We start from the raw sequence: 288,358 nt of genomic DNA on the forward strand, positions 1-288,358 counted from the left end.
TAAGGATCCCGGTTCGAACCCCGGCTCCCCACCTGCAGGGGAGCCGCTTCACAGGCGGTGAAGCAGGTCTGCAGGTGTCTATCTTTCTCTCCTCCTCTCTGTCTTCCCCTCCTCTCTCCATTTCTCTCTGTCCTATCCAACAATGACAACAACAATAATAACTACAACAATAAAACAACAAGGGCAACAAAAGGGAATAAATAAATAAAATAAAATATTTTTAAAAAATTAAAATAAAAAATTTAAAAATAAATAAGTAAAAGTAGAGGTTTCCACAAGCTGTGATCTTAGAAAAATAACTCTAGATTAAAACAACATATGATGACTTAGAGGGAATGGGGGTGCTGTACAGTAGTAGGACAGAGGCAAGAGGACCGAATTTGATCCCTGACACCCAACAAACAAAAATGAATATTAAGACAACAACTTTCATGGTCATATAAAACACGAAAGGATTCCCCAAGAGAAAAGTACATTTGATTTTTTTTGTTTAAGTCTGGAGACTTAACTTAATGGTTATGCAAAAGACTTTCTTTCTGGGAGTCGGGCGGTAGTGCAATGGGTTAAGTGCAGATGGCACAAAGTGCAAGAACCGGTATAAGGATCCAGGTTTGAGCCCCCCCGGCTCCCTACCTGCAGGGGAGTCGCTTCACAGGCGGTGAAGCAGGTCTGCAGGTGTCTTTCTCTCCCCCTCTCTGTCTTCCCTTCCCCTCTCCATTTCTCTCTGTCTTATTCAACAACAACAGCATCAATAATGACAACAATAATAATAACTACAACAATAAAAAAGGGCAACAAAAGGGAATAAATAAATAAATATTGGGAGTCGGGCGGTAGCACAGTGGGTTAAGCACATGTGGCACAAAGTGCAAGGACCGGCATAAGGATCCAGGTTTGAGCCCCCAGCTCTCCACCTGCAGGGGAATCGCTTCACAGGTGGTGAAGCAGGTCTGCAGGTGTCTTTCTCTCCCCCTCTCTGTCTTCCCCTCCTCTCTCCATTTCTCTCTGTCCCATCCAACAATGACGACATCAATAACAACAACAACAAGGGCAACAAAAGGGACTAAATAAAAACAAATAAATATTTTAAAAAGACCTTCTTCCTTCCTCTTTTTAAAAAAGAATTTGTTTATTTATGAGAAAGATAGGAGGAGAGAGAGAGAGAAAGAACCAGACATCATTCTGGTACATGTGCTGCTGGGGATTAAACTCAGGACCTCATGCTTGAGAGTCCAGTGCTTTATCCACTGCGCCACCTCCCAGACCATGCAAAAGACTTTCATGCCTAAGGCTCTGAGTTCCCAGGTTCAGTCCCCAGCCTCATCATAAACCAGAGCAGAGCTTTTTAAGTGTCACTAGATTTAAGCACTGTAACAGTCTACTGTTTCGTTCAGTGATTCCTTTGAGCTCTTTCCTCTGTCTAGGTATTGGCAGTCCATAAAAGCCCATGTTTCTTTTTCTGTTCCTGGTCTGAACCTCAAGTCAGGAAGCTGAGACTCACTCATGGGTTCAGTCGTGGTGCTGCCTGGGTACTGCATTCCCTGATAGGAATTTCAGAGCCTCCTGAGTTTGGAAGATTATCTGCAGGGCCAGCTGGTCACAGCAGAACTCAGGCTGAGTTGGAGAAGGCCTTCCCAGGTATGTGACAACAGACAAGACAGCAAGCTTCAGAGCAGAGCCTTTCTACTCTGGGGGAACAAAGACAAAAGCCTCCTCCTCAATGGCCACTTTAACTAGTGAGTCTTCTTTCAGTAAAAGGCATCAGCCTCCCACATTCAGGCAGTGCCTGAGTAGAAACGTCATCATGCCAGGGACTGACAGGACTGACTAGAAACCCCAAACTGCCGTGAAAGGTTGTCACCCACTAAAGAAAATACAGGATCAGATAGCTGACAAGTCAACCAAAATGCAGGTGTGTGGGAAATGATGGCCTCCAGGAAATGTGGTGACGGGCAAGGGAGACAGCATAATGGCTACGCAAAAAGACTTTCATGCCTGGTAATAAATACATAAATAAAGTGAAAATGAAAATAACATGAAGAAAGAAATGCTGTGATGCAGAATATTGTGACGCAAAAGAAATGGCAAAGGGTCAGAGAAACTCATTATGAAATGTTGTCCTAAGTGTCACTGATCACTAATGACCCTGTGTCTTTTTGTCCTATAAAAAAAAAAAAGGCTTTTCTCTTGTATTTACTGTCAAATGTAAAACACTGATCCCCCAATGAAGAAATTAAAAAAAAAAAAAGGCTGTTCTCAAAAGTTCAAGACCTGTGTCTATGCAAATGTCTTTTTATCTCCCTTTCTGCTTCTCGTCCTATGTGTGGACCCATGTTTGCCTTTGCACGTATATGCACGTGCCTTTCTTTGCTTTCTACTCTGAGAACAAAGGCTGGACTAGCCTGTTGTTAAAATTCGTCGGCTCTAGCCAGCGGGGCTAGCTTCACGGGCGGGTAACAGAGACGCGGAGACAACGGCTGGGCAGGGAAGCTGTATTTCTTTATTCAGGAACCACGATTCATAAACTAAGACCAACTAATCACCAAACAGAACTCTGCTGTCTCTTTGCGGCGGCACAAGCACTCTCTCTTACTCTGGAACTCAGGAACCTGGAACTCTGTCACTCTGGAACTCTGGAACCCTGGAACCCTCTCTCTCTTCCTCTGCAACTCTGGAACTCTGGCAGGTTTCCTTGGGGCGGGGCCAAGCGGGCCCGCGAAATTAGCAGGCCTGATCTAATTCTCTCAGTGGGGGAGAACTAGAACCCAATGTAAAGCATACAACACTAGCATGCACTTGACAGTGTCTGGGTGATTCTTCCTCTGAGCTCCCGTGAGAATTCAGGAACCAACAAGAACACCAATGCCTCTGGTTACCATCAGGCTTCACAACAGTTAGGACCAGAACCCAGCTCCACTTCCAGGATCTAAGGGTCCAGGAGGGTACTCTTGTATTCTTCTAGAATGAATTTCACTTGAAAGCACAGAAGCATGCCATCTCCTATTTTTACTCCCACATATCCTACTTGGAAATGGGGGTACAGGGTCAGGAGAAGCAGAAATCCTGGCATTGAGCTCAGTGTTCAGTCTTATCCATTACCGGAGGAAATGTCTGAATTTGGTGTCCAGTCTGTGAAATTTAACCCATTTCAGGTAGCCAGGCAGCAGTGCACCCAGTTGAGCACCAAGTTACCATGCACAAGGACCTGGATTCAAGCCTACTTGTAGGGGGAACCGTCATGAGCAGTGAAGCAAGTCTGCAGGTGTCTCTCTGTCTCTCTCTGTCTCTCTCTGTCTCTCTCTTCCCTTCCCCTCTCAGTTTCTATCTGTCCCATCAAATATATATATATAATTTAAAAGGGGAAAATAGCCACCAGGAGCAATGGTACTGAGCCCCAGTGATAACCCAGTCGCAATAAAAACAAGCAAATAAATAAAGGAATTTATTTCAGAAATTAAGAGACCCTTGAGCAATGCTACCTTAAAGTCCAGTTCTAGTTTCTGTTGCAAACTAATAACATGATAGAAAAAAAATCACTGCATGGCAGGTTTTTTTTTTAAACAACATACATTTGTTTTATTTATTTTTATAGATATATGTTTCTTATTTTACGTTAATGAGAGAGATAGTTTAACACACAGAGAAAGATACAGACAGAGGAACCACTCAGCTCTGGTTTATGATGGTTCAGGAGACTTTGGAACTTCAGGCAAGAAAGTCTCTCTCTCTCTCTCTCTCTCTCTCTCTCTCTCTCTTTGCAAAACTGTTAGGCTGTCTCCCCTGCCTAATATACACCTGTCTTATTTATGTATTCATTTATTTATTTAACAAAAAGAACATTCTTTGTATCTCCTCTCCCATTTAAAAATGAAGTCCAAAGTCTGGGATGGAGCATAGTGCTTATGCAAATGACTCATTCCTGAGGCTCCTAGGTCCCAGCTTCAACCCCTCAGCACCACCATAAACCAGAGCTGAGCAATGTCCTGATTAAAATAAAATAAAATAAAATAAAATAATAAAAAGGAAGTCCTGACACGTGGCAACGTGGATGGACACTACTCACTTCAGGAAGCACGAAACCAAAGGGCATGATCTCCACGAACAAGGTGCCCACTCCAGTGCCCTACAGAGACAGAGACAGAGACAGAGACAGAAGGGGGTGCTTGTCAGGGACCCAAAAGAGAGAGGGAAGTTACTGCTGAACGGGTGCAGAGCTTCAGTCTGGGAAGGTGAGACCGTCCTGGAGGTCCAGCCTGATGATGACAGTCTCACATAATGAGAGTGTTTGCTTGGACATCACTGTCATGCTCTCCACTCTGCCATGTGTTGTTTGCAGCAAAAGTATTTTTTTGATGACGTGCAGGCCCTTATCTGGCAACAGTTTCCCAAGCTGGTTCTTTTCTTTTCTCTTCTTTTCTTTTCTTTTCTTTTCACCAGAGCATTGATTGTTCAGCTCTGGCTTATGGTGGTGCGGGGGCTTGAACCTGGGACTTTGGAGCCTCAGGCATGAGAGTCTCTTTGCATAACCATCATGCTATCTACCCTCCACCTCTCAAGCTGGTTCTTTTCTAGATGTTTTTCATGTGCGTGTGATCTATGTCTGGCGCCCCCCAAATGTCTCAAGGCCCACCATACTGAGCTGAGTGCTGGGGAAATAGCGCATTGTGACGGCTGGGAACCTGAGGGTCTGTGCTTTCTGCAAGCTGTAAAGCCCTCCCTTTATGTTCACGATTAGCCAGGAGCCAGAACTGATGAACTGCCTGGTAAAATGACTTTTTTTTCTTGGAAGACATGACTCTGCTTCAGTTTTCCCACCCTCTCTGCTTCCCTCACAAAGCACCACATAAAAAAGTGACAGTTTGTCATCTCCCCCCCCACACACACACATACACTTTTTTTTAAGTAGCAGCATCAGAGTCTGGTGGGAACCTCAACCCCCTGAAAGCAGATGGGCCACATTCCTCCCTTGGGAACTGCCCTTGGTACCTGCCAGCCTGGGGATCCCCTCCCCCACCCCATTAAAAAGCAGGCATCTTAGCTGGACAGGAAGTCAGGGGTGAGGTGTGAAGGGCCGTTTCCTCCAGCTCTTTCCCCTAATATGGTGGTTCCTCTACGGGGAGGGCAGTCCACTGGGAAATAAAGGCCTCTGGTCCCTCTGTTCCTCTTTCTATTTCTGGTGTTTTCACTTCCTCCCAGTAGAAACCCCCACGCAGGGCTGGGCTTTCTCCTCTCCCTTCCCTGTCATTTCCCTTTCTCTTCTCCCCGTCCTCTTGTAGGATTCTCCCTCTCTCCCAGCTCTTTCTCGGGCTTTATGTCTACTTTTAAAATTTTTTAAAAATACATTTATTTATTTTCCCTATTGTTGCCCTAGTTTAATTGTAGTTATTATTGTTGTTGTTATTGATGTCATCGTTGTTAGATAGGACAGAGAGAAATGGAAAGAGGAGGGGAAGACAGAGAGAGGGAGAGAAAGATAGACACCTGCAGACCTACTTCGCTGCCTGTGAAGCGACTTCCTTGCAGATGGGGAGCCGGGGCTTGAACTGGGATCTTTACACTGGTCCTTGGGCTTTGCGCCACTTGCGCTTAACCCGCTGCGCTACCGCCCGACTCCTCATGTCTCCTTTTTTTTTTTTTTAAAGGGACAGCTTTCCTTATTTTTTAAAAATTATTTTTATTATCTTTATTTATTTATTGGCTAGAGATTGTCAGAAATGGAGAGGAGAGAGAGATAGACACCTGCAGTTCTGCTTCACCACTTGTGAAGCTTTCACCTTGCAGATGGATACCGGGGGCTCGAACCAGGGTCCTTGGGCACTGTAACATGTGCACTCAACTAGGCGTGCCCTCACCCGGCCCTCATGTCTCCTTTTTTAAAGCTTGATTTTAGTTATCCTTCCTCTTCCTCCTCCTCCACCAGAATTATTGTTGGGGCTCCATGCCTGCATCATGATTCCACTGCTCCTAGTGGCCTTAAAATGCCCCCCCCCCACCTCTAGAGACAAGAAGAGAAAGAGAGAGAGAAACTGCAGCACTGCTCTGAAGCCCCCCTCCTGCAGGGACCCCATGCAGTGGCCCAGGGCTGGAACCTGAGTGTTCCTGCATGGTGATGCAGGCCTTCTACCAGGTGAGTCACCTACCAGACCCTTGACTGTTTACTTTACGTGAAAGACTAAGAAAGGAGAGTGAAAGGGAGAAGCCAGAGCATCACTCTGGTGCGCACAGCTCTGGGGATTGAACCGGAAGCTCCTGAGCTCTATGAGCCAAACTAGTTCCCTAGCAGACCTGCTTCATTGCCTGTGAAGTGACTCCCTTGCAGGTGGGGAATCAGGGGCTTGAACTGGGATCCTTACGCTGGTCCTTGCACTTTGCACTATGTGCGCTTAACCTGCTGCACTACCACCCAAACCACCCCCCCTTTTTTTTTTACTGCCACTGGGACTATCTCTGGGGCTTGGTGCGTGCAAATCCATCGCTCCTGGCAGTCATTTTTTTTTTATTTATTGATTTATTTATTTGATATGTCAAAAAAAATTGAGAGGAGGGGGGAGATAGACATGGAGACGGAGAAACACCTGCAGTCCTACTTCATTTCTTGTGAAGCTTCCCTCCTGCGGGGGGGGGCAGGGTATCAAACCTGGGTCTTTGCACATAGTAACATGTGCTCAACTGGGTGCACCACCACCCAGCTCCCTACAACTCTCTACTTTCATAGTGCTGTCCCTTCCAATCTCCATTGGTCAGGCCTGGCCTTGTCCCCAGGCCCCACAGTCAGTAGGGGGAAGGGAGCCAGCTCTGCTTTCTAGCTGCTTCTAGGGCAGAAGGGACATCAGACCAGAGAGATAGTTCACTGGGTAAGAGGCATGCCTTGTGAGTGTGGTCCAGGTTTAAGGCCTGGCACTACAGGAGAATGTCCTAACACTGGGGCCAGCTCCGACATTATGGTATCTCCACCCTCACCACCCTAGCACACATAAGCCTGGGAGTGGTGAAGCTGTACAAGGAGAAAGAAAGGAAGGAAGGAAGGAAGGAAGGAAGGAAGGAAGGAAGGAAGGAAGGAAGGAAAAGGGAAAGAGAAAGAGAAAGACAGAAAGAAAGAGAGAGAGGAAGGAAGGGAGAGCCACTAGGTTCCAGATGCTAACATGATGCCAACTAGACTTCCCTGGACAGACAACCCCACCAATATGTCCTAGAGCTCCGATTCCCCAGAGCCCTTCCCCACTAGGGAAAGAGAGAGGCAGGCTGGGAGTATGGATCGACCTGTCAATGCCCACGTTCATCGGGGAAGCAATTACAGAAGCCAGACCTTCCACCTTCTGCATCCCACAATGACCCTGGGTCCATGCTCCCAGAGGGTTAAAGAATAGGAAAGCTATCAGGGGAGGGGATGGGATACGGAGTTCTGGTGGTGGGAACTGTGTGGAGTTGTACCTCTCTTATCCTCTGGTTTTTGTCAGTGTTTCCTTTTTATAAATAAAAAATTTACATTTATTTATTTATTATTATTGGATAGAGACAGAGGGAAATTGAGAAAGGGAAAGCTTTACTTTACTTTACTTTACTACAGCTCTACTTACCACTCATGAAACTTTCCCCTGCAGGTGGCTTGAACTCGAGTCCTTGTGCACTGTAATGTGAGTTCTTAACCAGGAGCGCCACCACCTGGCCCTTACTTAAAAATTTTTTTTTAAATAATGGCTGACAAGATTGTAGGATAAGAGGGTTATATACATTCCATGCAATGGTCATGTTTTTCTTTTCCTTCTTCCCTCTCTTCTTTCTTTCCTCACTCTCTCCCTTTCTTTCTTTCTTTCCTTCTTTCTTTCTTTTTTTGATATAGAGTGAGAGTCAGCAATGGGGGGTTGAGGAGGTACACAGAGAGAGAGAGACACCTGCACCCCTTCTTCACTGCTCATGAAGCTCACTCCCTGCAGGTGAAAACCAGAGACTTGAACTCAGGTCTTTAGACTCCACCAGTGCAGCATCATGCACCCCTTCAGGTCACCTTTTTTTCCCCCCACCAGGGTTATCACTGGGGCTCTGTGCCTTCACTACAAATCCACTGCTCCTGGAGGCTATTGTTTCCGCTGTTGTTGCCCTTGTTGTTGTTGTTACTGCTGTCGTTGTTGTTGGATACAACAGGGAGAAATGGAGAGAGGAGGGGAAGACAGGGGAGAGAAAAACAGACACCTGCAGATCTGTTTCACTGCTTGTGAAGTGACCCCCCTGCAGGTGGGGAGCCAGGGGCTCTAACTGGGATCCTTATGCCGGTCCTTACACTTTGTGCCATGTGCGCTTAACCCGCTGCACTACCACCCAGCCCTGACCACCCCCCCCCTCCGTCACCATTTTAACAGCTGTTTTTGAAACCAGTGAGTCTGAGAGTGACAAATGGTTTTTAGTCATCTAAGTTGTCAGAGATCTCACCATTGTAGTCAAGTTTTTGTATGAACTTGCATATATGGAGTACAAAATTGTGTTTTTTCTAAAATTAGTTCAAAAGTTATTCAAACGTATTTCTGGAGAAAATTATTAAGGCATTTCTAAGCTTATATATATAATGTTTCTCTATGAGGGGACCATGATGGGTCACACCCATCAGAGGGTCGTACCTCTCCCTCCTGGAGCAACTGTCTCTTAACTCCATTTTGATTGATTGTTACAGAACCCACTGGATTCTCCACACAGGAGATGCTGCGTCTCAGCCGCTGAGCTTTAAGGCCTTTCAGTGTGGATCCTAATAAGGGCTGGACTTGCTCCCTTCAGAGCCCAGGGCTGCAGGCCGTCCTACCAAACAAGGGCACAGGAGATGGAGGAGGGGCGGGAGGGCTGGGGTGCAACCCCAGGGGACGGGATGCTGGGAAAGGAGCTGTTCTTTCTGCCTCCCTTAAACATACAAAACCCTAAAAATCTCCAAGGACATCCACGGTCTGCCTCTGAGTAGCTCGAGCTAGTAGCTCAAAAATAGAAACAGAAGGAGACCCAGAATCTCTGTTCCGTGTGAGGAACCTTTAGCTCCTGGTGTCCCTGAGAAACTGTTGCAGAAATCTTTGTGCCGGAGGCGTTTCAGGAACAGTAGAGTGTTGTTTCCTTCCCAGCTGTCCGGGCAGGAGGCTCGACCTGTGGCCACGCAGCAAGATGCATTCCAGCGGCTTGCTGCTGAGTCAGTCCCCTGAGCTGAGAGCAAAGTTTCCCAGACAAACTGAGACAAGGTGGTTTCAGGGGCTGGGTGGTGGCACACCTGGTTGAGCGCACATGTTACAGTGTGTAAGGACCTGGGTTCAAGTCCCTAGTCTCCACCTGCAGGGAGTGGTGAAGCAGTGTAGCAGGTCTCTATCTCTCTCCCTCACTCTCTTAAAAAAAAGGGGGGGGGGGTTGTGTGGTAGCGCAGCTGGTTAAGCACACATGGTGCAAAACACAAGGACTGGAGTAAGGATCCCAGTTCGAGTCCCGGTTCCCCACCTGCAGGAGAGTCACTTAACAAGCAGTGAAGCAGGTCTGCAGGTGTCTTTCTCTCCCCCTTTCTGTCTCCCCCCCCATTTCTCTCTGACCTACCCAACAATGATGACATCAATAAAACAAGGGCAACAAAAGGGAAAATAAATAAATATAAAAACGTAATAAATAGGGCAGGGGTAGAAAGCATAATGGTTATGCAAACAGACTGTCAAGCCTGAGGCTCCAAAGTCCCAGGTTCAATCCCCTGCACCACCATAAAACCAGAGTTGATCAGTGCTCTGGTAAAAAAAAAAAAAAAAAAAAAAAAGCAATGTTAAAAAATAATAAATAAATAATTTTGGGGGCCGGGTGGTAGCGCAGCTGGTTGAGAGCACATGGCATGAAGGGCAAGGACCGGCCCCCGACTCCCCACCTGCAGGGGGGTCACTTCACAGGTGGTGAAGCAGGTCTGCAGGTATCTCTCTCTCCTCCTGTCTTCCCCTCCTGTCTCAGTTTCTCTCTGTCCTATCCAACAATGACAGAAATAACAACAACAATAAACAACAAGGGCAACAAAAGGGAAGAATGGCTTCCAGGAGGGGTGGATCCGAGTACAGGCACAGAGCCCCAGCAATAACCCTGGAGGCAAAAAACAAAACAAACAAAAAAGAAACAACCACATTTTATTTATTTATTATTGGTTAGAGACAGAGAAATTGAGAGAGGAGGGGGAGACAGAGGAGAGAGACTCCTACAGCCCTGCTTCACCACCCATGAAGCTTTCCTCCCGCAGGTGGAGACCAGGGGCTTGAACCCAGGTCCTTGCACACTGTAACATGTGCGCTCAAACAAGTGCACCACCACCTGGCCCCCTCTCTCTCACCCCCTTTCCTCTTGATTTCTGGCTGTCACTATCCAATAAATAAAGATTTAAAAAAAAAAAAAAGATGAGGTGGTTTGCATTTCTAGATAGAGCGAAAGAAACCTGCTTGTCAGTAATTTTACTGAAGCTGCTAACCACATAACTACCTTTTACTAACTAATTAAAAGATAGGGAGGAAGGAAGGATAGAAGGAAGGAAAGAAGGAAGAAGCAAGGATAGAAATTGGTTCCTGTTTTTTTTTTATAGATTTTATTTATTTATTAATGAGAAAGATAGGAGAGAGATAAAGAGCCAGACATCACTCTGGTACATGTGCTGCTGGGGATTGAACTCAGGACCTCATGCTTGAGAGTCCAGTGCCTTAGCCACTGCACCACCTCCCGGACCACAGCCTGCTTTCTAAATTAGAATCAGAGTAACTCCTCCTCCCTCCTATTGGGGAGTGTCCCCGAGTGTCTGAGGTGGTGGTGAAGTGGGGGGCTGGGAAGGGGACAGCTCCAACAGTAAAGACTCAGCAAGTTGAAGGGTGAGATCTGGTTGGTCCTGACCCTGGGAAGCAGTGCTTCTGTGAGCCAGCTGTCACTGCACCTGCATATATGAGTGTGCTATTTCTTGCCCCCCCCCCTCCTCCTTTTCCTCTTCCTCCTACTTCTTCTAAGGTTTATTTATTTACAAGGAGGGAACCAGAGCCTCATTCTGACACATGTGCTGCCAGAGATCAAACTCAGGACCTCAGGCTGGAGAGTCCAATGCTTTATCCACTATGCCACCTCCCAGGCCACTATGACTATGTTTATTATTATTATTGCCACCAAGGTTATTGCTGGGGCTCTGTTCCAGCACTATGAATCCTCCGCTCCCAGAGTCTATCATTTTTCCCTTTTTTTTCTTTTTGCCTCCAGGGTTATCGCTGGGGCTCGCTGCTGGCACTATGAATCCACTGCTCCTGAAGGCCATTTTTCCATTTTATAGGATAAAACAGAGAGAAATTGAGACAGGAGGGGAAGACAGAGAGGGGGAGAGAAAGATTGACACCTGCAGACCTGCTTCACCGCTTGTGAAGTGATCCCCCTGCAGTGGGGAAGCCAGGGACTCAAACCAGGACTCCTGCACTGGCCATTGTACTTTGGATTATGTGCGTTAATCAGGTTTACTACTGCCCGGCCCCCTCTCTCTGACTTTTATTAGTTAGGAAAGAGAGAAATAGAAAGAGGGAGAGAAAAATAGATACCTGCAGACCTGCTTCACCATTTGTGAAGTGGACTCCCTTCTGGTAGGGAGAGGGGGCACTAACCCGGGCCCTCATGCTTAGTGATATGTACACTTAACCAGGTGAGCCACCACTTGGCCCCCTCTTTTTAATTTTAATTTTTATTTATTGGATAGAGACAGCCAGAAACCTAGAGGGTAGGGGGAGATCGGAAGAGAGACAGAAAGACACCTGCAGACCTGCTTTACCACTTGCAAAGCTATCCCCCTGCAGGTGGGGATCAGGGGCTCGAACCCTGGTCCTTGTGCACTGTAACCGGGTACCCCCGACTGTATTCCTTTCTCTTGGCATGAACCTCCTAAAGTTCCCAAATGATGTAACTACCTTTTGCTGAGCACAGTCTCAGTGTTAGGGCACGGTTTTAGTCACCATGTCAACATATTTCACATAATTCTCCCAACAAACTCAACATCTGTCAGGTCAATCATTTCTAAGAAAACTGCGTTTAAGAAAGAGGGCATGAGGATGGAGGAATACAAGCCACTGGCTTAGATGCAGAGAGTTGGATTCAGCATTTGAGCCCAAGCTGTCTGACCCCAAATCTCTGATTCTGCTCTGTTGCCCAGGAATTGAGGGAGTGATTTCAAGGACTGCAGTTTTCCATTTGACGGTTTTGATGAAGGTAGTAATTATCCGCCTTAGCGAATGGGCTGAATTAACTGGGTAGAGCACTGCTGAGTGCATCTCTGTGGAAGGTCTACAAAGAGAAAGGACCGAGAGGGCAAACCAACAGGAGCTGAGGTTATCGTTGACTGAGATAGTGGGGACAGCAGACGGAGGCAGTTTGGAGGGTAAAGGCCAAGACTTCAGTGTGAGATATAATTTAAGTAAATGTAGATTTCCTCTCCAAAGGGTGTCCCTCCTGGGCTAGTGCCTCACTTCCCATCACAGAGAGGCAGAGAGCCCTGTGGTCTCTGCAAGAACAGGACAGACAGAAGCGATGAGTGCATCCCTTCCCCAGAAGCACACCTAATACTGCTGGCTGAGATTGGGGTCAGGGCTTGTGTTTTGCTGTTTTTGAGGTTTTGATAGTGACAGAGAAACTGAGAGGGGGAGGTAGAGAGGGAGAGAGACAGAGACACCTGCAGCACTGCTTCACCCCTCACGAAGCTTTCCCCCCAGCAGGTGGGGACTGGGAGCTCAAACCCGGTGCTTGTACATAGTAACATGTGCACTCGCTCAACTGGGTGTGCCACTGCCTGGCCCTTCTTGTTCTCCAGGGATAGGGGTCTCCTGTCAGGCCTGGAGAAACTGTCCCCGAAGTGCTGTGACTTCAGGAACTTTGCCAGCACCTTGCAATCTCAGTGGCTTTTCCGTCCACTATTGCTACCCACGCCACTCTAGGCCTCATACCTAGTCCAGGGCTCTTATCTCCAGCTAACTTCTGTACAGACCTCATCTTAATCACTTTTATGCCAGCCTCTTACAAATAGAAACTTAACAGATTTGGGAACGGTTGCCTAACTATTTATGGAGGAATATTTTTCAACTCCCTGTGTGAAACACACATCCCTTGTGACTCAACGAGGTCGTGCCTTTCCTAGTGTATAGTGAGCTGGGCCTGAGAGATTTTGCAATTCCTACAACTTGTGTTTAGGGAAAAAGCTCAAGACCTGGGTATTTTTACTACTTGTCCTCTGTCTTTCACACCAACTGCTTCTGTGAGGAGAGCTGTTGCCCTGAGGCAACACAACTGGCCTCAAGAACGAACAAGGATGGACCAATTTGCTGCCTCCCACCTCCAGGAAGTGATTATTAAGTGGACCCAGACTCACTCCAGGCGATAAACACAAAGGCCAGCTTCCTCCCCAGTAGCTGGGGTGCCATATGGGTGATTGCAGACAAGTGGAATAACTCCCTCAAGCTACTTAAAAGAATACTGCAGTCATATGGGCCCCAGATCACATCAAATTGATGGGGTTTACAGTCAACAATATTCATACACCTTTCCCATATTTGGGAGCTACTCTCTTCCCTGATCCAGCTTTCTGGTCCTTCTGCCAGCCATGACATCCTCTCCCCAGACAGTAATCAGGATCCACCTGCATATCAGATGTCAGGCTCAGGCAAAACAAAACAACAAAAACACTAGTAGCGCCACAGGCCCTTTGGAATGTAGAACTAAAATAGGCCTACTAGCTGTCTACAAAACGGAGGGGCCCCAACTCTTCATCTCACTATTCCAGCCTTTAGGTCCATGATTGGTCAACAATTTGTTTGGCTTTGAATGTTAACTCTCTTGTCAGCCACCAGGTTCCAGATGCTAGCAGGATGCCGACCAGACTTTGCTGGATAGACAACCCCATCAATGTGTCCTGGAGCTCTGCTTCCCCAGAGTCCCTTCCCCACTAGAGAAAGAGAGAGGCAGACTGGGAGTATGGATCGACCTGTCAGTGCCCATGTTCAGCGGGGAAGCAATTACAGAAGCCAGACCTTCCATCTTCTGCATCCCACAATGACCCTGGGTCCATACTCCCAGAGGGTTAAAGAATAGGAAAGCTATCAGGGGAGGGGATGGGATAGAGTTCTGGTGGTGGGAATTGTGTGAAGTTGTACCCCTCTTATCCTATGGCTTAGTCCATTTTTCCTTTTTATAAATAAAAAATTAAATTAAAAAAAGAATACTGAAATTGACTGGTGCGGAAAAGAGAGGCGTGTGCATGAGTGATGGGCATTAATTATGTTCGCTTTGAATTTATTCTTTAAGTTTGTTTTGGAGCGCGTGCAAATATTCAAAATGCCTAAGCTGAGTTGCAGAGAGATGTATATACAGAATATGCCATTTTTAACTTCTCTTTATTTTTTATTTATTTACTTTTTTGCCTCCAGGGTTATATATAGCCGGGGCTTGACCTGCACTACGAATCCAATGCTCCTGGTAGCCATTTTTTCCCATATTACTGGATAGGACAGAGAAATTGAGAGGGGATAGGGAGATAGGGAGAAACATACACACTTGCAGACCTGCTTCGCTGCTTGTAAAGTGTTCTTCTGCAGGTGGGGAGCAGGGGCTCAAACCTCGATCCTTGTGCTTAGTACTATGTGCGCTTAGTCAGGTGTGCCACTGCCAGGCCCCCCAATTGCTGAGTTTGAGGAACACCAACTAATTGTATTGTTTCTGCAGGGGGCATTGCAAATAGAATGCAGCACCCCAACTTATCAATCACAGCCATATTCCGTGAACTAGGTAGAGCAAGGGAGACGCTAGGGCTCCAGCGTTATTTCCAAGCATCCCTGGGTGGGTGTGTATATCTAACAGTCTTCAAAGGTACTCCCACTGCTTAACAGTTACGATCTCAACGGAATAACAAAAACGTGACATCGCGATGACTTTAATCTCTAAGAAATTATTTGTGGAGCTGGGGTGGAAGCATAATGATCCTTCAAAATCTTTCATGTCTGAGGCACCAAGGTCCCAGGTTCAATCTCCAGCAACACCATAAATAAGCCAGAGTTGAACAGTGCTCTGGTCTCTTTCTTTCTTCCTTTCTTCTTTTTTGCCTCCAGGGTTACTACTGGGGTTCAGTGCCTACACCATGAGTCCATTGCTCCTTGAGGACAATTTTTCCATTTTATTGTTGTTATTATTGCTGTTGTTGTTGTTGGACAGGTCAGAGAGAAATCAAGAGAGGAGGGGAAGACAGAAGGGGAGAGAAAGATAGACACCTGCAGACCTGCTTCATCGCCTGGGAAGCGAGCCCTCTGCTGGTGGGGAGCTGGGGGCTTGAACCAGGATCCTCATGCCGATTCTTGTGCTTTGTGCCATGTGTGATGGAATCACTGAGCTACTGTCCTACCCACTCTCTCTCTCTCTTTCTCCCATTAACAGAAAATTTAAAAAATCATTTATAAGCTGAATAAGGGCAAGAGACTGGCATGCGTTAATGATGACTCTTTAGTCACTATCAGGCCACCCCATCAGCTGGGGCCCTAGTCAGGGAGTCCTGAGATTCCCAAACAGTCATGATGGCCTAGCCCTCGAATAAATCCCTCTTCCCATTGCTACCAGTTGTCTCTACCAGGAACAACATAATACACCCCTTTGTGGGCCCCCATAGGACCTTGCCCTCAACATGGATCAACAACAGTAGAGAATGTTCCATCCTCCAAAGGGAGGCTGGACAACATACTCTATGCTACACCTGAGGAAGATGGGTCCTGAAATTGGGGCAGCTTGGAACATTCCTACTCATGACCACAGAATGTGAGCTCAGATCTACAGGGATGCAGAGGTCACATAGGCTCCTAGCTGAATATGGGCCCCAGATCACATCAAATCGATGGGGTTTACAGTCAACAATATTTATACACCTTTCCCATATTAGGGAGCTACTCTCTTCCCTGATCCAGCTTTCTGGTCCTTTTTCCAGCCATGACATCATCTCCCCAGACAATAACTTGGATCCACTTGCATATCAGATGTCAGACTCAGGGGAAAAAACAAACAAACAAACAAAAAACCCGTATAGTCATGGGCGCTTTGGAATATAACTAAAATAGGCCTACTAACTATCTATAAAATGGAGACCCCCCCAACTCTTCATCTAAACTATTCCAGCCTTTAGGTTCATAATTAGTCAACAATTTGTTTGGTTTTATATGTTAACTCTTTTTTCAGCCACCAAGTTCCAGATGCTAACATGATGCCAACCAGACTTCCCTGGGCAGATGACCCCACCAATGTGCCCTGGAGCCCCGCTTCCCCAGAGCCCTGTCCCACTAGGGAAAGGCAGAGACAGGCTAGGAGTATGGATCGACCTGTCAACGCTCGTGTTCAGTGGGGAAGCAATTACAGAAGCCAGACCTTCCACCTTCTGCACCCCATAATGACCCTGGGTCCCTACTCCCAGAGGGTTAAAGACTAGAAAGCTATCAGGGGAGGCGAGGGGATATGGAGTTCTGGTGGTGGGAATTGTGTGGAGTTGTTCACCTCTTATCCTATGGTTTTTGTTAGTGTTTCCTTTTTATAAATAAAAATTAAAAAAAAAATCATTTGTAAACCTAACTTAGTGCCATCTTTGTTGATCTCACAGCAGCCTATGACACGGTCTGGCACCGTGGTCTCCTAGTCAAGATCTCAAGATGCCTGCATCCATGGGTGGCCAACACTATATCGTTTCTTCTCCAAAACAGAAGATTCCGGGTGCATCTGGGTGACAAGTCTAGCAGATGGAGACTTGTCTCAAGTGGCCTCCCCCAGGGCTCTGTTCTGGCTCCTACGCTATTTAATATTTACATCAATGACCTTCCAGAAACTTCTTCAAGGAAGTTCATCTACGCCGATGACATCTGCTGTGCAACTCAGGCATACAAGTTTGACATCCTCGAGGAAACACTCACGTAAGACATATCTCTGATATCTGATTACTGTAAAAAATGGCGACTAATCCCTAGCACTGCAAAAACTGTATCATCTGTTTTCTATCTACACCATGCCTTGGCCTCGCGTGAGCTTAATGTACAGCTTGGTGATACGAGAATCTGTCATGAAGCCCAGCCAGTCTATCTTGGCGTTACTCTCGATCGCACTCTGTCATTTCACAAACATCTCATAAAAACTGCAGCAAAGGTGGGCGCGAGGAATCACATCATTGCAAGACTGGCCAGCTCCTCATGGGGCGCGAGCGCTTCCACACTACGATCATCCTCTCTGGCATTATGCTATTCCACTGCAGAATACTGTGCCCCAGTATGGTTCCGTAGCCCTATGTCCACTTGGTCGATTCCAAATTATATTCCTCCATGAGGATAATTTCTGGAACCATCCATTCCACCCCGGTTCCATGGCTGCCAGTTCTTAGCAACATCGCCCCGCCAGATATTTGTCGGGATGCGGCATCATCTAAGTTCATTTCCCACGTCTATGCTCGACCAGACCTGCCAATATACGCGGATATCTTCGCCCACCCTGTCCAACGCTTGACGTCTCGTCACCCAATCTGGTCTCCTAAGCCTACACTGAACTTCTCTGTTCCAGACTCTTGGAAACAGAGTTGGCAGTCAGCTGAGGTAAAGAACAAACACCTCATCACAGACCCCTGCAAGCGTCAACCCGGCTTTGACCTAGCACGTTATGATTGGGCCCTCCTCAATCGCTATCGAACAGGCCATGGCCGGTGTGCCGCTATGTTCCATCACTGGGGAGCCAGAGACGACCCGAACTGCCCCTGCTGCTACAGACAGACTATGACCCACATAGTCAACGACTGCCACCTCTCCAGATTCAAAGGAGGTCTCGAAACTTTACATCAGGCTCAACCTGACGCTGTTGACTGGCTACGGAAGAAGGGCAAACGCTAGAAGAAGAAGTGCCTTTCCTTGCAAGATCTTACTACGCTGAGTGCTATGAGCATATGGGCATGATCTAGCTTCTGAGCCATCAAAATCAGTGTAAAGCAATCTAAACTTTATTTAACCCGATAAACATAAGTTACATGTAAATGAGAGTTCGGTACATTTAGCCGGATACTAGAAAACATTCACATATTCACAGGCAGACATGGGGCAGCAACATGAAGCACTTCACTCTATGTAGTCAAAGTCCTCTGGAATTCCGAAATTCTTATCAATCTTATTTTCTTCGAGTCCAAACTTCCTTTTGGCCCAAGATTTTATTGCAAATATATTATCTGGGAATAAAATAAGAGAAGTATGTTTGCACATTTAAAAGATCACAAAGCATATATAATAATTCTGGTATATATATATATATATATATATATATATATATAATTTTATTTTCTATTACTTTCAAAAGCATAGCAGTAAGTCTCCTGGTTTTTCAAGAGTAAGTACTCTTTAAGTCGCCTTAGAAATGGACTTCGGGTCAGGTACTAGTTATTGTTATTTGATACTTCAGTTTAAATTTCCTAGAAGCCCTACTTCAAAAAGTGATCACACTTCACCGGCTGATTTCACGTCGTAGTGGGCAGCTGGAAGGTCATACTGAACAGTTCTGGGGACGGGAGGTCTGAAAGCAGGCGGGGGCTGAGGCTATTCTGTAACCTCCTTGACCCTTGGCTTGCAGACATCACTTCTGTGTGTCCTCACAGGGGCTTATCTGTACTGCTGCTGATGTTTGTCCAGACCCATCCTTTTAATTAATTAATTACTTAATTAGTTAATTAATTAATTTTTTTACCAGAGCACTGCTCAGCTCTGGCTTACGGTGGTGGTGGTGGAGATTGAACTTGGGACTTTGGAGCCTCAGGCATGAGAGTCTCTTTGCGTAACTATAATACTATTTAACCCTGTTCCCAGATTCCTTTTGCTTATAAGGGCATGAGTCAGGTTGGATGAGGGTCCTGTCCCAATGGCTGATTTTCAACTTAATCCTCTCTTCCTTCTCATCCTCCAAATACAGTTACATTCAAGGGGTCAGGACCATAACAAGTGGATAGCTGAGCCCAGCACCCTCCAGAAGAACCTGGATTGACCCTTTCTTTCATTGCCGGTACTAACGTCATGCTAAGCATTTTAAGCAACCAAATGAACCAGAAAACCCAGCACCATTATGTGTCAGCGGATGTGAGAGATAATAAGGTGGTATAGGCACAGCAAAGAGGACGTGTCAGCATGTTTAAAAAGGATGCCCCTCCTCCTTGTTGTGCCCATTTTCCGAGTGCAGGTGTGCCCTTTCCTCTTCCTGCACCTGAATGGAGACCCTGTGCTGTCCATCTTTACACCCAGTTAGTTTCACTTCGCTGGAATAAATGCCTCGGAATGTAGATCTAACACTTTTTTTTTTTTTAACCAGAGCACTGCTCAGCTCTGTCTTAGGAAGCAGGGGCAATTGAACCTGGGACTTTGGAGCCTCAGGCAAGAGAGTCTCTTTGCATAACCATTATGCTATCTACCCTTTTTAAAAAAAATTTCTTTATTGGGGAATTAATGTTTTACATTCAACAGTAAATACAATAGTTTGTACATGCATAACATTCCTCAGTTTCCCATATAACAATACAACCCCCACTAGGTCTCTGTCATCCTTCTTGGACCTGCATTCTCCCCACCCATCCACCCCCACCCCAGAGTTTTTTACTTTGGTGCGATATGCCAATTCCATTTCAGGTTCTACTTGTGGTTTTTTTTGTTTGTTTGTTTTTTGTTTTTCTTTTCTTTTTTTTTTTTTGCTATTTACCCTTAAAAATTTTTTTTTTATTATCTTTATTTGTTGGATAGAAACAGCCAGAAATTGAGAGGGAAGGGGGTGATACAGAGGGAAAGAGACAGACACCTGCAGCCCTGCCTCATCACTCACGAAGCTTTCCCCCTGCAGGTGGGAACCGAGGGCTGGAACCTGGGTCCTTGTGCACTGTGACATGTGTGTTCAACCAGGTGCACCACCCTGGCCCCCGTGCTGTCTACCCTTTCTATCTAACACTTTCTGCAACAGGAAAGTGTGCTGGACACCCCTCCCCCTCGAGGGTACACCTGCTCTGGTCTTAGTGCTAAGAACAGAACCCCTCTTCCTCCAGAGAGCACCCTCCCTGGCAGTGAGCTGACTGTCTGGACATCATTACTCTTGGAGGGGAGGAACAGGGCCTGGAGAAGGTGTCCTCTTGGGGGACAGAGCAACCATAATTCCTGGGGTAACAGTCACCTCTCTGCTGTGGAAATGAAGAATGGCCGCCATTAGCCTTGTGTGTCTTGGATTACTTTTAAATCACGTGTTCTATGACAATGTTTTTTTAAAAATATTTATTTATATTCCCCTTCGTTGCCCTTGTTGTTGTAGTTATTACTGTTATTATTGATGTCATCATTGTTGGATAGGAGAGAGAGAAATGGAGAGAGGAGGAGGAGAAGACAGAGAGGGGGAGAGAAAGACAGACACCTGCAGACCTGCTTCACCGCTTGTGAAACAACTCCCCTGCAGGTGGGGAACTGGGGGCTTGAACCAGGATCCTTATGCTGGTCCTTGTGCTTTGCTCCACCTGTGCTTAACCCGCTGCGCTACCACCTGACTCCCTATGACAATGTTTTAACATGAGTTAAAGGACAACTTTAATATTTTAAAAAGTGGCCTCATTTTATTCAATTAAAGCACTGTGGGAATACTGACATATTAAAATGGACCTCTCTTTTTGGTCACAGTCTAGTACAGAACATTACTTTCCTTAAGGACTTAAGAGAGAACACCAATAGTAAAAAGTACTCCAGACTGATCGAGTTCTAGTTTCTGCATAACCTGCCGATAATCACAGCCAACTATCTGTACTCACTGCCATGTGAGATTGGTATTACTATGTGTTTCAAGTATTCCAGAATATAATGATCCTATGCCTTCCACATAACACAAAAGCAGAGAAAACCGCTGATTTACTATTAAATGATTCCAAAGTGAAGGGGCCAGGTGGTGCACCTGGTTAAACGCACACATTAGTGTGCAAGGACCCAGGTTCAAGTCCTTGGTCCTCACCTGCAGGGGGAAAGCTTCACGAGTAGAGAAGTAGGGCTTCAAGTGTCTTCTCTGTTTCTTTATCTCCTCACCCCCAATTTTGCTCTGTCTCTATCCACTAAGTAAACTAAAAATAAATAAATGATTCCAAAGTAATATTTGTGTTAAGGATTTCTTTTTCTTTTCTTTTTTTTTACCAGAGCACTGCTCAGCTCTGCCTTATGATGGTGAGGGGTATTGAACCTTGGACTTTGGAGCTTCAGGCATGAGAATCTCTTTGCATAACCATTATGCTACCCACCCTCTGCTTATGAGTACTTCCTAAAAATAATGTGTTTATTTCATATAGAGACAGAGAGAAATTGGAAGAGGGAGATATAGAGGGAGGGTGGGGTAGGGAGAGGGAAAGAGAGAGAAAGAGAGGAGAGAGAGAGACTCAAAGCACTGCTTCAGGACTTGTGAAGCTTCCTCCCCTGCAGGTAAGGACCGAGGTCTTGAACCTGAGTCCTTGAGCATTCTAACAGGTGCTCTTTACCAGGTATGCCACTGTCCGGCTCCCGAGTACAGTTTTTAGAGCCAGGAAATAGCTTGCCCAGTAGAGTACATACCTGAGACCCTGGATTTAAATCTCAACACCTTAAACTAGCACCATGGGAGCTGTGGGGAGGCACTCCATGGATGGTGGAGCAGTGCGGTGGTGGCATTGTGCATATGCAAGGCACTGGGCTCCTTCCTGGTGACAGTCACAGAGAAAGAGAGTACAGATTCTAGAATAGGCCCCATGCATGCAGAGAGACTTCCAGAAGATGTGAGAACAGACCACCACTCAAGGAAAATTGGAGGAACAAACTTCGAGCCTGTATCAGGAGAGAAGCCTGTGTGACACCACTGTAAGGAGGTCCAGCCTTTGCAGGCCAGGTTTAAGCCTCTGCTTCCCATCTGCAGGGGGAAACTTCTCAAGCAGTGGAACAGTGTTGCAGGTGTCACTCTCTCCTGTCCCACTCTATCCACCCCTATCTGCAAGGGGGAAGCTTCATGAGGAGTGAAGCAGGTCTGCAGGTGTCTATCTTTCTCTCCCTGGGTCCTTGCACAGGCTGGCCACTGCGTGGTCCCCAAGTCTTGTATTTCTTTTTGCCTCCCGGGTTATTGCTGGGGCTCAGTGCCTACACTACAAATTCACTGCTCCTGGAGGCCATTTTCCCCATTTTTTGTTGTTGTTGCTGCCCTTGTTATTGTTATTGTAGCCTTGTATTTCTTAAAGTTACCTGTCACTGTATTTGTTACTTATTCATACTTTAAGGGATATACATTCCATCCTCTTTTCTTCAACAACACTACTTTGCAGATTTTATTTCCCTTGTTCTCATCACTAAGATTACATTACTTTCAAGTGAGGCGCAGGTGGCGCCAAGCACAAGGACCGGCGTAAGGATCCCAGTTCAAGCCTCCGGCTCCCCAAATGCAGGGGAGTCGCTTCACAGGCGGTGAAGCAGGTCTGCAGGTGTCTATCTTTCTCTCCCCCTCTCTGTTTTCCCCTCCTCTCTCCATTTCTCTCTGTCCTATCAATAACAACAACAACAATAATTACAACAATAAAACAACAAGGGCAACAAAAGGGAATGAATAAATATTAAAAAAATTTAAAAAAGATTACATTACTTGAAAAATAACTAAGCAGTAAACAAGATACAAAATTTGAACATGTGCACTCAACCAGGTACACCATCACCCGTCCCCAATATAAGAAATGTGGAGGAACCAAAGGCTAGCTATCAGTACCCTGTTTCTTATCATTAGATAACAAGTGTGGGAGAAATTCAAGTATAAGGAAGTTAACCTGCGTCACTATTATACATACCGGTCCATCTGTTAGCAGCTTCTTTGGCTACTTTATTTGCTTGACCTGAAGGGGAGAAAAAAAAATCATCTATAGGATGAGACACCAATGGATTGTGGTTTTAGGCAGCAGGCTTAGAGGGAGGTTCTGGATGGTGGGGTCCTGTGGACTGGGACCCAGGGCCCTGTGGTGCAGGAGGATGCCAAGTGGAAGGTGAGAGGAGCCCCACCTCAGGAGATGTAGAAATAAATGCAGCCCTGTGACCAGAGTCAGGTAGGTCAGCACTTCCTCAACAGAGTGATTTTTAAAAAGCTTATATAAATATACACAGATAGTCATCTTTTCCAGAGTTATTTATTTATTGAAACTGCTGCAGGGTTATCTCTGGAGCTGAGTGCCTGCATTGTAAATCCACTGCTTCCAGTGGTCATTTCTTCTGTTTTATTTGATTAAGACAGGCATTGAGAAGGGAGAGGGAGACAGAGAACAAAAGAGAGAGAGAAAGATATCTGTAGGCCTGATTCACTGCTTGTGAAGCTTCCTCTGTGCAAGTGGGGACTGGGGCTTGAACCTGGGTCCTTATACATGGTCAATGTGTGTGCTTAACCAGGTGAGCCTGGCCTCGAATTTATTTAATTCTTTAGTGCTGAGAGCTCATCTCAGGGTCTCATATGTGCAAAGCATGCACTTTACTATGGGGTTATAGTCCTAGTCAGATTCGCCGTTCATCCAAATCTATTGCTAAGATCCATGGAGAGACAGTTCACGGGGACCACATGGCAGTACTATGGCCCTGTGAGGCCCTCCAGCATACTGTGGCGTCTCTCCCTCTCTGTCTCTCTGTCTGAATGAAAAACAAAATCCACAGCTAGTACTGAAGGGCATGTCTGTACAATCTTCTCAAGTATGTCCACACTCACCACTTCTACTCAGCACTGTACAGGAGATTCAACCCAGGGTGATCAGGTAGGAAAGTAAAAAGTGTCCATATTGAAAAGGAAAAAGTAAGACTACATTTGTGGCCCACAATAGCCAGGAGCTGGAAACAACCTAAGTGCCAGTGGCAGGTGACTAGATAGACAAAGCATAGTATATAAACACAACCAAATATTACTTGTCTATAAAAATAATTCCAGTTTTCCAGTTTGTTATTGAGATGAAGTGCAGAGGCTGAGAACAAGGCAAGTTAAAACACCACAACGCTTACTATTTTTTTTTTTGCCTCCAGGGTTATCACTGGGGCTCAGTGCCTGCACTAGGAATCCACTGCTCCTGGCAGCCACTTGCCCCCCCCCCCCCATTTTATTGGATAGGACAGAGAAAAATTGAGAGGGGAGGGGGAGATAAAGAGGGAGGGAGGAAGATAGACATATGCAGACCTGCTTCACAGCTTGTGAAGTGACCCCCCTGCAGGTGGGGAGCAGGGGGCTTAACCAGGTGCACTACCTCCTGACCCCAACTTTACTCTTCTTTTTAAAAAATGTTTTAATTATCTTTATTTATTTGATAGAATCAGTCAGAAATTGAGAGAGAAGGGGGGAGACAGATAGAGAGAGAGAGAGAGAGACAGAGAGACACCGGCAGCACTGCTTCACCACTTGAGAAGCTTTCCCTCTGCAGGTGGGGTCCAGAAGCTTGAACCTGGGTCCTTGTGCATTGTAACAGGTGCACTCAACCAGGTGTGCCACCACCCAGCCCCAAGTTTACTATTCTTTTTTTTTTAAAGTAGTTTTTTTTTAAATTTATTGTTAGAGACAGAGAGAAATTGAGAGGAGGGGGAAGAGATTGAGAGGAGACAGAGAGACACCTGCAGCTTTGCTTTACCACTCGTGAAGCTTTCCCTCTGCAGGTGGGGAGCAGGGGCTTGAACCTGGCTCCTTGTGCACTGTAGGGTGTGCACTTAACCAGGTGCGCCACCACCTGGCCCCCAAGTTTACTATTCTTATCTGAGATTCACTGTAATGTGACACTCATGCAGGTGCACCACTGACAGCCTCCTTAGATGTTCTTAATCTACTTTTTTATTTTTGTCTTCCTTAAGCCTATCTTCAAGAAAATTTCTGAAGTATCTGCAAGATTTGGTTTCAAGGATTTTGGTGAGAATTAAATTTATCTTTATCTTCTAACTTTATCTGTTAAGTGAATGGTCAGGGTAGATTAAAACTGTTTTTATAAATTACTGCTTTGAATTCTCACTTATGGAAATTCATTACTATTACTAATACTTGCTTAATGGCACCAATAGTTTGAATGGTGTGATGAAACAGCTATCCCCTGCAAACACCGAGACGTGCAGAGCTAATTCAAGGCATGTGCACATGAACGTAAGGGTTATAGCTGTTATCACAAAAACTGTCTCCAAGTCAGTCACGGTAGACTCAGAGATAAGCCCATTTGTAACAGCGTGCTCTGCTCATGCCGTTAAGAACCAAATCCTATTAAAATTAATTTGTGAAACTCATAATCCTTTAATCCAGCATAATCTGTTCTGAAATAACATGATAGCTGAAATTCCATGACACTGCATACTACCATGAAGCACATTTTCAGAACAATGATTTCACTGCAGAAAGGCAGCGAGGAGAGTCTAAATCTGTGCTCTAGATTTAGAAATAAGGAGCTCACAGCTGCTTATAAATCCTTGGATCTATAGGTGATGGTTCTCATCAATTTATTTTCTTGTTTTAAAATTGGCTTTTATTTCTTCAGATGTTTCTCATTTACCTAGCCTGCTCACGATGTAACACAGATATAACCCATCTGATGCCATCGTCATCTGGTTAGGTATCACACGCACACTGGCCTTGATGCATCTACTTCTCTCTCTCTTTCCCTTTTTCTTTTATTTATTTACTATTGGATAGAGGCAAAGAGAAATGGAGAGAGGGGGATTTAAGAGGGAGTGAGAGAGAGACACCTGCAGACCTGCTTCACCACTCGTGAAGTTTTCCTCTTGCAGGTGGGGACTAGGGGCTTGAACCAGGGTCTTTGCACGCTGTAATGTGTGCCTTTACCACTGACTAGCTCCACCCTTTACTTTTTGTAAACCTCACTGATGGAGTTTCTTTCTTTCTTTTTTTTTTTCTTTTTCTTTTTTTCCCCTTTTGTTGCCCTTGTTTTTTTATTGTTGTTGTAGTTAATATTATTGATGTCATTGTTTTTGGATATGACAGAGAAATGGAGAGAGGAGGCGAAGACAGAGAGGGGGGTAGAGAAAGAGAGACACCTGCAGACCTGCTTCACCACCTGTGAAGTGACTCCCCTGAAGGTGGGGAGCCGGGGGCTCGAACCGGGATCCTTACTGGTCTTTGTGCTTTGTGCCACATGTGCTTGACCCACTGCGCTAACGCCCGAGCCCCTACTGATGAAGTTTCTTAACTCACTGAAAACCAGAAGACATTCTCCTTTACTTAGATCTCATTGCTGCCTTAGATTCACTCCCACTCACATGTTCTCCTTGGGCTGAAAAATAAATGGCTAAACTTTTGACATTTCAGGAGAGCAGAATTTAGGCAGCCATAATCAAACGACAGCTGCCACTCCCTTCTCAACCGCCTTATTCACCTTTCCAGAACCCCCATCCTTCTTTCTATACTCTGAAACTTCCCCTGCAAGTTTTATCACTTTTCTAAGAGGGATACACTTTTCAGAATCGCTGCTTGATTCGGAGGAACAAGGAATGAAAACTGCACGCCTGAGGTGGAAGTTTTCCCAAGTCACGAGTCAGCCTGGCACAGTGTTCTCTCCCTGGTGATTTCCTGCACTTCAAGATGATCCACTGACTTTGGGTCACCATCAGTATAGGTCAAAGAAGCATGTTAGATCTCCTAAGTCATCCATGGGTGCACAGAAGTAATAAAATTATACATTTATAGAAAAGACCAATAGAAATGGGAGGTCAGAAGTCAAAGTGACAGAAATACACGTCGACTGCCCAGGGAGACAACCATGCTGACTGACACAGTGAGGACCGTGAGCAGGAGAAGCCCAAGTGTTTCAGTTCTACACAGTGGCAGTAACAAAGTCAGTGAAACAAAGTTTGTCCATGATGGGAATATTGGTAATCAAAATAAGAACAACAACAACCAAAAAACAAACAAACAAAAAAAAATTCTGAAAGTTGTGGGTCCTAGTCAGAAAAGAAAATAGAGCAAATTGGGGGTCCGGATGGTGGCACACCTGGTTAAGCACACATAGTACTATGCACAAGGGCCAGGGTTCAAGGCCCTGTTCCACTTGTTTTATGAGTTGTGAAGCAGTTGTATAGGTGTCTACCTTTCTCTCTCTCTCTCTATCTCTTCTTCCCCTCTCAATTTCTCTCTGTCCTACTGAATAAAGTAGGAAGGGGGGGGGAGGAAAAAATGGCCACTGGAAGTGGTGGATTCGTAGTGCCGGCTAATAAAATAGAATTAGAAAATGGAACAAATGATATAAAAGAAATGCATAAGGGGTTAGATCTGGTTATCATGAAAATTCAGAATTTTCTTCTTCTTTTTGAGAGATACTGAGGAACGAGGGAAAGAGAAAGAGACTTATAGCACGGCTCCATTGCTCATTATGCTTCTTTCTCCCTGCAGATGGGGACGGGGGCTTGAACTTGGTGCCTTGTGTGTGGTGACATGGGCTCTACCAGGGAAGCCACCATCTGGCCCCTTCAGAAATTTCATAATGAGCCGGTAGAGGGCAGGACCATTCAAATCCTAAACATGAACCACCTGAAGGTTTTAAATCTTGGTAAAACTGCTCTTAAAAGGTCTCCTTCCTGGGGGTCGGATGGTAGTGCAGCAGGTTAAGCACACATGGGGTGAAGCACAAGGACTGGCATAAGGATCTCGGTTCGAGCCCCCAGCTCCCCACCTGCAGGGGAGTCACTTCACAGGCGGTGAAACAGATCTACAGGTGTCTCTCTCTCCCTGTCTTCCCCTCCTCTTTCCATTTCTCTCTGTCCTATCCAACAATGACAACATCAACAACAATAATAACTACTATAACAATAAAGCAACAAGGGCAACAAAAGGGAAAATAAATTTAAAAAATAAAAAAAAGGTTTCCTTCCTCACACGGAAGTAGTAATAGGTATAGGTGTGACTTAGAAAGAAAGTGAAGGGAGTCGGGCTGTAGTGCAGCGGGCTAAGCGCAGGTGGCGCAAAGCACAAGGACCAGCATAAGGATCCCGGTTCGAATCCCGGCTCCCCACCTGCAGGGGAGTCGCTTCACAGGCCGTGAAGCAGGTCTGCAGGTGTCTATCTTTCTCTCCTCCTCTCTGTCTTCCCCTCCTCTCTCCATTTCTCTCTGTCCTATCCAACAACGACAACAACAATAATAACTACAACAATAAAACAACAAGGGCAACAAAAGGGAATAAATAAATAAATATAATAAATAAATAAATAAATAAAGCTTAAAAAAAAAAAGAAAGTGAAGGAAGGTAGGACTGTAGAAGTGATAAAAATGGGGGAAATATATGTGTGTGTGTATATATATATATATATATATATATATATATATATATATAGCCAACCCACATCAATGACCTGAGGAGAACTAGAGCTATCGCTTTCCACTGGAAGGAGACAGGGACACAGAACTCTGGTGGTGGGGATGGTATGGAATTATACCCCATTATCTTATCACTTTGTAAATTAATATTAAATCAGAAAAACAGACAAAAAATGACTCCTTTCTGAGAAGCTGCCCAGGACAAGGCACATCTCTGATGAGTCTGAGATCATTAACAAGAGATCTGGAATTACAGATAGAGACAGAGAGAAACTGAGAGTGAAGGGGAGAGAGAATGGGAGAGAGAAAGACACCTGCAGAACTGCTTCACAACTCGTAAAGCTGCCCCCCAGCAAAGAGGGGGGCACAGGCTTGGTCCTCAATGAATGGTAATGTGTACATTCAACCAAGCATGCTCCTGGCTATATCCTATTCTGGGTTAATTTTAAAGTAACAATTATTTTCAATTTCTTTCTTTTTTTTTTTTTAAAGATTTTTAAAATTTATTCATTAATGAGAAAGACAGGAGAGAGAGAAAGAACCAGACATCACTCTGGTACATCTGCTGCCGGGGTCTGAACTCAGGACCTGCTGCTTGAGAGTCCAATCCACTGCACCACCTCCCAGACCTCTTATTTTCAATTTCTTTTAAAGTCACCACATACCACCTATTCTAAAGGTTTTACTCAGTAAAATTTCCTAATTAATATGACAGGCTATACAGAACAAAGATAAGAGAGTTATACATGTTTTTCTTAAGCAATTAAGTACAGCCTTTATAATATGTCTTTTGTTTCTATCTTTATACAAAAAAATATTCAAATTCAAGCTCTGGGGGATCTTGGGTTTCAAGTGAGCAAAACATCATGGTTACATTCAGAAGACAGTGAGTACCCAGACTGTCTGCAACATGCAGACTCTTACACTGCTCAGCAAAAGGTAACAGTAGACAGATTTCTTTTCCATATCAACTTGGGGACAAACTAAGCTCACTCTCAGCCTCCTGTGGACTTAGCCTGCATTTTGTAGCATTCTCCTTGTAGCCCACCATCACCCTCCTTACCCATGAGGTGTTTATCATGTCAAAGTTGGTGTGCTGTGTGATGTTGTCACAGTAAGGCTCCCAATGCAAATATCAATGCAACATTGATACTCCTAGTAATGGCTTTAGCTTTCTCATATAGTGGAGAATGGTTGCCAGGCAACTAGAAGCATACAGCTGCCATCATTAGCAAAGTTGAAAAATCGTGAGATGTGAGACAAACTTACGTATTTCTTCCACAACTTGGGGGTCACATTCTCGGTATTTCTCGACTTCTGCCTTTAGCTGTTCCCTTTGCTTCTGAAGTGAAGAAAGCTCTTCTGCTAACATGGTCCGCTCTTCCTGCACTCAAAAGAGTTATATGTCCACTGACAACACGCCAAATGTCTCATGTCAAAAGGCTGTACATTTTATAAATATTTTCATTTTTCATCAATAATACTGTTTTCTGACATCAGTATTATAAATATCACACATACAGCTGTAGTATAAGAACAAAGTAAATTTTCTAAAAACCCAAGTGTCTTTTATATATAAATCAAACAGTCAAAGGGGAATAAGTTATGTAGAACACAATGTTTGGGAGCCAGGCGGTAGCGCAGCAGGTTAAGCGCACATGGCGCAAAGCCATGTAAGGATCTTGGTTCTAGCCCCCAGCTCCCCACCTGCAGGGGAGTCGCTTCACAAGTGGTGAAACAGGTCTGCAGGTGTCTATCTTTCTCTCCCCTTCTCTGTCTTCCCTTCCTCTCTCTATTTCTCTCTGTCCTATCCAACGACGATGACAATAATAACAACAACAATAAAAAACAAGGGCAACAAAAGGCAATAAATAAATAAATATTTGAAAAAATTAAAAGAAAAAAAAAAGAACACAATGCTTATAAATAAATAAGGCATGGTCTGGGAGGTGGTGCAGTGGATAAAACATTGGATTCTCAAGCATGAAGTCCTGAGTTCAATCCCAGGCAGCACATGTGCCAGAGTGATGTCTGCTTCATTCTCTCTCCTCCTATCTTTCTCATTAATAAATAAATAAAGGCAATTACAGAAATCAGATCTTCTACCTTGTGTACTCCATAAAGAATTCTGGTCCATGCTCCCAGAAGGATAAAGAATAGGGAAGCTTCCAATGGAGGGGACAGGTTAAGGAACTCCGGTGTGGGAACTGCGTGGAATTGTGCCGCCCCTGCTGTCCTACAATCTTGTTAATCATTATTAAGTCACTAATAAAAACATTAAAAAAAAAGAAAGGAAGAGAAGACAGGACCACAGGGGATAAAAGGGAGCATATATATATATATTCATTTATAGAAATAATAGTCAACCTTTATTTGTGACCTTGGGAAAACTACTGCAGTTTCCAGTGGAGAGACTAGGGACACAGAACTCTGGTGGTGGGGACACTGTGGAACCATACCCCAGTTATCTCATAATTCTGTAAATCAATATTAAGTCACTAATAAAATAAAATGAGAAATTGTCAATTATGTACAGGCAAACAGAAAGATAATGTCATCAGATGGGAGAGAAAAAGTAGACTGCTTCCTGAGCAGGCTCACGAGGTTGTGCCTCGACTTCTCTGTGGTAACATCAATCATATAATTGTCCTTAAAGGTGTTCTAAACATGTTTAAGAATATTTACTTTAAAAAAAAAAAAAGGATGTTCACTATTTAAGAAGATCTTAAGACACTGTAAATAACAGAAACATCAGTAAACTGAGAATGCGGTTTTCAAACCCACTAAGATCCAATAAGCAGTGCGTCACATTTCCACCCAGTCCCAGAGCAGCGGTAAGTCACAGTGCAACAGCATTCAGCTGGTGTGTGTGAAACATGAAACACCGAGTCCAGACCAAACTCCAAGGCTGCTGAAAGTTCTGGCACAGGGTTACAGGGTAAGTCTCTGGCAAAACTAAGTAGGGTTGAAAATGCCTAATGGGACCTGCAGCTTGTATTTTTAAAAATTTTTAAAAATTTATTTTCCCTTTTGTTGCCCTTGTTTTTTATTGTTGTTATAGTTACTATTATTATTGTTACTGATGTTGTGATAGGACACAACATTGCTAGATAGGACAGAGAGAAATGGAGAGAGGAGGGGAAGACAGAGAGGGCGAGAGAAAGACACCTGCAGACCTGCTTCACCGATTGTGAAATGACTTCCCTGCAGGTGGGGAGCTGGGGGCTCGAACTGGGATCCTTATGCCATTCCTTGCACTTTGTGCCACGTGCGCTTAACCCGCTGCGCTACCACCTGACTCCCAGCTTGTATTTTTCAAAAATATTTTATTTATTTATTAATGAGAAAGATAGGAAGAGAGAGAGAAATAACCAGACATCATTCTGGTACATGTGCTTCAGGGATCGAATTCAGGACCTCATGCTTGAGAGTCCAGTGCTTTATACACTGTGCCACCTCCTGGACCACCACATCGCTGGTTCTGTTGTTGTTGTTCATACCAGAACACTGCTCAGCTCTGGTTTATGGTAGTGTAGGGGGTGGGCTGAACCTGGGACTGTGGAGCCTCAGGCATGAGAATCTCTTTGCATGACCATTATGCTATCTACTCCCCGCCCTATCTTGTAATTTTGTTATTTTCCTATTTTTGCCTTTTGCTGTTGTCTTTAGTTCCAAGTTGGGGAGAGCTCCTTTGTACAAAGAATGCACATACAGGGCAGCATGCTTTTCAGCAGCGCAGGGCACCTGTCCTCTGCCACAAGAGGAAAGCTCTAGGTCTGGTGCCCAGTACAAGAAATGTAGTTACATGTGGGTATTGAGTACAGGAAATGTGGCTGTCATTGAAAAATAGAACTTGTGGTTGGGTAGCGGCACACCAGGTACAGCACACATGTGACTGTGTTTAAGGACCTGGGCTCAAAATGCCAGTTTCCACCTTCACGGGGAAGCTTCACAAGCAGTAAAGCAGTGCTTCAGGGGTTGGGATCTCTCCCTATTTCTTTTTTTTTTAAATTTTTTAAAAAATATTTATTTATTTATTTATTCCCTTTTGTTGCCCTTGTTTCATTGTTGTGGTTATTATTATTGTTGTCGCCGTTGTTGGATAGGACAGAGAGAAATGGAAAGAGGAGGGGAAGACAGAGAGGGGGACTGAAAGATAGACACCTGCAGACCTGCTTCACCGCCTGTGAAGTGACTCTTCTGCAGGTGGGGAGCCAGGGCTCAAACCGGGATCCTTACTCCGGTCCTTTCGCTTTGCGCCACCTGCGCTTAAACCCTGCGCTACAGCCCGACTCCCGGGATCTCTCCCTATTTCTGTCTCTATCAGAAAAGGTAAAAAAAAAAAAGGCCACCAGGAATGGTGAAGCTGTATAGTCGCTATCCCTTACAAATAAACAATCCTGGCTGTTTAAAAAACAGAAGAACCTGGGAGTCGGATGGTAGCGCACATGACACAAAGCACAAGGACCAGTGTAAGAATCCCGGTTCGAGCCCCCAGCCCCCCCCCCCCCTACAGGGCAGTCGCTTCACAGGTGGTGAAGCTGGTCTGTAAGTGTCTTTCTCTTCCCCTTCTCTCTCCATTTCTCTCTGTCCTATCTAACAACATCAATAACAACAACAATGAAAAACAAGAGCAACAAAAGAGAAAATAATAAATATTTAAAAAATTAAAACAAAAAACAGAAGAACTTAATTGTATTTGATTTTAATGTAAACAGCCACATATGGTTAGCTTATACTGTGCCAGCACAGTTCAGGAAAGACTTAAATAGACTATGTCCCCAGACACCCTGAACTGGAAAGCATTACAGACTGTTAAGTGTTATTAGCCCTGAACTCTCAGCGAAATGACTGTACTTAGTTGTATTTATAAAAAGATTCTCATGCCTGAGGCTCTAAAGTTCCAGGCTCAGTCCCTCATACCACCATCAACTAGAGCTAAGCAGTGAAAAAGAAATATGTAAGAAAAAGAAATACATAGACAGAAGCTACCTTAGTGGGTTGTTGGCAAGATTCAGCAAAAAAAAAAAAAAAAAAAGAGTCGGGCGGTAGCACAGTGGTTAAGGGCAGATGGCGCAAAGCACAAGGACTGGCTTAAGGATCCTGGTTCAAGCCCCTGGCTCCCCACCTGCAGAGGAGTCACTTCACAGGCGATGAAGCAGGTCTGCAGGTGTCTGTCTTTCTCTCCTCCTCTCTATTTCCCCCTCCTCACTCCGTATTTCCTATCCAACAATAAAGACATCAATAACAACAACAATAATAACCACAACAATAAAACAACAAGGGCAACAAAAAGGGAAAATGAATAAATAAATAAATACATGTTAGTTATTTCCTTTTCACAATGGCCAGTAGTAGGAACAGCATTGCCCTGAAAAAAGAAGGAAGGAAGGAAGGAAGGAAGGAAGGAAGGAAGGAAGGAAGGAAGGAAGGAAGGAAGGAAGGAAGGAAGGAAAGAAAGGAGGGGAAGAAGAAGGGGAAGAGGAGGTGGTAGTGGTAGAAGAAAGACGAGGTTTCGGGAGATCCATAAGCCTGAAAGGTTTCTTTCCTACAACGTGACGAGTATTGAGAGCTCTTTCATTATTAACTGGGACAAATGAAGGTCTGGATGGAATGCATAGTTGAAGCTTGCCATGCTGATTTTATTTTTTCTCTTTTAACCAGAGCACTGCTCAGCTCTGGCTTACGGTGGTGTGGGATTGAACCTGGGAATTTGCAGCCTCAGGCACGGCAGTCTCTTTGCATGACTATTATGCTACCTACCCCTCTCTGCCTGTCCATGCTAATCTCTAGCATTTTTTCCCAAGTTCAATACAAACTAGAAAGTAAAGAGAATTTTAAAACCCCAATACTTACAGTCTCTTGCCGGCCAACTTTAGCTTTCTCGATGCTCTTCTGGAGGTTTGCATGCTTCTGGTTGCCCTCTGATAACTAGAGGATTACAAGACAAAAAAAATGGCTTAGATAAACTTGCGCAACATGAAGCCTACAAATCAAGACGATGAGATTTATTTATTTTTTGAGTTGGCTTATTTTATTATTATTTTATTTAGTTTTTACCAGAGCACTGCTCAGCTCTGGCTTAGATGACATTTATTTTCAGCCCAAGTCAAAGTAGCAAAAAATGTCAAGGACTACCATTTAGAAATGACTTCCTTTAATTTAAAGAAAACCAAGTACCATGACTCATAGGGTATATTAAAAAAAAAGGGTCTGGAAGTCGGGCGGTAGTTAAGCGCAGGTGGCACAAAATGCAAGGACTGGCTTAAGGATCCAGGTTCGAGCCCCCGGCTCCCCACCTGCAGGGGAGTCACTTCATAGGTGGTGAAGCAGGTCTGAAGGTGTCTAGCTTTCTCTCCTCCTCTCTGTCTTCCTCTCTTCTCTCCATTTCTCTCTGTTCTATTCAACAACGACATCAATAATAACTACAACAATAAAACAAGGGCAACAAAAAAGGGAATAAATAAATATAAAAAAATTAAAAGAGTTTAAAATCTTTCTTTTTTATTGTAATTTACCACCTTTTATTTTATTTATTTAAAAAAAGATTTTATTTATTTATTAATGAGGAAGATAGGAGGAGAGAGTAAGAACCAGATATCACTCTGGCACGTGTGCTGCCAGGGATCGAACTCAGGACCTCATGCTTGAGAATCCAAAGCTTTACCACTGCGCTACCTCCTGGACCACCTTTAAAATATTTCTTACATAGGTTAGTAAAATGGTTTCAATCTTCTTTTTAAAATATTCTCCCCACACCTATGGACATCTAATCTTTGACAAAGGGGCCCAGACTATTAAATGGGGAAAACAGAGTCTCTTCAACAAATGGTGTTGGAAAAAATGGGTTGAAACATGAAGAAGAATGAAACTGAACCACTATCTTTCACCAAATACAAAAGTAAATTCCAAGTGGATCAAGGACTTGGATGTTAGACCAGAAACTATCAGATACTTAGAGGAAAATATTGGCAGAACTCTTTTCCGCATATATTTTAACGATATCTTCAGTGAAACGAATCGAATTACAAAGAAGACGAAGACAAGCATAAACCTATGGGATTACATCAAATTAAAAAGCTTCTGCACAGCTAAAGAAACTACTACCCAAACCAAGAGACCCCTCAGAGAACGGGAGAAGATCTTTATATGCCATACATCAGACAAGAGGCTAATAACCAGAATATACAAAGAACTTGCAAATCTCAACAACAAGATAACAAATAACCCCATTCAAAATTGGGGGAAGGACATGGACAGAATATTCACCACAGAAGAGATCCAAAAGGCTGAGAAACACATGAAAAAATGTTCCAAGTCTTTGATTGTCAGAGAAATGCAAATAAAGACAACAATGAGATAAAACTTCACTCCTGTGAGAATGTCATACATCAGAAAAGGTAACAGCAGCAAATGCTGGAGAGGTTGTGGGGTCAAAGGAACCCTCCTGCACTGCTGGTGGGAATGTCAATTGGTCCCACCTCTGTGGAGAACAGTCTGGAGAACTCTCAGAAGGCTAGAAATGGACCTACCCTATGATCCTGCAATTTCTCTCCTGGGGATATATACTAAGGAACTCAACACACCCATCCAAAAAGATCTGTGTACACATATGTTCTTGGCAGCACAATTTGTAATAGCCAAAACCTGGAAGCAACCCAGGTGTCCAACAACAGATGAGTGGCTGAGCATGTTGTGGTATATATACACAATGGAATACTACTCAGCTGTAAAAAATGGTGACTTCACCGTTTTCAGCCGCTCTTGGATGGACCTTGAAAAAATCATGTTGAGTGAACTAAGTCAGAAACAGAAGGATGAACATGGGATGATCTCACTCTCAGGCAGAAGTTGAAAAACAAGATGAGAAAAGAAAACACAAGTAGAACTTGAACTGGAACTGGCGTATTGCACCAAAGTAAAAGACTCTGGGGTGGGTGGGCGGAGAGAATACAGATCCAAGAAGGATGACAGAGGACCTAGTGGGGGTTGTATTGTTATATGGGAAACTGGGGAATGTTATGCATGTACAAACTATTGTATTTACTGTTGACTGTAAAACATTAAGTCCCCAATAAAGAAATTATTTATAGGAACTTGGCGGTGGTGCATTTGGCTGAGTGCACACGTCACCATGTGCAAGGACCTGGGCTTGAGCCTCCAGTCCCACCTGAAGGAGAAAAGCTTTACAGGTGGTGAAGCAGGGCTATAGGTGTCGCTCTTCTCTCTCCCTATCTATCTCCCCCTTCCCTCTCAATTTTTGGCTGTCTCTATCTATCCAATAAGTAAAGATAATTTAAAAAACATTTTATTATTTACTTACTTACTTATTTATTATGAGGGGATTGGAACACCAGAATACTGCTTAGTTCTGGCTTAAGGTAGTGCTGGGGATTGAACCTGGGACCTCAGGCATGAAAGTCTTTTGCATAACCATTACGCTGTCTCCCCAGCCTCAATTTTTCTATATCTTCACATAACATACCCCTAATCTCCTTCCCCAATAAATTGAGGAATGATAGTTAAAAATTGAATTTGAGTGGTCCGGGAGGTGGTGTCGTGGATAAAGCATGAGGTCCTGAGTTCAATCCCCAGCAGCACATGTACCAAAGTGATGTCTGGCTCTTTCTCTCTCCTCCTATGTTTCTCATTAATAAATAAAAATCTTAAAAAAAATGAATTTGAGGGACCAGACAGTGGCGCACCTGGTTAAGCACACACATTACAGTGCACAAGGACCCAGGTTCAAGCCTCTGGTCCCCACGTGCATGGGGAAAGTTTCACGAGTGTTGAAGCAAGGCTGTAGGTGTCTCTCTGTCTCTCTCCCTCTATTTCCCCTTCCTCTCTCAATTTCTCTGTCTCTATTCAATAGTAAATAAACAATAGAATTAAATTAAAAAATTAAAAATTGAATTAGAAAATTCAAAAAAGTTAAATATTTTTTAGATATACATTTTCTCTTCAAATGTCATTTCTTCTTTCTTTCTTTCTTTCTTTTTTTTAAAGATAGGAGGAGAGAAAAAGGACCAGACACATCACTCTGGCACATGTGCTGCTGGGGATTGAACATGAAGACCTGCTTCACCGTCTATGAAGCAAACCACTGTAGATGGGGAGCTGGGGACTCGAACCGGGATTCTGAACACCGGTCCTTGTGCTTCACACAACATGCGCTTAACCCACTGTGCTACCGCCCAGCCCCCAGTACTTTTAATTTTTTAAAAAGTAAGGCAGGGTGTCACTGGGGCTTCACTGTTCTGGGATGACTTTATCATAGAAAGAGAGACAGAGACAAAGGGAGAGGGAGAGGGAAAGAGATTACAGCAGTGAGGCTTCCTCCAAGTTTGGGTTGGCTCGAACCAGGGCAGAACACATCGCAAGTCAATGCACTAAGCAAATGAACTAATCTACTGGCCCAACACTTTTTTTTTTAAAGCTTTACTTTTTTTTTTAATATTTATTTTATTTATTTCTTCCCTTTTGTTACCCTTGTTGTTTTATTGTTGTAGTTATTATTGTTGTTGTCGTTGTTGGATAGGACAGAGAGAAATGGAGAGAGGAGGGGAAGACAGAGAGGAGGAGAGAAAGATAGACACCTGCAGACCTGCTTCACGGCCTGTGAAGCGACTCCCCTGCAGGTGGGGAGCCGGGGTTCAAACCGGGATCCTTATGCTGGTCCTTGTGCTTTGCACCACCTGCGCTTAACCCGCTGTGCTACAGCCCGACTCCCCCAACACTTTTGAAAAAATATTTTATTACTATTATTATTTTTATCAGTGCACTGATCAGTTCCGGTTTCTTGTGGTATGGGAGACTGAACCTGGGACCTGGGAGCCTCAAGCCTGAGAGTCTGTCTGTATAACCATTATGCTATCTCCCCTCCTTTACTTTATTCTTAATGAATAAGGTAAACAGAGAGAGAGGGATGCAGACAGAGATGCCAGAGCACTGCTCAGATGTAGCTTATAATAGTCCTGGGGATTGAACCTGGGACCTCAGAGCCTCAGGCATGAAAGTCTTTTGCAGAACTATCTCCCAGGCCCCCCAACCCCCTTTAAAAGATTTATGAAAAAGGGAAAGAGAGAGAAAGAACCAGACATCACTCTGGTACATGTGCTGCCTGGGACTGAACTCAGGACCTCATGCTTGAGAGTCTAATGCTTTATACACTGTGCCACCTCCTGGACCACCATTTTAAAAATATTTATTTTCTCTTTTGTTGCCTTTGTTGTTTTAGTTACTATTATTGTAGTTACTGATGTTGTCGTTGGATAGGACAGAGAGAAGAGGATGACAGAGAGAGGGAGAGAAAGACAGACACTTGTAGACCTGCTTCACCACCAGTGAAGCTACTCCCCTGCAGGTGGGGAGCCTGAGGCTCGAACTGGGATCCTTACGCCAGTCCTTGAGCTTTGTGCCACCTGCGCTTAACCTGCTGAGCTCCCTCCCGACTTCAAGGCCCACCATTTTTTAAAATCAGAGTATTGCTCAGCTCTGGTTTATGGTGGTTGGGGGATTGAACCTGGGACTTTGGAGCTTCAGGCATGAGTCTCTTTGCATAGCCATTATGCTATCTACCCACCTACCACCCATAATTATTTTTTAAATAAATCTAAAATTTATGGTTATATATCTAAACTATTGTGAATGGAAGTCTTCCAGGTAAGTCTATTTATGTTTTACAAATTAAAAGCATATGAAAGAGCCATCACTCAGGCATTCCTTAGCTTTGAAAATTGTCTTGGTACTTTGAATGTGATTTCATTACCTGTCATTCTAAGTACCTCAGTAATGAAGGGAAGGGAGGAGACAGAATCTTAATGATGTTATCAAACGAGAAGCTTCTGCTAATTATCCAAAGAACTGAAAACTATTTGGCTCAGCTCAGCAGAGAATTCCTGGCACTGCATTTAGTTCCTAAAATCTCAACTACTGGAAGTGACTGACGGCAAGTGTTTTGAGGTAGGCCCTTTCTCTTCTACGTATCTTCCAGAAGCCATCTTGCTATAGTTCCTGGTACGCCCTAGTTAAACCAAACCCCTGGCCCTGGTAAAAGCTGAGCTGTCTCGCTATTGTCCATTTATCTAACCCAGCAGCTTTTCTCTTAAACACAGGCTGCTGGGCCCTCTGCTCCCTGGCTCTGGAAATATTTCTTGTTTGAGGCACCACTTTTGAGAAGAGAAATAAAGTTTTCTTGAGGTTGCTTACTCAACTCAAGTTATAAGTCACATTAAAACATGGGAGAAGAGAGCCTAGCTCATCAACAAGAAATCAATCACTGCTTAATACAGCCTGGATAAGAAACAGGACAGTTTAATGATTCTTTCCCTCAAAGAAGTACAGAAGTCCACACTGACAATAAGAGGAGAGGGATAATCTATATTCCAAAGGCTTGCCCATAAAGAAACAAGGCAAAGCCACCCTCAGACTCCCCCTACCTGCAGAATCAGGGTGGTCAAAGGGACAAGAGGGAGGAGGGTGAGTGTGTGGGGGAGCGGGTTGGCACTGATGGTAGGGGGGTGTAAAGAATGAAACTGTACCCTGAAAACACAGAGTCTTGTAAAAGAAAGCTATCACAATTAATAAAAATAATAAATAGGGCGGGGGTAGATAGCATAATGGTTATGCAGAGACTCTCACGCCTGAAGCTCCAAAGTCCCAGGTTCAATCCCCCGCACCACCACAAACCAGAGCTGAGCAGTGCTCTGGTACAAAATAAATAAATAAATAAATAAATAAATAAATAAATAAATAAATAAATAAATAAATAAAACTGTGAGATGGATAGAAGAAAATTGCCTTGCTTAAAAATGGTCTTCACTATAGAATTTCTCTAAAGATCAAATACTCCTGACATTTCTATGCTGTAAGAAAACAGGACCCAGCCACAATACTATAACAAAGTCATTTTCAACTTTAGCAGGGAAAACAAGGATTTTTAAAAACTTAACTCAGAATAAAACAGAAGCAGCAGCAGCAGCAGCAGCAGCAAAAACTACCTATAATTAGCCAGAGCAGGGCTTCCCCCTTAACAATCCTGACTACCACAATGCATGTCTTTAATGCATTCCAGACCACCTATACAGACTTATGGTTGGAAACATAACGCCAGTGCTTTCTACAGGGCGAATTCACTGCCTGGAGGAACGAACAGCCTATTCATGAGAGGAACGGGAAAATTGGTTCAAGCTGACTGGGCTGGAATTCTGATTTTCCCCTCCCCAGAAACAGAAAAATGCCAAAGCATCAGGGACAAAATATAGATCTCCATAGTTGGGAAAGTGTGGTTAAGGAGCAATATCAAGAATAAAAAAAAATAGGTACTGTCTTTTATTTGAAATATATATATATATATGGAGTTGGACGGTAGCGCAGTGGGTTAAGCGCAGTGGCGCAAAGCGCAAGGACCAGCGTAAGGATCCCGGTTAGAGCCGTGGCTCCCCACTTTCAGGGCAGTCGCTTCACAAGCGGTGAAGCAGGTCTGCAGGTGTCTATCTTTCTCTCCCTCTCTCTGTCTTCCCCTCCTCTCTCCATTTCTCTCTGTCCTATCCAACAACATCAGTAACTACAACAACAACAATCACTACAACAATAACAAAATAACAAGGGCAACAAAAGGAAATAAATAAAAAAAAGAAAAATATATATATTAAAATTTTTAAAAATAAATTTCAAAATTTTTGTTAGAGTATATACAATTTTAAAACTTACTATTTTTATTTTTTGCCTCCAGGGTTATCACTGGGGCTCGGTGCCTGCATTACAAATCCACTGCTCCTAGAGGCCATTGTTTTCCCATTGTTGTTGTTGCTGTCTTGCTGCTGCTGTTGGACAGGACAAAGAAAAATCGAGACAGGAGGGGAAGACAGAAAGGGGGAGAGAAAGATAGACACCTGCAGACCTGCTTCACTGCTTGAGAAGCGACCCCACCTTGCAGGTGAGAAGCTGGGGGCTCGAACCAGGATCCTTGAGCTGGACCTTGTGCTTTGTACTATGTGCACTTAACCTGGTGCACTACTGCCTGGCCCCCTTAAAACTTGTTTTTAAGGTCATAGTCCATTTAGGAATCAATCAGGAAATGGGCAGCAGTATGAAGATGGATTTACATATAAACGAAGGAGTCATTTAACTGTCATAATAGAGAAATGTCAAATCAGTGTTTCACAGTATGACTGCATCACGATTGTGCAGACAAACAAAATGTTTTGGAGGCGTTTCTAATGATACTGCAAAGTACAGAAATAAAGCAGACTTTCTAAAAAAGACGGGAAACAAAACTCAATGTGCTTGATGATCTATCTATGATGGAAAGAATAACAACCTCAAGAAAGAAAAAGCAGGGGCCAGGTGGTAGCGCACATATCAGTAATCATGTAGTCAGTGTGCAAGGACCTGGGTTTGAGCCAGTCCCCACCTGCAAGGGGAAAGCTTTTCGAGTGGTGAAGCAGTGTTGCAGGTGTCTCTCTGTCCCTCTCCCTTTCAACCTCCCCCTTCCCTCTCAATTTCTGGCTGTCTCTGTCCAATAAATAAAAAATTTTTTTTAAAAGAAAGTGTGCAAAATTAAATAATGGGGGATCAGGTAGTGGTACACCCAGTTCAATGCACGTATTACCAGGTACAAGGACCCGGGTTTGAGCCCCTGGCCCCCATCTGCATGGGGATGCTTCATAGAATAGTGACGCACATCTGCAGGTGTCCCCTTTCTCCCCTCTCAATATCTCTCTGTTCTATCCAATAAAAAAAGATGCCTATTTTTTTAAATTTTTATTTATAAAATTAAAAAAAAAAGAAAATATCAACAAAGCCATAAGATAAGAGGGGTAAAATCCCACACATTTCCCACCACCAGAGTTCTAGATCCCTTCCCCTCCACTGGAAGCTTTCCTATTTATTTATTTTTTTTAAATCTCTCTGGGAGTATACACCCAGAATCATTATGTGGAGCAGAAGGTGGAAGGTCTGGCTTCTGTAATTGCTTCTCCACTGAACATGGACATTGGTAGGTTGATCCATACTCCCAGCCGGTTTCTAAAAAGATGGTTATATCGATATTGTGGGCTATAGGTAAAAATTTTTCTGCCTTGGCATTCCATAAGCCAAAGTGATACCCTGGTTCTCTCTCATAAATAAACATTAAATAAAATAAAAACTTTGTAGCTCAGGAGGAAGGACAGTGGTGAGAGTGCTGGACTTATCGCGTGAGGTGCCGAGTTCAATTCCTGTCATCACATGTGCCAGAGTGATGCTCTGATTCTTTCTGTCTCAGGTTAATAAATAAATGCTTCAAAAACAATTTCTTTTTTTTAAAAGTATTTAAAAATATTTATTTATTCCTTTTTGTTGTCCTTGTTGTGTATTGTAGTTATTATTATTGTTGTTGTTTTTTATGTGGTTGTAGTTATTATTGTTGATGTCGTCATTGTTGGATAGGACAGAGAGAAATGTAGAGAGGAGGGTTAGACAGAGAGGGGGTAAGAAAGATAGACACCTGCAGACCTGCTTCGACTGTGAAGCGACTCCCCTCGTGAGGAGCCAGAGGCTCACGTGGGGAGCTGGTGGTGGGGAGCGCAGGTGGGGAGCCGGAGGCTTGAACCCGGGATCCTTACGCTGGTCCTTGTGCTTTGTACCACCTGGCGCTTAACCCGCTGTGCTACCGCCCGACCCCAGAAAAACAATTTCTATATAATGATCATATGACAATTATTCTAAAAACACCTCTCCCATTGTAAGCACCATCTGAATGCATTGCCAAGAGATTAAAGTGAGTACATGCTTGTTTTAAAAGATTCAGAAAACACAAAATTATCTAAATAAAGCTCCCTCCTGCCTCTTCATCTTCACACTGTCCTGTGACTTCTTCCTTGGAGGGGAAGCCTGTTAAGAGTCATTCTTTTGCTTTACATCCTAAGATGACACCGAGATTACTAGAAAACCCTTTAATGTTCTGTAATTTCCCATTTTCAGAGAAAATTTCAATATGGGTAGGTCTACTACATTGGAGGAAAAAAATTCTGTTTTCGACTCAGTTTTAGATTCACAGAAAAAGTAAAGGTACAGGGTTTCCCATACAGCCTCTGGCCCCCAACACACACAAGTTGCTCTTGACCCTTTATTAAAATCCCCCCTCTAACTCACTCCTTGCACCTACTGGCAACCACTAGTTATTGTATGTATATGTGTATATATTCTTCTTCCCCCTTGCTTTTCCAGAATGTCACAGAATTTGAATCCTACACTATGTAATCTTTTCATATTGGATTTGTTTTCACTTAATAATAATTCATGTAGGCTTTCCATGACTTGACAGATCATTTTAATTCATTCATTTGTCATTTTTTTTTTCTGCCACCAAACTTATCATTGGGATTTGGTATCTGCCTGACTTTACTGCTCCTGGTGCCCTTAACCTCCTTGCCTGTTCTCTTTAAGTAGAGGGTGAAAGACAGACAGACAGACAGCCAGGAGGGGTATCACAGCGCTGCTCATGAAGCTTCTCCACCATAGCATTTCCCATGAGGTAGCTGAGGGTTTGAACCTGGGTCTCTACACATGGCAACAGGTGAGCTCTGGTGGGTGAGCCACCTCCCAGCCCACCCACTCTTTGTTTATCAATGTCAGTTTTCACACAGGTACTAGAGTTTGTTTATGTACTTAACTACTGGAGACTACACTTACAAGTCTGGCAGTTAGAAAGCTGCTGTAAGCATTTGTGTGTATCTTCATTTCCCCCTCATCTTGGTAAATCTTTTTAAAAAAATTTTTTTTATTACCTTTATTTATTGGATAGATATCTTGAGTCAGAAATCGAGAGGGTAGAGGGAGATAGAGAGACACCTGCAGCCCTGCTTCACCACTTGCAAAGCTTTCCCCCTGCAGGTGGGGACCAGGGGCTCGAACCTGGGTCCTTGTGCTCAATCAGGTGTGCCACCACCCGGCCCCATCTTGGTAAATCTTGAAGAGTGCAATTACCAGCTCACATGTGTGTTTAGTTTTGCCAAACCATCTTCCCAGCTTGCTGTATCACTTTATATTCCCACTGAAGACAGAGAATTCTGGAGGCTCCATATCCTCTTTTTTAATGCCTCCACGCTATCAATTATTTCACTCCTTATTAATAGCTCTTGGATATCTTCCGATACCCTCGACTCCAACAACAGCCCTACTCTCTAACATATCCTGGTGCATGAGTGGGAGTCTTTCTGTGAGGTGAGTTATCAACAGAATTGTTGGATGACAGGATAATGAATATATAACTCCAGTGCTTTCATAGTGTAGAAAATACACTTACAGGTGATGTTGGGCACAGTCACAATGTTGTGGAGTTTTCTTCATCTATGTCTTGCTCCATTTCTTGTTAGGCTTTAGTTGTTACTGATCCATGGACCTAACCCTCACTGTGAGAAATACTCTTGGCTATGGTGATTGGTTTCAAATGCTATTTATTCAGAATAGTCAGCCTTTTGTGCAAAAGTCATGAAAAACAACTCTCTCCCACCCTCTGGATTCTAAATTTGAGATAACTACAAGGAAGCAAACAGCTCAGATTACTGCTGGCAGGCATCTAATAGTGATGAATAAATAAATAAATAAAACAAGAACCACCTGGAAAACATCACACAAAAGGCAAAACCAAGAGAAACACAGAGAAATGGAGTCATGGGCTGGGGACAGAGCATAATGGTTATTATGTAAAAGATTTTCATGCCTAAGGATCTGAGGTCCCAGGTTCAATCCCTAAGCACCAACATAAGCCACAGCTGAGAAGTGTCCTAGTCTCTCTCTTTCTCTCTTTAATATGTAGTGAACATGTAACCCTAGTAACCATAGTGTGCCTGTATAGTGTGATAAGACAGAGAAATATATATATGTAGGTGTAGTGAACATGTAACCCTAGTAACCACAGTAACCATAGTGCACCTGCATAGTGTGATAAGACAGAGACATATGTGTATGTAGGATAAGACGTCAACCCGAACCTGATTGGCCAATGGAGATGTAACTTTGAAACCAGAGGCAAGACAGTATAAGTGGAGGCTCAGAAACCAGCTGGATGAAGCACCTTCACCGTTACTGACCAGGATGCTGCCAGTGCTGCTAACGACTCAAGCACATGCGGCCAGGCTAAGTAACTGCTTCCCCAGCTTCCAGAGACCCTCATTCATCTGGTTGTGCTAGCAGACGAAGGACCATCGGCTCGGTGACACAGCGACTGGTGAGCATGTCCTGAGCCTTACCCGCGAACGGCTACTAAGTAAGGAGAGGTATCGGGTTGACTGTGAATTGTGACCCTTCTATGGCATCTGAATAAGTAAAGAATTACTGCTTAACCCCGACACGCTCTCTGAGTGAGTCCTTACTCTTAAAAATTTTTTTAAAGTATTTATTTATTCCCTTTTGTTATTTTATTGTTGTAGTTGTCATTGGTGTCGTTGTTGTTGGATAGGACAGAGAGAAACGGAGAGAGGAGGGGAAGACAGAGAGGGGGAGAGAAAGACAGACACCTGCAGACCTGCTTCACCACCTATGAAGCGACTCCCCTGCAGGTGGGGAGCCGGGGACTTGAATCAGGATCCTTAAGCCGGTCTTAGCACTTTGCACCATGTGCACTTAACCCACTGCGCTACCGCCCGACTTCCAAGTCCTTACTCTTATACCTAGCTCTCGATAAATAAGTAAATAAAATATGTGAAAAGAGTTACAATCTTAATGAAGTTATGCCTGAATTATGCTCCACTTTAGAAAATATTTTAAATGAGCCCTTACGTCAACTCTGTTGTTAAAATTCGGCGGCTCCAGCCGGCCGGGCTGGCTTCACGGGCGGGTAACAGAGACGCGGAGACAGCGGCTGGGCAGGGAAGCTGTATTTCTTTATTCAGGAACAACGATTCATAAACTAAACCAAACTAATCACCAAACAGAACTCTGCTGTCTCTTTGCAGCGGCGCAAGCACTCTCTCTTACTCTGCAACTCAGGAACCCTTCTAACTCCCGAACTCTCGAACTCTGGAACTCTTCAACTCTGGAACTCTGGCACTCTCTAACTCAGGCGGGGTTCCTAGGGGCGGGGCCAAGCGACCCGCGAAACTAACTGGACTGATCCAATTCTCTTGGCGGGGGAGAACTACCCAATGTAAAGCATACAACAAACTCAATCAATCTTCCCGTTACCATCTAAGCCTGGGTTTGCTACCATTACTAGTCAGTATTTTAACCCTACAATGGATAAAGCTTTCACAACAGAAGCCTTCCAAGTGTCAGGAGAATGAGTGTATAAGTGGTAACTAGTCAAGGCTAACAGTCACATAAAGTCAGAATTCAATTACAAGTCATTCAGATTTGAAAGCCAAAGAGAAGTAAAATTCAGCTGCCACTGTGAAGGCAGTTAGACATAAAGCTGTGGAGGATTACACCAGACTTGGGTTCTCATTCGACAAAAGTCAGAGATGAACAACAGATGCCAACTGCCTTCAGGCACCTACCCATTCTTTTAGTAAAAGGATCGATGAGAACAGTGAAGATCAAAAGGAATGACTATGTCTGTCAGTGTGTGGGGACAGGAATATGCCCTAGGTAGGGAGGGAATTTCTTAAGGAAACCATCTGCCCGAGAAGAAGGTAACACCAAAAGGTTGGAAAGGCAACCTTAAAAAATTATTTGGAATACATGATAACTGGGTCACTGCAACAGTCATGATGCATTTTTTGCATAGGAAAACAAAATTATGACTTTTCTGACAATTCAATCTTTTCTTTAATATCTAAATGTCTGTTCCAAATGTTATTTATTTAATTTTGTTCGTTTGAGCCTCGCCACTTTGGGTCAACTCTTCATTTTTCCTTCCTTCCTTCCTTTTTACCAGAGCACTGCTCAGCTCTGGCTTAAAGTGGTGGTAATGGTGGTGGGGGGTGGGGAGGCTGAATCTGGGGTTTTGAAGCCTCAGGCATGAGGATCTCTTTGCATAGTGATTATGCTATCTCCCTGCCATGGGTCAACTTTTTCCGAGACAGACAGACAGAACTTACTTTAAAAAAAAAAAAAAAAAAAAACTAAGGGGAGATTGTTAGGTATAAAGATAAATTTGAAACCTGGGCCCCTAAGTACCTGTGATTGCTCAAATAGGATGAACTCTACCCCAGAAGGCAGGATCTTAAATTCACATTTGGAAAACAAAAGGTCAACTATAGGAGCATCAAACACCCCACCCAGGTCCAGTCCACCTCATCCAGGTTTTGTTCTGGGAGGACGTTCTAGAATTGGTGATGAGGGAGGATATGATCTGAAGGCCTTAGAGCCCTCTTCAAACTAGCTCCCACTTTCCAGCCCTACCCCCACTTCTGCCAGAGTAAATACTCTCTTTAGAGGAGGACAGCTTGATTTGAATAACAATTTCTTCCACTGTACAGAAAGGAACACAAAAGAAAAATTTCCCTTCACGTAACAGCTGGTCTGATAGTGCCTGACTTTTTTCAGCAAGCAGTCAGCAAGCAGACTTTTTTTCAGCAAGCAGACTTTTTTCAGCAAGGTGGACAGCAAGGGCAGTGATTGGCTCTAGGCAGACATGTATTACTAATAATATTTTGTGTCAAAAAAGAATTTGTGCAAACTTTGGACTAAACTCAAGGAGCAACTTAAGTTTTTGCTCCCCAGGGGTCATTAAAGAAAAAAAAAAAAAACAGTTCAAGTGCTGTGGCGACAGCCTAATGATTTTATGCAAAATAATTCATGCCTGAGGCTCTGAGCTCTCAGGTTCAATCCCCAAGTACTAAGCAAGTGCCCCAGTTAAAAAAAAAAAAAAAAAAAAAAGACAAGCGAGAACAATCTGGTTAGGGAAATGCTTTCTTTGGCCACTCTTTATTAAGACTTTCAGTTATTTTAAGTTGTCAAGAAAATCCCTGGTGCAGAAACTGAATAACACATTTAAAAATCTTGATTGAAAGTCTTTTTCCCCTTTTCTACAACAGCTGGCTGCGAGTGGGTCTTTTAGTTAGAAAATGCTCCCGAGGCCTGGGAGGTGGGGTAGTGGCTGAAGTGCCGGATTGGTAAGCATCTACTCCTGAGTTCTATCCCCAGCAGGGCAGGTGCCGAGTAATGCTCCGGCTCTGTCTCGCACTCTCCATTTGTAATAAATAAATAAATGTCTCTTTTTTTAAAAGAGTGTCCACTGGGAGCCGGGTGGTGGCGCAGTGGGTTAAGCACACACGGCGCAAAGCGCAAGGACCAGCAGTAAAGCAGGTGTACAGGTGTCTATCTTTCTCTCCCCCTCTGTCTTCTCCATCTCTCTCGATTTCTCTCGGTCCTATCCAACAACAGCAATAACAACAACGACGTCAATAAACAAGGGCAGCAAAAGGAGAAAAAATAAATAAATAATTAAAAAGTGTCTACTGTCATTTATTCTTTTTTAACATTTTATTCACTTTATTGTATTTATTTACAACAAAGATAGGAGGAGAGTGAAAGAACCAGATATCACTCTGGTACATGTGCTGCTAGAAATTGAACTTGGGACCTCATGCTTGAGAGTCCAGTGCTTTATCTACTGCGCCACCTTTCCTGGTCTACCATTGTCCTTTATTCTTTGTATTTGCTTTTTACCGCTGAAATGAAAAATACACTGTGAGTGGTGGACTCTCACGTCCGAATTCCAGTATCTGGTGTGGAAACCTTAGTTGACTTTGATTGTATTCAACCTGTTCTCACTTTTGATATTGTCAGCACATTGGTGGATTCTGTTTGTAACCAATCAGTCTGTGCTGTGCCCAGCTTGAGAAAAAGAAAAAAGGCAGGTGGCGCGAAGCACAAGGACTGGCCTAAGGATCCTGGTTCGAGCCCCCGGCTCCCCACCTGCAGGGGAGGAGTCACTTCACTGGCAGTGAAGCAGGTCTGCAGGTGTCTCTTTCTCTCCCCCTCTCTGTCTCCCCTTCCTCTCTCCATTTCTCTCTGTCCTATCTAGCAATAACAACTACAATAATAAAGCAATAAGGCAACAAAAGGGAATAAATGAATATAAAAAAATAATAAAAGGCTGGGTGCTGAGGTAGAAAGCAGTTCAGGCCTGGCAGGAATTGACCTGAGACTTATTAATGGGAAATAAACATAACTCCCTGCCCTCTACTGGGCCTGGGTCTTGTTCTTTAGTTAGGTTTGAGCTGTAACACCGGAGAGCTGTCCCACTGGTGGAAGTTTCTGCTTCCTGTCCTCTACGCCTCCACCAGCAGCTGGAGATGAGGGAGAAAAGCATAGCACTCAGGTTCTGTCCCTGCCTCAGGCTCTCTGGGCCTGACATGTTCAACGGAACCAGCTCAAGGCCACGCTGCAGGCTTCTCGGTGGGCTTCACTGGGTGCCTTACCTGCAACCCCAACAAATGCATCGGGCATATTCATTTCCTCTAGGCTCTACACAACGTTCCTTCCACCCTCTCACCAGATCCCCTCCCAGCTCCTTCCAGTGGCTCATCCCACAGACTCCATTTGCTTTCAGTGTCCTCAGGGGCAGAATTCTTCCGTCAGCAGCTCCTAGTGGGCTCTCACTTTTGAGAGTGGCTCACAGGAAGATGGTGGCAACACTCACAGCAAGATCCAAGACCTCGGGCCAACTTACTACTGATAGACATGACAGTAATTACCAGGATCTACCAAAAGATCAGCAAGACTATTTTTATATAAGGGAATGTTTATTTTCCTATTGCCTTTCAAGAACACCGAGAAACACGCTGAGATTTTAATCCTAACATTTCAAACACTCCTTGAGAAAGCTCAGTTGCCCACTACTGAAATTTCTCTGGTGGTTATATAGGTTGAGAGGCCTAGAGCGAGTGACCCCTGCAGCTTTTAATGAAAATGTTTCTAAATGCATCTCAATATTTTCACCTATTAAGTTATTTGACTTAGATAATTTTTAAAAGTATTTTTATTTATTACTGGATAGAGACAGAGAAATTGAGACGGGAAAGCTAGCTTTCTATTACTGTGTGTCCATGTTATCTTCATGATGAAGTCTCTACCTGTCCTCTCCTCCTAGTGAGCGTTTTTTAAATGTTTATCTAAGGTAACGATAGCGACTAAGAAGCTTTCTTCTTTCTATCCTGCTCTTAATTCTTTTAAAAAATATAATAAATTATTTGCATCAGTGAAAGGAGCTTAAGCTCAAATTTCTACAAAATGTATAAAGTCAAAGACAGAGGGGCCAGGCGGTGGCACAGCTGGTTAGGCACGTACACTAGTGTTTAAAGTAACTGCTCACAGAGATTGTTTTTGTTTTTTTTAAATATTGTTATTATTATTACCTCTTAAACAGTGTTAGGGATTGAACAGAGAGGCGGATATCAAGCATGTGAAGTAGTGAGCTACAGTCCCAGCTCCTCATAAAGTTGTTTTTTTTTAATTTCTTCTATTATCTTTATTTATTTATTCGATAAAGACAGCCGGAATCTAGAGAGAAGGGGGGATAGAGAGGGAGAGAGGCAGAGAGACACCTCCAGCCCTGCTTCACCTCTTGGCAAAGCCTTCCCCCTGCAGAGGGTTGAACCCAGGTCCTTGCACATTGTAACAAGTGCTCTCAACCAGGTGCGCCACCACCCAGACCCAGGTTTCTTTTCTTTTTTTTTTACAAGAATAATGTTGCCACGGAAGGGGGCTCATGGTAGAATGCACACCAATTTCCATCCCATCCTCAGCACTGCAAACAGACTAAGGAGTGTGCTCTGGTCGGTCTCTCTCTCTCTCCCTCTCCCTCTCCCTCTCCCTCTCGCTCTCCCTCTCCCTCTCCCTCTCCCTCTCCCTCTCCCTCTCCCTCTCCCTCTCACATACACACTTTAAGAAGAAAGACAACAATGTTCTTTGTTATCTTATAAATATTCAAGAGAACTCAGATTTCAAAAGATTCAAAAAGCAACTAGACTTCTGAGGACCTGAGAAACTCCAACAAAGGAAAAGGAGCAGCAAAGGTCTCAGGTTCAATTCCCAGCACCATGATAAGCCAGAGCTGAGCAGCACTTAAAAAAAAAAAAAAAAAAAGTCAGGCAGTGGGGCAGCGGGTTAGGAGCACATGGCACAAAGCGCAAGGACGGTGTAAGGATCCCAGTTCGAGCACCTGGCTCCCCACCTACAGGTGAGTCGATTTACAAGCTGTGAAGGTCTGCAGGTTATCTTTCACTCTCTGTCTACCCTTCCTCTCTCCATTTCTCTCTGTCCTATCCAACAACGATGATGACATCAATAACTACAGCAATAAAAACAACAAGGGAAATAACAGGGAATAAATAAATAAAAAACAAAACAAAACAACAACAACAAAAGAGTCTCAAGCAGTCAACCAGACTACGATTTACAGAAATCTGAGTGTTAGAAATGTATAGTTTTGGGAGTCAGGTGGTAGCGCAGTGAGTTAAGCGCACATGGCACGAAGCACAAGGACCCGTGTAAGGATCCCGGTTCAAGACCCCGGCTCCCCACCTGCAGGGGAGTCGCTTCACAGGTGGTGAAGCAGGTCTGCAGGTGTCTGTCTTTCTCTCCCCTCTCTGTCCTCCCCTCCTCTCTCCATTTCTCTCTGTCCTATCCAACAACGATGACAACAACAACAGCAATAATAACTACAATAATAAAAAACAACAAGGGCAACAAAAGGGAAAATAAATAAATATATAAAAATTAAACAAAAAAAGAAATGCACAGTTTTGTCTTCCAAGAGTTATAAGTTCATGGTTACAAATAAAAACAAACCCATTGAATCTGAACAAAGCCCTATATTGGAATGTAATGAAATACGTGCCAACGATTTTGTTCCATGCCCTTTTGGTCAAACAGGAGTCATCACCTGGGGCTGTTGAGCTAGCTCCTAGCTGGGCACCTGCCTTGCACAGCCCGGGTCTAAGTCCTGGCACCAAGGGGGCGGTTTGGTGCTATCGTGTCTTTTCCTCTCTTATCTCTACATAAAATAAAAGTCGGTTCAGGGGCTGGGTGGTGGCACAGCTGGTTGAGTGCACGTTACAATGCACAAGGGCCTGTGTTCAAGACCCCAGTCCCCATCTGCAAGGGAAAAGCTTTGCGAGTGAAGCAGGGCTGCAGGTGTCTTTCTGTCTCTCGCCCTCACTGTCTCCCCTCCCCTCTCAGTTGCTGGCTGTCACTATCAAATAAAAATAAAAAAGTTGGTTCAGAGCAGTGAAACAAACCATTTGTGCTCGAGGCTTCTGCAATATGAAAATTAAGAGCAGGATAGAAAGAAGAAAGCTGGGAGTTGGGCGGTGGCGCAGTGGGCTATGCGCACGTGGCGCAAAGCACAAGGACCGGTGTAAGGATCCCGGTTCGAGGCCCCGGCTCCCCACCTGCAGGGGAATCACTTCACAGGTGGTGAAGCAGGTCTGCAGGTGTCTGTCTTTCTCTCCCCCTCCTCTCTCCATTTCTCTCTGTCCTATCCAGCGACAACGACATCAATAACAACAATAATAGCTACAACAACAATAAAAAACAACAAGGGCAACAAAGGGAAAATAAATAAATAAATAAATATAAAAAAAAGAAAGAAAGAAAGAAGAAAGCTTCTTAGTTGCTATCGTTACCTTAGATAAACATTTAAAAAATGCTCACTAGGAGGAAAGAACAGGCAGAGACTTCATCACGAAGATACTGTGGACACACAGTAATAGAAAGCTAACTGGGAGGCCCAGTGGTGGAGCACCTGGTTGAGAGCACATGTTACAATGCACAAGGACCCAGGTTCAAGCCCCTAGACCCCACCTGTAAGGGGGTAAGCTTTGCAAGTGGTGAAGCAGGGCTGTAGGTATCTCTCTGTCTCTCTCTCTTTCCATCTCCTCTTCCCTCTTGACTTCTGGCTGTCTCTATATAATAAATAAATAAAGATAATTAGAAAAAAGAAAGAAAGCTAACTACTAATATTTAGGAGTCTTGCGAGGGTGTAGTTGTTAAAGATAAAGGATTGTGGGCTGGGTCCTTTGAGAGACTCCACACTGGTATATTCAATCAGTGTAGCTTTGAACATGTTGAGATGTGTTTTGCCAACAGGCAAACCTATTTCCGATATCAACAAAAGATGCACACCAGTTCTGAGGATAATAATGTTAAGCAGTAAACAGTCTTATCTACTGAAATGAACACATAGGCTTGGGCACATTTCTCAAAGCATGCTGCTGAGAACACCAGTGCCTAATCCAAATGGGTCAAATAAGAATCACATTGCAAACTAGCATATTAAAGGCTCTGAGAACTCAAACTAGTTTATTAAGCTAGGAGCTTCCAGCTCCTTTAATATGTTTAAAGTATAACATGTATCCATGTCACAGAATAACTTTGGGTAATGCTGAGATGGTATCTGATAACTTTTTAAAAATTATTTATTTTTTAAAAGTATTTTATTTATTTATTAATGAGATAGGAGGAGAGAGAAGAACCAGACATCACTCTGGTATATGTGCTTCTGGGGATTGAACTCAGGACCTCATGCTTGAAAGTCCAACGCTTTAGTCGCTTTATTCATTGCACCACCTCCCGGACCACTATTTATTTTATTTATTTATTTATTTATTTATTTATTGCCTCCAGGGTTATTGCTGGGGCTCAGTGCCTGCACTACAAATCCACTGCTCCTGGAGGCCATTTTTGTTGCCCTTGTTATTATTGTTATTATTGTTACTGCTGTTCTGTTGTTGGGATAGAACAGAGAGAAATCAAGAGAGGAAGAGAAGAACGGGGGGGGGGGGGGGGGAAGACAGACACCTGCAGACCTGCTTCACTGCCTGTTAAGTGACTCCCCTGCAGGTGGGGTGTCAGGGGCTGGAACAGGGATCCTTTTGCCGGTCCTTGTGCTTTGTGCCATGTGTGCTTCACCTGCTACGCTACAGCCCGGAACCCAGAAAACTTTTTTTTTTAAAGTATTTCTCTTACTTTTAGACAGACAGACAGACAGACAGACACACACACACACACACACAAAAGAGTACTGCTGAGCTCTGATTTATGCCACATACTGCTGGAGACTGAAATTAGGTCCTTGGAATCTCGGACAGCTTTTACATAACCAGTATGTTGTTACCCCTTCCCTGTCTGAAAACTTTAATTCAGGTAAAGTGGTGGAGAAAGGAAATAATGAAGTTTAACATTCATGCTTAATTTTAAGTTCCTATACTTGGGCTAAACTTAAAAAAAAAAAAAAAAAAACAGAGATCACTATAATTGTGGCTACTGAATTTCCACCTTTACTGCTCCTATGTTGGAAACGGCAAAGGAAATAAAAGCCACAGGCCAAGGCGGAGGGCTCTCCGAATGTTCGGGAGACACTGGCTGGGACAGAAACGAGGCAGTGCTATTGATTTATTCATTCACCCAACAACGTTTACTATGTCTCTGTGTGTCTCGGAACTGCATTCCACACTGGGGATAAAACATGCGAAATAACCCTACCCTCAAGAACGTCTGTCCCGGGGAAAAAAGGCACATAAAGGTTTCACTCTGAAAGAAATAAATTTAAGAGAGTTATGGAGCATAAAGAAGCATTAAACTGCCTTAGGGGGGAATAAAATCTTCCCTGAAGAAAACATTGCCAAGGTGCCTCTTAATGGCTCTATGTTTATGGTTAGTGGACAGGCCGGAGTTTGTTAGACAAGTAAAAAGAACCAGCGAAGCACAGCATATGAACTCATAAAGATATCAAATGAGTGGCAATCAGGAAGCTGTGAAGGATTCGGCCTAACTGGTGTGTGGGGTCAGAGATGGGGTAAGAGCAGGTTACTAGGCTGAGCAGGGGTGCAGCTCGATTCTAACAGGGAGCCTGCAAGGCGGGCTGAGGAGTCTGGACCTATTATTCAGGACTGGGAGACCATCCAGAGGGCAATAAAAGTAGACACACATGCGGATGGGAGAAAGTGAAGACTGGAGACAGAATAGTGAAGACACTAATTCAGTGGTCCAGGAGATGGCGTAGTGGATAAAGCACTGAACTCTTGAGCATGAGGTCTTGAGTTCAATCCCTGGTGCACATGTACCAGAGTGAGGTCTGGTTCTTTCTCTCCCTACCTTTCTCATTAATAAATAAATGAAATCTTTTTTTTAAAAAGATTTTTATTTATGTATTCATGAGAAAGATAGGAGAGAGAGAGAGAGAAAGAACCAGACATCACTCTGGTACATGTGCTGCCGGGGATTGAACTCCAGACCTCATGATTGAGAGCCTAGTGCCTTAGCCCGGACCACAATAAATGAAATCTTAAAAAAAAAAAAAAGTAATTCAAACACATGGCATAGGGCTGGGGAAACAACATAATGTTTATGCAAAAGACTTTCATGCCAGAGTCTGCAAGGTTCCAGGTTCAATTCTTGGCACAACCATAAACCAGAGCCAAAGTGTGCACGCAGAGACGATGATAAACCGAGACTGCGGCAGAGGGGATGGAGAGGGTGGAAGAGATTTTGAGATAACTGCAAGCAGAATCAACACAGGTTTGGAATTAATTGGAGAAAAGGGAGGGAAAACAATGTCAGCTAACTGACTACTACGAGGTTTCTGGTTTGGGTGATTATGAGGACAGCAGTGCCAGAATCAGGATTTCACAGTGGAGCAGGTTTGGGGAACGAAGTGAGTTTGGGACATACTGAATGTGAGTTGCTTGTCAGTCACTGAAGGAGAGACGATAAGAGTAGCTGAGTTTATGACTATGGAAATCAGCCCAGAGCTACAGGAAAGCAATAAAACTGAGAAATAGCTGAGGACGGAGCTCAACTGTGGCTTAGACTTCTATCCAAGTATGTTAGCAACAGCTATTGCACCTTAAATGTTAAAGTTTCTACTGATGTCATATATCTCTAGAAAAAAAAGGGGGTGGGGGTAGATAGCATAATGGTTATGCAAAGAGACTCTCATGCCTGAGGCTCCGAGGTCCCAGGTTCAGGTTCAACACCCACCCCACCCCCCAGTGCTCTGGTTTGATCAGTGCTCTGGTTTGAAAAAAAGGAAAAGTAATTTAAACTGCAAGGAGGCCAAAGTAATAGGCTCGTTAATCTCTAACAAGCCTTGATAACAGCCTGGAAAGCAGCAGCCTGAAGCTACTGCAGGACAGAAACGGGGCACGACCAAGAAATGCCAACTAGACGGGACTGGTGACTAGAGGCAGATTCTGTGTAAGGCCCAAAAGAAGGAAAGTGCATCCCCCAATGTGCAGATAGCAAAACTGCGGGAGTAACAGGCCTCGAGGCAGAGTCTGTGTAAGGCCCAAAAGAAGGAAAGTGCATCCCCCAATGTGCAGATAGCAAAACTGCGGGAGTTAACAGGCCTCAGGGAGAACTCTGTTTTCTACACACTTAGCTACATTCAGTTCCAGATAAAAGACAAAGTTTATCCTGTTATTTTATAATCCTATAAATTACTATTAATCACAAATTTAACAAAAGGCTTAGAAAAAACACTAAACTGCAGCTCTTATCAGACACTAAGTTCAAAATTAATACTATTCTCTAAGGGAGTGAGTGTGAAGAAGACATTCCTTTGTGGTCTGGAAGGTGGTGCAGTGGATAAAGCACTGGACTGTCAAGCATGAGGTCCTGAGTTCACTCCCAGGCAGCACATGTGCCAGACTGATGTCTAGTTCTTTCTCACTAACAGATAAATCTCTTTGGAAGAAAACATTCTTTAGAAGGGATCTTGAATAGCATAAGAAATGGAGAGAAGAAAACAAAGGGTGAATGAAGGAATAGGCAGAGAGGGCTGAGGATATATAGCACAGTGGCTGTGCAAAAAACAAAAACAAAACCAAAAAAACCACTATCACGAAGCCTACCTTGCAAGAAGTTCTGAAAGGTCTCTTATAAACAACCACATCATCATAAACATGCCATATATCAGAACACTCTAAAATTTTAGAATAGTGGCATTAAAATATCTTCGTTCTATAATATTAATAAATGTCAGTGGCCTGAATTCACCTATTAAAAGGCACAGAGTAGGAAGATGGATCAGAAAACACAACCCAACAATATGTTGTCTACAGGAAACCCACCTAATTCAACATGACAAACACAGACTCAAAGTGAAAGGATGGAAAACTACCATACAAGCCAATCCATGGACCACAAAAAAGGGGCAGGAACAACTATGCTCATATCTGACATGATACACCTTAAAATAAAATTTAAAAAGACAGGGATAGACACTACTTAGTGCTCAGAGGACCAGCCAATCAAGAGGTCTTAAAGATTATTAACATCTATGCACCCAATGAGAGGCCATCTAAATACATCCAACATCTACTGAAAGAGCTACAGCAATCTGTTAACAGCAGCACAGGAACAGGAGGAAACTTCAACACCCCTTGGATGTTAGACCAGAGCTATCAGATACTAAGAGGGAAATATTGGCAGGACTCTTTTCCATCTAAATTTTAAAGGCATCTTCAATGAAACAAATCCAATTTCAAAAAACAAAAACAAAAAAAAGTTGAACAATAAACACAAAGCAGAACTTGGACCGGGTCTGGTGTGCTGCACCAAAATAAGGGACTCTGGGGTGGGGGGAAGAGGGTTCAGGTCCTGGAACATGATGGCAGAGGAGGATTTAGAGGGGGGGGGGTTGAATTTTTATGTGGAAAACTGAGGAATATGAATAGAGGTAGATGGCACAATGGTTATACAAAGAGACTCTTATTCCTGAGGCTCCAAAGTCTCAGGTTCATGGTGAATTCACTTTCTTTATCCCATCTTGGATGGAGCTCAAAAGAATCATGTTAAGTGAGAGAAATTAGAAACAAAAGGATGAATATAAAATGATCTCGCTTGGGGCCAGGCGGTAGGAGTTAAGTGCACATGGCGCAAAGTGCAAGGACTGGCTTAGGGAATCCCAGTTGGAGCCCCCTCCCCCTTCCCTACCTGCAGGGGAGTCGCTTCACAAGCGGTGAAGCAGGTCTGCAGGTCTATCTTTCTCTCCCCTCTCTGTCTTCCCCCTCCTCTCTCCATTTCTCTCTGTCTTATCCAGTAATGACAACAACAGCAATAATAACCATAACAACGATAAACAACAAGGGCAAAAAATGGCCTCCAGGAGCAGTGGATTTGTAGTGTGGGCACCGAGCCCAAACAATAACCCTGGAGGCACAAAAAAAAAAAAAAGAGAGAGAGAGAGAAAAGAGGAAAAAAAAAGAAATTATATCACTCATAGAAGTTGAAAAACGGGGTCGAGCAGTGGCACAGTAGGTTAAGCGCATGTGGCGCAAAGCGCAGGGACAGGCGTAAGGATTCCGGTTCGAGCCCCTGGCTCCCCACCTGCAGGGAAGTCGCTTCACAGGCGGTGAAGCAGGTCTGCAGGTGTCTATCTTTCTCTCCCCTTCTCTGTCTTCCCCTCCTCTCTCCATTTCTCTCTGTCCTATCCAACAACGAATTGCGTCAACAAGGGCAATAATAATAACCACAACGAAGCTACAACAAGGGCAACAAAAGGGGGAAAAAAAATGGCCTCCAGGAGCGGTGGATTCATGGTGCAGGCACCGAGCCCAGCAATAACCCTGGAGGAGGAAAAAAAAAAAAAAGAAGTTGAAAAACAAGATCAGAAGGGAAAACACTAAGCAGAACTTGGACTGGAGTTGGTGTACTGCACCAAAGTAAAAGACTATGGGGTGAAAGGGAGGGTTCAGGTCCTGGATCATGATGGCAGGAGGACCTAGTGGGGGTTGAATTGTTATGTGGAAATGTTATGCATGCACAAACCATTGTATAAAGAAATTAAAAAACAAAACAAAACCTTCATGCTTGAGGCTCTGAGGCCCTAAGTTGAACTCCCACCACCACCAAAAACCAGAGCTGACTAGTGCTCTAGCTCCCTTTCCTCTCTACATTTCTCCTAGAAAATAAATGAAGTTAGAAAGAAGGGGAGTCGGGCGGTAGCGCAGTGGGCGTAAAGAGCAAGGACCAGCTTAAGGATCCCAGTTCCAGGCTCTGGCTCCTCACCTGCTGGGGAGTCGCTTCACAACAGGTGAAGCAGGTCTCCAAGTGTCTATCTTTCTCTTCCCCCTCTCTGTCTTCCCCTCCTCTCTCCATTTCTCTCTGTCCTATCCAACAACAATGACATCAATAACAAAAACAACAATAACTACAACAATAAAACAAGGGCAACAAAAGGAAAATAAATAAATATTTAAATGAAAACTAAAAATAAATTTTTAAATAAAAATTTTTAAAAAATTTTAAAAAGAAAGGAGGAGGAGGAGAAGAAATAGGCAGTGAAATATTAACTATCAAGAATAAAGAGTTCTAGGAGATAGTCATCCTATCAAAACTGGCAGGAGAGGCTAGCAAGGACAAGGAGTGGCAGCAAAACAGTGAAATCCAAGGGAGGACATGGGCGAGGCAGCAGGTGTGACTAAGGGAGTCTGCCCCTACTCTGGTCTATAAGAGTGCACCTTCCTGTTACTGAGCATTTCTCAGCCGCCAACACTACTTACTTCTGTTCCGGTCTGCACTAAAATGTGGACTCGCTGAGATGTACTCTATAATTGATAACTCTATTATAACTGGAAGTCCTTTCTAGTATGATTTTAAGGTTGTTTAAACAGTTTAAACTCAATAAAATGTGGAAAGGTAAACAGAAGAACCACGGTAGAAGCCTCAGGCATGAGAATAATTAACATAATCATTGCACTATCTGCCCCGCCCATAACTCATACCGTTTCAGGATTAAAAGTTTCAGATTTATGCCAAGACGTAAAAAAAGAAATCAAAGGAGGAAAAAACAATTTTTTGGATTGTTTCTGGGTGTCTCTAGAAATCATGGCTGCGTCCAGCTTTTTTTTTTAAGTCAATGTCAAATAAAAATTCAGTCATTCAAATCACTCTCTTAGGAAACAGATCTCACCATGTAGCATCAAGAGTCCCCGGAGGGCGTCCTAGTCCAAAAAGCTCTTCAAAATTCCATTGAGGGTGCTTTCTGACTGTTCCTGCTGGATTGCTTCAGGCACCCATTTTTAAAAGCGTCTTCCCATCGAAGAAAGAATCCAATCAGGAGAGTAGAACTAACCACGTGTCTCCATTCTTGGGGACTGCCAGGGTACTGGAGAACGCTCCTCAAATTAGAGTAGTCCTTCTCTATGGGAAACATGCGAGAAGAAGTCCAGAAAGTCCTAGTGGAAATCCCCATGCATATCCTAAGGTCTACGATCACGGTCATAAAGAACCAAATTGTGGCCCGGAGCAAAATGTAGTCCTTTTCCTCGGGAAACATGGGCGAGGGAATCCTGAAAATCCAAGGAGAAATCTCCGTGCATCTCTCAAGCTCTATGATTAGGGTCACAAGAAACCAAAGTTCCCGGTCAGGGAACCAAAGTGTGGCCCAGAGCAAAATGTTCCAGAGACAGAGAAACTGTCTCATGATGAAACAGTAGAGGCTTTGGCAAACCTCTTCGTAAGTACAAGAGAAGACCATAGTGCATAGGTAGGCAAAGTCTTCACTTATCTGGGAGTTGCGCAGGTCCGGTCCCTATTCGGGCGCCATATGTTGTTTTCGACGGGCTGGCTTCATGGGTGGGTAACAGACAACCTGGGACTCATGGCTGGGTTGTACGCAGTATCTCTTTATTCATGCAGGACACAGCACAATCTAAGCTGAGCTAAGCTAAACTCAAACTACAAACAATCTTGTCCTTATAAATATACCAGCCCAGTAGGGTGGAACAGGATGCGACACAGAGAGGGTGGAGAGAAAAGTGACTGGTGAAAATCAGGGTATGACAAGGAGAGGGGGCGGAGCAGGCAAGAATCCTATCACTGAACCACCAATGCCCTGGAGGGAGGGTGGTGCTTGTTAACAGCGGTTATGTAAATAAAATAAAGTGGTTATGTAAATAGAATAGTGTTAAGCAGGGGGGATTAAACTAATGAAACAGAAGGGGTTTTTAAAAGCATACCAACACCTGTAGACCTGCTTCACCACTTGTGAAGTGACCCCCCCCCCACAGGTGGGGAGTAAGGGCTTGAACCAGGATCCTTACGCAGGTCCTTGCGCTTTGTGCCATCTGCATTTAACCCACGGTGCTATTGCCCAACTCCCTACTCTGGTCTCTTTGATGTTTCTCTCTTTATTTTTAAAAATTTTTCTTTTTTAAAAAAATATTTATTTCCTTTTGTTGCCTTTGTTGTTTTATTGTTGTAGTTACAGATGTCATCTTTGTTGGATAGGACAGAGAGAAATGGAGAGAGGACAGGAAGAGAGGGGGGAAGAGAAAGATAAGACACCCGAAGACCTGCTTCACTGCTTGTGAAGAGACTCCCCTGCAGGTGGGGAGCCAGGGGCCTGAACCAGGATCCTTACACTGGTCCTTGCACTTGGCGCCATGTGCGCTTAACCCACTGGGCTACCGCCCGACTCCCGATGTTTCCTAATTGCACTAGGTGTGCTGCTGTCTTATTATTATGATTATTGCTGTCTTTTTATTTATTTATTTATTTTACCAGAGCACTGCTCAACTTTGGTTTATAATGGTGCAGGGGGCCTGGGACTTTGAAGCCTCAGGCATGAGTCTCTTTATTTATTATCTTTATTAATTGAATAGACATTCAGAAATCAAGAGGGTAGGGGGAGAGAAAGAGAGAGAAAGGGTGGGGGATCTGCAGCTCTGCTTCACCACTCCCAAAGCTTTCCCCCTGCAGGTGGGGACGGGGGGCTCGAACCTGGGTCCTTGCACATTATAGCAAGTGCTCTCAACCAGGTGCGCCACCACCTGGCACCAGCATGAGTCTCTTTGCATAATCATTATGCTATCTATTATGCTACCCCACACTCCCTGCTGCTCTGTCTAAAGACCTTCACACCAGCTGTTTCTCTGTCCACATGTTGTCTCTCTCTCTCTCTCTCTCTCCCTGGAGCTTCCACCCCAAGATAGTCACGTGAAGTTACCTCACTCCCTCTCCTCCTTCAGATCTCATTTTGCCAATAAGGTGTGCTAACCCCCAGTGCCTCTATGAGGAGCCATTGAGCTCCGCCCTATAATCAAAGGAGGAAAGGCGAAGATATGAGTGTTTCTGTCTATAAGTCATGTATGTCTGGAGAATGGACTGCATTGTTGTCAAGCACCCTGTTATCTGATCAAGCCTGCTGCAGTTACAGACCTTAATACTCCCATAAAGCAGTGCCATTTATTTATATCACCACACCAGCAATCACCCTTTTTTTTTTTTCTCCCTCTACAGACAGAGATAGCAGCTGGACAGTTTCCAGCTAAGATACCTGGGCAGGCAGCCGTTCCCCCTGGAATTGAACCTAGGACTTTGGAGCCTCAGGCATGAGAGTCTGTTTGCATAACCATTATGCTATCTACCCTCTGGCCTGAATAGATCTTTTTAAAAAAATTGTTTATTATTGAATAGAGACAGAGAGAAATTGAGAGGGAAAGAGACAGAGAGACACCTGCAGTCCTGCTTCACTACTTGTGAAGCTTTTCCCCTGCTCACAGCACCCCCGCTCAGATGGGGACCAGGGGGCTTGAACTCGGGTCCTTGCGCACTGTAATGTGCGCACTTAAACAGGTGCACCACTGCCTGGTCCCTGTGAATAGATCTTCAAGCACAATAAATATCACACTGCTCTTACCTAGTTGTCTGTGTATGTGTATATTCACAAATATGTGTACACACACACACACACACACACACACACACACACACAGTGCTGGGATCCCCTACATGTGCCCCGGCTCTCACACACGTGAAACAGGCACTCTGTCACTGAGCTACGGCGCCAGCCTACAGTCAGACACATACTCAAGACACCTTTTTAAAATTTTTTTTTCCTTTTTTAAAATATTTATTTATTTATTTTCCCTTTTGTTGCCCTTATTTTTGCCCTTGTTTTTTTAATTGTTGTTATAGTTATTATTGTTGTTGTTATTAATGTTGTCATTGTTGGGTAGGACAGAAAGAAATGGAGAGGAGGGGGAGACAAGAGAAGGAGAGAGAAAGACAGACACCTGCAGACCTGCTCTACCACCTGTGAAGTGACTCCCCTGCAGGTGGGGAACCAGGGGCTCGAACCGAGATCCTTATACTGATCTTTGCGCTTGGCGCCACGTGCGCTTAACCCACTGCGCTACCTCCTGACTCCTTCAAGACACTTTCTTATGTCCAGCACCCTGAGCCAGTGTAAAATGAAGGAAGTCATTTAAGTGAGGCTGTGACTTCGTTTTTAAGTTCAAGCTATCTGAAGTGATAAGGAAAAGGGGAGAACCAGGAAATGTTTCAGAAAAGCGAGTGAATTTAAACTGTCATCATCATCAGTCTTATCATTTTTACTTATTTTAGATAGAAACAAGAGAGTTGAAGAGACCACAGCATCTAAGCTTCCTTCAGTACAGTGGGGACTGGGCTCGAACCTGGGTCACACACATTCTAGTGAAAGTAATTTGTATAATTTAGTTTTTCAGGAGAATACTGGTCAGCTCTACCTTATGGGGGTGCTGGTACCTCAGGCAGGAAAGTCAATGGGCAACAAGGGCAACAAAAGGGAAAATAAATAAATAAATATATATATAAAGAAAACATGCACAGAACTGTTATGTGTGAATATTTGTTTCCACCTAAGTTCCCATGTTGAAATCCTAACCCTGTTAGTAATGGTATTAGTAGGCGAGGCAGCTTAAATCATGAGGGTAGACTCCTCAGGAGACTGCTTGAGCCTTGTGAAAGAGACTTCAGATCTGACATGCCAAGACCCTCTCCCACGTGAGGACACAGCAAGACATGTGACCCAGGACAGGCTCTCACCAGAGTAGCTTTCAGAATTCTGACGAACAAACTTCTGCTGTTCGTGAGCTACTCTGTCTGTAATATGTGGCTCTAGCAATCCAGAGGGGCAGATCAGATATTAAAAAAAAAAAAAATCTATTACTTATAAACAAGTGAGAGAGAGAGAGAGGGAGAATGAGAATACAAAGAACACAGCTCTCTCTAGGGACTGAACTCAGGACCTCATGTTTGCAAATCCAGAGCACAATCTGTTGTACCACCTCCTCAGCTGCTATGAGAAGCTCTTAAAACTGGCTTGGGAGATGGTGCAGTAAGTAAAGTTTGGACTCTCAAGTCTGAGGTCCCAAGTTCAGTTCTGGATATCACATTTGCCAGAGAGGTGCTCTAGTTCTGTTTGTTTCCCTTATCAGTCAATCAATAACACTTTGCTATCATTTGCAACACCGGTCTACTCCCTTTGGGAATCTCTTCCATTCACCTAAATCTATTCAACTTTGAAAATAATCATTTATAAGAAGTCTCTCATATCTGTACAGATTTATAAAAACAACCCTGCCACCCTCCAATCTCATATAACAACTAGAATTCATAGCAAAGACAGTACAATGTCTGGTACCGATGTTTCATAAACTAAATTTCACACAGTCAATTAATGTTTCCTCAAAGACACTAATCAGCTGTCTTTTCTATAGAAACAGAAAGAAACTATAGGTGGTATTTACCTGCCCTTATCAACTGGAGCCTAAACTATCTCAGCATGAAACTCATATCTGCTATTTTCACACTGCCCCCAGAACTTTGTACAGAGCAGAAAGGCGGCATCTGCAGAAGCAGCTAATGGATCCACATTATGAGAAAATGTTAAAGAGAAACATAAACTACAACCACAGGCTTTCAGAGTGCCTTTAATAATGATCAACACATACAACCCAAAGGCAAGGGAGAAAAAAACGTGCTTCCTGATTTAATTTTCAGATCTACTACAGAATGTCTATTCTCAAGAGACAAGCACATTCCTGGACATAACTGGATCAGTGGAAGGACCCAATGATGAAAAAAAGGAGCAAAACTAAGTGTTCTCCCGCTCTCCAGTCTGGAAGCAATTAACAAGAACCTCAGAGGAAGTTAACATTTTACTTGAGCAATATGTTGAATAAACTGAGCCTAAGGTATAACCTTGAATTGGGAATCTGGTTCTAGTCAACACGCACTGAATGCCTTCTATCTTAATATACATCTCACCATCTCTAGCAAGTTAAAAAAAAAAAAAAGAAAAAGTTCTACCATTCATTTAGCTGTGATTCTAATCCATGTCAATGTACATCTGATTTCTAATGACTTCTTTTTTCATGAGAGACAGATTTATTTCCTTTAAACTCATCTTCAGAAGAACCATGGCTACGAGGCACAGTATGACAATGACACGTCCTCTCAAATTTCAGTGGAAGAATAAGTAGGTTTAGGTTAGTGAAGTGGTACTGAGTTTTTTCTTTTGAAAGTTGTTTATAGAAAATACCAAAAATTACCAGCCTCTTGATACAGATGATGTATCAAAATTTCACTCTTCATGTGCTTTATTAATAAAATTTTTACTATGCTTTCTCAGAGGGATAGCATCACATATGCAGGAGGTGTTTGTTTTTAATTATTTATTTATTTATTTATTCATTTATTTGCCTCCAGGGTTATTGCTGGGGCTCACTCAGTGCCTGCACCATGAATCCACCGTTCCTGGAGGCCATTTTTTTCCCTTTTTGTTACCCTTGTTGTTGTAGCCTCATTGTGGTTATTACTGTTATTATTGATGCCATTCGTTGTTGGATAGGACAGAGAGAAATGGGGAGAGGAGGGGAAGATAGACAGGGGGAGAGAAAGACAGACACCTGCAGACCTGCTTCACCGCCTGTGAAGCGACTCCCCTGCAGGTGGGGAGCAGGGGCTTGAACTGGGGTCCTTATACATGGCAATGTGTGCGCTTACCCAGGTGTGCCACCACCTGGCCTCTGGAACCATCCCCTATGACAAAAACACATGACATCTAGAATGGAATCAAAGCCTACAAAAAGGTACTAAGAGTGACCCTGAATGTTAGACTCTGGACCTGGGTTAGTAATAAGGTATCTGCATAGATTTATAACTTTAACAAAAGCATCAGGCTAACACAAGATGTAAATAGTAGAAGAAACTATGATTGTGGTGGGAAAACGTGGTATTTTGGAACTCTGCACCTTTCTATCATTTTTTCTGTAAACCTGAAAATGCTCAAAAAAAAAAAAAAAGATTCAAACAACTAAAAAAAAAAAGAACTAAAATACTAGGAAACATTATCATGACATGGAAGGAAAGACCAAATATTGTATGGTCCTTGTACTGTTTAGGACAAAGACAGCTGACAGTCTTAGACTTACAGGCCCAATAAGGTCTGTTAGGACAGTTCCCAGAGGGCCAGGGATGTAGCTCATTGGTACAGCTCATGCTTCACACATGAAGGGGATTGGATTTGCTGCCCAGCACCAAGGAAAAAAGGCAACTAGATGAAAACAGGATTAAGTCCAGCCAATTCTCCCTTACAAAGCCAAGTTATTAAACTGTGGTGGCTTACCTGGGACTCCAGGACCTCCAGCTTCCGTTTCCTCGCATGAAGAGCTTTACTAGGAAAAGCCCAATAGTAATTGGAGGTTCCGATCCTCTCACAGTCAACTATGCCGTCATCAACGAGGCTCTGAAGGACTTCTTTTACTGACATAGCCGCTAGAAGAGAGGTGTTTGTTTATTAATTTATTTTTCATGTTTTTTTTTTGCCCCCAGGGTTATTGCTGGGGCTCAGTGCCTGCACTATGAATCCACTGCTCCTGGAAGCCATTTTTTCATTCTTGTTATTATTGTTGTTATTGCTGTTATTGTTGCTGGATAGGACAGAGAGAAATGGAGACAGAAGGGGAAGACAGAGAAAAGGAGAGAAAGATAGACACCTGCAGACCTGCTTCACCACCTGTGAAGGGAATCCCCTGCAGGTAGGGAACCGGGGGCTTGAAGTGGGTTCCTTAGGCTGGTCCATGTGCTTCGCGCCATGTGCATTTTTTTTAAGAGCCTGCATGATGATAATAAAAATTAATTTGATTTCTGGGAGGTGTGGCCATGGATTAACAGCGACCTCACCACTGTTCCCCCCCCCCCGCCCCAAACAAATATCTACAACTATCAAACTTAACACAATTCACCAAATACAGTTTGAGACATCCGCAGAAACACCTCAGCCTCAGCCACCAAGTTGCAGATGCTACTATGACTCCATCTTGACCTCCCTAGGCAGACAACCTCACCAAGGTGTTCTGGAACCTCCCCTCTCCAGAGTCCTACTCCACTAGGGAAAGATAGAAGCAGCGGGAGTATGATCAATATGCCAATGCCCATGTCCAGCAGAGAAGCGGTCACAGAAGCCAGAACTCCCATCTTCTGCACCCCCAAAGTAATTCTGCTCCATAATCCTAGAGGGGGAGAAGAGGTAGGGGAAGATGACCAGAGTCTGAACTCCAATTTCATCAGAACCCAGAGAGAGAAGAGGAAAAAAGGAACGACATATGGATGTAGTTAATAGGTGTAGGTGTGACTTAAAAAGGAAGAGAAGGCAGGAACATAGGAAGAAAAAAAGGGGGGCATATATGTAAATATAGACAGATCATCATGGAGATAATAGTAAACCCGTATCTGCTATCTTGGGAGAACTACTGCAGCTTCCAATGGAGGGAAAGGGGACACAGAACTCTGGTGGTGGGAATGGTGCAGAATTATACCCCTGTTACCTTATAATTTCATAAATCAATATTAACTAAATAAAATTTAAAAAAGTTAAGAGGCCAACAGCTGGGGAAACACTTACACAAAGTGTTAGAGCTCAAAAGTTTATAGGTTAATACATAGAAGTTTCTAAAATATCACCTGAGCTGGGTGGTAGCTCAGCCAGGTGAGCGCACAGGTTAAAAATGTGTGAAGACCTAGGTTCAAGCCCCCAGTTTCCAGCTGATGGGGGGAAGCTTCAGAGTGGTGGAGCAGTGCTGCAGGTATCTCCCCCTTTCCTATTCTCTCCTTACTGTTCCTGGATACCAGGAGCTGTAGAGTTGTTATGCAGGCCTGTGCCCCATCACTACCCTTGATGACTGACAAAAAACAAACAAACAAAAATAAAACAAACCAGGTGTGCAGGGTAGATTGCCAGAAGACGGTTTGCCCAGTGGAACACACACTTTGCCTATCAAACAAAATAGGGCTGGAGAGACAGCACAGTGATTATGTAAAAGACTCTCATGCCTGAAGCTCTAAGGTTTTAGGTTCAATCCCCAGCACCACCATAAGCCAGACCTGGGCAGTGCTCTGTTTCTCTCTCTCTCTCTCTCTCTCTGAAAAACAAAGTGAAACAAAACCATCTCTGAACCTCAAATAAAACAGAAAAAAAAAAAAAAAAAGGAAAAATGGGGCTTGAACCAGGATCCTAGTGCTTCGTACTATGTGCACTTAACCCCGGTGCACTACCACCCGGCCCCCCTCAAAGTCACATTGAACAAATACAACATCCATAAAGTTTTCACTTCTCTCAGAGTAAATTACACTCACAATGTGTGTATATTATATATGTGTATGTGTGCATGTATGCATGAACACTACATTGAAAATTTTTCTTATGGCATCTCACTGCAAACATAGAAATCCTGGCTAAGGGCATAGATAATCTTGTAGGGTGTTTTAGAAACATTGAACTGTATGACCTCACAATGTTAATGACTGTTGCAGAAAAAATGAACCTCCCCCCACCCCCGCCTACAGAAAATGATAGCACACATACTTACTAATGCCTTTTTCTTTGGGAGCAATCTTTTCCATGTCTTTTAACTGAAATACATCTTTCTGTTTAAAAGGTTAAAAAAAAAAGTGAAAATGTTATTTTTCTACTATATATTTACATTTGTTATATTTAAGTTCAACAACACACTATTCTAAGAATTACGGCTAAGTGTGAACTGTAATAGAGCTAAACATTTTAGAGTAAGTAGTCTTGTTCAATACCTTCACTGGGTCTTTATTTTTTTAACATTTATTTATTTATTTATTTATTTCCCCTTTGTTTTTGCCCTTGTTTTATTGTTGTTGTTACTATTATTGTTGTTGTTATTGATGCCTTCGTTGTTGGATAGGACAGAGAGAAATGGAGAGAGGAGGGGGAGACAGGGAGAGAGAAAGATAGACACCTGCAGACCTGCTTCACCGCTTGTGAAGCGACTCCCCTGCAGGTGGGGAGCCGGGGGCTTGAACCGAGATCCTTATGCCGGTCCTTGTGCTTTGCGCCACCTGCGCTTAACCGCTGCGCTACCACCCGACTCCCGGGTCTTTTTTTTTTTTTAATCTTTATTTATTGAATAGAAATAGCCAGAAATTGAGAGAGTAGGGGGAGCTAAGGGAGGGAGAGAGACAGAGAGCCACCTGCAGCACTGGTTCACCACTCACAAAACTGTCCCCCTGCAGTTGGGGACCGGGGACTCAAACCTGGGTCCTTGAGCATAGTAATGTGAGCACTTAACCAGGTGCACCACCACCCGGTCTCTTACTAGGTCTTAAGAAGGACAGATTTAACATGAACATACAGTTTTCTTAAGTAACTGGAGATCAGAATATATAGATCAACTTCCTATTGAAGCACAAAAAGTAGTTAGGATGAACCCACTGTAACATGCATTGGTTAGCTTCTTTGATACTTTGCATTTTTAGGGAACACAGACAACACTTCACTTAACTTATATCACAGACTTAGCACTTCTAACTGAAGACAAAGCAGGTAACTGCCAAGATTAGTTTATATTTAAGGTTTCATGGAAGAGTTAAGCCTAAACAGTAGGGGGAAAAAAGATCAATTTATCACCTGTACATGTGGCCTGCCCACCATAAGCAAAGCATTATGGAGAAGATATCAATGCTGAACATTTAATCTATGGTTCAAAAGAAAAAAAAAAATCTATGTAGATTTTCTTCTCATTATAAATCTTATCTAAAGTGTCAAAGAGAACTTTGATAATGAATGGTGTAATATTTAAAAAAGACTGAGTATTCAGTGCCTAGAGTAGAGTTACTGTGATTGGAGCAGAGCGTAGTGCATTTGGCTAAGTGCACCTGTTACAATGCTCAAGTCCCCACTCCCCACCCGGAGGGGGTGCTTCACAAGCAGTAAAGCAGGTCTACAGGTGTCTATCTTTCTCTCTCCCTCACTATTTCCCCCATCCCCTCTCAATTTCTGTCCTATCAAAACAAACAAAAAGAAAGGAAAATAATGGACACTGAAAGGGTAGATTCATATGCAAGCCCAGAGATAACCCTGGTGGCAATAAAAAAAATTACTGTGATTACTGTTATGGAAGTCTGGGATCTATTTCTACCAAAACAAATAGAAAGGCAACTTCAATAGGACTGAAATTAGACATAATAAAAATATGATTTCCTGCAGTGTGGGGAGTATAGCATAATGGTTATGGCAAAGAGACTTTCATACCCGAGGCTCTCAAGTTCCACGTTCAATTCTCCACACTACAAGCCAGAGCTGAGCAGTGCTATGGTCAAAAAATAAATAAATAAATAAAAATTCCTGCAGAGGGAAAACTTCACAAGTGGTGAAGTAGGGCTGCAAGTCTCTCTCTATCTTCCCCTACCCTCTCAATTTCTCGCCATCCAATGATAAATTAAAAAAAAAAGAATTCAAAAAATAAAATATCTTTAAAAATTTATGTTCTGGTGAAAAAAAGAAATGGAAAACACACACTCATTAAATTAATATATATTCATTTACAATATGAAAGCATTGAAGTAATATATTCATAATATAAAAAAACACAAGCATAAACCTGTCAAGAGACTGGTATTCAGGATATAAGGGCTCCATTGAGGACCAGAGAGACAGTGCAAACCACATGCAAACCACATTCATGCAAACCACATTCATGGCTGAGGCTCTGAAGTCCCAGGTTGAATGCTGCCCTCTCCACAACCCACTGCAAGAGCCAGAGCTGAGCAGTGTTTTGGTTAAAAAAATAAAAATAAAAACTCCTTTAGTTATATACCCCTCCACAAAAGAATGGAGGCGGACACACACACACACACTGTGAATATAGATAGATAAATGATTTAGTGATGGGAAAATAGTTCAGCTAAGCAGAGCACAGGACTTGCACTCCTAAGGCAATCAGGGGAGGGGATGGGATATAGAGAGCTGCTGGTGGGAATTGTGTGGAGTTGTACCCCTCATATCCTACGGTTTTGTTAATGTCTCCTTTTAAAAATAAATAAATAAATAAATAAATAAATAAAATAGAGAATGTGAAATCAATTTTTGCATATCTGGAAATATACTGTTGAAGATAAAACCTGGGAGTCAGGCGGTGGCGCAGCGGGTTAAGCACACGTGATGCAAAGCGCAAGGATGCATAAGAATCCGGGTTCGAGCCCCCCGCTCCCCACCTGCAGGGGAGTCGCTCCACAGGCAGTGAAGCAGGTCTGCAGGTGTCTATCTTTCTCTCCCCCTCTGTCTTCCCCTCCTCTCTCCGTTTCTCTCTGTCCTATCCAACAACAATGACATCAATAATAACTCCAACAACAATAAAAAATAAAAGGGCAACAAAAGGGAAAATAAATAACTAAAACCCAGGGACTCAGGCAGTACGCAGCGGGTTAAGCACATGTGGCGCCAAGCGCAAGGACTGGCATAAGGATCCGGGTTCCAGGCCCCAGTTCCCCGCTTCACAGGTGGTGAAGCAGGTCTATAGGTGTCTATATTTCTCTCCCCTCCTCTGTCTTCCTCTCCTCTATTTCTCTCTGTCCTATCCAACAACAATAATAACTACAACAATAAAACAACAAGTGCAACAAAAGGGATTAAATAAATAAAAAGATAAAATCTTAGGGCCTCAGAGAACATGCAAAGAACATTACAAAGTGATCTTGCCCACTACTGTCACCAGCCTTCCAGATCTACTGTGCTTGTTCTGAGAGCAAGAGAAGCACATTACAACTCAGTATCATCCTATAGTATCATCCTACACAAATGTCCTTGATTTATCTTCCTGATCTTATCATTAATAGGAATCACCAATGACTCTTACGAAGTCATTCATCATAAGATCAGTAAGATGAATCACATCTAGAGGACAAAATGACTAAGATTAATTATATTTAGAAGACAGATGGTTGCTTTTAAAAATCCCTATACTGTTTTACTAAGAACCTGCACTATTCAAATGATTTTAGTGAGTATTGCCATTACTTATCAACTTCACATTACTTTCGCCACACTCTTTCTAGCATTTGATAGGTCCTTCGACTTAGGCCTTGCTTATAGGTGGAAGCTACTATCTATCGTATTTGTAATGTGCGTTTTCTTAATGGTAAGTGAGGTAGAGTACTGCTTCTTGGTAAAAATATTTTGTTTATTTATTATTGAATAGACAGAGAGAAATTAAGAGAGGAGGGAAGACAGGGAGAGAGACAGAGGTACCTATAGCCTTGCTTCACCACTCATGAAGCTTTCCCCCTTCAGGTGGGGACCAGGGACTCGAACCTAGGTCCTTGTGCACTATAATGTGTGTACTTAACCAGGTGTGCCACCACCTGGTCCCTTAACTTCATATTCTATTTTGCCATCTTCACCTTTGTAGATATGGAAAAAGTTACCGTAGTTCCTGTATTAGGCTGACATATAAAAGCTATATATAGTGGTCCGGGAAGTGGCGCAGTGCTTAAGGAACTAGACTCTCAAGCATGAGGGCCTGAGTTCAGTCCCTGGCAGGACATGTACCAGAGTGATGTCCAGCCCTTTCTCTCTCTCCTCCTATCTTTCTCATTAATAAAAAAAATAAATAAAATCTTTTTTTAAAAAAGCTATATATATATTTTTTGGTAGGTCAGAAATTTGGGTTTTAACTTGGAAGCAAAGAAAAGCCACTGCAAAGTGACCCACAGAAGCAAGCAAGCTCTGGAGGGCAGCACTGGGCTTCATCCTGGCTCTGCCCTCAGGGGTCACACTTCAAACACACTTCCTGTTGGTGGCAGGCACAAGGCTCTGGAATAAACTCAGGAGGTCTATGTCCCACAACACCTGTGTTATTCTGAAGGCAGATTAATAAATGTCTTAAAGAGACAGCACTAGGCGCTGCCTCTAAAACCCATGTGCTCCCCGGATCTGAATTCTGGGGTCACCACAGCTTTTTTTTTTTTTTTTTTAAATCAAGGACTGGTCCCTTAGCTCATCTGAACAATGTGGACGGCAATCCTGATGCTGGTCCCACAGAGTGAAAAGGGCTGGAATCAGATCACCTGCACCAAGTGTTCGAAAAGCCACTAGAACCCGAGGACGTCCTCAGTAGGCGTGAGCTATTTCAATTACTATTCTTTTTCTTTTTGCCTCCAGGGTTACTGCTGGGACTCAGTGCCTGCACTACAAATCCACTGCTCCTGTGGCCATTTTTTGGATAGGAGAGAAGTTGAGAGGGGGGAGGGGGAAGATAGAGATAGAGATAGAAAGGAAGACACCTGAAAACCTGCTTCACCACTTGTGAAGTGATGATCCCCTCCTCCTTAGGTGGAGAGCCAAGGGTTTGAACCAGGATCCTTGTGTAGGTCCTTACGCTTTGTACTATGTGTGCTTAACCCGGTGCACTACTGCCAGACTCCTCCATTATTATTTTCAGGCAGAAAGATACCATCAAAGCACAGGCTTCAAAAAGATCATTCTAGAGTGAGTGTAAACAAAGCAGGATCAGCTGGAAGAAACTAAGCACACACCAGGCTACAGTTCCCTCATATTCCAGAGCTTTCCAGAGTCACAAATGCTTGCAGAATTCATTTGGATTTTTTTTTTTTTTTTGAAAACTGGTCAGTATTGGCTGCCACTCAGAAAAGGTACAGGTGACAATGGCTGATAGCGACTGATAGCTCCGGAAATGATGCAAAATACGTAAACTCTCCGTGAAATGACTTACCGTCTCAAAAAATATTTCCATCATGCGGCTTCTCTTTTCCTCTGCACTCAGTCCTTTTTTCTTCGACTGAAGCACAAAAATTCAAAAACAGACACAACATTTTAAAAACAAAACATTGCATGTTACAACAGGTTGGCCTACACATTATCAGACATTTTCTGGCTGGTTTTGCCTAATGCCAGGAGAGTTGATAGCTCTCAGTGCGAGACCTGAGGATTCATTCTGACTCCTATAAGCCAAGCCTTGTGCTAGGGGCTACCAGTAATGACTGAGATTGTAGCAGAGTCTGCTGTCTTGTAGAGATTCAATATTCATCAAAGGACCCAATGACTTATTATGATTTTTATCTTGACAAGACATTCTCTGCAAGAAAATATACACAATTACTCATAATTAAGAAACAAATAACTGGGCAAAAACAAAGAAAAAACTGCCTGGGACAGAATAGATTTCACTCTGAGGAAGATTATCTAGGGATGTCAGAGAAAGGGGGTGGGGAGTTCTGGGCACAACATACTCCATCCAGTCTTGTGTGGCAGTACTTGGAGATCTGCAGTGGGGTTACGCTTGTCAGGGTGCGGACAGGTACTGTGGGTGCAGCCAGAGGGCGAGCTGGTGTCAGATTATGGACTACAGAAGGACTCTCTCTCATCAAGACAGTGAGGAGTACTGAGCAATTCCTAAAGTGTTGGAGGGACAAGACTGGAGTAACATTTAGTGAGAGAGGTCCAGGAACACTGTGGAGAGGAGGCCGATCTATCACAGGGGAAGTGGAAGGCCATTACTATTATTATTCTTAACTGTCTCTCCCTAGGTGAAAAAGTCACTTCATAGTGGTAGTGAAGCCTCTGGGACAACAAAGAAGCAAGCCAACAAAAACGATATATCTAAAGTACTTTCTCCAATTAGGAGATACAGAATCAGGGGCCAGGTGGTGGCACACGCAGGTTTCAAGCCCCTCTCCCCATCTGCAGGGAGGAAGCGTCATAAGTGAAGAGTTACAGGTGTCTCTCTGTCTTCCCCCTCATGTCTCAATTTCTCTGTCTCTATCCAAAATAAATAAATAAATAAATAAATATAAGGAGATACAGAGTTCCTAAAATCAGTTATTGATCAATTTCACTAAAACTTGGTAAAGTTTAAAGATCTATCTGCTGCATTCAGAGATGGCAGGAAGGAGTACAATTAATAACACTTCTATCTGCCCAGAGGTCCAATCAGATCAAATCAAGCAACTAATAATTCACAATCAGATCACAGAACAAAAGGATCTTTAGTTCACATAACATTGAACTTGCTTTTTGATCACATGATGAAAAAAAAAGGGGGGGGGATGGATCTCATCAAAAGCTTTAAACCAACGTTTCATCTTTCCCTACTAGCAGAAGGAGCGTCTGAAAAGCATTAAGAGCACATAAAACCAACCACTCAGCACCAAAGGTGACTCAGGTGTAAGGGGAGCTTAGGTGAAGCCACAAAGTGGATGCATGTGGGCTGCAGAGTTCTCAAGAGTCAAGAGCAGCCAGAAGCGCTAAAAGGAGAAATAAGATAGCACAAAGCAGCGGGAACAGATTTAAGTGCCTGTTTGGCTTCTTAGACTATTTTGCGCCCAGGTGGCTAGGTTGTTAGTTTAACCACAAAAAGGCCGTTATCAGCTATAATTACATCTAGACATCTTCAAATAAATACCTTACAACCTAGCTCCTTGTTTTCCTATCCCACCCCTACCACTATCGATGGCAAAATAACGGCCACTTCACTACATTAAGATATTCAAATCTCTGACCTATTTATCTCATTGTTGATTCTCTGCCAAGGAGAGCAGGAAAGAAAGGATGTGAAGCACTGAAAGTTTTTGAAAAACAGATAGATTTCGCCAGGACAAAGGGAATTTGGAATGTCACCAGGACTTAGTCCCTGCCCAGACTAATCAAGGGAGCTAACTTGGGCCGTGCTCCCTCTCCATCAAGCAGGGACCAAGGCAGGGCTGGTCCTTAGGCCATTTCTGCCATCGCCTGCAATAGAGAAATGTGTCAGTGGCCAGGGACATGGTGCAATGGACAAAGTACTAGAATTTCAAGCAGGAGGTCCAGAGTTCCACTCCTGACAGTGGAGGTGCCAGAGTGATGCTCTGGTTCTGTGTGTGTGTGTGTGTGTGTGTGTGAGAATATATATTTTTACCAGAACATTGATCAGCTCTGGCTTATGGTGGTGCAGAGAATTGAACCTGAGACTTCAGAGCCTCAGGCATGAAAGTCTCTTTGCATAACCATTATACTACCTACCCCCACCCCATTGATAAATCTTCAGAAACAGCAGTTACGGGTGCACTCAAATTTAATAAGGGGGTCTTGAAACTTGACCCTGGGACAAGGACGTTTCCCAGCTGGCCAATGTATTTAAAATTATTTTTAAAAATATCACATAGCTAAGATCCTTTCTGCAATTTGGACTTAAAAGAGAACCCCTGGGCTGGGAAGACAGCATAACGGTTCTGCAAAACTTTCATGCCTGAAGCTCCAAGGTCCCAGGTTCAATACGTGCAGTGCCCTGGTCTCTCACTTATGAAAATAAATTTAATGTCTTTTTTTTTTTTAAGGGAGGACGCCTGAGAATTGGCCCTGGGAGCACAGTCTCGCCTTGACGGTCCCGTCGATCGGTTGCAACTGGATTGAGAACAATGCACAGACGCTGTTCTGCTGCCCTCGAGCAGGGTGCAGACCACAGCAACCCTGGGTTCGAATCCAGACCCCGGACCTGGGCTGGAGCTCTCAGAGGGCGCGACGCCGCGGGCTCGGAGGTGGCCGAGCTGGCGGACTCGAGTCGTGCTACTCCTACCCTCTGGGGAGGCCGGGGGCCGAGGAAATAGGCTGCACAGCCCGGCGCCCCCGCGGGTGAGACCCAGCTCTTACCATGGCGCGCGGCGGCTCTTCCGGCGTGGGCGCGGATTTGATTCGGGCGCCAACGCGGCCGGGGGCGGAGCAGCGAAGGGGAGGAGCGGGGAGAGCGGCGACGTGCGGGCGGCGGCACACAGCGCCCCCTGGCGGCCGGCGGGGGCGAGGCCTGTCGGGCGCGGCCTGTCAGTGGGCGGGGCTTTGCTGGGTCGGGGTCGGGCCCGCCCCTCCGCTTCTGGCCAGTCTGGTCCCCAGCCACTTCCACATCTGTTCTCAATCTGATTGTGGCTCCATAGATTGGAAACTCTTCAGTCCTCGCTCGCTCTGCAGCAATGTCCGGCCTAAGTTTACTTTATGAAGGAGAGGCGGCTGGCTGCTGGGGACGGGAGGGCTGTCCCCATTAAGCCCCACACGCCTACATCTGGGGCGCACGCTCTTCAAGCTTTAAAAACATTTTTTTTATATTTATTTTTTCCCTTTCGGTGTCCTTATTTTTTTATTGTCGTTGTAGTTATTATTGTTGTCGTTGTTGTTAGATAGGACAGAAAGAAATGGAGAGAGGAGAGGAAGGCTGGGGGTGGGGGGAGAAAGACAGACACCTACAGACCTGCTTCACTGCCTGTGAAACGACTCCCCTGCAGGTGGGGAGCCGGGGGCTCGAACCAGGATCCTTAAGCTGGTCGTTTGCATCACATGTGCTTAACTTGCTGCGCTACTGCCAGACTCCCTTCTTCATGCTTCTGATGGCACCCCCACCTCTCCACCCGCTGTCCACTGGTTAAGTGAATATCAGCCATATGCCTGGCCCCTACTTCATTGGGTGGTGTGGTTCCTTCTTCCTTTCCTTCCTTCCATCCTCTTCCTCCCTCTATTCCTTCCTCTCTCCCGCTGGTTAGAGAAGAGAGAGAACCAGGGCATCGCTCTGAACCCCATCCTTGACCACCCTAACACTTTATCCACTGCGCCACCTGCCCGGCAGCAGAGCGTTGTGATTCGCCACCCACCCCCACCCACAAAAAAAAAAAAAAAAAAGGTTAGAGCTGTGAAGCCCTGAATTAGGGAGTGGGGCAATGTTGCTAAGAACTGGCAGCCATGGAACCGGGGTGGAACGGATGGTTCCAGAAATTATCCTCATGGAGGAATATAATTTGGAATCGACCAAGTGGACCTGGGGGCTACAGAACCATCCTGGGGCACAGTATTCTGCAGTGGAATAGCATAATGCCAGAGAGGATGATCGTAGTGTGGAAGCGCTCGCGCCCCATGAGGAGCTGGCCAGTCTTGCAATGATGTGATTCCTCGCGCCCACCTTTGCTGCAGTTTTTATGAGATGGTCGTGAAATGACAGGGTGCGATCGAGAGTAACGCCAAGATAGACTGGCTGGGCTTCATGCCGGATTCTTGTATAGTCAAGCTGCACATTAAGCTCACGCGAGGCCAAGGCATGGTGTAGATGGAAAACAGATGATACCGTTTTTGCAGTGCTAGGGATTAGTCGCCATTTTTTACAGTAATCAGATATCAGAGACATGTCTTTCGTGAGTGTTTCCTCAAGGATGTCGAACTTGGATGCCTGAGTTGCACAGCAGATGTCATCGGCGTAGATGAACTTCCTTGAAGACGTTTCTGGGAGGTCATTGATGTAAATATTAAATAGCGTAGGAGCCAGAACAGAGCCCTGGGGGAGACCACTTGAGACAAGTCTCCATCTGCTAGACTTGTCACCCAGATGTACCCGGAATCTTCTGTTTTGGAGAAGAAACGATATAGTGTTGGCCACCCATGGAGGCAGGCATCTTGAGATCTTGACTAGGAGACCATGGTGCCAGCCCGTGTCATAGGCTGCTGTGAGATCAACAAAGACAGCACCCGTCTTTAAATTCTTCTGGAATCCATTTTCAATGTAAGTTGAGAGGGCCAGGGCTTGTTCGCAGGTAGATCTTCCTGGGCGGAAACCAGCTTGGGCGGGTGATAGGAGTTTCTCTGTAAGAGGAGAAATACGTGACAGAAGCAGCCTCTCAAGGGTTTGTAACACGGAGAGGAGAGAAATTGGTCTATAGCTGGCGGCCAGTGTTGGATCTTTCTTTGGTTTCAAAACCGCTATAATCTTCGCACGACGCCAAACCATGGCTGCCAGTTCTTAGCAACATCGCCAGATATTCGTCGGGATGCGGCATCATCTAAGTTCATTTCCCACGTCTACGCTCGACCGGACCTGCCAATATATTCGGATATCTTCGCCCACCCTGTCCAACGCTTGACGTCTCGTCACCCAATCTGGTCCCCTACGCCTACACTGAACTTCTCTGTTCCAGACTCTTGGAAACAGAGTTGGCAGTCAGCTGAGGTAAAGAACAAACACCTCGGGAGTCGGGCTGTAGCACAGCGGGTTAAGCGCAGGTGGCGCAAAGCACAAGGACCGGCATAAGGATCCCGGTTCGAACCCTGGCTCCCCACCTGCAGGGGAGTCACTTCACAGGCGGTGAAGCAGGTCTGCAGGTGTCTGTCTCTCTCTCCTCCTCTCTGTCTTCCCCTCCTCTCTCCATTTCTCTCTGTCCTATCCAACAATGACAACAATAATAACTACAACAATAAAACAACAAGGGCAACAAAGGGAATAAATAAATAAAATAAATATTAAAAAAAAGTTTTTAAAAAAAAGAACAAACACCTCATCACAGACCCCTGCAAGCGTCAACCCAGCTTTGACCTAGCACGTTATGATTGGGCCCTCCTCAATCGCTATCGAACAGGCCATGGCCGGTGCGCCGCTATGTTCCATCGCTGGGGAGCCAGAGACGACCCGAACTGCCCCTGCGGCTCCAGACAGACTATGACCCACATAGTCAACGACTGCCACCTCTCCAGATTCAAAGGAGGTCTCGAAACTTTACATCAGGCTCAGCCTGACGCTGTTGACTGGCTACGGAAGAAAGGCAAACGCTAGAAGAAGAAGGGAGTGGGGAGTGTAAGGGGAGTCACTACCCAAATATGAATATTAATCAACAGCTGAAGATATGCTACTTCCTGATCTGACAGAGAAGGAGATTCTGAGCAAGAGTTGGAGGCTCCATGGCCAGGAGGTGCTACAACTTAAACTCAAACATGGCAGTGTCTTAAAATTTATGGCTTGTTATTTTTAGCCATTTTAAAAGTACAGCAAGTCCTCCAAGCTTAAGTGAGCAGGCGTTGGAAAATGAGCAGACGCGAACAGCTCCATCTTGTTTTACTCAAGACCTTTCTTCTTTTCCTTTCTTCTCCTCATCATTCTCCCCCCTCCTCTTCATCCTAATCCTCAATTCCATCATCAGCACACAGATCAGCTCCAGTTTATGGTGGTGTGGAGGATGGAACCTCAGAGCCTCAGGCATGAAAGCCTTTTTTTTTTTTTTTTTTTTTTTAAGATTTACTAATTTGGCACAGGTGAACTTTTATTTATTTATTTTTAACATAAGGCTACTGACAGATTTAGAGATTTTGTTTGACCAGGGGTGGACACATGATAATTTAAAAATTAAAAAAATTTTAATTAGTGAGATACATAAAGACAAGAGCATTGTTCTGCTCTAGCTAATGGTGGTGCTGGGGATTGAACCTGGAACCTCCAAACCTCAGACATGAAAAATCTCTTGCAGAACCATTATGCTGTTTTCCAAGCCCAGAATCCTGGATTTCAAGCATGAGGTCCTGAGTTCAATTCTGGCATTGTATACCAGAGTGTTGTTTAGTTCTGTGTGCATCTCTCTCTTTCAATAAATAAATAAAACAAATCTTTAAAATATAAACACAGATTATTTATTAAGGAAAGAACCACAGCGCCATTCTGTGCCTGGCCCCTACTTCATTGGGTGCTGTGATTCCTTTTTCCTTTCCTTCCTTCCTTTTTTCCCTCCTTCCCTTCCTTCCGAGGGGTTAGAGGAGAAGAGGGAACCAGAGCATCGCTCTGGCACATTCACTGCTGAGAAATGAACTTGGATCCTCATGCCAGGAATCAAACTCAGGACCCTGTGGTTGTGGGTCTGATACTTTATGTGCTGAACTACCTCCTGGGCTCCTCACTTTTCTTCTCCAGCCTTCCATTAGCTGACATTTATTTATGTAGCAGAATGTCTGTATGTGCTGTATGCTGGGGAGCCAGCCAGGTATAAATGGGGAGCATCAAATAAGAGTAAGACACCAAGTCCTACAGGAGAGATCTGAGACTGTTTATTTTGAAGCCCTGCTTGTAACAGACCGACCTGGCCAGTAGATGGTGCTGTGAGGATTCCTTCATACATAAATCACAGAGCCTGGGGTTGAGTGTGAGACGGCTTTTGAGACATGAATATGTCATCATTTCAGCCTGCTAGTCCCCGACATAAATTTGTTTTCCTTGCACCAACCCTTGAATTGATTGACTTTATACATGATCAGTGCCAAACCTTGGCATTCGGATAACACAATATTTTCCATTTTGTACGATGCAATTTCTTGAGGGGAAAAAAAATGTTGGCCAACTTAGGACACAGTGATGTTATTTGAAGATTTGGTTTCATTTTCTTTCTTTTTGCTCTGCTTCAAACTACAGTTTCTGAGACCTTCTGGCTGAGTACTTATTATAATTATACTGAAAACATGAAAGTGGCATTGGAACTAGAAATTGACATCTCCTGTTGCTTCCCATTAGGGATGCATTGGATCGACCTTCTCGTGGTGCATCCCGTGAGTACCCATTCATTGGGAAAACTGACGATCCTTCCTAGCCGACTGAATCCACATGGATCCCAGTCACTTTCAAAGCCAGCAACAAGCAGCTCCTGACAGCTTTCAACCTGACGCTGTTGACTGGCTACGGAAGAAGGGCAAACACTAGAAGAAGAAGGGGGTGGGGTTATGCATTGCTCAGAGTCCGACTGGTTTCGTTTCTCCTACAGTGACTGGTAGTACCTGAGATGATTTTTCAATAGAAAATGGCTAGCTGTTAACGCATGCTCTGATATGTACTGGTAAAGCATGGTATCAACAACACACCACACTCTATGTTTGTCTTGTACTGCTCCAAATATGGATGGAGTAGACACATCAGTCAAAAGGGAAAGTGAGGTAAGTCAGAAGGAGAAAGGAGTATGGGATGATCCCACTCATAAACAGAAGTTGGGAAAGAACGGGCAAAGGCAACGCAAAACAGAAATTGACCGATTTTGGAGTATTCCACCAATGTAAAAAAAAAAAAAAACTCTGGAGGGGGTAGGGTAGATTTTCAGCTCCAATATAGGGGGTTCGGGGTCAAGACACAGACCTTTGGTGGCAGGAAGGGTGTTAATATATACTTCTATTAACTTACAGCCTTATAAATCACTATCTAATCAACACAAGAGGAGAAAAATTGATTGAATGTCTCAAACTTTTTGATGCATAGACCCTAAGCACTTACAGTTTCAAATTGGTGACCTGATTGAATTTTAACAGTGGGCTTAAATTGTTAATACATTTCTAATATTGACTTATTTTGAAATATTAAAGCACCTATAATCTTTTATAATTCATAATTTTTTTTTGCCTCCAGGGTTATTGCTGGGGCTCAGTGCCTGCACCATGAATCCACTGCTCCTGGAGGCCATTTTTCCCCCTTTTGTTGCCCTTGTTGTGGTTATTATTGTTGTTGATGTCATTCGTTGTTGGATAGGACAGAGAGAAATGGAGAGAGGAGGGGAAGACAGAGAGGGAGAGAGAAAGATAGACACCTGCAGACCTGCTTCACCACTTGTGAAGTGACTCCCCTGTAGGTGGAAAGCCTGGGGGCTCGAGGGCTCGAACCGGGATCCTTAAGCCGGTCCTTGCACTTTGCACCATGTGCGCTTAACCCGCTGCGCTGCCGTCCGACCCCTTTTTTTTTAATCGCCTATAATCAGAAGCAACTGGTCTTGTCAGTATGTAAGATATAGTCAGTTGGGGGCCGGGCGGTGGTGCAGCGGGTTAAGTGCACATGGTCTGGGGCACAAGGGCTGGTTTAAGAATCCCGGTTTGAGGGGCTCGGGGTGTAGTGCAGCGGGTTAAGTGCATATGGCTGGAAACTCGAGGACCTTCATAAGGATCCCGGTTCAAGCCCCCCCCCCTGAAGGGGGGGGTCACTTCACAAGCAGTGAAGCAGGTCTGCAAGTGTCTATTTTTCTCTCTCCCTCTGTCTTCCCCTCCTCTCCATTTCTCTCTGTCCTATCCAACAACAATACTACCAACAATAATGACAACAGCAACAATAAACAACAATGGCAAAAAAAAAGGGGGGGGGGAGAATAGCCTCCAGGAGCAGTGGATTTGTGGTGCAGGCACTGAGCCCCAGCAATAACCCTGGAGGCAAATAAAAAAAGAGAGATAGTTGTATGTAGCATGAAATGACACAAATCTTGGCACGGTCTTGTATGGCACAGTGTTGTTAAAATTCGGTGGCTCTAGCTGGGCGGGCTAGCTTCACAGGCGGGTAACAGAGACGCGGAGACAGCGGCTGGGCAGGGAAGCTGTATTTCTTTATTCAGGAACAATGATTCATAAACTAAGACAAACTAATCACCAAACAGAACTCTGCTGTCTCTTTGCGGCTGCGCAAGCACTCTCTACAACTCCGGAACTCTCCAACTCTGTAACTCTGAAACTCTGGCCGGGTTCCTAGGGGCGGGGCCAAGCGGGCCCATGAAACTAACTGGACTGATCCAATTCTCTTGGCGAGGGAGAACTAGAACAACCCAATGTAAAGCATACAACAGCACAGTAAATCCTAACCATGGTATTTTTGAAGTAAACCAAATTCTCAAATAACTTGGTTATAACAGTAACTATCTATAGTCTTCTTAAACTCTAAGGCTGCAGGAAACTTTCCCCATTCTCTTTAAAGCCCGTATCTCTCCCAGACCAGGAACCTCTGGGAAATGGCTCATTTTCCTTCATGCTTCTCTTGATCCATAGGCCATCTGATACCACATCTATTGATCTTAACCGAATCAGTGCAACCAGTGCCACCTTGACATATTTCACTTTGGACTGTATCCAGAGATGCTAAGCCTGGGATGTCAACCTTCCAGCTCCATTACGCTGCCACCAAGTTGCAGATGTTACCATGACACCAGCCTGACATCCCTGGACAGATGACCTGAACAGATCACCAACATGTCCTGGAACCCTACCTCTCCAGAGGCAGGTCCCACCCAGGAAAGATAGAAATAGGCTGGGAGTATGGATCGACCTGTCAACGCCCATGTCCAGCAGAGGAGCAATTAAAGAAGCCATACCTCCCACCTTCGCACCCCATAATGACCCTGGGTCCATATTCCAAGAGGGATAAAGAGTAGGAAATCTTGCAATGGAGAGGATGGTATGCAGAACTCTGGTAGTGGGAATTTTGTGAAATTGTGCCCCATCTTATCCTATAGTCTTGTTGGTCATTATTAATTCAATAAGAAGAAAAAAGGGGGAAAGTGCTAGTTAAGAATGTGCAGCAGGGGGAGTCGGGCTGTAGCGCAGCGGGTTAAGCGCAGGTGGCGCAAAGCACAAGGACCGGCATAAGAATGCCGGTTCGAACCCCGGCTCCCCACCTGCAGGGGAGTCGCTTCACAGGCGGTGAAGCAGGTCTGCAGGTGTCTATCTTTCTCTCCCCCTCTGTCTTCCCCTCCTCTCTCCGTTTCTCTCTGTCCTATCCAACAACGACAACAACAATAATAACTACAACAATAAAACAACAAGGGCAACAAAAGGGAATAAATAAAATAAAATATTAAAAAAAAAAAAAGAATGTTCAGCAGACCTGTGCTGATGGCCTGTAGGTCTGACAAAGATCATGGTGGTGGCATTTGTGGGAAGCTCTGGTATAGCATTCAAGAATCCTTTTCTCACTGCCTCCCCCCACCCCCAGCAGAAGGGAGCCTCTTCTGCAGTGTACTGTAGGACTCTGTACTGCTTTTGCATATTCATATTGTCATTGTTTACTTGGGCAGTTTCCCTGTAATATCAGACTCCATCTGTGGCAAAGACTAAGCCAACCCTTCTAGTCTCACCAAGGCCTAGCACAGTGCCTAACACATGGTAAATGTATTAAACAGACACACCACTTGTTCAAGAATGCTATGTCGCTGACAAAATGGCTTTTAGTTAAAATAACTGAAGGCTGTCTTACTTCTCCAAAATCTTAACTATTTGCATCAAGTAGAGCTTTCTTATTAAAAAAAAAGAGAGAGATGTATTTGTTTATAAGAGAGGAGGAAAAAAGAACTCGAGCACCACTCTGGCACATGTAATGCCAGGGATCAAACTCAGCAACTCATGCGTGAAAGTCCAATGCTGTATCTACTGCGCCACTTCCTGGGCCTTGAGTTTTTCTATTTAAATAGAATTCTGAGGTTATTTTTGACACCGCCTAGACAAACTTAGTTAATTAAACAAGGTCCTTAGACTGAGGTGATGACTTTCCCATCAGCAAATCAACACCTGAGATTGGGGCGGGGAAGACAGCATAATGGTTATGCAAACAGGCTTCCAAGCTTTATGCTCTAAAACCTGAGATTGTGAAGGTCACAAGGTTAGGGAATCAACATATTCTGAGCAAAGGCTCACAGCCAACTAGGCTCAAAGCTCTAGCCACTTACCAGCTTTTTCTGTTTGCTTCTGCACTTGACTGAAGCCTTCTGACTCCTGGTGGTGACAGCTGCTACCTGGAAACTGGCACAGTGTAGTTGAAATTTTTGTCCAAACTTTTCATGTTTTTTTTTTCTGCTTTTGTTGCCCTACTCTTCATGTTTTTAAGCAGATTTCTTGTTGTAATTATTATATATACATAGTGTGTGTGTGTGTGTCTCCAGGGTTATTGCTGGGGCTCGGTGCCTGCACTACGAATCCACTGCTTCTGGAGGCCATTTTTTCCCTTTTGTTGCCCTTGTTGTTTGTTGTTATTGTTGCTGTCATTGTTGTTGGATAGTACAGAGAGAAATGGAGAGAGGAGGGGAAGACAGAGAGGGGGAGAGAAAGATATCTGCAGACCTGCTTCACCACTTGTGAATCCCCCACCCCAGGTGGAGAGACAGGGGCTTGAACCAGGATCCTTATGGCAGTCCTTGTGCTTTGGGCCATGTGTGCTTAACACACTGCACTACCACCAGGCCTCCTGTTATTATATATAAAAATTTAAATATTTATTTCCTTTTAGTTGCCCTTGTTTTTATTGTTGTTGTAGTTATTGTTGTTGTTATTGATGTCATTGTTGGATAGGGCAGAGAGAAATGGAGAGAGGAGGGGAAGACAGAGAGAGGGAAAGAAAGATAGACACCTGCAGACCTGCTTCACCACCTGTGATGCGACTCCCTTGCAGGTGGGGAGCCGGAGGCTTGAACCAGGATCCTTGTGCCGGTCCTTGCGCTTTGCGCCATGTGCGCTTAACCTGCTGCGCTACCACCTGACTCCCGTTATTATATTTTTAATAACTGAGAGACCAGACTACAGCGTCATCATTTCTGAAGTTCTACTTGTTTTAAGTCAGGGCTCAAATTTAAAACCTCGGGAGTCAGGCGGTAGCGCTGCGGCTTAAGCGCATGTGGCACAAAGCGCAAGGACCGGCGTAAGGATCCCGGTTCGAGCCCTGGCTCCCCACGGGCAGGAAAGTGGCTTCACAAGCGGTGAAGCAGGTCTGCAGGTGTCTTTCTCTCCCCCTCTGTCTTCCCCTCCTCTCTCCATTTCTCTCTGTCCTATCCAACAACGACGACAATAATAATAACTACAACAAGAAGACAATTAGGGCAACAAAAAGGAATAAATATTAATAAAAATTCAGAACCTCACACAAGTAGACACTTCTACAGTCCCCCGAGCACCAACATTATATATATATATATATATATATATATATATATATATATATATATATATATATATATTTTATTATTTTTTCATGAGAGATATAGAGACAAAAGCAGTTAGACCATAGCACTGCTAGCACTTCTCAGCTCTGGTTTATGGTGGTGCTGGGATTGAACCCGGTCCTTGCACATTTTAACAGGTGTGCTTGTACTGAATGCACGACCTCCCGACCTCTTGGTGACTTTGTTTTATTTGACCATCTAAATGCATGTGTTGTAGGGGCTGGGGAGAGAGGTTAATGGTTAAGCAAATGACTTTCATGACCCAGGCTGAGCTTCTGGGTTCACTCTCCAGCACCCCTATAAGCCAGAGCTGAACAGTGTTTTAGTAAAATAAACAAAAACTACTACTAATAAATGTATGTATGGTATATGTCATAATTTTTCCATGTTCCTTTTTTAAGATACATCTTAGACATTTTATCAGTATCATAAACAACACAAAATTTTTAAATTTATTATTATTTTTTTTAATTTATGTTATTGGATAGAGAGAGTGAAATTGAGAGAGAAGGGGGAGGTAGAGAGGAAGAGAGACAGAGAGATGCCTGCAGACCTGCTTCACCGCTTGTGAAGCGTCTTCCCTGCAGGTGGGGAGCTGGGGCTCGAACTGGGATCCTAACCCAGTCCTTGAGCTTTGCACCACGCTGTGCTACCGCCGGACTCCCAAACAACACAAACTCAACTAGGCTCTTCTCACTAGTAAAAGTAGTTTGGGACTTGTGAAGTGGTCCGGTGAACAGAGTGGACACTTGGTAGTTTGGCTGAGATTCTGATAGCTTCTTACACATTCTATATACACCACATATTCATTTCATTTCCTTTTTAAAAAGAAAAAGATAATAATATGCTAAATAAGTATTCACCCAGGACATGGAGAAAACAAACTTTATTATAGTGATTTTAGACTTGTGCATGGTAAAGAGATACACATGAATCTTGTTTCTCCTATGTTTCAAGACAGAATTAAAGTTTCATTACAGACTAAAGCATCCAAAATACCGTGATATGTATGTAGCTACGAATGTACAAACACTTTGATGCACAGCATTCATTCATTTCTTAAATAGGCAGTCAGCATTGGGATTCATAAAAGAACAAAGGGATGAGAACGTGTCAGTATAAATGTCAGAGAGCGTGAGGCTTAGCGCTCTGTACACGAAAATGTATGAAACCGACTTATAAAGATGCAATGTCCAAAATCCAAGGAGGGGAGAAAAAGGGAAGCAAAAACCTTCATTTTCACAGGTTTGAAAGGCTATCGAATCAAGAATGATAGAAAGAACCCTAGTACAAGAATACACTCTGTTGATGACAGAACATTCTCATGTCATAAAGCAAAAGCATTGGGTTTAAGGCTGTGTTGCTTTCAAAAGTCCATGGAAGTGCTGTACATTCACTGGAACAACATAGCCAACTTATTAATCTAGTTTAGAATATTAATAGCTTTCATACATTCTCCACAAACAGACCACACAATCACTGCCACACAGTTCATCTCCAGAAAGATTTTAAAGATTAACATCATGATTTGTAGCTTACTGTCATTTAAAATAAACAAAAAAAGTTATTTATTTATACCAAAAAAATCTTTAATGGGCACTTAGTTTCCTTTATGGCAATACTAGATTCCTAGTTATCAAAAATATTAAAATAATCCTAAGTTTAAAACCCTGCAACATTTATAGAATGCAACAATATTACGACTTTCAGGTTTAAGCAAAATTGGATGAAGTTTGTAGCAAATAGCTTTTCCTTTTTTTTTTTTATCCTACCTGGAAATGTCTTGTTTTAAAGTCACTAAAAGAAAAATAATCCTCCCTTTTCTAGAAGCTGGTGAACGGAGAGGGTACCATATAGTCCACATGTACAAGAAAATCTTTCCATTTGAAGCAATCTGATTTAGCTGATGTTTATTTGCTATTTTCTCCAATTAATCCAGTAGGCATGAATCAAATATTTACTCGAACCCTTCATATCTTAAGGATCCAGAGATAATTGCCAGTGCACTGCTATTCCAGTTCACTCCGAGTTAGGACATTTATACCCTGTACATTTAACAGAAGCAAGTGCTCCAGTTGCATGGCTGTGCAGTATTTCTCTGTCTCAAAAGCTAGTCAGAGAGCAAACTAAGAGAAGGAAACCGGGGAAGCTAACATTTGATCAAAAGGCTAAATAATGAACAGTCATAAAGGGTTTTCATCCATGTGTTTCCGAATGGCTGAGTGACGCTCTCCCTCCCCGTGTCCAGCAGGGGAGATGTGTATTCGGAGAGAATGTCTCGTCACTGACCTTTACATTCTAACTGGCATGATTTCTGCCTTAAGTGCCCAGAGGAAATTTGAATGGGTGAGTTTCCAGTGCTACTTATCATGAATGTCTGACAGGTTCTGTACACTTGACAAAGGGGACTCCAACAATAATGGTAGCTCAGAAAAAAAAAAGTCACTTATTTTTTAATACCCTTCTCCGTTGATCAGAAACCATCTTCCACCAAACGTGACAAAAGGTTCGTGTGAATCTTGCCTAGTCATATCTCATCACCAGCATTTCTTCCCCTCCCCCAAAAATATGCTCACCAAGAAATACACAGTCAATGCACATATGTATCCCAATGGGAAGTGTTATCTATACGTTAACTAACATTCATCATCTTATAATTTTTCTGTGTGGGGAAAGTAAAAGGTTTGCCCACAGCATGTGTCTTAGTAACAAAGGTGGATCTATTCTCTCATTCCAGTTTGTACCAACATTGATTGACACTTGAAAGAAACTAGCTTTGTTTGTATTCAATTTTCTAATGAGATATCCAGCCCAACAGGAAATGGTGACTGGTTAAAATTGTAAATTCACAAATATAATTTAAATGTGCAAAAAGAAAGACTAGGTGAACTAGTCTTAAGATCAGTAGCTTGTAAAGGGATCCAAATAGGAGGCCATTTTATTGATGAATAGAAATAAAAATTCACCTATCTTTAAAAGTTTTCTCTGCGATAATCTAGGAACAATCCAGAGTCTTGCTTATCTTTTATGCAGTAAACAGCAAAGTCACTTCCCTGCTCCCCAAAACATTAACTCCAAGAAGGTTAAATTTTTATTCTCAGCTCTATACTGTGCCTGGCATCTGGTAGGCACTCATTAAACATGGATGGGTAAATTCTGAGACTGTTTGCTAATGTTAGCAAACTGTCTTAGTTTAACATTCTAAAAAGCTGTTATTAAATTTTACAAGTTTAGACAGGTCCAGACGTTTTGAAAATATTAAGAAATATATATATTAAAAAAAAAAGACTAAGCCTAAATATCAATCTTCCTGAATATTTTTTTCCAGAGGTTGATATAGACTATAATTATAAACTTGACAGGAAATTGGAAACAGCTAGACTTCCCTTCTCAATTTTAAAAAGTCCCATCTAAGAGAATGACTAAATCATAAATTAATAGGTCATACCCATCACAGTCAAGTAATCATACACATGGGAAGTGTTTACTCACAGTAGAACCCTAAGGTACTTTCTGTGGGGAAAACAACCCCCAAGATACCGCTGAAACCCCCAAACATAACCTCCTATTTGGTAGAACTGAGAAACTGAGTAGGAAATCAGAGTAGAAACAGACCACTTCTTATGGTACAGTATCCAGACCGCTTGAGGAAGTTACTCTTCAATATTTTCTTTCTTCAAAAGCTTAGATTCTCCTTAGGCTTAGTTTAAATGAAATGTGATGTACATTCAACTTCTAACCTGTCTTTGAAAGCTAAAGAGGCCATTTTCTGACTAACTGTCAGCCACGACCATCCTGCCTGCAAAATGGCGGCAACTAAAACTTGCTTTCGGGCTTGCCCTAGCTGGATAGCTTTATTGCGCAGTAAAGGAATGTGCTGAAGAAAAATTGGACGAAGCTTCTGTCTTTCCAAGTGCTGCCTATTTCAATACATCTATATTCAGCTAAATATATATATATATGTATATATATGTATATATGATACATCCTACCTTACCCTAGTCAAGTATACATAGTACTTTAATCCTCTACCATTCATTAGACAATGACAAATAACCGTTACATGCCCTTATCTGTAATGCTTTTGAGATAACACAGCTTTGGTAACACTTGCTTTCTAAGAGGAAACCATTCACCAACCACATGCCTTTGGTTGACACCAACTTGCTCCAAAGGGCTACTCATGGCTCTCTGTCCTAGGATACTGGTGTCCTTCTACATGTGCTGACATTTTGCAGGAGGTAAAGCTTTCGCTTTCATGAAGTGGAAGAAGAGAGACACATGTGAGAGCATGGCACATAAAAAACATGACTAACGCCTTCTTGGTTACATTCCAGTGTGTTTAATCTGGAGTTCATGGGCTGTCACTTGACAAAAAAAAAAAAGAAAGTTAGTATTTTATTGTAATATGCTCTCCCAAGCATTAGGTATTTCATGTCTCCCTGGAAGTGGAATTTGTTGTTTGATATAAAAATGAGCAAGAAGAGAGGAGAAAAGAAGATGAAGGGAAAAAAAAAAAAGGTGCCTGAGATCTAACCCAGAAGGATGGGAAACTTGCATTGATTCTCCATTGCTGAACTCAACATACCTGCTAATCACAGCTGGGAGGATAGTCTTACCTTCTCCTAAAGTGATTTACATGTAGTTCTTGATAACCAAAAGAGTCACAAGAGTAAAAGTTACTGTAAAATTGAGGTTCAAAGGTCCTCAGGATAAATTGAGGTTAAAATAATTAATTACCAGAGAGAGAGAGAGAGAAAGTATATGAGGGTGGTTTGGGGAAGCTGTGAGCAAAAACTACCATTCACAGGATTAACAAATATCATTAGATATTCTAGAGTGGTTTTTTTTTTCTTCAATGCCTGCTTGATTTGCAAAATTGGTTTAACCACGTAAATCCCTGTCCTATAAGCCCTAGTTCACAGGTGTAAAATTTTGCATTTTTTAAATAGATTCAGTAGAAGGGATTCCTTTTTTTTTTCCTTTTCCTTTTTTCTGAACCCTAAAGGTGAGCTTCCTTTAGGCAAATCAGATATGCAGTTTTTAAGAAAACTCTTACATTCAGAAACAACCAATGATGACTCCTTCTAGTGTAGAAAGTCAAGTATAGTCTAGTCCCACAAGGAGAAGTCCATTCCAGTCTATGGTGCAAGACCTTTGTAAAGGGGCATCTGACTGCCCGTAGTCACTGCAAATACCGGTAAACCTTGAAACAGTGGTTGCCAGAGTCTGCCACCACAACATGGCCATCCAAGGTCAGTGCTAGGCCTTGGGGGCCATAGAGCGGGTCAGCAGAGGTGTTAATGTAGGACAAAAATGATCCGCTTCCATCAAAAACCTGTAAAACCCAGAAATTACAGAAATACAAATGAGCTACCTCCTCATAGGAGCCCCAGCCCCCATCCCGTTCCTTGGCTCAGAATAGCACATACACAGTTTGTCTTATAGAATGTATATGGCACTTACATAGCTATATTCACATCTCTCCTTTACTGCGGGGTGGGGGTGTTCTCATACATAAAACTCAGTTTCTCTCTTATTATTTTTTAAAGGTTTTATTTATTTATTAATGAGAAACATAGAAGGAGAGAGAAAGAGCCAGGCATCACTCTGGTACATGTGCTGCCGGGGATTGAACTCAGGAACTCATGCTTGAGAGTCCGATGCTTTATCACTGTGCCACCTCCCGGACCACTCTCCTATTATCTTTTTTTTTTTTTAATTTTATTTATTCCCTTTTGTTGCCCTTTTTTTATTGTTGTAGTTATTATTGTTATTGATGTCATCACTGTTGGATAGGACAGAAAGAAATGGAGAGAGGAGAGGAAGACAGAGAGGGGGAGAGAAAGACAGACACCTGTAGACCTGCTTCACCACTTGTGAAGCGACTCCCCTGCAGGTGGGGAGCCGGGGTCTCGAACCAGGATCCTTCTGCCCATCCTTGAGCTCTCTCCTATTACTTTGTCTTACGTTGATTTAATTGTTAACCAGGCACAATGAAACTCAATGTGTAAAGGAACATATTTCCTCTACAATATGATCGTATGATTTTATTTATTGCCATTAGAATTCTACTACTGTGTCGTCTTTGGGGTCCCCCTTTACATCCTGGGGTCTACAGCATCACATGGTGAGGAGAGTTAACTAAACCATGGGGTGCATTTGAAAGTCATCAAGAGAAAGGTCTGAAATGTCCCCACTGTGAGGGGCTTGCTCACTGCTCAGATGGGAATCACTCCCCAGTGTGTGAGTCAGGTGAACCCTGTGGTGCAATGGAAGCAGACACATTGATACATGTCAATTATGTCTCAGTGGAGCTGGAGAAAAATGCCCCCCTTACCGCTCTTTTAACTGCATTCTGCAAATCGTGATCTGTTATTTGCATTGTCATCCAGTCCACAGTTAAAAATTATTATTATTTGTGGAGCCACATTTTGCCACTCTCGGTTTAACTTCTTTTCATTCCTACGAAGAGGCCGGGAGGGAGAGACACCAGAGCACTGAAAGTCTGCCCAGGTGCTGTGCATTGTCATGTGGTGTTGGGGCACGAATCACAGTGAGACACGCACCCTGCCAGTGTTGGGAAGAAAAAGTTCACTTTTTAAAAAAATAGTCACTATGAAAGACAGCTGAGGGGCCAGGTGGTGGCACACCTGGCTGAGCGCACCTTACAGTGCTCAAGGGCCCAGGTTCAAAGCCCTGGTCCCCACCTACAGGAGGAAAGCTTCACGAGTGGTGAAGCAGGGCTGCAGATGTCTGTCTCTCTCTCCCTCTCTATCCCCCTCAATTTCTGTCTCTCCCCAATGATAAATAATAAATAAATACATAAATAAAAAATTGAAAGATAGCTGAGCCTCTGTTCTACCTGGATCCTGCTGTTTCCCCAGTCTGCTACAATGATGTTCCCATTGGAGTCCACCGCCACGCCCGTGGGAGCGTTGAACTGCCCATTTCCTTCTCCGTTAGAGCCGAACTTCAGCATGAATTCTCCTTCCTGATTAAACACCTGCGTCAGATATTTTGAAATTCTTTTAGTTTGCGCTGAAGCAGTCAAACCAGCATTATCATGAACTTTAAACGTATCTCTCTGAGCAGATCATTTGTAACAAGACGGGGCCAGGTGGTGGCACACCTGGTTAAGCCCACAGGCTAAGTTATTTATAACAAGAATATGACTTTTTGTTATAAAGTATCTACAAATATAAAATAATACAAGTAAGCAGAGCCATGATTTTCAACAATATCATTTGCTGTCTCTTTAAATAAATAGATAAATTTCAAGAATGGACATTATATTTCTACTAGAATGAATCATCATTCAAAGTTGGATTAGAGAACTTTTTGTTAGGCCAAAGGGGTAGGGGTGAAAAGTAAGAAAATGGAAGCAGGGGGAGATAGCATAATGGTTATGCAAAGAGACTCTCATGTCTGAGGCTCCTAAGTCCCAGGTTCAATCCCCTGCACCACCATAAGCCAGAGCTGAGCAGTGCTCTGGAAAAAAAAAATAAGTAAGAAAATGGTTTATATATCTTTACTGTGAAATTCTATTTATCTTTTAATATTTTATTCATTTACTTTTTTTTTTTTAACCAGAGTACTGCTCAGCTCTGGTATACACTGGTATAGGGGATAAAGCCTGGGACAAGGAAACCTCAGGCATGAGTCTCTTTGCATAACCATTATGTTGTCTACCCAGCCATGTTTATTTATTTATTTGTTTGTTTACGATAGAGATGAGAAACTGAGAGACAGAGAGGGGAAAAGAGAGACAGATAGACATCTGCTGTACTATTTCAGTGCTCGTGAAGTTTCCCCCTGCAGGTGGGGGCTGAGGGCTTGAGCACTGCTCTACCAGGAGTGGCATCACAGGCAGCCCCTGGAAATAACTTATTTACTGAGAATACAGAGTTTATAGAAGTTTGAGCTGGAAGGGGGGTAAACAGCTAATTTTCCAACATTCCTGAGGGAAAGTTGTAGATTACTGTCATTAATCAAAAACTCTCAGTAACATTATTGCCATATGCATATTAAATACTGACTACTGGCTTTGAAACAATTAAAATGTTAATATGTGCTTAATGAGAAGCCTTTATAAGTACAATTTTATTTTTATGATTCAGATGATAATGATACATAAAAGTTTTTAAAACGTCTTCAGATACCATTTAAAGTTATTATTGTGTCAGTCACATAAGTAGAAACACTACATCAGGAGGCAGAAGTATAAGCTGAGTTGGTTTGAGAGTATTGTTTTTTGTAACATTGTCGTATCAATTTGATATCTGCTATATATTTGATGACAATCTCTTTTTCTGACTTCAAAATCTGGTTCACTTCAATAACCACATCCACTTGGAAGCTATCCCAATAGTTTCAGTTATAAAAGTCTTCCATTAGGGGGTTGGGCTATAGCGCAGCGGGTTAAGTGCACATGGCGCAAAGGCGCAAGGACTGGCATGAGCATCCGGGTTCGAGCCCCCGGCTACCCATCTGCAGGGGAGTCGCTTCACAGGCGGTGAAGCAGGTCTGCTGGTGTCTGTCTTTCGCTCCCCCTCTGTCTTCCCCTCCCCTCTCCATTTCTCTCTGTCCTATCCGGCAACATCAATAACAACAACAATAATAACCACAACAATGATAAAACAAGGGCAACAAAAAAGGAAAATAAATAAAAAAATTTAAATAAATAAATAAATAAATAAAATTCCTCCATTACACTATCTCCCCAGCCTAAAAGGTTCTACCTTCCTGTTCTCCATTGGTAAGGAAGATGTACTATACTACTTGGGGGGTAAGGGCTATATTTTCGGAGTAAGAAGGAGTGCTGAGAGCTTCCTGAGGAGTATGGGATGCATCTGGGGCTCCTTTTTCATCTGTTATTGCAGCAGAATTTTAACATCTTATTTTATCTATTATTATTATTATTTGTCTCCAGTGTTATTGCTGGGGCTTGGTGCCTGCACTACAAATCCACTGCTCCTGGAGGCCATTTTTCCCATTTTGCTGTACTCATTCTTATTATTGCCATTACTGTTGTTGCTGTTGGATAGGACAGTGAGAAACTGAGAGAGGAGGGGAAGACAGAGAGAGGGATAGAAAGATAGACTCTTTTCTCTCATGAAGTGACTCCCCTGCAGGTGAGGATCCAGGGGGGCTGAAACCGGGATCCTTATGCCTGTCCTTGTGCTTCATGCCATGTGCACTTGACCCGCTGCACTACTGCCCGGCCTCTCCTTTTATTTTTAAAGATTATAAGATTAAGTTTTATTTATTTATTAATGGGGGTAGGAGGAGAGAACCAGGGCTTCTCTGACAGATGTGACACTGGGTACTGAACTCAGGACCTCATGCATGAGAGGCCAACACCCCATTCACTGTACCACTTCCTGGATGGTTTGCTTTAAAGACTTAATGATACAAAAACTTTTAAAAAGTGACCTTGTCTTGGAGTAGATAAAGTAAGCTTCAGGAAGTTCTGCCTCTGTTCACTTTAATTTTTAAGTCATCTCCATTTATACCAGTTTAAAATTTAAAAACTTATTGTTGTCCTGCTGTGTTGGATTCTCTGTCTCTTTGGAAACCTGTATATTCCAAACTGTAGCTTGTATCTTTTTAAAGATTTACTTATTTATTTTATTTTAATAAGTGAAAAAGTACTTCAGAGAGAAAAGTAGATAGAGACAAGAGCACTGCTCAGCTCTGTTTATGGTGATGCTGGAGACGGAACCCGGGACTTTGAAGCCCCAGGAATGAAAATCTTTTTGCGTAACCACTATACCGGCGGCCCCCCTCCACTCCCAATCTTTTCAGCCAACTTCAGCAACTATTGAGTGTGCATGTGATTATGACATGATTTTCTCCCAGACTGATTTTTCAATAAATGTGGTTTAAAATTAGCAACAACGGATGTGCTTGTTGTTAGTACCTTGACAGAATGATTATGGAAATCTGTAACAATAATCTCATTATTGCTATTTACAGCTGCAAAATGGGGACCTGCAATAGAGAGAGGGAAAAAAAAAAACAAAACAGGTAAAAACCATCATGTCAGAGTGATTACTACAACAGAGCAGTTACAAAACACACTAAATTAATGTAGTTACTTAAATAAGAACAAAGGGTGGTTGAGTCAGTCCTTGAAAGATCAGTGAGTGAGACCTGCGTCTCCACGTGGCCTAGATCCTCTATCATCGGACACTCCTGAGGGCCTCTGTCCTTGAACTCGCCTCTCTGCAGATTAAGCTGCCAGTTGATGGAATGGGATGAGCACTAAGTATCAGATTTCAGTCTCAGTGCCAATGTCTAAAAGCCCCACCTGCCAGTTGTCCTGAGCACGTGTGAGTCCATTCAGGACCCTCAGTTTCTACTGAGAAAAGACGTGGTCACTCTTGGCACGGGGGAAAAAGGACTCCAACATAAAAAAAGATAATAATAACGATAACAATAAAAAGTGGAGCAGAAAACTCACACGTGCTCATTTTGGGTGACCTTCAGAACCTGGCAGAATTGGAATCAAAGCACAAAGAAAGATGATGCACATCAATGCCAAATACCCAAAGCATCTTTTCAAAAAGAAAATAGATGGCTTTCGGTCTCTTTATGCAGATGTGAAAACTAAGTAAGCTACTGATCACAAAGTGGTACACTGTAGAGAGATATAACAGAGGCTATCTATCCCTCCTAGACTCACCAAAGACACTGAATGCCTGTCCTCTTATCATCTACATCCCCTCAAAAGAGGAAAATGATTCTCATTCAGAGGATCTTTGAGTAAGGTTACAGCGAGGTGGAGATGGGAGTTACTCTGTGTTTCTCAGGGTATCTTTAAATTGATGTTTTATTTAGCATTTCTGTCCAAAAGCCAAACGTCTTACTTATCAACTGTCCCCAAGAAAAACCACGTGTGGACAGAAGATGCCCTCACAGCCCTGGAGTGACCGAGAAGCACTAACCATGCTCTTAGCGTGGATCCCATCCCCAGCATTGTTCCCAAAACCAGCAAACACATTGGGGACGAGGCGGCTTCAACATGCTCCAAGGTCATGCATGTGTGAGCAGAAGAAGCATAAAGAAGGGGGTGTACATATTACCATCAAGTGTACCTGCAAACTGCCTGTCCCCATTTCCTCGGCTACCAAACCTGGTGACTATCTTGCCATTGGGCTGGAAGATGAAGACGCAGCAGGCCTTGTTGTCCACCACGATGATGTGCCCGTTGCGATCCACAGAGACGCCTTTCGGCCCCATCAACTTGCCTGATCCAATTTTTGTCTGTGAGAAACAGGTGCAGAGAGACACATTAAAAAAAATTATAGAATGGGCCCCTAGGAACATACCTAAAATACTTGCTAGCTTCTTTCCACCCTAGAAACCCTATTCTCACTTGCTCTAGTCCTACCTTCTGGCTCCTGTTTACTGAACATTTTATCGTGCTTTATATCTAATTGCCTCACAGCCACCAAGTTGTAGATGCTGCTATGATTCCATCCTGAACTGCCTGGACAGATGAGCTCACCAACATGTCCTGGAACCTCAACTCTCCAGAGCTCTATCCCATTAAGGGAAGAGAAACAGGCTGGGGGGATGGGTCGACCCACCAACACCAAAGTCCAGTGGAGAAGCAATTATAGAAGCCAGAAATCTCACCTTCCACACCCTAAAAAGAATTTTGGTCCATACTTCCAAAGAGGAGGAGAAATGTTAAGGGGAGATGACCCCTATCCTATCGGGACCCAGGGTGAGAAGAGGATAAAAGGAACAACATTCAGAAGTAATAATGGGTGTAGCTGTGGCTTAGAAAGAAAGAGAAGGTAGAACTGTAGTGGGAAGAAAAAAGGCAAATATGGGAAGCAAGATGGCTGCCCCGCCGTGACCACCTGTGAAAGGGATGAAGATAAATTCTTGCCTCATCATGGCACTAGCAGCAGGAAAGTGGGCGATATCAAACAGAACTATCTTGAAACATTTATTTCCACTTCAAAATGGAACTTTATATTTATTTATTTCCTTTTTGTTGCCCTTGTTGTTTTTTATGTGGTTGTAGTTATTATTGTTGATGTCGTCGTTGTTGGATAGGACAGAGAGAAATGGAGAGAGGAGGGGAAGACAGAGAGGGGGAGAGAAAGATAGATACCTGCAGACCTGCTTCACCACCTGTGAAGCGACTCCCCTGCAGGTGGGGAGCCAGGGGCTCAAACCGGGATCCTTACGCCAGTCCTTGCGCTTTGTGCCACGTGTGCTTAACCCGTTAACGCTACTCCCTCAAAATGGAACTTTAAATCGTGTTCGTTATAAGTCTACATGTCCCTCCCTTCCAGATGACTATAATTGCAAAGTAGATCTTGCTTTGACATCTGATGGCAAGACAAAAAACAAAAAACAAAAAAAACCCTTCTGTGGACGTTCCATACGAACATATAAAGCCTCTCCCTCGACCAGATCCCGGACAATAATAACGGGGAGACACATGGTCAGACACTAAAAGCTAGGTTAGAAGAAAACAGTGAAACCTTGGAGCAGGGAGCCATGAGAGAGCAACTTAGCAGAATATTCTTTACTACCAAGCATCTCTGGTATCCTCACGAACAGACTGACTCAGCTGATCTGGCTGGCTAGGCGACTGTCCCTCCCTCACTGCTCCAGGTGCGTCCCTCAAGCTGTGTGCTAGGCTGAAGAGGACAACCAACGTTCCCCAAGTAGAGAACGGTCTGCAGTTGAGAGTGTCACAGACACCGAAAGAAGTTGAACCCTCCAAAAGACAGATGATGCTGAGATTCTCAGGAATCAAAAAGAAATCTTACTCTGTATCTCACTTGCCATTTGGGAATATGTAATCGGGTGTATCCATGAAATGTTATATAGTAAAAAATAATAAAGTATCTTTTCATATACTGATAAAAGGGCAAATATATATAATATATAATATATAATATATAATATATAATATATAATATATAATATATAATATATAATATATAATATATAATATATAATATATAATATATAATATATAATATATAATATATAATATATAATATATAATATATAATATATAATATATAATATATAATATATAATATATAATATATATATCAGCCAGCTAACCCATATCTATGACCTTGAGAGAACTACTGGAGTTTCCAGTGGAGGGAATGGGGACTCAGAACACTGGTGGTGGGAATGGTGTAGAATTATACTCAGAACCTTGTAATTTTGTAAATCAGTATTAAATCACTAAAAAAATGCTACAAAACACCAAGAGAGACATATTTCTGGAAAGAGCAGCTCGCTGAGTGTTCAAAGAGGTGCACAGCTTCTCAGGGGACACCATCATTGTTGGCCTTCGACAACTGCCTTTGTTACATCTTTTATCTGATGCTAACATTGACATGGAACCTTCAAGAAATGTTCTAGAATTCTTTTAAGTGGGGCCACAGTTCCCTTCTAAAGAGGCAGTGTGGGCCAGGCTGTTCAGTGTTTGTCGCTTGCTTTGGACACAACCAGTAGTACAGCACAGATGTATTCTTTCCTTAGGCTTCATTTCCCTTATATATTAAAAGAGTATGACATTTACTTCCGGGGTCATGCAGATCCTAGGGATAGAACAAGTGCCAAGCAGAGTACACGCATATATTCCCTTTCCGCCCTACTCAACTTCTAGACCTGCCCTGCAGGATTATCTTCTTTCCCAATAGAGACAGGAAATGCATGCAGGAGCAGGAGGACAGTATGGAGAGTTAAGTGGGGAACCGTGCAGAAGGACCCAGGTTTAAGCACTCAGACTCTCACCTGCAGGAGATGGAAGCTTTATGAGTGGTGAAGCAGGGCTGCAGGGGACTCTCCTTTTCCCTCTCTATCTCCCTCTCTCTTCTCTATTGCTTTCTCTCTGTTCTGTCACATAAAAGTGGGGGGGCAGGCAATGGCCACTGAGAGCAGTGGATTCGCTGTGTCAGTACAAAGCCCCAGTGATAACCCTAGTGGCAATAAAATAAAAATAAAAAGAGAGAGACTGAAGAGAGATGAGGATACTCCCATAGTGGGGTTTCAAACATTTAAAAAATGACCATTCATCCTTGTAGTGTATAACTGACTGAACTCCAGGTCTGATCTCTGGAACAAAGAGACACATTTACTTTGGAAAGAAACAGTGGAATTCTTGTTGGGGACTCTGTTGTGTAACTCTGGTTGTAGTTCTGAAGTGTAGCTCAAACATCAAAGAGCCTATAGCATAGTGGCTTGTAAAGAAATGGTGCACTTTCATGTCTGAATGGGAGATCCTTCAGCAAAGATCAAAAGGGAGAAAGTAAGCTCTGCTTATTAAAACAAGGACATTATGACTGTCTAGTACGAAGAACACTAGTTACTGAGTGACTCAGTCGTATAACAACAGTGATAATTATGTAGAATAAAACAGAAAAAGAAACCACGCAGTGAGAGAAATAATTAAGTCTTACTTTCCATGTAAGTCTAGATGGAAAAAGCTTCAGTATTTACCAAAATCTCTGGTCCTTTCATTTCCTTTCTGTAAGTTTAGCTGCAATGAATTTTACCACATGAAATAAGAACTACATTTGACCTGACAATGTATCTCCTTCCTTAAAAAGAATAGAAAGCAAGAACATACTAACTAGGGGCTGGGTAGAGGCGCACCCAGCAGAGTGTACACATTACCATTCTTGAGCATCAGGGTTCAAGCCTCCAGTCCCACCTATAGGTGAGGAAGTTTTAAGAGTAGTGGTGCTGTGCCGCAGGTGTCTCTTTCTCTCCTTCCCTCTCTCTATTGCTCTCTGCAGGGGAAGGAGTTTTAGGAATAGTGGAGTAGTGTTTTAAGTGTCTTTCTTTTTTTATTCCTCCTTCCCTTTCCCTATTTCTCTCTGTCAAAGAAGAAGAAGAGGAGGAAGAAGGAGGAGGGAGAGGAGGAAGAATGGAGGATTTGGGAGGTGGCACAGTGAGTAGGTGCTGAACTTGCAAGCTGTGTACAGGAGCATCATACAGAGTCATCAGGCTGCTAGTGGAACAACAACAACAACAAAGGAATCAAGGAAAATAGAAGTAAAGAGCAGTAGTGCAAATTTAGAGAGAGATTTTTTATTCTCTTAGATTGAAAAGATACTGCCTTACAGAAAGCAGAGGGTCCTATCTGAGGTTAATAACTAAGTACCATTTACAAAACAAGAGGTTTAGGGGCTGGGTGGTGGCACACCCCGTTGAGTGCACGTTACCATGTGCAAGGACCCAGGTTCGAGCTCCCAGTTCCCCACCTGCAGGGGAGTCACTTCACAAGCGGTAAAGCAAGTCTGCAGGTGTCTATCTTGCTCTCTCCCTATTTCCCCCTCCTCTCTCAATTTCTCTGTTTTACCCAATGAAGAAAAAAAAGGTGGCCGCCAAGAGCAATACATTCATATTGCAGGCACCAAGCCCAGCGATAGCCTTGTGTGGACCCTTGTGCATCCTACTATGTGTGCTTAACTCGTTGCGCCATTCCAGGGTTGTTGCTGGGACTCAGTACCAGCACTACGAATCCACTGCTCTTGTAGGCCATTTTCCCCATTTTGTTGCCCTTAGTGTCATTATTGCTGTTGTCATTGTTGTTGGATAGGACAGAGAGAAATGGAGAGAGGAGGGGAAGACAGAGAGAGGGAGAGAAAGATAGATACCTGTAGACCTGCTTCACCGCTTGTGAAACAACCCCCCACCCCCGCAGGTGGGGAGCCGTGGGCTGTCATTGTGTGGGTCTTTGCACTTTGCACCATGTGGGCTTAACCTGCTGTGCTACCGCCTGCCCTCCCTTTTTTATACTGAATTAAGGTAAATCTTAATCTAAATCTGGCAATATTTTTTTTAAAAAAAGTGCCTGAAGCACCAGAATGGCTGCATCTGGGGTACACGTGAGCATGAAGGAGCAGTGTCACCCCTAGGGCACAATAATATTAAGATAAATTAAAAGTTTTTTAAAAACTTTATTTATTTATTGGATAGATACAGCCAGAAATGGAGAGGAAGGGGGTGATAGAGAGGGAGAGAGACAGAGCGACACCTGTAGCACTGCTTCACCACTCGAGAAGCTTTACCCCTGCAGGTAGAGGCCGGGGACACAAACCTGACTCCTTGCGCATTATAACGTGTGCTCAACCAGGTGTGCCACCCCCAGCCCCGATATATTTTTTTCATATATAAACATCTAGTGCTATAAATTTTCTTTAGGTGCATTCTAGAAATTTTGACAAACAGACATTTAATTTCCCTTCTTTTTTAAAAAAAATTTTTATTTATTCATTATTGGATAGAGACAGAGAGAAATTGAGATGAGAGGGGGGATAGACAGGGAGAGAAACAGAGAGAGACCTGCAGCTCTACTTCACCACTCGTGAAGCTTTCCTCCTGCAGGTGGGGACCAGGGGCTTGAACCTGGGTCCTTGTGCACTGTAATGTATGCACTTAATTATTAGGTGTGCCACTGCCTGGCTCTAAGATAAATTTTTATGTATGCAGTAGGGTTGGATATTTTATTGGTTCACAAAAGAGAAAACAAACAAAAAAACCATCTTCTCTTGCATTTCGTTCATTCTCCCTCACCTACCAAGTGGCTGATGGCATTATGCTTACCTTAAACTTCCCGTCAGAGGAGAAAATGCTAACCCACTTGTTGTCATAGTCTGCAATGATTATGTCCCCACTGGGATGCACAGCCACCCCTGTGGGCCGCTGCAGCTGCCCGGGAGAGCGCCCACGGATGCCAAAGCGACTTTTGAACTGTCCGTCGTTGGAAAATATCTGGAAGACAAAGGACATGGGCTGGAATGTGAAGCAGCACAGAACTTAGCCGAGAGCGCTGGCCTTGTGCATGCAAGCCAGAGCATGCAAGCTCCACCTGAAGAAAAACCTAGACACGCTAACAAGCTTCCCTTTCTTTTCTGGGCCACTTGAGCCTCCAGCAGGAGGAGCTGGCATGCTCTTGCAATAGTAATAATAATAACAACAACAACAACATTAATAATAATAATAGCTGCAGCCAGGGCTGTCTTGTCAATGCACAGGGTACCGGACAGAGTTGGGGCAGTACCTGAACACACTGGTTGTTGCTGTCTGCGATCAGTATCTTCCCACTTGTAGAAGCTGCTACCCCTTGAAGATTTGTAAATTCTCCTTTGTTTCTTCCTTTGGTACCTAAAAGTCAACAAGAAAACCACAGAGATTAAGCCATAGAGAATTAGGCTGCTCAGTTTTGGCAAGAGAATTATTATTCTTTTGCAAAAGAATGAGCTAGGCTCCCATAGATAGCCTGAGACTGCACGGCTTCAAAGTAATCTTAAAGAAGAGCAAGTGTGCACGCCCCATGACTAATCCACATGCTACTAAACCTTTCTTTCAGACCAGTAAAGTCACTGACAAATCGCTTATCCAGGGAAATGCTAAGCTGCCCTTAATTAGCTGCAGCTGCATACTGTCATCATTATACATGTATGATTCCTTCAGACATGGCAGTAAAAACAAACAGTCTACTCAAGAGATGCAGTTGGAGAGGGTTTTATTTTAGAATTTGGCCAAAATCCCATTGTTGCCTTCAGCAATTCATAGAATGAAACTGGGTTTTTTTTTTTTTTTAAGACAGGAAGCAGAGGAAGAGAGGGAGAGGGAGAGGGAGAGGGAGAGGGAGAGGGAGAGGGAGAGGGAGAGGGAGAGGGAGAGGGAGAGGGAGAGGGAGAGGGAGAGAAACCACAACACTGAAGTTTCCTTCAATGAGGTAGGGGCTAGGTTTGAACCTGGGCTGTGTACATGGCAAAGCAGTGCACTATCCAAGTGAGCTATTTTGCTGGCCCTAGATGTTTGGCTTTTTAAAAATTTATTTATAAAAAGGAAATACTGGGTGGGGGAGATAGCATAATGGTTATGCAAACAGACTCTCATGCTTGAGGCTCCAAAGTCCCAGGTTCAATCCCCCACACCACCATAAGCCAGAGCTGAGCAGTGCTCTGGTGTTTCTCTCTGTCTCTCTCTATCTGCATCTCTCTCAAAAATAAAATAAATAATATATATTTTTTTTAAAAAGGAAATACTGACAAAAAACATAGGAAAAGAGAGGTACAACTCCACACAATTCCCACCACCAGAACTCCGTATCTCATCCCCTCCCCTGATAGCTTTCCTATTCTTTAACCCTCTGGGAGTATGGACCCAGACTCATTATGGGATGCAGAAGGTGGAAGGTCTGGCTTCTGTAATTGCTTCCCCACTGAACATGGGCGTTGGCTGGTCGTTCCACAGTCCAGCCAACTCTTTCCCTAGTGGGGTGGGGCTCTGGGGAAGTGGGGCTCCAGGACACAATAGTGGGGTCATCTGTTCAGGGAAGTCTGGTTGGTATCATGGTAGCATCTGGAACCTGGTGGCTGAAAAGAGAGTTAACATATAAAGCCAAACAAGTTGTTGACTAATCATGAACCTAAAGGCTGGAATAGTGCAGATGAAGAGTTGGGGGGGGGGGGTGTCTTCATTTTGTAGATAGCTAGTAGATCTATTTTAGTTATATTCCAAAGGGCCCACATGACTATATTAGTTTCCCCCCCTTCCCCCCCCGAGCCTGAAATCTAATATGCAGGTGGATCCAAGTTATTGTCTGGGGAGATGATGTCATGGCTGGAAAAAGGACCAGAAAGCTGGATCAGGGAAGAGAATAGCTCCCTAATATGGGAAAGGGGTATAAATATTGTTGACTGTAAACCCCATCGATTTGATGTGATCTGGGGCCCATATTCAGCTTAGGAGCCTATGTGACCTCTGCATCCCTGTAGATCTGAGCTCACATTCTGTGGTCATGATTAGGAACGTTCCAAGCTGCCTCAATTTCGGGACCCATCTTCCTCGGGTGGAGCATAGAGTATGTTGTCCAGCCTCCTTTCAGAGGATGGAACATTCTCTACTGTTGTTGATGCAAGTTGAGGGCAAGATCCTATGAGGGCCCACAAAGGAGTCTATTGTCTTGTTCCTGATAGAGACGACTGGTAATGTTGGGGGTAGGGATTTATTCGAGGTCTAGGCCCACTATGTCTGCTTGGGAATCTCAGGACTCCCCGACTGGGGCCCCAGCAGATGTTTGACTTTTTAACTAACCACAGAGCCATAGCTGTCATAACACTAGCAGGCTGGTGTTCATGTGCTGAGTTTATTTACGCCTTACTTTAACACTCACAGGGTGTCTACCTTTCCAGAAAATATAATGCTTATTCTGACAGAGTCCCTTCAAGGTTAAATACATTAAAAAGGCAAAATAAAATCGATTAACCAAATAACCTAATCCTTACTAAACGTTATAGCAGAGGTGAGGCAGGAGGGAAAGAAAAAGCAAAGGTTTCTGTGGACTTAGAAATGCTGCTTTTCCGGGAGTCAGGCGGTTGCGCAGCGGGTTAAGCGCAGGTGGCGCAAAGCGCAAGGACCAGCTTAAGGATCCAAGTTCGAGCGTAAGGATCCAAGTTTGAGCCCCCAGCTCCCCACCTGCAGGGGAGTCGCTTCACAGGCGGTGAAGCAGGTCTGCAGGTATCTATCTTTCTCTCCCTCTCTCTGTCTTCCCCTCCTCTCTCCATTTCTCTCTGTCCTAACAACGACGACAACAATAACAACAATAAAACAAACAACAAGGGCAACAAAAGGGAATAAAACAAATAATAAATAAATTAATTAATTAAAAAAAAAGAAAAGAAATGCTTCTTTCTGTTTCAAAGGAAGTACCTATAACACCATTTCAGCAGGACCAAGTAAATGATAATGACTGGAGACAGTGAATTTGGCTTGGAAGGACTAAGAAAGAGGTTAACAATTTCATGCTCAGAGAGGGAAACCAATACTGCAGTTTTGTGATTTCACTGATGTCAAAAGAGTCATTTGACATTTGGTTTTGAAACATCAATACAAGGCCTTGGGGAAGAAAACACACACTGAGTTGGACTAATGTCACACAGGCGTAGGCACTGCTTGGGGCAGTCAGGTTCTGAAACAGATTACTGAGTTTAGGGAGTATAATTGACAACAGGATTAAAGTCAGGTTAAATCCACAGCAGGATTTCCAGGCATAACAGCTCAGGTCACCGAGCACACATGGCTGTTGTCTTACTCAAGTCCTGGACTCTGTCAGGCTCACCCACTGCCTTGATATCTGCTCTACTTTCACACCACAAAAGGAGAATAGGAACTCCAGATTCTCAAAGGAACACCTTCCACGCAGTGGAGAAAACTGCTCCATGGGGCAGGGAGGTGGCCCACCTGGTTAAGCGCACACATCACAGTGCACAAGGACCCAGGCTCAAGCCCCCGGTTCCCAGCTGCAGGGGGTAAGCTTCATGAGTGGTGAAGCAGGGCTGCAGGTATCTCTCTGTCTCTCTCCTTCTCTATCCCCCTTCCCTCTAAAATTTCTCTCTGTCCTATCAAATAAACAAAATATTTAAAAAATAGTAAAATAAAAATAAAAAATAAAAAGAAGAGAGAAAAAAAACTGTTTCATTATATCCATGTATCAGAAGAAATGGTTTTTTTTAAATTTTTTAAAAAAATTATTTTATTTTATTTTATTTATTTATTCCCTTTTGTTGCCCCTTGTTGTTTTATTGTTGTAGTTATTATTGTTGTTGTCGTTGTTGGATAGGACAGAGAGAAATGGAGAGAGGAGGGGAAGACAGAGAGAGGGAGAGAAAGACAGACGCCTGCAGACCTGCTTCACTGCTTGTGAAGCGACCCCTCTACAGGTGGGGAGCCGGGGGCTCAAACCGGGATCCTTACACCGGTCTTTGTGCTTTGTTAAATTTGCGTTTTTAAGATTAAAAGGGTCACAGTACTACCCTTGAAGATAAAATATCTTACTTTTCAGTGACAACTAACACTGATTTTATCATTTGTAAATATTCTATTTATTTTATTTTAATGAGAGAGGTACAGAGAGAAAGGTAGATGTCAGAGTACTGCTCAGCTCTGGCTTGTGGTGGTGCTGGGGATTAAACCTGGGACCTCAGAGCCTCGGGCATAAGAAAGTTTTGCAATAACCATTATGTTGTCTCCTTGGCTCTAACACTGACTATTTTTACTAGTTAAAGTCTTGATCTCAGTTAAGATACAGAACTACAGCATATTGTCATTTATGCAGAAATATCAATGGTTCAAGTGTTTGTAAAGCTTCCTGGACCCAAAATTTAATCAACAAGCAGAAATTCCAGAAGCAGTAACAATTTGGGATTAGTTCTATTTTGACTACAGTAAAAGCCACTACAAAAATATTCAAAATACGCAGTGACAACTAGTTTTTTCATAATAATATAGGTGTAGGGGCCAGGTGGTGGCAGAGCTGGTTAAGTGCTCACATTACAGAGTGCAAGGACCCAGGTTTAAGTTCCCGGTCCCCACCTGCAGGGAAAAAGTTTCATGAGTGGTGAAGCAGGGCTGCACGTGTTTCTGTCTCTCTCCTCTATCTCCTCCTCCCCTGTGTCTCTAGCCAATAATAAATAAATAAATTTTTAAAGGATTTCATTAAAAAAAGAATGCAAGTATAACACAAAAATCTTTTCTGTCTACTTTGATACAAAATGTTTCATTTAGGGCCGAAGGTAGATAGCATAATGTTTATGCAAAGAGACTCTCATGCCTGAAGCTCCAAAGCCCCAGGTTCAATCTCCCCCACCATCATAAGCCAGAGCTGTACAGTACCTGGGTAAAAAAAAAAAAAGTAATAATAAATAATAATAAATAAGCAGGGGTTGATAGCATAACAGTTATGCAAAAAGACTCTCATGCCTGAGGCTCCAAAGTCCCAGGTTCAATCCCCTGCACCACCATAAGCCAGAGCTGAGCAGTGCTCTGGTAAAAACAAACAAGCAAATAAACAAAATAATAATAATACATAAAATATTTCATTTAGTGGATCCCTTTTTGGCTAGTAATAATGAGTAGCACAGGACTTAACAGTGATTAGGGGCAATTTGGCAACAATTTCATAGATAATGAAACTTGTTTTTTCCCCAGTGGTTAAAACTAGCTGAGAGTCGGGCTGTAGCGCAGCGGGTTAAGCGCAGGTGGCGTAAAGCACAAGGACCCGCATAAGGATCCCGGTTCGAACCCCGGCTCCCCACCTGCAGGGGAGTCGCTTCACAGGCGGTGAAGCAGGTCTGCAGGTGTCTATCTTTCTCTCCTCCTCTCTGTCTTCCCCTCCTCTCTCCATTTCCCTCTGTCCTATCCAACAACAACAACAACAATAATAACTACAACAATAAAACAACAAGGGCAACAAAAGGGAATAAATAAATAAAATTAAATTAAAAAAAAGACTTAAAAAAAAAACTAGCTGAGAATAAGAAATGAATTTCTGGGGAGTCAGGCGGCAGCGCAGCGGGTTAAGCGCACAAGGTGCAAAGCTCAGGACTGGCATAAGGATCCCGGTTTGAGCCCCTGGCTCCCCACCTGCAGGGGAGTCATTTCACAGGAGATGAAGCAGGTCTGCAGGTGTCTATCTTTCTCTCCCCTTCTGTCTTCCCCTCCTCTCTCCATTTCTCTCTGTCCTAACAATGATGACAACAATAACTACAACAACAACAAAAAACAACAAGGGCAACAAAAAAGGGAAAAATAAATACATACACACACAAAAAAGAATTTTTGTCAATGAGCGAAATCATCCCAAAGTTATCTTTCTCCTTCTGGCTTATCTCACTTAACACAATTCCTTCAAACTCCATCCAAGGTGAGACAGAGAAGGTGAAGTCATCATTCTGAATAGCTGAGTGGTGTTCCACTGTGTAAACCTACCATAACGTGCTCTGCCACTCATCTGTTATTGGACACCAGGGCTGCTTCCAGGTTTTGGCTACTACAAATTGTGCTGCTATGAGCACAGGTCATGGACAGAAGTTGAGAACTAAGAACAGGAAGGAGAAACACAAAATAGAACTTCAATTGGGTTTGGTATATTACAGCAAAGTAAAGGACTCAGGTTGGGTGGGTGCTTTCAGGGCCTGGCACAGGATGGCAGAGGAAGATCTAGGCTGGGGGTGAGAGTCTTTTACAGAAAACTGAGAAATTGTACACATGCAACAAAAACTTATCTACTGTAAAACATAAAAAAAAATAAGTAAAAGTGAACTTCTGAACCATTAGTGTCTCTAACTATAGGTCTCCTGGTCACTTCCCGCTAGGCGTTCGGGAAGATGATAGACAACAACAAGTCTTACTAGAATAAGGGACCATTTACTGGTCCCTGATGTGCAATCAATGCTCAACAAATAGATACTTGTGGAATAACGCAAGAAGGTGAAATCGAGCCAACTATGGGTCTAGCAGAGGATCTTCAACCAAGCAGGTGTTTATGTTTGTTGAATGAATGGACACTTGAATGAGTTAATGGCTGAGTAAATTATAACCCACAGTGCCGCAGGGGAAAACGTTCAGTAACGCTGACAGCACTGTCATATACACTCACGTACACTGTCATATACACCGTCTCACGTACTCTCTAGCAAACCCACCAGGTAGCAGGATGAATACTAGGCTTCCAGAAAGATAAAAAGATGGAAACTCAGCAAAGTCACAGAAGCAGAAAACTGGCTGAGTAACTATAAAACCTGGTCCTTCTGATCCTTTGCATAATATTTTTTCTATCAATTAAAAAAATTTTTAATTATTATCTTTATTTATTAGATAGAAACAGCCAGAAATTGAAAGGGAAGGAGGAGATAGAGAGACACCTGCAGCCCTGCTTCACCACTCGCAAAGCTTTCCCCCTGCAGGTGGGGGCCAGGGGCTCGAACCCGGGTCCTTTCGCACTGTAACATGTCGCTCAACCAGGTGTGCCACCATCCGACCCCCTACATTTTTTTATTATTGGATAGAGACAGAGAAATTGAAGGGGGGGAGGGGAGATAGAGAAGGAGAGCGGCAGAGACACCTGCAGCCCTGCTTCACCACTCGTGACGTTTTCCCCTTGCAGGTAGGGACCAGGGGCTTGAACCTGGGTCCTTGTGCACTGCAATGTAAGAGCTTAACCAGGTGCACCACTGCCTTACCTCAAAAAATTTTAAATTATTATCTTTATTTATTTGATAGAGACAGCCAGATATTGAGAGGGAAGGGGGAGATACAGAGGAAGAGAGACACCTGCAGACTTGCTTCACCATTCATGAAGCTTTCCCCTGCAGGTGGGGAACTGGTGACTTGAACCCGAGTCCTAATGCATTGTAACATGTGCACTCAACCAGGTGCGCCACCACCCGGCCTGCCATAATAAGCAAACCACCATATTATTTATTTATTTATTTAGGATAGAAACAGAGAAATTGTGACAGAGAGGGCGAGAGAGAAGAGTGACACCTGCAACCCCACTTCACCACTTGTGAAGCTTTCCCCCTCCACCATCCCAGGAAGGGACTGGGGACTTGAACCTGAGTCCTTGCACACTGTATTGTGTGTGCTCAGTAAGGTGCACCACCCACCACCCAACCCCCAACTATATATATCAATACATATATTGCTGCTTGCTTTTTTTTTTTTTACACCACGGTTTTCACCGGGGCATGGTGCTAGAAGGAGTCCACCACAGCCAGTGGCCATCCAGGGTGAAAGACTGAGAGACGAATAGGCAATGAGGTTTCCCCCATGGACACTCCCATGTGGTGGTCTGAGGATTGAACCTGAGTCCCAATGTGTGGCAACACGTGTACTCTACCAGGTGAGCCATCTCCTGGTCTCTGCAATGCTTCTTTCTGACTGGACTTCAGAATACCCACTATCTGAGGAGACAGTGAGTCACAGGACTCATACTTTCTCCATAAAGTCCTTTAGAAACCCCCCCCCCCCCACACACATATCTGCCTCCTTCATTAACTCTCGAGCTCTTAGAAAAGAGGCCCATCACGCCTGAGTATTGTAAACATCTCTCAGCGCGGCAATCCTGCCAGCCTGGCTGGTGCTCACCATAAGCAAGGGCCTAAAACGACCTCAGATGCCAGGTGAGCATGGTTCTAAGAGGCAAGATGGTGGTCTGCAGAGAAGCAGCAGCAGAGGGGGCATAACATAATACCCTACCTTGCTGTGAAGTCTCTGAACTCATGCTAAGGGTGTCACTTTCTCTCTTTCTTCCTTTCTCCCTTTCTTTCCTTTTCTTTCTTTTGCTTCCAGGGTTATTGCTGGGGCTGGGTACCTGCACTATGAACCCACTACTGCTGGAGGCCACTTTTCCATTTTTATTGCCCTTGTTATTGCTGGTATTGTTGTTGGATAAGACAGAAAGAAACTGAGAGAGGAGAGGAAGACAGAGAGGGGGAGAGAAAGATAGATACCTGCAGACCTGCTTTACCATTTGTGAAGCGTCCCCCCTGCAGGTGGGGAGCCGGGGGCTCAAAGCAGGATCCTCCTGCTGATCTTTGTGCTTTGCGCTTTGTTAACCCACTGTGCCACAGCCTGGCCCCCCTCGTCCACTTTCTTTATAGCACAAGAAAAACATGCAGAGCACAAGTAAGGGTTTCATTCAGCCTTTCTCAGCTGAATGAAAAGGTGCGCTGTGTGACTTCACTGAGAATGGCTCCTCTCGTTCTTTCACTTCCACCCACACCTTCCAGCTTCCCGTTTGCTCAGTGACTTGCTTTCCCGCCTGACAAAACCATCCTATATGGTTTCCAGTCAGCCAGCTCTGATGGCGCAAGGAGAAACGATCCCCACTGTCAAAGACTCTGAGGCAGCAGACACACTACGCTGCTGCTCTAGACGCATCCAGGATCGTCTCCCAGTACGATGAGAGATTTATTAGATAAAGGGACTCGTTCACCATGGATGGATCTCTGGGTTTCCAGGCACGGGAGGGATGAGCTGACTTAGGAAAGCCAGAGTAACAGAAGGGAACACACAAAGCAGAACTTGGCCTGCATCAAAAGTACTTGTGCTGCACCAAAGTAAAGGACTCTGGGATGGTGGGGAGGGTTCAGGTCCTGGAACATGATGGCAGAGGAGGACCTAGAGGGGGTTAGATTGTTATGTGGAAAACTGAGAAATGTTACACATGTACAGGCTGTCGACTGCAAACCATGAATCCGTTCAATAAAAAAAAAAAAAAGAAAGAAAGAAAAACAGCAATAGGTGGCATTTAAGAAACAAGGAGAAAAAGGGGAAACAAAGTAAAACTTGCACTGGGTTTGGTGAATGGCATCAAAGCAGAGGACTCTGGGGAAGAGGAAGAAGGGCAGGGGTGGGGTGCTGAGGAGGACTTTGGGGTCTGGCTGCATGCTGGTGGGGAGTATTTTGCAGACACCTATCATGGGGAGATGAGAAACTGTACTCAGGTGTCAACAGCTGTATTGTAAACCATTACCCCTCATAAAATGATATTGCGCGCGCGCACACACACACACACACACACACACACACACACACACACAATACCCCCAAAACAAAAACAACTAAGGGATTTTGCAGTATAAGGGGAACCGGGTGTGACTTGAAAGGCCCAGGTGTCAGAGAAAGGTGACCTGGGTCCTAGTTGAGAGCTGAGCCTCCTTGGTCTCCAGTAATACAACAAGCAAATCACCTAGTGGCCGGGTGCTCTGGCAGGGTGTGGAGGAGCCAGAGAAAGATCTCTGATCTGCAGCATGTGCCCTTCTCTGTATCAGAGCTCCCACTGGAGTGGATTGCAAGCTACCAGCATGAAGCCATGTGCCCCCAGCTGGTTCACTCTGCCAGCACCCAGGCACAGGAGACCCGTGAATGAGTGCCTCCAGTGCTGACTGACAAGCTACATAATCACAGCCCCTCCCCCCCTTGCTAGTGTTTATCATAAATACAAGCACAGAGTAGTTTGGGTCCAACAATCTTTCCAGAAGCCTTGTTTCCCTAAGAAGAAGTTCCATGAAAAACATTCCGGGGTCAGTAAAGTTTGGAAGTGTTATCCTAACTTCTTTGCCTGCAGATACTAAGAAAAGGAAAAATAAAAAGGAAAGAAATCTACTTCTTTCACTCAAGCTAAAACTGATGTCCTTACTCTATTGGAAACACATGTCTCTCAGCATGTGTCAGTTAATATCAGCACCCTTTCAGAGACCCTGTGCTGTGTGTGGAATAAGAGAGGAAAAGCTGAAAAAAAAAAAAAAACCCAAAACCGGGCTGGAGCTACTTTTGGATGCAGTCCCAGTAAAAAGCAGACTTTAGGTTTTTTTTTTCCCTTTCTTTCTTAAGGGTGATCAAATCTGTAGGTCGAGGTAAATCAATAATAATAATAATAATAATAATAATAACCTATTACATTTAAACAGAAAGATTTAACATCCCAAATATATTCACGCCCTCAACAGGCATATGTATAATCTCCAAATAATTTGTTGTTTACTTCCAGTTTGGACAGTCAACAGTTAAAGAAAATCCCCAGCGGCAAAGACCTCAATCCAAACAGGGTGTCCTCAAACCTCTCCAAGCAGCCAGGGCCTCCGCCCTCAGCCTTTCTGCCTCGGCTTTCCAGCCCCTCCCCTCTGCGGCTCCCGCACACACCCACAGAGCAGCCAGACTCGCAAAGCGCCAGCAGCCGCTGCCCTCCGCCCACAGCTCGGCTGGAGCCAGCAAAGGACCCGGGAACAAACCACGAAGAGCCAATGCTGGAGGCCTCTGGGTGCTCTGAATTCATTCTCATGGGGGCGTGTTTGTGGGAGGGAGGAAGAATGCCAACTTCTTTCAGAGTTTCCAGATGCTAGGATTAAAAAAAAAAAATTCTCCTTATGCTTATTTTCAGATTGTCTACAGTGAATAGGCAGCACTTAAGTGTTAAAAAAAAAAAACCAACAGGAGGGCAGACGAGGAACGTAGGAGGCAGAGAAGGTGGGGGTGGGGAAGGGGGAGCAAAGAGACCCAAAACAAACAAATATAATCTGCAGAGGGCAGGGCTGTGGTGCACACGTAGTAGACCGTGCATGTTAGTGTGCAAAAAACGGGTGCAAGAGCTCACCTCCTCCACCTGCATGAGGGCAAGCTTCACCAGCCTGTCAATTCCTCTGTATCCAAAATGAATAAATAAAATATTTTTCAAAACTGCATAGAGAGGCTCTGCTAAGCTCCCCAATCAAATGCACCCCCTAGCTGTGTGCAGGTAACCCCTCAGCTATGCATCTGCAGTAGCCCCCAGCTATGCACCAGGACCCCCCAATTATGCACAAGTAGCCCCCCAGCTCTGCACCAGTAACACTCCCCATGCACAAGTAGCCCCAGCTATGTACAGGTACCCCAGCTGTAACCCCCAGCTGTGCACCATGAGCCCCTAGCTCTTCATCAAGAACACCCCCATTCTGCACAAATAACCCCCAGCTATGCACCAGTAACATCCCCATGCACTAGTCACCTCCAGCTATGTACAGGAAACCCCCACCTATGCACCAGTATCCCCTCAGCTCTGCACCAGTAACCCCCAGCTCTGCACCTGTAACCGCCCAGCTCTGCACCAGTAATACCCATTATGCCCATGTAACCCCCAGCTATGCACTGTGAGTCACCCCCCAGCTATGACAGGTAACCTCCAGCTGTAATCCCCACCTATGCACCAGTACCCCCCCACTCTGCACACATAACCCCCAGCTCTACACCAGCTGTAACCCCTAGCTCTGCACCAATAATACCTATTATGCCCATGTAACCCCCAGCTATGCACTAGTTACCCCCCAGCTATGACAGGTAACCTCCAGCTGTAGCCCCGAGCTCTGCACCAGTACCCTCCACTCTGCACCCATAAACCCTAGCTCTGCACCAGCTGTAACCCCCAGCCCCAGCTCTGCACCCGTAACCCCCAGCTCTGCACCAGTAACCCCCAGCCCCAGCTCTGCACCAGCTGTAACCCCCAGCCCCAGCTCTGCACCCGTAACCCCCAGCTCTGCACCAGTAACCCCCAGCCCCAGCTCTGCACCAGCTGTAACCCCCAGCCCCAGCTCTGCACCCGTAACCCCCAGCTCTGCACCAGTAACCCCCAGCCCCAGCTCTGCACCAGCTGTAACCCCCAGCCCCAGCCCTGCACCAGTAAACCCCCAGTAAGTGGGCAGCAGGGGGAGCTGCAAAGCTCGCATTTGCAACCGTCCCAGCGCGTCTTCGCCCACTCACCCACTCGGAAGATGAGGTCGTCCTCGATGGGGTTCTCTTTCCGCTTGCCGGTGCTGTACATGCTGGCGGGCCGCTTCACCGCCTTCTGCTTGACGTGGCCGCTGCCCGGGGACTTGACTCGCCGCTTGACGCCCTCGGTGGTGGGCGACACGTCGGCCGAGCGGATGACCTTGAGCTTGAAGGGGCTGCCCCGGATGTGCTGGTCGTGGAGGCGCAGCGACAGCGTGAAGTCGCCCTCCTTCTGCACGGTGTAGAGGAACTCGTAGGTGCCGTTCTTGTTGTCCAGGATCTCGCCGTCCGCCACGCTGCCGTCGGGGGTGCTCAGCTCGGCCGTGAGGTAGGCGTTGCCCGTCTTGCACAGCTCGCCGTCCTTGTCCTTGGTCGTGATGGTCACCGACATGGGCTGCCCGATGATGGTCTGCCGCAGCCCCTCGCCCGTGGCCACCGTCTCGGAGGCCACGGCGTTGGTGGTCAGGATGGTGCCCAGGTTGTGGATGGACTTCTTGAGCCCCTCGGTCTCCACCAGGAAGTCCAGCTGGTCGTTCTCCCGCGGCTGCAGCGGGAAGTCGCGGTCGGCCAGCTCCGTGAGCTTCTCGCTCATCTGCTTCTTCACCAGCAGCACCTCGGTCTCGGTGCCGTGGTGCAGCGCCTGCGCCGTGAAGTTGCTGCAGCTCTTGATGCTCTCCTGGCCCTGCAGCAGCGTGTCCAGCTGCGACTGCAGCACCTGCGGGGACAGCGGGGCGGTGAGGCTCTCGCGGCGCCGCGCCCCCTGGCGGCCGGAGCCGGCGCTGCACCCCCGCCCCAAGCCCGGGCCTGCGAGTTTCACCCAACCCACAACCGGCTCCTAAGGCACAGCCCTCAACTGCACACCCCGGCCCTTCTCCGCCCGCTTTCGCCTCGCCTCTGCTCTCCCACACACATATTTTCCTGGATCACATGTTGGGTGTGATCCAGTCAAACAGTGTCACTTCCTGATTTACCTGCAAGTCAAAGTTCTCTGAACAGAAGCAGAGCTGGGAACTTCACCCCCAACTCCGCCCCCCACCCCAAGATCAGATGCATTCCTGTCCCTGCCCACCCCGTGTGATGGGACACGCAGAGCTAAACAAATGCTGCAGTCAGCCAGCACTTAAAGCTGACAAACAGGTTGGTGTGGGCGAGAGCAAAGTAAGAGATCATTAGGCCTCAGAGTTAATGAGGGAAAACAACCCAGTTCAACCTGAAACCCTGAAGCCATTCCTTTATACTCGACGTGTTCTGTGTCAGGTTATAAATGGGCGCTGAGGTCAGAGAAAGGCAGGGTTCTGTTGCAAACAGGAAAGAAGAAAACATATGACTGGACAATAGCTTCAAATGAAAACTACTGAGGGCTGGGGAGGTGGCATAATGGTTATGCAAAACCACTTTCATGCCTGAGGGTCCGAAAGTCCCAGGTTCAATCCATAGCAGCATCATAAACCAGAGCTGAGCAGTGCTCTGCAGAAAACAACAACAACCCCTCCAGGTTACCGTGCAATGATGACATGTTGTGCTGATTCGAGTCCTCTTTGCCGCTATTTGAACTATCTGAATATCGTGTACTCCTGCCCTGAAGAGCCCCAGATATTGAAAAGACTCCAAAAGGACATCTGAGTTGTCTAGTATAACCCGGAGGGGAATAAATGAACTGAGATTGATAAACTGGATTGATCTTAACTTCACAAGCAATATGCAAATGCGAATCTGGAAACCGGAGGAGAGATCCTACTGGCCTGCCCCTCTTGTAATGACAGAATAGTTCAGAATTATACTGGGCTCCCCACCTACCAGCAGGAGGCTTCCAGAGGGGTGACACAGTGCTGCAGGTATCTCTCTCTGCCTATCTACCACTTCCTTCTCAATTTCTTTCAGTCTCTCTCTAAAATAAATAAACAAACAGTCCCAGTGAGCTTTGTTCTAGGAGCAAGTTTGAGCAGCCATGGTCCTAAAGGCAGTAAGGTTGGGGCAGCACTTGGGAACGACCCGTCGAGCCCAGTAACAAATGACTGGTTAAAGAAGCTGTGGTGTGTGTACACGGTGGGATACTACACAGCGGTAAGAAATGGTGGCTTTCAACAAGGGCAGCAAAAGGGAATAAATAAATAAATAAATAAATAAAATAAATATTAAAAAAAAAATGGTGGCTTTGCCACAACACAGTTGGCGCCTGAAGGGATCGTGCTGAGTGACATATGCCAGAGGAAGGACGAATACCGGATGGTCTCACTCACAGATGGGCATCTCAAGAACAAAGCAAAAGACAATGCAAGATGAGTCCTCCTCAGTGGTCTGTGTGCAGTCAGCACGGCAGATTTGGGGACTCAAAAAAGGGAAAGGAGACCTTTGTGGACCTAACCACCCCCCACGGTAGAACAAAATGGTCTGGTTGGGGGTGAAATGCATTGATACTTATCCTGGAAATGCACCCTGTGACAATACCAATCCTGCAGGGCTGGGGTTCAACCCCTCCCCAACTGCCCCTAGTCCAGCACCTGGCTTTCCTGCATGCTCCCACCTGTATCAAGGGCTGAAGCTTCCTGCAGGGAGAAGGTTGATGTGAATGAGTCAGTCCACTGCAGCCTCTGGCTGTGGGTGCTCAAAGCACCCCTTTGTGCCAGAGCTACCGTGAGGACGCCTGGCTTTCTGCAGCGCTGGGCAGGGGTCCTTGGTCAGTTTTGTCGCCTCCAGGCATCTCCGGGGGGAGGGGACTTGGGGTCTTACTTTGTGTTTGAGGCCATAGTTGACCTCCAGTTCCATAAGCAGCACGCTCTTGCGGACGTTTAAGGTCTTCTGCAGCTCGTCAAAGGTGGAGTGGATGTCTTCTACGATGCTGGCCTTCTGGCTGGTTAACTGGTGGATGATTTCCGAGATGAACTGAAGAGCAGAATCTATTTCTGGCAGCCTGGAGGACCATTGTAAAAGATGGTTAGGAACATCAGCTGGGAGGGAGGGGAACAAATAATCTAATCAAACACTCCTATTTTGTCCAAAATCATTTTAAGATTTTTTCAAAAATTATTTTATTTATTGGAAAGAGCCAGAAATAGAGAGGGAAGTGGGTGGTAGAGAGAGGGAGAGAGACACAGAGACACATGGAACACTGCTTCACCACTCACAAAGCTTTCCCCTGCAGGTAGGGAGCGGGAGCTCAAACCTGGGTCCTTTTGCATCGTAACGTGTGCTCAACCAGGTGTACCAACACCTGCCCCCCTGCCCCTAATTTTCTTTAAAACTTCATTCTTTTCATATTAGTTAAAATACTTGTATTTATTTATTTTGGATAGAGAGAAGTTGAGAAGGAAGGGGGAGACAGAGGGAGAGAAAGAGACACCTGCAGCACTATTTCATCACTTCTGAAACCTCCCCCCTGCAAGTGATGAGTGGAGGTTTGAACCCAGTTCCTTGTGCATTCAGATGTGTGCACTCAGCTCCTTTAATTTAAAAAAAAAAATTGAGTCGAGCAGTAGCGCAGCAGGTTAAGCGCAGGTGATGTGAAGCACAAGGACCGGCGCAAGGATCCCGGTTTGAGCCCTCGGCTCTCCACCTGTAGGGGGGTCGCTTCACAAGTTTGCAGGTGTCTCTCTTTCTCTCCCCGTCTTCCTCTCCCTTCTCCATTTCTCTCTGTCCTATCCAACAATGACGACATCAGTAACAATAATAACTGCAACAATAAAAACCAACAAGAGCAACAAAAGGGAAGAAATAAATGTTTTTTTAAAAATAAATTTGATAGGACAGAGATAAAGTGAGAGGGGACGAGAAGGCAGAGAGAGAGAGAGAGAATGAGAGAGAGACGTCCAGCACTGCTCCAGCACTTATGAAGGTCCCCCTCTGCGGGTGGGGTCTAAGGGCTTGAATCCAGGTCCTTGTACATGCCACTGTGTACACTCTCCTGGGAGTGCCATTGCCCAGCCCCTTAAATCAGGTTTTTAAAAACCCGACTTTGTAATGTTGCTATTTTACACCAAATAATTTCTGGTCACAGGGGACTATCCTGCACATTGCAGGATGTATATTAGCACCTCCCTTCATGGACTAAGAACTTCTGGGGACACTGCCAGATGTCCCTGGGGGTGTATTATTGCCTGTGACTGAGACCCACTTGTCTAATAATAAGAGTCCTATCTCTCTTCCCAGTCACACAAAAAAACTTAGCCAAACTCAGAGTTTTCTTCGGGAACTTCTTGCAAGTTTTCAATTCAGTACAACCCTCACTCCCCGCCCCCAACTTTCCCTCTTCACCAATAGCTGCAGCTATTGGTGAAAGGTTTATATTCAGCTGGCTGTTGGCTTTCCGCTTTGGCCTTGCTCTTGCGACCCATAGTGCTTCAGCAAGAGCCCAGAAGCAGAGAAGCTTAAGGCAAGTTGAGTGATCGCTGCTGGGTACCATTCTCCTGGGCCCAGTCACCGCCTGCACGAGGGACCTGGAAGCCACCATGGGTGGCTCTGCAGAGAGCTCCAGGTGAGCTTTGCTCAGTGATAGAAGACCTTCAATGCCAAGGCGGTGGTGGCGGTGGTGGTGGCGGCGGCGGCAGGAGGATGGCACCAGTCAAGGAGTGAGGAGTCTGGAATTTCCCACCACCAGCCCACTGAGAGGGGTCCGGGAGACCCTGGGCAGGACCTCCCGCCAGGTGTGCACCTTTTGTTGACGGCGTCCAGCTGCACCTGGAGCGAGGCCTTGTGCTGCTCCACTACGTCCTTGAGCGGGACGGTGGGGTGCTCTGCGTGCTCCCCCTCAGTGCACTCGCGACACATGGCCGTCTCGCAAGACTGGCAGTAAAAGTCCATCACCTGCAGGAAGTGTAGAACAGTTTCAGGTTCAGCATCTCCGGCGGGTCCCTGCACAACACCTCAGCTGGTCGCATTCATTCATTCATTCATTCATTCATTCATTCATTCATTCTCCCTCTGCTTGTCTCCTCTCATTCATGCACTCTCCCTCTGCTTGACTCTTCTCATTCATTCATTCTCCCTCTGTCCCCTCTGCCTGTTATTTTTTAAATTTTTTTATTGCCACCAGGGTTATTGCTGGGGTTCAGTGCCCACACAATGAATGCACCATCCCTCTCCGCGGGCCCCAATTTTATTTCCTTTTCTCTGATAGTACAGAGGGACACTGAGAGGAGAGGGAATATGGAGAGGGAGAGACCTGCTTCTCATCTGTCAAGTTTGCCTCCTGCAGGTAGGGACTGGGGACTTGAACCTAGGTGGTAACATGTGTGCCCCTGCCCGCCCCGATTGCTTCTCCTCATTCACTCCCCCTCTGCATGTCTCCTCTCATCTCCCAGCCTCCCTAGGAGGTCTGCATTATTTGTCTAGTTCCATAGGAGAAAAGGAAGGATCAACTTTCTTAAAGAAAAAAAAGTAGGTGTAATTGCCATGAAACATTACATTAGTTTCAGGTGTACGACATACGAATTTGGCATTTGTCTATCATACAAAACAATCCCCACAATAAATCTAGTTAACGTCTGTTCCTGTACATTGTTTTGACTTTCTTTTTCTCATGATGAAGGGCTTCTAAGATTCTCTTAGCCACTCCCATACACTTAGTCCAGTGTTATTAACTGTGGCCCCATGCACGAAGAGCCCATTAAACCCTTGAGAATTATTCACCATGTAACTGGAAGTCTGTGCCTTCTGACTTCCTTTTGTCCACACAAAGAGACAAATGTTTATGTGTCATGTCTTCAGTAGAGATTAGCCAGGCTCAAGAGCTACCACAATGGCAGAGAAGTTAGCTTTCCTGTGCTTGTCCCTCTTATGAAGGGACTTTTTTTTTCAGTCTTAGGAGGCCTCTACGCTCCATAAATTACAGAGAATTCCAAAGGGTCTTTGTTTATAAAACTTAGACTAGTTATTAATTTATTAAGAGAGACAATGAGGGAGTCGGGTGGTAGCTCAGCGGGTTAAGCGCACATGGCGCAAAGCACAAGAACCGATTAGAATCACAGTTCGAGCCGCCGGCTCCCCACCTGCAGGGGAGTCGCTTCACGAGCAGTGAAGCAGGTCTGCAGGTGTCTGTCTTTCTCTCCTCCTCTCTGCCTTCCCCTCCTCTCTTCCATTTCTCTCTGTCCTATCCAACAACAATGACAACAATAACTACAACAATAAAACAATAAGGACAACAAAAGGGAATAAATAAATAAATATTAAAAAGAGACAATGAGCCCAGTCTTAGCACAAATAATGTAATTTATGAAAATTAATTTATCTTTCAAAACCCAAAACTGTGAGAAAAATGGTGTTGCTTTCCACTTTGTAGATGTCGTGTGTGTGTGTGTGTGTGTGTGTGTGTGTGTGTGGCTTTAAAATAAGACGGTCTGTGTCTCCTGTTGGCTTCTGTATTCAGTCAAACTCAAGCTGCTGTGACAGTGCGCACCCTGCAGTCTCTGAGAGTTCCCAGTGAAAAAGGCAAGTAATGTCTTAGTATTGTTACAATAATTTTGATCCTAGGGATCTCCTAAGAGGGCCTTGGGACCCCTGGGGCTTCCTGGCTGGTCCTTTGAGAACTGCTATTTTTTGGGTAAGTGATGAACTGAGCAGGATGTGTCCTGGTTTCACTACTTGTTTAGCTGAATGATTAGGCGCATGACTTAAACTCACAGTGCCTCCATGTTTCCTCTGCCAAATGGAAATAACAGGAACCCACTTCATAGCGCTATCAGGATGTGACAAGTTAATATAAAAATACTCCGAGGATGTCTGGGATGCAGCAAGTTCACAGTAAGCAGTGGCAACTGGACCATGATCATGGTGTCACCTGCTGCCCTGAATGTAAAACCACCTTGGCCTGATGACAGCGAACTCGCAGTAACAACATATCACACAGCCTAAAAGTTACCTTGGTGCAGACATTCCTCTACTCTCTCAGCTGGGAACAGCATCTTATGAATTTGAAGGCCCAAAGTGTGTGTGTGTGTGTGTGTGTGTGTGTGTGTGTGTGTGTTCTCTTGAAATTTAACACACAGAAAATAGCATGAATCTTCATTACAGACTGAAAGATTTGAACCATGCAGATTATCCACCAAAGCAAATTTTTTCCATTCATCTCTCCTTTATGTAATATAGAATTTAAATTTCCTAAGCACAGAAGCGCCCCCCAGAGGCTAAGTAATGCATGGCAGGGAGTGAATACTCAAATGATGCTGCTGGGGGAAGAGGAGTCTTTATTATTTTTATTTTGAATAGAGACAGAGAGAAATTGAGAGCAAAGGGGGAGATACAGAGGGAAGTAAACCAGAGAGACACCTGTAGCAGTGCTTCACTGCTCATGAAACTACCCCTGAAACTACCCCTGTGCAGGTGGGGACCAGAAGCTTGAACCTGGGCCCTTGTGCTTGGTAATGTGTGTACTTAAACCAAGTGCACCACTACCCAGGCCCCAGAGAAGAGACTCTTAACAATGGTTTGGACACCTTTCGTATTAAAACTCACTATTTCATATGGTACTTTTGGAGTTGTATCTTCCAGGAGTAAAGCTTTTAGTTGGCTGATGTCATTCTGCAAACAATCTTTCCTTGTGAAACAAAGTCAGATAAGCACCCTTCAAACTATCTCCCAGATAAACTTTAAACTATAACTTGAAATAAGCATGTAGAAGCATGGTTCCCCGCCTCCCCCGAATCACAGATTTAATCCCACGTATTTGGCTCTACTGCAGACTTTTCAGGCAGAGGCTCAGAGCATCGCTTGGAAGTTCCTTTTTTTACCCATCATTTGCTCAAGAACAATTCTCCATAAAGTCTACTAAAATACATGTTGATAGTCATACTAAAAATTCAAATATCTCATAGGAAGATTATGATATTGGCCATTCCTACTTACTCTGATATAGGAAGATTCAGAGAGGGGATAAATAAAACAGAGAACAGAAAAGCAACAGAAAAAAAAAAAGCAACAGAATCATTAAAAATTTGCTTCTTTGTAAAGATCACCAAAATTGAATATATACACATACACACACAAACACACACACACACACATATATATATAATCACTATGAACAGTGTGCCAACAATTTGAATGGCCCAGCTCAGATGGACACATTCTTAGAAACAAACTACCAAAAAAGACTCAGAGAAATGAAATTTGAATAGTTAATGTGTGATAAGAATGAATGAAAATAATCAAACAACTTATAACAAAAAAAAAAGTCCAGGCCCAGGTGATTTCACTGGTGGATTCTACCAAACATGGAGAGAATTAGCAGCAATACTCATCAAGAAATGGAACAGGGAACATTTCCTAATTCATCACACTAGGCCAATAGCATTGATAGCTTGACATCAAAGACAAAAGAAAGAAAGATCACAAGAAAATCACAGGATAACATCCCTTATGAACACAGAGGCAAAAATCCCTAAACAAAATACAAGCAAATCGAATCTAGTTGCAGGTTAAGAGGATTATACACCACGACCAGCTGGGATTTATTTCAGGAATGCAATGGTGGTTGACACAGGAAAACTGATATATGACATGCAACACAATTGTAGAATAAAGGAAAAACCCACATGCTACAGCAGGAAAAAATATGACAACGTCTAACACCCTCTCATGGTTAAAAAAAATAAAGAAATAAATAAATAAGGGGGTTGGGCGGTAGTGCAGCAGGTTAAGCGCATATGGCACAAAACCCAAGGACCAGCGTAAGGATCCCGGTTTGAGCCCCCAGCTCCTCACCTGCAGGGGGGTCGCTTCACAGGCGGTGAAGCAGGTCTGCAGGTGTCTGTCTTTCCTCTCTTCTGACTTCCCCTCCTCTCTCCATTTCTCTCTGTCCTATCCAACAACAACAACATCAATGGCAACAATAACAACAAAGGCAACAAAATGGGAAAAAAACGGCCTCCAGGAGCAGTGGGATTCGTAGTGCAAGCACCAAGCCCCAGCAATCACACTGGAGGCAAATAAATAAATAAAGCATCAAACTAGAAATAGATTGGGAGTATGGATTGACCTACCAATGCCCATGTCCAGTGGAGAAGCAATTACAGAAACCAGACCTCCCAGCTTCTGCACCCCATAATGATCCTTGGTCCATACTCCCAGAGAGATATAGAATAGGAAAGCTTCCAATGGAGGAGATGGGCTATGAAGCTCTGGTGGTGGGAATTGTATGGAATTGTACTCCTCTTATCCTACAATCTTGTCAATCATTATTAAGTAAAAACAAACAAACAAATGAAAAAAATAGAAGGCAATTTCCTGTGTGGCCAGGGCAATGGCTCGGGACTTGTATGAGTGAGGACTCAGATTTGATTCCCATCATTACTGCATATGGTGAAGACAAGACAATTAGGCTTCCCATGTAAAATAAGAAAACTGAGCCCTGACCTCACGGAACAACTACCAGATGGCTTGAAATATAGGGAATTGAAACCTACATATAAAATGCAAAAAAAGAAAAAAGCGGTCGGAGGGCAAACTAGCTCTAAAACTTTGTAAAAACTATGGTGGTCTACTGCACATGTGTGTGCGTGTGTCTGTGTGTGTGTCTGCGTGTGCGTGCGTGTCTATGGGGCTGGAGGGGTCACAGAACTTTGGAGGTGGGTGCAGTGGGGAGCTATACCACTGTAATCTTAAAAACTTGTAAACCATCATTAAATCACTAATAAAATAGTTGAATGAACTAAGAAGGAAAAAAAAGAAAACACAGGAGTAAGTTTTCATGACCTTGGCTTTCATAAGAAATTCCTATACATCCACCAAAAGCACAAGCAAGCAGAAAAACAAAGATGGACCTAATAAAAATAAACCTGTGAGTCAAAGGACACTAACAAGAAAGTGAAAAAGAATGGGTGAAAATATTTGCTAGTTACACAGCTAATGACGCTCTAGTATTCAGAACATGTAACAATCTCCTACAACTCAACGGCCCTTCAGAACTCAACCAAGGACTTGTGTAGACATCTTTCTTTCTTTTTGTTTTAATTCTTTTATTATCTTTATTTATTTATTGGATAAAGATAGCCAGAAATGAGAGGAATGGGAAGATATTAAGGGAGAGAGACACCCGCAACACTGCTTCACCACTTGAAATAAATAATAATAATAATAATAATAATAAAAAGATCTCAGATAGCATACAATGTGTGAGAAGCTAGAAAACATACTAAATGATAGAGAAGCCAGACTCAAAGGTCACATATTGATGATTCCACTCAGGTCAAGCATCCATAATAGAGACAGAACGCAGATGTTGCCAAGGGTTAGGGACAGGGTGATGGTCAAATGGGAAGTGACCGCTTAATGGGAATGGAGTCCCTCTGAAGGGGTGGTGAAGAAGTCCTGAAGTTAGACAGTGGTGATGTTTGCACAAATGCTTAAATATATTAGGAGCTACTTGTGCTTTTAAATGGCTAAAATGTTGAATCTTATACTCTGTCCCCCTGGTGCTGTCCATAGTATTGGGGGCTGAACCCAGGGCCTCCTAGACACTAAGGCAGTGTTGTACTCACTGAGCTATCTCCCACCCCTTCTTTGCACTTCTTGGCATCCTCATTAGCAAGACTCCGAAACAAGCAGTCGCAGGGTTTGAAATCATTTGTGGCAGCTTGGGAGGTGGTGCAGTGGCTAGAGCCTCTCATGTAAACATGAGATCTTGAGTCTTAAGCCCTGTAGCACATGTACCAGAGTGATGTTTTTGCTCCTTAGTGCCCTCCCTCTCCCTCTCCCTCTCCCTCTCTCTCTCTCTTTTTTTTTTTAACCAGAGTACTGTTCAGCTCTGGCTTATGAGGTGGTACGGGGGATTGAACCTGGGACTTTGGAGCCTCAGGCATGAGGGTCTGTTTGCATAACCACTGTGCTATCTACCCTCCGCCCCCTTAGCTCTCTCTCTATACAAATAAATTTTTTTAAAAAATTCTTTTAATTGTGTTCTGGGCCTGGGGGGATAGCATCATGGTTATGCAAAAAGACATTCATGAAAGCCTGAGGCCCGTAGGTCCCAGGTTCAGCCCTTAGCCATGACCCAGAGCTGAGCACCGCTCTGGTCTCTCCTAGTTTGCCTTTCTCCGTTTTCCTTTGTCATTAAAATAAAGTTATATATATATACTTTTTTTCCCCCTTAAATTGTTTTCTGGGACTATGAGGCATGAATGTCAGTGTCTGCTGTGCGTGCAAAGAAACTCATAAACCACTGGCCATTCTTTCCCCATTTTGCTTTGTCTTTGGAAACTGCAGCCCCGGCAGTTTCATCAGAAGACAACCAGGGAGGCAGCAGTTTAAGCAAATGACAGCCTCTCATTCACATGTCTTAATCAGCACCAGGCAGTTGATGATGGCAACATCCGGCTTTCCTGTTAATTGCCTGATTTTAGTAACCTTCAGACGCTTGGGTTGTCTTTAAAGATTTACTCGTGGCAATTAACTGCAGCAATTTAGCTGTAACTGCCCGCATTTGGCTTCAAGAAGCAGAGAGGACCCCTGTTTCAAAGCAGCGGCAGTGAACGCCTGCCTGTAGTCTGCGCTGAAACAATACCACGGTTCAAACACGCGCTGCTATTTTTCCGGGATCTTTTGCTGGTTTATACATGTTATGATTCCAAAGAATCATCATGATCTCTTAGAGAGACAGTGTTCAAAATAAGTAAGTAAAATGATGTTTATTGATTATTTTATATTTGATAGGGCAGATAGAAATTGAGAATGGGGAGCTGGGAGGTGGAGCAGTGGGTGAAGCGCACATGACGCAAAGCACAAGGACCCAGTGTAAGGATCTCGGTTAGAGCCCCCAGCTCCTCACCTGCGGGGGGGTGGGGGTGGGGAGTCACTTCATAAGTGGTGAAGCAGGTCTGCAAGTGTCTATCTTTCATTCTCTCTTTATCTTCCTCATCCCTCTCAATTTATGTCCTATACAAAAAGAAAAAAAAGAAAAAATGGCCACAGGAGCAGTGGCATTGTAGTGTAGGCACTGAGCCTCAGTGATAACCCTGGAGGCAGAGAGAGAGAGAGAGAGATACCTGCAGCATTTCTTCACCACTTATGAAGCTTCCTTCTTGCAGGGCTTAAACTAGAGTTCTTGTGCATGGTAACATATACATTCAACCAAGCATGCCACCACCTGGTCCCCAAACAAACATCTTAAAAGAAAGCAAATGTTGGAGTCAGAGAGACACTCATCTGGTAGAGCACCTACCTTGCCTTGAATATGGGCCAGGCTTGAGCCCTGCCACATGGGGGAAGCTCCAGAGCTGTGTTGTCGTTCTCTCTCTCCTAGACTGAAAAAGTTCACACACCCGGTTGAGCAAACACATTACCATGCTCAAGAACCCTAGTGTGAGACGCTCACCTGCAAGGGGAGCGTCTGTCCTATCAAATAAAAAAATAGAATGTAAAGGGAGGGGAAGGGAAGGGAGCAGAATGGAAAAATGTCCACTGGGAGCCATGGATTTGTAGTGCTGGCACTGAGCCCTAGCAATAACCCTGGCAGCAAGAAAAAAAAAAACAACCAAAAACAAACTTATTCCAGAGCAGTGAAAAATGCATGTGTGAAGGTCCCGTCAACACTAATAACAATAATAATTCAGCTACCATTTTTAGGTCAAATCTCTAACCTCATTTTCAGTTATTTCCCTAGAAACATTCCTGGTTCTGGAAGTGCAGGAACTGGATTGGGAGGATGAGCTGTTGGATAAAGGATTCTTGCTCCTTCAAACCGACATAAGGTTTTTGAAGGGTGATTTATCCTCTCACCCACAGCATAGGAAATGGTCTCATCATACCCTCATCAGCACTAGCTATTATCATTAAAAATTATAGAGATTCGATTATTTGCAAACTTTAATATCTATCCCTTTCTTTAAAAAAAAGATTTTATTTATTTATTAATGAGAAAGGTGGAGGGGAGAGAGAAAGAACCAGATATCACTCTGGTACATGTGCTGCCAGGGACTGAACTCGGGACCTCATGGTTGAGACTCCAATGCTTTATCCATTGTGCCATCTCCTGGACCACATATCTATCTCTTTCTTATGTGGTTATTAACCATTTCTATTTCCTTTGTAAGTTTTCTCTGCCCACATGTTACTAAGAAACAGGTATATATGTGGTCTAGAAGGTGGTTTATCGTAGATAAAATGTTGAACTCTTTTTTAATTTATTATTAGGACAGAGACAGAGATTAATTGAAAGGGGAGGGGGCTAGAGAGAGAAAGAGACAGAGAGACACCTGTAGCCCTGCTTCACCACTCCTGAAGCTTTCTCCTTGTAGATGGGGATCTGGGGGCTTGAACCTGCGACCTTGCACACTGTACTATGTGCACTTAACCAAGTGTGCCACTGCCTGACCCCATTTTTTTTAACTTTTATTTATTTTAAAAAATATTTTTAAAAAGCTATTATTGGGTGGTCCGGGAGGTGGCACAGTGGATAAAGCACTGGACTCTCATGTTTGAGGTCCTGAGTTCAATTCCCAGCCGCACATGTACCAGATTGATGTCTGGTTCTTTCTCTCTCTCCTCCTGTCTTTCTCATGAATAAAGAAATAAAATGGGGAGTCGGGCTGTAGCTCAGCGGGTTAAGTGCAGGTGGCACAAAGCACAAGGACCGGCATAAGGATCCTGGTTCGAGCCCTGGCTCCCCACCTGCAGGGGAGTCGCTTCACAGGCAGTGAAGCAGGTCTGCAGGTGTCTATCTTTCTCTCCCCCTCTGTCTTCCTCTCCTCTCTCCATTTCTCTCTGTCCTATCCAACAACGACGACATCAATAACTACAACAATAAAACAACAAGGGCAACAAAAGGGAATAAATAAATAAATATAAATTTAAATTAAAAATTTTTTAAAAACTTTAAAAAAAGAAATAAAATATTTTTAAAAATTATTATTGGATAGAGAGAGAGACATTGAGAGAGGAGGGAGAAGTCAAGAGGAAAAGAGAGGGAGACATAAAGTGTTGAGCTTTCAAGCATGAAACCCCGAATTTGATACCCAGTATCCGAGTTATATCCATCTAAAACTCAACACCCAGCATCTCAGTCACACAGATATAGTTAAAGATATAAATATATAGATATATAAAATGGAAAAGAGAGGCATGACCTCAGGCTAGCTACCAAACTCAAGCATATGCTACTACCAGGGCCCCTACTTCCTTTTCACCGATGAGAGGGTGAGACAGAAACTTTAGTCAGCTCGCCAAAGCTGACATGAAGCTTTTGTGACTCAGTTATTTGCTGGAACACAGAGGTCTACAATTTATAACAGCCATTATGCTTGCTGTTATAACTAGAAAGTATGGAACGTTCCATCTATTAGCAAGGATTCACAGGTCTTCAAAAGCTATTGAGGGGATCTGGGCGGTAGCGCAGTGGGTTAAGTGCACATGGCACAAAGCGCAAGGGCCAGCATAAGGATCCTGGTTCGAGCCCCCAGCTCCCCACCTGCAGGGGGGTCGCTTCACAAGTGGTGAAGCAGGTCTGCAGGTGTCTTTCTCTCCCCTGTGTGTCTTCCCCTCCTCTCTCCATTTCTCTCTGTCCTACCCAACAACGATGACATCAACAATAACAACTACAACAAGTGCAACAACAAGGGCAACAAAATGGGAAAAATAGCCTCCAGGAGCAGTGGATTCATAGTACAGGCACCGAGCCCCAGTGATAACCCTGGAGGAAAAAAAAAGTCTATTGAGGGGGTCAGCCGGTGGCACACCGGTAAAGCACACACACTGCAGTAGGCAAGGACCCGGATTCAAGCCCCTGGTCCCCACCTGCAGGGGGAAAGCTTCATGAGTGGTGAAGCAGGGCTGCAGGTATCTCTCTGTCTCCCCCTCTCTTTTCAGTTTCTTGTCTCTATCCAATAATAAATAAAATTAAAAAACAAAACCAAAAAGGGAATGGGGAGAGTTGGGCGGTAGGGCAGCGGGTTAAGTGCACATGGCACAAAGTGCAAGGACCGGCGTAAGGATCCCAGTTTGAGCCCCCAGCTCCCCACCTGCAGGGGGGTCGCTTCGCAAGTGGTGAAGCAGGTCTGCAGGTGTCTATCTTTCTCTCCCCTTCTTTGTCTTCCCCTCCTCTCTCAATTTCTCTCTGTCCTATCCAACAACAATGACATCAATAGCAACAACAATAATAACTACAATGCTAAAACAAGGGCAACAAAAGGAAATAAATAAATATTAAAAAATAAAATAAAGTCTATTGAGTATTACAGAATAAGACCTAATGGAATGTGAGAAAAACTTCCATCACAAGAAAGAGAAAGAACTCAGATAAATTTGCAGAATGTATATATTATTAAACCCATATCTCCCAAGTATTTATGTGGGTCCAAGTTTGCCTAGCTGGCAAAGAGATGTTGGTTTGTTTGCCCTGGAAAATGAACTATATATACATTATGTGGACACAAAGCAAAAAAGGGGGGTGGTGGTCGCAGAGTAAACAAGCTGGCAGAATAATTGTCTGAGGGCCTAGAAAAAATGGTTTTTAGTGCCCTGTTTTCCAGGTAAGATTCTGTCCCCCCCCCCCCCCCTTCATTTTCTTTCTTTCCTCCTTCCAACATTTTGTTTTCCTTTCATTCAGATAAGAGGAAGGTAAAAAGAGTGAAACAGACCACAGCACCAAAGCTTCCTTTAATACTGTGGGGGCCAACCTTGAACCTGGGTCACACACAAGGCCCAGCAGCGCACTATCCAAGGGTGCAATTCCACTGGCCTCTGAGACTGTCCAGGCACAACTAGAGCCCACCTGTAGCAGCGGGCGAGCGCCCCCTCGCGGCTGACTTACATTCCCATCGTGGTTGGGGCAGGAGAGGGGCTTCCCCGCGGCCACCGCCGTGACAGTCTCCAGGATGGAGGACTCCTCGACGTTGCTGCCTGGCGTCCGCTGCAGCACGTCCATCAGGTTCGTGATGAAGAAGTTGTTCTGCAGCGCGGCCACCCCCTTCTCGGGCAGGATGGAGGTTTGGCGGCACACGGGGCAGGAGAGGGTTAAACTGTGGGCGGGGATATAGTTCTGCAGGCACCTGGTGGGGGGGGGAGGTAAGCAGAAGGAAGAGAGGGATGTCAGCAAGTGGGGCTCGAGGAACAGAACCCCCATTTCTCAAAGGTACCGATCTTAGATATTCATGGGTCCTTTGGCAACAGGTACCAGTAGCTAAGCTCTGACAGCCCAGCAGGTGGCGCAGTAGAGAAAGAGTTGGGCTCTCAAGCATGAGGTTTGATTTCCATCTCTGACAGAGTGATGCTCTGGTTCTCTTGCTCTTTCTCTGTCATGGATGGATGGATGGATGGATGGACGGACAGACGGACGGACGGACGGACAGATAAATAAGAAAGAGAAAGAGAAAGAAGAGGGAGAGAAAGAAAGAAAAGAAGGAAGGAAGGAAGGAAGGAAGGAGAGGGAAATAGTGGTCTGGACAGTGGCGCAGTGGATAAAGCATTGGATTCTCAAGCATGAAGAGGTTCTGAGTTCAATCCCCAGTAGCACAAGTACCAGGGTGATGTCTGGTTCTTTCTTTCTCTTATCTTCATGAATAAATAAATAAAATATTTTTTAAAAATAGCTATTTTTTATATTTATGTATTCCCTTTTGTTGTCCTTATTTTTTGTTGTAGTTGTTGTTGTTGTTGATGATGTTGATTTCGTTGTTGTTGGATAGGACAGAGAGAATGGAGAGAGGAGGGGAAGACACAGAGGGGGAGAGAAAGACAGACACCTGCAGACCTGCTTCACAGCCTGTGAAGCGACTCCCCTGCAGGTGGGGAGCCAGGGGCTCGAACTGGGATCCTTAAGCCGATCCTTGCGCTTTGCACCATGTGTGCTTAACCTGCTATGCTACCGCCTGACTCCCTATTTCTTTATTTTAATGGGAGATATGCAGATATAAAGAGATATAGAAAGAACCAGAACACTGCTCAGCTCTGGCTTGATGGTGCAGAGGATTGAATCTGGGACCTCTGAGTCTCAGGCATGAAAGTCTCTTGCAGAACCAGTATGGTGTCTCCCCGGCTACCCACCTCCTTTTTATTACTTTTTAACTTAGTGGGTTTTATTTGTTTATTTTTTTGTTTTATTTTATTTTAATGAAAGAGAAAGATACAGAGATCAGAGCACTACTCATCTCTGGCTTATGATGGTGCTAGAGATTGAACGTGGGACTTCAGAGCCTCAAGCATGAGAGTCTTTTGTATAACCATTATGCTATCTCCCCAGACTGGAGAAAAAAAATTTTTTTTTACTAGTGGTTTACAAAATAATAGGGGTATAATCCCACCACCAGATTTCTGTGTCATTATTCCCTCCATTGGAAATTGCAGTGGTTCTCCCAACGTCACAGATTCGGGTTGACTATTATTTCTATAACTATATGTCTGTCTGTCTGTCTGTCTGTCATCTATCTGTCTATCTATCTGTCTATTTTTTATGGTCCTGTCTTCCATTTTAAGTCACAACTACACCTATTACTACTTCCAAATGTCCGAGCTCCTTTTCTGTTTCAAATATTTTATTTATTCAGAGAGAGAGAGAGAGAGAGAAAGAGGGAGAGAGAGAGGGAGAGAGAGAAGGAGAGGGTGTTAAGCAACATTTTCTTAATTTTTTTTCAGTCTTCTAGTGTTTAATATCCCACCTCCTGGGGACATGAATCAGGTGCCATCAGGGAGACTGCTTTCTCCCATTTGTAAGTCACTGTGGCCCGTGGGTAACTGGAGGAATCCAGAAAGAACCTTTACCCGGTGGCAGGAGGCTTACCTCTCGCAGAAAGTGTGCAGGCAGGGGAGGACCTTGGGGTTCTTGTACCGTTCCAGGCATATACTGCAGATCAGAAACTGCTTGTCAATCTGGCGTACAACAGGACTTGGGATGTTGGAGGCTTCACTGGCCATCCTAGACCACTGACATGGGCGGCCGGCTGTCTTGGACCGTGCACGTGGCTGCTGCCAGACAAAGAAGAGAAACACATTTAGTTGTCTGAAGGTGTAGGATCCACCTCAGCTCACTCCCTGAGGGCTCTGTGCTCTGAGCTCAGGCTGAAGCCACTTTTGAGCCAGAACCAGCCTTGCTTGCTAGAGATGGAGCCCAGCTCATAAATCAACAAAATAATTGCATGTCCGCCATGCAAGCAAGAAATCAGAAGAAGGTGTGTTGTACAAAGGGGTGAGTGAGTGTGCCGGGTGGGTTTCGCAGCACTGACAACTAAAAAGATACCTGCAGACCTGCTTCACCGCTTGTGAAGCGACCCCCCTGCAGGTGGGGAGCCGGCAGCTTGAACCGGGATCCTTAAGCCGGTCCTTGTGCTTAGCGCCAAGTGCACTTAACCCGACTCCCTTAATAATTTTTTAATGAAAATGAACGGGAGGGTAAAAAAAAAAGTGGGCTCAGAGAATTTCGTGTGGGTTTGGGTGGTGACTGCACCTGGGCACAATGCACAAGGACCTAGATTCGACACCCCCCACCCCCTACTACCACCTGCAGGGGGAAAGCTTTGCAACAAGAACCGTATCTTTACGTGGATCCTTGCGCTTTGCGCCACGTGAGCTTAACCCACTGTGCTACCGCCCGGCCCACTCAATACAGTTTTTTAAAAAGGTTTGTTTATTCCACATGAAGAGAGTTTCATAGCGTGAAAGAGAGAGACAAACCAGAGCACCATTCTGGTACTTGTACCAGGCATCCAACTGGAAACCTGAGGCACGCAAGTCTGATGCTCCACCAGCTGCAATACTTCCCTTGTGCAGTGCACATGCACGTGTGCACATGTATATGTGTGCGACATATATGTTACTGTTTATGTTTATAGGGAAAATTATATATAATAAAAAATTTTTTTTGCTTATTTTTGATAAGACAGAGAAATTGAGAGCGGAGGGGAAGGTAAGAGAGGGGTAGAGGACAAAAAAAGAGGGAGACACCTGCAGCACTTCTTCACCACTCTTGCCTCGTGTAGGTGGGAACTGGGGGTTTGAACCCGGGTCTTTGCACAGGGTAATATGTGCATTCAACCAGGTGTGCCACCACCCGACCCCATGATGTAATTTTTTAAAGCATGAAATGCCTCATGAACTCTTACTCAGGGACCATGCCAGCCTTCTGTTCCATCTCTATTTTAGTACTAAAGTGAGGCAGGCTTATCATTTTTATACCCCACACACATCAGTGAAGTGTTAAATTTCATATTCGGTAATGCCAACTCATCAGATAAGACAGACTGCTGGAAACCTGAGTTTTCTGATGCTCTGATTTTCCTGGGTGACCGTCACTTCGGTTTCCTCATACTAAATGGAGAAAATCCATTTCTTCTCTATTCTGATGCCAAAGCATTCCAGAAAAGCAGGGGTTCTGCCAGCCTTTTAGGGCTCCTGAGAAATGAGCTAAATTTAATTTGATCAAGGAAGATTCTCCACTCTGGTTGTGTCGGGAGGCAGTGTGAGTCTGGGGCAGGATGCTGGCTCTCTGCACTGCCTCGTGCAGTGAGTTCTGTTTGAAGGTGACAGGCTGTGTCACTGGCACTTGCATAAAAATTCTAGCTGCCTATTAATCGTGATCTTAAACCTGGGTTCTTATGTATGTTAACATGTGCACTCAACCAGATGTGCTATAGCCTGGCCCCACTACTCTCCATCTTGAGCTCAAGATACCAGCTTCTCTTTTACCTGGCAGGTAAAAGCTACCTGAGGTGTCAATCATCCTAATGGTCCAAGATTTCTTCTCTGCAAATGTGTGCAAGACAGGCACCTGGTCCACCTGTTTAAAGGGCATATTTTAATTCACCCTGTGTACAAATAGCTGGGTTCTCTGGACAAAGGTTGCCATACTTTTTAGGAACTGGGGACCTGACAGGAAGACCCACTTGCCCCTTAGACGGCCCTGTCCTTGCTTGATTCTCTCTAGGGCTCTGGGAGGTCACCTTCTAACACATCACAGCAGATTCTTCCTTCACACACTGGATCCTGCCCCTCCCTCCCACACCAGGATGCCAGACTTCTGTGGGGGGAGGGGGGTGTTCACTGACAGTGTGTAGGAGCCCTGGCACCTGACACCTGGCACCCAGCACTGTTTCTGGTAGACAGTGGGACTTGAATCAGTCCTGGTCACAGAAAAGATAAGTCCTTGCTGAATTAGCTGGTCACTACTAGTCACATAGTTTTTTTTTAAAATATAAATAGCCCATGGGCACTCATTGCCCATTGAGAACTCATTGAGAACATTGTGTTCTTTTAATATCTATCTATCTATCATCTATCTATCTGTCTATGTGTGTGCGTATAATGTTTATTTATTGAAAAGAGATAGAGATAAATTAAGAAGGGGGAGTGTGATGGTGAGAGACAGAGACACCTGAAACACTGCTTTACCACTTGTGAAGCTTCCCTTGTACAGGTGGGGACCAGGGGCTTCAACTCATAACATGTGTGCTTAATCGGGTATGCCACCACCCGACCCCTGATTTTTTTTTTTTCTGTGAGGGTTATCACTGGGGCTTCATGCTTACATAACTCCAGAGGACTGTAAGTTTTTTTTAATGATGGCTTTATTATTTTTAATATTTTACTTATTCATGTATTTATTGGATAGAGACAGAAAGAGATAAAAATGAGAGGGGGAGGTAGATAGATGGATACATACATACATACATGCATGCATGCATGCATACATATATACATGCATACATACATACATATATACATACATATATACATGCATACATACATACATATATACATGCATACATACATACATATATATATGCATACATACACCTGCAGCACAGCTTCAACACTCATGAAGCTCACCCCCAGCAGATGGAGATTGGGTTTGGACTTGGTTCTCTGTGCGTGTTAACATGTCTTCTCAACAAGGTATGCCATTGCCTGACCCTCTAATTTTTATTTATTTATTTGTTTGTTTGTTTTCCTGTTTGTTGCCCTTGTTTTTTTACTGTTGTTGTAGTTATTATTGTTGTTATTGATGTCATTGTTGTCAGATAGGACAGAGAGAAATGGAGAAGGGAGGGGAGAGAAAGACAGACACCTGCAGACCTGCTTTACTGCCTGTGAAATGACTCTCCTGCAGGTGGGGAGCCAGTGGCTTGAACCAAGATCCTTATGCCAGTCCTTGTGCTTCGTGCCACATGCACTCAACCTGCTGGGCTACCGCCCAACTCCCTAACCCTCTAATTTTTTTTAAGAGGGTAAGAGACAGGGAAGAAGAAACACCACTGCATTGCTCTACTCCTTGCGAAGTTTCTCCTTTATATGTTGCTCTCACGTGGTGGCTGAGGGCTTGAACCTAGTAAAGTACTCAACTGTGGTAAAGTGTGCACTCCACCAGACGAGCTATCTCCTGGCCCCTTTCACGGGGATGTTGTGTGAGGCTCCAGTGCTTGGCAACAGAAGCCATGACCCAGAGGGTCAACTTTTAGTGACCTATTTCTATATTCTCACTAGCACAGGAAAAGACAATGAGGACGCTTGGGGACACATATGCATAGCAGTCAAAACCCTAAGAAGGTCGACATAGAAATTCCTAACTAGTGGGGGCTTGCCAATTAAACGCAGATTGACTGTAAAAAGAAAAAGTCTTGTCTGTAAAAGCAATGCAACCATTCACATAACAAAACCATCAGGCTGAGAAAAATCCTGTCCCAGCATTCTTTTCCTCGGGTCATCACTCCCCCCCACACTCACTTTCTCAAATCTCCTATATTTAGTGAAAAATTTGACTAGCTGGAAAAGGAGAGCCTGATGGGAGATGAGATGGGGAATGGGTGGGTGGGAAGGGATGCTTGTGGGCACAGGTCTAACGCTGAGGCCCTATTTCTACTACAAATGGTACTGTTCAGATCAGAAAAGCATCAACACTTTCTATCGTTGACACCAGAGAATGGACGGGCAGGGAGGCAGGGGAAGAAGGGCAGAGAGTTTGGACGGACGCTTGTCTGACTAGACTAGGAAGCATGGTTGGGACTCAGGTTCAGACTCACTTAGACATAAAATTCTAACCTGTGATTTGTGAATAAGAACTAATAATGTTTATGCACAATAATCTGGGTTTAAGCTCCCACTCCCCAACTGCAGGGAGGACACTTCATGAGCAGTGAAGTAAGTCTGCAGGCATCTCTTTTTCTCTTGCTCTCTCTATCTCCCCCTCACCTCTCTCAATTTCTCTCTGTTCTATCAAAAAAAAAAAAGTAGAAAAGGAAAAAATGAAAAAATGGCTGCTAGGAGCAGTGGACTCATAGTGCTGGCACTGAGCCTCAGTAATAACCCTGGTGGCAGAAAAAAGAAAGAGAATAAAAAAAAATTTTTTTAAACCCCAGGTACTAACAAGATGATGTATGATACTCAAGACACTGAATCCAATTTAGAGAGGGGAGAGGGCTAGAGAAGGAGAGAGAGAGAGAGAGAGAGAGAGAGAGAGAGAGAAGCTTTCCCCCTGCAGGTGTGGAGTGGGGCCTTGAACCCAGGTTCTTGAGAATGATAATGTGTGTGCACCACCTAGTGTGCCACTGCCCGGCCCCCTGGAACCTAGTTCTCCAGTTTAATGTTATCACTTTCCTGTGTTATTGTTTCTCTCTGTTGCCACTGAAGTGCTTTTCTTTATCAATATGGTTACATTTTTATCCTCCTTCAAGCAATGCCAGTGAGATGAACAGACTAAAAACTGGCTTCCCAAGTAGTTTGAGATCTTTCTGGTAGACTTGTTCTTAGTTGTTTTTCCCTTTTCCTTTTTAAAAGTATAATAAGAGACAGAAATAAAGCAATAGCGAGTACAGGAAGAGAAAGAGGGAAGCACAGGAGGGACAGAGATGGTGTATTGCATCAAAGTAAAAGGCTCTGGGTGGGTGGAGGGGGAGAGTGCAGGTCCTGGAAAAGGATGACAGAGGACCTAGTGGGGGTTGTATTGTTATACGGAAAACTGAGAAATATTATGCATGTACAGACTATTGTATTTACTGTCGACTGTAAAACATTAATCCCCCAATAAAGAAATAAGAAAAAAAAAAACTATTTAAAAAAAAAAAGAGGGAGGGAGAACCCTGCAGCCTGCCCACTGCTTGTGAAGTTTCCTTCCTGCAGGTGGGGGGGCAGGGTGGGGGCTCAAACCTGGGTCCTTGCACACAGTAATGTGTGTGCTCAACCAGGTGCAGCATCACCTGTCCACCCTTTAAGTTGTCTGGTAGCCTTTTTAGAGAGGAAATCTTGAGCCATTAAGATGCTCTGTAAGTCAGGGATTCAGTATCCGGACAGTTAGCACGTTGAACTCAAGATCTACTTTAACACAAAATTAAAGGCGTTTTTAACATGTGAGCTCGTCACCTCTCTGCAGCTGACTTTGCATTGTGACTGAGGACTCAACTGGGAAAAAAAAAAAAAAGAGGGCAACCTTGAGTGGAATTAAAACAGGGTGACCTATTTCCAGTTAAATCAAGCTTCTCTCCCAAATGGGTCATTTTGTAAATTAGAAGACCAGATGCAATGTGTTTCCAGACAGTAGGTATGAGGTGGTGGTTTTTTGGAGGGTGCATTAACTTGGGTCTCCAGGCAAAGATGGGCCCCAGCTTCCCCAGGGTTCTCTGATTCCCTAGGGTCAGTAGCATGACAGCCTCCCTTGAGGGCAGGCTTCTATTTGATGGAAGTGGATTTTTAAAAAGATATTTATTTATTTCCTTTTTGTTGCCCTTGTTTTATTGTAGTTACTGATGTCGTTATTGTTGGATAGGACAGAGAAAAAATGGAGAGAGGCGGGCAAGACAGAGGGGGGAGAGAAAGATAGACACCTGCAGACCTGCTTCATTGCCTGTGAAGTGACTCCCCTGCAGGTGGGGAGCCGGGGGCTTAAACCGGGATCCTTATGCCGGTCCTTGTGCTTTGCGCCATGTGTGTTTAACCCACTGTGCTACCACCCGACTCCCAAGGAAGTGGATTTTTAAGCTGACTTCCACCTTGTTGCTAAGATATTTACACCTATCCCCTACCTCTTTCCTTAGTCTAGAATGGTGACTGCCACTGCCTTCTTCATGAATCGTCTCAACTTGGCAGTAGGTTTTAAGATCTGTGTTGGGGTGTCCAGGAGGCCTGGTTTGTGTGATGGGGTGTTAAGTGGTCAGGCTAATTGACATTCATCTTCCAGTCTCAGGGGACAGTCAGATGAGTAGGGTCTCCTCTTAACACATCCATTACCTTGTCGTCTCCCCCCTTACTTTCTTTGGGGACTACACAAAGGGGCAGAATATTGGGGACGGGGAATCACAGGACGGGTAGCAGGCAGCCAAGGCCCTAGGCTCAGGGGGTGGGAGTAGAGGAGGCACAAAGGGAGAAGAGAAACAAAGTGATTCTCCCCCAGTGTGTCAAAAGGACTCAGAACAGGAACCCAATCTTTGCCCCTGCAGTGTAGGAAGGAGAGTATTTAATTCTGCTATTGATTAGAATAAGAAGGGAGAGAAGCTGTTGAGAATAGGAAGGCAGAAAATAAACTAGAAAAGGCATGCAAAAGCCAGTGGTTGATGTTTCATTCTATGATGCTATTTCAGTAATTATTGTGAGGTCTTTTTGTTTTTTTCTCTCTCTCTCGGTTTCTGGTCTAAACTAAATCTCCACATACTGAGAGGAATCAATCTGTTAATTTCAGATAGCCTGCCTAGTGAAAATGTTCAGAGAGCCCAACTAGCCAACCCCATTAGACAACAAATTCTACTCTGATAAAATTCTTATATAAATAATAAAGAGGTATGTGCAAATTGTGATCTGCTACTTAGAAGGAATTCTCTGAGATTGCTTTTTAAGAAAAAGAAAAGGGGGCAGAGGGTAGACAGCATAATGGTTAGGTAAACAAATTCTCATGCCTGAGGCTCCAAAGTCCCAGGTTCAATCCCCCACACCACCATAAACCAGAGCTGAACAGTGCTCTGGTTAAAAAAATAAATAAAATAAATAAAGGGTTTAAAAAAAGAAAGAAAGAAAAAGAAAAGGATGTCAGTAATTCAACAATATATTTTTTAAAGAGTACTAGCATTTCTCTTCTCTGCAGTTCAATAATACACACCATTATTTGGTTAAAGTCTTAGTTTTATTAAATAAATCATGGGAGAAAAAAAGACACCAGGATGACTTAAGAATTAAGTTCAGTTAATTTTTTTTTAAAAAATCAATGCATATTTAAGATTTTTAAAGATTTCTTGTTATTTAATAAAGATGGGTAAAAAGAAGGCGCAAGTTTGATGGGATTAATACCTAACACTGTCCAAATGGAGGATAGTTTCATTTTTTTAGTAAGACAAAGAATGACAACTTTCACTTCCTTCCTTGAACAACCAAACCCACAAAGCATGTGTTATCGTGATATAAAAAAATTAAGTCACCTCAAAATTATCGTAACTATCGTATGGTGAACAATGTGTCTAGATTTTATGTTAAAAGATATGGGTTATAGAGGTTGCCCTGGCATTTCTGAGAAAGCACATTCAAGCCATCTGAGAGGTTCTTTTTTTCTTTTTTCCTTACAGTCAGCCCTGCTTTCATCTTTCCAATGCAAATCAGTGTGCCTTTTGAGAACACTGGAAAGAAATGCTCAGAGGTTGCTGAAGGGCCACCGCTCACATCTGTGCAACAGAAAGCTGCTTCTTCCCAGCGCAGCAGACATGGAGAGGGACATGCATTATTTAACATCTCAGTGGGCTAGGGGCTGGGCTGGCAGAGCATCTGCCCAAAGTAGACAGTGGAAGGCACCACAGACCAGACTGGTAGCAGGCAGACCAGGTCTTCACACTCAAATCATCACTGCAAGAATCTGAGTGGGCAAAGGGATATTCCTACACCTTGAAAAAAAATAATCTAACAAAATTTTCACAAGGGACAAAACTGCCGCAAAATGATCAAAACCGAGAAATGAACCAAAAATCCCTAGCAAGACTTTTCACAATTTAAAAATGCCACTGGAATCTGTTCCTTAAAGCTATGACCATGAAACCTTCTTTTTTTCTGTAGAAAGTCCCATTGTACCTATTACTGGGTACAGCAAACTATTTATGAAAACCCAGGCTTTTTTTTTTTTTGTCTTTAGTTTAAAATAAATTAGCAACACTCTTGCTTCCCTAGCTCTCCCAAACAAGGAATAGTGACAGGGTGGGGCACACATGGAGAAAAAGCTCTTCCACACAAAAATAATGTCCGATGTTGCAGGAGTTAAGCCTTAGTCCAAGCAAGGGTGTGTGCGTCCCTGTTTAATGCCACCACTATTGAACTCCACCCAGATTTGATGCTCCTTTTCAAAGGCAGGGGACCGAGTCATCTCCAGCATCTTTGCTGATCATCAGCGGCATTCAGAACTCTGAGGGGCAGAGTCATGCATTATGAATGAATGGGTTTCCAATGGTAACTGGGAACCGCCGCGTTCCACCCCCAGGATTCTCTGGAAGTGGACGCGGTGGGGGGAAGGGGCACGTGCTACATTCTCCTCCACCCTGGGTTGTCTGGGAAGGAGTCTGGCAAAATGAAATATTTCACCCCATCTTTGTAACTAACCGAGCAAGGGGGGGGGGGTGCGGGCGGGGACGAGAGAGCAATCCTTCCTTTAAAAATGGCAGTAAAATGCTTCTATTTAAAAGAAACCAAGATGCACGGTAAAATAAAGGCGGCTAAAAATGATGATCTCATTAGAAACTTGATCATGAAAACCTTGCAGGACTTTTCTCTCCCTATTCGGGTTCATTTGACGTCTTTGTTTCAGCAAAGACTGGGTCTCCCTCCCTCTATTCTTAAGAGTTTGAGAGCATGCAGCATCATCATGAGAGAGAAGGTGCCTGGGTGTGTGTGTGTGTGGGGGGGGGAAGTGGTGAAGCCAGAACAGAGAGCAAGAGACATCAGTTATGCACCAGACTTAATCCCAAACGATCCCGAACACCGAGCACCTACCCATTTCTGCAGACAAGATTAATCACCCGGGCTGACTCTAAATCCTCCCCAGCCCCACAGAACAATGCACGTCTACAGCCACCGCAAGTTCCCAAGCACCGCGCGAAAGAGAAGGGTTAAAAATGCCCTACCATGCAGTGCAGCCATCATCAGAAGCCCAGCATATCTTCTGTGCTAGGGAGTGAGGTGCCAGCTCGGGCACGAGAGAGGGAGAGAGGGAGAGAAGGAGAGAGGGAGAGAGGGAGAGAGGGAGGAAGAGAGAGAGAGAGAGAGAGAGAGAGAGAGAGAGGAAGAGAGAGAGAGAGGAAGAGAGAGAGAGAGGAAGAGAGAGAGAGAGAGAGAGAGAGAGGAAAATGGAGAAGAGACGGAGAGAAGGCTCAGCAAAGTCGGCAGGAGTGTTTCTGGGTCATTAACAAGTGGGAGACCCCTTTGGACGTGCAAGCCAATCAGTCTTGATCTTACAGGTCATCTTTTCCTCACTCATCGTCTGTTGCAAAGACTGCAGCAAAGCAGGCAAGGGATTGTGGGATAGGGATGCAGCAGGAGCACCGAGAGCTGGGGGTGGCTGGCTCCCCCCCCCTCTGAGTCAGCAGTCAGCTGGTCTGCGCTCGCGTGCAGCTGGGCAGCTCCATCTACAGCGGGGCTCTGCTCCGTTGCGGGACCCGCCACCCAGCCCAGCAGGCTCGGGAAGAGACGGCTGGGTGGGAGGTGGCGAGGGAGGGGGGGGGGCAAGTCTCTCTGCAGAGAGAATCGATTCCAGGAAGCATCCCCAAAAGGGAAAGTTCAGACTTAGAGGGCAATGCCAGGGCATGCACTTTCTTTGGTTAGGAGAGGGAAGGAGAGAGAAAGAGAGATGGAGAGAGAGAATGCATTTATTTCTATGCCTTAGATATTGCACTAGTCTGAAACACAAATGCCAATGTGCAAATATGCAAGACAGCCCAGTTCAACAACCCTCTGCTACCTATTCCCCTCTTGGTATTTATTATTATTTTATTATTTGCCCAGCAGAGAACAGTTCCTCAAAGTCAAAGCATGCACATGACAGTCTTCTGCTTTTTGCAGTTCCTAACATTAAGAGAAAAATAATACAGAGCAACATTTGATTCAGGGGGCGAATAGAAGCTGCTGCTTCTTGTTAAAAGTTATTTGGGGTCTGGGAGGTGGCACAGTGGATAAAGTGCTGGACAGAGTGATGCTCTGGTTCTGTCAACAAATTAACAAATATTAAAAAAGCAGTATTTTTTTATTAGTGATTTAATAATGATTGACAAGATTGTGGGATAAGAGGGGGTACAATTCCATACAGTTCCCACCACCAGAGTTCAGTATCTCCTCCTCCCTATTGGAAGTGTCCCTATTCTTTATCCCTCTGGGAATATGCACCGAAATTCTTTATGGGGTGCAGAAAGTGGGAGTTCTGGCTTCTGTTCAGTGGGGAAGCAATTACAGAAGCCAGACCTTCTACCTTCTGCAACCCTCAACGACCCTGGGTCCATGCTCCCAGAGGGCTAGAGAATGGGAAAGCTACCATGGGAGGGGGTGGGTTATGGGGATTGGGTGGTGGGAATTGTGTGGAGTTGTACCCCTCCTACCTTATGTTTTTGTTCACTAATCCTTTCTTAAATAAAAAATTAAATAAATAAATAAATAAATAAAAATAAAAATCTGGAGGCTAATAATAATAATAATAATGCTTTAGAATAAAAAAGTCCATGCTGCTCACAGTGCAAGTCAGTCATTCCCTTTCTGCAGTAAGAGAGGCAGGAGGCTATGCTTCAGTCAGCTTCCTGCCTGTCTGACTATTAGCCTAAAAGTGAATACTAGTGATTTCTCTTCTAATAACGAAAGTGTGAATTTGCATCTTCGACTTTGATTACATTAATATTCATCACACTTTTCCTGTGCAGTCAAGCACTGCACTGGGCCTGAGAAGGGGCCCTCAGCTCTGCAGAGCTACAGATTCCTGGGTGGCAGGGGGCCGGGGACGACATCACACAGAACCTGGGGACATCAGAGACCCAGGGAAATGCAGAGCCACGTCAGCCTGGACACGGCGCTTTAGGTGGCAGACACTTCTCAAAAGCTCAGGGTAACATCCTGCTTTGGAAATGTCTCTGTGATCCAGGAGGTGGCTCAGTGGATAAAGGACTCTCAGGCATGAGGTCCAGAGTTCAATTCCTGGCAGCACACATACTAGAGTTATGTGTGGTTCTTTCTCTCCTACCTTTCTCATGAACAAATAAATTAAAAATATATATATATAAAAAGAAATGTCCCTTTGGGGGAGCCTGGCGGTGGCACGTCTGGGTGGACACACACATTACTATGCACAAGGATTTGACTTTGAAGGATTCGAGTCCCCGTTCTCCACCTGCAGGGGTAGGTGCTTCAGGAGCTGCAAAGCAGGACTGTGGGTGTCTCTCTTTCTTTCTCCCTCTCTGTCTTCCACTCCTCTTTTTTTCCTGTCTAATATAGTCCAGTGATAACCCTGGTGGTAGAAGGAACCAAAGGAAGGGAGAAGGAGGCTGAGGAGGAGAAGAAGGGAAATGTGGAAGAGGAGAAGGAGAGAAGAGAGGAGGAGGATCCCTCTGGCGGCCCAGAAAGTGGTGCAGTGGTTAGGGCACTACGCTTGCAAGCATAAGGACCTGAGTTTCATCCCCATCATCACGTGTACCAGACAAGTACTCTTGTTCTCCTCTCATAAACAAAATAAAATAAACTCTTTCTCTTAAATGTATTTTTAAATATTTATTTATTTATTCCCTTTTGTTGCCCTTGTTATGTTTTACTGTTGAAGTTATTATTGTTGTCGTCATTGGATAGGACAGGGAGAAATGGAGAGAGGAGGGGAAGACAGGGAGGGGGAGAGAAAGATACACACCTGAAAACCTGCTTTACCACTTGTGAAGCGACTCCCCTGCAGGTGGAGAGCCGTGGGCTCGAACCGGGATCCTTATGCTGGTCTTTGAGCTTTGTGCCACGTGCACTTAACCCACTGTGCTACCGCCCGACTCCCAAATGTGTTTTTAAAAAACAGTTTCACTCACAGGCCATGCAAGCCACTAATATATAGTCTTTGGGTTTTCCAAATCCAGGGACGTCCCCTGGGCTTCATCATTTTCTCAGTTTTGTCACTGTCCTCTCCCTCTCTACCTTTCCCAAAGTTCTTCTCTTTGCCCACTAAAGCCCACACTGCTTCAACCTCTGGTTCACACTTGTCATATCCAGAACTGTGATGCCTTAACTCTTGGACTGGCAGCAAGGACTATGTTGTACTGACTGATTTTTTCCCCATTCAAAGTGACTTCTGTAGCTTTCTGATCTTAGCTACTTGAACATTAACCAAGCTCCTCCCAATCTGAAAGTGACTACAAAGTCAATTTGCAGACAACAATAAAATATCTAATATGTCTTCCACCAGGTTCCAGATGATACCATGATGCCAACCTGAATTCCCTGAGCTGATGACCCCATCATGTGTCCTAGAGCCCCGCCTCCCCTGACCCTTGCCCCACTAGGGAAAGAGACAGACAGAGTATGGATGGACCTGCTAACGCCCATATTCAGCGGGGAAGCAATTACAGAAGCCAGACCTTCCACCTTCTGCATCCCATAATGACCCTGGGTCCATACTCCCAGAGGGATAAAAAATAGGGAAGCTATCAGGGGAGGGGATTGGATATGGACTTCTGGGGGTGGGAATTGTATGAGAATATACCTCTATTATCCTATAGTCTTGTCAATATTTCCATTTTATAAATAAAAATTTAAAAAAATTTAATATGCCATAAAAATTGTCTTCTATCCATGTCTAGTAGAGAAGCAATGATAGAAGCCAGACCTTCCACTTTCTGCACCCCATAATGATCCTGGGTCCATACTCCCAGAGGGATAAAGAATAGGGAAACTCCCAACGGAGGGGGTGGGATGTGGAACTCTGGTGGTGGGAAGTGTGTGGAATTGTACCCGTTACCTTATAATCTTGACAATCATTATTAAATTACTAATAAAGAATTAGCTTCTAATTTCAATCATCAACTATAGCAGATTTTAGAACTCTGTCACCTACTCCAGGAGAAAAACATTGCAGCCTGGAGCTACCACCCATCTTTCTGTCCCTAGAGGTCCCAATTCTGAACTGTCACATGGAGGAAGTTATGTGATATGTGGACTCAGGTGATTGTCATCTTTTTAAAAAAAAACAGTATAATGTTTTTTAAAAATATTTATTTCCTTTCTGGTGCCCTTGTTTTTACTGTTGTTGTAGTTATTATTATTGTTGTTATTGATGTTGTCACTGTTGGATAGGACAGAGAGAAATGGAAAGAGGAGGGGAAGACAGAGAGGGGGAGAGAAAGACAGACACCTGTAGACCTGTTTCACTACCTGTGAAGCGACTCCCCTGCAGGTGGAGAGCTGGGGGCTTGAATCGGGATGCTCACGCCAGTCCTTGCGCTTGGTGCCACGTGCGCTTAACCCGCTGCACTGCTGCCCAACTCCCAGTGCTTTTAAGGTTTATCCATGTTGTCACACTTCAGTACTTCATGCCTCTTTGTGGCCAAACAAGTCTATTGTATGAGTGTAACACGTTTTGTTTACTCATTTGTCAGCTGATGGCTATCCAGATTGTTTTTGGCTGTTAGGGATAATGCTTCTCTAAATAACCAGGTGTAGGCGTTCACAGGGACTTAAGTTCTGTCTTAGAAGATGGTGACAGAGCTGGTGAGCTTGTTCACCTGGGAGCTTGTCCTGTTTGTCATGCAGGCAACCCAGGTTCAAGTCCAGTCTCTCTTTCCGATCTGTTGTTGTTTTTTCCCCCCGTGGGGAAAGAAGGAAAGAAAAAAGAAGAGAAAAAGAAGAAGAAAAAGAGTCTGCTATATAATTATATATAATCAGAACCAACTTCAGAAACTACAGACTGGCTGCTCTTATTTTACGTAGCCTCTTCCTAAAGCAGGTTATCACAGAGCTGCCTGGCTTGCGATAATGGAAGTGCCCTCTCTCTTTTGTACAATGCTGAGCCCAACTTGAAGCCAGGTTCATCGAGTGCCAACCTCTCCCAATGTCTCTCCCCTCTCCTCCCCAAGCACATCATCTCTTGATTCCCCTGATGAATCCAAACTCCAGGGCACACAACAAGAAGAGGTCTCTGTTCTCAGAAGACAGTGGAGACAGGGGAGAGAAAACGAGGCCACTCTTGTGTGCGTCAGAGCACTTTCTGTCCACAAGTGCTGATGGCCCACTGTTTTCCCTCTAGCCGCCCCAGCCCCTGGTACAGCCCCTGATACACAGCAGGTGCACAACAAGCAGATGCAGAATGACAAAAGTCCTACTGAAATGAGTGAATGGTGTGGCATGATGCAGAGGTGAATGCTCCCACCAGAATCAGAAGACAGTTGACTCAGGGACCACTAGAGAGAGGCATAAATATATTACTTTTATTTATTTATGGGAGAGACAGCCAGAAATCAAGAGAGAAGGGGGGCAATAGAGAGGGAGAGAGACAGAGACACCTGCAATACTGCTTCACCACTTGCAAAGCTTTCCCCCTGCAGGTGGGGGCTGAGGGCTTGAACCAGGGCCCTTGCACACTGTAACATGTGTGCCTAACCAGGCATGCCACCACCTGGCTCCGAGGTGATTCTTCATATCTGATCAGTGACTTCCATCTGGAAAGGACTCTTCCATAATGCCTATTCTCTTTCATCTGGCAGAGCCAAGCCCAAAACAGAGCAGATGTCTCGGTGACTTTAGTGACAACTGGGGTTCAGAAAAGTGACTTGCTCTGGGTAGAGTGAGCATTACTTCAAGCAGGTGGCCTACAGGCTTGGCCTAGTGACCGGCACTGTTCCTCTCTCTGTGCCCCTTTGAGGATGTTCTCCAGAGAAGAACAAAGTGTCCTGATTAGAGAGATGGTGCATTTCAGCAAGAGATAGATCTGGTCACCGAGAAAGAGGCAGTTTGAAATGGGCACTCTGTGACCTCTACCCAATGCAATGACTGCTGAATGTTTCTTTGCTTTGCCTTCAAATACCTGCTTAAGAACGGCTGCCCGGTCATCTGAGGAAGGACTGTGAGCAGTCTTGTGCTGATGCATGCGTGAGCTGAGGAAGAGTCGTTGTGACTGAGGGTCAGCACTCCAGGTACACCCCTCAAAACCAGACTTCTTCCAGTTAGCCCAGATGCTTTCAGTCAGTTGTACAGAGTGTTTGATTTGGAGCCCTAAAAACTCCTTCTGCTCTAATGGCAGTGACTCTGGAAAGAGAACCCTCTACACACACACACACACACACACACACACACACACACACACACACACGGGGAGTCTGTCTGGGATCATTCTTTAGACTATGAGGAAGGCCTATAACCAAACAGGAACACTTGGAAATAATGGCAGATGAAACAGAAAAAAACTGTCATGTATTTAAGTGAAGGAAGTTTCAACAGACCTTAATTAGCACAGTGGGGAGATTTGGGTAGAGATGGACTCCTCAGAGAAGCAGCTGCAACCCAAGAACTCACACCGGAACTGGCCTAGCTTTGGGATGACCACTTAATTAATGGCTTGCATTTCCTGAAAGTTATGTGCTAGGGAGTGGATGAGGGACTGAAGTTGCAGTAACAAAGACCTAGATGGAAGCTCCTGAAATTACTCCTGGAGAGCTGGACTATAAAGGTTATGCAAAAGAGTTTCAGGCCGGAGGTCCCAGGGTCATTCCCCAGCACCACTATAAGCTAGAACTGAGCTGTGCTTTGGTCTCTCTGTATACATCTCAATAAAAATAAAATAAACATGCATGTGGCACAAAGTGCAAGGACTGGCATAAGGATCCCAGCTGAAGTCCCCGGCTCCCCACCTGAGGGGAGTCGCTTCACAGGCAGTGAAGCAGGTCTGCAGGTGTCTATCTTTCTCTCCCTCTCTGTCTTCCCCTCCTCTCTCCATTTCTCTCTGTCCTATCCAACAACAATGACATCAATAATAATAACTACAACAATAGAACAAAACAAGGGCAACAAAAAGGGAATAAATAAATAAAATAAGCAATATATATATTTTTAATCTTTTTTTAAAATTTTTTATTTTATTTTTTTTAATATTTATTTTATTTATTTATTCCCTTTTGCTGCCCTTGTTGTTTTATTGTTGTAGTTATTATTGTTGTTGTCATTGTTGGATAGGACAGAGAGAAATGGAGAGAGGAGGGGAAGACAGAGAGGAGGAGAGAAAGATAGACACCTGCAGACCTGCTTCACCGCCTGTGAAGGTGACTCCCCTGCAGGTGGGGAGCCGGGGTTCGAACCGGGATCCTTATGCCGGTCCTTGTGCTTTGCGCCACCTGTGCTTAACCCGCTGCGCTACAGCCCGACTCCCCAGCAATATATATTTTAAAATTTACTCCTGTAGGAAGTTTTCTTCTTTTTTTCCCCCCTTTACTGCAGGATTAATGCTTTATAGTCACCAGTAATGGGAAGTTTTCTGCCTCCTATCCTCAGCCCTCTTAACTGGGACTGTGGTTCAGGGCAGCTCTTCCCAGTTGGGAGGAGAGCGGGTCTGTGGGTGGCTGAAGGGTGCTGTCCAGTGCTGAAACCTAAGCCAAGTGGTCGAGCACAACAGAGCAAGCCCATCTCTTTTCTGGATCTGAGCCCCATCCTTTTATCAAGGGTCTCTGAGTTAACTTTCCCTTTGGGGGTATTTTTCTCAGGCTGATTCACACTGAACAGATAAAAATAGTTTGATAACTCTATCAAAGAAGAAATTATAGCAGGTTTAATGTACTGTGTGCTCCCCCCACGACTAGGGTTACTGCTGGGGTTCAGTGTCTGCACTGCCACCTCTCCAGATTCAAAGGAGGTCTCGAAACTTTACATCAGGCTCAACCTGACGCTGTTGACTGGCTACGGAAGAAGGGCAAACGCTAGAAGAAGAAGAAGAAGTGTCTGCACAACTCCAGGAGTCATCTCCTTTTTTTCTTTCATCTAGGTAAAGTGTGAGAGACAGAGAGGGGAGATACACAGCACTGCTCAGAAGCCTTCCCTCTGCAGGGCTCCAGTGTGGTAGCCCAGGGCTCTGTGTGTACTCTATAGGGGGAATCACCTTCTGGCCCTGATATAATTTATTTAAGATTTATTTGAGGGGGGGATAATACAAGCATTCTGACCCATATGATGCTAGGGATCAAACTTGGAATGTCATGGTTGAAATCCAATGCTTTTTCCATTGTGCCACCTCCCAGACAGCTGTCATTTATTTTATGGAAAAGAATACTATCTTAGGTGCTTATAAGTCATATTCCCCTATAAAATTAAGCTTGACAGAATTCCCTAGCCAACAATTTCTAGGTTTTACTTTTTTTAAATTTTTAAAAATATTTATTTTATTTATTCCCTTTTGTTGCCCTTGTTGTTTTATTGTTGTAGTTATTATTGTTGTTGTCATTGTTGGATAGGACAGAGAGAAATGGAGAGAGGAGGGGAAGACAACGAGGAGGAGAGAAAGATAGACACCTGCAGACCTGCTTCACCGCCTGTGAAACGACTCCCCTGCAGGTGGGGAGCCGGGGTTTGAACTGGGATCCTTATGCCGGTCCTTGTGCTTTGCACCACCTGCGCTTAACCCGCTGTGCTACAGCCCGACTCCTGGTTTTCCTTTTAAATGAAATGTTTACTTCCCTATTTCTAGTCTTTGAGAAACTAACCCTTTCCTTAAGAAACTAACCATTTCCAGGCAATCTTAGCTGTGAGTTCTTTCAGTTAAATGCTCTCTTGTTGGGAGTTGAGTTCTTTCAGTTAAATGCTATCTTGTAGGGCAGCGGGTTAAGCGGGTGGCGCAAAGCTCAAGGACCGGAGTAAGGATCTCGTTGGAGCCCCTGGCTCCCCACCTGCAGGGAGTTGCTTCACAGGCGGTGAAGCAGGTCTGCAGGTGTCTATCTTTCTCTCCCCCTCTCTGTCTTCCCCTCCTCTCTCCATTTCTCACTGTCCTATCCAACAACAATGACATCAATAATAACTATAACAATAAAACAACAAGGGCAACAAAAGGAAATAAAGTAAATAAAACCTAAAAAAATTATATAAAAATGTTCTTTTGTTAAAAGTATGAAACAACATTTATTTAGAGAAACTGAGCCTTCTATTATTTACATAATGTATTTGTTTCCTAGGGTTGTGCAACATATTGTCACAGTCTTGATGCCCTAGAATGACAGAAATTTATTTCCTCATACTTTGGGAGGTTAGAAGTACAAAGTCCAGGTGTCAGCAGGGCCAAGTTCCCTGCAAAGACTCTTGGGGAAGATTCTTCCTGGTCTCTGTTAGTTTCTGTTAGCCCCAGGCATCCCTTGGCTTGTGGGCACATCACTCCAACCACTACCTTTGTCCTGCATGCTCATTTTTTTCCTTGTAGGATAATGCGTCTTCTCATGGCGTTCTTTTCCTAGTGTCTTTGCTTTCTGTTTATAAGGACACTTGTCAAATTGGATTAAGGCTCATCAGAACTCAATTACATCTAAAAAGACCTTGTTTCCAAACTAGGTCCTACTGTCTTTGGGAATTCCAAATGTCTTTTCAAGCACCTCAGTTCAACCTATAGCACCTCCTGTGGGTAAAAGGTTAACATGAAGTCTGGGCTGATGCAGGACTATCTGGTCTTCCCACAGCACCACTGATGGAAAACAGTGGAGTTTAGATACACAGGGAATGCTATGTCTGTTTTGTCTGTGATATACATTTATGGAGCTGTGAGATGGCTCTATAACTAAGATGGCATGAAAGAGTGGTGAAGGGAAACAGCTATGATTTCTTTGTGTTAAGGTGACCAATACACCCCTTGGCTATCATTCCTGTCTATACTCCAAGTGGGTGGAGCCAGAAAGGAATCTCCAGATGAGACAAAGAAAGCTGCTATCTGTCCTGTTTTGTATCTTTTTAAAAAAATTATCTTTATTTATTTATTGGATAGAGACAGCCAGAAATCAAGGAGAAATGGGGTGAGAGAGAAGAAGAAAGACAGAGCGAGACCTGTAGCCCTGCTTTATCACTTGAAAAACTTCCTCCCTGCAGTTGGAGACCAGGAGCTCGAACCTGGGTCCTTGTGCACTGTAACATGTGTGCTCAACCGGGTGTGCCACCACCTGGCCCCCCTGTTTTGTATCTTTCACCAAAGCTTACCAATCATCTTATCAGATTAAAGTCTATTTGTGTCTTGTGAATCTGACTGATGGCTGGAACCCACAACCACAGTCAAGGGACTGGTCTACCCTGGTCTTGCTCCTTCCCGGTAACCTTCAGAAGCCACTTCTCAGTCTGCAGATGTCATTACAGAAAAGATTGAAGCAAAACACAAGCTTTGCCATTCATCGAGATAACCCAGCACCAGCAGACACACGTGCCAATAAAAATTAAAATAGCACAAAAAGTTTGCCACTATTCTGATTTTTGAAAACCAGGTAATCAAGTTAAAGCATCCCACCCTAATGATGCTCTAGCCAAACCACCCAGTGTTTTCTTTACATTCCTCCTGCATAAATTACTGTGCTCCAAATTTCTGTGTTGGGTTTCATCTCACCAATGTCAGGCTTCTCAAACACAGGCAACATTCGAGATCAATTAGTGCTTCTTTCAATCAAGTAAAACAGTGGAATGAAACTTGGATTTATCTATTGTTCTGACCATGATAAAAATAAATAAACAAATAAGCAAAAGGGGAGACAGGGATACAACATGGTTATACAAAAGGCTTTGTGCCTGAGGCTCTAGGGTTCCAGGTTCAATCATGAGTTAGAACTGAGCAGTGCTCTATATGAAGGAAAGAAAGGAAGAAAGGAAGAAAGGAAGGGAGAGAAAGAAGCAAGCAAAATCAAACATTCTTTTGTATTGTTTACCCAGAATGATTCAATGCTGACTTCATCTGCCCCAATTATGTTAGAAGACAACTTTCCTGTCCTAAGTTCAGGTCCCTAATTACCCTGGTGTCCTCAGTGATGCACACATAGAAGTATTTCTCTGTTCAGAATCTGGGCAAACAGCATAATGGTTATGCAAAGAGACTTTTTCATGCCTGAAGGTTCAAAGTCTCAGGTTCAATCCCCCACATCACCATAAGCCAGAGGTGAGCATTGCTCTGGTAAAAAATAAAATAGACCCACCCCAGAGTCTTTTACTTTGGTGTAATACTCCAATTCCATTTCAGGTTCGACTTGTGTTTTCTTGGTGGGTGGGTGGGGAGAATACAGGTCCATGAAAGATGATGAATGACATAGTGGGGGTTGTATTGTTAAATGGCAACCTGGGGAATGTTATGCATGTATAAACTATTGTATTTACTGTTGAATGTAAAACATTAATTCCCCAATAAAGAAATAAATTATTTTTAAAAAAACCTGAAAAAAAAAAGAAAAGATATTCTGGCAAATTAGATAACATTTTATGAAAAGAGATACCTTAAAGCAATATATGAGGTTTTTTTTTCTTTTTTTTTCAGGGACTTCATTTTACTCTAAAAAAGGAGTTTGAATCTGAGAAAATTACCTTTGTGTTCTATGTTTTGCAGCTCATCTCTCAGTAACTTAAAAAGTCTTTCTAAATAAATAATTCTGACTACTGAATTATTATTTTACTTAATGGAGTGGGGAGATAGCTCACCCTGTAGAGTGTATACCTTCATGTGCTTGAGGCCCTGGGTTCCAGACCCAGCAGCACACAGGAACACCACAGATGGCACAGGGAAAGCTCCATGGATTGTTAAGTGGTCCTGCAGTGTATTCCCCTCCCCTCCCCTTTTTTCTCTCTCATATAGAACCAAAAGAAGAATGAAAGATTGGGCTGGTGAGGATACTCAGTAGTATTATGTATTATGCATGTGTGAGGCTCTGGATTTGTTTCCTAGCACTGCACACAAAGATTTTTTTTCCCTTTGCTATATGAGCTTTATTCTTTAGATTCCTAGGTGTGTTTTTACTGGGTAAAAATCAGTATTACTGCATTTTCATTTTTAATAAAACAGTTAACTTTCCTGTGGAAAAAAAAATAGAATAATGGTTATGCAAAAAGACTTTTGACTTTCAAATCCGAGGCTCTGAGGTCCCAGGTCCAAATACTTCGATTACAAAATAAAAATTAAAAAAGAAATTAAGAACGAAAAAGGTATTTCTCTGTTCAGTAGAGTTTCAAGATCCCACTCTTTCACAATGAAGTTCAAGGCTGTGCCCAGTTCCTGCGCACCCCAGAAGGTTACCCTGCTTAATCACGCTGGAGTTTACTAAGAGTTAAGGCAAACCTCCCTTGGTGGCAGGCCAGGCCGAGCGGGCGGGGCCGAGCTCTGATTGACAGGTGCTGGGAGGGGCAGTGGCTGGTATAGGTGGGCGGCTACTAATGCCTTCCTGGCCGCCGACTTCCGCTTTCCCACATTCCTTCAGTCCCATAAAATGGAAGCTTTTTAGACCAATGTCTAGTTCAGAGTCAGCCTTATCAATGTTCCCGTTGACGAAATGACTCCACACCTAGGACTCTATTCTAAGGTAGCGATCGCAGACGTGGACCAATCTCTGCAAGCCCTGGTGGAGTACCGAGTGCATTCACCGCCCCCAGCAGCCCGGCCGCGGTTTCCAGGGAAACAGGCTCCGCCCCGGAGGGCTCTAGTGCAGCTTTGGCTCCAGAAAAGCAGAGCCCGCGGCCTCCTGCAGAGGGACTAAGGGCCGTGTTTCCACAGTGTGAACCTTTTTATCTTTCCAGCTCCCTCTCTGTAGGTTTCCTCTGCTAAGTTGATTTTCACCAGGACTCAGGACCCAGGACCACACCTTAAAATAACAGACTCAAGTGTGGAAGTGAGAGTCAGTTCTGCGGTGCCAGCAATAAAAGCTGGGGGTTTAGGTGGATTAAAAAAAATAACAATGAAGTTTGGAGGAGGCACTGGGAATGCTTGGACCTGATGCCTCTTGCAGCATGGGTGCTCCAACTGGGACCCTTTCCCATATCCTGGTGAGGCAGTTCTCTGCTTTCCAACCCTTAGGGGTACACGCAACTGGGTTAATATGGGACTTTCTCCAGCTAAGCCACTTTCACTCCACTATGAGCTGGTGCTAAGAGTACAGTTACAGAAGCCAGACCTTCCACCTTCTGCATCCCACAATGACCTTGGGCCCATACTCCCAGAGAGTTAAAGGATAGGAAAGCTATCAAGGGAAGGGATGGGATACGGAGTTCTGGTGGTGGGAATTGTGTGGAGTTGTACCCCTCCTATCCTATGGTTCTGTCAGTGTTTCCTTTTTATATATAAAATAAATTAAAAATAATAAAATATTAAAGAGTACATCAGGTTACTCCAATGATTAAATACAGTAATAACTGGCAACTGCTGGGGAAAATGTTTGGCTTGTAAAAAGGTTCAGAAAATGTCAACTGTTATCATTACTTTCAATTACTCAAGTCAGAGTTCAGAAAGCCACTACACACAGAGTGGTCTCTCCAGCCCCTTTTTAAGTTCTGCAGGACAGTATGTTTTACTTTCCACTGCTTCTACGAAGATGTTTACTGTCTGGTTCACTGAAATCCCTCCCAGGCCAGAAATCTTTTCTCTGATACTATATACTTGCTATTCCAGACACATTGCAATGCATATTAATCCTGCTCCCTCAGTCACACCAGCACAAAGGCTTTCTTTCTGAATCAAGTATCAGATCTGCTCTTGTACATCTAGAAGATAGATGTAAAAGATAAAGACAAAGCCACACGTGATTTGCATCCTGCTGTCAAAATCAGATAAAGAATGTGTAAGCCCGGCCTGATTGCAACCCTCTGGGTTCAGTATCATAAGACTGCCCTCCATGGTAGTGCACTTGGTTGAGTACACATATCACAATGCTCAAGGATCCAGGTTTAAGCCCCCAACCCCCACCTGCAGCAGGGGGAAGCTTCACAAGTGGTGAAGCAGTGCTGCAGGTGTCTCTCTCCTGCTCCATCTCTATCCCCCAACTTCTCTCTGTCCCATTGAATTAAAAATAATAAATAAGTATTAAAGAATGAAGACCTCCATCTAATTTGATAGGGGCTCTCATTTTGGTGGAAAATACCACCCAGGCACCTAGGCTTATTACATCAAGTCATGGGTGCTGCACTGGTTCCCCTGCAGAACCTTCAGTTTTACTGACTGACTATTGGCTTCCAATATCAAATGAGTTCAGCAGCATGGATTCGATTGCTCATCCATCCTGGGAAGGCCCCGGAGGAGTGGGTGGGTTCTCTAATACCCAGTCTGATCACCATCGTGCAAAGAAGTAGCCTCAGGGAGGTGACATGCTCTGCACTCCACTCCACTCCACTCCACACACACAGCACAGGCTCAGGCCCCACCCTGAGTGCAGGCTTCTCTCCTTGGGCTTATGCCTCTCCTCCCTGCAGACCTGAGAGCTGGAGGTCTCAAGCTACCCAGGGCCCCTCATGAGAATCTAAAAGATGTATAAGAGAAAAAGAAAACTACATTAAAGAAAACAAGGATTCATGCATTCATTAATGAGAAAGAAAGAGCAAAGCATCTCTCTAGCTCTGTGGGGGAGGCTGTTGCACAGCAGAAACGACTGGAAATGCTAGTCCAGGTCTTGCTAGGTGAGAACGGGCCTGTGAGATAGCTGACCCGCACAGTGCATCTGCTTTGGCATGTATGTGACCCAGGGCTGAACCTGGTCTCCAGCACACTGGAGGAAGTTTAGGTGCTGTGATCTATCTTTAGCTCTACCTCAGAAAGTCGGTCTGGAGCTGTGAAACCCTGCAATGATGAAGGAAAAAGAGGAGAAGAAGGGATAGAAGAAAGAGAAGGAAAGGATGAAGGAAGGAAAAGGGAAGGAGGCAGAGAGAGAGAGAGAGAAGACTGCGCTGAGGTATAATGAACAGCTCTCCAGATCCAGCACAGGAAGAGTTCTGGGTTGCGTGGTAAAGAATTTGCTGACGGCCCAGCCCAACAGCAGGCGTTCCCAGGAGAGCAGGCGCACAGGAACCCACCACAGCGAATGACAGTCCTCAAAGGTTAACCCCCCCCCCCCCATCAACAAAGCAAAGGGCAGAGGAAAAAAAAGAAACCACAACATCCTGCTGGAGGGGGAATTGCCAGAGAAGGGAGGCTCCTGGGAATAGAGAGGAAGAAAGGGAAAAAAAGGCATACTAGACCGAGGCTAAATGCCAGCTGGCGACAGTCGAGAAGCTGCGCCTCTTCAGAAAGAGCTGGACGATGACAAAAAATTGGATATGTTGGTTTGCTTGCTGGGGTAGAAGCCACAACCTGTAGCCTCCATGGGGATAGGGTCACCCAATGATGACACACAGCTCATCTGTGGCCTTGTCAGGGTGGGGCCCTGATGCTGCTCTGAGAACAGTCTCTCCCCCACCCCCAACCCCACCGGAATTTCACCTGAAACTCTTTCACACAGAGTCACGGCTGAGCCTCAGGGAAAGGGACCATTGAGCAGGGCTGGGGGGGGGGGCAGCTTAGCAGGGAGACCATTTGCCCAACTTTATTTTAGATTCCCCCCCCTTTTATTTGCTAGGACAAAGAAATTGAGAGTGAAGGGCGAAGTAGAGAGACAGAGAGACACTTTCAGCACTGCTTCAATGCTCATGAAGCTTGTCCCCTGCAGGTGGGGGATGGGGGCTCAAACCCAGGTCCCTGCACATTGTAACAGGTGTGCTCAACCATGTGTCCCACTGCCCAGTCCCTGGTACCTTTATTTATTAGTTTATTTATTTTCTTTTTTTAAAAGTTAGAAAATAGTATACGTTCAGGCAAATATGTCACTTTGAAAGAATAGTTTGAACTATGGTGTGGAATTCTTCAGGAGTCTGAAAAAATATATTGGAAGAAAACACCACCAAATGAGATGGTGTTTCTCAGTTTCTAGTTTTCTGCAGTCCTGCTACAGGAAAGTCTTTCCAGAAATAGCCAAGGAGCCCTTCTGCACCGTTTGGCAGCAGAATCTCTTGTCTTTAAGCCAAGAAGGAATTGTGGGTATGAGATCCAGCTATTATTTATTCAGTGATCCTATCTACCACCACAAAAAGTTCAGACACTGTCAGGAATGGACTTTTTATGTGGCTCTAAAAATTTTTTTCTAAGTAAGACAATGGTAAGACAAGGACACCACTCCCTGATACAAGTCATGTTTGTTAAAGAGAAAGGAGAGAGAGGCCAGGGAGACAATAATGGTTATGCAGAAAGACTTTCATGCCTGAGGCTCTGAGGTCCCAGATCAATCCCCCACACCACCATACACCAGAGTTGAGCAGTGCTCTGATGTCTCTCTCTCCCCATATCTCTCATTAAAAAGTAAATTTTAAAAACTGTAGAAAATGTGAATTCTTTGTCCTCTAATTTCTTGATCCCTATGTACTCCTTTGATGTAAAGTCATCTGAGTCCTGCTTTGGTTCTCTCTATACTCACCAGGTACAAGTAACTGCTATGTTTTATAAGCCACAGCTGTACACAGCCTAACTGCTATAATCTTGTTCTGCTGATTTGTTCCTTGTAAATATTAAAAATGACTCCCCAATAAAAAAGAAGAAGGAGGAGGAAGGAGGTAAAGAGAGAGGGTAAAATTCATGCCACTGAGTTGTGACATACATACATTCATTCATTCATTCATTCATTCTTCCACCTTTATGCCTCACTGGTGTCAATGTTTACTTGACACAGGGTGGCTTGGCTAGTGACTGTATCTCTCCAGGACCACCAGTAAAGGAACAATGATCTCTCTATCAGAATGGAGTACAGATAGAATAAGAAGACAAAAACAATAGTAGAGTACCATCTTTATGATAGAAATCTCCAAAATAATTCAGACAATGCAATAGTTATTTCCTTTTTTTCCCTTTCATTTTTTTTTTAATCCAAGGGCAAGAGTTAAACTCTAATCTCTTCTACCCAGTTGCTAAGACTTAAATCAACAAACACGGAGGAGAACCAGCCCTAACTGATTTAGCTCAGCTCATTCCCTCCAACACTGAGGAGAAACAACAGGTTGGGTGTTATAGGTGCCATAAGTGCACAGAGAAAAGTCCAAGACACAGTCCTAGGCCTCAGAGAACTCTCTAGCTAGAGAGGGCACATAAGCCCACCGCTTGGTGAAGGAGGGCTTCTCTGGGACTGAAACCCACAGGAGGTGGGGAGAGATGCCCTAGTGGAGACTGAGATTCAGCCTTCCCCCCTCCCAATTAACACTAATTATAAGGGCATTACTCTTAAAGAGAAGCATTGGTATGCTTGTAGATGCTTCGCCCCTGCTGGTGGGGGTTGGGGGCTCGAACCCTAGTCCTTGGGCATGGTAACACATGTGTACCACCACCCACTCTCTAGTGATACTTTTTTATGTTGAGGATTAGAACAGACAGACATTGATTACACTGAAACAAAAGTTGCATGAGCTCATAGTTTGCTCTCTGGTGGTCCTTAACACACACACACACACACACACACACACACACACACACACACACACACACTCACTTTATTTATTTCTTATTGGTCAGAGACAGAGAAACTGAGAGGGGAGGAAGAGATACATATGTAGATGTAGATATATGAAGAGGAGGCAGAAGACACCTGCAGCCCTGATTCACCTCTTGTGAAACTTTCGCCTTGTAGGTAGGGACCAGGGGCTTGAAGGTACACCACTGCCTGGCCCCTACTTTTTTGTTAAGACAGAGAAAAGAGAGAGAGAGAGAGAGAGACCGAAACCACAGCACTGAACCTTCCTTTCACGGGGGCCAGGCTCGAACCTTTGAATTTGGGTTGCACCACAGAAGATGGTTCCTGTTTATTTTGGTTTTTAGCAGGCTAGTCGCCACCTTCCACCCACCAACTGAGTCCTCCCCCCGCCCCCCGTAGCCTACAGTCTGGGCACTGCAGGCCTGCACCCTCCTAACCCCCAATCTTAAATCCAAAGAACACAGTGAGATGAGTCCCTTCTGTCAAGTCACATCTACAAGCAATGCTTGCTCTCCTGAGCTGAGTCATCACCACCGCCCCACACCATGGCACTGGGTTCAGGAATTTGCTGCAGGCTTGTCCGCTGGGGGCCAGGAACCAGACGCAGCTCTTACTGAAGCTGTGGCAGCATCCCAGGGCAGCAGGATCTGGACACAAAGCCCAAAGTCACCCAGCCCCCTGGACAAACTCCTGCCACAGCCTCTGCAATCAGAACTAAGGGGGGGCACCTCTAGCTCAGCGGGTAGGGCTTTGGTGGCAAGCCTGGAGGAACTCACCCCACTCTGACATCAACACTGGTGGGGTGCACTTATCCTGTCTTCCCTGGCAGAGAAGTTTCCTTTTGGCCAGAATTCTCCCTTCCCCAGGCCTCTTCCTGCCTCCTCGCCACCTGCAGGGCTCTCTGGAACCCTCATTTCTTCTCCATGTGCCCCAGGGGACACCACCTTCCTCCCCTGAAAGACCCTTTAGAGTGAAACGATGTCAAATCATGTCACTGTTTTCTCTCTTAATGGTGGTGGTGACACCCTTGCATGCACTGTCAAAGCACACAGAGCTGAACACCAGGAAGGGTGACTCTCACTAAAGCTCAAAAAACCAGGACTTTAAAATCTGCAGCTGGGGAGGTGGTAGGGGGGCTGAGCAGAGGACTTGCATGCCTGCCGCCCCTGCCGCATGTGCTGGAGTGCCTTGCTGTGTGCCCCCCTTCTGTGCCATAAAATAAGATTACCTTTAGAAATAAACTAAGTGTGGCCCGGGAGGCAGTACAGTGGGTAATGCAGTGAACTCACAAGTGAGGGGTACGCAGGTTCAACCCCTGGCATTGCATGTGCCAGAGTGATGCTCTGGTTCTCTCTCATAATAGCTGACTGACTAACTAACTAAAGAAATAAATAAAATAATAAAACGAGAGGTGGTCTGTCGTATGCTTTACATTGGTTTGTTCTAGCCCTCCCCCGCCAAGAGAATTGGATCAGTCCAGTTAATTTCGCGGCCCGCTTGGCCCCGCCCCAAGGAACCCCGGGAGAGGGTTCCTGAGTTCGAGAGTGACAGAGTTCCTGAGTTCCTGAGTTCGAGAGGAAGAGAGAGAGGGCCAGTGAGTTCTAGAGTTGGAGAGTTCCTGAGTTCGAGAGTAAGAGGGAGTGCTTGTGCCGCCGCAAAGAGACAGCGGAGTTCTGTTTGGTGATTAGTTTGTCTTAGTTTATGAATCGTTGTTCCTGAATAAAGAAATACAGCTTCCCTGCCCAGCCGTTGTCTCCGCGTCTCTGTTACCCGCCGTGAAGCAAGCCAGCCCGGCCAGAGCCTCCCGAAATTTTAACAACAGTGGTCCAGGAGGTGGCAGTGAAGTAGGCACTGGATTCAACCATGGTGTCTAGCATAACACCTGTGTGTGCCAGAGTGATGCTCAGCTTTCTCTCTCCTCCTCTCTCACTCTCAAAAAATAGGTAGCTCTTAGAAAATATAAGAAAATGAGGACTGGAGAGCTAGGTCACTGGGCAGGGTGACCAAATTGCCACTTGCCACACGTGTGTCTCAAGTTCAAGCCCGAGGGAAGCTGTGGTGCTGCTGTCTCTCCCTCTCTCTCTTTTTAAACCCTTCATGTATATATATTATATTTACTTATTATTGGATAGAGACTGAGAGAAATTGAGGGGGGAGAGAGAGGTAAAGAGGGAAAGAGACAGAGAGACACCTACAGCCCTGCTTCACCACTCGTGGTGAAGCTTTCCCCCTGCAGGTGGGGACCAGGGGCTTAAACCTGGGTCCTTGCGCACTGTAGTGCGTGCAATTAACCAAGTGCACCATCACCTGGCCCCTTATGTCTCCTTCTCTCTGTTCCATCTTGTGTCTTTCTATCAGGATGAAAAGGCTGCCCGGAGCAGTGAAATCATGCATGCATGATAAATAAATAAATTACATTACATTCAATTAGATTAAATCCTTTTCTTGGCATCTGCCATCTTTACTGTCTGTCTGCCAGTCTGCCTCCCACCCTCCCTCCTGTCCTTCCTTCCTCTGACACTTCCTCTTCCCCTGTCTTCATTTTAAAACCCCAACCTGTTCTCTCCCTGGTCTCCCCTCACCCCCCTTTCTAGCTCCTGGCACAGAAATTTCGACTGGAAAGTCTTTTTTTCTTAGCACTTACCCTCTGCCTTTCCCCTCTGTTGTATATTTGATTTATTTATTAGATAGAGACAGAAATTGAGAGGAGAGGGCATTCCGATTGCAGTGGCTGTGGCAGGAGTTTGTCCAGGGGGAGTCATGGGCCCAGCTGACTTTGGGCTTTGTGCCCAGATCCTGCTGCCCGTGGGATGCTGCTGTGGCTTCAGCAAGGGAGAGAGAAAGAGAGACATCTGCAGCACTGCTTCACCACTTGTGAAGCCTTCTCCCTGTAGGTGGGGACTGGGGGCTTGAACTCAGGTGTTTGTGTTTTGTATTATGTGTGCTCAACTGGGCGTGCCAACCACCCGGCCCCTCAGACATGCAAAGCGTGTGCTCTGAATTACTGAGCTCCCAGGGCCGCTCCACTCTGTGCGTGCTGCTGTGACTAGGGAACACTCCTTGAATGAACACAGGGACGGCCCACACACCAGCCATTCTCTCTCTCCATACTCGTCCTCTCGGGATGTCCCAGATGTCCCATCTCCTGGAGGCCCAAGCTGCTGCGATGGGTCTGAGAAAGGACAAAGGAAGGGACTCAGTGGTGACCCACAGGCATGTTGTACCCTCCTGTTCCGATGGCGCTGCTGTAAGGACCTCCCCACTGCCACCTGGCCCCGGGCCAGAAACCTAGCAGCTATCCATGCCATTACGGTCAGTTGTCAAGACCAAAGGAAAGGGGACCGGGTGGTGGCACACCGGTTAAGCATACTTAGTGTGAAGCACAAGGACCTGTGCAATGATCCCAGTTCAAACCTTCTGCTCCAAGCTGCAGGGGAGTCACTTCACAAGCGGTGAAGCAGGTCTGCAGGTGTCTATCTTTCTCTCCCCGTCTCTGTCATCCCCTCCTCTCTCAATTTCTCTGTCCTATCCAGAAAATCAAAAAATGCAGGAGCAGTGGAATCATAGTGCCAACACCAAGCTCCAGTGATAACTTTGTAGGTAATAAATAAATAAGGATCAAAGGAGGTGGAACCCAAGAGCTAGCTCACCAGGTAGGGCACCTGCCTTGTCCAGTGTGTGACCTGGTTTGGAACCCTCACACCTTGCGGAAGTGCAGCAGCAACAGAGGGAGCTTTGGGGCTGTCGTGTCTCTTTGTGTGAATGAAAAAGTCAGGTGGGAGCACCTGGTTTGCCATGGACACATAGCCCTGGTCTGAGCCCAGCCCCCCACCACACTGGGGGGAAGATCTGATGCTGTGGTGTCCTTCCTTCTCTCCCTCTATCTCTCTTTTTAAAATATTTAATTAATTTTTGAGGGGTTGGGCAGTAGTGCAGTGGGTTAAATGCAGAAGCGCAAGGACCAGTGTAAGGATCCCAGTTCGAGCCCCCGGCTCCCCACCTACAGGGGGGTCGCTTCACATGTGGTGAAGCAGGTCTGCAGGTGTCTATCTTTCCCCCTCTCTATCTTTCCCTCCTCTCTCGATATATCTCTCTCCTATCCAACAACAATGACAGCCATAGCAACAACAATAATAACAACAATGATAAACAACAAGGGCAACAAAAGAGAAAAAATAGTCTCCAGGGACAGTGGATTCATGGTGCAGGCACTTAGCCCCAGCAATAACCCTGGAGGCAAAAAAATATATATTTAATTATTTTTTTTATAGAATGAACAAGGCAGAGAGAGTGATAGAGACCACAGCCCTGAAGCTAATCCAGGGCAGTAGGGGCCAGGCTTGAACCTGGCCTGCGCACATGCCAAAGTAGCGCACTACCCAAGTGAGCTATTTGGCCAGCCCTGCCTCTTTTTTTTTTTTAATATTTATTTTATTTATTTATTCCCTTTTGTTGCCCTTGTTTTATTGTTGTAGTTATTATTGTTGTTGTCGTTGTTGGATAGAACAGAGAGAAATGGAGAGAGGAGGGGAAGACAGAGAGGAGGAGAGAAAGATAGACACCTGCAGACCTGCTTCACCGCCTATGAAGCGACTCCCCTGCAGGTGGGGAGCCGGGGGCTCGAACCAGGATCCTTATGCCGGTCCTTGTGCTTTGCGCCACCTGAGCTTAACCCGCTGCGCTACAGCCCAACTCCCCCTGCCTCTTTTTAAATAAATTTATTTATTTATTCCCCTTTGTTTCCCATGTTGTTTTATTGTTGTAGTTATTATTGTTGTTGTTATTGATGTTATTGTTGTTGGATAGGACAGACAGAAATGGAGAGAGGAGGGGAAGGCAGAGAGGCTTCACCACTTGTGAAGCGACTCCCCTGCAGGTGGGGAGCCGGGGGCTTGAACCTCTTTCTTTTTAAAGTTATTTTATTATCTTTATTTATCTATCAGATATAGGCAGCCAGAAACCCAGGGGAGGGGGCAGAGAGAGACACACACACCTGCAGCACTGCTTCACGATTCATGAAGGTTTTCCTTGCAGGTGGGACTGGAAGCTTGAACCTGGGTCCTTCTACATGGTAATCTGTGTGTTCAACCAGGTGCACTAACACCTGGAGTCAGCCCAGATGTTTCAGCCTGTATCTCTTCTCTCCCTTCTCTGTCATATAATTTGACCTTGACTGAGTCTTGTTCCTCTAATGGTTTTCTATCTTTTCTTTTTTTAAAAAAGATTTTATCTTTTTTTTTTTTTTTAATGAGAGAGATACAGAGAAAAAGACACAGATATATCAAAGCACTGCTCAGCTCTGGCTTATGGTGGTGCTGGGGATTGAGCTAGGGACCTTTGGTGCCTCAGACATGAAAGTCTCTTTGCATAACACTTATGCTGTCTCCTCATTCCTTTACAATGGTTTTCTGTGGAAAATTCTGAGAGTTCAATTTTAACTGGTAAAGCTTTACTGGAAACCACCTTCCAGGTACCTTCCTGGGTTTGCTTATGCAAGACTACATCCTTTGATCTAGCGATTCCCACAATTCTTGCATTTTTAAAAAATACGTATTTATGGGGGGAGTCGGGCGGTAGCGCAGTGGTAGCGCACATGGCACAAAGTGCAAGGACTGGCATAAGAATACCAGTTTGAGCCCCGGCTCCCCACCTGCAGGGGAGTTGCTTCACAAGTGGTGAAGCAGGTCTGAAGGTGTCTATCTTTCTCTCTCCCTCTTTGTCTTCCTCTCCTCTCTCCATTTCTCTCTGTCCTATCCAACAACAATGACAACAATAATAACGACAACAATAAAACAAAAAAGGCAACAAAAGGGAATATTTAAATAAAATATGTATTTATTCCCTTTTGTTGTCCTTGTTTTATTGTTGTCATTATTATTGTTGTTGTTATTGATGTTGTTGTTGGATAGGACAGGGAGAGATGGAGAGAGGAGGGGAAGACGGGGAGAGAAAGATACACTTGCAGACCTGCTTTACCGCTTGTGAAGTGACTCCCCTGCAGGTGGAGAGCCAGGGGCTCAAACTGGGATCCTTACGCCAGTCCTTGCGTTTTGCACCACCTGCGCTTAACCCTGTGCAATACTGCCTGACTCCCACATTTATTTTTAAATCACATGTCATCCAATTATGTTTTGCCCGGCACTTTGGCTCAGTGACAAGGACATCCTTCAGGTGAGTCCCAACTCCCCATTTACTGGCAAAGTCACAGGACTTAGCGTTGGAATGTCCTTGCCTCTAAGTATGTCCTCTGTGAAAGCAATTTTTAAAAAGCAGAAGATTTACTCAAATATGAGGTTAAGCCATCATAATCCACTGCCTTCCTACAGAGCTCAGCTGGTTAGCTTCAACACTGATAAAATTACGCCCATGGAGCAATAGGCTGGTTCTAGATTTGAGCCACAAGGCCAATACATTTCAGAGGGATAAAGAGCACAAGAGGGAGTCGGGCTGTAGCGCAGCGGGTTAAGCGCAGGTGGCGCAAAGCACAAGGACCGGCATAAGGATCCCGGTTCGAACCCAGGCTCCCCACCTGCAGGGGAGTCGCTTCACAGGCGGTGAAGCAGGTCTGCAGGTGTCTATCTTTCTCTCCTCCTCTCTGTCTTCCCCTCCTCTCTCCATTTCTCTCTGTCCTATCCAACAACAATAATAACTACAACAATAAAACAAGGGCAACAAAAGGGAATAAATAAATAAAATAAATTTAAAAAAATTAAAAAAAAAAAAAGAGCATGAGAAAGGCTGGAGGAAGCTTCAAATCACACGCTGGTGGGTCAGCAGAGCCATCGGCATAACAGTGAGAGAATGGCACCTCAAAGCATGTGGCGTCAGGGGCTCTCGGAAGCAGTAAGTCACAGCCCCTGACATAATCAGCGTCCGTCCAGTCAATCCACAGAGAAATCCATTATGCCTAAGTCCAGAGTGCTACACTCTGGGTTTACTTATTTTTTTCTTCTTTTCTTAAATTCTACTGGTTTTTAAGACTGAGATTGACTAAGAATTGCTAAATATGCAGTCTCACTTCTGTCAATTTAGAATCTCAGAATGGTTCATCCCAGGAGCACATTGAGAAGAGAGCCAAACCCTCACTGCTGATTTTCAGTGACAGCAGTCTTTAGCAGAAGACACTGTTAGTGTGGGGCTAAGACGTGGTGGTCCATTTGGTGGAGCACACACGTTACCATGTGCAAGGACCCTGCTTCAAGCCCCTGCTGTCCACCTAATCACTAAAATATACATGTTATCAGGCTGGGGAGATAGCATAATGGTTATGCCAAAGACTTTCATGCTTGAGGCACCAAAAACTCCAGGTTCGATCCCCAGCACCACCACCAGTCAGAGTTGAAGAATAATTCTGGGCTTTCTATCTCTCTTGCTCTTATGATAAAAGCTTTGATTTTATTGAAGTCAAATAAATATTTAGGCTGGGGAGACAGCACAATGGTTGTACAATGACTTTCATGCCTGAGACTCTGAGGTCCCAGGTTATTGAACCCAGCACTATTACAAGCTAGAGCTGAGCAGTGCTATGATATGTCTCTCTCTCTCTCTCTCTAATATATATATATATATATATATATATATATATATATATATACATGTACATATATATTTAAAATATAAATCAATAATATATATATAGTTATTATGTACAAAATCCAGGAGAGTATTTGAAGTGTTTGGGGACTAGAAAGTAGATCCAAGGGCCAGGTGGTGGTTAACTCAGTTACCAAGCACTTGGACTCGGGTTCAGCCCTTGCAAGGGGGATGATTCATGAGCAATGAGGCAGTGCTGCATGTGTCTCTCTCTTTCCCTCTCTCTATCCTACTTCTCTCTCAATTTCTCTTAGTTCTATCAAATAAAAAATAAAATAAGATTTAAAAAAGAAGGTAATTGCAGGATACAACTGGGGTGAGGAGGTGGGGAGATAGCCCACTGGGGTAGGGAGCACATTCTTTTATACATGAAGCCCTGGGTTCAAGTCCCAGCACCATACAGAGGCACCATGGACGACAGAGCAGAGCTGTGGTGTCTCTCCTTGCTGTGGGGTCAACAACAACAACAGGACTCAAGGAGGAGATCTGTGTCCCCATCTAGAATGGCTCTCTCCCTCCGGCTGGCCTCCCCTCCTCCCCAGATCACCACCAACAGACGTCGGCTGGAAGACTGGCCCATGAAGATGTAAGACCAAGCTGCTCCCAGCAGAGGACCAGCAGCTGTTTGATGAATGCAGTTGTCCAATGGACATGAAAAGGAAATGTCAGACTAAAAAAATCTGAGAGAAGAGAGCTGTGGAGTTCTGCCTTGATTTCGCTTTCACATTGGAGCAGCCTGTTTGGAACAGGCCCCCAATATGCCAGGAATATTTTGTACCTCATTGCAAATGAGAACCAGCTCCCATGCAGATGGGAGTCAGTGTCATGAGCCAAAAAATGTTCTCTTCCTTCCACTGCAGAAACTGCAAAGCAGCCTCTTAATTCTTTCCCATTTTCTACCATGTCGACATTTTTCAGAAAGTAAAGTGGAGAAGCCTTGGAGGTGGAGCAGCAAATAGTGTGTTGGACCCTCCTCAAATGTGAGGTCTTGAGTTTGATTCCAGGCATTGCATTGCCAGAGTTGATGCTCTGATTCTCATATTCTCTCTCCCTCTGCCTCCCCTCCCTGTCTTTGTCTTCTTTCTCATATTAGTAAATAGTACATAAATAAATCTTTTTTCTTTAAAGAAGAAAGTAGCATGGATTTGATCTATGAAAATCTTGGTGGGTAGCTATCTCTGCATAGGACCTGCATGCACGAGGCCTCGGACCTGATTCTCAGCTCCACATATGCTGGAGCTGAGCTGAGCGCTCTGAGCTCTTTCTCCTGTTAAAACAATGACAACAATAAAGTCAAGATAGCCAGTAGGGGCTGGGAAATAGCCTCTTCCTAGAATGTGTGCCTTATCATCTGTGAAAGCCCTAGTTTTGAAATCCTAGTACTGGGTGGAAGCATCAGGAATGCCACTGGGGAAGCTCACAAATGGTGAAGCAGTGCAAACATGTAAGCTAGAAACACTGGAACCACAAATACACACACACATACAAACAAGCCAACCATGCTAGGGGGATCATGGGACTTACTTACAAGTGGTCCAGGCTTTGATCCCTGGCATCACCAGTCAGAGCTGAACAGAGCTCTGGAAAAAAAAAAAAAATTGGGCAGAAGGTAGATAGCATAATAGTTATGCAAACAGACTCTCATGCCTGAGGCTCTAAAGTCCCAGGTTCAAGCCCCCGTACCACCATAAGCCAGAGCTAAACAGTGCTCTGGTAAAATGAAATTTTTAAAACAATTTTAAAAATTAAGGGAGCCAGATGTTGGTGTACCTAGTTCAACATACACACGATAGTGCACTAGGTCTCTGGTTCAAGCCACTGGCCCACAACTGCAGGGGGGACGCTTCATGAGCAGTGAAGCAGTGTTACAGGTATTTTCTCCTCTCCCTATCTCCCCCCTTCATTCTCAATTTTATTTTGTTATCTATCCTAAAGAAATAAAAATAAAATAAGATCAGAATCTTTTTTTTTTTTTTAATTACCACCAGGGTTAGCCTGCATGATGAATCTACCACTTCTAACAGACTTTTTTTTTCCTTTCTTTTTTTCTAGGACATAGAAAAATAGAGAGGAAGGGGAGATAGAGATGGAGAGAGACAGAGAGGTACTTGCTTCACTGCTTGTGAAGCATTCTCCCTGCAGATGGGGAACAGGGGCTCGAACCTACAGCCTTGCACACATGTGCTTAATCAGATGTGCAACCACCAGATGCCCCCAATCTTTGTTTAAGCAAAACACAGAGATCTCTGAAGATTTCTACACCTTCTATGGGTGGAGATACTGAGCCAAGTCTCACAAGACCAAGGAGTACTTTTCTCAACACCCATACTGCCTTCACCACCACTCTGCCCTGCGTGGAACCCAGATCTTCCCAAGCTGGCCATTTGGGGTTGGCCATTTGCTACTCAAGACTCACGGCTGTGCGCTTTGTGGCTTCACGCACCATGGAAGCACTGCTATTCCAACATGGAAACAGCTTTGCAGAAAAGAGCTCTTTCCCACCAGGAATCTGGAGACCACATTCCGCAACCATGTGTGACATTTGGTTTGGTTTTCTTAGCTGCTAAGATGTAGGAAAGACATCCATCCAATCTCTCCCGTGCCCTGCAGCCATCAAGATGCCAATACTTAACTCATCTGAGCACCATTGTGGCCACTTTCTTTGGATCAGCACCCAAACTACGTCCTTCTATTCCCTAAGAGGGGCACTGCACTTAGCTCTGTCTTTGACTAATATGGAGGCTGTCTCGACTTCCAGATGCACAGCCCCAAGCACAAGAGTAAGCAGAGGGAGCTTGGGTTTCAGCAACACAGCAGCGGCAGCTGCCCCAAATCTGCAGGGAGATCAATCACTCACCAGGGTGTGATCACAGCACGCTTAGACAGGCTGAACTGCTGCCAAGGCAGGCTGGACTGATAAACTTGCATGAGCAAAAATAAATAAATGAAAGAGGGAGGGGAGGCAAGCAGGTCAGCCCTGATGCCCGGCTCCCCTTCTCTGGAACATCCAGCAAGAGTTCGCCCTGCCCTTTCTCACGTCTAATCTACCAGTCCCCTGCTTTCACTGCCAGCAATATGGTAACTCAAGCAGGCTGCTAGGCTTTGAAAGAGACAGACAGGCACCCCCTCTCCCCATGCCAACCAGATGAAAATCCTACTTAGTGTGGCCAATGCCAGTTTGATTCCTATGCCAAGGCCCAGAGTCTTACTCCAGGAGGCATTTCTGTGACATAGCTCTGATGCCCTCTTGAAGGTGCCAAGCTCACTTAAATAAAGTGCATGTGGTCAGCAGAAGAGACAGCCGTGGCGCTGTTTAGTTTGAGAGGTTATTCCCATGATTAAGAAGACCTCATCTTCTCAATTAAGGCCACATTCAAGGATGTCTGCCCTCGACCCTCCAACAATGGCCTTCCTCTGTGGTTCATTCTGGAGATGGGTCTGACAGTGTCGAACTGGGTTTTGGCTGTGGAAGGGACAGCACAGGAGCAAAGCCACACACACAACAGGTGTCTTGAGGTTGATTATGACACTGTCCAGGCAGTGCTGAAAGAACTGAGAACACACCCATCACTGCAGATTGAATGGATCTAGGGGGCTGGGCAGTGGTGCATGGGGGTAAGCCCCTGCTCCCCACCTGGGACACTTCTTGAACAGTGAAGTAGGTCTCTATGTGTCTCCATTTATCTCTCCTATCTTCCTCTTCCCCCTCAATTTCTTCCTTCCTGCCTGCCTTCTTTCCTTCCTTCCTTCCTTCCTTCCTTCCTTCCTTCCTTCCTTCCTTCCTTCCTTCTCTCACCTCCAGGTTAATTGCTGGGGTTTGGTGCCTGCACTAAGAATTCACTGCTCCTGGAGGCCATCTTTTTTTCATTGTTGTTGTTGCTGCTGTTGTTTTTGGGTAGGCAAGAGAGGAGGGGGAGACAATGAAGGGAAGAGAAAGACAGACACCTACAGACCTGCTTCACCATTTGTGAAGCAAACCCCTTGCAGGTGGGGGGCTGGGGGTTCGAACTGGGCTGTTTGTGTGGGTCCTTGAGCTTCACACTATGTGTGCTTAACCCAGTGTGCTACTGCCCATCCTCTCCCCTCCACCCCGTTTCATGTCCTCTGAAATAAAATAGAAAGGCAAAAAATGGCTGCCGAGAGCAGTGGATTCCTAGTACTAGCACTGAGCCCCAGCAGTAAAATAGAAGCAAATGGATCCTAGGTCAAGGGGTTGCATGGATTCCCCCAGAACTGACTGTAGCTGAACAGCAGAAGGTGACTCATTGCCTTGGTGGGGCCTGGAATGCCAGGCGAGAAACCAGAGACCAGGTGGGAGAAGGGCGTGGGCTAATGCCTGCATTAGACTCCCAGAGGCTGGCAAACCCTTTCGAGGCACAATTATACTTTCCAGATCATGAAACGATTGGATTTCTTGAAATGCAATACTTGTTTAATGAATCCTGCTGGCCAACCAATTGGACTGGGAAAAACCATTATTCCTTTCTGGAACTTGGTGAGACAGGACAATCTGAAACAAAACTGGGTTTAGTCTTTCCCATCTTTGGTCTGATGTCAGATCTGTCTTTGCAGAAGTCTGAGAGGCCTGTGATTTTGTTTGCCTTCTGACCTTACAAGTTATCAGCTCCGGAGGTCTGCAATCAAAGGTCTAAAACACCAGCCCTGACAGTAACACAAGGTAAGCAGGCCAGTGAGACTTTCTGCCTCTCTTGAGAGCTTGGTGGAAATCAATGCCCTTGTTCAAAGTGAAAAAGGCATCCCTCCTGTTACTGAAAAAAGGCATCCAGGCGCTGTTCTAATGTCAGGGGGAGAAATTATACAACAAGGAGATGGTGATTTAAAAGACTAATCACCACTGAACTCTGAGATCCCCGACATACTCCTACAAATGGCTCTGGCTCAGGTAGCCAGCATTCCTTAGATTGATTTATCTCTGGGCACTTAAGGCAGAAGCAAAGTCTGTCCCCTTCTCTGTGGGCAAATAAACAGACCACTGTGAAGCATCAAGGCCCACAGCCAATCTCTTTCTAGAACAGTCAGTGGGTGGAATTCAAGGGCAGAATCTGGCCCAAGGGCAGGCTAAACTGTCAAGTCAGACAAGATGCTGGCAGATACGGAGCTCTGGGCTTTTCTTTGACTCACCCTGCCCAGCCTGAACCCTTGGCTAGTACTTGGGCTTCAGTGTATTTTGTCTAGACATAGGATACCCTGCGGCTAACGAAGAATAGGCTGAAATTCTAGGGAGACATGATCTAAAGCAGGGATTCTCAAGATGAAATTCCCAGGCAGGCTATGAAGAAGTCATAGTTTAACACAGGAAAGAACGACTATCAGTAAGGCAAAAGACAGGCGAAGAAAAGCTTGGTTGCTGAGGCCCAAACGCTCACAGAATGAACGAGGAGTAACAGGTCACGCTTTTACTCCCTTTCATTTCCTCTCTGCTAACCCCAAAGGCAGTTAGTTAGGAGTTGAGAGAGCTCACCTGGTAGAGCACACACTTTGCCATGCACAAGGACCTGGGTTCAAGTCTCCTGACCACCACATAAGAGCACCATGCAAAGGGGAAGCTTCATAAACAGAGGACCAGTGCTGGGGCACCTCTCTTTCTTTCTCTGTCACTTCTCTCTCTCTCTCTCTCTCTCTCTCTCTCTCTCTCTTAAAAAAAAAAAGAAAAGAAGAAGAGGCTGGGTAGGAAGGTCACATTTGCCAAGGTTTTTAGCTCTAGAACTAGATACTGCCCATCATGAAGAACTACCCTTTTCTTCCAGAGAAAACAATGAACCAAACTTGCAGAGGCCTTGCGGGGCCTGCCAACCATCGGGTGAGCACTAGGATGGAGCACACGAGAGCACTGGACATAATGCTGCCAGTGGAGTTTGAGGTCTTTTAGCCCAAGTGTCTCAGACTAGGGCCCATCAAACAGACATTCTCGACTAGACCTTCTCACAAGGAAAGCTGTCCCTGTCTCCATCGTGAGCACCATCAGAAACAACAATAAAAGAGGCTGGGGAGATGACCCCACCGGTGGGGCACTGGGCTTACATGCCTGGGTTTGCTGGTTAGATACCCAGCACTGCAGTGTGGGAATGGTACTCTGGTTCCTCTCTCCCACCCACCCTCTTCTATCTCTCATACATAGTCAACACAATAAGTCAGATGAGGAGAAGGAGGGGGGAGGGAGAGGGGAAGAGGGGAGAGAAGTAGGACCCTCTTGCCAGTACCTGCTGACATCAGCTTTCAGAGCCACTAAGAATCAAGTTCTTCCTCACTGTCCTCTGAGAATTTATCATCCAAGAGGGGTTCGGTGTCAAGGAAGCTGTGTACTGGAGAGGGGAGAGAAGGAGAAAACTCTGATAATGATTTCAGGATGGTTTGTTCAGAGTTTCCTTGGTCACTGATTTGTTACCCAGTTGTGGACCTCTTCTGGGTAGACTAGATGCTCACTCACAGGCCTGTGAGCAAACCTTTCTTTTCTTAATATTTTATTGATTTACTTTAATGAGAGAGATACAGAAAGATACTCAGAGAGAGACCAGAACACTGTTCACCTCTGGCTTGTGATGGGTGGTGCTGGGGAATAAACCTGAGCTTAGTGCTTCAGGGAAGAAAGTCTCTTTGTATAATGATTGTGCTATCTCCCTAGCTCCCAACCTCTTTCTAGAAGAGTCAGCAGATGGAATGCAAGGACAGCATTCAAATCAAGGGCAGGCTAAAGAAAAGATGCATGCTGTCAACTCTCAGGAGACTTTCTGCTCCATCTATAATCAGCGTTTTAAGAGAAGCTCCTTCCATTTCTGTCTGCTTACCAGGCAGAAGTCAGCTGGGCAAACAACCAGGACACCAGCCATGCCAACATTAATGAGATGCAAGGAAAAAAAAAGACCAGTCAAGATGGAGGTGCCATGGTTGCTTTAGAAAGACACAATGGGACTGCCAGTGGGGCATTTAATCAGCATTGCATTTTCAGGATAATAACAGGCAAGGCTTGGGGGCGTGGTCAAGTATGCCGATAAGGAGCACTATCATCCCAACAAACCTGGGCCCGGAATGGCAAAGCCATCCTAGATTCCATGTCTCAAATCAGTCATGGTGGAGACCTAAGCGGAAGGGCCCTAAGCCATGGGAACGAAGAGTACACAAACATGAGGGTGAGTGTGTTAACCCTGGTGTGCCCAGCCCAGAACATGACTGCATGAGCTCTATGTGAAGACGTCCCCCTCAGTGGAGGTGGCCCTGCTCTCGGCCAAACCCACTTTAGCCCCAGGAGAGGAGGAACACGGCATATTTTGTTTGTCTTCACCGAACCCTCAAATGCTCAGAAGCACCCAAGCCTGAAGAGGAAGGAAATGTCTGTCCAGTGTGTCACACAGAATTCAAAGAGGCAAATTGCCTTGCTAAGCCTGCGATGGCCTAATGCTTTTGAATTATTCCTGCTCTTTTGTGTCTTTGGGCTGAAGGGCAGGTGCCACATCTGCGGAGGAAGAAATCAAGTGGAAATCTGAGATGAGAGGTCAAGTGGAGCCTGGAGTGGTGATCCTAGTTCAGAACCTCCTCCCACCGGCCCACCAGGGGCAGAGGAAAACTGGAAATACAAGTTGTCTCGCCTCCACCTCTTAATTATTTTCTAAACACCTCCCTGTAAAAGTGACTTTTTTTTTTTTTAAGAAAGCAGACTAGAAACTGTTTGCTCCTTAAAAAAAAAAAAAAAAATCCTTGAAGTACATGCTGTTCTAACTGTTCCAGCCCTGGGACTCTCTCTGGCTTTACACATCTGGCTAAACTCTCCATTTCTTCGATGAACACATTGGCATGAATCTTGAGCTGCCTCCAGTCCACAAATTAAGGCTGGTGAGGGGGGCAAGGGGAAAGAATCAGGTGGTTGGTCTGCAGAGTCAGATGAGGGGAGGGAAGGAATTTGGGTTTCCAGAAGGCTCTGGCCCTGACACATTGTCTCAAGCTACAAAGCCATTCCCCCAGCCTCGGCCTCTCCCCTCACCTGTCCGCACTTTCCAATAGTCTGCATGCTGTTTTTATAATACACACACGGGGCAAAAAGAACCTGCAGTTAGCCAGCAGTGCGGCATCAATGTGGGCTGGGGTTTAGAGGAGAGACGGAGACAGACACACAGAGAGACAACCCATCTTTGCAGGAATCATTAGAGCCAAGGCCTGAAGACTGCAGAGCACCTTTTGCATCTGGAGCCCAAGCCTTTAAGCTCTTCACACCCCCGCGGACTTTGGCCCCAGGTAAGGTTCCCAGTGGGCTGGGCCGGCCTGTGACCGCAGCGCACCCAGCACCTCACTTACTGCGAGACAGCGTCTGGCTGCGTCCCGGGAGGAGGCCGCGGGGCTCCGGGACCCCAAGGCCGGGGTGTATCCTGCCCCTCCGTTGTGGGGGACCGGAGCTCAGTGGCCCGCGGGGACCTGGGCGCGCAGGGCAGGCTGCCCCTCGGCCGGGCTCGGCGGGGCCTGGGCTCGGCGTCCTCGGGGCCCCCCGGCAGCGGGCTGGCTCATGGCCGGTGCGCGCTCGGACTCGGGCGCAGGGCGGTCCGCGATCCATGCACCCCGGGTCCCGGACCTTGCCGCATCGCCTGACTGGGGAGCAGAGGCGGGTCTCGGAGGGAGGGCTCCCGGCCTGGGGACGAGGCCCAGCCTTCCGGGAAGGGCCAATCGCAGAGCGGGGGCGGGGGCGGGGGTGGGGTGCAGAGAAAGGGGAAGCCCCGCCTACAGCCCTGCTCCCCGCCCCTCGGCCTGCACAGATACTGACAGATAGGCATTGGGGCTCAGACTGCCTAGGTCTGTATGTCCATAATTAATTTTCTTTTAGAGACAGAAATTAAAAAGTGAAGGGGATATATATATATGTGTGTGTGTGTGTGTGTGTGTGTGTGTGTGTGTATATATATATATATGTAGAGAGAGAGAGAGAGAGAGAGAGACGGAGATCTGCACTATTGTTTCACTACATGTGAGGCTGCCTCCTTACAGGTGGGGGCTGGGGACTTGAAGCCGGTTGTGCATGGTAATGTATGTGCTCTACTGGGTGCGCCACCATCTGGCCCCTTCCACAGATTAAGTTGTTGTTGTTGTTTTTAATGTTTTTTATTCTACAAGACCATTTATGGGAAGACTTCACAGATAACATTCTCAGGACCCGGCGAGAAGGGGAAGCATGGCAGCTGAAAACCACCTATCTAAAATGTGTGTCCGTGGTGGACTCGGCCCTGGGTGCCACTGGCATCACCTCACCTTTGGGGGCTGTGATATCTCTGTCTCCGTGTGTGTGTGTGTGTGTGTGTGTGTGTGTGTGTGTGCGTGTCTTCTTTTTCTCTAAGGATACGGAATTTTAAAAAGACTGCCAAAAGCTATTTAGTCACTGTGATTCTCTCATCTTATAGGAAGAAATAATAATTTACAGGACAGTCTTTTCCCCAAGATTCATTCATTTATTAAAAAAAAAATACAGAGAAGGGGAGAAAGAGAGAAGACCAGTGCATCACTTTGGTAAAGTAACGCTGGGGACTGAACTCGGGACCCCCTGCTTTCAAGCCCAACACTGTAGCCACTCTACTACCTCTTGGGGCACCTATGATTTCCTAAGTTCTGCTTTCAGAACCTAGTCTCTTCCCAGGAGTTCCTGTAATCTGTGCATACAATTTATCTCCTTCATTATAGTCTGGACTCCCTGAGTAGACTCTCTTGAGTTGGGACTTTTGTATATCTGGAATCCCACAGTACATTTAGCAGAAACCCCACAATGTTTTTACAGATTATAAACATATTTAACAAAAACAAAGCAACAATAACAACAAAACACTGGGAGGAAGAGTGCTTTGAAAGGTAAAACAAAGCACAGTTTTAGCTGTCTTGATTGAGGTAATAGCAGACAGAATAGTTCAAATTCACATTCAGTTGAAGTCCCAACCATGTCCCCATGACCAGCACCATGTTAAGGGTATTTGGAAATAGGGCCATTAAGGAAGCAATGAAGATGAAATAAAATCTGAAATCATTAATCCACTAGGATCAATGTCCTGAGAAGAAGAGGAAGGAACTAACCTACATGGGGGAAAAAGGGGGGGGCAGGTAAAGATGAGAGAGAAGACTGCCAGTTTGGGGTGTCTGAACCCTGGACTTCAAGTCTCCAGAACTGTGAGAAAATACATTTCTATTGCCACCTACCTGAGGCCATTCTGTTACAGTCAACAGGACTGACTAGTACGTAGGTAGTGGCAGGATGTTAGGGAGAAATGGGAGAAAGTCAGTCTCAACACAGGAATATTAATAACACAGTCAAGGGCCTCGTTGAGATGAATGGGGAGACTGTTTTGGGGTAACAACTAAAGGAAGAGTTGACAGACATCCCTTCCTTTGTCTCATTACAAAAGTCACTAGATTCCTCTTATTTCAACTACTTAAGCATTCAATAGAAGAAGAGTGAAAACTGGTAACAATGACAGCTGGAGTCCAGGAACTAAGAAACTGAATGGGACTAAATGGATCATCTTAGATCAAACACAATGTCAACAGAGGGACATAAACACCAGACTAGTACTTGAAAACAACTGGCAAACTGACAAGAAAGTTGCTACTTGCATCTATTAGAATGAGTATAATTTCTCTTGAAGTCTTCAGAAATGGTGGCACATTGAACTTCTGACCTGCCAGCCAAGGAAAGTTGTCCCTGAGTCCCCAGGATGTCATACAATACAGGAACCAGGCCATATCATAGGACCATAGAGCTCTTCAAAGCCAGCTACTGAGGGGAATAAAGTACATCAGAAAGCCACGACAAGAAAGAGAACAGCTCCCTCTAGGGTTGTAGTTGCTGTTCTCAAGTCATGACTCAGTTCACTCATCACAATGCTTCATATTTTCATTAAATGTCATGTACCTACAGTTTCATACAGAATGCAAAAGACAATTTCATTACTGTATTTAAAACTATTAGGATTTAATGCCTGTCCAATTTTTGCATTGGAGATGCAAATGGGAACCATGAAGATGTATTTCATACAATCTCCTTTGAAAAACATCTTATTTATGTATTATTGGATAGAGACAGACAGACTGAGAGGTGTGTGGGGAGAGAGAGGGAAAGAGGGAAACATCTGGAGGCCTGCCTCACCACTTGTGAAGCTTTCCCCCTGCAGGTGGAGACCAGGGGCTTGAACACGTGGGTTCTTGCACACTGTAATGTGTGTGCTTAACCAGGTGCACCACCACCTGGCCCCTTTCACAGTCTTCTTTTACTCAACAGGTGGACAAAGTCTGGGAACAGCTAGGTAGGCTTATTCTCTGCAAGAATTTTCAATGTACTCTACTCCTAACTTCTTTTTTAAAAAAAATTATTTGTGGGGGTCAGGCAGTGGCATACCTGGTTAAGCACTCACATCACAGTGTGCAAGGACCCTGAATGGATTGCATTGGATAGACCTTCCCGTGGTGCATCCCGTGAGTACCCATTCATTGGGGAAACTGACGATCCTTCCTAGCTGACTGAATCCACATGGATCCCAGTCACTTTCAAAGCCAGCAACAAGCAGCTCCTGACAGCTTTCAACCTGACGCTATTGACTGGCTACGGAAGAAGGGCAAACGCTAGAAGAAGAAGAAGGACCCTGGTTCAAGCCCCTGGTTCCCACCTACAAAGGAGCTACCTACGAAGCTTTCCAAGTGGTGAAGCAGGGCTGCAGGTGTCTTTCCATCTCTCCCCCTCAGTTTTTCTCCAATAATAAATAAAATAAAAAATTAGTTGTGATTAATAATGGGTTACAAGATTTTAAGATGACAATGTACAGTTTCACACCACACCCACCACCAAATCTCTGTGTCCCCCACCCTCCCACCTCCCAAAGACAACTTACCACTATAGTTCTCACAAGTCTTAGAAGCAGTTTGCTTGCTTCTGTTTCTTTTGCAAATTCTCAAAATTCCACGTTTACGCCTAACTTCTTCTCCTTATAACTAAAGACTATTCTTCTCATCAAAATTGAAGTTTTCTCTGATCTTTGACATCCCTTTTTTGAAAAATATTTTTTTCATTTACTGAACAGATGTGAGACAGGAGTTGAAAGGGAGGGGGGAGATAGAGAGGGAGAGAGACAGAGAGACACCTGGAGCACTTGCTTTACCATTCATGAAGCTTTCCCCCTGTAGGTGAAGACAGGGGGCTTGAACTTGGGTCCTTGTGCACTGTAGTACCTACTCTCTACAGGTGTGTAACCACCCAACCCCCCTCTACTTCTAACTTTTAAAAGCTTCATTTGGAAGGTTATTTAGAGAAACAAAAAAATAACAAACAAAAAGCCCTCTAGCATGGATAAAGTATAAGCAGAAAAGTACACAAGTCCCCAAGGCAACGGTCCAGCGATTTATCAGATAGAAGCCACAACAAGGTAGACACCATGCAGAGCAGCAAACAGAATGTGAGCAGCACTCCAGATGTTCCCTCTTAATGTCACTTTAAGCCAAGCATGTGCTTTCCTGTGAGATTTACACATACTGCAGTGCCGGGGAGTGAGCCTAGGGTCTCAATCTGTACTACTGAGGATCCTCCCAGAGCCAATCCTTTGACTCTTGGTGGTGTGTTTAGGATTGTATTCAATTTAATGTTATTTATTTAGACACAGAGAATCCAGAATGAAGAGGGGAGATAGAGAAGGAGACACCTGCAGCACTGTTCCACCTCTCATGAAGCTTCCCTTCGCAGATGGGGGTTGAGGGCTTGAACTTGGATCCCTGTGCACTGTAATGTGTGAGCTCAACAAGGTGTGCCACTGCCTGACCCCTTATCATTTTATTTTTTGTTTGAGAGAGTAAGAAACAGAGGAGAGAGAGACATCACAGCACTACTCCATCATCCATGAAATTCCCTCTGGTATAGTGTTCTCATGGGCTTCTAGGGCTTGAACCCAGGGTGTTGGGCATGAGAACATGTTTTGTTCTGGGTGAGCTATGCTTCAGCCCCTACATAATATAACATCAAGTTACATTATTAAAAAATATGTATTTATTTTCCCTTTTGTTACCCTTGTTTTTTATTGTCGTTGTAGTTATTATTGTTGTTATTGATGTCGTCATTAGATAGGACAGAGAGAAATGGAGAGGGGAAGATAGAGAGGGGGAGAGAAAGATAGACACCTGCAAACCTGCTTCACTGCTTGTGAAGTGACTCCCCTGCAGGTGGGGAGCCAGGGGCTCAAACTGAGATCCTTATGCCGGTCCATGCACTTCACACCATGTGCGCTTAACCCGCTGTGCTACCTACCGCCCGACTCCCAAGTTACATTATTAATGGTGGTCAGTGCCCAGGATCAGCCTGCAAAAACCAAATGCGGCTTATGGGTACAGTGCTCAGGGTTCACAGACAGCCCCACATACTTGAAGCTCATCTCGTCTTGAACTTCTTGCAAGTGCATGGTGCTCACGGGAATATAAGTGAACAAAACCCAGCAGTGTCACTAGAGAGTCATTTCTGTGATACAAATCCAAACTCTCCCAAAATCTCTACATTCTGTGCCTTAGTAATTCCAATTTAGAAACCTTTCGGGATATCCCTCTTTCCTTCTCCCTCTCTACCTCTCCCTACCCTCTTGACTTCTGGCTACCTCGATCTAATAAATTAAGATAATAAAAAGTAAAGAAACTAGGGTTTGGGTGGTAGTGCAGTGGGCTTTGAGCCAAGGACCAGTGAAAGGATCCTGGTTTGAGCCCCCACTCCTCACCTGCAGGGAAGCAGGTCTGCAGGTGTCTATCTTTCTCTCCCCCTCTGTTTCCCCTCCTCTCTTGATTTCTCTCTGTCCTATCCAACAACATCAGTGGCAACAATAATGACAACAATGGCAACAAAATGGGAAAAAAGGCCTCCAGGAGCAGTGGATTTGTAGTGTAGGCACTGAGCCCCAGCAATAACCCTGGAGGCAAAAAACAAATAAACAACAACAAAAAAAAACCAAAAAAACTTTCCTGGGCCAGAGATAGCTCACAGGTAGGGTGCATGTCTTGCTATGAGTCCTGCCCAGGCTTTGAGCCCCCAAGCCACATGGAGGTGCTCTGGCAGAAGAGGAAGCCTCCCACTTGGACCTCCTCTTTGTTCTTCTGTCCTTCTGTGACCTGGGGGCTCACAGGGGAGGGGAAAGGGCCAGATGCTGCAGATGTGCCTCTCCTTGGCCAACTTCCACTACACACAGATGGGCAGCACTGCAGAATCAAGTTCCTTTCCTCTAACAAGACCCCCTACCCCCCAGTGGGGCAACTCACCCTCACCCACCAGGCTCTCAGATCACTGATGAGAGAGCTTGGCCTCATTTAGAAGCCACCTGGAGTTTTCCTGCACTGCCTGGAAACAGTCATGCTCTTTTACAAAAAGAATGGGGTTAACAGAGGTGGAGTCCGGTGATCAGGAGCACAAGGGGAGATTTAGGAAGCCCTAGACTTACATGCTCCCCCTAGAGCTTTATCTGAAAAGGAGCACACAGCTCTTCAGCTTCCCAGGTTTTGCCATTTGTTCCCAACACAGATGGGGTTCCCTGCCTTCACACTGTAGGACGTTCACTGGAAAGGAAAGGATGAAATTCCCTGACCAAAGCACTTAGAAGACCCAGGTTCAAGCCCCCCCACCCCCAGCTGCCACATAGAAGCACCTGTACAGAGGAGCTTCACGAGCAGTGGAGAGGTGGAGCAGTGCCTCTCTTTTTCTCTCTGTCTCCTCCTCCATCTGTTAACAAAAGTGCACAGCGGGCAGTGGAACTGTGCAGGTGCAAAGCCAGAGGTGGCAGAGCTCTGGTCTCTCTTCCTTTGGTCTCATTCTCCTCTCTCACACAAAAATAAGTAGATGGATAAATCTAAAGATAATAATAATAAATAAAGCTGCCACTGTTACTTTCTGCTCAGCATGGCACAGGAACCCTCAAATCAGTGCTTGGAGTTTTAGACACGTTCCTTAGCACTCGCCCACCTGAGGTCCTGAAGATAGGCTGGGGAGACAGACAGCATCGTGGTTCTGTGAAATCCTTTCTGGCTTGAGGCTCCGAGGTCCTAGGTTCAATCCTCAGCACCACACTAAGCCAGAGCTGAGCAGTGCTCTGATCTCTCTCCCTCTCCCCCTCCCTCCCTCCTTAAAACAAACAAATAAAAAGACAACACACACACACACACACCACTCTTCACTTCCTGTGCCCTTCACTCTAGGAAAAGTGTCTTACTCCATGCCACAAGGGGCGATGAAGACAGAAAAACCAGGCACACAACACCAGCTGGGTCCTAGCAGTCTGAACCCAAGGTGGGCTGGTCACGCCCTCTGTGACTCCACCATCTCTCCCGGTAGAGGCACAAAAGCTCTCACCGCCCGGTACCCCCCTGCAGACTCAGGGCTACCCTTTGAGCACTTTTATGGGCTGTAAAACTTTACAGCCTGCGGGGTCCAAGCCTCCCTGCGGTTCTGAACATAACTATCAATATCTGTGACATACAAGACTACCGCCACCGATGGGCCCCCTCTGAAAATATCAGCAGAAACCAGACGCTCCTCCAATCCCCCTCCCCACCTCCAAACCGGGTCCATCTGGCTGCACTGGCGAACAGCTGGCACGCAGGGACTAGGGGCCATGCCAAACCAGCTGTGCACAGAGCACCATGGCGTTTTCCTTGATGTTTCGGGGACCAAAGCCAGCTTGACTCTCACCCTTAAGTTTTTTTTTTTTTTCTCTGCCTAGGATTTGGGCAGCAAATGCCAGAACCCAGTATTTCCCTCTCCCCTCCTCTCCTCTCCTCTCCTCTCCTCTCCTCTCCTCTCCTCTCCTCTCCTCTCCTCTCCTCTCCTCTCCTCTCCTCTCCTCTCCTCTCCTCTCCTCCCCTCCCCTCCCCTCCCCTCTCCTCCCCTCTCCTCTCTTCTCTCAATACCTCTCTCTCCCTCGCTCTCCCTTCTCCCTCTCCCTCTCCCTCTCCTTCTCCCTCTCTCTCAGCAAGCAGAGCTCCAAGTGCAGCCCCATGGTAGCCAGCGCAGAAGCGGAGGCGGGGGGTGGGGGGGGTGGGGGGGTGTGGGGGGGTGTGGGGGGGAGGGAGTCCTTACCTGCGCCCCATGTCTGTCAATGCTGCTCCTCGCATCCTGGTCTCGGCCTCCCCGGGTGTGGGGACCCCGCTTTCCGCCACCCGCAGACAATCAGCCCATTGGAGTCTCCGCCCCGGTGGCCCTTGCACAGTCCACAGGCTGGAGGGGCGGGGCTGCAGTATCCCCGGACAGGGCGCCCGCGGTTGGCCTCTCCCGCCTCTGTTAGCTTAAGATATCCGGTTTCCTTCCCAAGTAAAGGAGGAGGCCTAGGAGCCTCAAAGGGGGAGCCCGCAGTAGAGGGAAGGGGATCGAGGTGAAAAGTTCAGTCACAGTTTGCAGAAGAGGGTTTCAGGGATGAGTCTGCAGGCCAGACACGTGAGAATACACACAGCAGGGCTCGGAGCTGTGCGTGTGTCCACCTGTACCAGGGCTTTTTGTTTTCAACAAATATGACAGATGCAGAAAGCATTTTACCTGTAAGTGATACGGATTTCTTGTTCATATTTTTCTTTCCCTGTTAATGCCAGAGGTGAGCGTTATAAATCACATCTACAGTGGTTTCTTTGTTGGTGGGTCTAGCTGAGCCTCCGAACGCAGAGCCTCAGGAAGGAAGGTTGTCTGCAGAAGGCTGTCTGCAGACCCGTCGTCTATATTATGTGTAAGGCAATGTTCCCTGGGCAAAGTGATGGTTTTATCTCGGAAACTTACAGAGTTAAGGGGTAGTACTCCATTCCGTACTGTGACTGTATTTTCTCTTCCCCCTGACTTTCTTGATAATATTTTTTCCCCTCTGGTCTGTTTCATGGCAAGAAGACAGTTTATAATACACACAGCAGGTATCATAGGTATGAATCCACTGTGTTTTGGTGACAGCAGGTAGCAGGTAAACTTTTGGGAGAAGTCAAAAGTTATGTGTAGATTTTTGACTACCTTCAGAGTCAGCACCTCAATTGATTTTTAAATGGTATTTATTTTCTTTTAATGAGGGAGAGAGAGAGATACAGAGGAAGAGATAGATAGACCAGAACACTGCTCAGCTCTGGATTATGGTAGTGCTGGGGATTGAACCTGAGACCCCAGACCCTCTTATGTCTTTTGCATCACCATTATACTGTCCCCACAGTCCCCCAACCCCTTTATTGTTTAATGGCCAAGTGTACCTTGAAATTCACACACAGCTGCTGGGAAGACAGCTCAACTAGTAGAGGAATGGACTCTCACATCTGTGGCTCCTGGCTCAAGATCTGGTGCCACGTTTACTGGAGGGGTGCCCTGGCCTGCGCCTCTCTCTCTCTCTCTCTCTCGTTCATTGTAACACTTTATCTCCCAGAAATAAATAAAAGTAAATATTTAAAATATAATAATCTTATATGGGACTGAGACCAAAGGAAAAAAAGGGAAAAACAATAATTTTTATTTTATTTAACCTTTACATAAAATCAAGGTCATGCACATTTGTGTTGGCACTAGAAGTCTCTGATCTTTGCGGGTTAATAGGTGTAGTGTTCCATACAATAGATAAAGAGTTTGTCAATCAGAGAGCAAAGTCTGAGGAAGATGCTTTTATAACCTGCGCATGTAGTTGCTATGTCATCTGACTCGAATGGTCCTATCATCTGCAAACAAGACGGAGAGCAGTGCGGTGTGTTTGGAAGCACAAGGCAGGACAGTTAGTCATGGCCTTCTCTCTCTTAACTGCACTCAAGTTTTTTTAAGAGCTTCCAATCCAGTCTACCCTTTCAGTAACCTGTGACAGTATTCAAGCAAGAAAACAAACAGTGCCTTTTTTTTCCCCTCCTGACATACTTCTAAATAATATACCAAGGTAAAAACAAAGTCAAGAGCCATTCGGTTGATTTGCGGCACTGACAAAATTACAGGCATACAAACTTTGAGAAAAGTACAGTCATAACAACCTGGGGTAGGCTCTCTCTCTCTCTCTCTCTCTCACACACACACACCACACACACAATAAGTATACAGATGATAACCTACAGAATAGGAGCAAGTATTTGTGAACTATTTGACAAGAGTCTAGCAAATAGAATATAGAGAGAATTAAAATTCAGTGACAAAAAAAAGGACTCAACAAATTAGCTAAAAAAAATGGGCAAAGGTCTAAAATAGATATTTCTCCAAGACTGATGTGGAAATAGCAGCTGACACAGGAAAAGCTTCTCTTCTCAGCTTCATTAGTCACGAGGGAACTTCAAATCAAAACACAAGGCGGTATGGCTTCACACTCACTAGCACACAACAACAAAATCAGAAGACACACAGTGTTTTCTGGGAGAGGGAGATGGAGACAGAGGAACCCTTATGTACTTTGCTGGTGAGAATATAAAATCAAGTTGAGGTTCTTCAGAACATTAAGCATAGAATTGGCCATGACCCAGCCATTTCACTCCTGGGTAAATATCCAAGAAAGAATTAAAAAAGGTGTTCAAACAAATACATATATATACCCCTACTTATAACAACATTATTCAAGCTAGCTCAAAGATGGGAACAATCTAAATGACCATAAATAGATAAATGAGTAAGCAAATGGTGGCATATATGCCCATTCAAACAGTAGCATGGCACAGAAAGAAATGGCTACACTGAGGCTGAGCCCTGAGATCACATTCAGTGAAAGAAACCAGACAAAGAAGGTCACAGATTGCATAAGTAAGTGAAATATCTAGGATAAATAAATTCAGAGACAAAACATAACCAGTGGTCGCAGAGACCAGAAGGAGGGAAAACAGGGAGAAACTGTTTGCTAGGCTGTAGAGCTTCATTCTGGACATATTTCAAATGGACTATATTCCACTAATTGTTCACTTTAAAATGGCTGATTTTATTTATTTATTTGTTTGTTTGTTTATTTGTTTATTTATTTTAAAAGCTTCAGAATCTTGTTCTGGGTTCAACAGGAATCTTCTTTGTCTGGTCATTCTTTGAGTTTACTAAAGATACTGTATTTATTTATTTATTTATTTATTTTAAGAATTTGTTCTGTCCATCCATGTATCCACTCACTCATTCAATAGTAATGTAATGATCAAAAGATTTTAAGTCCCAGACTCTGTGGGGGAGCCAGTTGCCAGGAGACCCACTTGTACCCTACCCTCTCTATTGAAGGACCATCTACTGAGGAAAGAAAAGTGACCAGGACAGCAAGGGGATTAATATCTGCTAAGTAGCTGCTACATGCTAGGCCAGCTCATGCTTGTTCTCTCATGACTCAAAACCACCTGGAGTGGTGGTGGTAGTGGAAGGACTTTTAAAAAATGTTATTTATTGGGAGCCGGGCGGTAGCGCAGCGGGTTAAGCGCAGGTGGCGCTAAGTGCAAGGACCGGCGACCGGCATGAGGATCCCGGTTTGAGCCCCCGCTCCCCACCTGCAGGGGAATCGCTTCACAGGCGGTGAAGCAGATCTGCAGGTGTCTGTCTTTCTCTCCTCCTCTCTGTCTTCCCCTCCTCTCTCCATTTCTCTCTGTCCTATCCAACAACGACGACATCAACTACAACAACAATAAAAAGACAACAAGGGCAACAAAAGGGAAGATAAATAAATAACAATTACCAAAAAAAAGAAAAAAAGAAAAAAAATTTCAAAAAAAAATGTTATTTATTTATTCATTTTGGGTAGAGACAGAAATCAAGAGGGAAGGGGGAGGTAGAGAGGGCGAATGAAAAACAGACACCTACAGCACTGCTTCACCACTTTGTTTATTAATATAAGATGGAACTAATAAATTCCACACAGAAACTGAGAATCAGACAGCTCAGTTCACTTCCCACAGCCTCCTAGCCTACAGGTAATGAAGCCAGGCTCTTTTTCTTTTCCTTTCTACTACATGGTGCTTTCTCAAGCAGACATATCCACTGGGGAAAGTTGCTTCCCAACACAACAGGAAGAATAACTCACTAGAATGTACTAAGAAGCATCAAGATGTTTAAAAGAGCAATGTATCAATAGCTCCCTTTCAACTGAGATGAGTAACACAAATGAGGAGAAAGCCAAAGCCACTGTTGAACACTTAGAATATTTCATTTTGAGAAAACCACCACAGAATTTGAAAAACAGAAGGATTTTTTCCAAGTTATATGGTTATGGTAATATCCTTTGACAGATGGGAAATTCAACCTTGTCCAAAACGAAATAGCTTGTCCAGATTATATAGCAGGATAGCAGAGGGCTTAGGATCCATGTCTCTTAACTCCTACCCCAGAGTTCTTTCTAGCACACAATGCAAAAAATAAAATAAAATAAAATAAAAATAAGAAACCAATTCTGGGTTAATCTTTTACTGAGAGAGCTCAAATTCTTCCCCTCTTCATTTTACCAGTACTAGACATAATTACTGCTGTCTACTACCTTCCAGTCTGCAGTGTCCTAAAGGAAGTTGAACATTCTCAGTGAGTTTATCATTTCTGTCACTGTATGCTTGGCTAAAGGCTAGTAAGAGCGAAAGGGTGATCAGCAAGCTGTAGTGCCGACAGGGCTATATGTGAACACTGTTCATTTTAACACAGGCAAACACCTCTGGAAAACTTAGTACAGGGAATGGACTGAAAACATGGAGGTGGCAGCTCTGAAAATACAGGAGACTTTGCCAGAAACTTCAGGAGGAAAACATAGCTACATGGGGCTGAAACTCTGAGACAACAATTCCATGCTTCCCTGAGGTCCATATTTCCTTCCCGACCAGCCTACCCCTTAGCCCTTATAATTATATGTTATAAGTATCAAAGGCAACACACAAAATAATTACAGAGGCAGATGGATGTTCTTTGAAAAGATGATGGAGAAGATGCCACTACTTTCTAAATTTCAACCTACTAGATTATGCAATTCAGGAAATTACTCTATGTCCTTTGAGAATGCTCATCATCCAATTAAAATTTTGCTCTTGAACCAAAACAGCTACCTCTTAGTCACCCACCTCTTGGCAAGACGAAGCTTCAGTCATCCATGCGCAGTTTAACCCAGACCTTCTAAAGAGCTAGAGCCTCATGCTTATTAACACCCTATAATACAGCCACTGTCAAGTCCTGATATGCCAACACACACCACTGCACTACAGGGAAAACAGTCAACTGCCTGCTGATATTTTCAAAAAGCGATACACCCAAATACTATATTCTCACGTCAAAAGAACATGTAATGAAGGGAGACAGGTGGTTGCGCAGTGGGTTAAGCACAGGTGGCGCAAAGTGCAAGGACCCAGCGTAAGGACCCTGGCTCAAGCACCCCGGCTCCCCATCTGCAGGGGGAGTCGCTTCACAAGCGGTGAAGCAGGTCTGCAGGTGTCTGTCTTTCTCTCCCCCTCTCTGTCTTCCCCTCCTCTCTCCATTTCTCTCTGTCCTATCTAACAACGACAACTATAATAATAACTACAACAATAAGACAACAAGGGCAACAAAAGGGAATAAATAAATAAATATTTAAAAAATAACATTTAAACAAGGGCAACAAAAGGGAATAAATAAAATAAATAAATAAATAACATGTAATGATCTGGTTAATGGAACCTGAGTGAAATTGTAACAGAGGTTCTTTGGATACTATGTAGATCTAGGAGCATATCTCTTAAGTCTTCTCAGATGATTCTGGAGGCCTCTAAGTTTAATATAATATGATGTCATATATATATATATTTTAAGACCAGAACAACTGCTCAGTTCTGGCTTGTAGTTCCAGGGCATTGAACCTGGGACTTCAGAGCCTCAAGCATGAAAGCCTTTCACATATCCATGATACTATCCCCCTTCCCTTATCTACTTAAAAAAATTTTTTAAATTATTGTCTTTATTGGATAGAGACAGCCAGAAATTGAGAGGGAAGAGGAGTCAGAGAGTGTCCAGTAATTGTGAGGAGACTCAAAAAGCACCCTGCATTCCTGATAATATGGCCTATCTACATAATCATGGTTTTGCCTGAGAGATCCCCACCCATTCCATTCCTTTGATCTATCTTCTTTCTACCTCGAGACCCTCCCTGTCTGTAGGGTCATATTAATCCTACCAGTTAAAACCCTTGCCACAGTTGCTAAGGAAGTTCCTACCTTTCCAGTCCCTGACTAGCCATTTCCATTTCCGACTTGCCACTTCTGGGTCTACCGTTTAAAAGCGATGGCTCTCTGATCAATAAAGACATTGCACTGCCACTCTGCCACAGTCCTTGAGTCATCTCTCTCGTGTCACTGAGTGAGTAGCAGCCCAGGCTGGCTCTGGTCGAGTTCTCTCCAACCCAGAGAGCACTTGACCCAGAAGAGGCACCCTGGCAAGAGAGAAAGAGAGAGATTTCCGGAGTCAGGGCTACGGAGCAGCAGCAGCTGTGTTTCTCTCCTCTCTCCCAGGTCAACTAGCAAGATCAAAGGAGATCACCTGGGATGACATAAATAACCACAACAATGTTAAACAACAAGGAAAACAAAAGGGAAAATAAATAAATATTTTTTAAAAAAATAAAAAAACTTAAAAAGTCCTTGAAGAAAAAACAAACAAAAAAGCTTCCCTGGGGGTGGCACAGTGGACACAGTGCTAAGCATTCAAGCATGTGGTTCTAGTTTAATCTCTGGCATTCCATGTGTAAGAGTGATGTTCTGGTTCTCAAAGAAACACATTTAAAAGTCCTTGGTCAAAGACACTTAGCTTAATATTTAGAACAGGAGATGGAGAGCAAGCAATCCTTTCTCTTCTTTCCCTTTCTTCCCTCCCTGGATCTTTTTACCTCTTTCTTCCCCCCCCCCCCATTTTTTTAATTATCACACTTTAGAGAGAGAAAGATAACTTTTAAGACACATTACCGACGCTGGCCCTGGCATATACCGTACTGAGGACTGAATTCACGACCTCCTACTTGCCATCTCCTGTTCTCGCCCTGTGCCACGAATTGTTTTATGCACCCTTCATTTGTGACCCTCTGAAGACAAAAAGACTTTGCTGTCGCTAAAGTTATCAGCTTTAATTATGACTGACAACACTGAACTGTGAAATTAGTCAACTTCAGAAAAATAGAGAAATATATTTTTCATTCTTGTGTACTGCAAGTCTAGGCCACTGGCTTCCAGGTGAAGAGCATAGAGTAAGTGGTGCTATAAGACTTTTTTTATATATTTATTTATTTTCCCTTTTGTTGCCCTTGTTTTTTTTGTTGTTGTTGTTGCTGTAGTTTTTGTTGCTGTTATTGATGTCGTCGTTGTTAGACAGGACAGAGATAAATGGACAGAGGAGGGGAAGACAGAGAGGGGGAGAGAAAGAGAGACACCTGCAGACCTCCTTCACCGCCTGTGAAGCGACTCCCCTGCAGATGAGAAGCCCGGGGGCTCAAACCGGGATCTTTACTCCACGTGCGCTTAACCCGCTGCCACCCCCCCCCCATTTGTTTATTTTGATGCTTGGGTTTCTCACCTGGTTGATTTCACCACACTCTAAGGCTGTTTTTGTTTGATTGTTTGTTGTTTTTGTCTCAGAGAGAAAAAGAAACTTCCAAAATTAAGTAAAGAGGAACTAGATAATATGAACAGGCCCATCACAGCTAATGAAACAGTTCTTAAAAACCTTCCGAAAGCACAAGGACGGGCATAAGGATCCCAGTTCGAACCCCGGCTCCCCACCTGCAGGGGAGTCGCTTCACAGGCGGTGAAGCAGGTCTGCAGGTGTCTATCTTTCTCTCCTCCTCTCTGTCTTCCCCTCCTCTCTCCATTTCTCTCTGTCCTATCCAACAACGATAACAACAATAATAACTACAACAATAAAACAACAAGGGCAACAAAAGGGAATAAATAAATAAAATAAATATAAAAAAAAAACCTTCCCAAGAATAAAAGTCCTGGACCAGATGGTTTTACAAATAAATTCTACAAAACCTTCAAGAAAGAGTTAATACCTCTACTTTTAAAAGTCTTCCAGAAGACTGAAGACACTAGAATATTCCCTTTCAGCTTCTATGAAGCCAACATCAGTCTGATACTAAAAGCAGACAGGGACACAACCAAAAAAGAAAACTACAGACCAATATCTCTGATGAACATAGATGCTAAAATATTGAACAAAATTCTAGCCAACTGGATATACAGCAGTATATTAAAAAGATTGTTCATCATGACCAAGTGGGGTTTATCCCAGGCATGCAAGGTTGCTTTAATATACGTAAATCAATCAGTGTGATCCATCACATCAGCAAAAGCAAGACCAAAAACCACATGGTTATATCAAAAGATGCAGAGAAAGCCTTTGACAAAATACAACATCCCTTCATGATCAAATTGCTACAAAAAATGGGAATAGATGGAAAATTCCTGAAGATAGTGGAGTCTATATATAGCAAACCTACAGCCAACATCATACTCAATGGTGAAAAACTGGAAGCATTTCCCCTCAGGTCAGGTACTAGACAGGGCTGCCCATTACTATCAACCATTACTATCACCATTACTATTCAACATAGTGTTGGAAGTTCTTGCCATAGTAATCAGGCAGGAGCAATGAATTAAAGGGATACAGATTGGAAGAGAAGAAGTCAAACTCTCCCTATTTGCAGATGACATGAAAGTATACATAGAAAAACCTAAAGAATCCAGCAAGAAGCTTTTAGAAATCATCAGGCAATACAGTAAGGTGTCAGGCTACAAAATTAACATACAAAAGTCAATGGCAAAAAAAAAAAAAAAAGTCAGTGGAATTCCTCTATACAAACACTAAGTTAGAAGAAGATGTTCATGGGATGGAAGAATTAACATCATTAAAATGAATATACTACCCAGTAAAAGACTCTGTTGTGGGTGGGAGGGAGAGTAAAGGTCCTGGGAAAGGATGACAAAGGACCTAGTAGGAATTGTATTGTTTTGTGGAAAACTGAGAATGTTATGTATGTACATAACAAACTATTATATTATTGTATTATGCATGTACATAACAAACTATTGTATTTACTGTCGACTGTACAACATTAATCCCCTAATAAAGAAATTAAAAAAAAAAGAGAAAGAAAGAGAGACACCTGCAGCACTGCTTCACCACTTGCAAAGCTTTCCCCCTGCAGGTGTGAGAACCAGGGGCTCAAACCCAGATCCTTGCACACTGTCACGTGTACTCAACCAGGAGTGCCACCCACCCACCAATCTACTTTTTTTAAGTAAATAAAAGGAATTCATAGGCAACATGGTTTTATCACAAGGGAACATCAAAGATGTAACTTTAAGTGACATGGAAGGTTGTTGTAGCTACAAAGAAGGAAACCTACTGCTCTTGACAAGGCTTGATTTTTCTTTTGCTTAGCTGTTCCTCCATGCATTATAAACTATGGATGAAAAAAAATCACTCAATTAGGTTAGCCCACAACCTGTTCCAGAAGTGAGAAGCTCTAAACACATCTCGTTAAACGTTTTTTAATTAGCTTTATTTTATTTATTTAATTATTTATTGGCTGGAGACAGCCAGAAATTGAGAGGGAAAGAGGAGACAGAGAGACACCTGAAAGAAAGAGAGACACCTGCAGCACAACTTCACCACTCGCAAAGCTTCCCCCTGCAGGTGGGGGGGACTGGGGGCTTGAATCTGGGTCCTTGTGCATTACAATATGTGCACTCAACCAGGTGCGCCACCACCCGACCCCTTCGGTAAACTTTTATCATCCTCAACTGCATTTACACTTTGCAGAAAAGGCAAAATCTAACTAGTTCTGTGAACGCTCCATATTTACTAGTCTATATAACCTCTTTGCACTTCAGACAGGGAAGAGCTTACAGTTAAGTTCTTTAGAACTGAGCCATGGAGCAGGCTCTACTAACTCCAAATTAGCATGGTAGTGCTTTTGTTGTTGCAACCATGCTGACAGAGTTTGTTTTACACTCTTTCTCTCTGTTCTCAATGACCAACCGTTCGTATTTACAAACTGATGCTTAAAGGCAGTTAACAAGGGCACCAAAGTAAAAACCCAGTGGTGAGGGGTAGACATGCAGCTTCCTGGGCCAGTAGGGGGTGGGAGTGGGCAGGAGGGATGGGTCACAGTCCTTTGGTGGTGGGAATGGTGTTTATGTACACTCCTAGCAAAATGTAGACATATCAATCAGTAGTTAATTAATATGAGAGGGGGAAATCAATTGTATGTCTCAAAGTTTCTCAAAAGACAAACTGAATCTTTTTAATATATAGGCTGTGTATTTGATATGTGGACTCTCTCAAAAGCCTAGACCAAGTAGATTAGAAGCATCCAATAGCACAGCTATATACAAGATACTGGATACTGTACAGCAAACCATAACAAAGGGACTTTTCAAAGTTAACCCAATTAACAAATAATGTGATGATAATATTAACCATCGATTGTCTTTTTGAACCCTAAGACAGCAGGAACCTCACATCTTCACTATAGAGCCCCTACTTCCCCCAGTCTTGGAACCCTTGGATAGGGCCCACTTTCCCATATGCATCTCCCAATCCAAACCAAATAATATTGCATCCGCCGATCACAACCTACCAAAGCAACGATTGCCACCTCAACATGTTTCACCTCAGACTGTATCCAGAGACTTCACGTGTGGAATGACAACCCTTCAGCTTCATTACTCGGGTGAGACCTTTCCTTTTATAGTACACTCTAATTTCATCTCAGGTGGTTCACTTTCTAACAAAGTCCCATAACCTAGATATACACCAGTTTCTGTGAGAGAGAGCTTATGTGCACACGTATCCATAAACTACTGCAAAATATATACCTGAAAGCAGAAGTACACTAAAGTTTGCAGTGAGTACCTCCCTAACACTTCCTCTCCACTATTCCAAGCTTGGGATCCATGATTGCTCAACAAATTGTTTGGCTTCATATGTTAACTCTCTTTTCAATCACCAGGTTCCAGATGCCACCAGGATGCTGGCTAGGCTTCCCTGGATTGAAGACCCCACCAATGTGTCCTGGAGCTCAGCTTCCCCAGAGACACACCTTACTAGGGAAAGAGAGAGGCAGACTGGGGGTATGGACCGACCAGTCAACGCCCATGTTCAGCGGGGAAGCAATTACAGAAGCCAGACCTTCTACCTTCTGCAACCCTCAACGACCCTAGGTCCATGCTTCCAGAAGGCTAGAGAATGGGAAAGCTATCATGGGAAGGGGTGGGTTATGGGGACTGGGTGGTGGGAATTGTGTGGAGTTGTACCCCTCCTACCTTATGTTTTTGTTCATTAATCCTTTCTTAAATAAAAAATTTAAAAAAAAAAAGAAAAAAAAGGCAGTTAACAGAGTTATATGTTAAACCAAGCAGTGGCCTTGAATTCATCTGCCTGTCAGCCTGTCTGTTGAGCTAATTCAGGACAGACTTAAGTCCCTGAGATGTTTTCAAACAAGAGGGGAAGATCAGGAGGGACTCTGCTGAAAACTGTATTTAGACTGATGTGAGGGCTGGTATATAATCAAGAATCGCATGAGATTTAAGAGCAATGCTGTGATTTCCCCAGAAACACTTATGATAGAAGAAAATGTATATTAGTGTATTAGAGAAATGAAATGGGGGGGAGGTAGTATTAAGAAAGCAAGAACTAAAAGTACCTAGCATTGATTTACTAGGACAGTCATTTTTATAACTACAAGATTTTTTAAAAAATATTTTTATTTGAATATTTAAAAAGTATTTTATTTATTTTAATGAGAGATACAGATTGAGAAGAGAGAGGCCAGAGCACTGCTCAGCTCTGGCTTATGATGGTGCTGGGGAATGAACTTGGGACCTTGGAGCCTCAGGTATGAAAGTCTCTTTGCATAACCATTATGCTGTCACCCCAGCCCTTATTTGCATTTTTATTGTGGACAGAGACAGAGAAAAATTGAGAGGGAAGGTGGGGGCGGGAATTGGAAGATAGAGACAGACACTTGCAACCCCGCTTCACCACTTGTGAAGCTTCCCCACTGCAGGTGGGGACCAGGGGCTTGACCTCAGATCATTATGCACAGAAATGTGTGCACTCAACCAGGTTCATCACCACTGGGCCCCTACTACAAACTCAAGTCAACAAAAGTTTGTTCTCAAATGTAGCTGAGAAAGGTGGTCCAGTGGATAGAGCACACATCTAAGACAGTGAGGCTTTGGGTTTGATTCCTGACACCATATGTTAGAGGACAGTGGGGGTCTGGGTCACTCTTATGAAAGGAGTCTTTAAGAAAGAAGTAGATGAGGAGGAGGAGGAAAGAAGAGAAGGAAAAAAAAAAAAAGAAAGAAAGATTAAGTGCTCATGGCACAAAGCACAAGGACTGGTATAAAGATCCTGGCTTGAGCCCCAGGCTCCCCACCTGCAGGGGGGTGGCCTCACAAGCGATGAAGCAGGTCTGCAGATGTCTACCTTTCTCTCTCCATCTCTGTCTTTCTTCTTATCTGATTTCTCTCTGTTCTGCCCAACAGCAATAACAATAATGATAACAACAAGGGCAGTAAAAGTGAGAATAATGGCCTCCAGGAGCAGTGGATTCGTATTGCAGGCATTGAGCCTTAGCAATAACCCTGGAGACAAAAAAGAAAAAAAGAAAAAGAAAAATAGTAAAAGAAAAAGGAAAAACAAAGAGAGGGCCTGCGTGGTGGACCTGGTTGATGATACATTACAGTGTGTCCCTGGTCCACCTGCTGGGGGGAAAGTCTCACAAGTGGTGAAGCAATGTTGCATTATTTCTCTCTCTATCACCCCCTTCCCTCTTGATTTATGGCTGTCTCTATCCAATAAATAAATAAAGATAATTTTTAAAAACTGAGAAAGAGAAGGGTAGGAAGGAAGCAAGAGGTTAAGGGAGAAATTGTGTAGTTAGCACAAAAGATTTTCATGCCTAGGGCCCCAGAGATGGAAGGTTCAGTCGTCAGCACTACCATATCCCAGAACTGAGCAATACTCTGGCCTCAAAAATAAATAAGTCTTTTACAAACAAAAAAGAAAAGTAAGACATTTGTTCTCTCAGTTCTGGAGGCTAGTTAGTCTGAAGTTAGATGTTGGCAGAGTTGATTCTTTGTGAAGTTTTTTCCAAGAGAATCCACCCCGTGCCTCTCTGCTGGCATCCGGCGGCCCTGAGAGAACCTTGGCACCCCTTGGCTTCTAGTCCCATCACTCCAATCACTTCCTCCTCCACACATTCACATAGGCATCCTCTCTGTGTGACTCCTGTGTCTATTACAAGGGCGCTCATCACCATGCTCCTCCAGTACAAACAATCCCATCTTGAAAGTCTAACCTTAGGGCATACCTGTTCCAGTGCTCAAAGCTCTGGTTCCCACTTGGGGGGAGCGTGGGGGTGGGGGAGTTCATGAGCAGTGAAGCAGTGCTTCAGGTGTTTTTCTCTCTCCTTCACAACTTCTCCCTTCCCTCTTGATTTGTGTCTCTATCCAATAGGTAATATATTAAAAAGAGAAAGTCTAACCTTAATAGCATCTATTCCAAATAACTAACTCATCTGCTTGAACTGTTGACCCAACACCGACCATTTGTTCCTTAGTTCATTTGCTCCCAAAAAGCCAGACTAAAGGGTCCCTGTGGGACACCAGTTTAGGTCTAATTTAGTTCCTTCAGACTCCTGGTCAACCTCTCCCAGTGCCAGAGCCTGCCTGGTGCTTTACAGCTCAGCTCTCCCTAGCATACTTCTTAGTTTCTTTCGTCAACTCCCCACACTTGGAGGTGAGCCATGGTCTCTCCAACATCCTGCTCCGTCCATCTTGCCCAGAAAGCATTCTATGTTTGGCCCTAGCCCCAATCTGTTCAACCTGGTATTTCTGCCAAGTACGTTTCAGTTATTTAATTAAGGGAGGCAGTATGATTGTGTTTGAGAGACTGGATCAGGCTGCCACATACCAGCTGTGATTCCACACTGGGCCTCTGTTACTGGGGACAATAAATGTCCCCAACCTCATAGGATTGTCATGAGGATAAAATGAGTTGTAGAAGTGAATAATTTCGAATGGTGTTGACCACCTTGCTCATGCTTTTTCTCATCACAAAGAATTCCACTTCCATTCACAGATTATTCATTCAAACATAATTGACTGAGGATCTCTCTGTGCCAGGAACGCTTCTGAGAACGAGGGATTAAGGCAATGAACACAGCACACACACAAATGACATCTTTCCAGGACAGACAATGCATGGAATATAATCCATGATTTAAGTCTGTATAAAAATATAGCTCAAGGCCTGGGCAGTGGGGCGCCCAATGGGGCACACATGTTGCGTGCAGTGTGTGCGCTTAACCAGGTGTGCCACTGCCTGACCCCAACACACATGTTGCATGCAATGTGCAAAGACCTGGGTTCAAGCGCCCAGTCCCTACCTGCAGGGGAGAAGCTTCATGAGCGGTGAAGTAGTGCTGGAGGTTTCTTTCTCTCTCTACCTCCCCATTCCCTCTCAATTTCTATCTCTATCCAACAAATAAGACATAAAAAATACACCTCAGGGAGCCAGGCGGTAGCGTAGCAGGTTAAGCGCAGGTGGCACAAAGCACAAGGATCGGCATTGAGCCGGTTTTAGCCCCCGGCTCCCCACCTGCAGGGAGTCATTTCACAGGCAGTGAAGCAGGTCTGCAAGTGTCTGTCTTTCTCTCCCCCTCTGTCTTCCCCTCCTCTCTCCATTTCTCTCTGTCCTATCCAACAACGACAACATCAACAACAACAACAACAGTAACTACAACAATAAGGGCAACAAAAGGGAATAAATAAACATTAAAAAATAAAAATACACCCCATATTTGGTAGCATCATGGAGAAATAGATAACAGTCTAAGAGGAGGGATAGGGGCTTCCCAAAGTAGGCTGAGTGGGCTGATCTGAACCTGGGACTTGCAGTTAGAATAATTAGGATTAACAAGAAAGGTTTCAATGAGCAGACACCCTCCACCCCCACCCAGAGGAGACCTGGCAGGGGTCGGGGTGGTAGAGTGGGGTGTGGGGTGGTGCAGAGAGTGTGCCCCTGGAAGCTGCCTGGGGAAAGAATATCCATTTCAGTGCAAGTACCAAGTGCAAAGGCACAGGGGACCCCATCTCCTAACAGCAATTGTAAACTGGCTGGCTGTGACAGGGACATGGTGTTGGATTTAAATAAATCTCCTGGGTTCTTCCCAAAGTTAGAACCTCTAGGTCTTGATGGAGATGCCATCTGTTCAAGCATTTGCAGACTGGGACTTTGTGAATTTAGAAACTCAACATCTTCTATTTTCTTTTCTTTCTTTTTAACTGCTCAGCTCTGGCTTATGGTGGTGTGGGGGATTGAACCTGAGACGTTGGAGTCTCAGGCATGAGAGTCTCTTTACATAACCATTATGCTATCTACCCTACCCCCTTCTATTTTCTTTTTAAAGATCTGCTTATGGGGGAAATAGCAGAGTGGTTATGCAAACAGACTCTAAGACCTGAGGCTCCAATTCCCCCATACTACCACAAACCAGAGCTGAGCAGTGCTCTGGTCCACAAAGAAAAGAAAAAAAAAAAAAAAGCTCGAGAATGAGAAGGAACTAGAGCGTTTGAGCACACTGGCACATGCGGTGAGGGGGGTGAGCTCAGAGCCTCGTGCCTGCAAGCCTGTGCTGTTCCCCTGTGCTACCTCCTGAGCCTCAGCAGCACAGCGCAGAAACAGGTGCAGTGCTGGTGACTGGCATCCTATGAAATGAGTCAGCCTCTCGCACTGTGCTTAGACAAAGACCTTGTCCCTGTGCAGCTTGGGGAGGAGTGGGCTAGGAACTACCCTCGCTGCCCTCAGGGCTTCCCCACCAGCCTGGCTGATTTGATTTGGGTTTAACATGGAAAGGGGATTTGGAGGGAGTTGAGGGGCTTAGCAGAGAGTAACCAAGATACTAAGAGGATTGGAAAAATCAATTGGGGGGGCATTTTAGGAGAGGAGCATGGAACTGTTTAGTCTGGGGAAGAGATGCTTCTACCCCATTTCCTCTGGGAACAAACAGGAAGGAAACAGGCTTAACTTTCAGCATGGCAGCTTAGTTTCTAAGAGGAAAGCTTGCTGAGTATTGTGGATTATTTGACTCATGAACTATAAAGTTATTGAAATTAGTCAGAATGTGAAAAAAACACTAACATTGGTTTTGTTTGTTTTTTTACTTTTCAGGTTGATTTATTTTGAAGTAATGACAATGAAGTGAATTGGTTTTTAATATTTTATTTATTGAATAGAGGCAGAGATAAACTGAAATGGTGGGGGAAACAGAGAAGTGTCTCTACACTTGTGAAGCATTCTTCCCTGCAGGCGGGGACCAGAAGCTTGATCCTTGCAGATGGTAACACATGCACTTAACTAGGTGTGCCACTACACAGCCCCTTGAAGCAAGTTGCTTTTAATGAATAACTCTAAAAAACAGGCAGCTTATCTAACATCTCTAAGATAGTGTCTAACCACAGAACATCTGCATAGCACCAACTGGATTTCCACTGAGTCCTTGTGGTCCCTGAGTCATGGGTAATCTTTAAATTAATTCTGGTTAAACCATGTTCGAAGTCTAACAATCTCCTAGTTCATCCTCAGTTGTGTTATTCACCTGGAGAAGGCTGTCTAGTTGGCTGTGTTTTCTCCCTTTCTCGATGTCCCATGACATGACCCTTTGAATGAAACCTCAGACTGATCCTCAGTACCTTTTATAGTCACTAGTAAGCAGTGATGTCTTCTGAGTACTTCCAATAGCAGCAATTTAAAGCTGGGCCAGTGGATACGTTATGAGAGCCTGAGTTTGATCGCTGGCATTGCATGCGCCAGAGTGATGCCTTGATTCTCTCCCTAATTAACGAGTAAACCTAAGTAAACCTTTTAAAAATGTCTTGCACAACATAAAACACAAACCACAGCGAAAAAGACTGTCATATCAACCTTTATTAAAATTTAAAATACATCTGTTCCCTAGAAGACACTGTCAAGAAAGTGACAGTCTTAAGTCATAAGACTGGAAAAAATATTTGTGACATGTGTCTGACAATTAACTTGCGTTACGACTATCTGGAGAAGGGCCAGGTGGTGGCACACCTGGTTGAGTGCATATGTTACCATGCTCAAGGACCCGAGTTCAAGCCCCTGATCACCACATGTGTGTGTGTGTGTGTGTGGAGTGGGCTTCATGAATGGTGGAGAAGTGCTACTACAGGTGTCTCTCTCCCTCCCTCCCTTTTTTTTTGCCTCCAGGGTTATTGCTGGGGCTCAGTGGCTGCACTATGAATCCACTACTCCTGGAGGCCACCACCCCCATTTTGTTGCCCTTGTTGTTATATTTATTGTTGTTGTCATTGTTGTCATTACTGTTGTCGGATAGGAGAGAAACAGAGAGAGGAGGGGAAGACAGAGGGGGAGAGAAAGACAGACACCTGCAGACCTGCTTCACTGCTGTGAAGCGACTCCCCTGCAGGTGGGGAGCCGGGATCTCGAATCAGGATCCTTACACAGGTACCTGTGCTTTGCACCATGTGTGCTTAACCTGCTGCACTATGACCTGTCTCTCTATCTCTCTCCTCTTTTTTTCTCTCTCACCTTCTCTATTTCCCCATTCCTCACTCAATTTTTCTCTGTTCTATCAAATTAGATTTAAAAAGACATTCTGAAGAACTCTAGACAGTTCAATAATCAGAACAAATAATTTAGTAAAAAATGGGACAAATCATTGGAGGAGAAATTGACAAAAGAAAATATGCAAATGCCAATAATCACCTAGATACTCAACACCACCAGCCACCCAGAAAACAGAAATTAAGACTGTCATGAGATGCCACTACCTAATCACTAGACTAGCTCAACTTAAGAAGTCCAAGGCTCCCCCAAATTTTCTTTTTTCACATTTCTAATTAGTGACTTAATAATGATTATCAAGATTATAAGATAACAGGGGTACAGTTCCCACCACAAGAATTCCATGTCCCATTCCCTCTATTGGAAGCTTCCTATTCTTTATCCCTCTGGGAGTATGGACCAAAATTCTCCATGGGTTGCGGAAGGTGGAAGGTTTGGCTTCTGAGATTGTTTTTCCGTTGGACATGCACGTTGGCAGGTTGATCCGCACCCCCCAGCTTGTTTCCATCTTTCCCTAGTTCCCCAAAGTTTTCAAAGATGTGACACGACTAGAATTCTCACATAGTGTTTGTGGGACTAGTACAACCACTCAGGAAAACCATCTCAGCAGTGAAAACATGGACATGACACAACACAGAGATTTCCACTCCTAGGTGGGAATGCTCCCAGAAGAAAGATGACCACGCCAATATGAGGATTTGTAAAAGAATACTCACAACTTTACTAACAACAGCCCAGATCTGGAAGAAGAAAAAAAAATGCAGATATCTGGAAGAGGGGAAGGAAAATGCAATGGTATAGTCAATCAGTCAGCAGAATTCTACAGATCAGTAAAACAAAACACACAGCAGACACACATCTGCATGGGCAGATGCACAGGCAGACACAAAGGAGTCTGCACAGCCTGCTTCCTTGTATGTCAGGGTCCAGAACAAATAAACTTCAAAAAAAAAAAGAAAGAAATTGTTAACTACAGTTAACCCTTGGCTGGTGGTTGAGGGAGGGGTATGGAGTCCACACACTGGAAGTCTCAAAGTGAAGCAAGAAAAGTCCATGTTGGGTGGCAGGGTTTGGGTCACAGTCACACACACACACCCCTTGGTAAGCCCTTCCCAATGGTCTTGTTTTGCTTTAAAGCTTAAGATAGATGCACTGATGGACTACGTTCTTCTTGACTTTTGCAACATGTTTGCATCGATACAGACAGCATTCTGTTGTAGCAGACGCCCTGCATAGATACATGATTTGTGACTGTGAGTAGCTAGACATAAATCCTGACACTTCCCCAGAGATATTAACACAAACATCCTGAAATTCAAATTAATCATATTTATGACACGGTGATATGTCCTAAGAGTGAGTTATCGTCATAGAGAATTTACTCTATATACACAACATGTTTGACAAGCTTCGCTTTGGATTTTTAACGTTCTACTTTCCCTTTTTTATGTTATTTTTTTAAATTATCTTTATTTATTGGATAGAGACAGCCAGAAATTGAGAGGGTAGGGGGAGATAAAAGAAAGAGAGAGCAAGAGAGATACCTGCAGCACTGCCTCACCACTTGCAAAGCGTTCCCTTTGCAGCTGGTGTCTGGAGGCTCGGTCCCTGTTCCTTGTGCACTATAACATGTGCATTCAACCAGGTATGCCACCGCCCAGGCCCCGATTTTCAATATTCTTTAAAAATATAACCAAATTGTCCCTAAGACTGTTGGTTGTCTTCTAAGACTAGTAGTTATTGTTGGGGGTTATTGCTGTGGTGGGGAGCCATACCCCCATAATCTTATAGTCTTGTAAACCATTATTAATCACTCATTTTTCTCTAAAAATAAAAATGGAGAAGATAGTGCTAGGGTGGTGGTGCACCTGGCTGAGAACGTTACAATGAGCAAGGACCCAGATTCAATGCCCTGGTTACCACCTGCAGGGGAGAAGCTCCATGAGTTGCGCTATAGGTGTTTCTCTTTCTCCCTGCCTCTCCCTCGTCAATTTCTCTCGTCTTATCAAATCAAAAGGGGAAAATGGGGGAGTCAGGCAGTAGTACTGCAGGTTAAGTGCACATGGTGTGAAGCGCAAGGACTGGTGTAAGGATCCTGGTTCAAGCCCCCGGGTCCCCACCTGCAGGGGGGGTTGCTTCACAGGCAGTGAAGCAGGTCTGCAGGTGTCTGTCTTTCTCTCCCCTTCTCTGTCTTCCCCTCCTCTCTTCATTTCTCTTTGTCCTATCCAACAACGACATCAATAACAACAATACCTACAACAATAAAACAACAATGGCAACAAAAAGGGAATAAATAAATAAATAAATAAATATTTTAAAAAAGGGGAAATGGGAAAAATAGAGAGCTTCACATGAGATAGATACAGAGACAGAGAGAGAAAGTCAGGAGCCAGAGTGCCACTCTGGTACATGCAGTGTCGGTGTTTGAACCTGCAGCCTCAGGCACACAAGTCCTGTGCACAACCAGCTGGACCGTCTCCCCAGCCACAATGTTCTTTTTTGATGTAGTATAAAAATCATCCTCTTAATTTGTGACTAGAACCAACTACCCTTTCTGGTAAGTTCCAAATAATGCAATATCACTGAAGCTCTGACAACCTGTACTCTCTCTCTAGACAGCTTCCTGGAGAAGGCAAAATGGGTTTTCTCTCTTCGGTTCCCTTCTCACCATTTCTTGGCCTCTGGAAGAGCAGACTTTCTCTGATGTGTGCAGCGATAGGTGGCAGACAAGGTGTGGCTGCTTTCAGTCAGGGGGGTGCAGAGACAGGGCCCAGCCGGGCAGAACTGGGCTTCTCCTTTCAGGGACTTGGCAGCCGGGGCTGAGCTTGAAAAGCAGCTCTCAGGTGCAGCTGCTTAAGTTCTGTGTAATTCTAGAAGGTTCCTGGAGGTCCAATAAGAACCCCTTCCTTAGTGACAAAGCAGAGAAGGAGGTCTCTACAGATCTTTTTGCAGGCCTTCTGGGGACAAAAATGGCTATAAACTTTTGAATTTCAGCTAAGATTTAAGTATTATTTCCTAGGAAGCCTCCTTAAATTTCTCCATATTCCTCCTACTACTACTTCTGCTTTAAAAAAAAAATTTTTTTTCAGGCTCAACAGCCATTTGCAAACATCCATATCCCATTTTCAATCTCCCATTTCAGTTAACTTCATTGAGTCACAGTTAGTTAGAGCCAGAGGAGCCCAAGGTCACTACCTCAGAGATAAGAGCCTGGTGACCCAAGGAAGCTGAAGTGATCCAGTTCCCACCCTCACACCAGACTGCAGACGCTCCCTTGGGCTCCCCTGGGCTGCCTCACCTTGGTGCTCTGCCATGTGGATAATTCCTTGTGGGGGCATCTGTCCTGTGCATTGAGGGACCTCACTCTTTTTATAAAAGAATATATACATATTATTATTATTAATTTTGCCTCCAGAGTGACTGCTGGGGCTCTGTGTCTGCATTATGAATCCACTGCTCCTGCATTTTTTCCATTTTCTTTTTGGATAGGACAGAGAAATTTGGTGGAGGGAGAGATAGACAACTGCAGACCTGCTTCACCTCTTGTGAAGTGGTCCCCCTGCAGGTGGGGAGCTGGGTCCTTGAACTGGGATCCTTGTGGATCCTTGTGCTTTGTACTACGTGTGCTTAACCCCAGTGTGCCACCACCCAGCACCCCCAATATATTTTTAAAATATTTATTTATTCCCTTTTGTTGCCCTTGTTGTTTTATTGTTGTAGTTATTATTGTTATTGTCATTGCTACTTTTGTTGGATAGGACAGAGAGAAATGGAGAGCGGAGGGGAAGACAGAGAGGGGGAGAGAAAGACAGACACCTGCAGACCTGCTTCACCGCCTGTGAAGCGACCTCCCTGCAGGTGGGAAGCCGGGGGCTCAAACTGGGATCCTTACGCCAATCCTTGCGCTTTGCGCCACCTGCGCTTAACCCACTGCACTACCGCCTGACTCCCCCGCCAATATTTTAATGAAATACTGAGTGATGACCTCAGTGCCTTGTGCACACATGATACTGCTGAAGAGTCTCAAGGACTCACAGTTTTTTCTTGTTTGTTTTAATTTGTTTAATGAGAGGATATGAGAGGGAGAGAAAGATGCAGAGAGAGAGAGAGAGAGATTGAGAGAGAGAGACCAATTCACCACTCCATCATCCATGGACAGACATCCCTCTGCACTGCCCATGGTGCAGCCATGTGATGCCAGAGCTCAGCCTCAGGGCCTCCTGCGTGGTAATAGGTGTGTCGACTGGGTGAGCCTTCTTCCAGCTCCAAAGCAGGTCTTGATACTGCATTTTACAAGGTGGCTCCGTGGAACAGGGACAAACAAGTGTCACCAGGGAAAAGAGAATGCTGTCACAGTAAGTCTGAGCTAAACAGCTAAACTGCACAAGTAACTTGTGAGAACCTCGCATGCACCCTTACAGCAACTCCAGGAGAAGAGGATTGTATGTGATTCTCCAAGCAGTTTGCCAGCGTCATTTTTCATTATTGTCCTCCTAGAAGCCAACGTCTCAGGGGCTACCCACATTGCTCACTAGCACAACAAACTTCCCCACAAAGCAGGTCTCTTTCTTCTCTGCCAGCCATAATGGAAATCTGACTTTCATTGCCCCCATAAACACAGGAGGCAGCCAGAGGGCCCCAGAGTCTATATTCAGACACCTCCTCCCTTGTTTTAAACAGCTTGTCCTCTTAGACCAAAGTCATTTCAGGGATTAGCCTTCATTCAGCAAGCACTGTGGTTGGTTGTCAGTTGAGCAGGTCTCCTTCAAGCCCACACTGACTCTGGCTGAGGAGTCTGTGGCAGTAGTGGAGCGCTCTTTAAAGGTCAAGCGGGGAGTGATGAGATAGCTCAGTGGGTTGAGCTCATGGCTGAAGAATATATATCAGAGCCCTAGAGCCACCCGGGCACACCTTGGAAGGCATCAATGGGAACATCATGGAAGACAGAGTGGTCTTTTGGTGCCTGCCTCCTTCTCTAATTATAAATAATTTAAAAATTGGGCCAGGAAGGTCACTCAGTGGTAATGGGCATGTGTGGGGGCTTTGGTTCATTCTACTATGTGTTGGAAAAGTTATGGTTTATTTTTGAACAGAAAAATATGTCATGACTTTTCTGACAATATAATAGATTGCTGCAAAGATGAAGAAGAAAAAGGAGAATTAGCAGCAGCAGCAACAGTAGCCATGATCTCCGCAAGGTGGTGGCACACCTAGTAGAGCGCACAGGTTACCATGCACAAGAACCAGGGTTCAAGCCCCTGGTCCCCATCTGCAGGGGGGAAGTTTAACAAGTGGTAAATCGGGTCTACAGAGCCCCCACCTCCACCCCATCTCTCCACACCCCCCTACCAACTCCCCTTTCTACTCAATTCCTATTAAAACAAACAAATACAAAAGCCAAGAGGAGCAGTGGATTTTTTGTGCAGGCACCAAGCTCCAGTGATAACCCCAGTGGCAATAAACTAAACAAAAACAAACAAACAAACAAAACAAACTGCAGGGGCTTGTGGAACCAACCGTCTGCAACATCAAGCACTGCATGTGCTGAGTCCCAGTCACGTCAGACTTCAGCGCTTAGCTGAGCTCTTGGCGCCATGTTCATGGGAGCTGCCAGGGCAGATGCTGAAGATGCAGGAGCCAGCCCACCACAAAGCTCTCAGAGACACTCTCCTCAGACACCCTGCTCTGCCATGCAGCTGGCTTTGAGCTGAGAGCCTTGGAAACTCCCTGGAGGCTGCAGACCTCCTGCTTTGTCTTAGCCCTCTGACCCTTCTCTGTCAAAAAAAAAAAAAAAAAAAAAAAAAGGTGCATAGCCCAGACTCTCATGCTTTTCCTAGTGGAAGGAGCAATCACTGTCCCTTTTCTGACCAGGATGCTCTGGGGTTAGGGTAACACTATGCCTATCTGCACTTGTTTCTCTCTCTCCTTCTTCTTCTCCTTCTCTCTCATCCTCATACCTCTCCCAGAGGAAAGTGGAGGTCGTCCTCTCCTTGTGTGAAAGCCCCCCCATTCTCTCTCCTTAGTACTAGGGTTCCCCAGCCTGGGATTCACACACACTTCCTCTCTTCTGCAGAACTGGGACTAACATATACACTGTAGCCCCCTGTGCACAGTATTAAATTTGTTTCTCGGGGCTGGGTGTGCAGGCTGAGCACATGCATTACCATGCACAAGGTTCTGGGATCAAGCCCCCCAGTCCCCACCATCAGAGGGGAAACTTTACAAGTGGCAAAATAGTGGTACAGGTGTCTTTCTTTTTCTCCTACTCCTTTCTTCATGCCTCTCCATTTCTCTCTGCCCTGTCAACAAAGGGAGAGTGAGAGAAAGAGAGAAATGTTTTCTGGGAGCAGTGGATTTGAGGTGCAGGAATCTAAGGCCAGTGATAACACTGATGGTAGGGAAAAAAAGTTTTCCTTTTTCTGATTCATCTGGTGCTGAGAAACTCCTGGGGAGTGTGTGTTTGGGGGGGGGGGGCAGCAGGGCTTGAACATCTTCGCAGGCTGCAAAGTGAACAAGCTCCCTCATGCAGATCACTTCCCATGACTGCCTGGTGGGACCAGTCTGCTGGGAAGCACTATGGGTGCTGACAAAGGCGTGGGGATGCCTCTCCTCTAAGCCTGGAAAGAGCAGCCAGCTGTAAACCAGGCTGTCTGAGCAGGATCGATAGCTGAGTACATGGCTAAGAAGGTGGAAGGTGGGATACAGTCACCCTTGAGAGCTGATTGTCACTTTCTCTGTCTGTAGCCAAGAGCTGGGCTTGCAGGGGAGCCTGTTGGCAAAGGACAGTGGAGTCCTCTTCATTGTCACAAAGTTTGTTTCCTGCACTTCAGTCTTCCCTTACCTGCTGGACTGATGACAATCACAAAGAGGAAGGGGTGAGTGCATTATGGGAATAAACACCCAGTTCCCAGTAAATGGTTATAGAGGAGTTGCTGGGGGCTGGCCTGCACCCTTATTATGGATTAACAGGAGCCGGCTGGGGCCCCCTGGGGGTCCTGATGATGAGAGAAGGAGGGCCCACACCTGCAGGGATTACAGTTGACCTCAGAACATGGCTTTGAACTACAGGAACTCACCTCAAAGTGAATTTTCTTTCCAGCCACAGATTCCACATTTTCATTCAGCTGACTTCCTATGTCCTGTGTCCTTCAGCTAAACGCACTGACTGGGACCTGCCTATTTGAAGGGTCGCTTTCGAGCTATGGCCTGACTTTCAGGTGCGCCCCATCCCCACCCTAGTTCAAGGCCAAGTGCATCTCTCCTGTGTTCAGCATGTGTCTCAGAACTGGTCCCAAAACCTCCAGTGAGATGAAAGGGTCCCCTTCCTGTAACATCACAAAAGGTCAACTCAGATACTAATGTTAGCTATTACTATATACTATAACTGACTTTATCAACAGAAGAGGCAGGCGCTAATCTAGGCATATTGCTATTTTACTTTACTCTGGCTGGATCTGTTTGTGGAGGGTTCAACCCAGGGTTCGATATGAACATCAAGGGCAAAGCCTCTGTCTGGGTTTCCCAAGCCCACTTGAGTCTCCATGAGACTTCCTGAGACGGATAAGAGCTCTGGAAATCACAGTGCAGCATTAGCTTACAATTCAGCACAATTCAAAAAACACATTTGGTGTGGACCCTGTGTCTGGGGTTCTTGCAGCAGGACAGTGGGTTTTTTTGTTTGCTAATTTTTTTCTTTATCTGTATATATCAGATGTTTTGCAGCTAAGCTCCTCTGACCCTGTGCCTCCTCCGTTGCCTCGTGAGTAGAGCACCCAGCCACCATCAGCCTGAAGCTGGGATGCTCTTAAATGAGCCATTCTCAGGGCTCAAGGGCTGTCAGGCAAGCCCACTGATTGATTCCTCAGATGTGTAATGCTCTCCCCTTCCTCCTGAGCGGCAGCAACAAGGATGATGACCAATGCACTAATAGAGACTGATCTGCCCCATTGGCTCAGAATGTCACCCCATCACTGACCTTGATGAGACTTTATCTTAAGATTATCTCCTTGGGAGTCGGGCAGTGGGTTAAGCGCATATGGCGCAAAGCATAAGACTGGCATAATGATCCCGGTTCCCGGTTCGAGCCCTGGCTCCCCACCTGCAGGGGAGTCGCTTCACAGGCGGTGAAGCAGGTCTGCAGGTGTCTGTCTTTCTCTCTTCCTCTCTGTCTTCCCCTCCTCTCTCCATTTGTCCCTGTCCTATCCAACAACGATGACAACAACAATAATAACTACAACAATAAAACAACAAGGGCAACAAAAGGGAATAAATAAATAAAAATAAAATATTAAAAAAAAGATGATCTCCTCCTCCCCCTCCTCCTCACTACCCTCCCTCCCCTTATTTTTAATTAAAAGGCCAACATTGTTGGCCCCAACAATCAGCTCATTCACCCCAGCGTGTATTTTGCTCTGCAGTAGACTCAAACGTACCAGCCACCATGGCCACCACAGAAGCGGCTGGGGACAGCGCACAACAGCTTAGCAGGTGGCCGTGGGGCTAGAATGCGCCCTAGTGTGTGCGCGCCCCCAGGGTTGGGCAAGTGCTGTGCTGGTGCCAAGCACCCTGCTAGCTCGGGAAAAGGGGTAAGGCTCACGGGCACCATGTGGAGGACGCAGAGACACCACACATAGAAGCATGCAGACAGGCAATTCAAACACATTCCAATTATTATCTCGAGGACTGGAGAAATACCTCACACCCTCGGTGCCTCTGTAGTTGTTATAGCTAGGGGCCATGGGGAGCCTTCCTAATATTAACCCGAGAAGATGTCAATTATGTACAGGACAAAGATCTCTATCAGCTTGTATTTGGACACGTGGGCATTGAACACCTAACCCTTCCCAGACTACTGTCTGCCAGCTCTGTTCTAACGCTGTGGTTACAAATACTATGGTTTAGGGCTATCTAGTTGGCAAAATGCCCAATAATCACATATGCAGTCATGTCCACACTACACACACACACACACACACACACATGAATATGCATACCTTTCTAAAAAGTTAAATCATATCAGCAAATGACAGATGAAAATATGCTGACTTAAACAGTCAAGTACAATTAAATCAAAATTCACACAACCAAGGTGCATGGCAGTGATAAGAAGAGCTTATTACATAGTTTCATTTTGAATCATTTGATAAGTAGCCCCCCACACACACACACACTTTTTTTTCCCTTCCCCAGAATACTGCTCAGCTGTGGCTTATGATGGAGCAGGGAACTGAACCTGGGATCTTGGAGCCTCAGGCATGAAATCTGTCTGTATGGCCATTATGATATCTCTTGCCTCTCAGACAACATGTGCAGAGCTGGAATAAATAATATATGTTAAGTCCAGGCAGTAAAGCCTGGTGTGTGGGTATGAATTTCCTAAGGCAGCTAACGCCTAATGATATATATATATATATATATATATATATATATATATATATATGATTTTATTTATTAACACAAGAGAGAGAGAGAGAGAGAGAGAGATATAAGGAACCCAAGTATCACTCTGGCACACATGATGCTGAGGGCTGAGCTCAGGACCTCACGCTTTCAAATCTAAGACTCCAGCCGGTCACATTTCTTTTAATAATCTACTTGAAACATTCTCCCTCAGCTGGGCTGGGCACAGCAACTTCTCTGCTTTTTACCACAGATTGATTTCTTCCACTGCTAGGGGATTTCCATCATGAGAAATCTTTGAAAAACTCAACAGCAAATGATAGATTAGAGCTGGGAAAATCAATACTTTGCAAATATATTTTAAATAACTTTCAGCATGCCAATTAAACAAATCACTACAGTTCACTATGTTTTCTAATTTAAGGAAAAACCTGAATCTTTAAATCAGTTCAACTGGTTTCCTTTGAGGACATGGAAAGGCAACATTCTGAGTTATTTCAAAGAGTACCTACATAATCTCAGTCAGTCATGATTATTCCGTATCCATATTATTAAGGTCATTTTCTCCTAATTCTGTGCTTCTGACTTTCTGTAACTTTGGTCACACTATGGCTAAGTGCCCTCCCCAGTTTCAAAAGCAATAAATGCTCTTTATCAAAACTGATTTATCTGGGTGAGGTAGATAGCATAATGGTTCTGAAAAAGACTCTCATGAATGAGGCTCTAAAGTCCCCTATACTACCATAAGCCAGAGCTGAGTAGTGCTCTGGTAAAAATAAATAAATAAATAAATAGATAAATAAATAAATAAAAATAAAAAATAAAAAATGAGTTATCATTTATTACCCTAATGTGTTTAATGACTGCTTAATGATTTAACATCACACCAAATGGCTTTCTAGACAAACGTATTAGAACATACAACAAATGACACTCAACACTTTAACTGGGAGAACTTCTAAACTCATCAGATAAAGAAAGGACTATAAAAGCTGAATAAGCACAGGAGATTGGTTCACTTAATGATGGCCTTTTTGTCAATACCAGACCACCTCATCATCTGGGGCTCTAGTCAGGAGATCCTTAAATTCCCACACAGATAGTATGGGCCTAGACCTCTAACAGACCCCTCTCTCCACCATCTCTGGACATCTCCTCAGAAATGTCATCATAAACCCTCTTGTGGACCTCTCCAGAACCTTGCCCTCAATGTACAGCAACAATGGTAGGGACTGCCCCACTCTCTGGAGGGAAGCTGGGTCATATTGCTCTGCCACTTGCGGTCCTGAAATGAGTGTAGCCTACAGTGTTCCTAGCTGTGACTGGGCTCTGAGCTTAGACTGATGGATTAGGAGGTTACATAAGCTCCATAAATATATATATGGGCCCTGGGTCAGATCGATGGGGTACACATTTAATGGTATTAATATACTTTCTTCAAGTTTGGAGATACTCTTTGCATTAATCCAGCTTTCTAGTTCTATTAACAACTCTGTCTCAGTCCCTCTCTGTCTCCCCTTTCCTCTTGATTCCTGGCTGTCTCTACCCAATAAATAAATAAAGATAAAAAATATTTTTTAAAAACACCTAGAAGAGATTTCCTAGCTTCTCTCCACTTTAAGATCCCTAATCTCATCTCCTCTGTTCCTACTTTTTCATTCCTATTTATTGTTCAATTTTATTGTCTTATCTTGCTTTGTATCTTGCCACCTTTCAGTCACCACATTGCAGGTATTACTATAATTCTATCCTAACTTCCCTGGGTAGATGGTTTCACCAATTTGTCCCAGAACCTCACCTCTCCAGAGCCCTGCTCCACTAGGGAAAGACAGAAACAGGCTGTGGGTAGGGATCAATCTGCCAACATCCATGTCCAGCAGAGAAGCAATTACAGAAGCCAGAACTTCAACCTTCTGCACCCACAAAAGAATGCTAGTCCATACCCCCAAGGGGGAGAAATGTTAGGGGAAGATGACTAGAGGGCTCTGAACTCCAATTCTATTAAGACTCTTAAGATCTGGAGCGGGTAGGGGGGAAGGAAGGACATTTGGAAGTAGCAATAGGTGTAGGTGTGACTTAGAAAGGAAGGGAAGAAAAAAAAAGAAAAAAGAAAGGAAGGCAGGACCACAGAAAAATGGGCAGATATATGTAAATACAGTTACAGAAATAACAGTCAGCCCATATCTATGACCCTGGGGAAACTACTGCAGTTTCCAATGGAGGGATTAGGGACACAGAACTCTGGTGGTAGGAATGATGTGGAGTTATATACCTGTTGTCTCATAATGTTGTAAGTCAGTATTAAATCACTATAAAAAATGTGTTAAAAGTCCTGCCTTTAAAAAATGCACTGTAAGTTATATATTCTTTATTTTCCTGCCAATAGCATAACATGGATAACTTCCCTTACTCAGACCTATGAGCCAATATGTGGGTGTAAATGATATGCTATTTTATGGATGTAGCATAATTTAATCACTCTCCTAATGTGGGTAATTGATATTATAAACAAATAAAAAAGGAGCCAAAGTTGCAGAACACCTTTGCAAATATTTGTACTTAGAATGCCTTTTTAAAAAATGTAAACTAATAAACATTTGGCTATATTTTCCCTGCTTCTAAATTGCCATGGAAAAAATCAAGAGTGGGGGCCGGGTGGTGGCACACCTGGTTGAGTGCACATGTTACAATGTGCAAGGACCCAGGTTTGAGCCCCCAGTCCCCACCTGCAGGGGGGAAAGCAGGGCTGCAGTTGTCTGTCTCTCCCTCTATCACCGCATTCCCTCTCTATTTCTGGCTGTCTCTATCCAATAAATAAAGATAATACTAAAAAAATATATATATATTAAAAAAAAGAAAATTCAAGAGTGAGGTGAATGACAAGGAAATAGGCACATGAATCTTGCAAAGTGTGTTTTTTACACATCTTATTCAGATGTTCACATATTTTGTCATTTCCTATGCTTCAGAGCCAGAAAAATCTACAGAAGAGAAATTCCGGGTGGCGGGATTCAGGACCCTTTCACCAAACCTTGACAGCAGAGTTGGTTGGGGACAGATTATCTCTTCTGTCTTCAATCCCTGTGGTCTGTGAAGTTTGACCGAAGGCTTTTCTGCATCTCTCTTGGCCTGCGTTCTGCTCCTGGAAGTTGCTCATCTTCCTGTAATTCTTTGAGAAGTAGGAGTTCTCCAAACCTCAAGGACTTACACTTATTCCAGAGAAAAGGGGACTCAGGAGCAGTGAAAACACTCCATGCTAATTCTAAGTATGGGGGTGAATTGAAAACAACTTGCTAGAAACTCCTGGGGTAAAACCAAGCAGCAACTAGGAATACAACTTCAAGATAAACATTGCTTCTTTGCTATCTTGCTGAACAACTTTTTGTGTGAACATCCTTTTGTGGCACAAAGCCATCATTCAGGACACCTCTCTATGCTTCAGCTGGTCCCGGCACCACCACCCCCCCACCCCATGCCATGGAAGTTCTTCAATGGGCTGTGTGTTCAGGATTTTTTCCTTTGTTAATTGCCAAAATGCACTGTGTAGACAATGAAATGCTTCATTGAGAGCCCATGCCATTCTGGGTAGAAAGATCATGGGTGCGGCTGCACTTGTGCTGTCAATAGTTTGGTTGTGTGGTTATAAAAGAGCATTTTAGAAATACAAAGTGGTCAGCACAGTTGAAGAGAAATGAAACCCATGGGGGTAGATAGCATAATGGTTATGCAAAGAGACTCACATGGCCGAGGCTCCGGAAGTCCCAGGTGCAATCCCCTGGCAGCACCACAAGCCAGAGCTAACCACTGCTCTGATAAAATAACAACAACAACAACAATAATAATAACGAAACCAAAAATGCCCTTTTGCTCCCTGGGCACTGCACCATTCACCCTGAGCATGAAGCCACTGTGTGCAGGACCCCGGAAAGCTGGCCGTGGTCTCCGGGGAGCCGCCATCTGAACCCAGTCTAGCTGCAGAGTCCACATTCTTGATAAAAAACACAGGACTCCTTCCATCACACACCCCATTCTGTGCCTAAGTAAATAGTTTTAAAAACTACATTTTAAACAAGTCTCCTCTCAAGAAAAGAAATGAAATCTGGGACCCTAACCCACACAGACCCCCAAGAAACAGAAGTGCATCAAATTGCAAGCTGGAGTAGCAAGTGAAGTCTGTCCACTGAATGGCGGGTGTTCCCACTTCTGTTCCTTTTCAGGCAGATGGAGGGAAGTCATTTTATCCACACACGGTGGGCACATGCTAGGAGACTTTTCTCTTTCAAACCTGAGCACTTCTTAGCCCTAAGTATGGTGGTGCTGGAGACGGAACTCGGAGCCTCAAGTTTAAAAGCCTTTAGGATGGCCATTATATAAGCTCTCTGGCCTCTAGAAGACTTAACCTTACAAGGAAGCAAATGGTCCTCTAAAAAAATTACTCTTAGGGGTGCACCTGGTAGAGGGTTTATGTTCCAGTGTGCAAAGACTCGAGTTCAAGCCCCTGGTCTCCACCTGTGGTTGGGCGGGGGGTGCAAGGAAAAGCTTCACAAGTCAAGCAGTGCTAAAGGTCTCTCTCTCTCTCTCTCTATCTCCCCCTTCCATCTCAGGTTCTCTCTGTCTCTCAGCAATAAGTGAATACATAAATATGATATAAAAATATTCTGTAAAATATAAATATATATATATAAATATAAAAACAATTAAATGCCAGGTCATCCTACAAAGGAGATTCACAAATTGACAAACCCACCGATCACATCCAGGCTCCAATCCAAGGTTACATCCTTAGTTGTTCTTTTTTTTTTCTTTTCTTAGTTGTTCTTTTGATTTTTGTTTGTTTTACCAGAGCACTGCTCAGTTTTGGTTTATTTGTGGTGGCGTGGAGGATTAAGCCTCAGGCATGAAAGTCTCTTTGCATAACCATTATGCTATCTACCCCCCCCCTTACATTCTCACTGGTCAAGTGTATAGACAAAGACTGCCAGACAGCAGGAAAAAAAAAAAAAAAAGCTGGAGGCAAACAGAATGAAGGAACCTGGAGGCCACAGAAACTACACGGGGAGTAATGTCTCCCCAAGTCCACTGTATTTAGTTTCCTCAGAGGACGAGCAAAAAGACACCGCATCCATGACATGACCGGGCATTTTTAAAATGCAAGGACAGGAATGGCACATTAGAAATTAAAAGGTCAGAAATAAAAGATCCCAAGCATATACAAGATAAGAAGGCGAGGTCACTGCAAGTGGTGTGACGTTCGGCTAGCAGGAACTTGTGGAAACAAGGGAGGGTAGAGCAGAAGGGAAGGAAGCAGTGAGTTGAGAATCAAGCAGTTCCCAGATAGGAAGGAAAGCAAGATTTTCCAAGTTAAAGAGAGTCAGGTGATCAAGATGAGAAGTGAAAAAAATAAAAAATAAAAACCCTCAGGTCACGGCGAATAAACTATCATATCACAGCAGCCTGGGAAATAGTGCTGTTGATAAAATCTTGGAAGTTCCAAGGGGGAAAATATGGTATTTCTTGGGGATCCAATGCCCAGCCCAATTATGAAGTGTGTGGGTATGATAAAACTCTTTTTAAGGCTGGGAGTATGGATGACCTGTCAACGCCCATGTTCAGCAGGGAAGCAATTACAGAAGCCAGACCTTCCACCTTCTGCAACCCACAATGACCCTGGGTCCATACTCCCAGAGCGATAAAGAACAAGAAAGCTATCAGGGGAGGGGATGGGATACGGAGATCCGGTGGTGGGAATTGTGTGGAGTTGTACCCCTCTTTCTCTGTGGTTTTGTTAATGTCTCCTTTTTAAATAAATTAAAAAAATTAAAAAAAACTCTTTAAGATATGCAAGGGCCCCCAAATTACTTTACATGTACCCTTAAGAAACTACTAGAAGGCATGTATAGAAAAACAGAATTAAGTCAAAAAAGAAAAAGACTTTGGAATTGAGGAAAAGAGAGCTCACTCAACATGAGAATGAAAAAAAAAAAATCCCCCAACAGCAGCACACAGGGAAGTTTTAAAATAGACCATTTCACTGTAAAAAAAATAAGAAGGGCACGTTTTTATATGGGTGAAAAGTTAAAATCAGACTGGAAAGCTAGAGTAGGGGAGTTTTCCAAGGAGAAGCAAAGTAGGTCATGTCACCACAGCAAAGATTTCTCTTTGTGAGCAAAATGCAAATGTCCTTCATAATACTTCTCCCCCCAATTTTTTCTTTTAAAAAAGTATGGAATAAAGTGGATCTATAGGCAAATCATAAAAATAAATATAACTAAAACGGCAGAGTAGGGCTAGAGGGGTCTGCTTCCTAACTTCCTTTACTTAGCAGTCCATGTTTTAAGACAGAAATCTAGAAAAATGGTGTATGTGCCTTGAGTTATGATTTCATTTTTTTTCAGTAGTTCAGCTATAGCAGTCATACATTTATTTGTTTTAACACCTCTGCCTCCATTTGACTCTTAACCCATCCTCTGTCTCTAAGTTCTGTTGTTAAACTCTTAATTTCTTCTTTTCTTTTAATTCCCACCGAGTTATTTCTGGGGCTCTGCATAGTAAACCCACTGCTCCTGTTGGCTCGTTTTTCCCTTCTGTCTTTTTTCTCTTTGATAGAGACATAGAGAAGTTGAGATGAACCATGGGGCATTCTGACATCTTGCCACTGTGGGATGAGATCAACACTTTAATTGATGGAGTAAAACAAATTGCCTGCCACGGTGTGGTGGGACTTGACCAGCCAGGTAGTAAATAGAACTGAAAGATGGACTTTCTCTTGGTTTAAGAAAATTCTCGGGGGCCAGGTAGTGGCTCACCTGGCTGAGCGTATGTCACAATGCTCAATAACCTGGGTTCAAGTCCCCTCCCCCATCCCCACCTGCAGGGGGAAAGCTTTGTAAGTGCTGAAGCAGGGCTGCAGGTGTCTCTCTCTCTCCCTATCACTCCTTCCCCCTTGATTTCTGGCTGTCTCCATCCAATAAATAAATGAAGATAATTAAAAAATATTTAAGGGAGTTGGGTGGTAGTGCAGCGGGTTAAGTGCATGTGGTGGGAAGTGCAAGAACAGGCCTAAGGATCCCAGTTCCAGCCCCCAGCTCCCCACCTGCAGGGGGGTTGCTTCACATGCGGTGAAGCAGGTCTGCAGGTGTCTGTCTTTCCCCCTCCTCTCTCCATTTCTCTCTGTCCTATCTAACAACAACATCAATAACAACAACAATAACTACAACAACAATAAAAAAACAAGGGCAACAAAAGGGGAAAATAAATATTAAAAAGATTAAAAGAAAAAATTTTTCTGAAAAAGGAAAATTATCCAGGGGTAGAGGGAGATGGTATAATGGTCATGCAAAAAAGTCTTTCATGCCTGAGGTCTCAGGTTCAATCCCCCACACCGCCATAAGCCAGAGCTGAGCAGTGCAAATAAGCAAATACCCAATTGGCTTCGTTTCTCAGGAGAATACTTGTTCAAACACTGATTTAACATGGACTATGGAGAAGCACATGGCCAACAATGGTGTTTCAGCTTATAAAGGGGTCCTGAGAATAAGACAATATACAGCACACAAAGTAACAGAAGAAGCTAAAGTTTATTAGAACAGACAAGTCAAAAAGCAGTCTCCAATGGAGTTGATGGGCCTCTGAGGCAGAATTTCACTGCTTTTGTCTTTTAATAGTGTCTTCTGAATGAGTAGAGCTTAAATTCATTGTTTAAATTTTTTTAATTAATTAATTTACCTTCCTGTTTGTTGCCCTTGTTTTTTTTTTTAAATATTGTATTTATTTTCCTTTTTGTTGCCCTTGTTGTTTTTTATCATTGTTGTGGTTATTATTATTGTTGTTATTGATGTCACTGTTGCTGGATTGAACAGAGAGAGATTGCGAGAGGAGGGGAAGACAGAGAGGGGGAGAGAAAGACAGACACCTGCAGACCACCTGTGAAGTGACTTCCCTGCAGGTGGGGAGCCAGGGGCTCAAACCTGGATCCTTCTACCAGTCCTTGCGCTTTGTGTCATGTGTGCTTAACTTGTTGCGCTACCGCCTGACCTGTTTTTTTTTGTTTTTCGTTTTATTGTTGCCATTGATGTCAACATTGTTTGATAGGACAGAGAGAAACTGAGAGAGAAGAAAACAGAGAGGGGGAGAGAAAGATAGACACCTGCAGACCTACTTCACCGCCTGTGAAGCAACTTCCCTGCAGGTGGGGTGCCAGGGGCTTGAACCGGGATCCTTACACCGGTCCTTGCGCTTTGCGCCAGGTGCCCTTAACCAACTGCACTACTGTCCAACTCCTAATTCATTACTAATTAGTTTAATGACTCTTTTCAAAAAATATTTATTATTATTATTATTTATTTTCCCTTGTTACCCTTGTTGTTTTTGTTGTGGTAGTTGTTGTCGTCGTTGTTGGATAGGACGGAGAGAAATGGAGAGAGGAGGGGAAGACAGAGGGGGGAGAGAAAGATAGACACCTGCAGACCTGCTTCACTGCCTGTGAAGTGACTCCCCTGCAGGTGGAGAGCCGGGTGCTAGAACCGGGATCATTTCACAGGTCCTTGCGCTTTGCGCCACATGCACTTAACCGCTGCGCTACCACCTGACTCCCAATTTAATGACTCTTTCCTGGCCTATCTGAATCAATGATTTGGTGTGGGACTGATTAGTTCAAGGCTCTGGGGGCAGGGTATGGCTCACCTAGTAGAGTACATAAGTTGCCATGCGTATGGATCTGGGTTTGAGCCCCCAGCCACCCTATGGGAGTGCCTGCAGGGGTAAGCTTCAGCCGCAGTGGATCAGAATTTCAGAATTGCTGTGTCTCCTTCTCTGTTTGTCTCCCCCTCTTTCTAAAAGAAAAAAAAATGGTTACCAGGAACAGTGAAGTCATGTAGGCACTGAGCCCCAGCAACAAACCTTGTGGCAAAAAAACAACAAAACAAAGCAAGAGTGAGGCTCCACGGGGCCTATTCCTGACTCTTGCCCACCAAGACTGATTAAGCACTGGTTTTTCCTAGCCTTGTCCTGTCTGTTTTTGTCTAGTCTGTGGAAGGTGCCAGTGAAAGACTCCAACTACCCCCTCCCTAGAAACAAGTCAGCTGTGAGGACAGAGAGCTTTTATTCACTGGTGAACCATGGAGGGACACTCACACTCTCATATGGGACTCAGATGTGGGGGTCGCCTGGGAATACTGCCCACCACTCAGTTACCCAGGAATCTGCTGGACCTGTTTTGCAACGGTTGGCCTGTTTGAACCAGATGATGCAAAGAAAATGAACAAGTGTACTGGTCTTGTCTGTGAGGGTTTTCTGAGCAGGAACTGGCCATTAAGTTGGGAACTCTTCTGAAGCCCAAAGTGCAAAAGAAGAAGATTCCAGCATGCTAAAGTGGTGGAGAGTTTGGCTTATGCTGTATGGCACAGAGTATGCCTTTATTCATTTTCACATCCTAAGACATTCTGTGTAATTATTTATGAGAGAGCAGAGCACTGCTTAGCTTTGGAACATGGTGCAGTGCTGGGGACTGAACCCCGGACCTCAGCTTTGCAGATGCTGTGTTCTGTTACTGATTCAAGAGCAATGGCTTTCAACTCAGAATGGTCTGAGCAGAGATTCTGTGCCTCGTTAGTAGCTGGTGACATCCCTGGGCTTCAGCAACTGTCACCTGTAAAATGGGAACAATACCTTGTTACAGAACTCCTGAGACCCTGCACGCACAGTGACAAGGATGGTGACAGCCAAAGTGTGGGACACGTGCTTAGTCAACAGATGCGACTTTCTTTTTTTGCCTCCAGGGTTATTGCTGGGGCTCTGCCTGCACCATGAATCCACTGCTCCTGAAGGCTATGTTGCCCTTATTTTTGTATAGTTGTTGTGGTTATTATTATTGTTTTTATTGATGTCTTTGTTGGCTAGGACAGAGAGAAATTGAGAGAGGAGGGGAAGACAGTGAATGGGGAGCAAAAAACAGACACCTGCAGACCTGCTTTACCACTTGTGAAGTGACCCAGGTGGGGAGCTGGGGGCTGGAATTGGGATCCTTACTCTAGTCCTTGTGCTTCGTGCCATGTACACTTAACCCAATGCGCTGCCACCCGAGCCCCCAGACGTGACTTTCTAACATGGAGTCTAGTCTGCCTTGGCTCCATCTGTACTTGTAAAAGCAGGAGGGATGGGTTATACACATCTGCTTTCAGAAAGTGTTTGCATAAAGGAAGGATTGCAATCGTGTTTTCAAAACATTGCTGTGTTTTGAGCACAAAGGATCTACGTATAAGTTCAAACTACAACAAAATCTTTTTTTCATTTATTTATTTATTTTTTATTATTGGGGAATTAATGTTTTACATTCAACAGTAAGTACAATAGTTTGTACATGCATAACATTCCCCAGTTTCCCATATAACAATACAACTCCCACTAGGTCCTCTGAATCCTTCTTGGAAAATCCTTTTTTCTTTTCCACCAGGATTGTCACTTGGTCAAATAACCAAAGTTCTGTTGTTGGGGGGGGGTGGGCGGTAGCACAGCAGTTAAGCGCACATGGTGCTAAGCTCAAGGACTGGCCATAAGGACCCTGGTATGAACCCCTAGCTTCCCACCTTCAGAGGAGTCACTTAACAAGCAGTGAAGCAGGTCTGCAGGTCTGCAGGTCTGCAGGTCTGCAGATGTCTGTCTTTCTCTCCTCCTCTCTGTCTTCCCCTCCTCTCTTGATTTCTCTCTGTCCTATCCAACAACAACAGCTAAAACAACAGTAACAATAACATCCACAACAAAGGCAACAACAAGGGCAACGGAGTGGAAAGAACAGCCTCCAGGAGCAGTGGATTTGTAGCACTGGCACTGACCCTAGAGGCAAAAAAAAAAAAAGAGGAGGGAATGGGCAGTAAATGGATCACAAAGACCATGGCCAGTGAAGAGTTAATTCACACGATAAGGTGATCCAGGCCTGGGCTCCACTCCATTGGGGGGGGGGGGGGGGGAGACACATGTGAATGAAAGAACAGAAAACAGAAGCAGGAGTTTGTGTCACAGAGAGCTAGCCCTCCTATAAAAAGGAACCCTGGAAAGCGATAACGTGAATACTGACCCACAAGACTGCTTTGTTCTTTTCCAGGTAAGCTAACAAGTTCAGTGGTTTTGCTAGGCAAGCTCAGAAAACATATTCCTAGAACTGTGGCAAGTGTTATGTCAGAGAGTACAACTTGCTGAATTGGATGATTATGTTTATTTAACAAAGACAGCGCAAAAGTGAGAAGTGGGGAACACCGTGTCCGGAGCAACACTGAGGCTCCGAAGGGTCATGAAGAGATGTTGCAAAGCCACTGAGTGAAAACTGCAACTGACTCACTTTCCAGAAACTGCCCTTATCAGTTCTGGAAAGTTATGAGACGGAGATAAAAGGATGGGAAGCTATTACTCATGGCCAGAACACAGTAAAGTTGTCACTTTGACTTAAGTAGCCAGAAAGAATGGATGACAGGGAAGTGGTCTGAACCATGGGGAGCTTGTCCAAGGAGAGCAAGGCACTAGTGGGAATCAGGTGGTCTCCTGTATAATCAACGGATGTTTCTGAGTATGGAACTTTCCCGAGGCTCAGTGGCCAGTGCCAACCACAGCTGATGATGGCACTAAACTTGAAGTGTCAGTTAGTTCTCCAGGAGGGAGTGAGAGAGGTCAAATATGCTGACCACAGACCATGCCTTGACAGACTGACAAACTGTCTCACAGATGTAACAGGATGATTTAAATTCTCATCAACTTGCTCAGATACCAAAGTCCAAGTTACAGACACAAGAGAGAAGAGAGGCCAGGTGGAGGCTCCAGTGACCAGGGAGAAAATAGTGAAAATTCAGGAAGCTGCTCCTATAAGTGGTTCATGCAAGTTTTCACTTCTTGAAGATTCCTGGGAACATGCTCAGCATTCTGATACCAAACTTAGAGCCCCATCTTGTGTCTTTGTCTAGATGAGAACTAGGCTGGACTTGTCACATTAACTCTCTTAACTCCTTAGAACAATGTGATGGTTGGCCTCGCTTAAAGATGAGGAAACAGAGACTGTGAGTTAAACAAATTGATCAAGTGATCAAGAGCTCACATCTTTGGGATACAAATCCTAATCATGTGAACCTGGAGAGACTTCATAAGCTATTTGCCTGTGAGTGAAAAATACTGTGACTTCAGCTTACCTTTAGAGTTCTAGAACTTTCCTCAATACCCTGGCCACTGTAGAGTACCCAGACTATACCTGTAAGCATCTATCCCCCCTCCTCAGCAACCCTATCAGCTTTAGCAAAGACTAGACTGTCTTTGTCATTTGACTGATTAGTCAACTGGACACTCTCCCTATCACTCTTTGTTAAATTCGTTATCTGTTCTTTGTATTATTTTATTCTAAACATGATGGGTGGTCCAAGAGGTGGTGCAGTGGCTAAAGCATTGGACTCTCCATCATGAGGTCTGGTGTTTGATCCCCAGCAGCACGTGTACCGGAGTGATGTCTGGTTCTTTCTCTCCCTCTATCTTTCTCATTAATAAATAAAATATTTTTAAAAAACCAAGATGGCAAGGCCTATTTCTTTATTTGTTTTTTGTTACCAAGGTTACTGCTGGGTTTCAGAGCCTGAGACCACTCATTCTTCCTGGCAGCCATCTTTCTCTTTTTCTGCCTGGATAGAGGGTGTATGAAAGAGAGGGAGGGTGGGAGCAGGGAAGCTGGTCTGCAGGTGTCTATCTTCCTCTCTCTCTTTCTAAATCCTTCTCCTTACTCAACTTCTCTCTTTCCTATCAAATACAAAATAGAAGAAAAAAGGGGCCAGGTGGTGGCACACTGGGCTAAGCGCACACACAACAGTGCTCAAGGACCTAGGTTCAAGCCCCTGGCTCCATCTGCAAGGGGCTTGCTTCACGAGTGGTAAAGGGCTGCAGGTCTCCCTCTCCCTCTCCCTCTCCCTCTCCCTCTCCCTCTCCCTCTCCCTCTTTCTCTCCCCAACTCTCTTCCTCTCCTCTCTTAACTTCTGTCTCTATCCAATAGTAAATAAATGAAAATATTTTTTTTAAAGAAGAGACAGAAAAGAAATGGCCACCAAAAGTGGTGGAATCGTAGTGCCAGCACCAAGCCCGAGCAATGACCCCGGTGGTAGTTTAAAGAAAGAAAATACACAGAGTGTCTGGACAGATTAAAAAAAAAAAAAAAGCATGGGATCCATATATCTTATGTAAACAGTACAGTCGCATCAGATCTAGAGACAAGTGGGCTTATAACAAGAAGTTGTAGTAAGATATTTTATTTATTTATTTATTTATTTATTTAATCTTTTGCCTCCTGGGTTATTGCTCCTGGAGGCCATTTTTTCCCTTTTTGTTGCCCGAGTTGTTTTATTGATGTTGTTGTTGTTATTGACGGCGTTGTTGGCTAAGACAGAGAGAAATGGAGAGAGGAGGAGAAGACAGAGGGGGAGAGAAAGACACCTGCAGACCTGCTTCACTACCTGTAAAGCGACCCCCCTGCAGGTGGGGAGCTGGGGGCTGGAACCGGGATCCTTATGCTGGTCCTTGCACTTTGCGCCATGTGCACTGAACTCGCTGCACTACCATCAACCCCCTGTAGTAAGATATTTTAAACAAATGATGCAAAGAGAAAATGTAAGAACTGGATTTCTCCTCTCAGATAAAATATGTTTTTAACCCAAAATGAATGTAAGAGAAAAAATATAGTACACAATGATAAAGGGAATGACTTATCCAGATGTAACTGCCTTTAATAAATAAGAACCCAACACAGGTGCACCTAAATGCTAAAATAATCATTAAGATTTACAGGCAGTCGTGGACAGCACCACAGTAAAACAGGAAATATCAAAATGTCACTACACCATGGGTACTTCATTTAGACAAAACTTGAGTAGGAAAAGAATGCTTCTAGGTAAGTAATTGATTAGAGGGACATACCTGACATATACAGAAATCTCCACCCCTGAAGAAGTGAATACTTCTTTAAACACACAGGGGATGTTCTCAAGGGGAGACTATATGTTGGAACACAAAGTAAGTCTCAGTAAATACAAGAAAACTGAAATTATACCAAGAGTTTTTTCCAATGACAATGCTGTGATGCCAGAAACTAACTAACTGCAAAAAGAAAACTTGAGGGGCTGGGTGTTGGTGCACCTGGTTGAGCACATGTCACAACGCACAAGGACCGGGGTTCAAGCCCTCGGTCCCCACCTGCAGGTGGAAAGCTTTGGAAGTGGTGAAGCAGTGTTGCAGGTGTCTTTATGTCTCTCTCCCTCTCTACCACCCAATTCTCTCTCGATTTCTGGCTGTCTCTATCCAACAAATAAAGATTAAAAAAAAAAAAAAAAACTCGAAAGATTTCAAACATGTAGAGATTTAACATGCTGCTGAGAAGCCTTGACCAGTGAAAAAACTGAAGGAGAGACAAAAATTCACTCCAAGGGAGTCGGGCGGTAGCACAACAGGTTAAGCACACGTGGTGCAAAGCCAAGGACCAGCTGAGGATCCTTGTTTGAGCCCCTGGCTCTCCACCTGCAGGGGGAGTCACTTCACAAGTGGTGAAGCAGGTCTGCAGGTGTCTTTCTCTTCCCCTCTCTCCATTTCTCTCTGTCCTATCTAACACTGATGACATCAGTAACAACAACAATAAAAACTACAACAATAAAAACAAGGGCAACAAAAAGGAAATAAATACTTTAAAAATCTTAAAAAAAAATTCACTCCAAGATCAACGAAAATAAAGCAATGAGTTATCAGATCCTAAGGGAGGCAGCAACAGCAGCACTAAGATGGCAGTTCTTAGCAATACAGGTTCCCACCCATCAGCAAGACCGGAGGAGGTAGACCAGCAGATAAAACACTAGGCATGAGGTCCCCAATTCCTGGTACTGCGCGTGACACAGTGATGCTCTGGTTTCCTCCCTCTCTCATTTATAATAAACAATATTTTTAAGTAAGCAAGAAAAGTCCCAAATTAAAAAAAAAGAATCTAACCTTTTATCTGACAGAAGCAGAAAACGGACCTTCAAGCTAACTCCCTACGCAGCGCACAGCTTTGCCATAAGCATGACTCAGGCTCCATCCAGCCGCTGCTGAGCCGAGGGAAGCTCTGGTGCTGTGGTGCCTTCTCTACCTCTGTCTCTTTCTTCCTGAAAAAGATGATCTAGAGCAGTGAAACCCCACTGACAAACAAAACAATCTAGGAAAAAAAAAAAAAGGAAAGGAAGAACAGATGAATCCAGGAGTCAGCAGAAGGAAGGAAACAATAGAATTTGAACAGAAATAAAAAATGTGACACAAGAAGGTCTACAAAGCCAATAGCTCCACATGTTTGCTGAAGATGCAGGGGGAACAAAGGGGAAAGCTTGTCTGATGCTGATGGAAATGTAAACTGATGCAGCCTATATGGAAAGAAGGTATGGAGAGGCCTTAAAAATCTAAAAGTAGAAATTCTATGCAAGTCAGAACTGTTACTTCTATAAGAATATAAAAACATGAACTCCAAAAGACATGTGCACTCCTGTTAACAGCAGCATTACTCTCAATAGCCAAGACAGGGAAACACCCTCAATGCCCAACTATGGGGGAAAGGATAACTGACCTAGGATAAGATGGTCTTAATGGAATACTACTTAGCTATTAAAAAGATGAAACCCTGTCTATCTTTCTCCCTCTATAACTCACCTGCGCTCCCCTCTCAATTTCCCTCTGCCAGATCCTACTTGAGCATTTCTATCCCTCCGAGCTCCTGCAGATACTGACTTCCGCCATCTGGTGCCATAAGTCACTGTCTTAAAGTACTGAACCCCCCCCCCCCCCCCCGCCCAGTATCCTTAAAGTTTGGATATTCTCCACAGCAGGGCTCAGAGCAAGTAAGCCAGAGTCTGAGCAAGGGGAGAGGTCCCATCCTTTTTTAAGTTTCCAGAAGATTCTAATGTGAAGTCAGGCTGAAGAAGGGCTAAAGGCAAGACCACACAGGGCAGGTGCTAAGTCATTATATCTTGAAGCTCCTCTGGGGCTCACTGTGCTGTCAGCATTTCTGAAGTTCTTCACCACAGTCTATCAAAATCGGGCATTTTCTTCCTTCATTCTTCTGGCATCTTGCCCAGTCTCTGAGGGCTGTTACTTTAGCTCCTCTTTCTGCTTTGTTAAGTTATTTTGGGTGCTCCATTAGGAAGCCCTCCTCCAGTTTCTCCACATTGTTTTTTAAAAGTAAGATGGTCAAAATTAGAAGCAATACCCCACCCTGTTATTTGACTAGAGTAGAATTCAGGAGAATGCATTTCTGGTTCAATCCTGCTGTGGTTAATATCTCAGAATCACATTCTTTTTTTTTTTTCCCCACATAGTTTTCTTTTTTCTTTTCTTACTTAATCATCATCTGGCTTTTCCTTGACATAGAGCTCATTTGCAAAAAACCTGAGAAACCACACTCCAGGGTGGAAAAATCAAGAGCCAAATAAAAAGCCATGAGCAGCAAGTCTCACTCTGGAGTCACAAGGGTAAATTTCACCAAGATCATAACCTGATGTATAAAATTATACATGTATTGGCGGCTTTGGTTCTTGACCTATATTTTAAACAATTATAACCAAGAGGCTAGTCTGTGCTTCTGAAAATTTCTAAGCTGCATTTCATAGCTCTTTTTCTAAGGGTTATTATTTTTATTTATTTATTTATTTATTTTCCCTTTGTTTTTGCCCTTGTTGTTTTATTGTTGTAGTCATTATTGTTGTTGTTATTGATGCCTTCGTTGTTGGATAGGACAGAGAGAAATGGAGAGAGGAGAAGGAGACAGGGAGAGAGAAAGATAGACACCTGCAGACCTGCTTCACCGCTTGTGAAGCGACTCCCCTGCAGGTGGGGAGCCGGGGGCTTGAACCGAGACCCTTATGCCAGTCCTTGTGCTTTGCGCCACCTGCGCTTAACCGCTGTGCTACCACCCGACTCCCTTATTTTTATTTATTAAGATTGATTTAGAGTTGTGTGTACATGGGGGGGGGGGGAGGAAACAGTGGTAGAATACCAGACTCAAAGGCCCATAAATTCCTAGTACCAGGAGTCAGGTGGTAGTGCAGCGGGTTGAACGCACATGGCGCAAAGTGCAAGGACTGGTGTAAGGATACTGGTTTGAGCCCCCGGCTCCCCACCTGCAGGGGAGGCACTTCACAGGGGGTGAAGCAGGTCTGTAGGTGTCTGTCTTTCTTGCTCCCTCTCTGTCTTCCCCTCCTCTCTCCATTTCTCTGTCCTATCCAACAACAATAACTACAACAATAAAACAACAAAGGCAACAAAAGGGAATAAATAAATATAAAAAAAAAAAACTCCTAGTACCACCACTGGACAGAGCAGAACAGTGCCTTGGTGTCTCTCATTACACTAAAGAAATGTTTCTTTTTCTGAGAGGTCATATTAGGAGGCTGAAGATCCAAATCATGGTCTTCAGGATGCAAACCATTCGCCAGGGGTGTGTGTGTGTGTGTGTGTGTGTGTGTGTGTGAGAGAGAGAGAGAGAGAGAGGAAGGGGGGAGCCACTTGCTTTAATTCTGCTTTCTTCATGCAGAGCCAGGGATCAAACCCATGACCTTATGCTTATGAGGCAGGTGTTCTTCTGCTATGCCATCTCCTTCACCCTGACGTTATTCATTTTCAATTTATTTATTTATTAATTATTTTTTTATTGGTTAAAAACAGAGAGAGCAGAAGAGAGGGAGACACCTGCACCAATGCTTCACCACTTGAGAAACTTTTCCTCTGCAGTGGGGACAAAGGGGTTTGCACCGAGGTCCCTGAGCATCGGAACATATGCACTCTTCCAGGTATGCCACTCCCTGGCACTTAGCTAGTTCTTTTTCAGTTCCACTTTATTGTCTTTCCTTCTAGCACTCAATACTATAATCTTCAGTTGTCAGGATAAAGCAGAGAAGCAGAAGCCAGGCAGGTTTACAATTTAGAGCCCAAGCTTGGGACGTTAAGGGAATCCTGGGCCTTGATGGTCCCTGGCTGTTAGTGTGTATGTGTGTGTGTGTGTCGGGGGGGGGGGGGGGGGGGTGAGCCTTCAATGCCTATGTCCCCCTGTCACTGGACACCAGAGACTCTGTCACAGAGTGGATTAGAGACAGTGGCAAGACCAGAGACTGTGCCCTAGCACCCACTCTCCTGCCGGAATGAGGACTCTGAGATGCACACCACAGAGCACCCCAATCTAATGCTAGGACACACCCCTCGGACCTCCCAGAGCAAAGCCGAGGATCTTTAATAGACCAAAAGCATGGATGGGAAAAATAGCTGGCTCGCGCTGTTCTGCCATGTGCATGACACTGGTTCGAGCCCGGCCCTCACTGTATTGATGGAGACTTCAGTGCTGTGGTCTTTCACTCTCTCTAAAACAAACAAACAAACAAACAAACAACAAAATAAAACGCAAAGCCCACAGAGACCCCTGCACGACGCCAGCCCGATCAAGTCGGGAATATTCTCTAGAAATAAAGTGTGGAAAAATCAACATTAAAGTCACTAATTAAAGACTAAAAGACTGAAAATGATGCTAATAATACACTATAATTCAAAGAAACAAAAAGAAAATAAATTCTAGAAAAGATAGTCTCAATTAAAAAAAAAAAAAAGCAAGTGGACCGTCAAGGCTCCCTTCCAGCAATGATGGTGAGTTAAAAACCACACTCCCAAACACTCTGATTTTTAGGGTGAAAGGAGGTCGAGTCGTTGTAGGTCTGGGCTCCCTGAAAATGTCTGTCAATGCGAGAAGTGGGGGAGGGGGCAAATGCGGGTTCGGGATCACGAAAGGCTCAAGGCCCACGAGGTTCTGGAGCCGGGTGGCACTGACCACCTCCCCCAACACACACCTCCGGGGTGCCGCCCCTTCCCGAGGCGCACAAAGGCCACCGCGGCCTGACCACACGGTGTCCAGCTGCAGCGCAAGGCGACTCCAGTCTCAGAAAGAGGCCGGGGGGCGGGCCAGGGCGTCCTACACTCGCCGCCCAGGCCCCGGGTTCTTTCCTTTGTGCAAGTGTCCCCAAAGCTCTGGGCGCCTCTCCCCTGCGGGAGCCGCCGCGCAGCGCGGCGCCACCACTCCGCAGACATGCGCTCGCCGCGGGGACTAGGGGCGCCGGGTCCTGCCCTCCATGCCTCGGGGAGGGGACCCGCAGGGCCGCGCCCCCCATTCTCCCCCGCAGGCCTGGGACCCCATTTCCCCCGCAGGCCCGCACCCCCAATCCCCTGCAGGCCCGCGCCCCACAATCCCCCGCAGGCCCGCGCCCCCCAACCCCCCGCAGGCCCGCGCCCCACAATCCCCCGCAGGCCCGCGCCCCCAGCCCCCCGCAGGCCCGCACCCACCGCAGGCCCCCACCCCCCTCCGCTCCTGGAGCCCGACGCGGCCCCTCCCCGCGCAGCCAGCAGCCAGCAGCCCGGGCGAAGCCCCCCACCCGCCTCGGTCAGCCGCCCCCGGCGATGCCGCGGCGCTCCAGAAACCTCAGTCCTGCCCCGGCCACTCAGAGCGGAAAACCGGCCCCAAACGCCAGGCGGGGGCGGGAAGGCTGGCCCGGGAGCCGAACCCACGCCTGCCAGGCACAAGGGGCGTCCTCCCAGGGGGCCGGCTTGGGGTTCGGGGCGCCCCGGGGACATCCGGAGCGGGGCAGAGCGCCGGAAGCTCCCTGCTCCACCCCTGTCTTCGCGGCGGGGCCGCAGGTTCCAGCAAGGACCCCCCCCGCCTCCCCTGGGGGCGCCTTACGGTCTGGGGGGGCGCCGTGGCAGGTCCTGGGGGACCCCGATCATCTCCAGCGCGGACTGCTCCTCCGGGCCGTCAGGATCTTGTGGGGTCGCACGGAGGCCGTGCACCTGCTCTGCACCGGGGATGAGTATCCTCGGAAAGTGAGGTTCATGCAAACCAGGATAATCAACGCGGAGCGCAGGCAGACTGGCGGGGCCCCGGCCCGCCCCTCCGCCTCCGGGCCCCGCCTCGCCCCGCCCCTCTCGCCGCACCTGCAGCGGGCTGGAGTGGTCTCCATAGCAACGCGGAGCACCAGCGCTCCCCGCGGATCGCTGTTGCAGTGACGACTGCTCCCAGGAGGCGGTCTAGAAAGGATGGAGCCAGATTCCAAGGGGCGGATAGCACTAGAAGGGCAGGGATGTTTGCAGGTGGGGTCAGTGGGCCTAGGAGATTTGGAGGACCTTACTTTCCTCCTGAGATAATTTATACTTGGTCTTGTTATTGTTTAAATGTTATTTATTTATGGGATAGAAACAGGTAAATCGAGAGGGAAAGAGAGACAGTAAGGCACCTGCAGCACTGGTTCATCACTTGTAAAGCTTCCCCCCTGCAGGTGGGTACCAGGGCCTTGAACCTGGGCCTTGAACCTGCATTGTAACATATGCACCTAACCAGGTGTACCACAACCCAGACCCCTGCTGCTGTTTTAAGTATGAATGTTATTTCTTCACTTATTTCGCTAAGCATAGTTACTTTCAGTTCCATCCATTTTGTCCCAAAGGACATCATATCTTTTTTATTGCAGAGTAGTATTCCTTGGAGTATATATCCCATAGTTTCTTAGCCAGTCATCTACAGATGGACATTTTGGCTGCTATTGTGAATAATTCAGCTGTGAGCATAGCATAGGGATGCATATGTCCTTTCAAATTAGTGTTTGAGTGTCTTTTGGATAAATGTCCAAAAGTGATATTGTTGGAGCATAAGGTAATGGTTTCACTGGTGTGTGGAATCTGGAGAACTGATATACATGAACTTGGAAAAATAAAGCACAGAAGCAAGCAAAGAAACATCTAAGACTTGTGAGAACTAGAGTGGTCATCTTTGGGAGGTGGGAGGGTGGGGATACAGAGCCCTGGTGGTGGGCGGGGTGTGGAACTATAACTAACTGTAACTATAACTGTAATAGTACAATCTTGTAAACTGCTATTAATCACATTAAAAAATTTAAAAACCTGAATATCATCATCCTTTTCTTTCTTCTAGTCTGCTTAAGGTACTATTCAAAGTCATTTGCACAGACGGAATACTCGCTAGTTCTAGGAGCAGCATGATTGCTAAAGCCTTGGGCTCTTGAGCACAAGGTTCCGAGTTTGGTCCGCAGCATTGTATATTGCCAGAGTGATGCTCTGGTTCTCTCTCTCATAAATATAAATACTTTTTATATAAATAAACACTTTTTAAAAAGTTGAGAAGAGCACCCAGAAATATGGGAGAAGCAGAGGGGAGACCTCATGGGGATCATCTTTACTGTGGATGCTCTGGTGCCCAGAAATTCAAGACTTGCTTGGAGCACAGTCTCTCACCATCAAGTTATGGTGAAGACCTGGTTACAGCATTAAATACATTGCAAGCAAAGACTGGGGGCGGGGAGAAGGGAGTCTATGAAGCTCTTCACATGCTATCATATAGTAATAGTATAGAGATAGTAAGAAGAAATCAATATGGAGTAAAACATGGCTGCAGGTGTCTCTCTCTCTTCCTCTCTAGCTCCCTTTTCCTTCTTAATTTCTTCCTGTCTCTATCCAATCAATAAAGTAAATGGATTAATCAAATATAAACAGCAAAGCTGGCTAGGGAAATGGCTCAACTGAGAAAGAGATGGGCTTCCTTGTGTGAAGTTCCCCAGTTCATTTCTTAACACTGCATGTACTGGGATGGCGCTCTGGTTTCTCTCTCTCTGTCTCATGTGAACTTCTCTTTCATTTGTAATACATAAAATATCTCTTTTAAAAAAATGATGCTGGAGAAGATTCACAGTGAGAGTTTTTGTTTCTGAGACCTCCCAGGTTTGGTGTGATACCATTTTGCTTTTGACTTTGTTGCTGAGACATGGTTTCTTTTGACATGTGGTTTAGGCTTCCTGGTTATTCTCACTTCACAGAATGCATCCATCCCACTGTCACCTGCCTGTATTGTTGCTGCTGAGGAGCTGGTTGTCTTGAATTTTCACATTTCTCTAGGTCATCCCTCAGGGGCGGCCGCTCTGTTCTAGGCTATGCTTTTATCCCATTGTCAGACACACCTCTTTAAAAATATGAGGTACACTCATTGACTATGCTCTAAGCAATCATTCTAGCATACAACTACAGGTGTCACTCCTCGATAATTGTCTCCAAACAACCCTCATTCATGATGTCACTTCCCTGCCTCTTTAATGACTTTTACTTACTGTGGATTTCTGTAACTTAGACCTTTATCTGCAGGACTGCTCTGAGCTCTGTGTTAAAGCTCAGTGCCCGGGAATGGAGTGAGGGTGGATTGGGGAGATGGGGGGACACTTCCAGCATGAGCCACTTTAAAATCAATCTCATGTTTAAAATGTTTACGTTTTAGGCTCAGACACTGGTGAGTAGGAGCCTCAGACTGGGAATAAGAGAAGCTTCTGGATGTTGCTCAGCATTGAGACTGGGTAGGCAGCTTCCCTTTACACAGGCACATTGATTTCTTAGATAACCAATATATTATGTTTCCAGGGTCCAGTGTATTATTTTTCTGGGGTCCAACCTCCCTGTTCCAGCCACTTGGTTGTATCTCCTGCCCCTGATGCCTCTGAGTCACACTCAGTTCCTGGGGTTAGCTGCCACCCTCTCCTCCTTCCCTTGCTTGCCAGCATTCTTTACCCATGTCTCACCACACCTGTACCTGGCACTCACCATCCTTCCTATCAGGGGACTTGCATAGTCCTCTGACTGCCACCTCCCTCCTCTTTGCCAGCCCATAAACTCCCCGAGGACAGAGCCTGGTAGCAGGCCCGCAGTGGTGCTCATGCTGAGTAAACACATAGCCCCTGCTCAGAGCAGAGCTCAACTCTGGGAAAGCTGACCAGCTGTCTTTCATCTCTTTTCATTCGTCATTACTTCACTAAGCATAATCACCTCCAGTTCTTTTGTTCCTCAGGACACAATATCATTTTCTTGATGGTAGAGTAGTGTCCCATAGAATATATATCCCACAACTTCTTTAACCAGACGGTGGGCACTTTGACTGCTTCCACTCTTCAGCAACTGAGTAATGTAACTATGAACACAGGGGTGCACATGTCCCTCAAATCAGTGTTGGAATACCTTTGTATAATAGGCACAGGTTTTGTTTTGTTTTGTTTTGTTTTGCCTCCAAGGCAAAAACCTCACTGGGGCTGGGCGCCTGCGCCTGCACTTCTTCTAGCGTTTGCCGGCGCCTGCACTATGAATCCACTGCTCCTGGAGGCCATCTTTTCCCATTTTTGTTACCCTTGTTGTCATTATTATTGTTGTTGTCATTGCTGTCATTGTTGTTGGATAGGACAGAGAGATATCAAGAGAGGAGGGGAAGATAGACAAGGGGGAGAGAAAGACAGACACCTGTAGACCTGCTTCATTGCTTGCGAATCAACACTCCTGCGCTACCACCTGGCCCCCAATAGGCACAGTTCTTAGTCACACCAGATTTTCTCCTAAAGTCAAACAGAACAGCTATGGAGCAAAGCCAGCCTCCCTCCAAGTGGACAACCTTCACAGAAAGGCTGGGAGCTAAGCTGCCCCCTTGGGTCCCACACAGGCCACTGTTGTGAACTCGCAGGGAGCCCAGACACAGCAGCCTCGTGCACAGGGTCCAGGCTAGCAGGAGCCACGTGGGGAACAGACATACCAGGCTGGGAAAGAGAAAGCCTGCCAGAGGGGGTGGAGGGACACAGGGTACATCTCAGGAAGTCACTCACACACTCAGTGAAAACTACAAAACCAACTCTGCCTCCTCAAACTTGAGGAACGCTGGTTTTGCTTAAAAACTGGACATTGGAAAAATAAAGCCCAATGCCATAGACAGATCGGGCGAGAGGTAAAGGGAATAGATGAAGTATTAGCTTCCTCCAGACATGAAACCATCAGCTTTCTCTTTCAAATAGAGCTAAAGACATTTTAAGAACAGAAGGTAACTGGGTACAAATACATTCCTCGAGTAATCACACAGACAGATGCTTAATGGCATTTGTCATCAGGGAAATATATCAAGACATACATATACATGCATACACACACACACACATTACCAGAGCATTGCTTGGCTTGGGCTGATTGTGGTGTGGGGACTGAACCTGGGACTTTGGAGTCTCAAGCATTAGAGTCTCTTTGCATAATCATTGTGCTACCTACCCCTCCCCCACTCGGAAATATAAATCAAACTACAGTGAAAAATTACGTTATATCTATCGTGAGAGTTATAGTAAAAAATAATGTTAGACTTTTGGCAGCAGGAATGGGGGTGCAATGGTGTCAGCTTTGGATTTGAAGCTTCAGCGGAATCTCCTAGGACACCTGCCCATAGAGCCCGGAGCTGCCTGTAACACCCCCTACCCCCATTCTGAGGCTGCCATGCTGGAAGGGCCATGTTTACCAGACCTGGTGGAGCACAGGCATGGAATTTTATCAGTCCAGTAGCTTCTAGATTATTTCAGGCTTGGTTACTGCCTTCCCAGGCAAGGTCCTGCAGACACAGGGCCTTAATCTTACTTAATATGATTCCTTCAAGATTCATTCAAGATATGACAAAAGAGAAAATTTCCTCATTCTTTCAGTCCACTTGTATCCCACTGTGTGTATCTATCACAGATTTAAATATAGACTGTTATTATTGCTGTTGTTTTCAATTTGATAGGACAGAGAGAAACTGAGAAGGAAGGGCAAATAGGGAGTGAGAGAGAAGGAGACACCTGCAGCACTGCATTAGCGCTCATGACACTTTCCCCTGCAGGTGGGGACCAGGGCTTGGACCTGGGCCGTTGTACATGGTCATATATGCACTCAGCTGGGTGCACCCCTCCAAGGCCCTACCACAACTTTCTTAACTGCTCTGTCACTAGTATCTGGGTTCTTTCCACCTCTCAAATGCACGAGTACCGGAGATTTTCAGTCATGTTTTAGAACAGCCACAGGAGTAGGCAATGAACCCCAGGCTTCAGAACAGAGCCCCAGAGCCAAAAGAACATCACAGTAAGCCCAGAACCAAGGTGCTTGCTGATAAAGGACTTAGCACCACCTAGTGTCCTTCTGGAGGAACTGCACATGAACACCGGGCCTCTGGATCCAACCACCTGCCCGTAGGAAATACAGTCAACAGAGGTCTAAGCGAGATGAAACCATGAACCTGCAGTTGAGAAGACACTGGTTTTGAGACCAGGTATCCCAAGTTATTTGTCAGATTAATTTATTGAACTTAAAAACGGGCCGGGCGGTAGCACAGCGGGTTAAGCGTACATGTCGCGAAGCACAAGGACCAGTGTAAGGTTCAGCCCCTGGCTTCCCACCTGCAGCGATTTCGCTTCACAAGCAACAATACATATTTCTCTCTGTTTTCCCCTGCTCTCTTGTTTTTCTCTGTCCTACACAACAACAACAATAAGAACAATAACAACAACAGCAACAAAATAGGAAAAGTGGCCTCCAGGAGCAGTGGACTCGTAGTGCAGGCACAGAGCCCCAGCAATAACCCTGGAGGAAAGAAAAAAAAAGTGAAATCACTCCATAGACTCCAGTGTGTAGTCATGCACATCTGAGTGAGGAAATGTCAGAGAAACAAAGCACTTACCATAGAAGTCAGACTACCAGCTACTTTATGAATAAGGGAGAAAATTGAGGGTGAACAGCCTCTAGGTGCCTAGTCATTGGTTTGCATGGGTGTTCATCCTCTAATGATTCATTGGAGTCTCTCTCTGCTTTGTTTTCCAATAAAAACACAGAAAAAAAAAGGAACAGGGATAGAAAAAGTGATCTGGGTCCCAGGATAACTCTGCTACCACTCGCTTCACTTTTTCATATACAAAAAATGGGGTTTGCAGCATTGAAGGACTACAGTGTTCAGGTGGTGAGTGCTAGGCTTGAACTTTGTTGCTGAGACACAAACTTAAAATTCCCACAGGGAGTTGGGCGGTAGTGCAGCAGGTTAAGCACACGTGGTGCAAAGCGCAAAAATCGGAGTAAGGATCCCGGTTCAAGCCCCTGGCTCCACACCTGGAGGGGAGTCGCTTCACAGGCGGTGAAGCAGGTTTGCAGGTGTCTTTTTCTCCCCTCTCTATCTTCCCCTTCTCTCTCCAGTTTTCTCTGTCCTATCTAACAATGATGACATCAGTAACAACAACAGTAATAACTACAACAACAATAAAAAACAAAGGCAACAAAAGGGAAAATAAATTAAATATACATTTAAAAAATAAATAAAATTCCCACAGATGAGGTTCAAGGAGTAAATAAATGCCATGGGGGTTCTCTTCACCTCTCCTCTACTGAATGATGGGAAAAGTAAATTTGTTAGTTTAAATATTTATGGTCCTTCGGGAGTCAGGCACTAGTGCAGCGGGTTAAGCACATGTGGTGCAAAGTGCAAGGACCGGTTTGGATCCCCACCTGCAGGGGAGTCGCTTCTCAGGCGGTGAAGCAGGTCTGCAGGTGTTTCTCTGTCTCTCTTCCTCTATATCTCCCCCCCCTCTCAATTTCTCTCTGTCTCTATCTAATAACAAATAAAAAAATTTTTTAAAAAGGAAAAGGCTTAATATTTAAGGTCCTTAAAAATAATTCTGACTGCAACTGGGAAGGTGGCTTTACTGGTAGGGCATCAAATTTTTTAAAATTATTAGTGATTTAATAATGATCAACAAGATTGTAAGATAACAAGGGGCCAACTCCATACAGTTCCCAACACCAGAGTCCCATGCCCCATTCTCTCCATTGGGAACTTCCTTATTCTTTATCCCTCTGGGAGTATGGACCAAAATTCTGTATGGGATGCAGTAGGTGGAAGGTCTGGCTTCTGTCATTGCTTCTCCACTGGACATGGGTGTTAGCATCAGAATTTTGTGCCTGGCAAACTGTGTACTCAACTGGTCTCTAACTTCTCTTTCTCTCCATTTCTCTGCTTCATGTGAATTTACTCTCATGTGTAATGCATAAAATTTAAGTCTTAGAGCAACAATACATAATAAATTACAAAACATGACAAAGAATAAATTTGAAGTATAAGTTTTTCAGTATTCAATTTGGAAAGATTGCGAGATTCTTTCATTTTGTAAAAAATATTTATTTATTTATTACCTTTATTGTTGCCCTTGTTTTATTGTTGTAGTTATTATTGTTGTTATTATTGATGTCGTCGTTGGTGGATAGGAAAGAGAGAAATGGAGAGAGGAGGGGAAGACAGAGAGGGGGAGAGAAAGACAGATGCCTGCAGACCTGCTTCACCGCCTGTGAAGCGACTCCTCTGCAGGTGGGGAGCCGGGGGCTTGAACCGGGATCCTTACGCAGATCCTTGCTCTTTGCACCACCTGTGCTTTACCTGCTGTGCTACTGCCCAGCTCCCAGATTCTTTCATTTTTGGCAAACAGCATTGTAAGAGGAGTAGAAAGTTTTGTCTCGGTCATCTGGTAAATTACTGGGATACAAGACAATCTTTTGATTTGGAATTTGTAAAAAAAAAAAAAAACTAATTTATATTCTTTTTAAAAAAAGAATATAACTTTAAAAAATTTAATTTATTTATGAGAGGGATAGGAGGAGAGAGAAAGAACCAGACATCACTCATCACATGTACTGCTGGGGACTGAACTCAGGACCTCATGCTTAAGAGTCCAACACTTTATTCATTGCACCACCTCCCGGACCATCTACTTTATATTCTTATAGTGATTTTTAAATTCCAGCTAACTCTACTGAAAACAGATCTCCAACATACCTTTCCTACTCATCCTGCCTTTTTTTTTTTAAGAGGAAGACATTTTAAGGTAATTCAAATGAAGGAAAATGTCAACTTTAAAAAATGAAGTTGTGGCTATATGTACTTTTTAAAAGACAATTATAATACTAACAGTTCTCCTTGTTTCTCCAAATCAGTTTGAAAATTCCAAAACAAATGGCTTCATCTTGTAAGACAAAAGCAGGTCCTCTAATGTATGGAATATGTTATCATTTCTTTTGTATTCTTTACATGAAATTGGGAACACTGGTTCTTAGAAAGAGGTCTCAAGTTGCAATTTGGAAATTGCACAGCAGAGGGCACTCACTCCCCAGTCACAAAGCAGCCGCCCTAGGGGAGAAGCAAGGTGCCTTGAACCAAAGGCTCTTGGCCCTGGGAGGAATGAGAACAAAACAAAACAAACAAAAAAGGCCAGAAGGTAAGATAAATTTGACATGTAAGCCCCGTTAACATCCTATAGCTTGGTCACAACTTATCAGAAAGAGGCCAAATAGTCAACTGGAAAGGGTCAGAATTTTTAAAAGATCTCGTTTGCTTCATGTAGAAATTCCGAGATGCCTACTTACCCAGAGGTCGATTCTGCCTGAATTGTACATCTGAATGGGACAAAAATATATGTGTGGGGAGCACTCAGCAGAAGCGCCTGCATTCTGCCCCACCCTCTCACGCCCTCACATTTCTTGCTGCAAACCCATCAAGTACATGAATCGCTCTAGTGCAGATAATTCTGCTTTTAAAAGCTCAGCGCTGCCTTCACGGTCTGTTTTTAAGAAAACAGTAACTATCCCTCAGCAAACACGCTGACAGGCTAACAGGGAGCAAGTTGCTCAGAGCAAACACACAGATGGAACCAGAGTCCTTGTTTACTCACAGGTCTTTAAGCTCCTCGGGGTGGCCCTGCTTCCTCAGGTGTAGGTTTTCTGCAGGAGTGAGGTCTACAAAGAGGCAGGTTTTGCAGCTCCAGAAAGATGGATTCAGAAGTACGGAGAGCTGAAGGGCTGGTTCATTACTTAGCGGAATGAACTCCTTTCTTTGCACAGGCTAAAGTGCTGCGTTACAGAATCTGGAATAAAACCTGAAACAGGAGACAAACACTCGTGAGATTACAGCGTTTGGGGAGGGTTCAGATACAGCCTTGTCTTGGGGTCTGCTTGAAAGTTATTACCTTTGGACTTCAGGTGCCTTGCCAAAAGGTATTTTTAGAAGCCATTATTCTAAAGCCTTGAGCTCCTGGCACTTTTATCTAGAGGGCTATCTCTTGCCCTGAGGGACCTCAAGGTATAGAATTAAGGGAGTCTCCTTTTAACAGGCCAAGGTTCCCCTCTATAAAAGGAGCAGCCACGTTGGAAATCACAAGCCGGAGCATTTGGGAAAGGCCAGGTGTGGCTGGGTGTGCAGTCCACAGCAAGGGGGAACTGTTGCTTCCCACGGATTCCCTGATAGCATCTATTGGCCAGAAGGGGGCGCCTGTGAGGTAGTGATACAGAACTCAACTCGGTGTTCCTCTCACCTGCTTCCCTTTGTATCTGAAGTTTCTGTAAAGATTAAATGGCATGTGTGTATTGCAGATTTACTGTCAGGATGGGGTCTGACAAACATTAAGCTCCCACCTTCATCTATTACTGAAACTTTTACTAAGTTTACTAAGCATTTACTAAGCATTGATTGTATTTAAAGCATTGCTGACTCACCCCCAAAACACAAAAGACCCAACTTATTTCTGCCAGCCAAGGATGGGGTTGGGAGAAGGCCAGAGTTCATGCAAATACATTGCAATAAGAGTCCTTAAAATTTATTTCTTTATATTGGGAGTCGGGCGGTAGCACAGCGGGTTAAGTGCAGGTGGCACAAAGCGCAAGGACCGGCATAAGGAAGCGGTCTGAGCCCCCGGCTCCCCACCTGCAGGGGAGTCGCTTCACAAGCGGTGAAGCAGGTCAGCAGGTGTCTATCTTTCTCCCTCTCTGTCTTCCCCTCCTCTCTCCATTTCTCTCTGTCCTATCCAACAACAACGACATCAATAACAACAACAATAGCTACAACAATAAAACAACAAGGGCATCAAAAGGGAATAAATATTTTTTAAAATTTAAAAACTAACTTTAAAAATTTATTTCTTTATTTTAATGAGAGATATGGAAAGAAAGATACAGAGAGAGATAAAGACATGGTTTATAGTGGTGCTAGGACTTAAACCTGGGACCTCAGTACCTCAGGTATCAAAGTCTTTTGAGGAACCATTATGCTATTTCCCAATAAGAGACTCAAGAATAGTTCTCCTTTTTCCCTTGGTAACTGGAAGAAGTATTAACTAACAAGAGTGTCTTTTTTTTTTTTTTTTTTTTGCCACCAGGGTTATCTCTGGGGCTCGGTGCCTGCACTACAAATCCACTGCTCCTGGGGGCTATTTTTTTTCCCTTTTGTTGCCCTTGTTTTATCATTGTTGTGCTTATTGTTGTCGTTGCTGGATAGGACAGAGAGAAATGGAGAGAGGAGGGGAAGACAGAGAGGGGGAGAGAAAGACACCTGCAGACCTGCTTCACTGCTTGTGAAGCTACCCCCCCACCCCGCAGGTGGAGGGGTGGGGGGGTGGGGGCTCCAACCCAGATCCTGATGCCGATCCTTGCGCTTCAAGCCATGTGCGCTTAGCCTGCTATGCTACTGCCCAACCCTCAACAATAATGTCGTAAAGGTCACGTGACACTCGACACACAAGCCTCATGGGGAAAGCACAGTGTGCTCTGTGGATCCACACACCGAGGGACCCTGGGATCACAGAGGGCACAGGATACAGTGGCATAAGCATTAGGAGCAGGGCTAATGAGAGCTGCTGGGATTGGAGGCAGGAGAAAAGCTGGGGGTGGGGACTATGGGCTTTGAACTGATTCCACCTAAGCTACCAGGATAGCCTGGGGCCTCATTATACCCTGGAGGCCAACAGGAGTAAAGATTCAAAAAAACAGAGCTGGGTTTAAGACAGGAGCTTTTAGAGCCCATTTCCAACATGGCAGCTGTGTGCTCTGTATTCCTTTTTTGAAGGAAGGACAGGTTCCAAGTCTGCAGGCCCTCTGGGTTTAAGTAGAAAGCTGTCAGCATTACTCAGGGTTCACTTGAGAAACAAACCAGTGCATGTGTGTATCTATACAGAAAGACCTGAGATTTAAGAATGACTTGCACTGTGGTGAAAGCTAGTGAGGGTGAGGTGGGTAGGGCAGGTGGGCAGACAGGAGTTGGCACTGCAGGCTAGGATCTGCAGGCTGGAATCTGCAGCTACCTGGAGACAGAAGCCAATGCTCTTCAGGGGACCATAGTCTTTTGTCTTAAAGCCCCCAACTGATGAGCTACAAGGATCACTCCCATTCTAGAACGTAGTCTGCCCTACCCAAGGTATACAGATTCTCATGCTGATTCTGTTAAAAAGTGCTTTCACAACATCTCAATTGTTTGACCAAACAATTAATTGTTAATAAGATTAATAATTGTTCACAAAATCAACCACCACACCCTCTGGCTCAATACTCAGCAAAGACTGTGTAAGATCACATGTAGAGGAGGGAGAACTTTTCAAATTAAAGTCCTGGTGAGTCTGGATCATTCTTTCTTTTCTCTCTTTCTTCCTTTCTTTCTTTCTTTCTTTCTTTCTTTCTTTCTTTCTTTCTTTCTTTTTTTCTTTCTTTCAGAAGAATGAAAGAGACCACGGCACCAAAGCTTCCTTCAATACAGTGGAGGCCAGGTTTGAATCTGGATCAAATACATGGCAAAGCAGGACACTGTCCAAGTGAGACATTTTATCAGTCCTGAACCTTTTCTTTCAACACTCTACTCATTTGCCACCTCTGTAGAGGGCTCCTCTCCTCAATAAAGCCAGCACCCACTGTGAACCCTTCAACTTTTTAACACTGTTTATTCTTCAGACCATCCTCCATCTTGGCACCCTTGGGGCCTGACCTTCATGGTGCCTACTGCTGACAGGAAGTTCTCAGTGAATGTTTGCTCAGTGCTGAAGCTTCTGCCCTTGGAGTCCTGCTTGGGTCCCCACACCAGTGGAGACAGGAATTCATTTCCTGTAAAACCCAGGAGAGTGGACGGCCCTCCCACAGCTCTGTGTGAACCGCTGTTCTTCCACAAGTACATGTTGTGCCCGGTGATGCTACTGCTTCTCCAGGTGATGGCTCATAGGAACATGTATTTTTCTTACTCACCATCAGATAGAGGCTATGAGTCACTTCCTTCTCAGTGAGGTTCAGATGAAGACTCCTGGTTTGAAAGGTTTCAGAGTCAGTGCTCTGGGCTTGTCTGTTGTTAGTTCCTTCCTTCACCCTGAAAGTATTTCTTGGGTGCTGACTGTGTATCACATGGGTGTTTCCAGCCTTCATGGAATTCATGGCCCGGGGCTTGAGACTTTACTTGATAAAGAAATTCCAGATCTCCTTGCTACTTTGCCATCAGGAAATGGAGAGAATCTGAGGTCAAAATGATAATCCCTCTCCTGACCTCTTCCTTTAACCTAGTGCAGAGTCAAAACATTGGACATCTTAAAGGCATGAGGCTTCTTCAAGGTTTGTGCCATTTTTACTCCAGCAGAATGTGATGTGGAAGGTCCCTTTCCCACCTTAAAAAAGTCTGGCTACAAATTGAACTTGCAGTCATAGAGCAAATACAGGTTGTATCATAATGGAAAGAAGTTAGACTTGAGAAGAAATTTTTCTAAAGTACCAAATTGAAATATCTAGCTATTTTACCTCTAAAGAACTGTATTCCAAGTTGTAAGTACCAGGCTTATCTGAAGTTTGATGCCCACAGACTCTGGAGAGCTGTGTTGACAATATTGCTGACAAAGCTAAGATGGCTACTCACTCTCCAGGGGTATGCTGGGAAACTTGAATAACCCAGCCCTTCAGAAAAGTGTTGTCTATGTGTATGTGCTTACTATTATTTTCTTTCTATAAAATATATTTATAATATGCAATTTATAAGTAGTAATAAATATGATACTCTTTATGGTAAATTCCTTATTGCCACTTGACTCTCACAAAATGCTTTGGTGGAGTTTTGTTAAAACTTTTCTATCTGTAGCCAATGTATGGCAGCAATTCAACAATTGTAATTCATAATTTGACAGAGAGAGTTGCATTTAAATCTGTTGTCTCTTTTCTCAATAAAGTCTTCAAATGACCTGTTATTAAATTTTTCTCATGCTTACATAAATTATTCATCAACGCTGTAAACTCTTTTTGCCTCAACACTGCAAATGACTTGCTTTGATGTTCAGTCTGCTTTATTAACCTCTCCTCATTACTTTCTCTTTTTTTCTCATCACTTCCTTAATTCTTGACCAGGAGTTGATGATCTGTGGTCAGATCATCCCAGTTTTTGGATTGCAGTCAGCACCCTGGAACTTTCACCTTGATTGAAACCTAGAAGAGGTTCTGAACTATTGGGCTGTTGGAAAAGCCATGACACACTTTTTTTTTTTCATAGAAAAACAGAAAAAATACCTCATGACCTTTTTTTTTTTTTTTTTTTTGCCTCTAGGATTATCAATGGGGCTTGGTGCCTGCACTACGAATCCACTGCTCCTGGAGGCCATTTTTTCTCCCCATTTTTGTTACCCTTGGTGTTGTTATTGCTATTGGACAGGACAGAGAGATATTGAGAGAAGAGGGGAAGATGGGAGGGGGAGAGAAAGATAGACACCTGCAGACCTGTTTCACTGCTTGTGACTTTTTTTTGACAGCCTGATATTATTAATTTTGCCACTGGATCTCTACCCTTCCAGGCCCACTTTTTCATATAGAGATAGTTACAGACTGAAAGACAGAGGGAAAGTGGGAAAGATACCACAGCACTGAAGCTATATCCAGTGTGGTGGAGGCTAAGCTCTGACCTGGGTCTCACACATGGCGAGCTGTCTTGCAGGACTGCTTTTACTTTATTTTTTTTGAAGATTTAATTATTTGATGAAGAACACTATTCTGGCATGTATGGTGCCAGGGTTCAAACTCAGAATCTTAAAAAAAAAAATTTATTTTTTAACTATCTTTATTTATTTATTGGGTAGAGACAGCCAGAAATTGAGAGGAGGGTGGAGACAGAGAGACACCTGCAGCCCTTCTTCACTGCTCATGAAGTTTCCCTCCTGCAAGTAGGGACCGGGGTCTCGAACCCGGGTCCTTGTGTACTGTAACCTGTGTGCTCAAGCAGGTGTACCACCGCCTGGCCCCCAAACTCAGAATCTTATGCATGCAATTCCAACACAACCTTCCATCTGTTCTATGTATTTCTTTATTTATATAACTTTTAAATTCGTGATTTAGAATATTATAAGATAATTTGGGGTATAGTTCTATTTTATTAATTTTTTAAAATATTCACCTATGTGAGGGAGAAAGGAAACCAGAGCATTACCCTGGCACATGAGATACTGGGGATCAAACTTGGGACCTCTAGCTTGAGAGCCCAGTGCTTGTATCCTTCTCCCTGGCAGCTGTTATTGAAAGAGAGCAAGGCCAGCAGGATTGGGGTGGGGATGTGAGTCTCTGACCACTATCCTTCCATAGTCAAATTCAGTTTCAGCTCACTAGCTGTTGGCTGCATCCTGATTTCAACCCGATTAATGATCTCAGGTTACCTCCTATCCCCAGGGCCATGTCACACAGCCCTGTCCTTTTGGGGCCTCAGTTCCAATGGGACATGGGCCAAAGGGGAGGGAGGTATCAGGCCCAACAGTCTGCTAAGCACCACAGGCTCTGGAGCCCAAACAGAGACAGTGAGTTTGTCTGGGCATACACACAGGCCCCAGATAACCAAGACCCAATGGGGTTCTGGCGAGCAGCCCTTCTCTGTAAAGAAATGTGTAAAACTACCCAACAGCCCAGGTGATAACAAGGAAGCTTGTTTCAGACCTAAGCAGATTACAGAAACAAACAAGCAAACATATAGAAACTCCTAAGAGAAGTGAAACCCCAAGTCTGTGAATGTGAGATCCAAATTCACACTTGAGGCAAGATGACAGAATTCTAAGACATGAGAGTAACACAAATACTGCGTCTGGGCTGGCGGAAGCCTAGGATTCTGGCGGAGGGGAAATCTTCCGTCGGACGAAGAGGTCCCAAGTCATAAATGGGATGGAGATACAATGGATATAACCCAGAACAAAAGAATCTGGGCCATTCAACTGGAAAGAGACAAAATTTCCAACAGAAAAAGGGATCAAAGTATAGGACTAACAATCTGAGAAGGAGGAGATGGAAAAAATGGAAATGGAAAAATATGGGAGGATAGAGTCGCATGTAAGGCAACAGACACTCATGCCTGAGGCACCAGAGACCCAGGTTCCATCCTGACTCCACGTAAACCACAACTGAGCAGTGTTTGGGCTAAATAAGTAAATGGGAATAATAATAATAATAATAATAGTAATAATCCTATCTTATTTTTGCAAACTAACAATGAGACAGAGTATTACACTTATCAAAATGATAAAAATGTTAAAGACCATTTAAAGCCAAAAGGGGGAACTGAAAGGACTCAGACAAGTGGTGTGTGTGTGTGTGTGTGTGTGTGTGTGTGTGTGTGTGTGTGTGTGTGTCCAAAGAGCACCAGCAGAGGGAGCCACCATTTTCTACAGCCCATGAGCAGTAGGTGGGGAGAGGTCACTGGTGAGGCCGCTAAATCAGCGGTGGTGATATCCATCATCTTTGTTTTTATTATCACATATTTAAGTGTGCATTTGTAACTTTTTAAATAAGGACCATATTTAGAAACTGATTCGCAAAATTCCTAAAAAACCGAGTAATCTGGGAGTTGGGCTGTAGTGCAGGTGGCGCAAAGCACAAGGACCGGCGTAAGGATCCCAGTTCGAGCCCTGGCTCCCTACCTGCAGGGGAGTCGCTTCACAGGCGGTGAAGCAGGTCTGCAGGTGTCTGTCTTCTCTCCCCCTCTCTGTCTTCCCCTCCTCTCTCCATTTCTCTCTGTCCTATTCAACAATGACGACAACAACAATAATAACTACAACAGCAACAAAAGGGAATAAATAAAATAAATATTTAAAAACAAACAAACAAACAAAAAACCTGAGTAATCTGCTCTTCTGAACAAGTCAACCCCGTACGGAATCCCGCAAGTAGACTCACATGTATTAACATGACCTATCTAGACTTGAACCATAACTAACCACATGGCGTTGTGTGAATCTGTATCTGGGCATACGCCAGTACATCAGTGGTAAACACCAACATCTATTTTGAAATGAGAAACCATGGGTGAAGGACTCAACCACTGTCAGGGCCATTATTTCTGGGGAAGAAGAACATTGGTGGAGACCAATGAGCAGTCAGTGAGGACTTCAGTTCCATTTATACTTTCTTTGAAAAATAAAATATGGAAGCAGATGCCTGAGGCTCTGGGTCTGATGCCCAGCACCGCATGGCAGCAAGGAGGTGGGTGGATCAGTGCTCTGTACTCCCCCTCCCTCTGTCTCTATCTCTTTTTCACTGACATGACATGGGCTGAGGAGGTGACTCAGTGTTAATGGGTTGGAACTCCTGAACCACATTTAAAAAACGGATAAAAAATACTGTGGGCTTGAGAACTATCAGGGCAATATTGAATCCAGCTTACATGCGTGAGCCATCAGGATCCCAAATTCGATCACAGCGTAATTATAGGCCACAGTTGAGCAGAACTATCCCCCTTCACCAATCTTAAAAATAAATCAATATGAGGCCTCAGGTTCAATCTTCTTCACTACCATAAGCCAGAACTGAGCAGTGCTCTGGCAAAATAAAGAAAATGTAAACAATAATAAGTAAATTAAGGCTTTACATATGTGCACATATGCATATACCAATGTTCATTCATTGGTATATGCATTGATTTAGATTCATTGGTATATGAATCTAAAGAATTGATACAGGTGAGTTTGCAAGAAAAAAAAAAAAACAACCCTATAGAAGCAAACAAACTGTTTCTGCGACTGAGAGAATTCTGGTGGTTGTCTCAGGGAGGCGGGAAGTGTGGCCGCATAGCACTTTGGTGGTGGGTTCGGAACCATATCCTGGAATCCCGGAACTATATCCTGGGTATGGAACTATATCCTGTAATCTACAGTCTTGTAAGCAAGTTACAAGACTGTAGATTACATTTTTTTTAATGTGCCAATATCATTACAAAGAAATAGTGCAAAATGTTCACTAATATTGTTTGACAGATGTCATCTCCTCAATCATTTTTGTGTGATTGGAAAAATGTTTGAAGATTGTCCAAGTGTCCTGGCTGACTTTACTCAGTCCATACATTATGGAGTAATCTTGTGGGCTTCCTTACTTTAGTTTTATTTATTTATTTATTTATTTTTGCCTCCAAGGTTATCACTGGGGTTCAGTGTCAGCATTATGAATCCACTGCTCCTGGTGGCCATTTTTTCCCCATTTTACTGGATAAGACAGAGAAAAATTGAGAGAGGAGGGGGGAGACAGAGAGGGAAGAGAAAGAGAGACACCTGCAGACCTGCTTCACTGCAGGTGGGAAGCCAGGGACTTGAATGGAGTCCTCGAATGAGGACCTTGTGCTTCGTACTGTGTGCACTTAACCTGGTGTGCCACCGCCTGACCCCTGGCTCCCTTACTTTAGAAGGATGAGAGAAAAAAGCCAGGAGGACAGATGCAGTCTCTAGAGTGGGAAGTCCCTGAATGACTTCTGGCGTGGGTTGTGTATGTTAAGTAGATGACTGAAATCTTTGTGAATCAGATGGGAAATGGCACCAGAGAGAGCTTCTCTGCTGTCGGTTCTATCTGCCCAGTCACTCCCGGCTGCAGAAGTGTGGAGTCTGAGGCCAACACTCACCCTCCACCCGGTGGATTTCAGATGAGAGGCTGCAGCTGACACCTGGAGACCTTGTGGGATCACAGCTTCCTGGGCTCTGTGGCCAAAGACAATGGCTCAGTGGTGGCAGTGGGGCTGGTGGGGCGGTGGTGGTGGGTTATTTTCAATGAGCTCAATAAGGTGTTGCTGATGTGGGGAGCTCATACACCGCACTCTGAGAGTGACACAGCTAAGGGCTGGGCAAGAACAGTGGTGGAGTGCAGGACTTGCATGCACAAGACCCCCAAATTCAGTCCCTGCACTGTCATCTGCCAGAGCTGAGCGGTATTCTGATCTCTCTCTCTCTCTCTTTCAATGAAAAAATGGCCAAGTGGTGAAATTAAGCATGCATGAAGTCCTGGCTCTACAAAATAAAGAAATAGATGTAAATGAAACCAACAGCCTCAGTATTCAGGGACTTCATTTAAATGTCTGCACTGGTTTCCTTTTTGAAAAACAAAACAGAAACAACCAACCAACCAGCAAAGCCAGGGGAAACAGAGGTCTGGCTTAGTGCTGGTGAACACAAGACCTCAGAAAGCAGGGCAAGTCTCCTCAGTCAGCCTTGTGGAAAAATCAAACTGAACTTGTTGCCAAAACGAAGGCAGATTATATATCTTATTAGCCAGGGACAGACAAGTTTCCACTGTCAGTGCCAGGGGTGACAGGGAGGCGGGGAGGATAGTAAGGTAACCTTTGAAAGAAAGGGGAGGCAGGCTTCCCCCCCTCCCACCTCCAGAGAGAGAAAATAAGGAAGAATCAACTGAGAAAGCTCCTGCTGGTCTACTTACTAGTGTGGTACTGAGTGATATCACTTACTCCTGTTAGCAAAATGCTCTCAGTTTCTCTCACTGAACATGGCAGGAGACACAAAATAGCAACACAGTAGTTGGTGTTAATGAAGGAGAGACCCACCTTGAATGCTAAGGTAGTCCCCATGCTTCTGGGACCCCAGTGGAGGAAAGAGGTTGAGTGGAAGAGATGGGAATCAAGGCAAACCAGTGGGGAAGGTTGAGGAGATGCCCCTGGAGTAGCCGACTGCAGTAGCCAGTCACTCCTCGGTCGTCTTCATTCCTCTGGCATCAGACCCCCTTCTGGCACTGCTGCTGCCCTTGGGATTCAGCCAGTGTGGCATTGGATCGACCTTCCCATGGTGCATCTCGTGAGTACCCATTCATTGGGGAAACTGACGATCCTTCCTAGCTGACTGAATCTACATGGATCCCAGTCACTTTCAAAGCCAGCAACAAGCAGCTCCTGACAGCTTTCAAGCTGTTAGTCCTGCTCTTCGAGTCCTCCAACTTAATGTTGAGGGGCTGTCCTTTGCCAAACGACCCACATAGTCAACGACTGCCACCTCTCCAGATTCAAAGGAGGTCTCGAAACTTTACATCAGGCTCAACCTGACGCTGTTGATCCTGGTTTGAGCCCCAGCGATAACCCTGGGGGGGAGAAGAAAGAAAGAAATCTCAGAGGGGAAAGTGATAGGAAGATTTGCTGACCTCGGGGCCAGGCAGTAGTGTGTTGTTTAAGTTGGGGCGCCAGCAGGCTGGGCTAGCGTCGTGGCGGTAGACAGAGACAGAGACTTGGGGACACACGGCTGGGCTGAGAAGCTGCAGTTTAATCTTTAGTCACGAACAGGCAAATCACCACACCATGTGCTTCCCTATCATTCTTCCTCCGCGGCTGCTGCTGGGACTCTGGATGTCCTTAGCATAGGGGCGGGGAGAAAAGGGGCCCGAAACTAGCAAGGGCCAAACCAATTTTTCTCAGAGATCGGAGGGAAGGGGAGCAAACCAATATGACCTGGTTAAGCGTACACTTTACACTGTGGACTCAAGTTCAAGCCCACCTGCCGAGGGGGAAGCTTCACCAGTGGTGAAGCAGGTCTGCAGGTGTCTCTCTATTTCGCTCCATCTCTGTCTCTCCCACTCCCTTCTCCATTTCTCTCTGTCTCTATCCAATAATGAATAAATAAAGTAAAATAAAATGAAGATTTGCAGAACTCTTTCTGGACCTCTCCAGTAACTTACTTGCATTTGGTTGCGATTCAGCGCATTGGCTGAGAGAGTGTCATCCTGACTCAGCTTCCATCCTTGTACTAGTAGATGTTCAGGTTGCCTTTGCCTTTTTAAAAAAAAAAATTTATTTATTGGGTAGAGACAGTCAGAAATAGAGAGGGAAGGGGGAGATAGAGAGGAAGAAAGACAGAGACACCTTCAGCCCTGCTTTATCACTCGCAAAGTTTTCTGCCTGCAAGTGGAGACCAAAGGCTCGAACCTGGGTCCTTGTGCATTGTAACATGTGTGCCCAACCAGGTGCACCGCCACCTGACCCTGCCTTTGCCTTTTCAATAGATAGGCATGAGCTTGCTGAATGGGCTCAGGACAGAACCAGGGTACAGGTCTCCAGAAAATTCCTTCAGGTCTGACACTCGAGGTGACTGTGATTGAATCCCTTTGGCACTGATGGCTCGGACATCCTTCCTCATGATGACGAAGTCTAGTCCAAAGACCTCACTGAAATCCCGGCATGACAATATCATATTACCATGAGCAAGAACCCTAGGTTCAAGCCCCCACTCCTCACCTACTGGAGGGAAGTTTCATGAGGACTGCAGGTGTCTCTCTGTATCTGTCCCTATCTCCCTCTTCCTTCTGGATTTCTGCCTGTTTCTGTCAAATAAATAAATAGGTAGAATTTAATTAAAAAAGAAAATAAATAAAATTTCAGCGCTACTGTGGTCTGCCAGGCCGATGTCTTAGTCACCAGGCAGCCCAGAGACTTAGAGCCATGCTCTGGCCTAGGAAATGAGGGAGAAGCAATATGGGACTAATGGGTTACTGCCAGGTGATGCCTTGGAAAGCACATGGTGGCTCCTAATTGGTGAGTGTCAGCCAACAGGCTGGCAACTGAGAGACACCCTAGGAAGACAAGGCTGAGCGTCTGGTGTGACCAGTTTTCAGTGACCTGTGCCCCCTCCCAGTGATCAGGACTTCCCTCTCTAAGCACCCATAAATCACCCACTGAATCATCACGTCAAAGGTTTCCATGTGGATGGCCATCTATCAGGTTCACCTGTCCAGAACTCAGGAAATGAATCCTCTTCCTTTTTCTGAAAATGGAGGTAAACCTTCATCCCCTGAAGTGTCTCTGGGATCTGGTCTCAGACTACATGTGAACACCCATGAATTAGTCAGAAGAAAGAACCCGAGGGAGAAACTGACAAAGAACAAGATAAGAAACTCACAGTGGGGAGTCGGGCGGTAGCACAGTGGGTTAAGTGCACGTGGCGCAAAGCGCAAGGCCCGGCATCAGGATCCCGGTTCGAGCCCCCGGCTCCCCACCTGCAGGGGAGTCGCTTCACAGGTGGTGAAGCAGGTCTGCAGGTGTCTGTCTTTCTCTCTCCCTCTCTGTCTTCTCCTCCTCTCTCCATTTCTCTCTGTCCTATCTAACAACGACGACATCAATAACAACAACAATAATAACTACAACAACAATGAAAAGCAAGGGCAACAAAAGGGAAAATAAATAAATAAATATTTTTAAAAAAGAAACTCACAGTGGGGGTTGGGGGCAGGAGCAGGCACTGGGGTACCCTGTTAAGCACATATGACACCCTGCAAAGGACCTGGGTTCAAGCCTCCAGTCTCTACCCGCAGGGGGAGAAGCTTCACAAGTGGTGAAGTAGGGCTACAGATGTCTGTCTCTCTGTCTCTTCCTCTCTATCTCCTCCTCCCCTCTCAATTTATCTCTCTCCTATCAATTAAGAAAGAGAGAGAGAGAGAGAGAGACCCACCAGGAGCAGTGGATTCGTTGTGCCAGCACTGAGCCCCAGCAATAACCCTGGTGGCAATAAAATAAATTTTTAAAAGTAGATTTTGAAACTGTTCTATATTTAATCAATGAAATTTAATGCGTCCATTTACAATGCATGCATGAACCTGAAAATGGTGTGAAAGGAAGATGTCTAGGATGGAGGGTAGATAGCATAACGGTTACGCAAAGAGACTCTCATGCCTGAGGCTTCAAAGTCCCAAATTCAGTCCCCTGCACCACCGTAAACCAGAGCTGAGCAGTGCTCTGGTAAAAAGAAGGAAGACATCTAAGCTCTAGCAACACGCTTCATGTAATGAATGAAATTTTAGTTTTCGGTTGTTTGCAGGGTAGTGGTCACACAGCTCTAATCACTTTAATAATTTGTTGTCATCAGGATTACGCATGTGCTCGGCGCCAGCACTACAAGTGGGCTGAGTCACACTTGGCCTTGGTGACTTACTTTATTTTTTATTTATTGAGGATGAATGATTTATAGTCAACAGTAAAGTACAGTAGTTTGGACATGTATAACATTTCTCAGTTTTCCACATAACAATTCAACCCCCACTAGGTCCTCCTCTGCCACTATGCTCCAGGACTCGAACCCACCCCACCACCCCAAAGTCTTTTACTTTGATGCAATACACCAAACTCAGTCCAAGTTCTGCTTTGTGTTTTCTTATTTTTCAACTTCTGTTTATTATTATTATTATTGATTTAATAATGATCGATTGTGGGATAGGAGGGGTACAATTCCATGTAATTCCCACCACCAGAGTGCCATATCCTTTCTCTTTCTTTCTTTCTTTCTTTCTTTCTTTCTTTCTTTCTTTCTTCCTTCCCTTTTGTTGCCCTTGTTGTTTTTATTGTTGGAGTTGTTGGAGTATGGATCAACCTGCCAACGCCCATATCCAGTGGAGAAGCAATTACAGAAACCAGACCTTCCACCTTCTGCTCCCCTTAATGATCCTGGGTCCATACTGGGATACAGAACTCTGTTGGTGGGAATTGAATTTTGGATTCAAAATCAATTTCTTTTTACTTAAAGTTCTTTATTTTAGGGGCTGGGTGGTGGTGCACCTGGTTAAGCACACACATTACCATGTACAAGGACCTAGGTTCAAGCTCCCACTCCCCACCTGCAGGGGGGCACTTCACAAGTAGTGAAGCAGATCTGCAGGTATCTTTCTTTCTCTCCCCTTCTCTATCTCCCTCTCCTCCTCTCAATTTCTATATATATGTCCTATCTAATAAAAAATAGGAAAAAGGAAAAAAATGGCTGCTGGGAGCAGTGGGTTCATAGTGCCAGAACCAAGTTCCAGTGATAATCCTGGTGAAAAAAAAAAAATATATATATATATACATATATACATATATATTTTTAATAGCAAAGGGTCTGTTAAACCATGGAGAGGACCAACGTTGTTGGCACAAGATCTCATTGTTTTCAAACAGGAAGGTGCCATCAGGCTCTTGTGTCTCAGACACGGTCTACACGGGCACACGTCTGGATTGATTGCTTCAGATAAAGGGTGGGCCCTTTCTGGTAGAGCACTTCCATTCATATTGTCACTGTTTTAGGCCAAAGAGCCAGGGAGTTTATTTCCTAAAACTCAGAGATGCTATTGTCCACTGAAACAGGATCCAGGACAGTTGACAAGAGTGGTGCTGAGTGTCCCCTTAATGTGGGATGGTAGCATTTCATATGTGACTCTGGGCCAGCAGGTGGATATGGCCTTCCAGGTGCCTGGGGGGTAGTGGGTAGATATGGCCCAGCAGGTGTGTGGGGGCCTTCAGGTGTGGAGAGGACTATCTCCTCATCTCAATTTTATATTTCTCAAGTACAGTTCTAGCTACTTAAGTTCAAAAGTCTCAAAGATTTATCTTTTAAGTAGCTCTATACACAACTGTTTTCATTAATTTTCACAAATTGGGACTAGATAGATCATTATGCTTGGTCTTTGCTCAATAATATGAAGCAGTTCCAGTATGATTTGTTAACCAAGTGAGCAGTGAAATATATAAAATATAAACAGAAACTAGAAATCACAGTATAAACTTGGGAAGTCTGGGAACTGTAAGAGGTGCTGTATTTATATATAGTTTTCATTCTTATGGTTGCCTCAAATGCTGAATTAGAAGCTTCATGTGTGAATGGAACTTTCAGTGTTTTTAACGTGTGTGGTGGGATTAGTTTTTTCTGAAATATTAAAGTCTGTCAATTGCTACAAGAGGAAGGAGGAGGAGCAGGAGAAGAAGGGAGAGGGTGGGGTGGGGAAGAGGAGAAGAGGAAGAAGTCAAACTGTCTAAAACTTGGTGAGGACTATGGTGGTTAGGTGGAGAGGCACACAGAGCTATAGCGTGGAGCTATGTACACCCCTGCGCTCCTGCAATCTTGTAATCCACTGTTAAATCTCTAGTGAACACATTTGAGAACAAGACACAAATTAATACCAATACAGAGTGGAAATTGGGCCAGGAGGCAGCTGGGTGGGATCTCACTTGCCCGAGGTGCTGGGTTCACACCCTGGAACCACATTAGAGAAAACTCCCCAAACACACAGGCCTGAGAGACAGGTGTTGCTGAGGGCTACAGAGAACAGAGTACTCTTTCTAGGAAGTCTGGAAACTTGCCACACTGTTTGGTAAGTTGTTTCTGGAAACACAGAGATGAGGCAGAAGTACACAAACAAGCTTGGAGAGTACGGAAGCAGAGGGAGTGGTTTCCAAGGGCCACCTCGAGGGGCTGGGGAATGGTGCACCTGGTTGAGTACCCACATTACAATGCACAAGGTCCTAGGTTCAAGCCCCCGGTCCCCACCTGCATGAGCAGTGAAGCAGCTCTGCAGCTCTCCTCCTCTCTTCCTCTCTATTTCCCCTTTCCCTCTCTTCCATCTCAATTTCTGTCTCTATCAAAATAAATAAATACCTAATTAACTAAAATTAAAAGTTTCCCAGAGTGACGAAGACCTAGCAAAATGAAGGGGGAGCAGGGGGCAAGTGGTGGCGTACTTGGTTAAGTGCACACATTACAGTGCACAAGGATCCAGGTTCAAGTAACTGGTTCCTGCCTGGAGGGTAAAGCTTCACAAGTGGTGAAGCAGAGCTTGTGGGTATCTGTTTCTTTCCCTCTCTATCTTCTCCTCCCCTCTCAATTTCCCTCTGTCTCTATCCAATAATATAAATAAATAAATTTTTTAAAAAGAGAGAAATGAAGGGGGGGCTAGGGCTTTAAGGAGGGAGGAGAGAGGCTCACATGATGAAGGCCAAATGCTCTTGTCATCCGTAAGACATTCTTCAGTCCATAGCTCCTCTTGAAAATGCAGGTGATCTGGCAATGGACTGATCCACAGTCCCATGGAGCAGCTGTGAATGAGGGCTGGGTGTCAATCTGGGAGAGCTCCACTGCCTGCCCTGCTGCCTCACCTGGGCTGCCCCCACAGAGGACAGCTGTGGCGTGCTGAGACACCAGATCAGGGGCCAAGTGGGCACTGCTGTCACTCAGACTCTGCTCACCGAGCTTGTGCTCACTCAGGATTGCATCACCCAGAAAAATGGCTCCCCTTTCTAAAAGACACAGAGAAGTCAAGGACCTGAGGTGCTCCTGTTGCCTGGCATGCTCTGGCTGGTGGTCCCAGCCTTCTTCTATGGTATCACTCCCCTCTGTGTCTCTTCCCCTATCTTTAAAATGTGAGGCCTTTTGGGGCTGGGTGGTGGTGCACCTGGTTGAGCATACATGTCACAATGTGCAAAGACCTGGGTTCAAGCCCCAGTCCCTACCTGAAAATCTTCAGAAGAGGTGAAGTAGGTCTGCAGCTGTCTCTCTGGCTCTCTCTTCCTCTCTATACCCCTCCCTTCTTGTTATCTGACTATATTGAATAAATAAAGACAAAAAGAAAGGGGGCTGGGTGGTAGTGTGCCTGGTTGGGCACACGTGTTATAATATGGAAGGACCCAGGTTCGAGCCCCCAGCTCCTCACCAGTAGAGGTAAAGCTTCACAAGTGGTGAAGTAGGGTTGAAGGTGTCTCTCTGTCTCTCTCCCTCTCTATCTCCCCCTTCCTCTCAATTTCTGGCTGTTTCTATCAAATAAAGATAATAAAAAAAATTTAAAAACAAAAAAGAAACCTTTAAAAGGTGAGGCCTTTTACGTTACTGTGAGGAAGCGTCTAGAGCCGCTCTCCTACGGAGAAAGGACTTCACTGAAATTTAAGGTCTTCGGAATGTCCTTGTAATTTCACAACTGCCTGTGCCTGACTGCACCAGCTCTTCTCTGTGATGTGCCAGTTAAAATCCTTGACTTGGGACAATGAGATTCAGACTTGTGGGAGCAACATGAGGAGAACTGAGGTTAAGATCGTCCAGCACAGAGGGTGGCTCTGCATCTGAGTCATCACAGGACCTCACCTCTGTGCGTAAGTCTCAAAAGAGACTCCTTCATGCTTCCAAATGCACCCAAGCCAACCAGCTTCATGTCCCTGCTGAGAGCGGAAGCAGAGATAAGGTGTGTGTAGTTTACGTCTGCTGTGTGTGAAAATGAGCTGGAAATACAAAAGTTTTTTAACACAGGACTTGGACGAGGTGCTGGGTAGAGCTCTGTCAATTGTTCATCAAGCTGCCTGAAATGCCTTGTGTAGTTTCAGTCTCTGGTGAGGAAAAAGGCGTTTCCGGATGAATGGTGGCCCTGCAGTGTTAACTGTGCCTGTTAACTGTGCCTGTGTGTCTGCTCCGGACTATGCGGGAGAGGGGCGTGTGTGCCTATACCCAAAGCCTGACCCGGCCTGGCGCTGCCTGGGACAGGGTGCTCAGAGTGCCTGTGGCTGTGGCAGTGAGGGTCCCTGGCTTTGCTGCCCTTCTCCTGGTTCACTTTTCCTCAATCACCTTTAAAATTTGTCCTCCAAGTCACCGTTTTTTCTGAGAGTCAGAGACAAGTACGTTTTGATTTGCACATTTTAGCTCAGCTGTCGAATGCTCCAAGCAGGGAAGCTGCCTCGTTTTGCTTTTCTCTAAGCAGACTGACTCCATTGGGGAAATGACTTCACTCTTTTTACTTTTTTCCCCTCTCATATTTATTAAATAGTGATTTATAAAACTATAAGTTAATAGGAGTGTATATTAACACTATTCCTGCCACCAACGGTCTGTGTCCCCACCCCAACCCCTTATAGTGAAGCTGAAAATCTACCCTTTTTAAACAAACAAACAAACAAACAAACAAAAACACCTTTTTTTTCACCAGGGTTGTCGCTGGGGCTCAGTGCCTGTACAATGAATCCACTGTCCCTGGTGACCTTTAGATGACAGAGACAAAGAAAAGTAGAGAGGGAGGAAGTAGAGAGAGGAAAAGAGAAACACTTGCAGCATTGCTACATCACTGGTGACCCCCCACCCCCACCCCAAACACACACAGATGGGAACTGGTGGCTTGAACCCAGTTCATGCACGGTAATGATGGCAATGCGTTTGCCCTGCGGGGAATGAATAACTTCATTCTTTAAAAAATGAAAGTTCTTCCGTGGAGAGCGCTCATTATGGCAGTGCTTTTACTGTGATTACATTATCCAGCGTTTCTGGGATTGCATTCAAAGAACAGACTCTGGGCCACAGGGAGACACACCTTAGCAAACCCAGACTGTGTTTACAGTTTCTCTTCCATGACTTTACTTTTTTTTTTTTTACACTATGCAAAGACATTTACTATTGCATTAAGAACCATTTCATTGTCAGTTGGGCTTTAAAGAGACATGTCCTGTCAAACTCCTCAGCTCTCTGCTTTCATCTTGCTGTTTACAACCAGAACCAATTTTGAGTCCAACAAAGCTCTCAGCTTCAAAGGAAGGTCAGCTCACCTGAAGGCTGTGCCACAGTTTTGCAGAGGCGGGAAAGGCCTTCTGAATTTGCATTATTGATAGTTGTCCCTTTGCCCACCTGCAAGTTCTTGAGATAATTCCCCAAAGACAGAAGTGCCCCCCAACCCTTTTCCAGAATAGTCTTTCTGTCAGGGTAGGCCATATCCCAGCGATGTCCTGAGTATGGGGACCAGCTGAGGAAATTAGCATGCCACCAGTGTGATGCCAGAGGAGTCTGCTGAGTTGGATCATGGGGTTTGTTTTAAGTTTAGCTGCTGCACATCAACAAGCAGGAAGGGTTTAACCAAGGTAGTTACAACAAAACAGGGCCAGACGGCCCTTCCTCACTCAAAGTGAGGATGTGAGTGCTGTCCACATACACACACACATAATTCCTCAGCCAGAGATCTCGGGGGGACTATCCCCTCAGTGCTGTGTTTGATTTCCCTCCAGCAAAGGTTTTTACAAGACTTAGTGTTGTTGAGAATACGTTCTCCAAGGCCCATATCACAGCCCTCTGATATCACATAAAGGTTTGTGTGCAGATTGGGCAGCAAGACCCCATGTTCTGCAAAGAGTCCATCAGGACTGTGGGCAGGCAGGAGAGAAAATACTCCCCTTCTTTTCTGGGTTTTTCTCAGGCTGCTTGCATAATCAAATTAACATCAGGCAAATTACCAGGAGGAAAAGCTTAATTATGTGTCTATGGGAAATCCACACAGAAGTGAATTCCAAGGTTAGCGAGGGTTACGTGTCCTGAGCTAAGGATGGGAGATGAGCCTGGGGCTTTGAGGAGAGAGATAGGGGCTTACACGATGTGGGGAAGGTGGCTTTTGATGTTGGATTTGACCAAAATGGGTAGCAAACATCTCAGACCAATATTGTGTGGTCAGAAAGCAAATCACTTGAGGCTGAGGCTGAAACTGAAGCTGATATTCCAGCACACCACTCCTCCTTATCTTCTTCTTAAAGGCTACACCATTCCTGATTGCTCACCTCTTAACACTAAGTGGAGCTGGGCTTTTGCCATCCACTGCTGTGATCACTGTAAGAAGCTTTGCTCCCATTGCTCAGCCCCTGCCTGTCGCCATTCAGCTGCCATTTGTTTTTAGCAATGCCATTGGTCAGTTCCTCTCTCCAGGGACTCTGTCACCTGCAGAAATAAGTCTACACCCTTCTCTCAGCTCTTGGGTTTCCCTGCTCTGGGCCCTGCCTACTTCCCTGAGCTTTCTCTCCAGGACTTCTTACACACTCTGCCTCAGTTTTCCACAATCATCCCATAACCCGTCTTGCTTTTTGATGCTATATCACAAGTGCTTCTTTCTGCCTTCTATTTTTCTTCTTCCTTTCACCTTTTGACTCTACATTCAGTTATCTTAAGAATCTACTTTCCTTAACAGGCTTTTCCTAAGGTCCAGTGTCCTTTCTGCTAGTCCCAAGCATAGATACTGAGGCTGTCTAATTCCGTGATGAGTGTGAACAGCTGTGCAAGGTGGGCAGTGTGACACGGACTAGTCCTTGTGGGCACGGCTGAGCGATCTCCATCAGTTCTTCACCAGTCCAGTGACTGGCACACACGGCATAGTCATTGGTTAAACGAGTGACTCTATAGTCATAAAAATAGAGCAGAGGAGCCAGGATCCTGGTCTGGCAGGAGAGGAAAACTCCCCCTTCCCTTCTGGATCCTTCTCAGGCTGGTTGCACAACTGAATTAACATCATGCAGATTAACAGGAGAAAGAAAGTCTAATGATGCACTTATGGGAGATCCACACAGAAGTGAATTCCAAGGTCAGTGAGGTCAAGTGGGGGGTACATGTCCCCTGCTAAGGTTAGGAGAGGGACCTAGGGTTTGGAGGAGAGAGAAGAGGGGCTAAGTTGACGAGGGAAGGGTGACTCAGATGACAAAGGTCAGATGCTCTGTAATTAGATGCTTGCTCTGCCACAGAGATAGGTTTCTCTGATAGAAAGGCTATTTCTGGTAATCACCCTCATTCTGAGTAAGATGCCTCCATTTACATTCTTCTGGGCCATTAACAGAGACTGAAAATCTCTCGTGAGCCTGAGAGGCCTCAATTGGCCAGAGTGACACCTATTGGGGAGAAGGACCTGAACATCTTGGGGAAACCTGACCTTCATCAGGGCACCAAATGTAAGTCAAGACACCACAAGCCTTCTCACCCGTTTCCATCTCATTGAATCTTCCACTGTGCTCTGTTTCCATTTTTTCCTTCCTTGATTGTTTTTTTTTTAATGTTTTATTTATAAAAAGGAAACAGTGACTAAACCATAGGATAAGAGGGGTACAACTTCACACAATTCCCACCACCAGAACTCTGTATCCCCTCCCCTCCCCTGATAGCTTTCTTATTCTTTAACTCTCTGGGAGTATGGACCCAAGGTCTTTGTGGGCTGCAGAAGGTGGAAGGTCTGGCTTCTGTAATTGCTTCCCCTCTGAACATGGGCGTTGACAGGTGGATCCATACTCCCAGCCTGTCTTTCTCTTTCCCTAGTGGGGAAGGGCTCTGGGGAAGCAGAGTTCCAGGACATATTGGTGGGGTTGTCTGTCCAGGGAAGTCTGATTGGCATCATGCTAGCATCTGGAACCTGGTGGTTAAAAATAGAGTTAACATACAAAGCCAAACAAATTGTTGACTAATCATGGACCGAAAGGCTGGAATAGTGCAGATGAAGAGTTGGAGGGGTCTCCGTTTTGTAGATAGCTAATAGGAATATTTTAGTTATATTCCAAAGGGCCTGTAGTTATACTAGTTTTTTGTTTGTTTGTTTGTTGCTTTTTTGCCTGAGCCTGAAATCTGATATGCAGGTGGATCTTAATTATTATCTGGGGAGATGATGTCATGGCTGGCAGAAGGACCAGAAAGCTGGATCAGGGAAGAGAGTAGCTCCCCAACATGGGAAAGGTGTATGAATATTGTTGACTGTGAACCCCATCGGTTTGATGTGATCCTTCCCTGATTCTTCATAGATCCCTAAGCACACACTGGAGAGTGAGGGAAATCCAGGAGTGTTCTAGAAAGGTGCTGCTTCTAGAACATTCTAGAGGTCCATTTCTCTATTTCTAGGCAGGTTCCAAATATCTCAATTGTTCGAATATTGGATATGAACCACAAGAACTTGAGGAAGAATAGGATAAAAGGCTGGGGAAGGAGTATGACTTCTTTGGTGGCAGTAGAAAAGGAAAATACTGTCCTGTAAGATGAAGTTACAAAGAACTTCTTAAACTTAAAGAGGTAGAGTGGGAATATATAAATTATAGAAAAATATATGTGTCCAATGCACATTACAAGCCTCATCTTCCAGTGCCTACTCAGACCCATTTTCTGCACTGCTCCTAGCCTTGGAAGCAAATGTCACTCCCTACATCAGCCGGCTCCTAGCCCTGACTTGGGTCCAACTCTTGGGGGAAACCATTAGGAGGCCAGTGGAGGGGGGGCAGAAAAAGCTTGGGGTCTCATTTCTTACCTCCCTGGCTTCTGCAACAGAAGCACCAGACTAGGCACAGACGGGGTGGAGTCTCCACATATACTGAATGACTCTCTGCCGCACCCATTGTAAGAGTTGTTGCTGCAGCCATTGAGGAAGCCAGAGAAATGCTGGCTGCCATGGAGACCACAAAGAGACAGTGCAGAATGAAACTCTGAGTTCCCTTTCTCCTTCTCTCTTCTGAGATAAGGCCCAGGCCCACTTATAAGCCCTGTGCTCAGGCCCCATTCCCTTGGCCCACTCAACACATTTATGGAGTCCTCATGTCCTCATGACATTCGATCTGTGCTAAGGAGTCTGAGCCATGATGGCCGCCATGATGGTATGTACCCTTGACTCAACACTCCAAGTGGAGCATCTGAAGGCAGATCTCTGCTGCTGTCTTCTTCAGTGGTCGTTAAGAGAATGAGAATCTGAAGGGGCGCTCTCCATGGTTGGGAAGATCAGAGACCCAGATCAGCTGCTACAAAAATGCTCCAGAGATTTCTCCAAGAGGTTGGGCACAGTGTTAATCACTTCCACATGCCTTGCCTAATTTAATCTCTTCCAAAGCCTTTGAGGTAGAGAGCATTATTTCCCTCAGATAAGAAAACTGATTACTGAGAGGTTACAAAACATGCCCAAGGTTACTCCAGCTCTAAATGCCAAGGCTGCTTCAGACATAGAGACGCCAGAATGCTTGCTCTTGGCCACCATGCTCTGCCACTGTGGGAACTCAGACAAGCCAGTTATCCTCCTTTATGAAGGTTAACTTTTGTTTGAAAGTCCCACTCCTCCTAAATGGTGTCCTGTGAGCGTTTGGGGTGCCTGCCACCTGGTGTTTGCAAGAGGCAGCACAGACTCTGGAGGACGTCATGGCTTCATATCTGCCCCCTAACCCTCCCGACCTTGGGCATGAGAATGGAGTAGGAATTTGTTACCAACAGTCATCTGGATAAAGCCACACCACCTCCCATGGCAGTGGCAAGACCTGACTCCTAGAACCCAGGCATTCCCAACAGCTGAGTGGCTGCTACTATTGACTGACAAGTAGGTTAACTAACCACATGCAGGGACTCAAGCCCCACTTCCCATTAGCTCTTGTGATGTACCTTTGTGTTTCTGGTAACTTGCATGTCAGAAACCACATTCCAAATAAATCACGTCAAAACATCAAATCTTTTACTCAGGCAGTGCTGCTTTGCAGGACCATTGCTGTCACAGGGGTAGAGTTTATTGTAAAGATTGATTTATTTATGGGGTGGGAGAGAGAATCAAAGCAATACTCAGGGATCCAACGCAGTACCTCATGCTTGAGTCTAAAACTTTGTCCACTGTACCACTTCCTGGGCCATCACAGGGGTAGAGTTCTACATCTCCCCAAGATATGTGGCAGCACACCTCACCTTCCACCAAATCACCAATTCCTTTGACATAGGTCACTGAGTTTCCAATGCCCCATTCGCCCTTCCCTGATTCCTGCTGGATGCTGCTGCAGCAGAGCAGTTTATGAATGTTTTACCCTGTGCTCTCCTTTGTTTCTTAGTTCCTACCTGTGAGTGAGATCATCAGGAATTTGTGTTTCTACTTCTGTCTTATGTCACTCAGCATGATGCCCCTCCAGTTCCGGCCACGTTGTGCCAAAAGGGAAGACCTCACTGGTTCTTTTTTTTTTATATATATATATATATTTATTTATTCCCTTTTGTTGCCCTTGTTTCAGTGTTGTAGTTATTGTTGATGTTGTTGTTGGATAGAACAGAGAGAAATGGAGAGAGGAGGGGAAGACAGAGAGGGGGAGAGAAAGACAGACACCTGCAGACCTGCTTCACCGCCTGTGAAGTGACTCCCCTGCAGGTGGGGGACCTCACTGGTTCTTACAGCCTGGTGAGATTCCACTGTGCGCATGCGCACAACTTCCCTAGACAAGGCAGATACTCTTCATCACTGATCAACAGAACCACTGTCCAGTTGCAGATGCCAAGCCCACCATCTTCTGAAGCCCCTGATCTTGGGGGGGGGGGAAGGAAGGTATTGTGTGTGTGTGTGTGTGTGTGTGTGTGTGTGTGTATTTGAAATAATAAGTCAATGCAACTGGGCTTGCATAGAGACATGGTTTGTGGCAGAAGGAAAGCCAGGGAGGGACATGCCCCCTAAGCACATGGATCTTAGGCCACAAACGGCATCTTCCAGTAGAAAGGACATATCACAGAAGGCACAGGTGGTCTGGCAAGTCAGGTGCTGAGAAGTCATAGGGATGGCACTCCTGGGTTGACTCTTCCTTGCCAGTGAAGCCATTGCACCCTGAGTGACCCAGACTTGACTTGTCCTGTTGCCATGCTCTGAGATGAATGTGAACAGGCAAATAGATCACTGATGCCAAGGGGCTTGGGAGAGGAAGGAAAGCAGTGGGGACAAGGACTCCTCCTCCTTAGGAACCTGTCTCAGGTCCATGTGCATATAGTGTAGTGAATAATCAAACTGGCAGAGGCAGCCAGACATCTCACATTTTCAAGGAGAGAAGATGCCATTCAAGGAGGCAAACGTGGCCGTATCATACGGACACAAAGATCCCAACTACAAAGCCACTGCCAGTGCCTCTCCCACTCCTGCTCTGAACTCACACCCACTCTCTAAATTCTGGAAGCTTCTGTTGGGAGACCTGGTGACTCTGAGGAGTCAGACCAGTTATCCTTCTAACTGGGGTGTCTTTGGGGAAAGTGGTTAGATACTTGCTAATGAGAAAGAAACGATGACGCTACCATGCTAACTTATTTGTCTATTTATTCTTACTTTATTTTTGTCATCAGGGTTATCACTGGGACTTTGCACTTATAATAGTTCCACTACTCCAGGCAGACTCCTTTTTTTAATTTTTCTTTATCTTTTTTTTTTTTTAAGGATAGTGTCTGAGAAACGGAGAGGGAGAGAGGGAGAACTGCAACAATGCTTCACTGCTCATGAAGCCTCCTTTTGTATGGCGCTCCATGTGGTGACTGGGGGCTTGAACCTATGTCCTCTTCATGGCAAAGTGTGCACTCTATCAGGTGAGCCATCTCCCAGCCTCTGTGTTCCTTTAGAACTGAGTTTCTCAATTTGAACTTCTGTTTCCTCCCCTAGTGGGAAACAAAAACATTTCAGTCTCTAAATGGCCATTTAAAAGAACTTAACACTGGACTGGGGAGACAGCATAATAGTTATGCAAAAAGACTTTCATGCCTGATGTTCTGAGGTCTTAGGTTCAATCCCTGGCACCACTACAAACCAGAGCTGAGCGGTGCTCTGATCTATCTACCCCCCTCTCAGTAAAATAAAAATAAATGAAAATATTTTTTAAAAAATTAAATGTATGGGGGCCAGGTGGTGGAGCACCTGGTTAAGTGCACAAGTTACAGTGTGCAAGGACCCGGGTTCGAGCCCCCGGCCTCCAACTGCAGAGGGAAAGCTTTGCGAGTGGTGAAGCAGGGCTGCAGGTGTCTCTCTGTCTTTTTCCCCTCTCTATCTCCCTCTTCCTTCTTGATTTCTGGCTGTCTCTATCCAATAAATAAATAAATAAAGATAATTTAATTAAAAAAAATTAAACGGACATGATTCATTTGGAAAAAAGTTTCAATCTTTGAAATAACATTTACAAATAAAACAGACAGGATTCATTAAGAACACAAGGTGTGTAAAGATGGTTCCCTACGAGCAGGGTTTATCTCCCTCTGCAGCTGGTCCCCCAACATCCAAGAGCAAGAGAGTGGCTACAGCTCTGGCACCAGCAGGTTTGGTGGGAGCAATTAGGGCTGAGTCAGGCCCAAGGACATGTTGGGAGCTGATAGGACTTTAATCTTTGCAGCCCGCTGTGTGGAGACAGGCGTTTATACTAGCTCCAGGTCAGGGGCTGGGGCGCCCGAATTTATGAGCCCGGCATCTTGTCAGGCTAAACAAAGTCCCGTTGGCGGTTCCTCTGGTCCCACCTCCATCCTGGCCATTCCTGGTCTCCTCCTCATGAGAGTCACAAGAGAACAAAGCCAGCCACAATATTAACTTGAGGAGGACTAAGACACCATCTGGTGGCCGTTCACTATAAATCTTTGCTTCGACCTCGGCAAACCCCTTCTACAAAGGAGGTCAAGCTTGTGATTTGTGACCTACCTGCCAGAGCCTGGGAATGCCCCACGATCACTGTGCTGAGGGCTCTTGTCAGTGTTTTCTCCCCATTTCAAGGTCTCATCCTGAAGGTGTAAGACAATCTTGTTTTGTGGCTCACGGAGGGATTCCCACTTGAAGGGCTTCCACAGCCTGAGAAAAATAAACAGCTCTTGCTAGCATGGTGATGTCTCAACTCTTAGTTCTAAAACTTCTTGAAAAGGAAAACAGAGCCCAAAGAATCTTGTTTCTTTATCACAAATGTTCCGCAGTAAAATAGAAAAAAAAAAAGACTACGTATAAGGAATTTGTCTCTCAGATTCTCCTTTCTAGTTAAAACTCTTCCTCTATTTTGTGAGAACCATGGTGGTTATGTTTGGAAGGGTGGAGGCACAGAACTTTAGTGGTAGGTGCAGTGTGGAACTCTATCCTGTAATCTTACAATCTCGTAAACCACTATTAATCACTAATTTAAAAAAATGCCTTGGGGGGGGGCTGGGCAGTGGTGCCCCAGGTTAAGCGTACATAGTATAAAGTGCAAGGACATGTGCAAGGATCCTGGCTCGAGCCCCTGGTCCCCAACTGCAAGGGGGGGAAGCAGGTCTGCAGGTGTCTTTCTCTCCCACTCTATCTTCCCCTCCCCCTCAATTTCTGTCTGTCCTATCCAAAAAAAAAAAAAAAGGAAAAAACAATTGCAGGAGCAGTGGATTCACAGTGCAGGGACCAAGCCCCAGCGATAACCCTGGAAGGAAATTTAAAAAAATAAAGGGGTCGGGTGGTGGCAGTGGGTTAAGCTAAGCGCACATGGCACTAAGCGCAAGGACTGGAGTAAAGATCCTGGTTTGAGCCTCCGGCTCCCCACCTGTAGGGGGGTTGCTTCACAAGCAGTGAAGCAGGTCTGTAGGTGTCTTTCTCTCCCTATCTCTGTCTTCTCCTCCACTCTCGATTTCTCTCTGTCCTATCCAACAACAATAATAACCACAACAATGATTAAAAAAAAAAAAGGGCAACAAAAAAGGAAAAGATAGCCTCCGGGAGCAGTGGATTCATGGTGTAGGCGCCAAGCCCCAGCAGTAACCCTGGAGGCTAAATAAATAAATAAATATTAAAATAAAAACGCCTCAGGGAAATTGTAGTAATTGTGAAAAATAAATAAATAAATAAAACTTCTTTCTCTGACTAGAGATTGTTTTTCTAAGGCCAGTGCACTAGAGCCAGGCGCACCAGGGAGAGCACATGTTACAAGATCAGTGACCACAAACTTAAGCTCCTCCAAGCTGGCACAGATAGGCCTCAAGCTCCCTGGCCACAAACTGGCCTTTGTCTTCCTTCATAGATGGCAGTGACAAAAGCGACCCCCAGGTTGACATTTGTAAAGTAGCAAGCACAGAGCCCAAGGTTGTTTGGGAGCCAAACTCTCCTCTGTACTTCTACCCCTCAACCCCTTGGTAAGTGAGGTTCTGCTCTGGGTCTGTCTCCCTCACTCAGCTGGGCCCTTTTCTGACATTCCTCTCCTGATGATTCCACAGCAGCCTGTCTTGGCCAAAGGGCTGGTTCCTGTCTCAGCTCTGAAGAATAAAATGCTAAGGGAAGACACGCTGAGACAGCTTTCATTTTATGTGATAACCCAACACTGGGGAACAAAGCCAGGGCCTCATGAATGTAATGCTGTGAGCAGCCTCCCTGGCCCAATTTTCAATTTTCTTTCTTTTTTTTTTTAAGTATATTTTTATTTATTACTTATTAGATGGAGACAGAAAGAAATCAAGAATGAAGGGGGAGAGAGAGGGAGAAAGAGATAGATAGATAGATAGAGAGAGAGAGAGAGAGAGAGAGAGAGAGAGGAACCTGCAGTCTTGCTCCATCATTCGTGAAGCTTTCCCTCTACTGGGGACCAGGGGCTTGAACCTGGGTCCTTGTGCGTGGTAACAGTGGTGCAATCAAATGTGTCATCTCCTGGATCCTTTTTCTTTCTTTCTTCTTCTTTTTTTTTTAAATTTCATTTATTTACTAATGAGAAAGATAGGAGGAGAGAGAGAAAGAACCAGACATCACTCTGGTACATGTGCTGCCGGGGATTGAACTCAGGACCTCATGCTTGAGAGTCCAGTGCGTCATCCACTGCACCACCTCCCGGGCCACCTGGATCCTTTTTCTTTAATCCCGTTCTCTTTCTTTCTTCCTTTATTAGAGAGAAAATAAGAGTCAGAGAGGAGAGACACTACTGCAAGATCCACCATCCATCCATGCAGTTCCCTTGGTGACGTCCACGGTGCTCTCGTGTGGTGCAGAGACTTGACTGTCCTCACAGCAAGGCATACGCCCCCCAGGCAAGCCATCTCTTGGCCCTATCTTCATTTTCAAAGTTCCTACAAGGGCTAGGGATATAGTTTAGATAGAAAGCATGTGCTCCTGGTATATGAGGCCTTGGTTTCGATCCCCTCTGGCCCCCAACAACATTGGCAAAAAGCATTAACAGGAAAGGGTCACACAAGCAAAGGGACTGTTCTCAGAAGTGCAAGAGTATTATTCACTATTAGATGGGCCCTGTGTCCAGGGAGGCCTTTCCCCTGCTCTGAGTGATTTTCAAAGTCGTGGACGGTGTCTGCGGCACTTTGTTGCTCCTTGTAGCCCTTCTGCTTGCAGCAAGCTTCTGCTAGGCCTGCTGGCAGGCTGGCCCTGCTTAGAGGGTGTCTCAGACTCCGAACTCAGTGCACTAAACGCCAGTGCCCTCCTCCTTGATGCCATAGTTCTCATCAGGATAAGCCAACCTGCTTTCAACCACTTCTTTCTCCTACCATGGCTGGCAGAGCTGTGTTCAGACTTGTCTGTTCTGAAGCAAATAGTTGGGCACTTCTCAGAAACGGGTCCTTCATGTTAATTAACAGGAGGAAGATGAAACAGGAGCCCAGCTCTGAAGGTGGTGCTCACCTCACACCTCACAGAATTGGAGCCGGAGTCAGGAGCTGGGGAGGGAGTGGGAGAGCAGTTTCCTCAGGTGTGAATGGGTTTTCCTTTTTTTGGGTCTAGAAAAGGGAGAAATAAGGGTGACTGCTTTACCAGTCACCTGCCTGGACACTTTAAGGGTGAAGGTCAGGGGAATTCATTCAAGGCCAGGTTGTCAGTTCCTGGGTCTCAAGAGGCCAGAGCACCGGAACTTATCTGTCCCAAAGAGAATAGCACACAGCTGGGCTCCACTGTGCGCTCTTTCTCCCTTTAACCAGGAGTAGTTCCTAGGTACCTCATGCTGTTGTCCCTGTTGCTGTGTCTATTCCAGAGCTCCTGCTTCTAAGAGTCTGCAACCCCAGAGCAGCTCAGTGGTTTGGCAGAGGGAACCAGAAGAAGGTCCCACAGCAGGAAGTCCACCATCTCCAGGGAAGGTTCAGGTTACCGTCTGGCCTTCAAAGACCTATAACTGAAATCTTGGCAGTGGCAAGGGGAAACCAGGTTTCTGATCTTGTGAAGCTCAGAATTGATTTTATTTTTTTTATGAAGCTTGGATTTTAAAACTCCTCATAAGCTGTAGACAGTGAAGTTTGTCAAAAGCACTCAGTGGCTGACAAGTTTTCAGTTTTGGGTTGTTGTTGTTGGTGGTGGTGGCAGCAGGGATAAAACTCAGGCTCTTGGGAGTCGGGCAGTAGCGCAGTGGGTTAAGCGCACGTGGCGCAAAGCGCAAGGACCAGAGTAAGGATCCTGATTCGAGCCCCCAGCTCCCCACCTGCAAGGGAGTCGCTTCACAGGCAGGCGGTGAAGCAGGTCTGCAGGTGCCTATCTTTCTCTCCCCCTCTCTGTCTTCCCCTCCTCTCTCCATTTCTCTCTGTCCTATCCAACAACAACGACAGTAATAGCAACAAGGGCAACAAAAATGGAAAAGATAGCCACCAGGAGCAGTGGATCGATAGTGCAGGCAATGAGCCCCAGCAATAACGTTGGAAGCAAAAAAAAAAAAAAAAAAAAAAACTCAGGCTCAAAATAACTCACTTTGGTAAGTAGCTGCTTTATCACATGCATGACCCAGGTTTGGACCCAGTCTCCACTGCACTGAGGGAAGCTTTGGCGCTATGGTCCCTTTCATTCTCTCTCTTTTTCCCTCTCTGCCTTCTCCGGCTCTATCTAAAAACAAAAACAAAACAACAAGAAACCAAGACCATCACATCTACCAGTGATCCACCGCTGCGTTACACTGGTGGCTCCCTCAGTTGCTGATAAGGCTTGAGAGAAAAAACATGAAGTGTCAGCGCCAGGCTCTACCTTGAAAGTAGAAACACAGCTGAGCAAGGCTCCTAAGAAGTAGGATAGTGGGGCTGGGTGGTGGCGCACCAGGTTGAGCGCACACGTTACAATGCGCAAGGACGCAGGTTCGAGCCCCCAGTCCCCACCTGCAGGGGGAAAGCTTCATAAGTGGTGGAGCAGGGCTGCAGGTGTCTCTCTATCTCTCACCCTCTCTATCCCTCCCTTCCCTCTTGATAGAGACAGAAGACTGTCTCTATCCAATAAATATAGATAATAAAAAAATTTAAAAAAAGAAGTAGGATAGTAACAACAACAATAATAACAACAACAACAATAAACAACAGGGGCAACTAAAGGGAAAAAATAAAATAAAATTTAAAAAAAGACTACAATATCACCCTTAAAAAAAAAAAAGAAGAAGAAGAAGAAGAAGAAGAAGAAGAAGAAGTAGTAGTAGTAGTAGTAGTAGTAGTAGTAGTAGTAGGGTAGTATTGCCTCCAAATCTGTACAATGACTTCCTGGCCCCAGCTGCTCAGAAATATGGCCTGTTTGCAGACAGAAGTCTTTACAGGGATCATCAAATTAAGAGAAGTCAAAGAGCCCAACATCATGAATATGCTTCCTGCCACTGAACTGTGCAATCAGAAATGGTGAATGTGGCCACTTGTATGCAAATGCTGTGTGCACTTTGCCACGCAGGCACAAAAGTGATGAATCCAGTAGGGTGAGCCCTGATCCAATATGGCTGATGTTTTCGTACAAAGGGGGAAATGTGGGCCCATGAGCATACAAGGGAAAGAAAAACGTTAACCCTATGATGGAAGGCTAGCACCAAGCCAAGGAGCCAACTTGGAGGAGAACCTCCCCTCGGGCATGCAGAAGGAACCAACTCTGCTGGTTTTGGATTTGGGGCCCTGGTCACCAGCCTGTGCTATGAGCCACCAAGTCGGGCTGTGCTTCCTTATTGGACCCCTCCACAACTCTGGGCCAAGGGGAGTTTTGCCAGGCACATTCCAACACCCCTTCTAGTCCAAAACTCCAGTTCTCTGCCTTTGGACCCTTAAATATCAGAGGAAGAGCTGCCCCATTCAGAACCTTACAAAGTTTAAGGAGCCCAAACCCTGCTTTGGGGCAACCTGTCATGGTCATCACATTCTAAAGACGCCATTTTCTGGAACAGTTGCCCCCAGAGATGGGAGTGAGGCCTGGAGTTGCTTTGCAGTCCTAAAGCATTGTTGGAAATACTGCATACATGTGCCTGGGGATCCGAAACAAATTTACAAAACAGATCAGCAGGGCTGGGGAGATGGCACAGTGGCTGAGGACAGGACTTGAATGCAAAATGGTGCAGGTTTGATTCCCCAGCACCACCGAAAGGCAGAGCTGAATGATGCTCTGGCGGAAAAAACAAACAAACAAAACCTCAACAACTAACCAGGGAAAGTGACTCAGCGTGTAGAGCCCAGGACTTGCAAGCACAAGGAAGGCCCTGGGTTCAGTTCCTGGCATCCCATATGCCAGAATGGTGTTTTACTGTGGCTCAGAAAAATAATAAATCTGAAAGAAAGGACGGAAGGAAGGATGGAAGGAAGGAAGGAAGGAAGGAAGGAAGGAAGGAAGGAAGGGAGGAAGAAAGAAAGAAATTTTAATGTCAAGATAGACAGCTTAAGGAGTATGTCTCCTTTCCTTCTTTCCCCACCCTCCTTGAGCTTCCTCTGGCTGTGCACACCTTGAAGTTCAGGGCACGTTCTCCTGACGTGTTATTACTAGATGGTGGGGTGAACATGATCATGCCTTTGAACCCACCTTGTTACCTCACTCCCCTCTCCTGTCTCTTTCCCAAGGCTTCTGCCTCCTGTCTGGGGAGGTGTTCCACGGGGATCGGACGTGCCTGGTGAGATCCGAGGGTGTTTGCACTGCGGGCGCAGGCTTGTTGGAGGAGGAGGTGCAGGTGGAGTGGGTGCGGTGAGGGTGGAGATCAAGGCTGGCATATGCCAACAGGCTGGGGAACATTCTGGTGGGTCAACGGATTCTCAAGGGGCCCCCCTCCTCAGTGTGGATTAAGCCTTCAGCCTATGTGGGAACCAGACCTGAAATTTCACAGGTCAAGGAAACAGCTTGTTTTGACATTTTGATACTGTTCTGGAAATGGCCTTAATTGCAAAGCATGGTGAGCCCTCCCTCAGCAAGGCCTCCTGGGAGGCAGGAAAGGCTTTGCATGCAGGTGGTGGGGGGGGGAAGAAGGGACAGAACAGCCCCAAATGTGCCAGAAAGGAGCTGAGGAGGGAGGAGGAGGAAGGGGAGAGAGGGATGTGGTGAGGGCAGGCTCCTTTGAGGTTCAGTGGGTGCTGAGTGACTAAAATGAGGGTGAGGTAATGAATAATCTGCAGACTTCCAACTGCTATAATTCTGTGTGAATAATTCTGATAATGACCCTTTACTCAGCAAGGGTGGCATCCAGATAAGCAGATTGCTAGGGCTTTCTGGCAGCTTCTGTTCGCAGGGCGTTCGATTGCCATCTGACATGATGTAAGACAGGGCCTGACTGACAGACATTTCCTTGTGGGACCTGCTGGGTCCCAGAGATGTGATGAAACTAGAACCTGGCTGGATGGAGAGGGTGCCACCCCATAGGTGTTCGGGCTGGGCCTCATCCTCTGTGCTCCCTGGGCCCTGGGGCCTCCTTCTCTCTCTCTCTCTCTCTCTCTCTCTCTCTCTCTCTCTCTCAGTGGGGACCAGGTATCCAGGCCTGATCCAGGGTATGGATGGTGGCCTTAGTCTCCAAGGGGGAGAATTACAGGCCTTCTCTCTCATAAGTGGCTTTGGCCTGTGTGAAGGGGAGAGAGACGTTATTACAGCTCAAAGGTAGGGCTGTAGGGCTGATGGGTAATTTGTGCCTCTCAAAGGCAAAGTGCTCGTGCTGTCATGTCACACATTCCTCCCTCTTTTCATTATCTTTATTTATTGGGCAGAGACAGCCAAAAATCGAGTGGGAAGGGGGTGATAGATAGGGAGAGAGACAGACACCTGCAGCACTGCTTCATTGTTCGCGATGCTTTCCCTCTGCAGGCGGGGAGCTGGGGCTCGAACCTGGGTCCTTGTGCATTGTAACATGTGCGCTCAAGCAGGTATGCCACCACCTGGCTCCAGAGAAAGACAGACACCTGAAGACCTGCTTCACTGCTCATAAAGTATCCTCCCTGCAGGTGGGGAGCTGGGGCTTGAACCCTGATCCTTGCCTGGGTCCTTGCGCTTTGTACTATGTGCATATTGGGTGTGCCACTACCTGGCCCCTCTCTCTGTCTTTCTGTTAAACCTTCCCTGACTTGCCAGCTCTTCATTTTTGCTGGGAGCTCTTCCCAGGACTCCTTAGGGGAAACGCCCCTCCCTATATTCTCTTCCAGTGTGATTTGGGGGAACCTCACCACCATTTCTGGCTGGAGAGGGGTGCTTATAGCCCAGAACAGACCAAGAAGGAGAGTGACCCTTCCCAGGTAGTATTATTGACTCTGGTTCCAGCCAATCACATCTAGCCCTGGGGTTTTCTTTGTGTTCCTTGGGAAGCAGGAATGCTCTATGTGGACCCGGGAGAGAAACCTTACCAAGAATAAAAGTTAAGCAGGAGGGGGGGGGGTGCATTCAGGCATCTATTCAGCTTTGCTTGAACTAACCCCATTATTTTTCAGTTCCATAAGTCAGCACATTCTCTCTCTCTCTCTTTCTCCCTGGTTTGGGCTGGGTTGTATCAAAAGCTGTCTGCTCCTTCCTGGGGACAGAGCTGCCACCGGGTGAGCACTCTGCCTGGGGACCACTCCTGCCTCACCAGGTTCTGTTATGACAAGAGCAGCACTTTTCACACCAGACGTTTTTCCACATGGATTGGTAGTTCCATCAAGTGGAACTGAAACCTTGCCAACCATGAGGATCATATTGGATAAGACATCATGGTTCTTAATTAAAATGTTAGCAACAATCGCCATTCTTGTGGTTTATGAGAATTCTTGCCAAGTCTACACAACGTGCAGCCCCTCTCCCAGCTCCCACTTCCATTCCTGTGAAATCCAGGCCTTTGTGATGCCCACTGTTTCTGCCTGTGCCTGGGAATTCTTTGAAAGATGGGCATGAGACCTTGCAGAAGAGGCATTTGAAAACATGCCCTAAGTTAAAACAACACCAAATATTTGGAACTGAATTTTCAGGGAGGAGGCTCTAGTGTGTGCAAAGCAGCACTGGCACTGGTGAAGCAAAGTCATTGTCCTCAGGCAGCTTTTGCTCTTAAATGAGAAAGTCTGGGAACAATCAGAGAGCGAGATAATCACAGAAGGAATCTTCTAGCAGTTGGACAATGGTCATTCATGAGCTCAGCAGTGAGAGACTATGGATTCCAGAGATTTGGAAAAGGTGATCCTGTAGGTGAAGAGGGTGAAGGAGATGATGAACCAAGATGCAGGACCCGGCAATGGGGGTGTTTGTATGCAGGAGAAACAGGGTTTCTGATTGGAGAGCTCTCCTCCCCACCCCTACCCAGTGTGGTGAGATGAGGCTACTCAGGCCTGTGTGAAGTATTGCAAATGGACCAGTTTGTTAGAAGCTGAAGGGAGGAGTCGCAGGTGCATTGCTGTGACTATGTTGCTAGTGAACACTGAGAGCCCTGAGACCAGGAGCATCGGCTTGATGGGTAAGAGGTCAGTCAGTGAAACCCAGGCTCAGAGCAAAGGGAGGGAGGTCCCTTCTGGACGCAACTCCTCTTGAACCCCTCCCCCATTGCTGTAGCAGGTACTGAAGCCATCACACTGGAAAGAAAAGCAAAAGTCTAAAGTAGCAGCAGGGGAAATAGAGCGACTAGTAGAGCTCAGGACTTGCATGCCCAAGGCTCCTGGTTCTAGCCCCAGCACTGCTTGCATCAGAGTGGCGTTCTGGCTCCTCTCTTATGTGGAATAAGTAAAATAAATCTTTAAGTGTCTGGCTGGTGGTGCACCCAGTGGAACACACAAATTACCATGTTTGAGAACCCAGGTTCAAATTCCCGGTCCCCACCTGCAGGGGAGATGCTTCAAGAGTGGTAGAATGGTGCTGTGGGGGTCTTTTTTGTGACCTGGAAGGTGACACCGTAGAGAGTGTTGAATTCTCAGTCAAGAGGAGCTCAGTTCCTGGCATTGCACATGCTGGAGTGATGCTCTGGTTCTCTCCCCTTCTCTCTCATGACGAAATAAAATCTTGGGGCCAGGCAGTTTTGCACCTGGTTAAGCGCTCACTTTACAGAGAACAAGGACCCAGGTTCAAGGCCCTGGTTTCTACCTGCAGGGGGGAAGCTTCATGAGTGGTGAAGCAGGGCTGCAGGTGTCTCTCTGTGTCTCTCTATCTCCCCCTCACCTCTCAATTTCTCTCTGTCTCTATCCAATATTAAATAAAATAAATAAATAAAATCTTTAAAACCAAAGCAAGTGTGAAATGAAAAGGTGACAAGTTGGATAAACAGTGAAGCTTAGGAGATGACTGAAAAGGAAGTGGACCAAAGCTCTGTGCTGTTGCAGGCATCTGCTGTAACCACTGTGCTACCAAGCTGGAGAAAAACAAAGATGGGGACCATACTGTCCCTACATGCAAATGTTTTGTGCTTTACTTTATGGTGCTGGCAATATGTGTGCCATGGAAAGAAAGACAATCAGAGTCCAAGAGAAAAAGCCAAGCCTTCATCAGAGAGGAAGTGTTGGATCTGGCCGCTAGGAAATGGGCAGAGCTCTGGAAAGCAGAGAGAAGGAGCAGCAAAGAGGGAGCTGTTGTGAGCAGGATTTCTCAGCCTGGGCACTGGCGGCATTCTGAGCTGTCGTGCTTCTGGGCTGGGGCAGGAGCTGTCCTCCACCTTGTTGATGCACTGTAGCATCTGTGACTCCTACTCACTTGATGCCCCTTTCACTTTTGACAAGCCACATGTCTCTAGATGTTACAAAATTTCCCCCGAAGGGCATAAATCAGCTCAGTGAGAACCACTGCTCTGGTCTGAGGGAGACAGTGTATCTGGAGAATAAAGACACATCTATATCAGCCTGTGTCTCCAAGCGTGTTCTCAGGAGGGTGGGTGTCTAGCGAGATAAGTAGTACTCCCCTAAATAGGGTCTGTGGTCCAATCACACTGAGAAATGGCCCCCCATCTCGCCCTCAACTGAAATTTCACAGTGTATGTGAGAATAGTAAAGGCTTTGAGAGATTCTGCGGGACAGTGACTTGACATTGGTGAAATTTAATTATCAAAGGCGTCTTTCTCTAGGAGCAAGTATTAGCTGTCTGAAGGACACTATTGTCTTGCAAGACCCAGCCTGAAAGACATTTGACTGAAGCCCAGATAATATGAACGATTCTAAGCTGGAAAAAGGCAGCTGGGTTCTAGGGCCAGAATCAGAGGGATGGATTTCAGAGTCTGCATTTCACATAGGCAACAATAGGGAGGTATCCAGCGGGCAACAAAATTAAAACTGTGCTTCAGTTATTCATTCAGCATCTATGAGGCCACATTAGTCTGGTGGCAGGGAGCCAGGGAGATGAGATGTAGACAGAAAAGCCAGAGTACATCAAGCCATTGCAGAAGCAGTGACTTACAGTGCCAGTGACAAACGATGGGACCAGTTGGTGTAGAGCGCATTTTAGAGATTAGCAGAGCCTGGTGTCTGATTTGTTGGAGGGCGGGACAAGGAAAAGCAGCAGGCAGTGGTGATGACCGATCTTTATGATTTTTTTTTTCCTTCATGGCACTGAAATTTATCTGACAACAGACCTTTTGACTCAAGTCTTGATATCTTGCACAGGGAAGGGGTGGTCAGGAGAAGGAGCAGCAGGCCTACAGAGAAACAGCCACCTACTGGACATGCTAGTTTTCTTTTTCTTTTTTAAATTTTTTATCTATAAAAAGGAAACACTGACAAAACCATAGGATAAGAGGGGTACAGCTTCGCACAATTCCCCCCACCAGACCTCCGAATACCAACCTCTCCCCTGATAGCTTTCCTACTCTTTAACCCTCTGGGAGTATGGACTCAAGATCATTGTAGGATGCAGGTTAAAGGTCTGGCTTTTGTAATTGCTTCCCCACTGAACATAGGTGTTGACAGGTCAGTCCATACTCCAAGGGAAGCAGCAGAGGTTAGCAGGACACCAGGGACAGAGGCCCAGTAGGCACAGGACAGGAACTGGGAGTCCAGACTGAAAATGCACCTTAAAAATAAATTTGGGGTGTTGGGCAGTGGCACATCGGATTAAGCACACATAGTACGAAGCCGTAAGACCAAGGCAAAGATCCCAGTTTTAGCGCCTGGCTCCCTACCTGTAAGGGGATCACTTCACATACGGTGAAGCAGGTGTCTATCTTTCTCCCCCCCATCTTCTCCTCTTCTTTCAATTTCTCTCTGTCCTATCCAGTAAAATGGGGGGGTGGCCCCCAGGAGCAGTGGATTCTTAGTGCTGGCACCAAGCCCCAGTGATAACTCTGGAGGCAAAAACAAACAAACAAATAAATAAATTGGGGGCTCATCTGCCACAAGTAATTAAAAAGTGTTGTGAATGTGAATGTGGCAGTGAAGTGGGGAGGAGAGGAGGGAGAGAAAGAAAAGGAACAGAGACTTTGAGAATGTTTACATGGAGATAGTCAAAGAAGGGGGCCCAGGACTTGGTGCATCCACTGATGCGCACATATTATCAAGCACAAGGACCTGGGTCCGAGCCCCCACTCCCTATCTGCAGGGGGTTCACTTCATGAACGATGAAGCAGGTGCTTGTCTTTCTTCCCTTCTCTTCATCTCCCCAACCTCTCTCAAATTCTCTCTATCCTATCTAATAAAAATTAGAAAGAAATGAGAGAGAGAGAGAGAGAGAGAGGAAGAACACTGTAGCAAGGAGAGAGAAGGACCTGATGGAGAAGAGCCAAGAAAAAATATGAGAGAATTCCCAGAGAGAAGCAGTTGTCCATGGTACAAAGTAGTTGAAGAAGAGGAATAGTGGGAAGAGGGTGTAAGATTTAAGATACAGGTCTTCGGAAACTAACAGTGTTTCTGTAGAGTGTTGGAGATAGAAACTAAACTTCAGAGACTTGATGGCAGTGAGGAAGTGGAAAAGATTACTTTTTTTTTAAATTTTTTATTTAAGAAAGGATTAATGAATAAAAACATAAGGTAGGAGGGGTACAACTCCACACAATTCCCACCACCTAATCCCCATAACCCACCCCCTCCCCTGATAGCTTTCCCATTCTCTAGCCCTCTGGGAGCATGGACCCAGGGTCGTTGAGGGTTGCAGAAGGTGGAAGGTCTGGCTTCTGTAATTGCTTCCCCACTTTTTTTTTAAGGGTAAATCATGCATTCATGAATGCTTAGAAGTTATGACCAATGATGCAACAAGATCAAGGCAAGAATTGTTTGTTTGGGGATGGAGAGATTTGACCATGTTTACTGACACGGAATCTGGAATCACAAGAGATGAAGAGATTCTAGGCTGAAGAGTCGTCATTGATAGGGCAGGGCTTAGGAGGAGCTGGTTAAAATGAGATCAAGGTCAGAGATGCTTTAACAGAAGAGGAGACACTTCTCTTTCTCTGAGTCAGGAGGAAAAGAGGAGAAATAGATAAGGAAGTAGAGAAATCTGGAAGTGGGGATCGTAATTAATCCAAACCTTAAAAAACTCAGAGGTCTCTGCAACAACTAGGGCAACAAAAAGGGGGAAAAGTGGCCTCCAGGAGCGGTGGATTCATGGTGCAGGCACCGAGCCCAGCAATAACCCTGGAGGAAAAAAAAAAAAATTCAGAGGTCTGGGTCATTAAGTTGACCTGGAAGGAGGCAAGAATGGAGTTTAATACTTGAGAGTGTGGGAAATCGTAGCTGTAAAAAACATGAAATGTTAAAGAGAGACGGCTGAAAGGCTGTCCGAGTTCACAATAAGACCTGAATTTTGCTACTTGGACTTGTGAGTAACCCCAAACAGCATGGCTTTTGTGACCTTCTTTAGGAATGTGTAAAAGCAAAGAAGATGGGAAAATGGGGGAAACAAAAATCACTCTGGCACATGTGGGGTGGGGACAGAACTGAGGCCTTCGGTTTGCAGTCCCAGGGCTCCTGCACGGTGCCATCTCCTAGGTGGCAACAGCCCAATTTTATCAGACATAGTGGGAGTCAGGAGACAATCCAAAAAGTCTTTGGATTCACAGTGGTGAGGCAGGTCTGCAGGTGCCTATCTTTCTCCCTTCTCTCTCTCTTTTTAAAGAACCTATTATTCACTATTAATAATCTTTTTATTTATAATTGGATAGAGACAGAGAGAAATTGAAAGAGGAGGGGGAGGGAGACAGAGAGACATCTGCAGACCTGCTTCAGATAGGGGACCAAGGGCACATATTTTTATGGACTGGGAGAGGAGAAAGAATGAATAAAAAATCCTTTAAGTTACCAAGGAAAAAGATGCTGCAAAGATGAATAAATGGTTAAAGATGCACAACATAAGAGAAGAATATCCAAATAACCAATCCACATTTGAAAAGGTAGTTAACCTAATAATTCATTTAAAAAAAAAAAAGCACACTGAAACCACAATTAGATGCCACTTTCTAAAGACAAAATTAAAAACTTATTGTTTTATTTTGGAAAATAAAACAAATCCATGGATAAAGTATAAAAATTCAGAAGTAATTTAAGCTGAAAACAAAATCAATATAAAGAAATCAATGTATGCTAAATGTACACAACACATCACTAGAAAATTACATTTAGAACTTGAAGCCATTTGCAAGAACATAAAGATCAAATTCATAGGAACAATTTAAACAAAATTCTGGTAATGATCCCAACAAAAATGTGCACATTGATACAGAAACTATAAGCCTTACTTGAAGACATCTTTAAAAAGATAAATAAGCGGAGGGATACTTCACTTGTAGGTTGGAGCGCATGATATTGTGAAACTATCAATTTAACCAGAGTGAGTTAGGTCATAGAGTCAATGCGGACCTCAAAAATATTCAAGGTTTTTTTTTAAAATGTAAAATTTGCTAAAGTTTTAATTACATGTAAAATTATGTATCTTTAAGAGCCAAGAGTAGCCAGGACAATCTTCAAGAACAAAGCTGAAAAACTTCTATTAGATACCAGAAGTTATTATAATGCTAGGTAATTAAGACTATGGGATTGGCATGAAAGAAAACCAGATCAATAGAACAGAATGGAAAGCCAGGAACAGACTGCCACTTGACTCATAACAAAGCCGATATTATAGTCCAGTGGGAGGAAGGACAATCTTCTGAATGAATGATTCTGGGTCAGTGGATGTGCATCTGAGAAAAACCTCATCTTCACCTCTACCTTACAGGATCAAAAGGAAGAAATCCAACTGGATCCCGGAGCTAAATGTGAAAAGTAGAATAATTATACTTTTGGAAGATAACACAGGGAGAACACTTCTGTGCTATTAAGAAAGTCAGAGGTTTCTTAAACAGGACATGAAAGTCACTATCCATAAGAGAAAACACTGATAAGTCAAACTTGTGAAAATAAAGAACTTCTGTTCATCAAAAGATACCATTTTAAGAGAGTGAAAAGACAAGCCACAGACCAGGGGAAGAAAAGGGGGGTGGGGGAACAGAGATATGCAATGTATATTTCTAACAAAGGACTCATTCAGAATGAATAAAAAGTCCTTTAAGTCACTATGGAAAAAAAATACTACAGAAAAATGGATAAGAGGTTGAACATGCATAACATGAGGATATCCAAACAACCAATATGTATTTGAAAAGGTAGTTAACCTCATAATTCATGAAAGAAATGCACATGGAAACCACAATTAGATGCTTTCTAAAGACCCAATTAAAAAAAAAAAACTTTCTAAAGACCCAATTAAAAAAAAAAAACAAAACTATTGTCTGATGTTTTGACAAAAAAATTAATTATAAAAACAACTGTTAGTGAGAATGTAGGACAACTAAAAAATAATAATAAATAACCGGTGAGTGTGCAAATTGGTATAACTCTGGGAAATTATTCATCAATATCTACTGAAGTTGGATATTTGCATATATTATGACCTAGCAATTGCACTCCTTGGTAAATATCTCACAGTAATGCATACATGTATATACAATGAAATATAGTCGTCCCCTGGCTCCCCACCTGCAGGGAGGTCGATTCACAAGCGGTGAAGCAGGTCAGCAGTTGTCTTTCTCTCCCCCTCTGTCTTCCCCTCCTCTCTCCATTTCTCTCTGTCCTGTCTAACAATGACGACATCAATAACAACAACAGTAACTACAACAACAATGAAAAGCAACAAGGGCAACAAAAGGGAAAAAAAAAACATATATATATATATAGTCATGATAATCAAAACTTATAAACAACCCCCAAATCCATCAAAATTATAGTGGGTAAATAAGTTACAATAACTTTAAAAAAATTTTTTTTATATTTATTTTCCCTTTTATTGCCCTTGTTTTTTTATTGTTGTTGTTTTGATGTCATCGTTGTTAGATAGGACAGAGAGAAATGGAGAGAGGAGGGGAAGACAGAGAGGGGGAGAGAAAAATAGACACCTGCAGACTTGCTTCACGACTTGTGAAGCAACTCCCCTGCAGGTGGGGAGCCGGGGGCTTGAACCGGAATCCTTATGCCGGTCCTTGCGCTTTGTGTCACATGTGCTTAACCCACTGCGCTACCACCTGACTCCCTACAATAACTTATTAACAGAGTATTATAAAGCAGTCACAATAAACTACAGTACGGATTGCTGTGTATAACTTTGATGATTCCCATAAAAGTAATAATAAGCAAAACAGACTGGAAACAAAAAAATACATCATGAATGGTTTGATTTTGTTCAAAGACAAAAGCAATCATTTCACAACATTAGGATGGTTACTATTTAAAAAAAATAGAAAATAACAAATGATGGTGAAGATGTGGAGAAACAGCAATAAGACAGAAGTCTTGTGCACCACTGGTGAGAATGAAAGATGATTAAGAGATTGGGAGATAGCTCAACAAAGAGCGTTCACACCTCGCCACACATGAGGTCCTGGGCTTGAGCCCTGACCCGTAAGTGAACATCATAGACAACACTGGGAAGGGTTCCATGGTTGGTGGAGCAATACTGTGCTATTATTATTATTATTATTGCACAGCAATACTGTGCAATACTGAGCAATACTGTGCAATACTGTGTATCCTCGGTCTATCTGCCTCTCTCTCCCTCGTCTCTCTCTAAAAAAGTAAATAAAAAAGAACTGAAAATTGGGTGAGGGAGGCCATCCAGCTGTATCATGAAAGTGCAAGGCCCTAGGATCATTTCCTGGTGTTTCTCAATAAATAAATAAATACATACATACATAAAAGAATGTAAAGAAAAATGGTGCAGCTTCTATGAAAAACAATATGGAGGCTCCTAAAGACAATTATAAATTGAATTAACAAATGAAGCAGCAGTCTTACTTCTGGCACATACCCAAAAGAACTGAAAGTGGAGTGTCAAGGTGATCTTTCTACACCCACGTTCATAGCAGCATTATTCACAACAACCAAGTGGTAGAGGCAACCCAAGTATCCATCAACAGATGAGTGAATAATCAAGTGTGGTAGACACACAATGGAATACTATTCAGCCATATAAAGGCAGGGTATTTGGACTCATGCTAGAACATGAATGAATCTCAAGGTCATTAAGATAAGAGAAATATGTCAGTTACAAAATGACAAATGCTGTAAGATTTTACCTAGATGAGATACCTAGAGCTGTCAAGCTCAGAGACAGGAAGTAGACTGGATGGTTACCAGGGAGCTGGGTGGATGAGAAGGAAGAGGAGGCGGCAGAGGAGCAAGTTCTTATTTACTGAAAACTAGAGGCTTGATTTCCTAAGCAAAGAGTTCTGGAGATGGGTAGCACAAGAACGTGAATGTAATTAACGCTACTGAATGTGCACTTGAAATTGGTTAAAGTATAGTCAACTTCATCCTATGTGTACTTTACCACTATCAGGTTTGTTTGTTTGTTCAAAAAAGACAAAATACATGTGCTTGACATCTGCATTGTGGCTCCCTTTGGGGGAAGTTTGGGGTTCCCAAACAGAATCACAAACATTTGTTATCTGATCAGGAATCATTTCAAATAAAAAAGGGACACGATGGACACAGGACACTGAGCCATGGCAAATTCCTTAGGTGTCGAGGAGTTAGGCCCTACCCTATGAGTTCAGAACACAAAACCTTTGGGTAGAGCAAGGATTCCCACCTGTCAAAGAACCCATAAATTTATTATAGTCATACACATGCCACCATTTTTTTATATTTATTTATTTTCCATTTTGTTGCCCTTGTTGTTTAACATTGTTGTGGTTATTGATGTTGTTGTTGTTGGATAGGACAGAGAGAAATGGAGAGAGGAGGGGAAGACAGGGAGGGGAAGAGAAAGACAGACACCTGCAGACTTGCTTCACCGCCTGTGAAGCGACTCCCCTGCAGGTGGGGAGCCAGGGCTGGGGGATCGAACCGGGATCCTTATGCCGGTCCTGGTGCTTTGTGTCACGTGTGGTTAACCCACTGCGCCACCATCCGACTCCCCGACATGCCACCATTTTTATATTGCAGTCCCCTTCAAGTAATAAATGATATCTTGTCAAAAATAATCCCTATAATACCACCATAGTAAGACAATCATGTATTCTTAAAAGAGATGACAGCAAGGGGTTTATAGCTCTATTATCTACAGAGCGTAACAACTGAAAACAGAGGAGTAGCAACAGCCTTTTAGAATATGAACAACAGATAGAAAAAACTAAATCACAAAAAGCAAAGCAAGGGGCTAATAAATACATAAGTAGTGTGTTCACTACCACAAGCCATCAAAGAATTGCAAACAGGACCTAATATATAATGCTTTTCTCTTTCTGTATGTATTGCTGTGTATAACAAATTCACCAACTGGCCAAGTATAAAGAGAGCCTGGCACTGGCAAGCCTAGCAAGAAATTGACAAGCTCCTACTCTGATGTAGAGATTATAACCTGCAGGGCAGAAATAATAATCTGGATCAAACTTTAAAATAAATTTCGCTTGAATTTGAGCTCCAGCAGCAGCAGCAACAAAACCGGCAAAAATACAAGTAAACTAAGCTTTCCCTTTGATTCTGCATCCCGCCTTTTAGAAACATCCTTAAGTAGATAATCAGCCAAATGTCCAGAAGTTGCCCAATGCAGTGTATATACAAGAGTAAAATATTAGAAAACAAAATGAACTGTGTTCCCAAATGCAAGGTTCGTATTGTTTACAGCTCACAAGGTCAAACTAACTGAGAGGTAAGACTTGGCGAGAGGAAAGCAGATTGAACAGGTACAGGCAAACCTGAGAAGATGGCAGGTCTGGGTTTAAAATAACGCCAAACAAAAAGCATCTTATTCTCAGGCTGGGATTTAGGGGTTATAAAGGGCCTTGGGCCAGTGGGGGAGGAGGTGTCATCCAGTGGCTATCCATCCATCCATCAGATAGAGGTTTTGTCACAATGCTGTTTGTCCAGCTAGGAGTGCTGCCATGACGAATGAGTCCCCATAACTTGGTGGCCTGATTCCTTGTAAAACTGTGAGATAACAGCATTGACTACAACCTGTCCTCTGAATGGATTCCTGGTGATGCCTTTTCCTGAAGGTCTACGTGACTGGCTCCTCATTACAAGGAGAGCAAGACGAGTCTGCAGTGCTCACTCACTTACCAGCACCTGCCAAATCCAAGCTGTTAATGAATGTTGATATTCACATACAATGGAGTGTCGTATGGGAATGAGTAAAAGAGACAGTTATATAAAAACAGTGGTATCATCCCTTGTTGCAAATGTATCTATATGTGTACACACAAACACACACACACACACACACACACACACACAACTGAGCACTCCTTTTTTCTTTTCCAGACAGGGTGAAAGGCAGACAGAGAGACAGCACACCACAGCTCCATCACTTCCTCTTTAGCATGTTGTTCCTATTTGGTGGCCAAGGGCTCAAACCTGGGTCATTGTGCATGGTAAAGCTTACTTTACCAGGGAAGCTTTCTCCCAGATCTATACTTTTTTTTTTTTTTTTTTTGCTCCAGGGTTATTGCTGGGACTTGGTGCTGGCACTAGGAATCTACTGCTCCTGATGGCCTTTTTTTTTTCCTTCCCATTTTATTGGATAAGACAGAGAGAAATTGAGAGAGGGGGAGATAGAGAGAGGGGTGAGAGAGACACCTGCACACCTGATTCACTGCTTGTGAAGGGTCCCCCCCTGTAGGTGGGGAGTGGGGGTTTGAACCTGAATTTTTTTTTTGCCTCCAGGGTTATTGCTGGGGCTTAGTGCCTGCACTACAAATCCACTGCTCCTGGAGGCTACTTCTTCCTTTTTGCTGCCCTTGTTGTTTTATTGTTGTTATTATTGCTGTTATTGCTGACATCGTTGTTGGATAGGACAAAGAGAAATCAAGAGAGGAGAAGAGAAAGACAAACATCTACAGACTTGCTTCACTGCTTGTGAAGTGGCCTCACTGAAGGTGGGGAGCCGGGGGCTTGAACCGGGGTCCTTAAGCCAGTCCTTGTGCTTTGCGCCATGTGTGCTTATGCCACTGGCACCCTGAACCTGGATTCTTATGCCTTAAGTACACTTAACTGGTTGCGCCACACTGCCCAGCCCCCTCCTTCTTACTTTTCTTAATGTCTGAGTTTGTTCAGTGAGTAATACATCACTCTCACAGGACAAAGGCAATGTTATTGTGTTCTTTTTAAAAGGCCAAGGGACACTGATCCAGTCTCTTTCGGTCACAGGCGGCACTTCCACATTCCTCAGCTTCTGGCCACCTTTCCCACTTGTCCTGCTGACCTCCCATTAAGACCTAGCACAGGCTGAGGTGGGGGTTGAGAGGGGGCCCACTGGGCTTGCCTTCAGTGAGTGGTATCCCCACTGTGACAGAGGCCCCTCTGTAGGGAGGCACTTTGCAAAATTGGTAAGATGAGCTGCTCCTTGAACTAAAAGGGTTCCCCCACCCTCCAGCAGCTGACAGCCCCCCTCTGGAGCGGAAAGCCAAGGCCTAGGGGGTCCCTAAGCCTCTCCTTCTTCCTGCGTCCCAAGGAGTTCAGAGAAGGCGCGGGTGCTTTGCATTTCTATAGGCCTTTCAGGAGCGAGATAAAAGCTGGAGCCATTAATCCTCACTGCAGACTCCCAGGCCGGCCCGGAGGGCCTTGGGAGCCCTTGGGGCTAAGGGGAGAAGGGGACAACGTTCTACGGAGTCCCCTGCTGGGACTGAGCCTGCAACTGGAAAACTGAACCTGTGACTTTCTCTCAAGTGCTTCCCACCCTCACTGACATTTCGAGGTGCTGGGCAGTCTTTCCAAGGGGTACAGTTTGATACAAGTCCCACTCAGTGTGATTAGATCTTTGGAGAACTGAAGATGTTCAGAGGTTTGGCCCCACGCTGCCAAGATGGCCCCCCAGGCTGCTAGCAGGTAATACGCTCTGTGAAGTGGGGAGCAAAGGCCTCTCCTTAGAGAGCAGGCAAGCAGGAAGCCTCGGGTCACGTGGCTGCCCCTGCCCCCAGGCCAGCTCCCCACTGGCCTCCTCCTCTGCTAATCTGCCAGTTTGGTCAGAAGCCAGGGGGATCGGTTATATAACTCTGAAAGTTTAAACTTGGGAAAGCGCACACACGTGTCTACACAGAGCCATCTAAGAGGAGAAAACCACAGCCCTGGAATCCGGCTCCCCATTTCACATAAAGGTATAAAGATGCATTCAGCGCTCCATGGCCTCTTTTTCCCAGCAATCCCAGTGACCCTGTCATTTCTCTAAGAAATCTATCTGCTGACTCCCAGGATCCTTCAAACACCACCCCACCCCCATCCCATACATACTGCATGGTGGGACTTGATCATCCTGTCTTTCTTGTGAGCAATGCTGAGGGAATTGGCTCCAACCCTGGAGACTGTGAAGGTCAAGTCTTGTCTACAAAGGTCAAAGGCCCGGTCAGCAGCAGGAATCCGCAACCCTAAACAAGGACAGAGAAGCAAAGATCAGCAGCTCATCACCGGGCTCTGTCCTCTTTGTTTTCTTCCCGAAAGCTCCACAGAAGGCTGGAGTGGGATTCAGGTAGACCAGGAAGCCGGGGACGAAGCTGAGAGGCTGTTGGTGTTGCCAGGTGGGTGCAGAGAGAAGGAAGTGCATGCTTGGCGCCCAGAGGCAGGGAGCTGGCCTCAGGCTAATCCCTGTGAGAACTGTTTGCTAGGGAGACCAGGGTGGCCTTCCAGAAACCAGGCCCTCAGCTGCCCCGTGAGAGCTGATTCCCCGCTGGCTGCTCCCCCCACCCTGCCCAGCTTGGTGGGACAGGGTCACTGGCCAGTCAGTGAAGAACCAAGAGGGACACTGGTTCTGAGAGCAGTCCCTCTGTCCCCTCCTGCCTAGGGGTCCCAGCCTGCAGGCCTCTGCAGAAGTAGGGCAACTACTTAGCCTATCACTGGCTAAGTAGCTTTGCCAAGATGAGAAAAATTGCATTAGCAAAATAAAAATGCAAGTAAACATTTATAATATGAAAGATAATAAAGTAAACTATGCTCAATTTAAGACAGGCTAATACTCGGCTCACCCAAATGTTTGGATTCGTTTCATTGGTGGGTCAAATCGGTCCTCGTTGTTGTTGTGCATGTGTGGATTTTAACGTCCTTGCCAGACAACTTGTCCCCTTATTTTCCCCTTGACTTTCACTGACCCATGAAAACTCAACTTTCGAGGAGAAAAGCATACAAGGACCTTGTTTTGTGCTGTGAACACCCAACTTTGGCTCATTTAGTCTTTCAGTAGCGTGACACATCTGTTACGTGTTAGATGAAGATTGGGGCACATGGTAATTACTTACAAGGAACAAAAGAGGTTGAAAAAAATACAGTAATAAACAAACAAAAGAGAAGTGTTCAGGGGATATCTTACTTATCCCCAGCACCTTTCCGCTCTGTTTCACTTTATAATTTATTAACTTTTTTTTTTTTTTAACTAGAGCACTGTTCAATTCTGGCTATGGTGGGGCTACGAATTGAATTTGGGGCCTCTAGAACTTAGGGCAGGAGAGTACAGTACATAACCACTGTGCTATCTCCCCAGACCTGTATTTCATCTCTAATAAACTTAACCATAACTTATCCAGTGACATTATACCAGCCAGTCACCACCAAGAAATTTTTCCAGGCCAGAGAGACAGCTCAGCAGTAGATCACAGGGCTCACATACAACAGGCCCCAGGTTCGATTTCTTGTATCAAATATGCCAGAATCAAGCAGTGCTCTGGGGTTCTGGAGTCTCTCTCTCTCTCTTCCATAAAAGTAAAAAAAAGGTCATGGGGCAGGGAGAAGCTTTTAAAAATTTTTTCTTTATTGGGGATTAATGGTTTACAGTTGACAGCAAAATACA

General features: G+C 44.7%; 2 protein-coding genes across 9 annotated transcripts; both read right to left on the minus strand.

Moving 5' to 3' along the window:
• Positions 1–17,976: 17,976 nt before the first annotated feature.
• MND1 (meiotic nuclear divisions 1) lies at positions 17,977–77,066 on the minus strand. Of its 3 annotated transcripts, XM_060179196.1 has the most exons (8): positions 76,980–77,066; positions 74,068–74,133; positions 68,899–68,956; positions 66,657–66,805; positions 34,184–34,258; positions 29,597–29,711; positions 22,850–22,894; positions 17,977–18,220 (listed from the first exon to the last, which is right to left on the minus strand). In XM_060179196.1, exons 1-8 carry the CDS (start codon positions 76,980–76,982, stop codon positions 18,114–18,116), a joined length of 618 nt encoding a protein of 205 aa, XP_060035179.1. In that variant the 5' UTR covers positions 76,983–77,066; the 3' UTR covers positions 17,977–18,113. The 3 variants fall into 3 exon arrangements, with proteins under 3 accessions (XP_060035179.1, XP_060035178.1, XP_060035177.1); XM_060179195.1 differs by lacking the exon at positions 29,597–29,711 and having other exon boundaries at positions 76,980–77,038; XM_060179194.1 differs by lacking the exon at positions 22,850–22,894 and having other exon boundaries at positions 76,980–77,038.
• Positions 77,067–87,710: 10,644 nt separating this feature from the next.
• TRIM2 (tripartite motif containing 2) lies at positions 87,711–230,723 on the minus strand. Of its 6 annotated transcripts, none has more exons than XM_060178929.1 (12): positions 230,565–230,723; positions 133,632–133,816; positions 131,667–131,904; positions 120,582–120,733; positions 118,664–118,844; positions 115,925–116,648; positions 103,899–104,002; positions 103,442–103,609; positions 97,939–98,107; positions 96,762–96,832; positions 93,705–93,845; positions 87,711–92,177 (listed from the first exon to the last, which is right to left on the minus strand). In XM_060178929.1, exons 2-12 carry the CDS (start codon positions 133,763–133,765, stop codon positions 92,025–92,027), a joined length of 2,235 nt encoding a protein of 744 aa, XP_060034912.1. In that variant the 5' UTR covers positions 133,766–133,816; positions 230,565–230,723; the 3' UTR covers positions 87,711–92,024. The 6 variants fall into 6 exon arrangements, with proteins under 6 accessions (XP_060034912.1, XP_060034915.1, XP_060034913.1 ...); XM_060178932.1 differs by lacking the exon at positions 230,565–230,723 and adding an exon at positions 183,929–184,058 and having other exon boundaries at positions 133,632–133,813; XM_060178930.1 differs by lacking the exon at positions 230,565–230,723 and adding an exon at positions 183,929–184,058.
• Positions 230,724–288,358: the final 57,635 nt, after the last annotated feature.

The sequence above is a fragment of the Erinaceus europaeus genome, chromosome 19 (genome assembly GCF_950295315.1).
Source record: "Erinaceus europaeus chromosome 19, mEriEur2.1, whole genome shotgun sequence".
Classification (NCBI taxonomy): domain Eukaryota; kingdom Metazoa; phylum Chordata; class Mammalia; order Eulipotyphla; family Erinaceidae; genus Erinaceus; species Erinaceus europaeus.

Coding starts and splice junctions, on each gene's coding strand:
- TRIM2 (XM_060178927.1), bottom strand. Junction 118,845..120,581: donor CTGGACGCCGTCAACAAAAG/GTGCACACCTGG, acceptor ATGGTCCTCCAG/GCTGCCAGAAATAGATTCTG. Junction 116,649..118,663: donor ACTATGGCCTCAAACACAAA/GTAAGACCCCAA, acceptor CTGTCCCCGCAG/GTGCTGCAGTCGCAGCTGGA.
- MND1 (XM_060179196.1), bottom strand. Junction 34,259..66,656: donor TGGAGGTCCTGGAGTCCCAG/GTAAGCCACCAC, acceptor GTAATCCTCTAG/TTATCAGAGGGCAACCAGAA. Junction 22,895..29,596: donor CCAAGTTGTGGAAGAAATAC/GTAAGTTTGTCT, acceptor TCTCCCCTTCAG/GTCAAGCAAATAAAGTAGCC.